Raw genomic sequence first — 288,358 nt, forward strand, 5'->3', positions numbered from 1 at the left:
GGAACCTACAGCGCATTTCAAGAGCTTTCTCTGAGTAGGCCACGAGAGATGATAATTAAGTTGCTATGTGGAATTTTAAAAAGGAAAAATTCAACAGAAAATTATAGCCACAGTGAACTCTTGATTATCCATAGGATAAAACCTCATGAATAATTGAAATCCACAGGTCAGCCCAATAAAATCTGTTTCCCTCTATTTTAGTCCATTCAGGCCGCTACAACAAAACACCAGACTAGGAGGTTATAAGCAACAGAAATCTATTTCTCACAGTTCCAGAGGTTGGAAGTCCAAAATCAGGGTGCCAGCATGATTGGGTGAGGTCCTCCTTCTTGGTCACGACCTTCTCATGGAATCTTCACATGGTGGAAAGAGCAAGAGAATGTTCACAGGCCTTCTTTATAAAGGCATTATGCCATTCACGAGGGCTCCACCCCATGACCTCATCACCCCTTGAAGGCCCCACCTCCTAACACCACCTTGGGGGTTGTTTCAATGTAGGTATTTTTGAGGGACATATTCAGACTATAGCACCCTCTATGTCATTAGCCCTTATTCCCTATCTGTTGTAGTTAGCAAAGGGATTATTGTTATAAATGAAATACATGCAAATGAAAAATTATGGGAACTCACATTAGAGCACAGCCACACCCTGGCTGGTGTGACTTAGTGAATTGAGTGCAGGCCTGTGAACCAAAGGGCTGCTGGTTTGATTCCCAGTCAGGGCACATGCCTGGGTTGTGGGCCAGGGCCCTGGTTGGGGGTACATGAGAGGCAACCACACATTGATGATTCTCTCCCTCTCTGTCTCCCTCCTTTCCCCTCTGTCTAAAAATAAATAAATACAATCTTTAAAAAACATATGTAAAAAAGAACACAGCCACATAATCCAAATGTGTGAATCCTGGACATTATTCAGTAGGGCTTTTTATTCAGTTAAAAAAGCAAAACGGCTATCAGATTGAAACAGTGTTCAAAGGAAAGTTTAAAAGCATAGCAGTCCTTCCAACCAATACAAAAATCTATTCAAAAGATGTACTGAAAATTGAAAAGGCACCTGTGCCCAGTGAGGCTCAGCATTAAAGAAAATAGCATAAAACAAAAGTTCACAAAGTGTGCATCCTCCCCACTCGTGACAGCATCAGCATCATTGTGAACTTGTTAGAAATGAAAATGCTGGGTTTGGGGCCCAGCCAAGTGTTTTAACAAGCCTGCCAGGTGATTCTGATGAACTGTCAAGTTTGAGTACCAATGGTGTAAAACACGGGGAAAATATTTAAAGGCCCACTTGTTTACATTCCTTTGCTTCTAAAGAGCCCCAGGATTTGGCCACCTGCACCTTACCTATGATTTTTCCAAATGAAAACCATAAGATCTAGCATCTAAAGCAGCATGCATGATGTCCCATTATCAAACTAGTTCCTGGTCTAAGTCTGTGAGGGTTTCCTGCTCTCCATCTCAGTCATCAGGGCTCAAGTCTGTGACATAAAATACTGAGCCCTCTGGTTCCTCCCTTTATCCCCTGCTTCTCCTTAGCTGCTTCCAGGCCTTCTCTGTATCCACAGTCTTTGATAATGAATTTCATTTTCTAATTGTTTCCCAGGATTTGTGAAAATATAACTGATGAACAGTGACATTTCCAAAGTATGTAAATTTAGAAAAAATCAAGGGCTTTCCCTGTAGCCTGGGTTTTTAGTTCCGCAGTATAAAAAGCTATATCATTTTTTATTCTATGCTTGTTTACAGTTCTTTAGCATATTTCATTTGTGGGCATATTTCATTTGCAAGCATTTTTCCATTTGAGTGTGTTTCATGAAGTCAGAGTATGATGCCATTAAGATAAAATAATTGCCACTATTTATCAAAGAGGCATGGGATGCAGTTATAAAAATAGGTAGTTTATCATTTAACAGCTCTTTCTGAATGTATAAACTATTGAAGTTGGATTCTCTCTAATATCACTAAATAGTTTTGCCTGGCAGGTGTTATCTGTCAGTAAATACAGATACTCCTTAACTTACAATAGGTTTATGTCCCAATAAACCCATTGTAAGTTAAAAATATCCTAAGTTGAAAATGCATTTACTACACCTAACCTGCTGAACACCATAGCTTACCCTAGCCTACTTTAATCGTGCTCAGAACACTCATATTAGCCAACAGTGAAGCAAAATCACCTTGCTGCCACTGTCCAGCACCATAAGAAAGAACTATAGCCTGGTAAAAAACCAAGGTTCAAAATTCTGAGTGAGGTTTCTACTGATTGCATAGTGCTTTTGCATCATCGTGAAGTCAAAAAATTCTAAGTGGAACTATCCTAACTCAGGGACTATTTGTATTGGGAAAGGCAATATGCTGAATTAGAAACACACTGGAATGCGTGCCTTTCCCCCCTTTTCTTAAACCTGCAAGCTGTCTTTTACTACAAGAAGTTAAGCAAATAAACAGTGATCACCACACTGTGAAGTGTTGCTCAATTTTATAATGGTGGAAATCTTTCTAACACAGTGATCTCACCTTTGGTTGCATATTAAAATCACCCAAGGAGCTTCTAAAAGTACCAATGAATGTCCAGGCTGTATCCCAGAACAATTACATAAAAATCTCTGGAGGTGGAATATTAGGGGTTTTGTGAAGCTTCTCTAGGTACTTCCAGAGCAATGAAGGTTGGGAACCACTGTTCAAGTTAATCAAGGTCTTTTGACAGAAAGAAGTCTATTTAGACAGAGAATCTGAGGACATGAATGAGGCACTATTAATAATTATTATCAGTTACTAAAACCTTAGCTCAAAACCATTTCATGTCATTCCATTTATTCAAAAGTCTTTAGTCATTATACAAAAACTGACAAAATGGATCGAAGAGCTAAACGTAAGAGCTAACTGTAAAACTCTGAAATGAAAATAGAGGGAAATGTTTCATGACACTGGATTTGGTAATGATAGCTTGGACATGACATCAAAAGCATAGGTAAGAGCCCTGGCTGGTGTAGCTCAGTGGATTGAGCACAGGCCTGCGAACCAGAGGATCGTGGTTCGATTCCCAGTCAGGGCACATGCCTGGGTTGCAGGCTGGTTCCCTGCAGGCCAACTCCCAGCAGGGGATGCACAAAAGGCAACCATACATTGATGTTTCTCTCCCTCTCTCCTTCCCCTCTAAAGATACATAAATAAATAAAATTTAAAAAAAACTTTAAAAAAAAGCACAGGTAAGAAAAGTGAAAATGAATTGGACTACATTAAAAACTTCTGTGTATCCAAGGACACAATCAACAGAGTGAAGAGCAGCCTGTCCAATGGGAGAAAACAATGGAAATCACATGTCTGATAAGAGGTGACCATCGAGAATATAAAAAGAACTCTTACAACTCAATGACAAAAAAAACAAACAATCCAATTTTAAAATACGCAAAGGACTTGATGAGACATTTCTACAAAGAAGATACACGAGTGGAAACCAGCACATGAAAAAGATGCTCAACATCATCGATCATTAGGAAAATGCAAATCAAAACGACAATGAGATCCCACCTTAAGCTCATTAGGATAACTGTTACAAAAAAAAAAAAAAAAACAGAACCACAAGGACAGGTATGCCTTGTTTTGTTATACTTTGCTTGATTGTACTTCACAGGTGCTGCATATTTTACAAATTAAAGGCAAGACTCTCCACCAGGAAGGAGAGCATGACTGGCTTTATGTCAATACTTACTTTATGGAGGTGGCCTGGAGCCGGACGTGCAGCATCGCCCAGATATGCCTGTATTGGCAAGGATGGGGACAAATTGGGACCCCTGTGCACTGTCGGCAGGAATGAAAAAAAAATGGTGCAGCTGCAGTGGAAAACGTTACAGTGGTTCCGCAAACAACTGAAAATAGAATTACCACATGATCCAGCAGTTCCACTTCTGAGTAGATACCATGCCCAAAAGAACTGAAAGCAGTATCTCAAAAAGATATTTGAATACCTGGGATCATAGCAGCATTATTCACAACAGTCAAGAGGTAGAAGCAACCCAAATGCCCATTAACCGATGAACAGACAAACCACCTGTGGAAAAAGTATTCGTGTTCTGAGTACATGGCCAAGTCAAAAGGGTATTACTGTTCTAAGTCAATTTGTAGTGTTGTTAATAGTACCTGATACTTAGTGAGTAATCACCACACACTCAGAACGATTCTGTCCATTTGCGACAGCCCAGATGCTCCTTTCAAACCTCCAACCACATCAGTCTGGGCCTCGGATACTGGGCTCTGAAACTGTGTCCTGTTTGGACCAAGCTCCCCACGGGCCACTCTGAACCATCGCCTGAGCCTGGTAGGGGTAGTAAAGCAGGCCCAGTCCTGGAGACACCGGACTCCTCTGACAAGCAACTAACAGGCGGGAGGCGTCCCCAGCAGCCTTGCCAGGCCTGGATGCAGCCTGCACAGAGTCTGGGATGCTCCCATCCAAGCCGCCTCCCTTCTCTGCCCCAGCCGCAGGCTGACTGGCACACAGTCAGAACGCTCTGCCCACCTTTCTATCTTCTCCCAGGGAGGAAATCCAGAAATAATCCTGCATCTTTAATCCTGCCTCTCACACGACCTGGCCCGACACAGTAAACCTATCATTTCAGTCAACGCTCATAACAATTGTTCTGTGATCATTTCCACTTAATAATTAGGAAAACCGAGGTTTGCAGAGCTCATAAACTCATCAGTGGTAGAATTAGGATTTCAAACTCTCGTCTTTCTCATCCCAAAACCAACACTTTCTATCAGTGCATGAGCGGTACCAATTAAAATGTGGATGGTTCCTTCCTAAATATTTATGGGATTTTTATTTAGAAAAAAGTGTTCTAAATACAAGAAAATACAGACAACAGTATAAAAATAGCCACATACCTAATAAAAATTAAATGATCAGGTTTTCAAGTGACCTCCTGATTTTTTTAAAGATTTTATTTATTTACTTTTGAGAGAGGGGAAGGGAGGGAGAAAGAGAGGGAGAGAAATACCAATGGGTGGTTGCCTCTTATGTGCCCTCCACTGGGGATCTGGTCCACAACACAGGCATACGCCCCGGCTGGGAATCGAACCAGCAACCTTTTGGTTCACAGGCCAGCACTTAACCCACTGAGCCACACCAGTCGTGGCTGATTTTTTAAAATATGTAAATCATACAACACTACACTCAAAACACTACAGACAGAATGCCCAGCTCAGGCCCACTGCCTTCCTCTCCCCTCATAGGCAACCATTTTCATGCTAATGTTGTGTCCTTCCAATCCATGTTTCTTATAATCTTAACAAATACATCTATAGCCATACAAAAAAGACATACAGACAGTATGCATCCATTAATGCAATTTAGAAACACACAAAACAATATGTTTCTAAATTGCATTAATGGATGCATACTGTCTGTATGTCTTTTTTTTGCAGCCTGCTTTTTTAACTATAAATGATACTTTTAAGATTGGTTCATGTTCCTAGCTCATTCTTCTAAACCAGTGATTCTCGACAGGAGGGGCCGTTTGGCAATATCTGGAGCTATTTTGGGTTGTCACAACAGGAGGGGAAGGACAGGTACCACGGGCATCAAGTGGACAGAGGCTGGGGCTGCTGCTAAGTATCTGCACAGGACAGACCCCCCGACAACAAAGGGTTGTCTAGTCTAAAGTGCCAGTGCCCAGGTTGCAAAACCCTGAATTAAGCCAGTGATTCTCAGAGTGTGGTCCCTGACCAGCAGGTTCAGCATCACCTGAGAACTAGTTAGAATGCCATGTCTAGGCTTATGCCTGCCACCCAATGAATGAGACACTTGGGATGTGGAGCCGAGCAATCTGGGATCCTCAAACCCGTCCAGATAGTTCTGATGGGCACTAAAGTGAGAACCGCCAATCCATAAACTGTTGAATAGTATTCAATTGTATGGAAACCCCCCAATTTGTTTATCCTGGAAACCATTTCACATTTAGTACAAAAACGATGCTCTCTGTATATGACGCTCCTTTGTCTTCCCATAAAACATAGCCTGTAACAAACTCAAATGGATATTTTGTGGAGATAAACATCTGCCTAATACTTACCATGTACTTAGCATTATTCTAAATGTTTTTTATCTATCATTTACTTATAACAACCCCAGGAAGTAGGTGCCAGTGTTATCCACTTTCACAGCTGAGAATCCAATTAGTTAAGTAATTTGCTCAAGGCCACACAACTAAGTGTCTGGCTGAGCCAACATTGAACCCAGGCTGTCTGGGACTAGAGACGGTTTCCTTAACATGATACAAATTCTCAGAAAAATAGACCATGGCATTTTGGTTTAATGTTCAGAACTTAGTGCATCCAAACATCTAACAAAAAAAGATGTGACAATCAGAAAAAAAAGGTTCTATGAAGATGGAGTGTAATCTGCATGTGGCATGCTTCCACCAAGCACAGAATCCACACGTCTAAGATACTTCAAAACATCTGCTCCAGCCATAATGGAGGCATTTATATTTGTATCACTAAAGCATGAGCCTTAATATGAAGTTTAGAGGAAGAAATCTGGCTTCTCCACACCCTTTTTTTTAAGATTAAAGAAAAGGATTTGGGGGCCTGCGAACCACACAATCGTGGTTCGATTCCCAGTCAGGGCACATGCCTGGGTTGCAGGCCAGTTCCCTGTTCCTGGCAGGGGACGTGTGAGAGGCAACCATACATTGATATTTCTCTCTCTCTCTCTCTCTCTCCCCTTCCCTTCCCCTCTAAGATAAATAAATAAAATCTTTTTTAAAAAAGGATTGGAATTAGGTTAGTTCTGGTCTAAGCACATAAAAAAATAGATGCTACAACCTTATTGGAATTTATATTTATTTATTTATATTTGGAGAGAGGGTAAGGAGAGAGAAAGAGAAGGAAAGAAACACTGATATGTGGTTGCCTCTGGCACGCCCCCCAAAGGGGACCTGGCCTAGACCCCAGACGTGTGCCCTGACTGGTAATCAAACCAGTGACACTTTGGTTCTCAGGCACACACTCAGTCCACTGANCCTGGGTTGCAGGCCAGTTCCTGGTTCCTGGCAGGGGACGCATGAGAGGCAACCATACATTGATATTTCTCTCTCTCTCTCTCTCTCTCTCTCTCTCCTTCCCTTCCCCTCTAAGATAAATAAATAAAATCTTTTTAAAAAAAGGATTGGAATTAGGTTAGTTCTGGTCTAAGCACATAAAAAAATAGATGCTACAACCTTATTGGAATTTATATTTATTTATTCATATTTGGAGAGAGGGTAAGGAGAGAGAAAGAGAAGGAAAGAAACACTGATATGTGGTTGCCTCTGGCACGCCCCCCAAAGGGGACCTGGCCTAGACCCCAGACGTGTGCCCTGACTGGTAATCAAACCAGTGACACTTTGGTTCTCAGGCACACACTCAGTCCACTGAACTACACCAGCCAGGGCCTTAATGGTATTTTTTTAAAACCCCAACCCTGGCTGGTGTAGCTCAGTGGGTTGATTGCAGGCTGTGAATTAAAGGGTTGCTGGTTCGATTCCCAGCCAAGGCACATGCCTGGATTGCAGACCAGGTCCCCAGTGAGAGCCATGTGAGAGGCAACCACACATTGATGTTTCTCTTCCCTCTCTTTCTCCCTCCCTTCCCTGTCTCTAAAAAATAAATAAATAAAACCTTTAAAAAAGATTCTGAAATATATCTTTAAACAAACAAACAAACAAAAGAAAACATCTTAATGGTGACCTTTAAACATTTACTGTGGTGTTAAGTCTTCTTTGAGGGTCACATTCTATTCTGACGTGGCATGAAAAGTTTACTGACTTTCATGCTAAAATACTCACGATGCCACTACGAGTGGAACATGTTGGCCACGAGAACACTGCCGTGAAGGGGGAGCTCTCGGTATTTGGGGTGGGCCAGTTCTTCATTAGGAAGAGCTCTCCTGCACGCTGCAGGAGCTGTAAACATCCCGCTCCCCACCGCTAAACGCCAGTCACGGAGTGCTACCAGTCACGTGACAAACAAAAATGCTGCCATGCATTTCTGAATGTCCCCTAATGCCTAGGTACTCAAAATGTGGCCCTTGGGCCAGCAGCATCCCTGTCACCTGAGAGACTGTTAGAAATGCGCGAGGTAGGGCTCACCCCTAACCTGGAGCATCAGAAACTGTATTTTCACAAGATCTTAGGTGATTTGTAAACACATTACATTTTGAGAAGCCGGGCATGACCATCTGTGAAGAAGCATCCCTAGAGAAACTCTGCCTATGTATATCAGATGGCACGTACAAAAATGTTCAGACTAAAGATGCTAAAACATTTTACAAAGCTGTTCTACCTGTACTTGAAAATCGGTTAACTTGGAGCATTTCTGAAAAATGAAGCTGGCATTCAGCGGGATGCTGAGTCAAATGTTAGATGAGCACACGTCCACGGAACCAGGTGGCACCACTCAAAACGTCCTTGTCCACAGTCGATTACCGAGAGATATACAGCAATGCCCTGCTCTTTTGTTTAAACATGTTTGTGTTGGATTTCAGTTAGATGCAATGAAAGCCCTGGGCAGACAGAGTCAGGCCAGACTGGGAAGAGTCTTAGAGGCCAGGCTGAGGAACACTAGCAGGTGCTCTCACCGAGGGGTCTGTGACTAGGGGACTGAAGCATCAAGAAGTTGATCCTATCAGCCTTTTGGTCAACCGTGATATAGAACAACTTTGCTCATTTATCCTGGAGGGCTGGTGATCATTTGTATGTGTGCTTGATGAAAAAGTACTGGGAATTGTTGTTGTTGGCTATGGGAAACCACTGAAGGTTGGTTTGTGAGTTTGTTTCATTTTAAATTGTGGTAGAAGACATGTAGTGTGTAATTTACCACCTTAGCCATTTTTAAGTGCACAACTCAGTTGTGTTAAGTACATTCACACTGTTGTGCAAACAATCTCCAGAATTCTTTTCATCTGGCAAAACTGAGCTCCGTTAATTAAATAGCACCGCCCGTCCCTCCCTTTCCCCCACTCCCGGCAACTTCCATTCCACGTTAGGTCTGCACCTGCCTGCTCTGGAACCTCATAAAAGTAAAATCCTACAAGATTTGTCCTTTTGTGACTGGCTCATTTCACTTAGCATAATTTCTTCAATGTTGTAGGCTCATCCACGTTGTAGTATGTGTCAGGGGTATTACGAGTGGGTTTTGAAAGGACAGGATTAAGGTTTCCCTCCTAAAAATACAATGACTCTCATTGGGCAGCATCCTTACGGTTGCGCCAGGACATCCTGGTTTGGAAGAAGCAGATCAGGGAGAATCCTATGCCCCAGTGTGATGCATTTCTGGTGGAGGAAACATATCTGCTTTATGTTCGTTGAACCCAGGAGTCTCCAAATTGATACAATAGCAAGTAATCATTTTTTTCTCAGAAGACACTTCACTCTTGTAGTTCTATTCAAGTCAAGTAGAAAATTCCTGTTAGTTCCAATGAAAGAGCCTGAACAAACTGCTTAACCAGAAAGCTGTCCAGTGTCCAATTTATCCTGCTCAGTGGGTTCTGTGTGTGATAGGACTTGGTAAGTCCAGGAATCAAAACCGGATGACTCAGAATACAGAAGAGAGTTTGGTTCAGAATCTGTCTGGTTCATTTTTGTTTATGACAATCTGTAATCTTACCTTTTAAAAATATGTATTGCATTACTTTTCACCCATTAAAGGGCTAGTTTTATCCTCCTTTAATCATTAAGAGAATAGAATTTTTCTCAAGTAAGGCTTCACAGTCAAGTCATTTCTCTCAAGAGCCTTGGAGACAGTTACCTGTGAATACTAATGAGGTGGTCTTATAAGAGTTGTTGCTTTTTTAAAAATTTGTCTGATTAGCTGGTTGGTTGTTACTCGGCCAGTGGCCTTATAGTGGCAAGATAAAGAAACTCATTTCTCTGGAGAGGAAAATTCTTCCCTTTGACTTAATTTTTATTTCCAAGCTCTCCTATGTTTATTTTCCTTCCCACATACAATACATAAAACATGTTTAACTCCAGTTTTCCAGGCAGTGGAGGAGAATGATCCCTGGAAGATGGGAGAGAAGCAAGGGGACCACTAAGGTTGCTGCTTCGGGAGAGGCCCCAGGCTGCAGTGCGGGGAGGGGAGGTCCAGGCACAGCCCAGTGGGCTCTCTGAGTTGGACGGAGCTGACAGTCCGAGGAAACCAAGATGGTCAGTGTTCATGAGACAGAGGACCAGAGAAGAAAAGCTACACCGAGAGACAGCTCTGAAGATGCACAGAGGCCCCATTAAGCACTCAGCAGAGTGCTGATCAGTGTGTGCTTGTGAGAAAACCACCTGAGTCCGAAGGAAATGTTATTTGAAAGGCACAAACTACCAAAACTCACTCAGGAAGGATTGAATAACTTAAATAGCCCTATGTATTCATTAACAAAATTGAATATGTAGTTAAGAACCTTCCCCAAAAGAAAGCTCTAAGCCCGGCCAGCTTTATTGGTGAATGCTACCAAACATTTAAGAAAGAAACTATATCGCCCTGGCTGGTGTAGCTCAGTGGATTGAGTGCGGGCCTGTGAAGCAAAGGGCTGCTGGTTCGATTCCCAGTCGGGGCACATGCCTGGGTTGCAGGCCAGGTCCCCAGTAGGGGACACAGGCAACCACACGTTGATGTTTCTCTCCCACTCTTTCTCCTTCCCTTCCCCCCTCTCTAAAAATAAATAAATAACATTTTAAAAAAGAAAGAAACAATATCAATTATAAACACACTTTTCAGAAGATGTAAAAGGAGGAAGTACTTTCTGGTTTATTCCATGAGGCCATCATTACCCTGACACCAAAACCAGACAAATACATATTACAGAAAACTATAGATCAATATCACTCATTAACATAGATATAAAAATTCTAAACAAAATCTAACAATATATAAAAAGAATAATATATCATGACCAAGTGGGGTTTACCCCAGGAATGAAAACATTAGCAAATTAATTATCTTAACATTAGCAAATTAATCCATGTAAGTCACCATTTTAAACTAAAAAAGAATAGCTGCATGATTATACGAATAGATGCAAAAAGTTGTTTTTTTAAAAATTCCAACATTCATGTTCTCAGAAAACTAGACAACTTCCTCAATCTCATGAAAGGCATCCATGAAAAATCTATAGCTAACATGATATTTAACGATGACAGAATGAACATTAATCCTAAGATGAGGAGCCCGGCATGGATCCAGAATTCTTTCCAACATGGTACTAAAGGTTGTAGAAAGGGAGAAGTAAAACTGCTCTTATTTTCAGACAATATGATCATCTGGGTAGAAAAATCCAATGAAAGCTACACAGCCACTGGAACTAACCAGTGAGTGTAGCAAGGTTGAAGGAGACAAGATCGATCTACAGACAAAATCCTTACTATGAAACTAATCTATATGATATACAGTAGTGGACACATGTCATTATATATTTGTTAAAACCCACAGAATGCATGACACAAAGAGTGAATCCTACGTAGCATAAACTATAGGCATTAGTTAATAATAATATGTCAATATTGGTTCATCAACTGTAACAAATGTTCCACAATAATTCATGATATAAATATGATGGGAAACCAGGGGTGAGTGGGGTGGAAAATTCTATACTTTCTAATTTCCCGGTAAAACTAGCACTGCTCTAAAAGAGTCTATTAATTTTTTATTTTATTTTTTAAAAAGATTTTATTTATTTATCTTTAGAGGGGAAGGGAAGCAGAGAGGGAGAGAAATATCAATGTACAGTTGCCTCTGGTGTGTCCCCTGCCGGGAACTGGCCTGCAACCAAGGCATGTGCCCTCACTGGGAATCGAACCGCGATCGTCTGATTCACAGGACCGCACTCAATCCACTGAGCTACACCAGCCAGGGCTAAAAGAGTCTATTAATTTTTTAAAACTAAATTAGATAAATGTACAATTAAATAAATTATGCCGATTCTCCCCAAACTGGTTTCTAGATTTAATGCCATCCCAATAAAATCCCAGACAATAGGCAGAAATTGACAAGTGATTCTAAAATTCATATGAAAATGTAAAAGTTGAATGACTAATACTACCTGATTTAAGACTTATCATAACACTATCATATTCAAAATAGAGCCCTGGCTGGTGTGGTTCAATGGATAGAGCATCGGCTTGGGAAACAAAGGGTTGCCGGTTTGACTCCCAGCCAGGGCACATGTCTGAGTTGCGGGCCAGGTCCCTGGCTGTGAGTGTATGAGAGGCAACCAGTCGCTGTATCTCCCACACATTGACGTTCTCTCTGTCTTCTTCTCCCTCCCTTCCCATTTCTCTAAAAATAAATAAAATCTCTTTAAAATAAAAAAAAAACAGATACTACTGAGGGAAATGTAGATTGGAGCACCCTTTCTGTGTATCATTTGAGAAGTGGCTGAAAAGTCTTTGACATAGCAGTTCATTTCTAGCAAATTCTACTGAAAGAAAATCAAAGATACACACAAGAACAAAGATATTAAATCATCACTATTCTTAGTGGTTAAAGACTAAAATATAAACAGATATTTAACACTGGGAAACTAGTTGAATAAATTACAGTACACACTTATGTTAAAATAAATATACAGCCCAGCCATCAAAAATCACGTATTTAATGACATGGGGGAAAGTTCAGTATATACAGTTATGTAAATTTAGCAGGTCACAAAAGTTAACATTTAAGCTCCTATGTTATCTAAAAATGTCTATATGTTTATATATGAGGACATTTAGACATATAAAAATGTCTAAAATCATTTATATATGAGGAAGAATATATAACAAAATACAGTTCTAAGTGAAGAAATTACCAGTTACTCTTCACAAAAAAATCACATAATGCTTTTGTAATTTTAAAAAGATTTGACATTTTTGAAGTTCTATGATTGGAAAGATATACTCATCAAAATATTTTTGTGTGTGAAAAAAATGATGGCTGTGTCAAATGACGTCTGACAAGTTAAGAGCCTGTTTCAAAAATGAAGAAGAGAGACGCCTCTGTTGAGGACCGTAAGATAGACCTTCGAAGTTTCGTCTCTCCCTCTCTGTTCACGCAGTTGTGTTTGTATTTCATTTTGTAGTCAGTCGGTACCGGCTATCATTTCTTACATTTTTAAGAAAGATCTGGCCCTGGCTGGTGTAGCTCAGTGGATTAAGCACAGGCCTGCGAACCAAAGGATAGCAGTTCAATTCCCAGTCAGGGCAGATGCCTGGGTTGCAGGCCAGTTCCCAGCAGGGGACTCACGAGAAGCAACCATACATTAATATTTCTCTCCTTCTCTCCTTCCCTTCCTCTCTAAAGATAAATAAATAAAATCTTTTTTTAAAAAAAGAAAGATCTGCATGTACTTTCCACAGAAAATTTGAAAGGTATTTAGGAAAATAAGCAAGTATCTATAGATAATCACTCCCAGTGTGTCCTCACGTTTCATTGTTCTGTCCAGGACTTGTGAGTATGCTTCCCAGTCCCTAGCCCATATAAACAGATGGTCCCGTTAATCTGCAAGCATGCCATCGGCCCCACGAAGCAACATAACCTCATGTAAGTGTGATAAAACTATAAAGTTGTTCAACCTTTTGCGTGTGGTGGAATGGATATTTACTATTTGTTTGGGGTTTTCCTCATTACTTTTCTTCTAAATATAAAGTATTCATATTCATTATTTTATAAATCATAAGACATTATAAAAAATCAACAGTAATTCTACCGTTAAGAGATTATCACTGCTAACTTCAGGGTTTTATTCTGCACAAAGATTTATAAGCACCTGAATAAAACTAGGCTCTCACTATATATTATTTGGATTATTTCTACATTTTCTAATGATCATTTCTCCTACCTTTCTATGGTTTCCTGGTACTTCCTTGTTTTTTGGGTTTTTTTTAGATTTTATTTATTTATTTATCTTTAGAGGGGAAGGAGAGAGGGAGAGAAACATCAATGTATGGTTGCCTTTCGTGTGTTCCCTGCTGGGAGTTGGCCTGCAGGGAACTGGCCTGCAAGGAACTGGCCTGCAACCCAGGCAAGTGCCCTGACGAGGAATCGAACCGTAATCCTCTGGTTCATAGGCCTGTGCTCAATCCACTGAGCTATGCCCAGCCAGGGCTGGTATTTTTTTTTTTGTATAAACATACCACAACTCTTTTGGTCAGCCCCCACATCATTTGACATTTTGGTTATTTCCAATTTTTTTTCAAGGCAAGCCCAGTTCACTGAGATACAAGGACACGTAACTAAGTCCTACAGGAACCATCAATTTACAGTTTTGTGCTTCACACACTATTTACGATACGATGTTTGGGGGTGTTTTTGGTTTTGTTTTTCGGGTTTTTTTTGGCGGTGGGGAGGGCGATGGACGATGGGGGGAGTAAACGTGAAGGCGTACAAGTGGAAACTCTGTGCTCCACCTCGTTCCAGGAGAGCCGAATTTGTGCCTTTGCGGGGAGTCTCTGTAGCAGAGACTACCTGGCCGGGGCCATTCCCCTCCAGCTCCCCCTGTCCGCTGAGCTGCACTGCACCCCTGTGGCCGAAGCGCGGCACTGTAGCACAGGAACACCACATTGTGGTGCTTTGGGGGAAAGCCATTTGGACTCATTTCCGGACAAATTTTTACAACCCAATTTCAAACTAATTTTTCCCTTCAACTCACAAGTAGAAAATGCACAAGCTCAATGTGATGGAATGTGCAGGATATTTTTGTCTGCAACAAATAGGGCTTCTTTAGAGCCCTGGCCACTTGAATAAAAAGAAACCTACATGTCCCCTGTTCTTTTCTCCACTTTCACCCTGGTCACTCTGCCCTTAGGGACTGCCCTCTAGCCATAACGAACTCCGTGCAAGTCCCCAAATGGGCCAGGCTTCTTTATGCTTACTGAACTGCACACGTGCTAAGCGAACCCCACACCCCTCTCTCCTTCCGACTTCTAAATCTCTGTTCAGACTTGGACTCCTTTCAGTTTCCTAACAGGGGCTAGATGTTGATTGCTGCTGGGAACTCCCCCAGCTCCAAGCAGCTCATTCCTGTAAACTCACCGGCCTCCCCTACTGGACTGCAGGGTCCTTGAACATACGCCTGACTCCTTATTTTGCCCACTCACTCTTCGTGGCTTGAAGACAGTAAGTCTCAAGCAGAATGTGAGAATTCAGTATGTTTCAAGGAGGAAAGCACACAACACAGATCGTGTGGTATATTCTCTCAGTGAAGTTCCACCGTACTCAATTCTGTCAGTATTTATGGGCTATTGCTCTGTCCCCACGTCCTCGCTGATAGCATGGGAGGGGAGAAGGGAGAAAAGCTGTGGACTAAGGAACCACCATAGCTGCTGTGATTAACTTTGCACAATTTATTATTCCTGCACAGGCAACACTTGAGTTAGTGAGGTACGATGTCTGGACCGCACTGGAGAAGGGAGGCTCATGCCTGCATTTTTTAAAGCATTGTTTTGTCATGCCCATGATTTCACTATGTAGCCAAGGCTGAGAAACCTTGCCCCAAAGTAGCTGAATCACTGTGGGAAACTCCTGAGTCCTAAAGTCTGAAACAGTGAGCGATGAAGGTGGGAATTTCAGGTGTGTTCATGTAACACTATTTGAGGATGGGAGTAATGTGAGAGGTCTGCTGGTCTTGCCTGTCCAGCATCCATTCCTCTTCCTTCTTCTAGGAGCACCTTGGTTTTCCTTTGCAGAATCACCCCTTCCTTACCCTAAGCCCTTGCATTTGAGGTAGGGCTGATTTTCATCCTTGCTCCCCCACTACTCCCTCCAATCACACACACACACACACACACGCACACACACACACACGCAGGTGGTATGTGCATGCAAAGGCGGTAATGCACACACAGCCCATCCAAACTCTGAACTTGTTCTTTTCCAACTTGAATTGCACTTGGATTCAGTCACATTTGAACCTTTAGACTGAATTTCTAGGCTTAGACCTCAATTATTGAATCAATAAATTCCCTGCCCCATTTTTCCCCTAAATGAGATTGAGGTAGGTTTTGTCATCTGCAACCAAAACTTTTCTAACACAGAAACTTATGAGACTTTCAAACAAGTAGCTTTATACTCTTATCTACTTATAGAAAGGGGATACATTCATGGATGTGCCTAATATGTTGAGTTTGTTTCTTATTCTATGATAAAATATTCTTTATCGTTCTTAGCAGAGCTTAAGTTCATTAAACATTAAAAGCCCATTTATTTGGTCTACTTTAGCCCCGTTTAATGTATTTGTTTTGGGTACGGGTTTTAAGAAGCTTCCCAGACATGTAAAATGAAGATAATTCTTTCACAGAGCTGTTGAAGGTAAAATGAAATAACACGTGTGGAATTATTTTATGCTGTATAAATGTTGGGTATTTTTACTATGGGTATCATCAGCATTTTCATTATCTTTCATTTTGTCAGTAAAGTTCCTGATAGTTATTTATTAGTAGTAGATTTGATAGCTGTGAAATGCAAACAGTAACTGAACAAGTAAATAATGAAACCAGGAGATTTGACTCCTTTTAGGCTATAATCATCCCAGGAATGTGGTAAAAGATCATTTGAAATAATGTATTCAAGTGTGCTTTGAAAACAAAAGTGCTATTTGATTATAAGGTACTGTTATCTCAGCCCTGCAGGTCACTGAATCTTTGATGTTGTCCATTTGCATATATGTTTTATTTCAGGGCGTATTAATATCTGATACTTTTCATTTAATTTTAAAACCGAACACCCACAGGCTGTTTTATAGAATGCAATCTTATACAATGGATGGCTTTATCTCGGTTTTCATTCCCTCTAGCCTCTGTGGCATTTAACCACCCTGACAACCCACTCCTTCAAATTCTTTCCTCCCTTAGAGTCAGTGACACTTCATTTTTCAACTTCTTTTTGACCTTTTCAACCACTTTGGACTCCTTCTCTCTTTCCCTTCCAGCTCCTAACTCTGGGGATGTCCCCAAGACTCTGTCTCATTCATTCATTCATTCATTCATCCTCTCCTTCTCTTTCTTTATCCTTCTCACTCATTCTCTCTGTCTCTCTGTCTCTCTGTCTCTCTGTCTCTCTCTCTCGTCTCCACCACCACCCCCCTCAGTTTCTGAAGAATTCATCCATTCTCCATTATCTCACCTCAGGACATCATGCCACCTTCCCACTGGCTACTCTAGCCTGTATGCTCTGCTACCATCTCCTCTTCAATATCTTCAGGACCTTCGTCATCACTACTCCAACTGGCTGCCTTTCAAGTGACCCAGTTCAGCTGCAGCTACTGCCATTGTTCCCACGTGTCTGCCCTCCTGCTCTCCTCCCTTTCAGTGCCCTTTTCTGGCTCCAAGTACCTCAGTGCCTTTCAGAGTCACTTTTCCTTGGCTCTCCCAAGCCCACCACCCCATCCTGCCCGAGTCAGCACCCCGCTCGTTCTTACAGCTGGCCTCCTTAGCTGTAGACCCCACCTAGCCCTTCTGTCCTGTGGACTGCAGGTAAATCAGTTTCCTCAAATGCCCCTTTGCCAGCTCCACTTTGGTGTCCCCAGCACCTGGCTCGGTATAGCACTTGATTATTGACAATCATTCCCTTCTCAGGGGAGTTGATTCCCTCTCTCTCTGATATCAGTTTCACGCTTCTTACTTGGCTAGTTCTTCACAGCATAAATTATTCACGCCATCTGAATTCTATGTCACTTCTACTCAAGCAAATCTGGTTTCCCCTTTTATAAACTTACACTGAGCTGATAATTAAGATAAACTGTTTAGCAATCGTTAATTCTCCACTATCAATATCCTTTGTCTCCCTAACTAGATTATGATCCCCTAAAAGCCCGACACTCTAGTAACTGTCTGCTATAAAACAGTCTTTTGACTCATTCCCTTCCAAAACACTCTTTTACCACAAATGCTGCCTCCCAACCCACTAATGTTTTTTTAACATCTGATATTTTCCTTTATATATTCATATTTTCCTTTTTTTACACATAGATCCATAACATGTATTTATATATCTCACAGCACCGAGCACCAAGCTGAGTACCAGCGGCTCCTCAAGGACTGATGCACACAGAACTGAGCAGCACTCGACTTTGATCCACGCCCCGCCCTGGAAGTCCAGCACAAAGTGGCATCTCGCCGACCTGACATTAAATATCTTTCTCTGGAGATGGAACAACTTAGCAGGTCACAGAGTGAACCTTCTGGTCCTCAGATGCTGGAGCCCCAGGTATTTACTGTAGCTTCAAAAGGTGAGAAGGGAAAGCAATGATAACAGCCGCTGCTAACACGACTGAACAAAAAAATAAAGTAAAAATTAAAAAAAAAACTGTGGGACTTACAAGGAAAGACTGCTTCTGAACTGCTTCCGTGTAAAAAAGAAATAAATAAAAGCAGTAATGGTCCAGACCAAGGGACTTTCACCAGTCTAGTCTTCTGACATTTCTGATTTCTTCCTTTCTTTTTCTCCCCACTACCACAGGGATGACTAAATGATCACCTGGTAGCCCGAGAGAATTAATGGACCGCTTTTCAATCCCGAACTCAAAGCAAGGGAGGCATTCTGAGTACTTGGTAGAATCTGACACATTGTGTCGATGCAGGAAGGAGCCTCAGAAATGGAGTCTTTAAGGCTGTACAATTCTGCATGTATTTGAATAATTAAAACTTATGTACCCCCTCCCCCAACCATCCTTTTATTCCTAGCACACTGCAGACATTAATGACATGAAGCAATAGTGCACTCACACACTTTCTGAAACAATCACACCAATTGTGAACTTGCCAACTCCTAACAAAAATGCTAGTGTGTGTCGCTCTGCAGTTGTGCCCAGTTCTACGAGGAGATAGCAACACTTTTGTCTCCCGCAGCCAAGACGCACAGATGGGCCACTCGCTGAGGCAGAACTGGGCTATGCTCTTGGCAGATGGATTGGAAAGTTGGCTGACTTGCTTAGAAACCTGACATCCTGGTCATCTCCAGCCTCCGCAGGCAGACTCTTCCCACACAGAACTCAACCTCACTGACCCCACTGCCTCCTCTTCCCACCAGCATTTTCCTTGGAAAGTTCTTTTTCACTATGTATCTCATTTTTGCACTCTTTCTTTGATGAGTGTACGCTTGTATATCGTATGTTATTATACATAAAGATCTCTCTCTATATTCGAGAATATATATGTATAGAGATATGACATATATACATATATATGCATCTCTACATATATATACATATGTGTGTGTGTATATATATATATATATAGAGAGAGAGAGAGAGAAGGTTTCTCAACCTACAGGCACTCTGATCACCATTTATTTGGATTCTGTAATTCTTTGCTGGGAGGGATTTCACTGTCATGACAACCAAAACCATCTCTGGACATTGCCAAATGCTCCCTGGTGGAGGAAATTGTCCCTGGTACAGAATCACTGACATAGAGTGATGTTGAATGGAATCTGAATTAAGGTCTTGATGGACTGTACATACATGGGGACAATCTACTATAAAGTACAACCATGTAAAAATCCATTAGAACTGAATTATTTCCAACTGTGAGTCATTTTTATTTCAAGAAATAGAAAATACAACATAATTACAGTATTCAAAAATTAAATGGACCCTTGAGTTTGCGGCAATTTGTCCTTCTTAATCAAAAATATTTGATATACTAGGTCTTTATTCTGAATAAGGAAGAAAAATATTTCCATAGGCTGCCACTTCCCCTGTTCTGCCCCCTTAGAAGGTTGTACTGAGTATCTAGATCCCGTTGTAAGTGCTGGAAAACATTTTTAAATGAAGTGATTCATGCAACATGGCATTTTGTACCTAACTGTCAATTTTCAATGACTTCCAATGATTATTGTCCTATTTAATTCTAATAACAACCCTATGAGACAAAATTATTATTTCTGCTCTACAGATGACGCTCAGAGAAGCTGAAGAACTTCCACAAGGTCACATAACCAGAGGATGTTAGAGCTGCCCAGATCTCGCTGTCTTCAGATCCCGCTTAAAAAGAATCCCATGAGGGAACCAAAGCCAGGAGAGAAATAAATGATCTAAAATCCCAAAGTCTAATAGATACAGTATCCGGTCTTTTTCAGACACAGTTTCCATTGATTTTTTTCCCCTTTAAATGAGCAATAGTTTTCTACTTCTTCTCCTTCTTTTTTTACTTATTTATCTTTAGAGGGGAAGGATTAGGGAGAGAAATATCAATGTATGGCTGCCTCTCGTGTGTCCCATGCTGGGAACTGGCCTGCAACCCAGGCATCTGCCCTGACTGGGAATTGAACTGCAATCCTTTGGTTCGCAGGCCTGTGCTTAATCCACTGAGCTACACCAGCCAGGGCTCTACTTCTTTTTATGCCTTCTGATATTTTTGTTGAAAACTGGACTTTGGAATTTATTAATGTGTAAACTGTGGAAATTGGATTCTCCTCCTTCCCTGTTTTTTAAAAATATTTTATTTATTTATTTTTTGACAGAGGGGAAGGGAAGGAGAAAGAATGGGAGAGAAACATCAACGTGTGGCTGCCTCTCACGTGTCCCCCACTGGGGACCCAGCCCGCAACCCAGGCGTGTGCCCAACTGGGAATCAAACCAGCCACCCTTTGCTTCACAGGCCCATGCTCAATCCACTGAGCTACACCAGCCAGGGCCCCTGTTTTTTTTTAATTATTATTATAGACTATTTCTGTGTCAAGGATCAGCCTGGGGTATACGCTTCAGGGACTTGCTGAACCTAGGCCTTTCCCTGCGCATGTGTGGTGACTTCCTAATTTCCCTCATATAAGCATCTGCTTGTGAGTGTCCCGCCAGGGGTGTCCACACTTTTGGCATCTCTGCACGCCACTGGAAGAAGGGCAGCTGTCTCGGACCACACATTAAGTCCACTGTAACATGTAGTCACCAAAATACTCATAATGGTTTAAGTAAAGTTACGATTTTGTGCTGGGCCACATTCACGGCCATCCTGGGTGGCAGTCTTTAATATCCGGCTCCTAAAAGGGGAAAAAGAGAAAAGGTGAGGAGAAAAGGGCAACAGTCTTTACATCCCCTTGAAATCACTTCAACTGCAAGGGGAGGGACTTGCACCCACCCCAGCCTGCCTGTCTGCCTGCGAGATCAGAAGCAGCACCACAGTGATCAGAGCACGGAGCCCACCCAGGCTCCCATGGACTGTGTGAGAACTGCTCCAAGAACACATGCCCAGCTGCCTGCCATGGGGCTGGAGGGAGGGGAATGGGTAGCTGCCAGTCTGCTAAGAGCTGAAATTGGACCACGGTTTGCCCTGCAAGCCTTCCTCTTAGAGTTGCAGGCCGTCCAATAGATTCCACCAGTGCAATTGTTCTCCCGATGCGAAGACAGATTCCTGGTGCTCCCTACTCTACCATCTTCCCAGAATCCTCTGCTGGTGCTAGCTTTTTTCCCTACCCCAGAATCTATCCAATAACACAGTCTGTGTGTATCTGTCTCAGCGGAGGTCTGCCTTAGAACACCAAACAACAATAATGACAGTATCTGGTGCAATGAGAAGGCAGCATGCAAAGAACAAGTTACCATGTAAAAACCTCAGAAACTATCTCAGCATTTGACACTTAATTATATAGTAAAAAAAATGTCAAAACCTCAGGTAAGCCTTTCAAAAAGATTTACCTCGCCTTTTATCCGGGGCTGGGCTGACACTTCCTGTGCTCACAGCAATTAGCCCTACCCTAACTAACATACAGCAAGTCCCCGCACGAGTTCCCCTACTCCTCTGGAATAGAGTGTAATGCCTCAGCCTGACAAACAACCTTCGAGATCTGATCTCCCCAACCTCTGCTCATGTCTTCATCTTCCACCTCACCCCTCTGTCTCCTGATGCGCTTCAGCCTGAAGGCAACGTTCTCAGCCTCCCCTTCACGCCCTGCATTGTCCAGTCCCTGCTTCCTTGTGGATGTCAGCTGATGTCATGCCTTCTGCAGAGCCCCTTACACAGGAAGGCGGATCAGATGCATTTCCATCAGCACAGCCCAAAGTGGCTGTTTGAAACTAGGACTCCTAGGGCTCTTTGGTTGTGCCTCTCTGCCTGCCCTGCTACCCTTTGCCTTTTAAAGTCACTCTTGTTGGGGGGCATCCTCTTCTCCTCCTCTGTGCCCTCCCTTGGGACAGCGACTGTAGATTTATATCATCCACACTAGCTGAAAAACTCGGCAAAGTGTTTGTTGAACAAAATGAATAAAGGAATGTTTCTTGGTACTCAGAGCCCTCCATGATCCGGCCTAACTCTGCTAACCTGTTCTCTATTTTCTTCTGGCTCCTTCCAAACCTGCTTCATACAGGTCATTCTTTTTTTTTTTTCAATTCCAGTTTACACTCAATATTATTTCTGCATTAGTTTCAGGTGTGCAGCATAGTGGCTAGACAATCACACACTTTACAAAGTGACCCTCGATATGTCCATACCCACATGGCAGCACACTTAGTTACTACGTTACCTGTGCTGCATGCCTGCCATTCTTGCCGTTGTCCCTTAGACACACTGCGGACTTGAAGTCTCCGCTCAGATTAACTCTCCAATGCACCCTTTCCTTCACTCATTTATTCTTTCATTCACTCACTTACTCATCCTGTCACTCAGTTATCAACAGAGATTCAGTGAGTGCCGGCCACTGTGCAGAGGCGGCGAGAATACAGAAATGCCAAGGCCTGGCTCCTTGTCTCCCCGCAGCGGGGGGCAGGTGTGTAACTTGAGCATCACCGATACTGTATGGGTAGCGCATAAGAGAGGTATGTGCACAATAAATGTGGGGACCAAGTCAGAAGTGGCTGCCTTTACCTGGAAGGTGGGGGCTGTGTTCAGGGCAACTCCCCAGAGGAGATAGGCTTCAAAACCAAGTACCACGCAGAAGGTTATTATTAAGGGCAGACTCACAGCAAAGGGTGGTGGGCAGTCCTGGGCATGTCACTTCCAGGCCCCTGTGAGGTCCTCTCCCCTGTTGGAAGCTCCTCTGCGGGCTGATTTTGGCTCTCTCCTCAGAATGGCATTATAAACCCAAGACCTACTCAAACTTACTTTTCTTTGGTCCTAACTTGCAATCCCCTCTAATCGTTAATAAATTTTTTAAATGGTAGCTCACTTTTTAAAAGACTTTATTTTATTTATCTTTAGAGGGGAAAGGAAGGAGAGAGAGAGAGAGATATCAATGTATGGTTGCCTCTCGTGAGTCCCCTGCTGGGAACTGGCCTGCAACCCACGCATGTGCCCTGCCTGGGAATTGAACCGCAGTTGTTTGGTTTGCAGGCCCGCGCTCAATCCACTGAGCTACACCAGCCAGGGCCGTTAATAAACTTTTTATTTAGATAAGGTAAATCTTCCATTCTGCTCTAGATCAATCATACACATGCCTGCAAGTTGTCTGGTCCCTTTAAAGTACCTCTGTCCAATGTCACCTTATTTGCCTTCATTTTATTAGTCAAATACTCAGAGTTCAAGGGGTGAACCCCTGGCACTCTGCTACCTTCATTAACTGCTTCCTGTGAAAGGCTCTGCGTTCTGCACCAGGCTGTAAACTTCCTGAAAGAGGGATCTATTTTTTCCCTCCATGTTTCCCCCACAATGCCAGCTGTGGTAGGCTCAGGGCTAGGGGCCAGTGTCTATTGAAAAATGAACTCTCGTCTGTCCCTAAGGCAGTTCCCATTTCCTACTCCAGCTCCTAATCCATTGCTCCCTATTCTCCCCAATTCTCCCACCTCTCCAAGTCAGCTGCCCTCTGGCCCTGAGGCTCAATCCACTACCTGGGAAATGCAAATGCTGTTTGCAGAGTGTAGAGCCTTCCTCTGGGGAGTGGATTTGCACGAATGGAGAACAGGGTTGCATAGACATTAGAACCAGCTGACCTTCAGCCTCTCTTCCCTCACTGAGATTTTATGATTCTGTTGTAAGGTAGTGCTTTCAAGGTTCAAATTGCTTGTTTGCCACACAGTTCCTTGTTCTCCCATTTTTTTCAAGTGCTTTTATTGCAGAAGATGGGGGAAGATTTTCAATATAAGCCACACATTTAAATTGAGGTTAGGAAATTGCTAGTTGATAAAGCATGTTTATTGTGTTAGTCATTAATAAAATCACAAAGTAATCTTTGAATCATACAGTAATAAATCAGAGAAAACCAAGTTCAAAGCTATTTAAAGGAGCTAGTGTGTGTAACAATGAGTAACCTCAGAGCTCTTGCAAAAATAAGATGTTATTGTTAATACCATTATTACTTATCACTGTGCTAAATGTGAGATTTTTCCAGATTCAATGTGCAAGAACTCCCAACGTCTTTCAGTTCCTCATCAGTGTAAGGTACCAGCAAGAAGCAGAGGTCATTTTCTCTCTTTCCCAGTTCATCCAGGCTGGGAGGCTGGCTCATGGGGGTCTAGGCTGATGGGAGCCTGTCTGGGCTCTTCCTGTTCCACTGGCCCCCCAAACCTGCCCTGAGAGCGATGTGCCCTGCTGGTCATATCTTGGAAAGAGAAAAACGAGGAGGACTAGGATTGTCCACATATCCTAGGAAGGCGCCCTATGCCTGTGATTTCTGTCAATGTGTCTGTTTGGCTCCAAGAGATTTTGTAACGAAGACTAGTGATGTCTGAGTGAGGACGATGATTGACAAGAGAAGGATAGGTGCTTGAATTATTTGCTTTGTTCCAGGAGAGTTTTGCCATGCTCATGAATTTATTATGGAATAACATTAGATTAAGTGAATGACTATTAAATGTGAGGTATCAAGGCGCTCAATAAATGTCACACCTCCCTTCTAGCCTCCTTCTAAGATTATAGTCATTGAAGCTTATTGCCAATCTCTGAAGACAAAAGTCTCTAATAAATTGCCACCAGGAGCAGAGACGCAATCAGGATTCTGTAAGGATTCTGTTAAGATAACTGCACATCCTGCCTTCAGTCAGTGCCTCAGGCACTGGATCTTTGCTTACACACTTTTCCGAATGAATGGTCTTTAAGGCAAATCAGCCCTGACACCACATACAGTTTTGAAATTAGGTGTTAGGACACTGAACCTACAGACACTCAGAAGCACAGCCAGCGTCAGAGATCAGGTGACACTGGAGATGATCCAAGCCTTCTAGGTGTGCTTTCAAATCAGGATCAGTTATGAAGCTGCCCAAATAACCGCAGCATAGAGCAATCCCCATAAAATACAATTCTGGCTGCAGGGCAAAAAAAGGGACCTTGTCTTTTTTAAACCATCACTTTAGAACATCAGTCACCACAATAGGAAAATAGACCATGGTTCATCTTCGGCATTTATCAAAGTGCCTGAAACATTATGAGCACTCAATACTTACTAGACAAATGAATCTCGATGTTTTTAGAATGTTTGACAGTTGGTTCCAGGTGGAAATGAAGGAGTGAGTATGTGCATCTAATCCAACTCCCTCCCCCACGAAGACTCATGAGGAATGGGGCAACAAAATTTGGGAGGCCAGACGGCAGTGATCAAAGACCTGAGGAAACCAAGTGTTGTTGGGGGTGGCACTGCAACCCCCTGGGCTATGTAGTGAAGATGCAAGAGGGTTGAATTAAGGGAACTGGTTGGAGGTTGGAGTTACTAGAGAAACAGAACTACCTTTACACATCGCCCCTACTCTCTTCCACTGGTTGATTGCCCTTCCCCCACTCCTAACGGAAGTGGAGGTTTATCCCCTTCTCATCTATGGCTTGAAGGAGCTGGCATCTCAGAGAGAAAACAGGAATTCATGTAGGCAGACTAAATGCTCAGAATATGCTGGAAATCAAGTGTACTCTCTGCCAGGGGTGTCCATCACGGGCCGCATGCAGCCCAGGAGGGTTGTGAATGTGGCCCAACACAAAATTGCAAATTTACTTAAAACATTATGAAATTTTTTTGGTGATTACGCGTTGTAATGTATTTAATGTGTGGTCCAAGACACCTTTTTGTCTAGTGTGGCTCAGAGATGCCAAAAGGTTGGAGACCCCTGCAAAATTTGAAACGGCATCTCTAAGGAACATAACTAGACCAAGTGAAAAAAGAAATTTATAGACTTATATGGAATAAAATGGGATGTGGGTGGAACTCTCCCAAAAAGAGCTCGCTCACGTCACCTTTCAGTAAAGTTCATAATCAACAGGTTGTCCCCAAAGCTGAGCTTCTAATCAGCTTTTTGCTATCCTACCCTTAAGTATGAGCAGAGAAGTAAGATTACCAAACATCACAGAAAATCCTCTAACACAAAATATAACTGAAGGACCTAAATTGCCAGACTGAAAGAGCCCACCAAATAACCAGGCCAGTGAATAGAAACAGATCTATTCCAAGCCTATCACCATAAAACTTTAGAACACCAAACACAAAGACAAAATTCTCCGAGCCCCTAAAGCAGAAAAGCCTATACAAAGGAGTAAGAATCAGAATGGCCTCAGAATTTTCAACAACCTTAAATCCTGAGTTCAGGGGACAACACAGCTGGCCTCCCAAATTCTAGAATGAAATTACTTCTTCCTTAGAATTCTATATCCAAAAAACTGTCCATCAGGAGTATAGGTAGAATACGCATAAATTCCCCAAAAGCTTACCTTCCATGCGCCCTATCTCATGAAGCTAAGGGAGAACGTGCTAAATCAGAGAGGGGGAGGGGAGAGAGAAAGAGAGAGAATGAGAACCGAGAAAGAAGATAGAATGGGGCCAGTGGCACAATGGATAACGTGTCTGACTACGAATCAGAAGGAAGAAGGTGTGGATTATAGATAAACAGAACACCCAAGTAAAGAAATAGGTGAAGGGAGTCCTCAGGATGGTGGTGTATTAGCTGAAGGCCAGACATAGAGGGCAACAAGTACAAACGGGAGCGGTAAGACTCAAGACAAGATGTATTGAGGGAAATTATCACGAAGATGTTGACTGCTGTTATACCACTTAAAATCTGAGGATGGAAGGGCTGGGTGAACTGATTCAGGTTTTTATCATTATCTCTTTTTCCTCCCCTATGTTTTGATGGAGTTTCTGTTCTTCTGCCTACCTGTTCCCTCTCTCCCATTCATTTAACCCCCACAGAAGTGTTCTGGTTTGACCTACTGCAGAACTGGAAAAAGGCAAATTTAGAAGCAGAAAATACAGAGCATCCCTCTCTCCCACCATAGCTTTCCCAGATGTCCTGTACCCAGGCCATCTGCCAATGGTGCCAACTGTAATAAGTTCTACCTTTCCCAGGTCTCAATTATAACCTTACCCGCTGATCTCTCCAAATGGCTGTCATACATTTTCATAGAAGCCGAAGACAGATTACGTGCTGGAAATTCCATTCAGCGTATCTTCTTTGAGATCTTCATCTAACAGTGACTTCATGCCTTTTTCTTATATGTTTGGGTCTCTGCTTGCTTGACCCATATATTGGTTGGTCAAATATTTTGGGGGAAAATGTTTGGCAGTGGTATTTCTTGCATATTTTGAATACTCCCGCTCCTGGAACTTTGGAGACGGTATCCTGAGGATGTGTAATGGACTGAGTGGAAAGAGTCTGTGCTGGAGAAAAGCAACCTCAATGGGACAAGGGCAGCTTGAGAAAGCATGCCTCTTCTCTGCTTCCATTTTATGTTCCACCTTCACGGTGAAAACCTCTCCAATTTCAAACCTTCACCTGCTGCTGGCACCTAGACCCTATCCAGGAAGACAGACCACCTGAGCCATAGTAGCAATGTGGCACGGAGGATAAGGGCATGATGAGAGAGAGCTGAGGCCAAAATACTGGTCGTTCTCCATCTTCCTCCTGGTCACAGGTCACCCTGCTGCGTACAGTCCTTCCATGGATCCCTGTTCCCCCACCAATGGATCCCTTAGCATGGCAAACAAAGGCTCTTTATTAATTTCACCTCTCCTCATCTTCACCGATGGCCCTGACTGCCTTTTTCTCTTGTCCATAGCAATATTTAACTACTTGTAAATCTCCGATTACCGTGTCCACAACTCTCTATTTTGATCACGCCTCCCTTCTTCTTTGCCTGGTTAGTGCTTGCCTATTTTAAGACTGTTCAGGCATGCTTTCCTCCAGCAAGACTTCCACGCCTACCCACCCCTTCTCCCCTGACCCGACTAGATGTGCTTCCTCTGAACATGCCTGTGCATGTCGCATCGTAACGCATCGTAATGAAAATTCTCTTTGTCTGTGTTTTGTTCTCGATCCTCATCTGAGGATATGTTTATTGATTGTAGAGAGAGAGAAAGGGGGAGAGAAAGAGAGAAAGAGAAACATCGATTGATTGCCTTCCATATGCTTCCCAAATGGGGAATTAATGCACAACCTAGATATGTGCCCTGATGGAAATCAAACCTGCAACCTTTGTGTTTTTTTATTTTAATTTAATTTTTATTTTTTTGTTGCACAGGACAAAGCTCTAACCAACAGAGACACCCAGCCAGGGCTCTTCGTGTCTTTCCTTAGATTTAAAACCCTTAAAGATAGGGACAAGGTCTCCCACCCATGCACCTCTGGTGACTAGCACTGTGCCGTGTGCAGAGTAAGCATTCAATAAATATTTGTTAAATGTAATTATATTATATATTGAAAAGTTATTATGTTCACATTATTAGTTATACTTTTTGTTTTAGAAATAAGTACTAGGCCCTGGCTAGTGTGGCTCAGTGGACTGAGCGCAGGCCTGCAAACCATAAGGTTGCCGGTTCAACCCATCAGGTTCCCAGTCAGGGCACGTGCCTGGGTTGCAGGCCAGGTCCTCAGTAGGGGGTGCACAAGAGGCAACCACACATGGATGTTTCTCTCTGTCTCTCTCCTTCCCTTCCCCCTCTATCTAAAAATAAATAAATAAATAAAATCTTTAAAAATAAATAATAGGCTTAGTTTGTTGAGAGCAGTTTTCGGTTCACAGGAAAATGGAGCGGAAAGTACAGAGTTCTGATAGAGCCCCTCACTCCCCCACCCAGTTTCCCTTATAATTAACAGCTTGCAGCCCTGGCTGGTGTAGCTCAGTGGATTGAGCGAGGGCCTGCGAGCCACACAATCGAGGTTCAATTCCCAGTCAGGGCACATGCCTGGGTTGCAGGCCAGTTCCCAGCAGGGGACTCACGAGAGGCAACCATACATTGATATTTCTCTCTTTCTCTCCTTCCCTTCCTCTCTAAAGATAAATTTAAAAAATCTTAAAAAAAAAAACAGCGTGCATTAGTGTGACACATTTGATACAACTAATGCACCAACACTGATGCATTATCATTATCTAAAGTCCACAGTTTACATTAGGATTCACATTTTGTGTTGTATAGACTATGGGTTTTGAGAAATGTATAAAATTATACATTCTATGGGCTTTAACAAACAGTTACATTTATATCATGTAAGTCATCATATGTCATAATTCCTGTACCCTGAAAATCCACTGTATTCCATCTATTTATCCTCTCTCCCTCTTTCGAACTCCTCGAAACCACCAATCCTTCTGCTCTCTCCATACTTTTGCCTCTTCCAGAACATCACAGAGTTGGAACCACGTAGTGTGTAGTCTTTTCAGACTGGCTTCTTTCACTTAGCAATACGCATTTACGTTTCCTCCCTGTGTTTTTGTGGTAGCCAGTTATTTTTAACCTTCAAAATAGCTGTGCATGGTGCTATTTTTAGCAGGTGAACACCTGAGACCTGGAATGGGAAGGTCACTCTGCAAAGACAGCTGAAATAGCAACAAGGCCGTGCTACCGAGCCACTGAATAAACAATCATTGGGTCCCTACTTTGTGTCAGGCATGGTGCTTGCTTGATTTCAAGGGCAATAGGAAGATAATTTCTTAGTCCTTGAAGACTAACAATTTAGTATATGAGACAGGTACATTAAAGAAAAACATATACACCATTTCTCAACATGGAAAGGGCTACAAAAGGGTAGATATCCTGTGGATACAAGAATTAACTCAGATAGCGAAGCAGCCCCAACCATTAGATACTGCTATTTCTTACTTTTCTGATCAATAAATAGTTCAGAGCAGTTACTGAACTTGAACAAAAACTACAGAATGAAGATGTGAACCTGGGCGTGCCCACAGCCCATGCTCTCTCTGTGTTCCTGCTGTCTCAGTGATCCTGGAAGAGGCAGCATCATGTCCAAGTGTGTTGGGGACAGTGACAGGCTTATCGTGACCGAAGCACGGTGGGCTGGAAAGGGGAGTAGTGAACAGTGGAGGCTTCCCTAGTAAGGCTCCCAGGGCCTCCAGCTCCGAAAGTTTACAAAACGTGTCCGTCCCACTAGTTGGCTCCTGATATTCAGCCCGGAGAACTGCTGAAGCTGAACATTCCCTTTGGAGTGCACAAAGTATGCTCTGTGTGAGACATTTTTGGTCTGGCGAAGGTCAGGGTGGTGGGTTTGTTGCTGAGGAAGAGTTCTGACAATTGCTACGGAGACGCCACACAAGCAAAGATAAGCAGAAATGTTTGTCTTCCAAAAGCAAAATTACAGGGAAGCACAGTACATCAAGCTTTCATACATAACAAGTTTTGCAAATAAACACCAATTTGAAGAGAAACTTCAGGGAATAAAATTGAAATTGAACAAGTCCGAGCCTTTCTAGAAAACCCATCTGCTTTCTCCCCCTAGCTGGTTGGAGTGCTTACATGTGGAGGCATTTCTTTTCATTATCCAGGGGCTTCTTACCTTGAGGAACAGAAACAAGTGGAAAACTTACCCTTGATCTCTATTATACCCTTAAAAAAATCATATGCTTTAAACTGAAAGAACCGAATGCTATTTGTACTCTTCTGGGGAGGAAATGAAAATTAACTTATGTCTAATTGTTTTTAACAGTATATTTGGCCTTGATTTTAATATAACAGAAAAAACATTGGCATTGAATTTCAATTAAGAACAATTCATGAACATTACCAGTACCTATTAATCTGATATATTTTTAAAGTATAACTTAAATGAGAGCAAACCAACAGAGGTCAGTCCAATGCCATATTTTCTTGAACCCATTTGAAAAAGCTACCTGTTTTCTGCCAATATTTAATTTAGTTGTTTAACTAAACTTGTTATTGAGGATCTACTGTGTGCACAGACCGGGCGTGGTGGGACACAATCAAGGCAGACAGTCCCTGCTCTGGTGGAGTTCGAAGTCAAATAATACCAGCAAACTAAAAGAAATCATATCAAAGGGTTAAAGCTAGACATTTTTATTATCCTATTGCAAGAGTATTAGGTTTGTCAGTGCCTAGAACAGTGCTTTTCAGCCTCTGTGCATGTGAGTTACCTGGGGATCTTGTTAAAATGCAGATTCTGGTTCAGTAGGTCCGGATGGAGCAAATATTCTGTTTTCAATCAAGTGCAGATAACGCGGATGCCACCAGTCCATGGACCACACTTTGTAGCCAGGGCATAGGATATCGAGATGAAAGATTGTGCCCTTGCTGGTGTAGCTCAGTGGATTGAGTGTGGGCCTGAGAAGCAAAGAGTCGCCGGTTCCCAGTCAGGGCACATGTCTGGGTTGCAGGCCAGGTCCCCAGTGGGGGATGTATGGGAGGCAACCACACATTGATGTTTCTCTCCCACTCTTTCTCCTTCCCTTCCCCTCTAAAAATAAATAAAATATTTAAAAAAGATGAAAGATTGTAAGATATAATATTAAGATGTAAAATATAGAGTAGTAGTGAATTTTTTTTTCTTGGGATATAGAGCCCTTGGCGGTAATGCACAATAGGTGGGTGAGATACACCTACAGACAATGAAAATATGCGAGACCAGTACAAAATGGTCACAAGCAGAAGTAGAAAGCGTTATGGGGGCTAAATAGAGGAGAAATGGCATGCATGCTGGGGAGGGGAGGGGGGTTAGGAGATGCTTCCTGAGGAAAGTGGGAAGTGTACGGAGCCAGGAAGGTGTGGAGGGCATCTGCAAGCAAAGCCCTGCAGGATGGTGCTGGTCCAGGGTAAGCTTTGGTACTGCTTTCTCAGAGGGTCGGCTCAGATCGAGGATCGGAGCTCAGAGACCAGCCATGGTCTTGTAAAACAGCGCCTGCACGCAGGGAACAGGGAAGATAAGGCTGGAAAGCAGGGCCGCAGGAAAGCGCCCCCTCATGAAAGACCACCCCCAGTTTTCCTGAGGTTACATGCAGCCACTCACCAAAGAACAACCTGAAGTTGGGAGAGAGGCCTGGGACAGATCCTGCCCTGGGGCCTTCAGAAGGAGCAGGATCCACCCAACGCATCACATCAACTTTGGACTTCTAGCTTCCAGAATAATGAGATGATAAATTGCTGCTGTTTCAGCAACTCTGTTGTGGTACTTCGTTATGTCAGCTCCGACAGACTGTGCGAACTCATTCTAATCTTCACAACTCCCTTGTGAGATGCCTATTGCTACCATCCCTGTTTCATAGGTGAGGAAACAGACTCACGGCCCTTAGGAGAGAAATAAAGGGAAAAGGTATCGGCAAACTGCAAGGAAGAAGGGAAGAGCAGGGAAAGGGGAAATTTTTGAAAAGTTACGATGTGGACAGGAAAAGAGAGAAAGAAAGAAGTGGCAAAAGAAAAGGATTAAAACTTGACCCGGCCGAAGAACATTAGAAGTTCCAGGTCCCTGTACGTAAACTACTAACATTTTTCTTGTTCAGATTTGTCAACAGCTAAAATAAAAATGTCCATCTGTCAGGAAATAAACTCTCATTTTTGACACTTTCATGTATTTTATTATATTTTGAACCTGGAGTTACAGCTCCTCAGAGCCCTGGTCTTGATTTTGCAATATAGGTTTCATTTTTACTTGAAGAGAGGGACTAATAATAATCACTTGTTTCGTGAATGTGACATTGAGAGACTTGGATTTGTTTTTGATGGATGAAATAGTGCTTATTTTAAAAAGCTATTATATACCACTATTCTTACTTCTAGTTTCACATAGATATATTTTTCTGCTGAAGGAAGACACAGCTGAGGTGTGAAGTCAGAGGCAATCCTCTGAGAAGATGGGGCTTAATCCTCCTGAATGCAATATATATATATAAGGAACTTTCTTTTTGTGGTGCTACGTCTCCAGTTGGAAAAACACAAGGATGTGGGAAAGGAGGGGTGGAAGCAGGCACAGCCCCACTTATCGTGGCTCCCAGCGCCCTACTGAGTTAGGCTCCCTGGGCTCTACAGGCTCAGAGGTTCTGCTTGTTAGCAGGGGCGGGCTCTCCTCACCAGAGGACACAGCAAGGGCCCCACTGAATCACAATCTAGGGCTGCCATCTGCACACTGCGAGCTCCCCGGGGCCAAGGCACAGCAGGCGAGGAGAGTGACCACGATGGCACGGATAATTAACTGATTAACAGAGGGAGGTAAGGCTGATTTCACACAATGGGGGTGGGGAAGCCTACCTGTGGAACTCGGATGACCCGCTTGGGTGCTTCTTGGTTCTTGGTTCTCCTTCGATCAACTGTTGACTGTGGACAGATAAGTGAAACAACCCCAGCCTGAGAAAGAGATGATTAACTAGCAGTTAAGACACTTCAGTCTTGAAAGTTTGAGCCGTACCACCAGGTAAGCCACTGAGACCAGCAGAGGTGATTACTGAGGGCAAGAGAAATTTAGGGTGGACGGTGGAGAAGGGAGGCCATGTGTACTAGTGGAGGCTGAGACCAACTACAGTGAGGAAGGTCAACCTGAGCTCCTCCCTGGAAATGTATGGAGAAGTGGATTTGCATAATGCAAAGATTGGACTATGGCTGACACAGAGATGTGCCCCACCCTTCAAGAAAGATCTTGCTGCTCAGGTACAAAGAATATGGTGAGCTGACAGCCTCTAGTTACCATCTCCCTAGGTGTCTGCTGTAGCTTTCAAGTAGCCTTTGCCAATGACTGAGCAAGGTGGTGATCCCAGGGCCTGGCCACTCACACTACTGGGCTAGCACAGGGTTTGACAGGTCTGCAGAGTGGTATGAACAATTCCTCTTGACCAATATTTCTCTCTCTCTCCTGTTCCTTTCACAGCTGCTACTCTCTAATAAATTTTTTTGTACCTTTAACTCTATTTCAGTGACTCAGAACCAGGGATCCCAAGCCAGCACATGCTGCATAGCAAACAACCACGAAACCTCAGAGACGTAAACATTAAGCATTTCTTACTGCTTATGAATTGACAGGCCAGCAGTTTTGTTCTTAGTTGCGTGTGTGTGTGTGGTCAGCTGTGGTCAGATAAGCAGCTATGTTGTTCTCTACTGGGCTCTTTAAGTGATTGAAGGTTGACTGACTAGGTGGCCTCAACTCGGACAACTGGTCTTTCCTTCCCATACTGTCTCATTCTCTCACCTTGGCTTGTTCACATGGAGGTAGAAGTCTCCCAAGAAAACAAGCAAGGCCTCTTTAGGTCTAGACTTGGAATTCGCAAACTGTCAGTTCTGCCATACTCTACTTATTGGTCAAAGCAAATCTCAAAGCCAGCCCAGCTTCACGGCGCAGGAGATGGAAAGTCACATTATAAAGTGTATAGGCAGGGAAGAGATAATGGGGGAAATTTTACAAGACATCTCCCACACGGAGAACTCCGTAGAAAGAAGTGTGTGGAACAGACAGAAACTATGCTATCTCAGTCTACAACATTTTTTCGCTTTTCCTTTTTAAAGAAAATAATACAAGTTTAAAAGCATAGAGCCCTGGCTGGTGTAGCTGAGTGGATTGAGCATGGGCTGTGAACCAAAGGGTCGTGGTTCCATTCCCAGTCAGGGCATAAGCCTGGATTGCAGACCAGGTCCCCAGTGGGGGACATGTGAGAGTCAACCACACATTGGTGTTTCTCTCCCTCTCTTTCTCCTTCCCTTCCCCTCTCTCTAAAAATAAAAAAAAATAAAAAAAAATATTTTTAAAAGCACAGAGAAGATACAGAGAATAATATAATAATCCACCTATGAATGAAACAGTCTACTTATCTTAAAATTCTGTCACATTTGGTTCAGATAGTTTAATTTTAAGAAACAAAACTCTGAAGATATTGTACTTTTAAAATTCACTGCATACTCCTGTCCATCCTTGATTTTCACTTTTTAATATGTACAGCTATAAATTTTAAATTCCAGTTACTTTCTATTTAAGTAAAAAAAAAAAAAAAGACAAACCTGAGACTCATGCCTTCTGGTGATTCAGCAAGAAAAAAAATGGAATTATATTCATTCAGTCATTAAACAAGTATTTATTGTGCCTTCTATTTGCGAAGCCCTGTACTACCTATGAATTCAAATAGTATACCCTTATTTTTCATAGTGTTTTATTTGTACACCATTTTGTTTCAAGCTATCTATCCAGAGTGAGAAGTGTTACTTTGTAATGGTGGCTGTTCTTCAATATCTCTTACACAATTTTTTCCTTAATGCCTTCAAGTTTTGAAGGCAAATCTTGCTCTGCTCTTAATCTGTACATTTGCATTCCAAGTTTCTTACCGTTTTCCTTCTGTGGGTTTGGCTCTTGTTACGTCACCGGGATGGGTAGGGCTTTTGGCGTGTTTATTTGGTTGCTAGTCGGCCACACCTTTGATTTTCTTTCATGTGATTGAGTTGTCATTGCTTGTAAATCCTGTCTGGTTTCTCTACTTCAATACAATGACTTCAGAGTACAGTCCTCTTCCTGGTCTTTGGTTTCTTGCTTTCACAGTGAATAGGTTATACCTTTCCCCCACTAAATAACAGCTTTATTGAGATATAATTTATACGCCACAAAATCCACCTTTTGTATATTCACAGAACTGTGCAAGTCTGTCTGATTTTATAATATTTTCATCACCTCAAAAAGAAATCCTGCACCTATTAGCTCTAGCTCCCCATTATCCTTGTACCCAGCAACCCTAATCTACCTAGGGTTAACCTATTAACCTATCCTGGACAGATCATAGACCATCACAGTTTTTGGGTCTCTGGCTCCTTTAACTTAGTATGTTTTCAAGGTTCATCCATGTTGTAGCATGTGTTGGTGCTTCGTTCCTCTTTATGGCTAAATAATGTTCCACTGTATGGATACGTCCCTATTTGCTTATCCAGTCTACAATTGATGGAACAATTGGTTGCATCCACTTTTTGGCTATGATGAATAATGACACTGTAAGCATTCACATGTAAGTTTTTGTGTGGGCATATTTTAATTTCTCTCGGGTATATACCTATGACTAGAGTTGCTGTAATGTATGGTAAATTTATATTTAACTTTTTGAGAATTGCCAACCAAAGTGACTGCACAGTCACGCATAAAGACTGGAATTTCTCCACACTCTTGTCAACATTTATTTGTCTGTATTTTTTTATTTTAGCCATCTAGTAAGTGTGAATCAGTATCTCATTGGGGGTTTAATTCACATTTCCCTAATGATATTGAAAATTTTCTCGTGTTCTTATTGACCTTTGTAATCTTCTTTTGAGAATGTCCATTTTTAAATTGGGCTAATATTTTTTAATTCTCATCTGAAGATATAATTATTGATTTTAGAGAGAGAAGAAGGGAGAGAAAGGTGGTGGTGGGTAGAGAAAAACATTAATTGGTTGCCTCTAATACATAGCCCTACTGGGGATCGAACCTGCAACCTAGGTATGTGCCCAAACTGAGTATTGCACTCACCACCGTTTGGTGTATAGGGACAATGCTCCAACCAATTGAGCCGCCAGCTAAGGCTGGGCTAACTAAAAAAAAATTGTTCAGTTACACACACAATTCTTTACATATTCTGTATACAACTGCCTTATCAAATACATAAATATTTTCTTCACATTTTGAGGGCTGTCGTTTCACTTTCTTGATGTCCTGTGAAGCACAAGTTTATCATTTTTACCAAGTACCGACTTAGTATTTTTTGTCACGTATACATTTTGCTGTCACCCTAACAAACCACTGTGTACCCCAAGGTTACAGAGATTTAGTGTTTTTCTTTTGAAGAGCTTTATAGTTCTAGCCTTAAAGTTTAAATCTATAATCATTTTTAGTTAATTTTTGATATGGTATAAAATAGAGCTTTAAATTCATTCTTTGGCTTGTGAATATCCATTTGTAAGTACAGTTCCTTCTTCACTGGCTTACCTTGGCACCCTTATCTAAGGTTATATCTTTATTATAGAATTTACCACATTTTGCCCTTTTTGGTGGTGAACGCAATGGATCTTCCTGTCGATGGATAATTGGAAACATATTTGGTTCATTTAAAATGCGAAAAGCACCTACCACAGGACTCAAGGTAAATATCTTGTTTCTTCTTCCGAAACCCTCTATAGCATCCAGTGCGGTACTTGGCACAAAATGATCACCATACATGTTTGCCGAATGTAAAATGGGCTCGAGCACGCACTCCCAAATCAGGCGGCGGATTCCTAAAGCTCTGATTGTGTGGGAGGCCCAGAGCACGTTAGCCATAACCTTTCTCAAACTAAGAACTGAGAAACAGGAGGGACGGACGCCAACGGCTTTGTGGAGTAGCACTGTTGTCAGGTCAGGCTCTGCGGAACGATTAGTCATCCTTGAAGGTTCAGTGACAAATACTCTTTCACTCAGAGTGAATCCCAACCCTGAAAATAACCCTAAAGGCTTAGAACCTTTTTTTTTTTTAAGTTTAATTTCAAGATCTCCAGATGTCTACTTATTTAACTGCTTAGCAGTTAATTAAGTTTTCACTTGTGGATTTGACCTCAATTCTGCCTAAAAGAAGGAAGATTTTTAGGTGGCAACAACCACTATTGAAAAGCAAAGAAAGAGTACACAGGTACGGCAGGCAATTCTACTTTCGGTGACCCTTTTCTCCCTCTCTTTTTCTCCGGCACGCTGAACGTTAGGACCTCTCACAATCTCCCAGGAATGGAGCAAGAGGATGAAGACATGGCTTGTCCATGCCTCCAGCCAGGGTCCTGTCGGCTCAAGTCCAGGTAGTGTTCCTGTCTGCCGCTTGGGTAGCTCTTTCTGAGATTCCAGTATCTTCTCCTTGCTGTGTGCAAGTGCCGAACCTAAAATGTGTGCTGCACAGACACACAATGACTTTCTTGAAACATTCTTCAGCACCAAAATAAATAAAAACCTGTCCCAGGGGCGGTCTCTCAGCTAAGTGCCTCAAATTGCAGTTTCTGACTCCACAGCCAGTGCTCCTGCCCTGCACCAGGCGATGCCCTAACTGCCTCTGTTGATTAGGGTCGGGGCTCTCAAGTACATTTCCTTGTAAGGATGGTGGTCATATTTTGAAATCATTTTTTCTTTTTTTTAATTCCTAAAAAATTTATTTATTTATTTATATTGTTGTTCAAGTACAGTTTTCAGTCTTTTACTCCCATCCCAGCCCATCCCCCTCATTGAAATCATTTTCTAAATTAAAACATTTTAAAATATAGACTTTATTTAGCCTGGCTTGGGTGACTCAGTGGATTGAGCCTGGGCCTGCAAACCAGAGGATCGCAGTTTGATTCCCAGTCAGGGCACATGCCTAAGTTGCAGGCCAGTTCCCTGCAAGGGATCCACAAGAGGCAACCATACATTGATTTATTTCTCTCCTTCTCTCCTTCCCTTCCCCTCTAAAGATAAATAAATAAAATCTTTAGAACAGTGTTAGGCTCACAGCAAAAGTGAGCTTAAGACTGAAATTTCCCCTATAACCACCGTCCCACACAGGCAGAGCCTCACCCCGTAACAACACCGCGGCCCCCCGCAGTGGTCCACTCTACAACTGAAGAAGCTACATGACACACAATCGCCCAAGGTCCAGTTTACATAGGGGTTCACTCTCGGCCTTGTACATTCTACGTGTAGCTTCATTGTCCTAAAAACCCTCTGTGCTCTGGCGAAGCTCAATTTTAAAGGGCGAAAAGGAGAATTAAAAAAAAAATTGCGCAGTGTCTCGACTAAACTCCAAGCAGAGTTTGTTCCCAAGTTCAGCGGCTCCCAGCTGTCCCGTCTCTCCGAGTCCCGCTAGGGGCAGGTTCTTCCTCTCCCTCCTCCTTTTGTTTAAGTGTCAAGCAAATGGGTTTCCTGTTGACACCGGAATACTGTGAAAGGGCAGGAAGAGGCCAGGGCACCTCCCCCCACCCCAGTTTGTTTATTTTGTGTACGTTGGTTTTGGTGGAGCGAGCCCGTGGTCCCAGCGTGTGTGACTGTGTGTGCACGCGCGCGGGGCGGGGGGCGGGTGTGCTCGGTGGCCGGTAACCCCTCCCCGAGGAGGCGCAGCCGAACCCACAGGGTCCCGGCTCCAAGTCCGCGGGGCGGAGAAGGGAAGGAGGAAGGGGGAAGAGAGTGGGAGAGCGAAAACAGGGAGAAAGAGGCCGGTGCGCTGGGAGGAGGAGGAGGAGGCGGGGAAACCGGCTCGGCCTGCGCCAGGCCGCTCCCCCACCAGCTGCAGGTGGAGCCCGCAGAGGTAGCCGATTCCGCCGCCGCCACCGGCGCCGCTGCTGCAGCTTCTTCCCCGGGGCCGCCCTCCAACCCCCGAGGGTGCTGGCGTGGGGGTACCCGGTGCTGCTCCGCCGTCCCGCAGCTGCGCCTCCGCGCCTCGCCCATGGCTGAAGGCCGGCGGTGGGACGACGAGGAGGAAGAGCTGCGGGAGCTCGGGGGCTCGCGCCGTGCCCGGGGCCGTGCGCTCGCGGGCCACTCGGCCGCAGGTGAGGGGCGTGGGGAGCGAGAGGGGGGACGCGGGACCGAGGGCCGGGCGCGCCCCGGGGCCGCAGGTCCTGCCCTGGAAGGCAGCGGCTTCCTCACCCGCCCCGATGGGACCAGCACCTTTCGGATTCTGGCTTATCCATCCTCGTCCTCACTTTCGGGCGGAGCTGGAGGAAATCCACCCTGGTGACTACCGTGGTAGGGCCCAGGGGCCAAAGTACAAATTTTTCGGTGCGCTCACTGAGTCCAGGAGCTGCTGCCTCGGACCTTGTGGCCCAGGTGATTACCTATCTCTGGGTGAGTCAGAGACCTGGGGAAGACGAAACCCCTCCGCAGAGGTTTGCCTGGGCTGCGGCAGCCAGGTAGACCCACGTGCTAATAGTCTAGTCTGATTTTGGCGTCTACCAAGTTTGAACCCGTGACCTTGCTCCCTGCCCCCAACACCGCTGGAGCTCACCAGTTTTCTACAGGACTTGTTTTAGAGTTATTTTGTGAGCCCCCCCCCCCCCCCCCCCCCCGTCCAGAATATAACATTCCAAATGAAATTCATTTGGACTGAGTCACTTATGGGCCAAAAATCACTTTTATGTGTTTTGGGAGTTACTTAGGAGGCAAAGATAGTTTGGCGCATAAGTGTAACAGTGAATACATATAGATTCCCTTTCTCTCTTCCCAGCAGCTTTTCAAACATAATAGGAATTCTTTAGCCTTTGGTTCCAACCGGATAGCCTTATCCAATAGAGAGAAGAAACCCGGGGAATTGATTACAAAAGGGAGATGGAGAAATGAGAGAGAGAGAGAGATGAGGAGGATTCGTTATAGCCTCTTTAGAAAGTGAAATGTAGTGAATATTCTATTAAGTGATGGACAAGCTTTTCCATGTGTCTCCTTTAACCTGAGAGAAAGTTAGAGAATTCAGAGGGTTAATGGGTCTGTGGGGAACAAGTGGAAGGAAGAAGATAGTAAGAAAGGATAGAATTTGAGTGTAGTATGAAGAAATGGTCAACTTGATGCCCTTGGTAGGATCGCGGAACCTTAAAAATAGTTCTGTATGCCCATCATTAGGACTTATCAGAATAACACGTTGGACACCATCCGTTTTGAAAATGATAGTTTTGTTCACTACAGATCCAGACCTCATGGTATAGTATGAAATGAGTAAATATTTTTTTGCAAGAATATAAAGAAAAAAATTTACAAAGATATATCTCTATTCACTTACTGATTAAACAGTGTAGGCTACCGTGGAGTCCTAGTACTTTCAGCCAAAAGCTTCACTTTCTGTACAGAGGGCCGGCCGCACTGTGAAGAGCTCTCCATACTGGAGGTCAGACTAGACGTGATCCAGGTGTACGTTTCTCGTTTAGTTGCAGTACGTGTATTTATTCCAAAGCCAGTGGAGTGCTTGCTTCAGCAGTACGAGTACTGAGGCTGGTGGAAGTGGTGCTTTCACTAGTTCCTTAATTTCCCAAGACTGGCGGAGAGGTTTTTTCCTGTCTGATAGTTATTTTGCTGAGATGTGACACAGTGTATTTCACTCAGAAACTGATGTTTGCCGTTTCTAACCACTTAACATACCCTGTCTCCATTAAGGGGCGAGGGGCAGAGAAATTAAGGAGTGGGTAGAGGGTTAACTTGCCATCACTGGTCTTCTTTCTTCGGGGATTCATTATTTCAGTTTACATTTCTTTGGAAGCTCTACTCCTCCATCCCCTCATTAGTTACTGTGGTTTTCAGACACCGTCACATTCCTTACCAAGCTTGGGCATTTGTTCCTTCTGTCTGTGACTGCATGATGTTCCCTCTCCAAGTGAAAGCATGCACTGACCCCGAGGCCTCCTCTTTCTTCTGCTTTGTGTTTCTTTCCAGTCTCTCACCTTTCCTGTTCTCATCACTTCCTCCTTCCCTTGCCATTTCCCAGTCTAAAGATTTTCTTTTTCTTTGGTCTCCCTGTAGCTTGACACCATCCATTTGGGGCTTAGGGACTTGAGGGAATCCGAACTCCCCCTCTCCCTGCTAACTTTGGGTGTGGTGGTACCAGGAAGTATATTAGTTTGTTTTTGCAAGGTGCATTCAGAATTGCATACAAAAAGCTATAAATTATAACATGCAGGCATACCTCAGAGATACTGCAGGTTCAATTTGAGACCACCGCAATAGAGTGAGTTATCTTTTCGCTGGTGGAGGAGGGTCTTCCCTTTAACGCAGGTGCTGTGAGGCACAATAAAGTGAACGAAGCTCAGTAAAACAGTAGGCCTGTAAAATCCTTGTAACCGGTGTCCAAAGTCAAGAAAGAATAATGTCAGTAACCCAGAAGCAGACTCTGATCCTTCTCAATTCCACTTTTTTTCTCTTTTGTGATTATTAACCCCTTATTCTTCTGTACAGTTTTTCCTACACGCATATGCATAACATATGCATCCCTATACAATATGGTTTCATTTTTCCTGTTTTACAAGATCTGTGAGGAGAATCATCCTGTATGTATTCTTTGATGTCATGCTTTTTTCACTTAATAGTTGGTAAGATTTATGCATATTGTTACATACAGCTGTGGATTATTTTCATTGTATAAACATGTGTCACACTTTTTGTCTGTCATATTTTACTGATTTGTTGGCATTCTTTACACAAGAATCTCAACTTTTTGGGAATGTGTATATTGCAAATATCTTCCACTCCGGCTTATTTTTGAAATTTTAAGGTCTCTTTTGATGTGGAAATTCTTAATTTTAATATAGGCATACTTATGAATCTTTTTCTTTATAGTGTCCCTCCTCCCCTCACTGTCCCCTTGCCCAGGGTCATGAATATATTCGCCTTTATCTCCTGTGTTGTCTCCTAAAAGTTTTGTAACCTTCTCTGGAGAGAGGTGGTATAGCTTTCAGCAGACTGTCACCTGGGTCTGAGAATCTCTAACTGATCTGCGGGGCCTGGGACACAACATTCTAGGTCCTCCCCTAATTGCCCAGAAGAGTGGCCGGCATTAAATAGGGTTTAGGAAATATTAAAGAGACTATTCTTTTTATATGTTGATTTCTTTATGGGAAACTCTGGAAGAAGTGATGTAAGTTCTCTGATATGTTTTGAGTAAATTAATCAATATTGTCAGCATAAGGGCACAGAATAAAATTGGTTGTGTTCACTATGCCTCTTATATGTTTAAACCCTGTTAAGTAGGTACTATTTCTCCATTTTATAATTGAAAGGATTGAGGCTCAGAAACTTATGAGAAACTTGTCCAAGGTCTATCAGCTAGTAATTGGTGGAATGAGAACTTGAATTCTGGTCTTTCTGACCTGAAAGTTCATGTTTTTCCAAACTATCCTACTGGCTTTTAATAACAGTTAGTTGCTATTAATGCCTTACATGATTATACTTGCATGTTCCTAGTTATATATTTAGAAATACTTTACATCTGTTTTCCCCCCTGCTTGGGAAGGGCTTTCACAGCCTAATTTAACTTGATTCTTTTTTAAAATTTTTAATAAAAATTTCTATTTATTTATCTTTAGAGGGGAAGGGAAGGAGAGAGGGAGAGAAATATCAATGTATGGTTGCCTCTCACATGGCCCCCACTGGGGACCTGGCCTGCAACCCAGGCATGTGCCCCACCTGGGAATTGAACCTCGATCCTTTGGTTCACAGGCCCATGTTCAATCCACTAAGCTACACCAGCCAGGGCTTTAACTTGATTCTTAAAGACCCTGAAAGGAAAGAATGTAAATTTTTTTATTTCCATACTAAAGATAACACTCAGATGTAAATGTAAATTAACACTCAGAAATATTGAGGGCTTAATCTAAAATACCACAGTTAGGTATAACTGCACCTCAGTTGCCTCTGTTGTGTGTTTCAAGTTACAAACTACAGTTTCTTTGAGTTGATTCATATAACATGTAGCTCAGAGTTTGTGGCTCTACTTTCTAGCCCTGGCTGGTGTGGCTCAGTGGATTGAGTGCCAGCCTTCAAACTAAAGGGTCACCAGTTTGATTCCCAGTCAGGGCACATGCCTGGGATGCAGGCCAGGTCCTCAGCAGGGGGTGTGCAAGAGGCACCACCACACTGATGTTTCTCTTTCTTCCTTCCCCTCTCTAAAAATAAATAAGTAAATAAATCTTTTAAAAAAGTTTTGGGAAACTGCATTAATTATTCTGGGCCATCATCTTCCTGTTTTTATTAGAATTCCAGAGTTCTCATTTATTTTGAGAAAGTTATTATAAGACCCATGGAAACTATAAATATATTTACACATTGTTTAAAAATCGTGTACTCACTGAGTTCTTTTATCCCCATCAATATACTGAATGCAAAATGGTGTAGAAAATACAGGGACTATGAGGAATTTACGGAATAGTATCCCTGCTTTTAAAGAACACGAAACAGAATAGGGAGGGTAAGGCTAAATACATTTTCAAGGAGATAAGTATGTAGCCCTGGCTGGTGTGGCTCAGTGGACTGAGCACCAGCCTGTGAACCAAAAGGTCAAGGGTTTGATTCTCTGTCAGGGCACATGCCTGGGTTTCGAGCCAGGTCCCCATTTAGGGGTGAAGAGAGACACCGATCAAAGTTTCTCTCACACATCAGTGTTTCTCTCCCTTTCTCCCTCCCTTCCTCCCTTCTCTCTCTGAAAGTAAATAAATTAAATCTTTAAGTAAAATAAAGGAGAAAAGTACATAAAAATAGTCCATGGTGACTCTCAGCTGGAGTTTGGCATAAGAGAACCAGACTGCCTTGGTTCATTTCTTGGAACATCTCTTACTAACTGTGTGACCTTGGACAAATGACCTAACCTCTCTGTGCATCCATTCTTTATTTATCAATTGAGGATATTAATAAAACCTGTTATGTAGGGTTTGATGGTTAAGCTAGTATATGTAATACCCTTGGAACATGACCAGGTACATAGTAAATGCCTGTAAAATTATTAGCACTTATTTATGTTGTTAACCTAAAGATAAAAGGCCAAAGTTTGGAGGCAGTAGTGTAGATCCCGCAAAATACGGTAGCTGTTCGTGAAGCGTGAATTCAGGCAGAAACCCAAATAGTGTTCTTACTATGTAGTAAAGGCAAGGGATGTTATGTGAAAGGGAAGGGGAATAATTACATGAATAGCAGGAAAGGATTTCTGTTGGTGTTAAGTCAGAGATGGAATTTCTGTAGGTGCAAATGAGCTAAGTTATTCTTTAGCTGTATGTGGTGCTAATTCTAAAGAATGTCTTTAATTTTTTTAAAGAATGTTTTTTAAATTATTTATTTATCTTTTAGAGGGGAAGGGAAGGAGGGAGAGAAATACCAATGTATGGTTGCCTCTCATGTGTCTCCTGCTGGGAACTGGCCTGCAACCCAGGCATGTGCCCTGACTGGGAATCGAACCGAGATCCTCTGGATTCGAGATCCCATGCTCAATCCACTGAGCTACACCAGCCAGGGCGAATGCCTTAAATTTTTAATCTGGTAGCCAGAATGTCAGCTTTCCTTTCAGCATTGCAAGTCCTTCTTTGGGACATACTATCACTTTGGCTCAGTTCAGAGATTCTTTAGCTGAGTTTAAATATTTCAGATATTTGAGGAGTAAGGCATGCAAGGTATTTCCTCTGGGATGGCAGTCCCAACTACATCATTTTTCACATGCATGTCCAGTTGAGGTGCCCTGTGACTCAAACTCATTCATACTCGAGTATCAGTAGGTACAAAGAGGACTAATATGAACTCCTAATTTTCGAAATTGAGAGGAAGCTAAAATAGAAGAATTTGGAAAAGCATTGGACTAGGATAATTGGATAATCGTGAGTTAATGTTTATTGTGCACTGGGTGCATAATATATAAATTCTAATTGTTTTACATCTATTTTTCTCAGCCCTCATACCGTGTGATGATGTCCTTCATTTTTACAACCTAAAGCCTAGAGGGAGTAAATAGTGTATTTGGGGTCATATAGCCAGCAAGTGACACACAGTAGGATTCTGTGGCAGAGACTTCTGGTTGCCTACCCATTATTCAAGCCATTCATCTTCCCGAACTTTGTGCGGCTGACGGTGGCAGTTTGCCACCTAGAAAAAGTACTTGTACCAGCCTGCTGAGGAGATGCAAGTAAAAGTTACTGGGTAGGGTTTCTAGGGAAGTTCTTTAAAGAGGACTCAGCTGCACAGAATATCCTTTTGCCTTTATCATCTTCCTTCCTCTTCCTACCAGGAACAAGGATGTGTAGTTCACAGCAGCCCCTCTGGGCCATGAGGTTCCCTTGAAGATGGAATCCATGCACTGAGTGTGGTGGAGCAGAAAAGGAGGTAGAATCTCAGTTCCCCAATGTTAGAAGTCATCATCTGAGCTTTTTTTTTCCTTTTATTTTTATTTATTTATTTGATCTTTAATTTATTTATTTTTAGAGAGGGGGGAAGGGAGGGAGAAAGAGAGGGAGTAAAACATCAGTGTGCCGTTGCCTCTCATGTGGCTGTCACAGGGAACCGGACCTATAACCCAGGCACGTGCCCTGACTGGGAATTGAACTGACGACCCTTTAGTTCGCAGCCTGCGCTCAATCCACTGAGCCACACTAGCCAGGGCATCATCTGAACTTTTGACTGCCTCCACCACTATTTGAGAAAAAAAGAAAGAAAAAACTTCTTGTCTTGTTTAAGCCATAGTTGTCTTAGGTCTCTATAACTAGGCCCTGAATGCACTTTCTAACTGATACAAATCCTAACCTGATCCCCTTTCTCTCCTCTCACCACTAGGCTATAATGCAATTTGTTAACATAAATTTCCCTTAGGATACCTAGATTCTTTTTTTAAATTTATTTTTTCTAGATTTTATTTACTTATCTTTAGAGGTGAAAGGGAGGGGAGAGAGAGAGAGAGAGAGAAACATCAATGTGTGGTTGCCTCTGGTGTGTCCCCTGCCGGGAACTGGCCCGCAACCCAGGCATGTGCCCTGACTGGGAATCGAACTGCGATCGTGTGGTTCGCAGGCCCATGCCCAATCCCTGAGCTACACCAGCCAGGGCAGGATACCTGGATTCTTGTTGTTACTTTGTATTTTATTGTGATGTCACCTTGGACAAATCACTTAGAGCTCTCTCCCTGCCCCCCATCTTTATTTGCATCTTTTGAATGGGAATTCTTCTTTAACTACTCTATGACTTTATGGGGAACATGGTTGTAAACCTCAAGTTCTTGTGCGCGATGTACTAAAAAGGAACCCTATAGAATCTGAAAACAGTTTTCTGTGTTTGTCCTTTTACTTAGTTCTAGGTTTGAATACTTCCCAGGGATTAAATAAATAGAAGCCGTGAAGGGAGGTGGTTTCGCCTCTACTCTGATGCATATGAGATGAACAAGCGCAGTTGCTGAAAGAGCCCTATGATGCAAGCCAGGGCCGCTGCTTAGGATTCAAGAGTTCATTTACTTTCATTATGGCTGCCTTCCCTGTGCTGGCGTGTTATTCCCTGAAGCGACATTAATCAAGGAATCGCTTTACTGGAGGACAGCTAAAGGCTTTTTCTCTGAGAGGTGGCACAGGAGAAAATGTTTGCGTGGCATATGGATAATTCGTTTTTCTGGCATTAAATGTTGCCATTTCCAAACAGCCCTTTGAACCTAGGACAGGGTGTTCACACACCAAAAGGGCAGGCCCCCCCAGCATGGGGTCACCCATGTAAACGGTCCCCTCTTGCCTTGTCACCAAGGCACCTTGTACCTTGTCACCACCCCCCTGTGTATTTCCTCACAAGTCACAAGGACTCCCTCTCCACATACACACTTAGCTTAGTGGAGAGAATTAAGAGCTCTCTGGGGGTGATGAGGTAGACTGGTGTCACTCAGCTTAGCGGAGACACTTGGAGCTCTCTGGAGGTGACGAGGTAGACTGGTGTCACCAGCGCTTTCTGAGGCAGAACTCAGTGGAGCATGCGGTTTGTAAGTGGGATTCATTGGGAGTGAGTGGTGTTGCAAGTTTTAAAATGTGCAGGCTTGCATGTGAATGTTCCTATTAATTAGAAGCTTAATGTGAAATGCCTAATAGCACAAACATGTCTTTTCTCATGCTGTTCTCTTCCTGTTTCTTTTTCATAGAAAATTTCTTGAGGCATTGAACTTTATAACATGCTTTGGAATTTGTCGCACTTCTGTAGCAATGGCACCCCTAAACAGTAGTTTTTCAACTTTAATATGCCTGCAAATCCACCTGGAGAGCTTTGTGACAAAGTGCAGGTCCTGATTGAGCAGGTTGGGGTGGAGCTTGAGATTCTGCATTTCTCACGAACTCCAGGTGATGCTGCTGCTGCAGACCCCCAGTTACCCCCGCCTCAGTGCCAGGGTTCTGGATGCTGGCTGGGCAGCAGGATCTACTGGGGAGCCCTGAAAAGGACATGCTTACGGCCCCACCCTCCGATTTCCTGCTTAGTTACTTCTGGAGTGGTTGCTGGGGAGCTGGAGTGTTGTAGTTCTGTGTGAGGTGAGAGACAGCTTAGGCTCCTATTTAAAAAGGGGACGTTTAGAGGTTTCAGTGTGATTTCTTGTGATTTGAACTGTTCTGTTCTTCCATCACAAATTGTGCTGACTTTCAGTCAAACAAAATAAACCCACCCTGCATTTTGTACATGAACTTTACTCAGTCCTTCTATTAGCTTATGTGGAAGATAAGGCTGCACAGGAAGAATGACATAAGGAGCTATCATTGAAATAACTGGGAAGTAAGATATGTGATAGTTATATTATCTGATTGCAAGAAATAGGGGCCAGATTCCAGTAATCTGGGGCAGCTGGTGCAGGCTTATTATCAGGATGCGTAGGTAAGTTTGTACACACAAGAAGTCACTTCAAAAGTCATCTGGAAACAAGAGTAACCCCAGAAAGTGGCAGCAAGTAACTACTTCAGAAAACATGCCTTTGTAAACTGGGATGACAGTTAATTCCTTGTGTCAGTAACACCACTGTTTTTGTGACTCAGTTTACCTCTGTGCCCAGGGCTTCTGCAGTTACTGAAGTAACTGGCTCTCTTTGTTTCTCCGACAGTCAGCCTCCCCAAGGACGAGGCTCTAAGTAGGACGGGCAGCCACCATCCTGTACAGAGTGTCCCTTTTGAGTAAGGTTTTCATGCCAGTTGAGAGGCCTATGACAGACAGTTACCTTTTCAGACTCACCCCTGCCTGGTTCCTTTGCCTGGATGCTCACCTTGCTGGCTGTATTCCAGGACTGAGAATCACCAGCAGCTGCTTCTGTGAGTGGGACCTTGGCCCTGAGGCTGTTCGAGGTTACTCTCTCTCCCTAGAATGAAGAGAGTAAAATTGGCAGATTCCATGCGTGAGCCAACAGCCTGGCTTTCAGTAATGAGTTCTGTGAAGTAAGACACTTGTTTTGTTCTTTGTTATAGCTCCGCAATCTTCAAATTTTTTTTTTATCTCATGGTACACATATACTAATTATGCACTAAAATTCTGCAGCAAACCAAAAAATATATTTTTTGACAATCTGACCCCCCAAAATTATAATTTTGATTCATTCACACCAGATGGCTATTGTTATTTTTTTTATTTGACCGATTAAGGGAAAAGCGGTCTGTGTCCCTGTCTAAATTTTCAGGTATTGCATCTTTTGAAAATTCTTGTGGCACACCGGTTGAAAATCACTGTTATGGCCCCATGAGTCACAACAGTGCCTGGCACTTCTGTTGAAGACATACCTATCAAGTAGAAAACAATTTTTAAAAAATGATCTAATGTAACCTTCATTTTTTTTGTTTGCTTGACTACCTAACCCAAATCCTTGCGTACACAATGATGGAAAGTGAATTCCACTGCTGCACATGGCTTACCCCGTTGAGAAGAAGCAATGTGTTTTAACACGCAAGAACTTGCACATAGTCCTCTTCCCTTTTTTTAGAAGCACTTTAGACATTTGCCACTTGCTGCCACCAGTACCGCTGGCGCCAGGCTTTGAGCTGAGCAAATAGACGTCAGGTCCAGCACACAAGCCCTTCCTCACGCTTTCCTTCGGGGCCTCCTAGGCGGCCGTGGTGCAGCCTGAGCGCCCCTGCCCTTCCCCAGGTGCCCCTGCCGCCTGCACGGGGCCTGCGCACACGTGTTCTGCGCGCTCCAGCAACAGCCGGGGGTTCTGCGCGTGAGCACTCGACGGTTGCCGCCCCCCTGGGGCCCCGGTTCAAACGTGGCCTTGGTGATTGGGGCGAGAGGAGGAGGCCAGTTTTCAGGTGGGGAGAGAGGGGCCCTGGGAAGGTCGAAGTCGCCGTTAGTTGCAGCTGCTGCTCGCTCTTAACACCCTAAACCCCACCTGTGTGTGGAACAGTGTGCACGGTGGGTGTGGGGAAATACTTTTTGAGGAAGGATTGACCAGTTAGTGACACAGGATACAGGGGGGCAAAGCAAGTGACAAGTCCAAGGTTGCTAAGGTTCCTAGACTTGGGAAAAGAAGGTTGTCATTTGACAGTCTTTCCCGGAGAGGGTCAATGATACCGGTCATTTAGTACTAACCCTTAATTAGAGCACATTTGTTGCTTTAAATAGGATGACAAGTACTTATGTAGTACGTGGACTGCTCAGGACCCCCTCGAGTGTCAGGATTTTGTAGACCCTGTAAAACGTAATCTGGAATGATGACCTCACAGGTCAACAGTGAGTGTTTCATAGTATGATGAAGAATTAGGTGGTTTAATTGCAATATGCTTTCATTCTTTGCCTTTTAATCGGAAACTAGGTTTCTTAATGCTGTAGTAGGTTTTTCAGAAGTACCGACTTCTGAGCCAGCCGGTGGCTCAGGTGGTTGGACTGTCGCCCCGCGCATGGAGAGGGTGAGGGTGCGGTTCTCCTGGTCAGTGCGGACCTGGGTTGCAGGTTCCATCCCCCAACCAGGCGTGGGGAGGCCACTGGGTGATTTCTCTGTCACGTGGATTTTCTTCCTCTCTTTCCCCCAGGCCCTTCTTCTGTCTGTCTAAAATGCATAGGGTTTTTTAAAAGTGGGAGACGATCTCAATGAACCTATTCTTTGAATTTAATAAAAGTAGCAACTGTTTAGCATGTCTGAAAAAAAATGATCAACCTTACCTAATGCTTCATGTATTCCAGGAACTTAAGTAATTCCTCTAACAAAGAACGGATGTTTTTAAGACACATCCATCAGTTGCTTCCTGTATTCATCCTGACCAGGGATGGAACCTGCAATCTGAATCTGTTCCCTGACCAGGAATTGAACCCACATCTTTCGGTGTAGGGGACAACGGTCCAACCAATGGAGCCACCCATCGAAGGCAGAATCTCTCAGTCTCTGCAGATGGGCCCTGTGTATCGCCCCAGAGCTTCCCTTAACCTCTCTCCCCACTTGTGCAGGACCTGAAGTTAGTGACACAGGATATAGGGGGACAAAGATGGTCACCCAGACCGTCTTCACCCAGATCAGGGCCTTCTCAGGTCTTTTCTGAGCATGTACCCATCCCGGGATGGACGTGGTCTTCTTGATCCCCAAGAATATGTGGAAGCTTTTCAAAGCCCTTATTCTCCAAAGCTTCCAGTTCTCCAGCCTTCCCTCCCAACCTCTTTGGTTAGTCTCTCGTTTGCCCCGACTATTATTATTCATTGTCTGGTGCAGCACCAACTGTTTTTTGCTTGTAAATGTTTTCAACCAACTCCCCCCGGCTAGTCACTTTTTAGCACTTGGGGAGTTCTGAGTTTGGTGAGAAGATAAAGTTGTCTTTTGTGCCAGTCGCCCAGTGCACACCACCAGATAGGGCAAAACAAATTATTACTGTTCTTTGTGAATGAGGTCAGTTCTGCCATCTTTGATACTGGTACTGGTACCGGTACCAGGAAGGCAGGCTGTTATTTCAAGGCTACTGCTGAGCTGGAGAATGGGGAAATGCCACAAAGCTCACTACTCCAGCAAAACCCAGCTAGTTTATCTGAATTGTTTTACTATACTTAAGGGCAGGAGCAAGTAGTTTCTGCAAGTGTATGGTTGGTTTCCAGAGTTCCAAAACAGTGGATTCTGGCAGTTATTTTCATTGCTTTTATGCAGGACAGACTTCTGGAGTTTCTTACGTTGCTGATTTTACTGATCGCTCTAGTCTGGATTTCAAAACCAGTGAAAGATTCTTGGTCTTTTTATGAGCAAATTGACCTGTTTTCCCAATAGAATATCCAAAGAGAAGAAATGACTGTTCTTACTCATTTTTGAAGTGTTCTTGCATTCTACAGTAGTGCTATCAAGTATGTCGGGAGCCTCACTCATTGGGTTAAGAGTGCACGAGCAGATTGCTTTTCTCATTTGTAGGTTGCAGACAACCTCTGACCTCCCTGTTGTTTTTTAAAACATGACCTGGAAAGGGCTGTCTGGCCAGAGGAACTCCATATTCCTCTTTGTTTTGGGGAGTTGGCTCAGAGAAAGTAGCTTTATTACACTGTTTTGATGTAAGTCAGTCATGTGTTAACACTCAGGGGAATGAAATTGAGGAGAGCTGGAGTGTGTCAATTTATATACGTCTGTGTTGTTTGCGTGTCCTCCAATGAGTATTACTTTGAAAATTAAAGAAAAATAAATTTAAAATACCATGAGAAATAATTGCCCGCTGCTGGTCTAGTGTATTTATTGCTCGTACTATGGTACTTTTTAAAAACCTGTTTTGCCTCAAGATAGGTTATTGCAATGATCATAGCAAATGCTGTCCTGTTGATAAAACAAATGATTGGTAAAGTGTCCCAGGAAATGATAGGAAGGAGGGATAGTAGGAAGGAGGGATATAATCATTTCCTGTGAAAATCATTTTTCAAACACTGCCTAATTTATCACTTGTTCACCTGTTCAGTTTTAAGACACTCACTTGTTTTTATGACAACCATAATCTCTTGAAAAGCAAATCCTCATTCATAATCAAACTGTTAAAAGCTGTTTAACGTAATCAAAACTCACCTTAATATTCTCTGATTCTCTGCCTTATTTTTTCTTCCATCTCTATCCCGTGACCCACCCCAAACCTTGTCTAGAGGAGTCGACTGGGGAGCGCTGCATGCTAATGCACAGCCCATCTTTAGCCAGCTGCGTGACCTTAGTCTACTTGGCATCTCAGACTCCTCACTGATAGTGCACAGGGTTTAGACTGGGGGTCTGGAAACTACAGACCTGTAGGCCAAATGTGGCTCACCCCCTGTGTTGGTAAACAAAGTTTCATTACAGCACAGGTGTGCTCCTCATTTATATATTGTATATGGCTGTTTTTGTGGCTCGCAAGACTAAAGTATTTACCAGATAGCCCTTTACAGAAGAAGTTTGCTGACTCCAGAATATCACGTTCCTGTCAGGTTTTTAAAATTCTTTGAGATCCTTGGGACAACATTTTATTTTCCCATCAGATTACTGCTTAGCAGATCACCAGGAAATTTGACTTGAAGAGCGGAAACTAATAAACATTGTTATTTGTTATACACCAGTATCCCTCACATTTTGTTGTTGATGCCGTGGTAATGAACAACCGGGAGAGCCCAGTATCTTTTAACAGTCACGTTCAATTGATGATCCTAGGCTCTGGCTCACTTGTCTGCGTCATTCTGGGATCCTGGCTGAAGGAGCAGTATACCTCGTTGGTGCCAGTCATGGATCCCCAGTCTGGGGTGTGGGGAAGAGGAGACTTTATTCAGTACAAAACAGCTTAACTGTGATACAGCACAGGCTGTGGAAACAGCGCAGCTCTGGGGCAGCCCTGGCGCCGGGCCCCTCTTTGGCTAGACTGCTCTGCTCTGCTTTTCTCTTCGCTGGTCTGCTTGGCGCTGCTCTCGTCTGCTCTGGTGAGACATCTCTGTTTCAGCTTGGCCAGGGGAGCACCGTCTTCAGTCTGGTGGAAAAGGAAAGTGCGCTCTCAGAGCCAGAGGAGAGTGGAGAGCTGGTTAGGACAACAGAAGTACCTGCCCCTGGTCCCTGATTGGTATGTCCTCATGCAAATGAGGGCTGCAAATCAATACAGTTTGGCCTAAAAGGCACTGTCTTAATTGGTCAGCTACTCTGGTTGGTCGGAGCTATGCGTCTCCAATCAGATGGGGAAAGCCTTGGTCTTAGTGGTTAAAACAGGATTCCAGGAGTTTGTAAGGGCAGTCTCAGAGGGCAGAAACATCATGCAGGCTGTTCAATGCACAGGTAGGTAGTTCAGTGCAGGCCTCTTCTCCCCAAAGTAAGGTTTGTGCAGGAGGCTCCTGTGTAGAAAGGGCTGCTGGGCTCTTCTTTGTTTTGTTTTTTTTAGTTTGAGCCTGCTTATCTACCAGGAGCCCTTAGTAGATGTAGATTTTTTCTCAGCATTCACATTATCTGGGAAGAGGAGCAATGGACAAACCACGTGCTGGCTTTAAGACTCCTGCCCCAAAGCAGCATGTATCACTTCTACTCACATTTCTTTGGTCAGCTTTATGTGATTCCGGGAAGTGTAATCCTTTTGCAGGAGGTCCTGCAAGTCACCTGGTACCTCGAGTGGGTGGATAGTCCTTCCACCCGGAGGGCAGTGAATCGTTGGGGACACCGACATCCAACAGCCTCCTCGAAAGGTTTGCTGGTGGGAGCAGACTGAAACTAGTGTTTGCTGATTTTCATGAACTCTGTATAACTCATGAATAACTAGGAATTGGTCCATTGAGCTTTTGCAATATATCCCAATTCTCTCCACTTGCTTATTTAATGAATGTACACTGTAAGACTATAATGTGTCTGGGTTTCTTTTTCATAGTCTTGTGATGTCTTTAACTTATATTTCTCATCCTTAAGCTATCTTCTCCAAGGTTCCACATCTCACTGAGTGACATACCTCAGGTTGCCTAAGTCAGAAACCTGGGTGGAGTTCTTAACTCTCTCCTTCACCATAAATACAGCCAGCCAGTCAGTTACCAGATTCTGTTGAATCCGTTTCCTTTGTGGCTCTTGATTCTGTCCTCTTCTCTGTATCTTTGTTGTTACCCTTCTGGTCCAGTCATCTCTCATCACTGCAACAGCTTCCGAACTAGCCTTTCTACCTCTTGACTTGCTTCTCTGTGATCCATTTCCTGCACAATCACCAAAGCGATTTTCTAAAATGCAAACTGATTGTGTTAGTCCCCTGCATTCAAACCTTAAAGCTCAAATTTCTTAACATGGCCTTTCACCTTTTTTCCTGTTAATTCCGAAGTCTATCCTGTTATGCTTAGTTTAATTTCATGGCTGTAAAATGTAATCTTCTAGAAAGTTTTCTTCTAGAGCAAATTTTTTGAACTCGCACGGTATTTGGTAGATGTTTTTCACTCGTAGACACTCAAACACTTGATGAAACATACTGTACAGAGCTGACTGTGTGCAGTATTGACTGTGGTCCGACAATAGGATGCCTCCTCTGGATGTTAAGTGGATTGTTACTTCTTAGAAGGGCTTGGCCAAGCCACATGGGCTCCAAAGACAGGTAGACAGACATTGGTTTTGTTTTGCTTTCTCTGTGGCCTGTTTTTAGAAGTTAAACAGGTACCCATTTTGGAACTAGTTTATTGGGCCTCTTTAAGTGAGCCAACATATTTTTCATGATGATACCAACACAGTAGCTTCTGAACAATAAGAATATGAAACAAATGCATTAAAAACACTATCTCCTTTCATGTTAGCTCGTGTCTCAGAAATAAACATAGCTTCACTAAACTCAGGGGATGGGCAGTTTCTTTTAAAACCCAAATTCTTGCCTTTGGAAATGCTCTAGGAATTTAAAATATTAAGGCCAAAATCTTTTCATTATTTAAAATTCATTGACACAAACTTTCTTTGATCAATCAACTGCTATCTTTTCTCTTTATTTAGCCTAGTTATATGGAATTTTTTGATGAAATGAATCGAATGTCTCTTAACTTTGAAGCTTTGCAGTTGTAAACACAATTTTCTGTTATTATAAACTAATTTTAAAAAGCAAGCTCAATTTTAAAAGGCAAGTTTAAAAAAAGTATACATCTGTATAAACATTTAAAAAGGAGTCAGGCATATTGACACATCCTTAATCATGAGGAGTGTATTGGGTAAGAGTGATAAGACAGTCACGTGGGGATTTGAACTGTGTTAGATATTTGTGTAACATTTAAAAAATATTTTTTAAATTTATTTTTAGAGAGAGAGAAAGGGAGGGGGGGAGTGTGTGGTGGCTTTTCACATACCCCTTACTGGGGACCTGGCCTGCAACCCAGGCATGTGCCCTGACTGGGAATTGAACTCGCAACCCAACCCTTTGGTTCTCAGGCTGGTGCCGAATCCACTGAGCCACACCAGCCAGAGCTCTTGACCTTCTTTATATCCTCTGGCTGTGTCCTTCTGATTCATGTATTTGTGGGCTTTCTCCTCTTATTTGTTGGCCTTCAGTTCTTTATTTTAGTCTTTTCCTCTCTCCTTGCCCCTCCTTTCTTTCTCTTGTTCTTTTCTTTTGGCTGCCATTTTACTTTGCCCTCTGTGTCATTCTAGAGCTTCACCTGAATTCTTGCTTTGAGAAACCTTTCAGCTGCTTTGTGTACTCTTTCCTTTGTTCCTTACGGTTGGAGAGAATGGGCTGAAACATTCTGTTCTTTCCTCATCATTTTATTTAAGTAATATTTGAAACCTACTGGAGTTAAGACACTGTGCCAGGTTCTGGGCTACCTCAGGAAAGAAAACCCCCAGGTGACTGTCAGCTGCGGGGACAAAGCGGCTGAGTGTTACTCCCTCACACACATGCATTCACTCACTCAGCCAGTATTTCAGACTGGGATACGGGGACTGGCAAAAACAAAAATTCCTTCTCTTGTGGACCACACATTTCAGTAAGACATATGTTAAGGAAAAGACTGTACAAACGAATGTTCAATGATAGCTATGCTGAGTCCTGTGAAGGGGGACTCCATAGTGCTTTGAGAATACATATCATACATCTACTGATCTCATCGGTCGAGCTGGGGACAGCCTCCTTGAGGAAGGAGGTGAAAGGTAAACTGAGATCTTAAGGCACAAGAGTTAAGTAAGTGAAGGCAGCAGGAAAGAGGGATAAGTCACAAGCTGAGAGGGGGCTTGGAGTATTTGAGGAAGTGAAAGCTTATGGAGCAGGATGGAGTGAGGCCAATGAGGCTGCAGGGACAGGCTGGGGCCAAATCGGACAGGGTTTGGTGGGTCCTATCGAGGACTTTGCTGTAAGCAAGGGCAAGGGAAAGACGAGTGTAAAACATACCTTTATTTTTAAAACAGTCTCCACAGTCTGAATACTGTGGAGAATAGAGGGAGTTTAGCGTAGGTGTGAGTGAGGGGAAGGATGTGGGAGTACCACTTGAGAGGCTGTTGAAGTAGGCTAAGTGAGAGGTGAAGGTACGGGTGAGCAAGGATTTTAAGTTTCCAAACCTACCCTCACTTAGTATTAAATGTATTTATTTAACTCCAGAATTTTTTTGAATGTTGACTTACACAGATGTGATAAAACTTAAGTTCATTCAGATGAGAAATGGGTGATTTAAATAAAAAGGGGTTGTGAGCCCTGGCTGGGCTCAGTGAATTGAGCACGGGCCTGTGAATCAGAGGGTCGTGGTTCGATTCCCAGTCAGGGCACATGCCTGGGTTCCAGGCCAGGTTCCTGGTTTGGGGCATGGGAGAGGCAGCAATACATTGATGTTTCTCTCTCTCTCTTTCTGTCACCCATCCCCCCTAAAGATAAATGAACAAAATCTTCAAAAGGGTTATGAGTAGAACTATACTTAATCTAAAATAAGAATGACAACTGAGCTCAAGTTTAAAACTTAGCTCTGAGCTAAAGGAATGCTATAGATTATCTAATTGTTTAACAAAAAGAATCATGCTATTGCCCTGGCTGGTGTAGCTCAGTGGATTGAGCGCGGGCCTGCGAACCACACGATCACAGCTCGATTCCCAGTCAGGGCACATGCCTGGGTTGCAGGCCAGTTCCCGATTCCCGGTTCCCGGCAGCAGACGCATGAGAGGCAACCAAACATTGATATTTCTCTCCCTCTCTCCTTCCCTTTCCCTCTAAAGATAAATAAACAAAAATATTTAAAAAAAAAAGAAAACTGCTACTGCTGAGATGACAGTTTGTAGCATGCTATTTAAGTAGGGAATATAATCTCTTCCTTATAAACATTTATACTTTACTGTAGAATTGGTACTAAACAGCCTGGAGTGGTCCAGATTATTAAAAGCCAAGACTTCAGTTCTTGTGATCATGGCATTAATCCATTTTTGGCAGTAGGTTACACTGATAATTTCAAAGAGTAAAAATTTCTGGAAGTTGCAGAGCTGAACTACATAAATTCATTTCTTACTAGACCTCTCGCTACAGAGGGAAAGCATATGATGGGAGAGGACGTAAGAGATAGAGACCAGGCAAGGAGACTACAATGCAGCCTGCAATAAACCCTTAATTTATTTCCTTGATGTCCTTCCGTTTTGCCTTCACAGGTACTTTTTTCTTGCCTGCTTCTTCAGTAGCCATTTAATTCATTTTCATAAATACTTACTCACAGAAGTCGTCTTTCTTGCCTTGCAAGCAAGATGCACAGGTAGGGATAAAGAATGCCATGCTTAGAAGTGGCAACCTTATTTCTCAGCTGCTTACATTCCAGCCACTAAAATATAAAATCAAGATCCCAGAATTATTTCTAATCGTTTTAATGAAGCTATCCAGAGTTTCCAGGGACTCTCCTGTGAGTTCTCTGGCCCTGAGGTTTATTCTCCATGCATTCCCTCCCTGGCCCTGTACTTGGCTGATGGCTTCAGCTTTGCCTGCCTAGTTTCCTGGTAAAATGTTAGACCCAAGGCCCAGGAGGGTCCTAGAAGAGCCAGATAGAACAGTAAAATAGGGAACAGAAAGTCAGGTAAGTCCAGCTTGTTGGCCCCCAAACATCAGCTCTCGAAATAATGGCTTCAATCCATTTTTGATACTAGGTCACATTGGTGTAGACCCCGGGAAGAGATTCACCACATCGGAATCCCAGCTTACCAGTCCTGTCACGGTCCATGAGTCATCACTATGACATGACAGAGGCCCTCCAGAATCCCCCTAAGGAAGAGATAATAAAGGTCATGAGCATAGTGAAAAAGACCATGACTAGGAGAGCCGTTACAAGCGGTGGAGAGAGTTCCTTAGAATGGGACAGTGGATGGAGCCTGTGGAGCTACAGAACTCTAGAGGGAGCTGGGCTTTCTGCTGTAGTAGGGGGAGATCATGAGAATTACAGAATCATAGAATTTGAAATTGGCAGAGATTTTAGCTAAATCTGTATATCAGTACTTCCAAAATATTCGTGCTAAGAGAAATTAATGTGATGTGTTTTTTTTCACTTAAGTTATTCATTTGAATGAATTGCCCTTAATTTTATATTCTTTGCTTCTTACAGCCTTTTTTGGTGTCCAAATAATCTGTTATATAAGTGATAAGTAGTTGGTGGTGTGTCTTTCATTCTTGCTTTTCCTTTCTGTAACACCCTTATTGATATAATTCACATGCATTACAATGCATCCATTCAAAGGGTACCAGTTTTTTAGTATATTCACAGTGTTGTTCAACCATCACCACATTGCATTTTAGAACACTGTCATCACCTCCAATAGAAACCCCATACCCATTAGCAGTCACTCTCATTTCCTCCCACCCCTCCAGTCCTAGGCCAACCAATGACCTACCTTCTGCCTTATGAATTTGTATAATCTGGACATTTAGTATAGATGGAATAATATATGCGATCTTTTGTGTCAGGCTTCTTTCATTAAGCATACTCTTTGCAAGGTTCATCTAGGTTGCAGTATGTATTACTACCCCATTTCTTTGAATGGCTGAATAACATTCCATTATGTGGGCACACTGCCTTTTGTTTATCTGGTCGTCAGTTGGTGGACATTTTGGGTTGTTTCACTTTTTGGCTGTTATGAATAAAGCTGTTAAGAACTTTTTGTGCCCAAGGTTTTATATAGACATATGTCGGTATTTCTTTAGTGTGTATAACTAGGAGTGGAATTCCTGGGTCATATGGTAACTCTATATTTAACCTTTCGAGGAACTAATAGACAATTTTCCAAAGTAGCTGTACCACTTTACATGACCGCTAGGTGTATGCAAATTCCAGTTTTCCCACATCCTTGTCAACTCTTGTCATTATCTATGTTGATTGTAGCCATCCTAGTGAATGTGAAGCAATGTCTCATTGTTTGATATGCAAATAATAAATATACAGATAGGAAATCTTGGTAGAGATACAGAAAAGTATGTGTATGTGTGTGTGTGTGAGAGAGAGAGAGAGAGAGAGAAGAAATAAAACTGAGCGTACTAGAAATAAAAAATAAAATACCTGAAAAACTTCACTAGATGAACTTAACAGAGAAATATATGACAGCAGAAAGAGCTAATGATCTTTAAAGAGAATATGGATTAATTTAGAGTATCTTGAAGAAGAAAAAAAGATAGAAGTAAAATGAATAGATTCAGAACTGTATGAAAATATTAAAAAGTATAACATACATTTGTGGTTTTAATGAAAAGAGGAAAATAGAGAAATGAGGCAGAATAATATTTGAAGAAATAATGCATAATTTTTTTAAGTTTTGATGAAAGATAAAAGAATAGATTAAAAAAGCCGGAAACTCAACAAATCCCAGATAGGACAAATATAAAGAAAATCATCCCGAGCACATCACAGTCAAACTTCTGACAGTCGAATATGAAGGAAAATTGAAAGCAGCCAGATCAAAAGAACTTGTCATACTCAACGGAGGAAGACACAAATGAAGGCTGTTTTTAAATCAGACAGTTATGATCAGGAGACAGTGGGATGATGTCTTTTATGTGTAGAATGAAATGTTATTACTTGAAAAAAAAAGTTGGCAATTCTGTATCAGCCTCCTAATATATTTAGAAAAATTTAGGAGTTTGTAAAAACCCAGTGACCAGTGGTTAGTTTAGCATTGCTCTAGATCCGCAGTTGAAGAGATTAAATTCATAGCTAAAAGTTAAGTGATTTGTCTAGGGTAACACGAGAATTATTGTCAGAACCCTTGTATCCTGATTTCCTAAACCACTGTTGTTTACACATAGGAATACCTGGATTCCCATTAAGAACTTATGTTAAAAAATTTCAACAGCAAACCTAACCTTGCAGGTATCCTTCTTTTTATGAACATCACCAGCACATATCATGTCTTTCTTGATCATCGGCTCTAAGTTTGGCAAGACTAAGCTGATTGAGTTGTACATAGATTCACAAGTTTGGCGGTCGATGATGGGTACTTCTGCTTCCTGGAGGGTGGAAGTATAATCAGTATCTGTAGAAACAGACAGAAATGAAAGGAAAAGCAATCTGAAAGGTGCATGGGCAGCATTCAGTCATGATGTGCAAAATTTCCAAATAAGAATCTCAAAGCAGAATATGATCACTTTCTAACTGTATGTGCTAGTGGAAGAATGTTTTTGGTACACTGAAATCTAAAACAATGGACAGTTCAAAATTATTTCTGTTTGTTTGAGGTTTTTAAAACGTGCCGATATAGAGTATTCCTAGCGTTGCAAATAAAGAGAAATTCAGATATGTTTTGATTAAGAAAAGATGTAAGTATTCCGAAACTTTTTCCTTTACTACTTTTCTGCCCCAAATCATTTTCTGTTTTGTCTTTACTCCATCTTGGGGAAAAGGTGACACAGACACTGTTAAGCAAACACTACACTCTCTCCAAACATTAAATCATGTTTGTTAACTTCTGTCTCAGAGAGGTAATTATGTGATTAAATTGCTAGTATCTGCTCTTGCAGTTACAGCTAGACTCTATAGTCAGGATATAAGAGTAAATAAACATAAAATGTCAAAAATACATTGTATTTGGAGATGTACAGATAATATCAATAGGTTGATCTGGTTTTGTCAAAAAATACTTGCCTTAGTAATGCTGTATCTTGAATCTGAACCATCTGAAATGGGTGGGTACAAGAGAGTGCCATAAAACATCCCCTTTCTCTACCCAGTCTTACCTTCATTTTCATTAACTTTTCCCCATCCAGTCGCCCAGCAAGAGCCAGGAATATTCAGCTGCTTTGTGATACTGGGCAGGCAGATGGGCAGGATGGAAGAAGTGAAGGTAACTGTACGGACCAGCTTCAATAAGGCGATGTCTGCAGTTGTATCTTGGGACTTGGGGTGGAAAATGATTTGGGACACATGATGATTTGTAAGGTCATTAGGATAGCTTACTTTAAGTGATCCCAGCGACACAGTGTATAACCAAGGAATCCAGGTCCTAAGGGGAAGGGGAGCATATCTGTTACAGTTGGGTCAGAACAAGCTGCTTGGGCGGAGCACGCAGTGAGACTGTAAGAGAGGCAGGTACAACACTGAGAATTAACTAGGCTGCTTCTGACTTGGGCTAGGGTTGGTTTGCCTGCCTTTTCTCCTTCCTGCCCTTCCTGATGACTAGTTGTTGTTTACCGTTCCTGTGATATCTTCTTATGTGCTTATGGCCAGCCTTTTGCCCTGCGTTTTCCCTCTGGCTCTCTTGTTTGCCCCTCCCATTCTCCATGGTTTCAGCCATCACCTATATGCTTAATAGTCGTTGGTCTTTTTTATTGCCAGGTTTATTTACTTATTTATTAAAGATTTTATTTATTTATCTTTAGAGGGGAAGGGAAGGAGAGAAGGAGAGAAATATCAATGTATGGTTGCCTCTCATGTGTTCCCCACTGGGAACTGGCCTGCAACCCAGGCATGTGCCCTGACTGGGAATCGAACCGCGATCATGTGGTTCCCAGACCCGCACTCAATCCACTGAGCTACATTATTGCCAGTTTTGATTTCTGAATGCTAGAGGTTTATTTTTAAATAACAATGCAAAATGAAGTATAATCACCAAAGTTATATATATATATATATATATATATATATATATATACTATTTAAAATGTCAAGTAGCTTGATAAGAGACACTAAGTAAACAAATGAGTAAATAATTCTCTGCCCTACTGTTCTTAGTTCACACTTTTCCAAAGGCAATCTCTTTCAGCTCTTAGCTATGGCTTTTAAGTATCTTCCGTGGTATTTTTAAGGAACTCTCTTTATTGGTATTAGTTTATATTACAATATGGTCTTCCTACTTTGCAAGGTGAGGATTGAACCAGTAATCACTGCCACCTTCCCACTTCCTTTTCAGCAGCCTCCTAACCAAGGATTGTAACTTTTTGTTAGATCAGTATTTATGTGTTATTGTGACCATGTAAACATTATTTACATCTGGATCCTTTTGGGTCCTGTGAATACATTTCTTATAATTTTTTTGCTTGTCCTGGAGTTAATAATGGGGTCTCACTTCTTTGTATTGTTTTCTGATTACTTATTGGTGATTGTTCATCCCCCAAGCTGTCTGCCAGAAGTGTAAAGCTCTCAGTATGTTAAAATCTCCAGGCATTTTAGCAATACTTAAAAAAAAAGATTTTATTTATTTATTTTTAGAGAGAGGGGAAGAGAGAGAAAGAGAGGGAGAGAAACATCAGTGCGTGGCTGCCTCTCATGCACCCCCCACCGGGGACCTGGCCCACAACCCAGGCATGTGCCCCGACTGGGAACCAAACCAGCGACCCTCTCGTTTGCAGGCCGGTACTCAGTCCACTGAGCTGCAGCAGCCAGGGCAATACTTTTTTTTAGCCACCTGCCCTCTTGCTCCAATTCCAATCTTGGCAGTTTTTAAAATTATTTTCCTGGGATTCCCTTTTATGTTGTATCCCCTTTTTTCTGGATCCCATGTTTCCCTGTTTTTCCCTCTTTATTTTGTTGAAGCACATTTGCCTGTGGCTTCCTGAGAAAATGTGCACGAGAGGCAATATTTTTGCTATTTTGTATATTTGATAATATCTTATTTCTACCTGGCTGGTGTACCTCAGTGGATTGAGCGCGGGCCTGCGAACCACACGATCACGGTTCGATTCCCAGTCAGGGCACATGCCTGGGTTGCAGGCCAGTTCCTGGCAGGGGATGCACGAGAAGCAACCATACATTGATATTTTGCTCCCTCTCTCCGTCTCTTCCCTTCTAGAGATAAATAAATAAATAAATAAATAAAATTAAAATCTTATTTCTATCCCACACATAGGCGATAGTTTGTGTACAGGTAAATTTCTAGGTTGGAAATAATTTTCTCTTAGTATTTTAAAGTTATTTCTCTATTTTTGTGGGGGGCTTTCAGTGCTGTTACTGAAAAATCCCATCATTGTGGTTTCTGTATATATTAGTTATCTTTTGTTGAATAACAAGTTATCATACAAGCTTAGAGGTATGTTAACATACAAGCTGTATGTTATCATACAAACATACACTTATCTCACAGTTTCTGTGAGCCAGGAATCAGGTGTGACTGGGTGCCTCTGGCTCAGGGTCTTCCATGAGGCTGCATAGGCTGTAGTCATCTCGAGGTTCCACTCAGGGAGGATGTTTCTCAACTCTTATGTTGGTAGACTTCGCGTCTTCACTGGCTATTGGCTAGAAACATTAGCTTTCCATGGGCTTCTCCCTAGACTGCTCACCATACAGCACCTTGCTTTTTTTAGCATTTCTGAGAAAACGCTCAGGTTGTGAGTTTACATCCCCCCAAAAGCTTAAGACAGATCTCCCTGACTGGTGTTTAGGAATTCATTTGGCAAAAAGAAAAGTTTCTAACACAGTGCCCGTTTTCATTATTTATTTCTTTTTCCACCTCTGTGTCCTGTCCCTCGTCCAAGGTGACCAGGGTTTCCACCTACCCATCTTACCACTTTCATTCGTCTGTGGGTTCATTCAGGAAATCATTCAAATATTGGCCATTAGCTGGAACTCACGTTTGTATGCAGTGTGCTGCAGTCAGGATCCACCTGTCACTGATGAGGCAACCTCCAGAGACCTGAGTCGGGCTGAAGTGCAGGCTGACCTGCCAAGGCCAGCGCCCCTCAGCGAATCCTGTCCACCCACGATACGGCCTGAGTACGCAGGTTGTCCACACACTAGAGAAAGAAGAGAGAGGGAAATGTGGGTCTGAGTGTCCCATTGTCCCCATTTTCTTATCATCCCCCAAATCCCATTTCTAGGACCTGCTTCCTGCCCCGCTCCATACGCCATCCTATTCCAGTTCCAAACCCAGCAGTTTTGAGCCCAAATTGAGACCACTCACCTGGCGGTGGATCTTTCTTTTTGGAAGAAGAGCAAGACCCTAAGACAGACACATCGTATCATTAATATATAACAACACAATATCTAAATTCAGTGAACAGAGAGGCTTTCCACACATTTAAATTCCTCGAATTGGTAGTAAAGGCAAAATTTTTATAACTGTTTACCCATTAGTGGGAAATCTTGGTAATTATTACATACCTCCCTGCCTTCTTTAGAGTGTACATAGAATATAATTTAATTTTTACTCGGTGAATCAAGGTTGTCATCAGGAATATCAAGGTGTTTGGTTGTAAATACGATGATGCCTTCAGATGCTGTCAAGGTTTATAAGTTGTTTATTTTTGTCCTGTTTTCTTTAACTGAATTGGCATTTTGCAATATTTGTGTGTCTTTCCTCTTTGCCACCTGTTATCTTTGGGCTACTCTCAGCCTACCCTGCTTTCGAAACACCAGTGGCCAGAAACATAAGCGAGCAAGCTTATGCCTGAAATCGCTGAAGAGTGTTTACACTTCCCATTCCCTCTGCTGGAAATTCGTTTCCTAGACCCTCTTAGCCAGATCACTCATCTGCTTCAAACCTTTGCTCAGATGACTCCGTCTTAACGAAACCTTCCTTGCCTTCCTACCCTGTTTGAAATGACAACACTCCTCTTGTCCCTGGTCTCCAGAGCCCCTTCCCTGTCATGGTGTCTGTTACTTCCTAACCTGCTGGATGACGTACATATTCAAACGTGCATTGATTCTAAGCCCCACGAAGGCAGGGATCTCTGTTATGTAAGATACTTGGAAAGGTGACTGGCATATAGTATTCTCTCAGGATTTTCTTGGGGCACATTGTTACAAGTCAAATCACCTGGGCAGAGCGTCATCTTATTCTAAACAGTAACTTCTTGAGCCAAAAAAACCCCCCTCTCCTCCCCTCCCCAGCCCACCGTGGAGGCTCACCCAGCAAAAGGGACAGCAGGAAGACGCAGCCACCATGGCCCATCCCCCTGTGTTCAGAATTAGCACTCCTGCTTCTTGGACTCGGGCTCCCAGGCAGATGGCAGAACAGGGGCAGGACCAGCTTCTCCTGGACGGCTTCACCTTCCTCTGCTTCGCCCCTTTCTCTCCTTTGATTTTCACTCGGACCAAGCCACCAGTCTTTAAAGTGCAGCAGCAGGACCCAGGGGGAGGAGCTGGGGCTTGGGGTGCCCTGTGCCCTGTAGCCCTGTAGCCAGGTGGGGGCAGGTGCCTGCTCGGTGGGGGAGGGGTGGGGGTAGTAGCGGCCTCGCCAGGCAGGTTAGAGGGCATGGCCGGGAAGAAAGGGACCCTCTTCTCTAGCAAGGAAGATAGGCAGAAGTCTTCAAAAGCAAGAAGTGGAAAAGAGGAAATTAACCCAGCACCTGGTTAATTTTTCCTTTTTTTTCATCTTCATTACGGTATTAGTCGGAGAATATACTGCACATCAGATTATCTGGAAAATAATCTTTAGTGAAGAGAGATTGTGCGCAAGAAGTTTATTGGGCAGTGAATCAGGATCAACACCTCAAGGTGGGCTGGAAGTAGGATTGGGCAGAGGGGGAGTCAGACTAATGCAGTTGTAGTGGGGGCCTCAAGGCGTCCCGCAAGTTTCTCAGAAGCTGGGGTGGCCTTCAAAGGTGTTCTGAACGGAGGCACTTGGACTTCCGCATGATTGGATGCAGGCCGCCTGCGAGGATGGGGCATTCGCTTGGTGAGGAGGCTCTGTCGGCAGTTCTTGGGATCGAATTGCGCTGTGAACTGCCAGCCGCCAACAGCCCTGGTTGCTAGGAGAATGGATGTTTCAGTCCGGAAGGGGGATCTGGGCGCTGCGCCGGCCACAGTATTCTTCCCCGTGCCTTTTATGTTTTCTGTACCGATTGTTTGTAGGATAATTGGTCTGGCAAAATTCAGTGAACTTTTAAAGCATATTATTAGCGTATTATTGTTCTCATGTAGATTAAAATATTTGGAGGTATGAAAGATACACATGAATAATTAAAAAATAATAGAGGCCTAGAAAGTGTAACTGTTCTGTTTTTTTCTGTAACAAGCCATAGACACTCACTTAACTCAGCTTAAACAAAGAGAGGATTATTTTAAAGATACTGTTAGGGACTGAGATGTGTCTCCCCCAAAATTCATATGTTGAAGTCCTAACCTCAGAATGTGACCATATTTGAGGTTGTCTTTAAAGAGGTGATTAAAGTAAAATAAGGTCATTAGGGTGGGCCTTATTCTGACATCTATGTTGTCCTTATAAGAAGAGGAAATCTGGGTGTAAACTCATACCCAGGCAAAAATTGGCTACCCACAAACTGAGGGAGGCTGGCGTATTCTTCCCTCCTGTCCCTCAGGAGGAACCAGCCCTCTTGACCCCTTATCTCAGACCCCTCACCTCCAGAACTGTGAGGAGATACGTTTTGGTGTTTAAGCAGCCCGTCTATGGTACTTTGGCATCCCCAGCAGAGGAATGCAGGTTTCTGTGGAACAATACGGGGAGCAGAGTAACAAGGACGTCTGGAGCTATCCTAGGACAGACCTGATGACCCTGTAGGAGACGAGAACTGTAAGGACAAAGGTCCGTATCCGTGGACCAGTTGTCCTTGGAGTGAGTGTCCTCATGCATGGAGCAGGGATATGAGCGTGCAGAAGGATGGTCAGCGACGCAGCAGAGACCGGTGGGGCAGGGGCTGTCACTGTACAGTGAGGTGTTTACCTCTTTAAATACATTTTTCAGACTTGAGAAGCGAACACTTAAAAAAATACTTTTTCCCTTTACTTTTTTAATTGTTGACGTTATTGCAGATGTCCCCTAACTCCTCACCTTGCCTTTGCCTTCCTCCAGGCAGTCCCCCCCGTACCACATTGCCTTAACCACGTTGCTGTCTGGGTTTATGGGCCATGCATACATGTTCTTTGGCTGATCTCCTCCAGGACTCCCACCACACTCCCCTCGGAGATCTGGCAGTCTGTTCCGCGTATCCATGTCTCTGGTTTTATTGTGTTTGTCAGTATATTTTGTTCGCTAGATTCCACGTATGAATGAAATCATGTGGTATTTGTCTTCCTCTGACTGGCTTATTTCACTCAGCATATAGTATTCTCCAGGTCCATTTGTTGTAGAGTTCCTTCTTGTTTACAGCCCCATAGTACTCTGTCGTGTAAATGCACCACATATTTTTATCCCCTCATTTAAAATCTGTAGACCCATTTACTTTTTACGGACTGCCACAACTATGAATTTTTACCTAATTTACATTTTTCAGATATGTTTGTATTTATTTGTGTCTCGGTGGGGATGAGAATCTATTACTATTACATTTATTTTAGTTCCTTCATAGATTTTTAAATTGTTCTTCTTTTAAGCAACCTGTTTTGTGTGTGTGGTTTATACATTCATTCTGATCATGCATGTGTCGCTCACTGTGCTTTTTATCACATATAATTATTCTTAGTACTTTTCACCTTAATTTTTTCTGAAATTAATATTGCAACCTATGATTTTTGTCCTCATTTAATTGAAGAAGAAGTTGTAATGGTATCACAACCATCTAAGTGGGCATTTCTATTAACTAATAGTATTCACAGGCCATTTTATCTGTTTAGTCAACTTATTTAAGTATAGTTTTAAAAAGTCAAACCTCAGTTCGAAATTTATCTTCAAGTCATGTTTGGAGTAAAGGTAATCATTTTGCAAAGACATCAAAGCTCTGAACAGATCTTTCTATTGATTTATCAAAGGAAAAAAAATTTCACCATGAACTCTTTTCCCTCTGAGGGTCTGTGGTTGTTCTAGGTCTTTGGATGAAGCTCCCTTTCCCTGGATAGATCTGGTCACTGATCAGTCCTCCTTACATGTTAGTTGGATTGTTCACAGAATCTTTTCTATTTCATTTTGTTTAACTGTTTCATAAAAATATACTTTTGGATTTGGTTCCAATTTAGTTGGAAATAAACTTTATTGGAAGTAACTGAGACACCAGCTCTTTACTCTGACATTGAAAGTAAAAGGAAAGAATTAAATAGTTATCTTGCTCTTCCTCTCCAAACTACAGTTCAAAGTCACAAAATGGTTTAGTTGGTGAGGGAAGAGTTCCAGGTAATAAATGTGGTTGGACTGATAGAACTTGAAAATCATCTCTTGCAGCCCCTCATTAGATTGATTGGGGGGGTGTTTATCAGTAGTTGAGAGCAGGTGAAAGGTGTTTGAACCCTGTGGTCGGTCTTAGCACCATGAAAGGTAGGATAAGGCAGACATGGGTCTCCTGACGTGACATAGTATGAGACGAAATCCAATGGAGTGTTCTTGTCAAAAAAGGCGAAACCTGACTCTCTCAAGTTTCTCTTACGTGCAGCAAGTACAGGGATAAAGGAGTAAGTTAAATGACAACACAAGGAAGTTTAACAGTCAAATCCAGACTATGGGATATTTTGTAAAACAACTGACCTGGTTTCTATGTAAGTCGATGATGGGAGAGTAAAAAGGGAGGGATTTCGCCTCTAGATGAAAAGAAAAGGAAGAGACAAGTGTGTGTGTTCCTCATTTGGGTCTTAGTATAACAAACCAACTCTAATAGACATTCTGATACAAACAAGGAAATTCGATAATGAACTGGATATTAGACGGTATGAAGGAACTATTGTTCATCTTGAACAATAGGTATACCTTGAACAATAGGTATATACCTTGATAGGTATGATAATGGCACTGAGTTATGTAAGACAATGCCCATTTTTAAAGAGAGTTGGAACCTATGAGTCCTTTGTAAGCCTAAGCTAACCTCTTTTGTCCTACCAGAGAGACCTCCCGTGGTTTTCAGCCCACAGTGCTACTCTGTCATTTTTATGGGGATGGCCATATGACCTTACTCAAGTGACCTTTCCCCCAAGCCCTGTGTTTTACTGTTGTAACAGGAAGGAATTACAATTAGTTGTTGATCTCAAAGATTCTTTATAGATGTAACATTAAATTATGCATTGCTTGTTTACCTATTTATTTATTTCTGGTTTTGCCTCCATTATTCCTCCGCAAATACTTTCTCCTTTTGGTGTAGCGATCCTGAAACTTGTTGGATCTGCACATTTTACTGCCCCCTTGCTTCTTCTAAGCTAAGGACATGCCAAGGAGTTGGAAGCAAGATAGCAGGTGCGTAATGGCCGCTCCACTCATCGTGGAAATGGCCTTTCCTGAAGACAGCTGTCTGTCTCCCACATCGTGCTCTGTCTCCAGGCTCACTTAGATCTTTGTCCTCAGGTCATTACCTTGTTATCATTACAGTTGTCTGTAGATACCTCTCTGTACACAATAACTGTCAGTTTGGGAAGTGGCAATAGGGTGTTGGTGGTAAGAACTTTCGTATTTGCCATGTGGCTCTGGCTAAGTTACGACCTTTTCATCTTTGTAAAATGGGAATGATAATACCACACAGGATTTTCATAAGAATTAAATGAAATCTAGGGCAGTTTCTTAGCTTGGATTTGGCTTATTTAAACATGCAATAATAAATAGTAGCTGCTGTTTTGGTTATCATTGCTGTTGAACTAATATTCCAGTTTTATTTTTACTGACTTATTTTACTTCTTTATTGAATATATAGGAGTGACATTGGTTAATAAAATTATATAGATTTCAGGTGGACAGTTCTCGAGTACATCATCTGTTTGTGTATTGTGTGTTCATCATTCCAAGTTGAGACTACCCCCATCACCATTTACCCCTCCTGTACCCTCTTCTTCCTCCCCGCCTCCTTCCCGCTAGTAATCACCACACTGTTGTCTGTGTTTATGAGTTTTTTCCTTTTTTGCTTAATCCCTTCACCTATGACTCTGTTCCTATTTTGTTAGTATATTTTGTTCATTAGACGCCACGTATGAATGGAATCATATGGTACTTGTATTTCTCTGCTTCTGGGCAAACAGGCGATCTTGGTGATGACTTTGACTGGTGGTGGTGGTGCACAGAAACCAGGGTTTCTCAGCCTTGGCACTGTTGGCGTTTCGGGCCAGGTGATTGCTTGTTGTGGGGCTGTCCTGTGCATTGTAGGACGTTAAGCAACATCTCTGGCCTTTATCTACTAAGTACCAGTAGTACCACCCATCCCCAGTTGTGACAACCAAAAATGTCTCCAGACATGGTCCATGTCCCCTGGCTGACAGCCACGGCTGTGAAGCAAGGATGCCCCTTCAAGGATACAGTCCTCTCTTGGGCACCCCGAGAATAAAACAGTAGTTTTGTAAGTCTTGTAGCTTTCTATCTGTGTGTGCAGGAAGGGCAAATGAATTTCATTGTCTCTTTTTAAAATCCAACCCATCAGATTAATCTGTTATATTGGAAAATGATTAAATCACCTTATGAAACAGTCTTCTAAGGCGTAATTGATTTCCCAAGCACATGTGTAGCAGTCCCTGGCTTTGGTCTGTTCCTTCACCTTGCAGCAGTAGACACCTATGCTCTCTATTTACAGATCCAGTCTGGTCTTAGTTCTTGAACTTGGACCAGAAATTTCAGCCCATTGTTTAGTTCCACTAACCAAAATGTCCTTGAACTAGGCCTATGCTCAACGTCCATTATGTCAGGGCCCCAAAGCCTGCGCAGCCCTTTAGAGACAATGTTCTTCATCTTCCCAGCTCATTGCATTACTGGCCAGCCTGTCTCCCTCACCTGCGCTCACCTTCTCCACTGGGATTGATTTTGCATAAAGCTCCATCCAGTTTGCCCAGGGCCCCACTGCTCACGAACCAGTCCCCCTTTAAAGGAGTTGGTTTGTTCTTTTAATTACTGGAAGAAAAAAAATTCCCTTTTCATGTTTATTTGCTTGGACTCATACTAAAGGGATTCTTCTTTATGGTTTTGACAGCTGGCTTTCTGTAGTCTATAGCTACATTTTGTTATTCAGAAAATAAGACTTGCTATTTTTTGTTTACAAGACACTATACTAGATGCTAGAAGATCAAGAAGATGAATAGGACAGCAGTTTTTCAAGGTTGTTTTTATCTATTCAGCAGGAAAAATAAAACTGTGTGCACCCAGATCATTACAGAAGGAGACTAGGAGAATAATAAGAGGTGTGAATAACTCAAGCCAGAGGGCAGATGTTACTCTGGCAAAGTGTAAGGGAGAACCTTGCTTTCTGACAATGAATGGAGGTAATTTGGTCCAGTGGAAAGAGCCAAATCTTTTCAGTCAGACAGTCCTGGATAAATCTGTTTAATCAGATGTTAGCTGTGTGATCCTAGGCAGGTTACTTAAACTCTCTGAACCTAAGTTGTTTTGTGTGTGTGTGTGTGTGTGTGTGTGTGTGTGTACTTTTATTTGTGAAAGGGGGATAAATAATACCTTCTTAAAGCGTTAGGACTAAATAGGATATTTAAAGTGACCAGCATGTTAACTAACGCAGAGGAGACGTAAAGAAAATAGAAGTTCCTGCCACAGTGAGAGACGAGACAAAGCTGTGGGTCACCCAGGGCATCCGCTTAGGCAGGTCTTTCATAGGCAGCATGACTTGGCTCAGGTTATCTCAGCCTGGGTGGGCCCTTAGCTTTTTAGCTTTTGAAATGCAGCGTTTGTCAGAGCACCTAGAATAGATCAAATTCAAGAGACTGAGTTACTAAATTTTAGTAGACTGGTGTGTGAACCAGAATGTTGATTCGCAAAGAGAGCTACTCATTTTTATTATTTAAAATTTTCATTTTTCCCAACCAGGGCACACGTTTATATGAGTAGGGAATCCAGATTAATAAGTGGGTGGTGTTTTGAATAGGCTTTAGGTCAAAACAAATGGAAATGGTTAATCTCCACAAGCATTTCACTCACTAGGATGAAATATTCCCTGTTTATGAAAATGAGGTGAAAGCACTTCTCCTTAACAGGACATGTTTTTCTAAATAAATGTGAAGTTTATGTTCATCACACTCAGAGTCTTTCTCCCCTAACAACCTAGGGTCTGATAAACACACCTGGCTATCTGGCTTTTGCTTTCTTACATTCCATGCTGACTGTTCCCCTTGCTACTACTGTTTTTTATTCAATCACTGTATAATATTGTTGATTGGACTTGAACTTTCTCAGCTATGCTCTTATTCCTGGTATGTTGCTTTGAGGTGATACCCAACTCTCCAAGTTTAGCTTATTTCTAAAACATACAAGGCATATATTAACTGAATTTTAGGGGGTTCTTTCTTCAGATAAGTACTTCATTTTATCTTGCCCATTATGTGTATATTTTATTTGTTAAGTTTCTGTTTTAGCGGATTCTGGTGGGCAGGGGGTAGGACAATGTGTAGTGAAGACAGTGACCACCCTCCCGTTCCCAACAGCTAAGACAGATGATAGACAGTGTCCCAGTGCCGCTGTGTTAAGAAGTAAAAGATCTATTAAACAAGCAAATCTAGGCCTCAAGCTGAGAATTCTGTTGTATAAACTTGTAAGGTGCCTTTCAACTCTTTTATTTTATGATTCTGAAACCTTCTTGTATTTCTTTGTTGAATTCCTTGGCTCTGTTATCTAGACCCATCTTTTCTCACATTCTGTTATCTTTTTGCTTATTCCGAATCCCACACTTAGTGAGTTTATCTTCTCTTTTGCTGAAGCCTTTTCCACAGCATCAGTTATACCTTGCTTGCAATTCTGTAGTGTTGCCATCTCAAAACATGAAATCTTATTAACGTGAACAGTGTCCCTTTGAAATTAAATTGTAAACGTCCTTTGAATCCCACTTATACTTTGTATGGTTTTTGCATTTGGGGGGAATTAATGTTTTTTTCAGAGTTCTTACTATTTTCTTCATATATGTGAAAAGCTTTTTAATGGCCCAGATTGAATTTACTTATTGTTATGTAATCACCTCATCATTATAGTTATTAGTGAAAATTTTAATTTTTCAACAATGATTTTAGCAGTATTTAATGAATTTGAGCAAGGGATGTTCCCTTTGCTGCTCATTCCACTGCCTTGCCCAAACTCCTTCTAATTATTTTTTACTCTTGTTAGGTGGTACAGAGCATGCTGTCAGTATTTTAATCAGCATCTTATGCAATCCATGAATTATTCTGACATTGGCCAGCGTCACATGCCACGTTCTTAACCCCTCTGTGTGTACCAGAGGCCTAGGACAAGCACAGAGATAAAGCAGTCAGACTACTCTCTGGTCACAGGATAACTCGAGTTGGGAATCTCTTTAACAAACACCTTCTCCAACTCCAGGACATCTGTGAACACAACCCTGAAGTTCCTTTGGGGGGTGGGGCTAACGGGGACTCAGAAGGCATTCTTCCCTGAATATGTCCTTTTAAATTCTTCCATGCCTCCATTTAATCCATGCCTACTAAACACGGTCTGTCTTTGCCCCCTTCTCCCAGTTTCTTAATCCAGACCCTTTCCTTACACCCCCGAGGGAGGGCAGCCTTTAAGACCATTGGGAAATGATCCTCACCTTGATGTTCACACCTCGTCGATTCACTTACAAGGAACAGAATACAATGGAAGTAATGAGGTGTCAGTTTTGAAATCAGGTTATAAAAGACTGTGACTCCCATCTTGGGTGGTCTCTCTCACTTTATCTTGGACCACTCACTCTGGAAGAAGCCATGGGCCACAAGGCTGCCCTGCTGAGAGGCCTTGTGAGTGAGCCTGGGTGCTCACTGATCCTCAGGCAGATTCGGTTCCAGCTGAGCCTAGAGCTGACCGCAGCTAGGGTTGATACAGCAGCAGCCTCTTGAAAGACCCTGAGCCAGAACTATTTGATTTCTGACCTACAACTTTGAGATAATATATATTTGTTGTTTTCAGCGATATCAAATACCGCCGGAGGCTCCTCTTGCCTGGTGCGCTTCATTAAAACATTCTAATCTTCTGAGTCCTTGCCTTTTCTCCAGTTTAGTCCTAGAGTGGGTGGTTTTCACCTTGAAATCAGATAAGAACAAACTAATTAATTTATCTGGACCCCTGATCCTTTGTCCACAGAATGGAGGGCTTGGGCCAAGTGATTTCCAGATCCCTTTCAGCCCAAAGTTTCTGTGCTTCTGTATTTCCCCAGGCTGTTCCCAGTGTCATTAAAAGAATGAATATGCAGAATAATAGTTACAATCAACCAAACTTTATTCACTCTGGGAAAGTTGCTTTCTAGGTTGACCTGGGGAGAAAAAGGCAAGAAGCAGATTGGACTACGGGGGCTACGCTTAGCGGTAGCAGAACTGCGTCTGCCCTGTTTCGAAATCCTCAGCTTCCAGAATTGACCCTTCTCTCTTGTTCTCCATTGCCACTTCACCCTGGGATACTGACTTCAGCCAGTGAGGGTGGCCCCTGGGAAGTGACCGCTAGAAGCGTAACAGGGAGGAGCCCAGAGGAGTCCAGACTGAGGGCAGGAGAAAAGTCAGTATGAGAGATGGCTGACTTCTCAATCCAGGATTCGTAGAAGCTGTTGTTTGTGTAGGTTCCAGCCAGGCTCGTTGGTTTGGTTGCAGTTTTGAGTCCCAGCTCACCACTCTGGCCAGGATCCAGAAATCCTCCACTTTACATATCAGGGGATCTCTTCTACTGCCCTGGGGGAGGGAGGAAAGATGGCTTAGTCACATAGAGGGCAGAGGGAGAGACTGTCCAGGAATCTAGCCAAGAACTGTGGAGTTAGGGCCTGTCCAGGCCCTCCTGGGTTCACCCAGGGGCTCAGAAGATACGAGACCTGGAAGCACAATGGGGACAATGTCAGGGGCAGGGTTCTGAAAGATGGCAATAGGGTGGACCCTGACTAAACACTGATACATCTGCCCTACGGGGCACTTGGAGCAGATCATGGCTTCTTCACTGATGATGACTCCGTGCAGCAAGCTTGCTTTCTGATCATAGTCGCTGCATGTCTGGAGGTCAAATGAGGGGCACTTTGGGTGCCTTCAGTATATAAGACCACTTCCTATCTGTAAGGTCAAAAAGAGTGAAAGCTGCCCTAAAAAATTTGGAAGCATCTTACAGCTAGGAGATAGATTTTGTGCCTCAGCTTTTCAGGGATAGCTCTGATTTAAAATATTCCCTCCCTAGGGAATGTCTCCTTGGGTAGAGACTTAGGTGGAGTGTGTGTGTGTGTGTGTGTGTGACTTTTTTAGGTACTCATTTCAAATGAGCTGATTATCCAGTATGCGGAAACCCGAGCTGTTTGCACTTCAGACCTGGAGGAGCGGTTGCACTGAACTGAGAGCTAGGGCAGGGAATACTTGGGCCCACTCGAAGGTACACCATACCGTATCCGGGCGTGCAAGATGAACAAGCCAATGTGTCTCCCCCACCTCTCATCAATCAGTACGTTAAAAAGAAAAGGCAAACTCCCTTTTGCCCTTAGCCCAGGAGCTTCAGTCACCTGAGTTAGTTCCCTGATGAATCTCCCCAAAAGCAAGGCTCACACTCACCGGGAGCAGCACACAGTTGTCAGTACCCACTGTGCTGGGGGGACGGTGGCTGAACAGATAGGAAGCCAGCCCTGGTGGACCCTGACCTGAGGCAATGTGGGCGAAGACTGTAGACCACCCACAGACTGCGGACAAAGAGGAGGGAGGCCCTGGAGGCCCTGGAGACCTTCTCCAGAATCCTGTCCTCCCCCGCCCCTGCCCCTCCCTGCTCATTTCCCAAACTGAAGTCTTCTCTCCTCCTCGGCACAAGTTCCCTTCCCTTGGTTCACCTAGGTGTGCTGTCCCTGGCTGGGGTGCCTTACTTGACTTTTAAGAAATTCTCTGCTTCCTTCTGATCAGTGCCTAGGGAGAGAAAAGGAGGAATGTGTGGGACAGCCGCCATGGGTTCTTGTTGTTCTGGGAAGCCCCTACCCCCACCCAGGACTGTCCTCACCCAAGGAACTCACCTGAGTTCCCCAGCACAAGGGACAGCAGGAAGACACAGCCAGCAGGGCCCATGTCCCTATCCTCGAATTCGCACTTTCTGCTTCCCGCACTCAGACTCCCAGGCAGAGGCCGGCTGGGCAGCAGCTGTAGGGGGTGGGGCAGGAACAGCTTCTTCCACTTCACCCCTTTTTTTTCTCTGATTTTCACTCAGGGCCCAGCACTGAAAGGACCAGACTTTAGAAGTGCAGCCACAGGACCCAGGGGGAGGAGCTGGGGCTTGAGGCACCTCCCCTCCCTAGGGAAAGCGGGGTGTCGGGGGCCTGCTGTGGGTGGGGGAGGGTCAGTGGGAAGCGGGGGACAGGTTGGGTGTGAGCACTGGAAGGAGCAGGGCCCACTCAGTGCACAGGGACCCTGGTATGGGGTGAGGCTAGGCTCGCAGACCTCCTTCTGCTGAGTCAGGGATCTGCCCTAGTTGCTCCCATGTTATTCCTCCTTGACCAGTGGTGAAGCAACGTAGGGCAGATCCCTGAGTTTGGATTGCAGAAGGACTGTGCAAAGTGGCTGCCTCAGCCCTTGGTCTTCAGAACGGTTTGCTACAAGACTGACAAAAAAGAGGAAATAAACCACAGGTACCTGACCATTATTTTTTACTTTATCTCACCCTTTTCTGCTTCAGTCTCTACCTGATGTTATTTGTTCTCTGCCTTTCTAAGTAAGCAAGTATTTGACTTTATTGTGTATAAGGTATCGTGCTAAATGCAGAGCTGGATCTATAGAGACAAGTGAATCATGGGGCCACCTGCCTTCAAGGGACTGACAGGTTAGTTGGAGAAAGGTAGGAGAAGGAGGAAATAACTCAGGAGGTTTTATTTTTAATTGATGCCCTATTCATAAAAGGGAGAGAGGACAGGGAGCTCTGAAAGCTGAATGACAGCACATTGTATGGGGAGCACAGGCTGTTCAGCCTGGTTCCTGCCTTCCCCCCAGATTGGTTTGGAGAACTTCTGAGCTTAGACAAGGCCGAGCTATTGTTGGTTGCTATTTCTAAAGACCTAATGATGGTGATTATGATCAAATAGAGACTCTTTAATACTCCAGGCCCAGTGCTTGGCCTAGGGGGACTGATGGGTATAATAAAAATGAACAGGATTAGAAGGCCTGTAGAAACGAAGGGGAGATTAGACTTTGCAAAAGTCAAGAATGGGATTATGTATAATAATTATTGAAATTGAGAATTAATTTAACTTGAAGCTTTCTGGAGACAAAGGTAAAGAAAAAAACCAAACAAACTACAATATATAGCTCATATCATTTGATAATAAGTATACTCTTAAGTCAGGAGATAACTTTTTAACCCTTGGCAATAAATTCAACAAGTTTGTTACAATATTGTAAAAAGCACATTGGTTAACATAATAAGCAGTTTTGTAGGGGACTGAAAAAATACCTTTTTGTGTGTGTGTGTGTTGTCTCTCAATAAATACTGATGCCATCCTTTTGAATCCTGAATAAGGCACTTCATTTATTTTATTTTATTTATTTATTTTTAGAAAGAGGGGAAGCAGGGGAGAAAGAGAAGGAGAGAAACATCAAAGTGTGGTTGCCTCTCACATGCCCCCTACTGGGGACCTGGCCCACAACTCAGGCATGTGCCCTGACTGGGAATCAAACTGGTGACCCTTTGGTTCACTGGCTGGCACTCAGTCCACTGAGCCACACCAGCCAGAGCCCAATGAAGGCATTTCTTTGAAGAATTAAAGTAACTTAAATGAAGTATTTATATTTGTTATGTAACTTGAAACGAGTAGAATATTGAGAAGATGCCTCTTTTCTCTTCCAAACTCCACTCTTTTCAGTGATGCTTTGGTGAGATCTGTATTCTCTAGGCTCTCTTCAGACTGTCTTGGTGTTTTATTTCCTTGACTAAAGAACGTGGCTTGTATTTCTGCCCCTATTGAGATCATCTCAATTTTGCTTGATTTGAGTTGCATAAAGGTCCTTGGGGAGGGCCAGTCCAGAGTCAAATAAACTACCGAAGATTGCAATTTATGAAGTCTTGTCTCCCTCATTAAGAAAGGATAGAGTCTCAGAATAGAAAGCAAAAATAGCTTTAACTAGGCCCTGGCTGGTGTAGCTCAGTGGATTGAGTGAGGGCCTGCGAACCACACGATCGCGGTTCCATTCCCAGTCAGGGCACATGCCTGGGTTGCAGGCCAGTTCCCGGCAGGGGACACACCAGAGGCAACCATACATTGATATTTCTCTCTCTCTCTCTCCTTCCTTTCCCCTCTAAAGATAAATAAATAAAATTAAAAAAATAACTTTAACTATAATGCACAGAAGTTAAAGCTTATAGGATACTAATATGTATCCTATAAGCTTATACACTCATTATAGTGTATTAATTACACACTAATGTGTATAATTAATAATATAGATAATTGCAAACTCAAGAGAAAGGACAGTTTAAAATCTGTGTTATAATTCAAGTTGTCCTGTGATTTACAAGAGAATAAACTGTTGTCTAAAAAATGGTAAGTTGATTCTTAATCATTTACATGTAGTCAGTTACGGAAGCTTGACAGTATTCATATTTGCATAACCCTTTCATCCACACAGCTCTGCAAGGGAAGAATGTTTTCATTCCCATTTTATAGGTGAGGAAACTGAGGATCTTGGAGGTTAAATGTCTTAACTAGTTTTGATACTATGCACTAGCAAAGATGGGAGGTGCTTCTATTTCCTAGTCTAGTAATCAGATTCAAATCCAGATCTGATTTATTATTGCCTGGTAATTTTTTCCTCCATGCAACCTCCCAAGTTCAAGAGACATCATTTATTTATTCGGTAATTGTTTTTTCAGTGCCCATGCCGGCCACTTTTCTAGAATAGAGGAGTGACAACACGGGACAATCCCCTGTCCTCATGGGGCTTCTATTCTAGTTTTAGGTTAGATCCTGGCCAGTGTTTAGGAGCAAAATGAAACAGCCTAGGGATGCTGGGGTGAGGCATAACTTTTTTTCTCATTACTGTATTTTTTCTCATTATCGTTCATTCCTCTTACAAACCTCTTCCCCCTCTACCCACTCTCTCCCCCAGCAATCAGCACACTGTTGTCCCTGTCCACGAGTCCTTTTTTTTCTCTCTCTCCACCCCGGAACCCTGCCCCTGCACCCCACCAGAGCTGTCCACCTGCTCTCTATCCATGAGTCTCTCTGTTTTGCCTGTTGGTTCAGTTTGTTCATTAGATTCCACATGTGAGTGAAATCACATGGCATTTGTCTTTCCATGACTGGCTTATTTCACTTAGTACAGTGTTCTCCAGCTCCATCCATGCTGTCACAAATGATAAAATTTTGTTCTTTTTAATGGCCAAGTGGTATTCCATCGGGTAAAGGTCCCATAGTTGTTTCATACACTCATCCCCTGATGGACACTCAGGCTGCTGCCAAATCTTGGCCATTGTAAATAATGCTGCAGTGAATATAAGGGTGCATATATTCTTTTGGATTAATGTTTTGGGTTGCTTCATATATATTTCCAGAAGTAAGATTCCCGGGTCAAACGGCAGATCCATTTTTAATTTTTTGAGGTGTCTCCAGACTGCTTTCCACAGTGGCTGCACCGGTCTGCATTTCCACCAACAGGGCAGAAGGGTTCCCCTTTCTCCACATCCTTGCTGGCACTGCTGTTTTTTTGATTTATTGCTAATAGCCATTCTCACAGGTGTGAGATGATATCACATTGTGGTTTTAATTTGCATTTCTCTGATAATTAGTGACCTTTAAGAATCTTTTCGTACGTCTATTGGCCATCTGTATGTCCTCCTTGGAGAGGTGTCTGTTCAGGTCTTTTGCCCAGTTTTTAATTGGGTCATTTTTGGGGTTTTTTGATGTTGAGTTTTATAAATTCTGTATAAATTTTGGCTCTTCATCCTCATCAGATGTATCAGTGACTGTGTTGACCCATTCAGTGGATTATCTTTTTATTTTGTTGGTGGTTTCCTTTGCTGTGCCGACACTTTTTAGTTTGATGTCATCCCGTTTGTGTTTGTATCCTCCCATCCAAGTACTAACCAGGCCCGACACTGCTTAGCTTCTGAGATCAGATGAGATCGGGTGCGATCAGGGTGGTATGGCCGTAGACTGTGTTTGTATCCTTTACTTGGGGAGATATAGCAGAAAAAATATTGCTACAAACAGTCCAAGATTTCACTGCCTGTGTTTTCTTCTAGAATTTTTATGAATTTGAGTCTAACTTAAGTCTTTAATCCATTTTGAATTTATTGTTTGTGGTATAAGAAGATGGTCTAGTTTCATTTTTCTGCACATACCTATCTGTCCAGTTTTCCCAACACCATTTATTGAATAAACTGTCTTTAGCCCATTGTATGTTCTGTCTTCCTTTGTCAAATATTAATTGACTATAAAGGCATGGGTTTATTTCTGGGCTCTCTATTCTGTCCATTGATCTCTATTCTGTTATGCCAGTACCATGCTGTTTTGATTACCATGGCCTTATAGTATAGTTTGATATTAGGTGATGTGATTCCTTCAACTTTGTTCTTCTTTCTCAAGATCTCTGTTGCTATTTGGGATTTTTTGTGGTTCCAAGTACATTTTTGATATATTTGTTCTTGTTCAGTGAAGTACGTCATTGGTATCTTGATATGAATTGTGTTGACTCTATAGATTGCTTTGGGTAATATGGACATTTTCATGATATTAAGTCTTTCTATCCGTGAACACGGCATGTGCTTCCACTTATTTGTATCTTCTTCAGTTTCTTTCTTCAGTGTCTTACAATTTTCCGAGTATAGGTCTTTTACATCCTTGGTTAAATTTATTTCCAGGAATTTATTCTTTTTGAAGCAATTGTGAATGTGATTTTTAAAAAATTTAAAAAATTTTCTGATAGTTAATTATTGGCATCTAAAAATGCAATTTATTTCTGGACGTTAATTTTATATTCAGCTACTTCACTGAATTCATTCATCAGTTTTAGTGGTTTCTTGGTAGAATCTTTAGGGTTCTCTATGTACAGTATGATGTCATCTGCAAATTACGACAGTTGCACTTCTTTCTTTCCAGTCTGGGTACTTTTTATTTCTTCTTCTTGTCTGATTGTTGTGGCTAAGAATTCCAGTACTATGTTGAATAAGAGAGGTGAAAGTGGACATTCCTGTCTTGTTCTTCATCTTAAGGGGAATGCTTGTATTTTTTGCCCATTGAGTATGATGTTGGCTGTGGGTTTGTCATGTAAGGCCTTTATAATGCTGAGGTATGTTCCCTTTATTCCCTTTGCTAAGAGGTTTTTTTAATCATTAAGAGGTACTGGATCTTATTAAATGCTTTTTCGGCATCTGTTGATTTGATCATGAGGTTTATCCTTCATTTTGTTTATGTGGTGTATCACATTTATTGATTTGTAAATGTTTGTACCATTTGTTGTTCCTCCTCCCTCCCCTTCCCCCTTCCTCCTCTACCCCCTCCTCCTCCCCCTCCCCCTCCTCCCCCTTTCCCTCCCTCTCCTCCTCCTCCTCCGTATCTGGAGAGACTATAGTGCAAAGCTTTGTCAGATGCTGCCTGTGACTGGTGCCTGGGCAACCTGTTTGGAGCTATCAGCGATCCGCTGCTTGTGGCTCCCTCTGCTGGGCCTGGGTATGTGCAGACAGAATCAGGCTGCTCACCAAGGCTGGGTTTTACCAGCACTGGTCCTAGAAGAGGGTCAGCTGAAGTATCAGAGCTCTTAGATATCTGCCTTTGCCTGCAGGCTTTCTGATAAGCTTAAACAATGAAATTGCATCCAGCTGTATTCCTCTGCAGCCAGACCTAAGCTCCATAGGGTGGGGCTGTTGTTCCCCTCCCTGCTACCCAATCCTCTCCGAGGTGAGTGCTCAGTCTGAGAGATAGCCTCTGCACATGGGGATGATGACTCAGCACAGGGTTCCTGGCAGCTGACTGCTCAGTCATCTCTCTCCCCAGAGTCATCAACTTCACCCTCTCCTCACGTGTTTCTAGTCTGCTCTGCCCACCCTCTGCTGGAGCCCAGGGTGAGTGGCAAAATTTTGTTCTTGGCCCTTTAAGAGGCTCTCTGTGTCTCTAGCCATCTTGGCAGACAGAAAGCCCTGTTTTTCACAGCTGTTTGTTATTTGAGTTTCTCTTCTAGTTTCTTTTAGTGCTCTAGGCTGGGGAGCCCAGCTTGGGGTCTAGACCTCACACTTCTCATGGGGAACCTCCTCAGTTGCTGCAGTATCCCTCCAGAACTCCAGCTTCGACCCATCGGAGCCTAAACAGCCCTCTCCTGACTCCACGTTTCCTACTGGTTTCCTCGTGGTGATGTGTTTTCTTCCGTGAGTCCTCGGTTATAAGGCTTCTCTCCAGCTAGTGTTCAGTTGGTTATTCAGGACGATTTTTCTAAGATTTAGTTGCAATTCCAGTTTAGTCTTGGGAGGAGGTTAGTGCAGTTTCCATTTCTGAGCGGGACTCTGAGGAAGAGAGGCGATGAGCCAGGTCGTGAATGGCAGGGAGGGGGGTTCCAGCACTGAGGGTGGCAGCACAAAGCCCGTGAGGCGAGGGTGTGTCTGGGCCTGAGAAACGTTGAAGCCAGAGCAGCCAGAGTGTGTGAGGGGCTCCAGTGACAGGAAATGAGGTCAGACGGGGTAGGGGCCGGACCATGGAGCCCACCTTGGGCTATTGTGAAGACTTTGATTTTCGTTTTTAGTAGAATGGGAAGATTTTTATCTGACTTAAAGTTTTAAATGGATCACATTGGCTACTAGGTTGAGAAGGGTCAGGGGTGAAGGCAGGGAGACCAGTCAGAAAATGATTGCAATAATTTGGGCAGGAGCTGATGCGGCTTTGGACCAGCGCTGTACAGGCGGAAGTGGTGAGAAGAGGCAGGTTGTGGAGGCAATTTGAAGGTTGAGCCAATGGGACTCGCTGGTGGGTTGCCCGAGGGGATGAGGGAGTGAGAGGAGTCAATACTGACTTCAGAGTTGTTGGCCTGAGCCGCTGAGAGTGCGGGCACCATTTGTCCATGGGGCACGCGGTGGGAGGAGAGGTTTGGGGTGGGGGAGACGAGAAATTCATTTATGGTCATGTTAAGCTTAAGAGGCTTGATAGCTGTTCAGCTGGAGATGTCCAGTAGGCAGCTGAATGTGTGAATCTGGACTCAAGGAGATTACCACCAACTGAAGGAGCAGCTTAGGGTGTCACCAGCCGGTCATAACTCTTTAAAACAAGGAGACGAGAAAAGGCCCCTTAGGGCGTGACTGTAATCAAAGCCCAGTGTGAGTTTTAAGGATTGACCACACCAAACCAGGAACGAGATAAACAGGAAACAATAAGAGACTGAGAGCCTAGCAGTGAGGTAGGCAGAGTATGATAGGAGGAGTGTTCTGGAAGCCAAATAGGGAGTGTTTCAAGGAGGAAGACGTGATCAGCTGCAGAAGACCAGCTGACCATTGGATTTGGCTTCATGGAATGGACTCAAGAAAAAGATGGGAGTAACTCTAGAGACAGCAAATATAAGCAGTTTTTAAAAGGATAGTTGTACTGCTAAGGGAAGTTGAGAAATAGCTGGCAGAAGAGCCTGGGTGGTGCAGGGGTGGGGGGCTCGTTCTGGTTTGTCTTGAGATGGGGGAAATGACATCAGGTCTCTGTGCTCATGGAATTATCCAGCAAAGAGGGATAAATTGATGATGCAGACGGGAGCGGACTGGACTAACTCATCAGTTGGGAGGTGAGGATGCTCATATCGGAGCACTGACCCGTCTTTCATGCAATGGGAGCAAAAGCAAGTATGCGGACACAGGTGCCGTTTGGTGGGAGATGTGGCGGTAGAAGTTCTCTGTGGGTTGTTTCCACTTCCTCAGAGGAATAGAAATCGTCTCCCAAGGGTGGGTGTGGGAAGGGAAGCATTGAGGACGTAAGAAGAAGGAGTGAACTCTGCTAGTCTTATGTAAGTGTGGGAGACGAATGGTCCAGAGAAGTAAGTGTGGCTGCTGGGCAGCAGAAGGTATCCCCTTGAATCTGAAGTGGGGTTGGCATGGCTGTGTGTTCCCAGCAGTGGGAACACGGCTGGGGGCACAGAGGGCAGGGAGTTCGCTGTACCGAGGCTGAGGCTTTGCGGAGTGGGTATGATGTGGCAGTGGGGGTTGCAAGGGAATGATCGGAATGCTGAATCATGAATCTAAGTGGAAAGGAGGGAAGTAAGGAATGAGGGGGCTGTGGTTAGTAGAGCAAGGTAAAAATCAGTGGGTTATAAATCCTAATGGGGCTGAAAGTGATGGAGACCAAGACAGATAATAAATGTGCCGGGAAGGTGAGATTGCTTAAAACTGAGATCAGGGAGAGAGAGGGCGCTGCTTGCTTGCTGGGCATGGTATATGATTGTTTTTCTCTGCAATTGATAAAAAAATTTACACTGTGGAGAAATGTGTGAAGTGAAATAGAAAGTTTCCTTCCTCACCCTCTGTATTTCTAGCCCCTTACGGTTTGTTTTGGGGGCATCACTCCAGACCTTTCCTTGTCTTTCCCTCTCTTTCTGCGTATATGTATATATCTGTGTGTACACATAGTTATGTGTGTGTATCACAGAAAAAAAGTGGAACCATTCTAGGTGCAACTTAACTTTTTTCACTCAGAGTCTTTTCATGCCATCGTGTACCAACCTGATGACTTTCCTTTGGAACAGTTTTATTTTAGTAGACAAGACAGAAGCACACCATAACTTCAAAATCAGGCCTTTGTTGGTGGATACCTAGGTTTTAGTTTTGCTATTATCAATTATGCTAAAGAGTATAGATACTCTTTTCCATTCTTCTAGGGTATTTGTGCAATTGCTTTGCTGTGAATTGCTCTGACATAGAAGTACTGAAGAAAAGATCTGTGTTTTAAACTGTAATCTCTGTTGCCACGTCACCTTCACGAAGATGGCACCCATTCGTAGAGATTGGGAACTTCTCTTTTCCCACCACCTCAATCATATTCGTCCTTTATCTTTCCACCTTTTCCATTTTAGTTACTCAGATAGGACTGTTAGGAGAGAATATTTTAAATAAACACTACTGCACTAATTTTGGGAGGGAATAAGAAAAATAGGAAGGTATTTCACTTTTATTCCTTCTGCAAGAGATGGTACATTAATGCTTCTCCAACTTCTAAGACCTGGCTTAAACAGAAAGGGCCTCAGTTAATTCCTTAAAGAGAAAAGTGATCAGAGGAGGGGCTGGAGGGCGATGAAAGTCATCAAAATAGAAGGACAGACCTGATTGCTGTTTTTCTGCTGCTGAAAATATTTCCAAATCCATTTTTTACAGCAAGTTTGCAAAGATTTCAAGTTCTTTGATAAACCCTTACATGGTATTGATTTCAGATTTTATCTGAGTTTAATTTTGAGTGTGCGGTGATTAAATTGGAAAGAAATTTTAGGTCAGTACATTTTGGAAGGAGAAACCCGTAATAGTACATGTTTAAAATTCAGTAGTACAGATTTAACATTACTTTTTAATTTAATTTTCTCATGCTTGTTCTGTAAGTATATAGAATCTTATATTTATGATTTTCCTCCAATTTAAAGTCATTTATTATTGATGATCTGGTAACTTTCTGATAGTGTTTTTAGAGAAATATTTGAAACCAGGTCTTAGGTATAGAATTCCTTTTATTTAATTAAGGAAATAATTTTACATTTTATGGATGTACTGAGTATGTACCTAGGACAGAGGGTATGTACCAACTCTGAATATATGTGTGAATATATGTATGTTTTGGATTCCTTCATTGCGAATCCATACTTGTCAGCACAAGACCTACATCCCCTTGAGTGCTTTATAGTCAGGCTTTCATGTAACTATGCATCTGTTTAAAACGCAAAACAGTCTTGTAATATGCTCTTAGATGTTTTTGAGGCTCATTTTATGCCTTTGAGAAGATGATAGACAAAAAGTAACAGATGGCCAACAAGGGTATTAAGCTGACAGGGAAGCAACTTAATTTAGTAACTTTAGTTCCTGAAGGAGAAAAAATTTATATCGGTATAAATTCACTTAAGGAAAATCTTGGGGAGTATGTTTTCACTGAAGTCTTTTCTTTGCTTCTGTTTTTTTTTTTTTTTTGCACGGGGGCTGGCTGTCAGACAGGGGGGAGGGGAAGAAAGAGGAAGGATTTGGACCCATGTTTGTAGTTCCAAAGTCAGTGCTCTTTTCTGCGTCTCCGAGTCTGTTTTCTGTCGACCTTTTATCGTTGGCAGAACTTTTCAATGCTCAAAGCAAGGTTTCCTAATCTTAGATCTAATAATGCTACTGCCTGGATTATGCATGTTTGAACATGTAAAAGTATTTTCTTGTTAAATTAAGTTTAATCTTATACTTAATGTTCCCTGTTGTAAAGGGAGAACTTTGGAGCAAGGCTCAGAAATGAAATACTAATACTTCCTAATTAAAGAAATTTCTATTCAATGCTAACTAAAAATATATTGGCTGAACTTCTAGTCAGCTGGGCTTAATTCTCATCACTAAATTCCCAAACATTATGGGCAAAACACTTTGTCCAGTTTAAAAATAGCTAGACTTTTTCCAGACTCTCATTGGAAAAATTTAAAAACAAAATTAAGAAAAATAAAATCTTTTAAAACTTTCTTACTTGAAGAAAATATGGTTAATGGGAAATAAAGAAAAATAGTAATTTCTCTTTATGTCAGAGGCAGGGTAGTTCTTGTGATCGTATTTTACTATTTGCATCCTACTGCTTGTCACTGATGGGGCTAGGAAGAATACATGCTTATGGACTTCTCAGTACTGGACATGGGAGCATGAGAACAATCATACAGTTTGTTTTTTTCCATAAATACCAGGGAGCTTTAATGACTTATAAGAAAATTATACCACTCGTGCATAGCACAACATTAATTTCTTGAAAGTAAATAATTTTAATATAATATAATCATGTTATATGCAGTACATCCGAGACTTGACCCTGCTATTTTATTTAATCCGTATTAAATGAATGCATCTGTTCGTGTGTGACATTGTGCTGTTCAAACAAGGGAAGGGCTGGAGGTAGCAGCAGGATTGATTCCAGATGGGTGTAAGGGGTCTTTTTAAGGTGGTGGTCATGTTCTAAAGTAATGGTGACGATGATTGCAGAACTCTGTAAATTTACTAAAAATCATTGAATCGCACACTTCAAAGAGGTATGGCATGAAGTTATATTATACCCCAATAAAGCTGCTAAAATTTTAAAAAATGGAATGAAAACGAGGTCACCATAGGTAATCCCAGAAGATATAGAAAATGTAAAAGAACACATTATAGATGAAGTAGAGTTGTTAAAGGTCTACCGTCCCTTCCCTGCCCTTCAGGCTTATAAGGGTATTCTACCAGAACTTGAAGAAACAAGTTACTCCAGTGTTATTTTAAACTGTTTCAGAACAGCAAATGAAGATTCTTGTTCCTTTTTTTAAGGGCAAGTAATATTGATATTGAAACAAGGAAAAGATATTTCTCCTGAAAAAAAAGCACCCAGAGATTAATTTTGCTTTTGAATATTGAAACAGTCCTTGAAGGAAAAGTTATAAAACAGAATCCATGGTCACATTTGAAAAATGACACACAGATCAGCAGTTCAGTCTAGTGCTGAACAGTCGGACCTCTGGAGCTGGCCCGGTTGGAACCCTAGTGCCATCTCCTTCTGGCTCCGTGACCAGAGAAAAGTGACTAAGCGTTTTTCTTTTCTCATCTGTAAAGTGGGACTGGTAAGTAAGACAACTTACTTCGTAAGGTTGTTGTGAAGCCCCAGTGAATAAAGCACTTAGGTGTGTGTTTGACAATAAACGTTAAGTGTGATAACCTCATAGTTCATTAAAACTTATCAATGTGTCAGAATTTGATAATCCTCTATTATTGACCATTTGGCTTTGCTGTTGTAAAGAACAGTGCAGTACATTTCTTTACATGACTTAATTTCTGCCAGCAGGCAGCATAGTATGAACACCTAAAACAGTTAAGAATGTGACGTCCTTACCAGACACAGGAATCACTTGGCTTCTTCCCCTCATGTTTGTTCTCAGGGTCTGTGGAACCAGTTTATACAGTTTGACTCCCGCATCTTAATGATATTTATGGAAGGAAATACAAAGCAAGAGACATTTTTTTGCTTCTTCCCATTTCTTTTTCCTGTTTATAGTGTAAAGGCTTACATTTTTACTTGCTATTTATTACACTTTTTATTTGATCACCACAGAGTTCTCTCCTAGATAGTAAACGATTTTTCTTACAAACATTTGGACACAGATTACTCAGGAGGTGTACAGTTCTGGATTGCACCTTTATTTCCTCTTAGCTTATTAGCATCATAAAGATGGAGGCGACAGAACCAGTGAGAGGCCTCTCTTTCCGACGCTGTTTGTTTCCGGGGAAGGGGAAGAGAGGCTCGGAGATATTCCGTCCCCTCTAACTCCTCTTGCAGTTTGTCTGATCATCAGCATTACTCCTCTGGAGTTACCAGTGTGTCTGTCACCTGGAATTGTTATTGGGAGATTCCTTATGCTGACTCTGTTTTCTCTCTTGGTTCCTGCAGCTTCATTAGTTGTTCTATCAAGGTCAGATCTGTGTTCAGCTTCTTATCTGTACCCGGGAGACTTTCTTACAGCCTTTTTAAAAAGAACATTGATCTTTTTTATTTCCTGTGTATTGTATTTAGAGATTGAGAATCCTATAGCTTTAGTTAAACACAACCTTTTTTTTTCTTTGCAATTGAAGCCCTCATACCCGAAGTTTTATGTCTTAGAATATTGTCATTAATTTCCCAGTCAGCTGTCACCCAAGGCTCTAAGGGACCGTATAAATTTATATAAAATCTATCCTAAATACACAATCTTCTTTCTGTTCCGTTGCAGATTTTCCTCTTTATAAGCATACTCTGACTTGTTAATAGAAATGTGATGTTTCTACTTTCTCTCGCCGTTTATTTTCAGAGAGGCATCAGGAATGTACCATTGTGAAATGCCATCTTGAGGAAGGGATCAAGGTCAGACCAAGCTGCATCCTGTTCCAGGTCAGCTCCAGGCCTTGATCAGCCCTTTGCTGGTCTTGTGATCCTGTGAAGGGACTTCACTCGCCACCTTTTAAAATGGGAGTGATTACAGGGCTGTGAGGATTAGAATATCTTAAATATTCTTTGCTAGTCCCTAAAATCTCCTTTTCTTGGATCAAGATATGACCATACATTTTGGTCTTTCTCTTTTGCGCTATTGATTTTTCTTAGATGTTTGTTTATCGTTGAGTGTAGGTACATGTCTGTGAATAAAATAATGCGTTGACATAAGTTGTGGGGCTTTTCCTGTAATAATACTTCCCTCTGAATGATATAACTGACTGTATCAGTGGGTTTATTAACCAATAAACCCCCTATTGGGGCACACCAATAGGTCAGCTTTCCTTTAAGGGAGGAGGAAGGAAAGCTTCAACCCCCCAAAATTGCCAAAGTAAGGAAATCGTCATTCTAGGGCTGAGATGTACCTAGAAAGGAAGTAGTTCACTGAATTTACCTCCAGTACCTGTCGTTACTCTCTGTAAGGGTCTGAAGTTACCTTAAATTCTAAATTACCTTAAACTCAACTCTTTGTACCTCTGAAGCCCAAAGTCCCCTCCCTACTGGGAATCTATCTCTTCAGGCAGACCACCATTATATGGATACCAGTTTTCTGCCCTTAGCTCATAAAACTGAAAACAGTCTTGTAATATGCTCTTAGATGACTGGTTATGAGTTGTAATTAGTAGTGGGGTGGGCTGAGCTGTGCTTGGTAGCTGGATCTGGTCATCTGAATGCAGCTGTTGTTTAATTACCTGTCTCCTGTGGTTGCCCGAGGGCCCACATTTTATTTTTTTTTCACTAACAAGGAGCTTCCTAGGAACTGTACATGTTTAACCTCTCATATCTTGGACCCTGGCTTCAAATTTTTCAGGTCTGATCTGCTCTATTGATGACTTTCACTCTTTGGTTGTTTTTTTTTTTTTTCTGGAGCGGTATTTTTTTTAAAGTGTTGTTATGGTTCCATTCAGATTTTTATTGTCATTTCATATTTACAGACAGGCAACTTGGATGTAACGAGTTACTGGGCCATCTTGAGTGAGTGCAGTAAAACATTTCCATGTGATTTTTCACTTAGGAGCCTCAAACTTAACATATACCAATCATTATATATTCCTCCCCATTCCCTCACCCTGCTTCCTTGTCCTGCTTGGTTCCTGACCTCAGTTAATGGTAACCTGTACCACCATGTACCGAGTCATTATTGCTGCTTCCTCCCTCAACACATGTCCATGCCTAATCCTATCTGTTTCCATTCAACCCTCTCACTTCATTTCCTGTTACTCTTTTCTTATGCCAGACTTTTTGTCTTGGTGTAGTCAGTGGTCTTTGGTTCCCTTTTCTACCCCTCCACCCCCCGTCCATCCCAGGAGATTACCCTATGGCCTACAGCGTAGTACAAATGCTAAAGCCTAGCATTCATGAATTGCCCCCAGATAATCCTGAATTAGCTTTGCAGTATCATCTCCTCATATATTTTCCTTACACCTTGACTCTACCTGCAGCTGGGTTCCTCGACACTTTTCCTCAGTTCTGTGCACTTTTACGCTTTTGTATAGTACATGGTTCTTCTAAACTTAGGTACCCCTTCAAATTTGCCAACCTAAAATTAGGTTCAAATCACATGCTGTGTACTCTGGGAAGCTTTGAAGATTTGGTTTGTTTATTGAAAGTAGATTTTGTTTATTGAAAAGTAGATTTTGTTGTATTTCCACTGTATTCTTCAATCTCATGTCCTCCAAGACAATGTGCCCCTTTTTTCTCTGGGCCAGAGCTGGGTAGATCAAAGAGATCCCAGCCTGAGCAAACAGAAGGTGACTAAGATCTGTCTCACTCACCTGCATTTGCAGGTGTTTCATCCATAGCTCTGTGGAAAGAAAGCGCACCACACCTTACTTTGGTTTCTAACAAAGTAGAGTGTGTTTTGTATTATATTTCATCTCTGAGGTGCTGGAGGTGTCCCCTAACCAAATGACTGTTCTGTTGTTCAGACCTATTTTTTAATCGCTAGTCGTACATGGGTTAATCCGTGAAGGATGCAGGCACATTTCAACATGTGTTAACAATCCTGGGTGTGGCGTTGTATGGAAATCTTGCATAGTAATGACAGGCAAACTGAAGATTGCTGAAAGTCTGGTTTGCATAAATGACACATAAGCTACCGCAGAGCCAGTTTCTAGTGTGGCTAATATATCTTATAATTCTTTCTCCTCATCGCCCAGTGTTGGTGTGTGTTAACTCTCATGTGTTTTAGCTATCAGTATTGAGTGGATTTTGTGTTGCAATAAAAGATGGCTCATTGTATTTGAAAAGAAAATCAACACATCATGTAGGTGTCCTATAAAAATACAATAATTTTCTCAGTTTTTCTTTTTTTCAAAAAATGTTGTTCTGCAGCACCAAAAAACCCAAACAATCCAATTAAAAAATGGACAGAAGACCTGCATAGATATTTCCCCAAAGAAGACATACAGATGGCCAACAGATGTATGGAAAGATGCTCAGTGTCACTAACCCTCAGAGAAATGCAAATTAAATCCACAATGAGCTATCATCTCACTCCTGTCAGAATGGCCATCATCTATAAATCAACAAATAGCAAGTGCTGGCAAGGATGAGGAGACAAGGGAACTCTCGAACACTGTTGGTGGGAATGTAGATTTGTGCTCCCACTGTGGAAAGCAGTATGGAGATACCTCAAAAAATTTTAAATGGGTCTATGTTGTGACCTAGGGATCCCATTTCTGGGAATATATCTGAAGAAATTCAAAACATCAATTTGAAAAGATGTACAAACCCATATGTTTGTTACAGTGTTATTCGTAATAGCCAAGCTACAGAAGCAACACAAGTGCCCATCAATAGACAACTGGATAAAAAAATGTGGTGTGTTTGTACAGTGGGCTATTACTTAGCTATAAAGAAAAGAATGAAATCTTACCATTTGAGACATCATGGATTGACCTAGAAGGTATTAATGCTAAGTGAAATAGGTCAGGCAGAGAAAGACAGATACCATGGGATTTCACTTACATGTGGGATCTAAGGAACAAAGTAAATGAACAAACGAAACAGAAACACAGAGTCAAAGATACAGTGGACAAACTGAGGGCTACCAGATGGGAAGGAGTAGGAGGATTGGTGAAAAAGGTGAAGGAGGTAAGGAGTTAAAAAATAATCATGTGGCCCTGGCTGGTGTGGCTCAGTGGATTGAGCGTGAGCCTTCGAACCAGGGGATCGCGGTTCGATTTCCAGTCAGGGCACATGCCTGGGTTGTGGGCCAGTCCCCAGCAGGGGATGCATGAGAGGCAACCATACATTAATGTTTCTCTCCCTCTCTCCTTCCCTTCCCTTCTAAGGATAAATAAATAAAATCTTTAAAAAATAATCATGTGGATGTGAAATATAACATATGGAATCTAGTCAGAAGTGCTGTAATGACTATGTATGATGCTAGGTGGGTATTAGAAATATCAGATGGATCACTTTGCAAATTATACTATTATATTATCACTTTGCAGCTATATGCCATATAGCTGAGAAAAAAACATTTTTAAAAATTTCACTCTGAGAGTACAGGAATTAACAACAATATTGCAACAAAATTTAAACTTGCCTCACAATCTGTTAATTTTATAATGAATTGTCCGTATTGTCAAGTACCTATATCCATACTCTGCTAGGCCCATAAATTTAAAGTCGGTAGCCTAAGATTACTGATAGCACTAGGTAGTGAATTGGAGCTTTTCTCCCAGCTCAGATACTTTGTCACAAAACACCCAAGTCAAAATCTTCTGTGTTCTTAGGAACTGCTGAGAGGGTGCTTGTATGTTTTATGGAGCTGAAGAAAACCACAGAGACATTTGCAAAGAATTTGTGAAGCTCTGAATTCAGTCCCTGAACAACACACTGTCTGATACTGAAATATAAGTGTGTCTTTGTGGTGAACAGAATTCCTATACATTTACCCAGTAGTTCATCAAATGAGTGAGACCTCCAGCCTTCTGATGTAGTGGAAAGAACAGTGACTTTGGGATTCTTCACATCCAGGATTGCAAATTCATACTCCCTTTTCTTTTCACTAGCTGCTCTGAGACTTTACTTTCTTGTCAATAAAATGGAGAAGACTTGCATTCTGGGACTTTGGTGAAGATTAAATGGGAATGTATTAAGAATGCCTCTAACATAGTGAACACTCATGTGAATAATAGCTGTCATTATAGTTGTTGTTACGCTGACAGCCAAGTCTTGAATTCATCTCAGCTGTTTTCTGTGACCTGGGAGCCACAGAAGTGAATCCCTTGTGTAGTGTTCTATACTTTGTAATGACTGCTCTCCCAAACACTGCGTTTTTCATTGCACGGATATGATGTTTCTATCAATTTTGCAACTCTGAAGTAGCACTTCAAAATGATTTCACTCCAAATTGAAATTATATGAAGCCGTGCACAGTAATGCCCAGTCTCTTCCCTATGAATTAATAATAACCACACCCCACCCTGCTACTCCTAAAAACACACACACAAACACCACAAAGCCCTTTTTTATTAAATTTATTGGGGTGACATTGTTTAATAGGATCATATAGGTTTAAAGTATGTGTTTCTGATACATGATCTGTATTTTGCATTGTGTGTCTACCAGCCAAAGTGAAATCATCTTTTGTCACCATATATCTGGCCCCCTTTATCTCCTCTCCCCCCCCCACTTTCCTTGGTCTGTGTCTGAGGTTCAGTTTTATATCCCATATGTGAGTGAAATCACATGGTTGTTAGCTTTTCCTGATAGACTGACTTTGCTTAGCATAATATTCTCAAGGTCCGTTTGTGCTGTTGCAAATGCCAGTCTTTCATCTTTTCGTATGGCTGAGTAGTATACATGCACCACATCTTCTTTACCCAGTCCTCTGTTGAAAGGACACTGGTCGTCTCCAGGTCTTGGCCACTGTGAACAGTACTGCAGTTAACATAGACATGCATGTGTCTTTGTGAATAAATGTTTTCGAGTTTCTCAGGTAGATACCCAGGGGAGAGATTGCCAGGTCATGTGGTAAAACTCTCTTCTTGTTTTGAGGAACTTCCAGACTGTTTTCCATAGTGGTTGTACCAGACTACATTCCCAGCAGCAGTGAATGAGGGTTCCTTTTTCTCTGTAGCCTCTCCAGCTCTCCTTGTTACTACCTGTCTTGTTAATAATAGCCTAACAGTGTGAGGTGGTATGTCATTGTAATTTTGATTTGCATTTTCCTAATAGCAAGTAAGTTTAACATCTTTTCATATAGCTGTTGGCCATTTGTGTATCTTCTTGGGAGAAGTGTCTGTTCAGGTCCTCTGCCTATTTTTTCATTGGATTGTTTGTTTGATGTTGAGTTGTGTGAGTTCTTTATATATTTTGGATATTAACCCTTTGTCGAAGCTGTGTTTGCAAATACCATCTCTCAGTCTGTGGTTGCTTTTTTGTTTTGTTGTCAGTTTCTTTTGATGTGCAGATGCTTTTTAGATGGATATAGATGTCCCCATTTATTTATTTTTGTCTTTGCTTCTTTTGTTATTGGGGTTAAGTTCATAAGATGTTCTCTACAACCAAGGTTGATAAGTTTAGTACCTGCATTTTCTTCTATGTAATTTATTATTTCAAATCTTATATTTAGGTCTTTGATCTGTTTTGAATTAATTTTTGTACATGGAGACAAACTGTAATCTAGTTTCATTCTTTTACATGTGGCTTTTCAATTTCCAAGCACCATTTATTGAAGAGATGTTCTTTACTGTATTGTGTGGCTTTGGCCCCTTAGTAAAAAATTATTTGCCCCATATACATGTGGGTTTCTTTTCCTAGGCTCTCAGCTCTGTTCTATTGGCCTGTGTGTCTGGTTTTCTGTCAGTACCATGCTGTTTTGATTATTGTAGCTCTGTAGTATAATTTGAATTCAGGAGGTGTGATACCTCCTACTTCATTATTTCTTCTCAGCATTGCTTTGGCTATTTGGGGTCTTTCGTGGTTCCATATAAATCTGATGGTTTTTTGTTCTAGTTTTTCAAAAAATGACATTGGAGTTTTGCTGGGGATTGGATTAAATCTGTATATTGCTTTGGGGGTTATGGCCACTTTAACTCTGTTCATTCTTCCAACCCATGAACATGGAATATCTTTCAGTATCATTGTGTCATTTTCCATCTTTCTCTTTTTTTTAAGACTTTATTTATTTTCAGAGAGAGGGAAAGGGAGGGAGAAAGTGGGGGAGAGAAACATCCATGTGCAAGAGAAATATCAGTTGGTTGCCTCTCACACGCCCTCAGCCATGAACTTGGCCCGCAACCCAGGCATGTTCCCTGACTGGGAATTGAATTGGAAACCTTTTGGTTTACAGGCCAGCGCTCAAACTGAGCCACACCAGCCAGGGTGCAGTATCTCTTAATAATGCTTTGTAGTTTTCAGTATATAGGTCCTCCAGGTCCTTAACACAAAGATTTTTAGTTCAACTGAACTTTCCAGTTTGCAGAGGTGTTGGAGAGGACCCACACCAGTGTATTCAATGATAGGTACGCTATCCTATCTACTGGGTGTGAGGCACTGTGCCAAGCGTTACGAGATCCATACAGGCCCTGTCTTGAAGGAACTTATAATTGTTGAAGCAGTAAGACACAGATGAAGAGTACTATAATGTGAGGCAAAAGGTGGTAAGTGCCAACAAGTACTAGGCACTGTGTGTGTGTGTGCGTGTGGGAAGGGTGGATAGAAGTGTTATTTCTCCTTGTGAGAAATCAGATAAGGCTTCAGAGCAGACATGGCAATGCCCCTCAGGTCTCCTCTTGCTCAACATCCTGTGCATCTTTAGAACTGTAAAAAATTAGAATGAAGCATTCAGAGGCATTCTACATAGTTGAAAAATATGATGAGACTGTTGGCATTCTCCTTGTTTGTGTTCAGTAGCATTTTGATGGTGGTCGTATGCATGGAAGTTTGTTAACAGAATGGAAAGGAAGAAGATGGGTGGGTTTGAATTTGCAAGAAGCAATGTAGTGTTGTCTAGAGAACACATTCTCGTATCCCTACCTAGGTAAGGTGATGCAGCAAGGGCTAGATATGGCTTTGCCTTGTTTTTGATTAAAAGAAAAAAAAATTATCACTATTTGTCAGAGACCAAGACTGCCCCACTGTGGCTAAAAATCTCAGTTTGAAAATCCTGATTAAAAAATCTGCATCCATGTAGTAGCAAAGGTGTGCACAGCCTTCCATCAGAATGAGGTGCCTGGTATACAGATAATGGGGTTGTCCCTTTGTTTCCTGCTCCCCCACTGACGGTGGAGTCTCTTGGTTTCAGTGATTTCTGATATTTGCTCATTTTGTAGAGGCAGCTGTACAAGGTAAAACTTTGTTATGAGATCTGTGAATTAATCAGAAATAAAGGAAGAAGGGACGGTGAGAGTGGGCTTTTTGCTCCTTAAGGAAAAAAAAAATCTTTTTAACCTAACAGCTGAAAAAGCAACCTGTGGTCAAACATGACCTGTTTTGGCACCAGAAATAATTAAACCTTTGTCTTCTGGATTCTTGTAAAAGAAATCCATACTATCCCAAAATAGGAAGGCAGATTTCAGTATTTTCACTCATTCATTTTACTGAGGAAATTCATTTTATTTAGGCTTCCTGAGTCTCCAAAAAATAACTGTGAGGACTTAATATGCGCAGCATGAGTGGGATGGGGAAAGACGTCAGGGGCGGGCTTTGAGGAGTAGACAGGACGGCAGGCCTTGCCTGGCAAGAGTTTTTCATCCTGAAGGAACTGGCTGTGCCTGCCTTTTCATTTTCCTTTTCCCTTTCCCTTCTGCTGCTTACTTTTAGGGCTTATTTATCACTTGTCAGAAGTTGCACTGGGAGGAGTTTTCGCAGTAGCCTTGGGTACAAAAGGGCCAGAAAGGGAAAGAGGCTGGAGTCACGGGATAAGGGGGCTTTGGAAGTTATTTATGAGTCTGTTCTTGTCTTGACCAGTGATAAGCAAGGAAAAAACCCTCACAGAATTAAAAACTCCATATTGGACAAGGGATAATTAATCTTTTAGCTAATTCTACTCACAGTCTTATGAATTCTACAAATATTCTGTGTCCCAGGTATTATCATGATAAATAGTAAACATTTATTGAGCAATTATCAGAGTCAGCAGCTTTACGGTCCTTCCTACGCATGTCTTCACTTAACCCTCATTCGCCTCGATGAGATGGGTACCCCCTTTTCAGATGTGGGTACTGAAGTTTACAAAGGTGAAATGTCTGGCCGAGGTCATCCAGGTAATAAGAAGTAAAGCAAGAAGTCCTGTCTCACTTAAGAGTTCTTGCCCTTAAACTCTATCTAATTGTCAAACTGAATATTCATAATATATAAATATATGGCTGAATTGGAGGGAAGGGGACTGGAACCAGAAAATCCAGTTAAGGCACAAGAGCCAGACAAGAGCTGATCAGAACCTAAAACGGTGCAGACAAGAGCTGATCAGAATTAATTCATGGTCTAGACAAGAGCTGATCAGAACCTAAAATGCAGGTAAAGATGGTGGGCGTGGGAAGGAGGAAATGGACTCTACAGACAACCTGCTTCTTTGTTGAAACATAACTCCCATACTGAAAACACTTCACTTCCGTCTCCAGTACCTCCTCCCTGTGTGATTAGAGTGCTGCGTTTTAACGAGTTTAGGCACTTTATAATTAGAATTAATGAAAGGTGTCAATATTGACAGTGTTGTAGATCAGACTCTTCCACTTACCCACAGAAGCGTGGGTGGAGGTCACGGAAACTTCTCTATGAAGTGCCTCACTTCTCCCCTGCCATGGTGACTCACAGAAACTGTCTTTAACGTCTCGGTGTTTTAAATCAAAAGAGGTAGCAACTTTCTCACTGAAGTTCTAACAACATCAAATATATTTATGGATAGCTTGTCATTTAAAAGCAATATACTAGTCACCTTGGGAGCCTCAAAAGTGACTAAAAATCAGTTGGAAACCCTGGTCGGGTAGCTCAGTTTGTACAGTGCCATCCCGATATGCCAAGTTCACAGGTTCTGTCCTGGCCAGAGCACATACAAGAAGCAACGAATGAATGCATACATGAGTGGAACGACATATCAATGCTCTCTCTCTCAACTGAGTAAATAAAAATAAAAACAAAATCAATTTGGAAGCACACCTGAACAAAGGTGATGAAATGGAATTAGATAAAAGGGGGTGAATAGTTACTGCTCAGGATCAGTAACATTGTAGAATGAACATTGACTTCTTTTCAAATAGATGGAGATTTGCAGTTTTCTCTGCGTAAATATAAGCACCATTTAAAAATTTTAGAAAAGTCTCTGAAACTCTAATCTTAGATATTTAAAATTCCATCCATGTCCAGTTTGAGAGGAACCAGTTTTGTTATCTTTTAGAGTCATCAAAATAAGAATTGCAAAACCTGAATAATTTTTGTCTTCTAATGAATGGATGGATTCATTGTTTTATTTATTCTGTTTACCATAAGGAAAGAGGTAATGATATTGTTGTTACAAAGAATTCTTTTTCTGAATGTGTGATCTTTTAGTTAATGCTGAATGGTGCAAAACTTTTATGTAGGATTGATCCGTTCTTAAAAAAATAGCACTTTGTTTACACCTAAGCTGAAATTGGACAGTAATTCTTGAGAGTGTCATACAGAATCCCTTCAGAGATAATATTCATTCTAAAGAAAGATTTTAGTTCTCCAGTATGAGGTACAACAGATTTCTTTTTGCTGCTTTGTACTCTACCCCAAGTGTGTCTGGGTGTATTCATTCACGTAGACTGAGTCTTCCCTCTAATTTCAAACAGTGATTTAGGACCTTTCACTGCCAACTTGCATTAGCAATGTTAAGTTCCTACCCAATGGAATTTGACTTTTCTCTTCAGTTGAGTGATTAAAGCAAAATCCCTAAAGCCTGCATGCATGCCTTACTGGAGATTCTTATAAATTCTGAGTTGGCCATTCTTCTTGGCCATCAAAGAATTGATATATACATTTTTAATCACAGCAAAAGATGACGTTTGCGTTTTTGTCATCCCCATTTCTGAGTTTTTTTTTCAGATTACTAGCTTCAGAGTCACCTGATCGGTAACACATCAGTAGAATCCGTGTAGCCATTCCCCAAAAGAACAGGGTCCCATTTCTATATTAAGTGGTGTCCCACCTAAATACATAAACATTAGAATCTTGTGTGTCCAGAATACTTAGAACCAGAAGTCATCACGGCAGAAAAATTTGGGTAATCTGGAGTTCTTAAATAGAGTCCCTGACTCAAGGCAGCTTCTGCCACTCACCTGCTCCTCGGCCCTGTTATGGTGAGGGCTCCCCTGTTGCCTCCTTTCTCTCTCTTCACAACATTCACACACATGCCGCCATCAACAACAGCCTTCGTACCTGTTTTGCTTTGCTTTCTGCCTTTGCTCTGCTTTGCATGGTATTCTTTCATTTCCTCAGTTAGCTGTATTAACCAGGAGACATGGATGAGTAGGGACAGGGGACTGCAAGTGCTCTCATGCTGTGTGAGTGTGTGTGGGTGACACACACCAGCAAAACCAGCAGACATTTCCAGAGCCATCCAGCCATGCTGACCTTCACATTAAGGTTGTCCAGCTGATCTTTGACCTAAATCATTATGCTCAGTGTGGTAGGCCTATTACCCACAGTAAACGTGCAGCATTTGGCTATTAGAAACTCTAAAAAAATGGGGATGTGCTAAAATTTATTTGACTTGAAATAAGTAAAACCAGTACGTTTATAGCACTGTATATTGCAAGATGAAATTTCCATGCTTGCTGTAGATCAGTTCTCATTTTTCTTAAGGGGATCTTATCCAAATGTTTTGTTACTGTTGGCACGATCTAGATCTTGAATCTTCCCCCAGTGCTTTGTTTTGTTCAGTCTTGGTTTTGGACCAAAATAATAACCGCATATTATTTTGCCAGAAATTCCACATGACTACTAATGTATTTCTTGACAATTGTACAATATTCTTGGCTGTCATGAAAATTACTTTTTTTAAAAATTAGAAAGTAAAAATATGTGTGGATAACATATGCATGCTACATATGTATGTGTATTCAAGCTAAAAGATGGCTTATGGCAAAATTTGAAGTCCAATTATTTGTATACTTTGAGGAAAAAAGATCACACCAAGAACCTGTGTTTTAATTTCTTTTCTATTGTCAAGAGGTAGGGGATGGAGAATATTGTGAGTAATGGATAGTTTACTCATACCTTTAAATTATCAAATATATGGTATTTAGGAGTAACATGTTATCAGCATTGTATATGTATATTTACATAGAAATATAACACATATAACACTGAGTGAATTTGGGAGGAAATGTTTAAAATGCCCTTCAACAGATTATCAAATTATTTTCTTAGATTTTAATTACTAGCTCTATAAGTAATTTGGAGAGGCATTTGTATTTTCTTAGAACAGAAAGCATAAAAAATGACTATAAATTTTTCTGTTTTAACCAAGAATTAATGAGAGCTATGAGCCATTCGCTTCCTGAGTGGCCACATTCCAGCTGTGCAGACTGGTCATAGCACATCTGCCAATCAGAACAGGCCCTGGAGGGAAGCCCTCAGATGTGAGTCTTGTTTACACTCATTGTGACTCTGTTTCTCTCCTCCTCCTGTGTGTTGTACCACTAGAAAGATTTGTGGGGGAGTTTGGGATTGCATGCCTTGGTAATCTGTACGAAACTTGGACCCCAGCCACAGCAAATGGTATTATGGGCAGACTTTGAGCTCATCTTTAGGCTCAGGTAAGAGTTGTTGCTTTATTTTTGTAGGAAGGCTGATCTGCTTTACTTTGAGACCTTAGACTTGACTTTAGTTAGCAAAACTAGCAGGCTAGAAGCTGAAGAGGAACTATTAAAAATACAGTTAAAATGTATGCTGTATTCCTATGACTAAATTTTTGGTACTTAACAAGTGAAAAACCATGATATTTTTATTTAAGGGCAGGGTAGAACCAAGCTAAATTAAAACAAAAGTTTTAAAAGCGGCAATAACAGTAAGTCACTGTGTAGAGAAATTGGAACCAGAAACATATTAACGGAGTGCATTTGGGAAAGCATATCTAAACAAACATGTTTTATTGCGAGTCTTCCTCTTTGTTAGTCTTTCATAAAACACTGTCTTCGTGTGTACTCACTCTTCGGTTCGAACATTTCTTTATCCTTATGAACCCATTCGGAAAGAATTGATATATACATTTAACTATGTAAATCTGATTCCTTTTCTTCCACAGTTCTCTCCAGAAGTTTTACAGTACATTTTCATTATCTTTATGCTACTCCACCAGCAATAAAGTTAAAGGGAAAAGAGAATTCCTGTCTAATCTTAGTTTGGGGGTTTAATTTTACTAGGTTAGCCATAATTCAGAAGATACTTTAGAAAACAGGATTTGGACAACATTGCATAGGATTTTTTAAAAAAAGTCATTGTACAGGACTTTATTGTGGCTTACACATTGCTTTCTATTGTTAGTTTTTACATAACACTGGCCTTTTTACCTTGTCTTACTTATTTTGAAGCATGTATTGAAAAAAAGACATGTTATTCAGGGTTCAAAAAGACAACCTTGGGGGTCTTGTGGTTCTTTTCTCTTGTGTATAGTGGTCTTCAAGTCAGTTAATAGCGTTGTACAGTATTCTAGAGAGACCCTTTTTGAAAATTTCAAGTACTCATCTCCTGTCTCCTATCCTATAGCAGGGCTTCTCAACCTTTGCAGGGTTGACATTTTGGCAAGATGATTTTGTTGTAGGGCACATTGTAGGATGTTTAGCAGCATCCCTGGTCTGACCCACTAGATGCCAGTAGGTCCTTCCTCCCCAGTTGTAACGATACAAAAATGTCTCCTGACGTGGTGCCAGATGCTCTCTGGGTGAGGGATTGTGAAATTCCCCCCTGGAAAAACCACTGCTCGATAGCACATTAGACCTAATGATCTTTCGAACAGTGAAAGTACAACTTCTGAAGTGCTCTGGGTGTTAGAGAGTTAAGGATGAGGGTGTACTGGTCTTAGCGTATTTGCAGATGTTGCTGTAGCTAGCTGACTGCTCATTTTTTCCCCTTCCCCATCCTGTTAGAAGTTTTTGCCAGCCATGATTCATGGAATAATTTTTTTGGAGCTGAGTAATTTGTGGCTTTTCAATTTCCTTACTTTCTGTCCTTAGCTAAATTTGTTTTTGTTTTAGCAAAGTGTTTAAAACAGCGAAGATCTTTGGAATGAAATAATACACATAATGATATATTTTCCAAGTAGATGATTTTAACCAGCCATGAAAACTGTGTATGCCTGACTTTCTCTGAATCCTTTCTACCTCCTCTGTCAGCCAAACCCTCTCCACTCTGATGAAGAGCCTTGTACAGGGAAAGACACGGCTACCTTTGAACAGTTCTTGTGAAATCTAATCGTTTGGAAGCTTGTAACTAAGGACTTTTCCAGGGCTTCTAGAAAACATTTTGACATATAACCGTCTTCTCTTTTTACAGATCGCAACGAACGAAATAAACCAGAGCATCGTTCTTCAAGGTATGAACTTACAATATTTAATAATTCTGCATAAAGCTTCTCATTTGAAAAATATTGTTTGGAGGCTATGCAATATCCCTTTTAGAGTTACTGTACATTTGAATCTTCTATGGCATTTGAAGAAGCTTTATGAAAAAATATTGTTTATTAACAAAATTTTTAATGAAATTATTGACTACTCTACTTGAAAGACATTGAGAATTCCTGTCAGTGATAGGTAAATTCTTACAAAAACTATTTCATTCCTATTTCTTTCCTTTTGTGGTTTACTTTCTTCCTTTTCTTAACTGGTATTTTTCTAAGTGTATATTGTTTTTTTTTCCTAATTACCAACTAACATAGGGTCGTCATGTAGAAGTTTTTAAACTATTAAAAAAATAAAAACATTGAAAAACGAAACACAACAGTCTTTCATCAACTAGAGATGGCTGGCTACTGCTAAAAATTTGGTATAGCTTCTCCTTTATTTTTCTTATTAGTATATGTGTGTTTCAATTGAATTCTTTAAGTTCTTGTTAGTTTCAAATGACCAGGAAAGTTGTATTACTTAAGCCTCTAACCCACACTTGTGAGAGTGTGTTTCACAAGATCTTCACCAACACTGAAGAATATTTTTTAAAATCCTTGTCAAACTTATAGGTAGACAATTGTTTAACTTCTGCCCTGGCTAGTGTGGCACATTGCTTTGAGTGCTGGCCTGCAAACCAAAGGGTCACCGGTTCAATTCCCAATCAGGGCACATGCTTGGGTAATGGGCCAGGTCTCCAATACAGGGTGGGCAAGAGGTGACCACACATTGATGTTTCTGTCCCTCTCTTTCTTCTTCCCTTCCCCTCTCTCTAAAAATAAATACATGAAAATCTTTTTTTTTAAAGATTTTATTTATTTATTTTTAGAGGGGAAGGAGAGAGGGAGAGAAACATCGATGTATGGTTGCCTTTTGTGCGTCCCCTGCTGGTAGTTAGCCTGCAGGGAACCGGCCTGCAACCCAGGTATGTGCCCTGACTGGGAATCGAACCGCAATCGTCTGGTTCGCAGGCCCGCGCTCACATGAAAATCTTTAAAAAAATGATTTAAAAAAGAAATTTGTTTAACTTCCACTTCTAGGCAAGAATTCAATTTTTTTGATCCAGTTCTGTGAAGAGTTGTAATTTTTCTAATAGTGTTTTCTCCTTATCCCATGTTCCATCAGTTTTTCTTTGCATTTTGTGTTGTGGGAACAGATAAGATGGAAATAATGCAGACACTGAGTTGACTGTCTTGGTAAACCAAACACTGATGCTTTCGCAAGGTGTCAAAACCTAGAATGTGTTGACCTCAAATGAATAAAATCCATGAAAATACCAGACCGACCCAGGCGCGCGGGTGGCGGTTAGCAGACCCCAGGCGTGGGGTGGCAACGGGCGGACCCAGTGAGGGCGTAAGGCAGCTGTGGACTGTGGTCACACATTCATGTGCAGATAAACCAGGCAAAGGAGCGAGCAGTGAGATTGACTGTACAAACTAGGGCCGCAGTGCCAGGAATTAAAGCCTAAAAGCACCAATTGGAAAAACTTTCAGGGTTGAGGTGCTGGGAGAAGCTCCCAGGCGCACAGAGAGTTTGTTGGAGAGACCCATAGGGTCCTGGAGGGTGCACAGGCCCACACACTCGGGAGCTGGCACCAGGAGGGGGCGGTTTACTTGCCGGAAGCAGCAGAGGGGACCGAAGTCCAGGAGAGCGGAACAAACGCCATTGCCCCTCGCTGATCCTGCCCCCCATATACAGCGTCACAACCCAGCAACTGGGTCGCCCCACTCTGGTGAACACCTAAGGCTCCACCCCTCATACCTAACAGACGTGAACAGACCAAAACATTATGGCTCAAGAAGAACACCTCAAAGCCCCAGAGACAATACTTCTAAGCAACCAAGAGATAGCCAACCTATCAGATGCACATTTCAAACCACTGGTGATCAGGATGCTCACAGAAGTGGTTAATTTTGTCACAAATTAGATGAATAAATGAAGGCTACACTAAGTGAAATGAAGGAAAAAGTTCAGGGAACCAATAGGGATGGAAAGAAAACTTGGACTCAAATCAATGGAGTGGACCAGAAGGAAGAAAAAAATAACCAAACAGAAAAGAATGAAGAAACAAGAAGTCAAAAAAATGAGGAGAGGCTTAGGAACCTCCAGGACATCTTTAAATGTTCCAACATCTGAATTATAGGGGTACCAGAAGGGGAAGAGGAAGAGCAACAAGTGGAAAACTTATTTGAACAAATAATAAAGGAGAACTTCCCCAGTCTGGCAAAGGAAATAGACTTCCAGGAAGTCCAGGAAGCTCAGAGAGTCCCAAAGAAGTTGGACCCAAGAAGGAACACACCAAGGCACATCATAATTACATTAGCCAAGATTAAAATGAAGGAGAGAATCCTAGAAAGCAGCAAGAGATAAGGGGACAGTCACCTACAAAGGAGTTCCCATCAGACTGTCAGCTGATTTCTCAAAAGAAACCTTACAGGCAAGAAGGTGCTGGAAAGAAGTATTCCAAGTCATGAAATCCAAAGACCTACAGCCAAGATTGCTTTATCCAACAAAGCTTTCATTTAGAATGGAAGGGCAGATAAAGCGCTTCTCAGATAAGGTACAAGTTCAAGGAGTTCATCATCACCAAGCCCTTATTATATAAAATGCTAAAGGGACTTATCTAAGAAAAAGAAGATGAAAAATATGAACAGTGAAAGGACAGCAAACTCACAGTTATTAACAACCACACCTAAAACAAAAGCAAACCAAGAGGACAGCTAGATCAGGAGTGGAACCATAGAAATGGAGATCACGTGGAGGGTTAGCAACAGGGGAGTGGGAGGAGGAGAAGGAGGGAGAAGGTACAGAGACTAAATAGCATAGACGGTAGGTAGAAAATAGACACGGGAGAGGGCAAGAATAGTATGGAAAATATAGAATCTAAAGAACTTGTGACACATGGACATGAACTAAAGTGCGGAATGGTTGGGGAGGGGTGTGCAGGGTGGAGGGGAATGAAGAGGGGGAAATGGGACAACTGTAATGGCATAATCAATAAAATATATTTAAAAATGCCATTAGTTAGAATAGCAATACATTTTTCAGAAAATTGTCAATCAAAAATAAATCAATGAGACCTGGGATAAAAAATATAGCTGAGCATTTGAAGTAGAAGACTGATATTTTTCAGGTATAATTTATGTACATTAAAACACTCTTTTTGGTGTATTATTCTATGAGTTTTAGGAAACATGCCATTATATGACCACCACTACAATCAGGAAAGCTTGTGAGACTGGTATTTTTAATACTTAAAAGGTATAATAATAGGAAAAAAGGCGATGTAAGAGAGAGAACTTCAGTAGCACACTCAACCACGAGTGACGTACAGTTGGAAATACGTGGGACGATACAATCAGAATCCATAACACCACAGACACGGTGAAGACTTAAGCAATGTGAGCTTCAGTTAGAACAAATGTAAATTCTTTCACTTAGTTCTGGAAGACCAATTGAATATGATGTGACTTAATATGTTTGAAAAAGTCTTGAGGATTTAATTCTTCACAAATTCATCATGAGTCAGAATTTTCATGTCATTGCCCCCACTTCCCCCCCAAATGCCAGCATTGATTTAATTACATTGAAAGAATTTTAGTGTTTAATCTAATAAATGTAATAGTGCTAGACCATATTTTTGATGTTGTATCCAATTCTGGGTCCATAGGGTCTTGAAAATCAAATCTGCAGTGGTTGCTATCAGTTGGAGAGCTTAAAAAACAAACAAAACAAAAATAAAAATAAGAGTCCCATGCTCCCCGAGATTCTCATTCAGTAAGTATGGAGTGAGTAGATCCCGCACATCTATACAGGAGAGAAGTCCCCCAGTGACTCTGATGTATAGCCAGGTGGGGAACCACTGGAGTAGAAACCAACTGCTGAGTTGGGACAGGTCATAGGGAAGAGTAGGGTAGAGATCGGAGCCAAGTCACAGGAAGACTGTGTAAGGGACTCGGTGAATTTAGCCTAGAAGTGAAAGTTTGGAGAGGTGTATGGGATAGAAATAACCGGCTTCAGACATTGGGCAGGCTGGCTGGTAGAAGAAACGAGCAGCATTATTCCTCATAAATGCTCTTCCCCATAAGAAGAAACACGGATCTTTGGAGGATGATCCAAAGATCTCTGGCGGATTCCAGGTCTGGGGAAAGGGGAAGTACAGCAGACTCTGGACTTCTAATCTGACAAAAGTACAGGGAATGCTCAACTAATGGAGCCCTGTCGCAAGGCTTCAGGAGGCTTCCTCTGGCCAAATTTGAGTATCAATAATTTTTAGGTGGTAACAGATTCTAACACATTGGCTTTTTAAAAATCCATGTAGAAGAAATCGTAGAATTAGAAAATCATAATCTTACCATTTTCAGTGTAATCGTTGATTCAGACAAGGATCACAGTAGCTCCTAAAACATGGGCAAAAAGTAGTTAGAGGAATATATACTCACTGCTTCAAAGTTTTTAATCACAAAGGGGGAAATATGCTTTTTCAATAAAGAGATCTGGTGATCACATTCTGAATCAAGTGGTCAACTTACATATCATCATTAGTGAGACAGCCTGACAGTTCGTGTCTCCAGAGGATGGATGAGCTGAACATGTAGGTAGCACTTACGTAGCAGCAGTCCAAGTTATGAAACGCAGTATACAAAAAAGCTAGAAGAATATTCTAGATTAAAAGAGACTGAGTTTCTTTTTAATGTGGAATTTTAGAGTTCAGATTTTAAACAGAACACTTTGGGGATAATTAAGAAACTTTTAATGTGAATTTCCATGTAGATAGTAGTTTATTAGTATTACTTGTTTTAGATGTATAGTAGGAATGCTGTTAGGTGAGAGAATGCCCTTAGTCTTAGGAGATGTATGCCAGAGTGTTAGATGTGATATAGTTTTACGTTCAAAATACTTTCAAATGATTCATTAAAAAAGAAAAAGAAAACAGCGAGCGATAAAATGGAGCAAATATGGGAAAATATTAATTGGTGATTAGATGAAAAGCATATGCGTGTTAATTGCACTGTTCTTCAACTTTTCTGTTGACTTGAAATTTTCGAAATCATATGTAGTGGTGGGGGCACTTCTGTGTGCCCTGTGGAGTCCCACAGGGCAGACTGTGAGTCTGTGGAGGGGGGGTGGGCTTCTGCACAATGGGAGGAAGGCTTTCATGACATAGCTGGTCAGAGCTGGAGTGGACCAATTGTGAGGGGACACTCATCAGAGAGAAGCTAGACAAGGTGATGGGGGGAACAAAATAGAAAAGATTCACACGTGGCTGCAGTCCTTTGCACATTCAGTAGCCAATACATATGTGTTGACAGGCCCTAAACTATGCTCAGGACACAAGAGGAAACAAGAAAAGTCTCCAGCTTCATGAACATGGAGCATCCGTTGTTTCTGATTTACACTCCCGGTCTCCGAGAGCCTGTTTACTCTAAAGTCAGCATCCGAGTCTTCCTAGTTATACCTCAGGCGATGTTTTGGTACTCGAGAGTATTCAGAAAATATTTTAATTTTTTTTTTTTAAATTTTCCACCCTTTTTTGTTGTTCAAGTACAGTTGTCTCTATTTCCCCCCAACCACTGCCCCCTACCCCACAGCTATCTCCGCATCCCACCTTTGATCCTACCCCCCTTTGGTTTTGTTCATGTGTCCTTTATACATGTCCCTGAAAACCCTTCATTCTTTAATCTTTAATTTGTACGATTAGGTACCGAGGACTGCAATTAGTCTTAGTAATAAGTGCATGTTTGTTGAATAAATGCTAAATGTAGTTTGAGAAGAGAAAGGGAAATGCCAGTATTTTCCCCTTGAACATCAGAAAGAACCTGACTCTCAAAAGCTTGCCCCTGACTATTATGAAATGCTTGTTACAGCAACAACAAGCAGGAACGCCCGCTAGGAAGGGAGAAGAAACGTCTTCTGGGCAGGCCGTCCTTCCCCACCACCCTCAGCTGAGCTGACCGCCCCACCAGGCCAGCGAGCGGTGCATGGAGCAGATTAATGCCTGCCGCATAAACAGAGCGGAAAGGACAAACAACATAAACAAAACGTCATTTAATTTTGGTATGAGTGTTGGTTGTCTTCAGGCTGCTTGGCGGCAAAAACGATGGGCTGGCTCAAAGCCCAGCGAGGATGAGAGAAACGCATTTCTTTTGCTTGTCTTTTTTATAAGACCAAAGTGAGAGATCAATAAGTCTGAGACTTCTGCCTGTTCTTTTGTTTAGGTGTTGAAATAAGAAGGAAAACATAACTCTTCCCAAGTTAAAGGGAAAGTTTTATCAGGTACAGGCCAATGCTAAGACCCCAAGATAAAAAACAATGCTTAAGCATTGTCGTAAGTCTTGCTGGGTGCTTTTTGTTTTGATACTGGCATTTTAATTTTTTCTTACTGCTGATCAACCAGTGTGAAATTCTAAATCCTTGCCTTTTTCTTATCTGTTTAACTGTACCATTTCCCAAATTGATGTTCATGGAACATTCTTTTGTAAGAAATTAATCAGTATGCAAGAAATAAACATTCACTCACAAGAAAGTTTGTGAAATGGTAAATTAAAACTAAATTAGAGATACTTCATTACTATAATTCCACTAAGAGTCTTTGCTATACTAAAGTATGTTGTAAAAGTCCAAGTGAGAGATTTACTATACAGGATTTAAAATTTTTGTTTGAATTTGTAACTTCCTTTCCCAGACAAGTAATTAGTGTTAGGAAAACATTCTATGGAATAGTAGTTTGATAAACTAATTGAGGAAAGGAAGAACAAAAGATAATAGAGAAAGTTAAGCCCGTGGCAATTGTTGTCACTAATGGAAAATTAGGAGCTTTTTTTTTTTTTACCACCCCACTAGCTCTGAATAATATAATAGATCCTAGTAGACATGCAGGCTACAAAACCTGTTACTTTGTCTTAAATGTTTTACCTACTACAAGGAAATAATTTATAGCAGCAACAAAAGAAGGCAGCAAAAGAGAGAATTCTAAATCTGTTTCTAAAAAATTATCATTTCGGACTTCCGCCAAGATGGAGGCATAGGTGGAAACACTGTGCCTTCTCCCACAACCAAGTTTGAATACAACAAAGGTTTGGAGAACAAAGACACAGCCAAAGAACAGAAAATTGAATTATACGGAAGTCTGACAACAACTAACCGTTCAACGGGGATGGTAAGAGGGGTGGAGCCAGCAGTGGAGCAGGGTCAGGCAGGACAGATCCCCCGACCTAGGCACACAGGCAGCCTGGACCCAGTCAGGGTGTGGGGCAGACCGACCAAGGTTGCACATTCGCGCACAGTGAGACAGACCACGCAGGCCCCAGGGGGCAAGGGCTGACGGCGGTGGCACACTCACGTGCAGTGGGACGAAACGCGCGGGCCCCGGTGACGGTGGCAGCTGCCACACCTGTGGGGACCGCAGTGGGAGGTGGCAGACGGGACGCCATTGCTCCTCGTGGACCCTGCCCCCACATACAGCGTCTAACCCAGCGACTGAGTTGCCCTGCTCTGGTGAACACCTAGGGCTCCGATCCTGCTACGGAACAGGCACAAACAGCCCAAAAGATGGCGCAAGAAGAACTCAAAGTCCCACAGCCGATAACTCTAAGCGACCAACAGATTGCCAGCCTCTCAGAAGCACAATTCAAGACACTGTTTATCAGGATGCTCACAGAACTGGTTGATTATAGTCACAAATTAGAGGAACATATGAAGGCTAAACTAATTGAAATGAAGGGAGATGCACAGGAAACCAATAGTGATGGAAAGGAAACTGGGACTCAAATCAATGGAATGGACCAGAAGGAAGAACAAAACATCCCACCAGAAAGGAATGAAGAAATGAGAATTCAAAAAAATGAGGAGAGGCTTAGGAACCTCCAGGACATCTTTAAACGTTCCAACATCCGGATTATAGGGGTACCAGAAGGGGGAAAGAAACAGCCACGAGTGGAAAACATATTTGAACAAATAATAAAGGAGAACTTCCCCAGTCTGGCAAAGGAAATAGACTTCCAGGAAATCCAGGAAGCTCAGAGAGTGCCAAAGAAGTTGGACCCAAGAAGGAACACACCAAGGCACATCATAATTACATTAGCCAAGACTAAAATGAAGGAGAGAATCCTAGAAGCAGCAAGGGATAAGGGGACAGTCACCTACAAAGGAGTACCCATCAGACTGTCAGCGGATTTCTCAAAAGAAACCTTACAGGCAAGAAGGGGCTGGAAAGAAGTATTCCAAGTCATGAAATCCAAAGACCTACAGCCAAGATTGCTTTATCCAGCAAAACTTTCATTTAGAATGGAAGGACAGATAAAGTGCTTCTCAGATAAGGTCAAGTTCAAGGAGTTCATCATCACCAAGCCCTTATTATATAAAATGCTAAAGGGACTTATATAAAAAAAAGAAGATGAAAAATATGAACAGTGAAAGGACAGCAAACTCACAGTTATTAACAACCACACCTAAAACAAAAGCAAACCAAGAGGACAGCTAGATCAGGAGTGGAACCATAGAAATGGAGATCACGTGGAGGGTTAGCAACAGGGGAGTGGGAGGAGGAGAAGGGGGGAGAAGGTACAGAGAATAAGTAGCATAGACGGTAGGTAGAAAATAGACACGGGAGAGGGCAAGAATAGGATGGGAAATATAGAATCTAAAGAACTTGAGACACGTGGTTATAAACTAAGGGGGGGAGAATGGTGGGGGAGGGAGTGTGCGGGTGGAGGGGAATGAAGGGGGGGAATAGACCAACTGTAATGGTATAATCAATAAAATATATTTAAAAATAAAAATAAAAAAATTATCATTTCAATCATAGTCTTTTTTTTTATGTTCAAGTACAGTTGTCTCCATTTTCCTGCCACCACTTTCCCCTGTCACCCCCACCCCCACCCTCAATTCTTCCTGCCTTAGACTTTGTCTATGGGTCCTTCATACCTGTTCCTTGACAACCCGTCCCTTTCTTTCCCCTGTTATCCCCCTTCCCCTTCCCCTCTAGTTACTGTCAGATTGTTCTTAATTTCAGTGTCTCTGGTTATATTTTGCTTGCTTGTTTGTTTTGTTGATTAGGTTCTAGTTAAAGGTGAGATCATATGGTGTTTGTCCCTCACTGCCTGGCTTATTTCAGTTAGCATAATGCTCCCCAGTGCCATCCATGTTGTCATGAAAGGTAGGAGCTCCGTCTTTCTTTCTGCTGCTTTGTATCCAACTCTTTCTAAAGCCTTCTTGAAAGTACCTATTATAATCCTCTTTGATAACTATTCATAAAATTCAGTGAAATTTCACCCAGGCATATGTTCATTGATTTAGAGAGAGGGGGAGGGAGAGAGACAGAAATAGTATGGGAGAGGAACATGGATTGGTTGCCTCCTGCATGTGCCCCAACTGGGTATCGAACCCACAGCCTAGGTATGTGCCCTGACTGATGATTGGACCCGCCATCTTTTTGGTGTTTGGGATGATGGTCCACCACTGAACCACCTGTCCAGGGCATCACAATATAAATTTTTGAACTCAGTACAGTGGTTTTAAAATTCATAAGGAAGAACAGAAATAACCAATCATTTCTGAAGATTAAGAGAGGGAGGCAGACTGTTACAAATAATTAAGACAGTGTTTTGTCAGCAATGAGAAACCAGTCAATGGAACAAAGTAGATAGCATAATAGGCAAAGATGGACGTATACAATTCTGTATTATGTGTTGTGATAAGAGGTGGTATTACACATCAGTGGGGAAAGTGGACGTGTCAACAAATGGTGCAGAAACAATCGATTACCCGTGTTTATAAAAATTCAGATGCATTCTGTTTTATTTCATCCTGTGAGGTAGACTCTAAAGACATAAAAAGTACAGAAGTAAAACTGAAACATTTTTTTATCCTCACCATGAGGATTTTTTTTACTGCTTTTAGAGAGAGAGGAATGGAAAAAGGAAGGGTGAGAGAGAAACATCGATTGGTTGATGCTGTAGGCACCCCAACTGGGGATTGAACCTGCAACCTTTGGGTTACAGGATGAACTCCAACCAACTGAACCACACCGGCCAGGGCTAAAACTGAAATACTTTGAAGAAATATGTAAGACTATCTTATGACTGCAGTCAGAAAGAGTTCTAAAGCCTCAACAAGTACAAACCACAGAGAAAAAAATTTGACCATGTGAAAAAAAATCTAAAATTTATGTACGTGAAGACTTCAAAATCATTAGGAAAGACAAGTTATGATTGTGCGGCTTCCTGGCGGCTTGGCGCCACTGTGGGTTTAGTAGGAGCCCATTTCTCTCTCACACACGCCCCGCAAAGTACAGCCGGAAATGTCACCCCACACAGGGGGCACTCAAACTCAGCGTGCGGAAAGTGTCTGCGGCTGAATGTACATAGGTCAGTACACTCAGAATTAATGGTCGATGAGGTTAAAACTCACTTGGTCATTAAAATTTGAAGGGGTCTTGGAACCCTGAATTGGTACCCTGATGTTGACTTTATAAAGATTTGGAGGATTTTATTTTGACGTTTTATCATCATCACATTATGGCTTACATAGCTTAGCTAAAAGTAAAAGATTTAACTTGCTTTTGCTTTTCTTCTTTCTAAATATGTCCATGAAAATGTCATGCTCTGCTGCGCTTAGTCCAACTACTGTAATTCACTGGCATTTCCCTGCCCATATATTTTGACTCCTCTGCCTCTACGAACTATGGCTCGTGTGTAATTACTTCCTGGCATTATGTTTTCTAAGCTATAAGAGAAACATTGCTTTTGCTCCAGCATCTGCATTGCCGTAAACAAAGGTGAAAAATTAAAATGTATGCATGTTTTGTGGCGGCGGGGGCGGAGGGGACTCCTTTTGCACTGGGAGATGTGAGAGAATTATTAACATTGTATGCCATTCTACAGAGACAATGTATGTTATGTTGTTTTATTGTGGTTTTAAGAAATGTCACTTTAGCATTTCGTCCCAGTGTGATGGGAGTGAAAATGAAGCATTTATATGGTGTGTCAGTTGGGAAATTGAACAGTTTTATCAGCTGGCCTACCACCACCAGCTTAGTGTAGCATTTAGTACCTGGTGCGGAACCTTCTCTGAAGTTGTTTCAAATTAAACCACCAGCAGGAGTTAACTTTGGGATAGCAGCTGCTCCTGTTTTATTACTTTCTGTCAAGATGGGCGTGTGCAGCCAACGATTTCTCAGCTGCCCAGGGAGCACATGGAACGCCTGGCCCCTAAATCTCTTCATTCTAAAACTTTCCTCTCTTTACCTTGGGTTAGTTATATTTTATATTAGTTTATTACTTTTCTCCAGTATTATTGAGAAGCAGTCATCTACACAGTTCTACATAATCTGTATTAAATCACTTTTAGTTGAGTAAACTTAGTATACATCTTTGTGGACCTCAATCTATCACTAGGTTATGGCCTTACCATACCTAATAGATATCCTTGTACAACTGGACTTTAATTTTTAAAAATATTTTCTCCTACTGGCATAGCATATATCACATTTTTCAAATGCATTGAATGGGACGATGAACCATAGAAGTGTACTAAGTAATTCCTAGAAGAATCTTAGTATGGACAGGATTGCTAAACAGTCATTCAGTAGCCTGGTCACCTCCTGTCTTATGAACAGTAAACTGCTGTTGATCAACATTTAGTTTTGTCCTGCCCTGGCTGAGTCATCCCATACAGCAAAAGGTTGTGGGTTTGGTTTCCGGTCAGGTCATGGGCCTAGGTTATGGTTGGATTCCCTGTTGGGGCGTGTACAGAGGCAACTGATGGATGTTTTTTAAGTCAATGTTTCTCTCTCTCTATCTCTCTCTTGTCAATAAACATATCCTAGGGTGAGGATTAAACTTTGTTTTCTTAGTCTTATTGTACATGAGACCCTTCTCAAAACCAGAAATTAGGCCTGGTGCCCAAAAATATAATTCCAGGGTTTGGACTTCCTTTTTAATTGGTGCTCCCCTACATCAGCAGTTTGCAACCAGTGGCTGCAAGAATTTTTAAAACATGCAATGGCTTTTTAGTCAGGGGCACTGACTTCTTTTCTCTTAGACTGTTAAATTAAAAAATGACGACCTTCCCTTAGATTGTCGGGAAAAAATGACAGTAGCCATCAGGTACGAATGAGTCCAAAGTATACCTTTCTGTTTTCTTGTCAGCTGAGTGAAAAATATATTTTTGGTGTGCTACAGATTTAGTCATTAGTTTTAGATGTGCCATGAGATGGAAAAGGTTGAAAATTGCGGTTCAAGTCAGCATTCAGCTTTGTCCTAGTGACAGGGTTTTGTCGCTTCCAGTCTTGTTCCAGCTGTAGAGCAGCGTTCCAGAAATGAACCTGCCCATCTTGGGCAACACTTTTTTGTAAAAGACTGTATTTACTGACTTTTAGAGAGAGGTTAAGGGAAGGAGAAATAGAGGGAGACAAACATCAGTGCATGTTTGTTTTTCACACACCCCCTACTGGGGACCTGGCCGGAAACCCAGGCATGTTCCCTCTCTGGGAATTGAACCAGCAACCCTTTGGTTTGCAGGCCTGCACTCAATCCACTGAGCTACACCAGCCAGGGCACAACACTTTTAAATGCAACACAACTAAGGCAGGGAGGCCAAAGAATTACTTGCGTGTGACTCTCTCCATTTGGAAAGGAGGATTGAGAATCAGTACTTGGTAATTAAGAAAATGAAAGAATAGAAGGAAAGTCTCAGTTGTGTGATTGCTTTAGAGTAATATTATGTCTAGAATCCAGGGTGGGGCAAAAGGAGATTTGCAGTTGTGAGTGCATGAAACACAGAGTTTATTCTTGTCATTACTTATCAGTTATTGTATTATTTTCCATGCAAACAACTGTAAACCTACTTTTGCCTCCCCCTGTACGAACATCCCCTCAATTGCATACCTGTTTCCTGGAGATAATATTGTTCCTGGCACACTGCATTGTCCAGGCAGTTCTGGGATGCCACCAGGGGATGACAAATAGGACCTACAGTGTAGCGCCATCCATTTGCCTCAGTAGTTTCTCTTTTGGTTACGGATTCTAAAGAGAAGATCCAAGCAGAAGCCCTAATAAGCTGAACTACACTGTTCGGAACTTATCTCTATGGTAAATTCCTGTCTTTAACACCATGGCTCTTTTTTGTTTTAAATGAAATTGCATTCACTTGTTCTGATTGTAAAGCAGAATATAGATAGAAAATTTGGAAACAATTTTCATGATAGAATATTTGGAAAAAGTAAGTATATAAAAGAAAAATATTATCTATAATTCCACTTTCTCATAGTTAGTTACTATTATATTTTGATGCATTTCTGGTCTTTATCTTTTCCTATGGTACTATAATTTTAACACAGACTCATGAATATACTGTTTTTAAATTGTTTTCATTTAACTTTATATTGTGAACATTTTCCCATTTCAGTAGTTTTATAAATTATGATTAAATTTTTTACTATAAAGGAATACATTTTTCATCACTTACGGTCCGAGCACTGACTAGTAACTCCTGTTTGTGTTGGTGGCTCCGCCTCTCTTCTGTGTATACTTGGTGTATTTTCTGAAACATAATTGGGCATGCTGTGCATAATATTGTACACTACCTGCTTTTTTCACAAAATGAGAGTTTGGGAACATTTTCCTAAGGTGTGATATTTAATGGTATTCCATCAAGGCGGCATACCAAACTTTATTTTGCTATTGTCACACATTTAGGTTGTTTACAGTTTTTTTTTCCTATTATAAACTGTGCTGTAGTAAAATTCTTAAACCTGCATTTAATGAACCATCACTGATTACCTCCTTATGATAAATTCCTAGCAGTGGATTAAATAGATCAAAGTNCTCCTGTTTGTGTTGGTGGCTCCGCCTCTCTTCTGTGTATACTTGGTGTATTTTCTGAAACATAATTGGGCATGCTGTGCATAATATTGTACACTACCTGCTTTTTTCACAAAATGAGAGTTTGGGAACATTTTCCTAAGGTGTGATATTTAATGGTATTCCATCAAGGCGGCATACCAAACTTTATTTTGCTATTGTCACACATTTAGGTTGTTTACAGTTTTTTTTTCCTATTATAAACTGTGCTGTGGTAAAATTCTTAAACCTGCATTTAATGAACCATCACTGATTACCTCCTTATGATAAATTCCTGGCAGCGGATTAAATAGATCAAAGTTAGGGGATCAAAAATTTTTTCCAGACTTTTTTTGAAAAAAAATATTTTATTTATTTATCTTTAGAGGGGAAGGAAAGGTGAGAGGAAGAGAAACATCAATGTATGGTTGCTTCTTCTGCATCCCCTGCTGGGAACTGGCCCCTGCCAGGAACTGGCCTGCAACCCAGGCATGTGCCCTGACTGGGAATCGAACCGCGATCGCCTGGTTCACAGGCCCGTGTTCAATCCACTGAGCTACGCCAGCCAGGGCTTTTTCAGATTCTTTACATGTACTACCAAAGAGCCTCAGTGACAGGTTTCATTCTTACCACCGTAACTTTACTTAAAGCTCTTTCCTTATCCTGTGTTGCTTATGGATGAAAATAACCAGTAGGAACTTTGTTTCTTTCAACTTAACCCATATTTTTACATTAGAATGCTCAGATTTGTTAACCATGACCTATTTCTGTAATTTTTAGTTCAGGCCCGCAACCGACACTTGTACTAACCCACAGCCCCTGAAAACTCTCTGGCCCAGAGCCCTTCAGAGGCCTTGTCCAGGGTACTTAGGAGTTGGATCGCCTTTGTGCCTGTTTTTGAAATCAGGACCGTCTATGCCTACGTTTGGGAAACTTCCAGGATGACCCAAAGTGAATACCAGAAATACTCTTAGGTCATGCCCAAGATTGGAGAACTTTTTTTGGCAATCCAAAATGGATTTTGAAAAGTACTTTTTCAGCTGTTTTGGCTCTGCTCACATTGTTAAATCTTTCAGAAAGGCAGTGGAATAGAAGGTGAAGTCCTCAGGTTTGAACTTCAGGCTGCCCGAATTAGAATCCAGCTTTCCCACTTAGGAGCTAGGTATTTTCGGCAATTTCTTAATCCTTCTGTACTTCAGTTTACTCATCTATAAATGGGGCTAATAATAATACCTCTTAGGGTTATTATGATGATTATTTAGTTGCTGTATCAGTAGTTAGGGTTCAACTAGAGAAACAGGACCAGTTGGAGAAGTATATGAAGAGATTTATTGTGGTTAATTGGCTTGAGTGATTATGGAGCTGTCTAGGCAAGTCAGCAATCCACAGGGCAGGTCACCAGGAAGGACAGGCGGAAACTACGCAGACAGAGCTGCCGTCCACAGGAACCTCACCTTTGCTCTTCCGGCCTTTCAACTGATTGAATGAGGCCCACTCAGATTATCCAGGATTATCTCCCATATTTTAAAGTCAAATAGTCATGAAGTTGAACTACATAAAGTTGTGTCTGAATAACTGCAGACTGTAGCCTAGCCAAGTTGTCATATAAAATTGATCATCACAGTAGCTTTAGACCTCAGTGAAGCAGACTAAGTGCACTTGGTAATGAATTACATTCTACCTCTGCTTTGCAAGCTCTTTAACTGTCTACAACTCAGTTCTTTTTGACAGATCTGACACATACCTGTTAGTTTTGTCGTAAATAACTGTCCTGTTGCATTGTCCGTGACCCTAGAGGTTCTCTGTCTTGGAGCCAGGGTGTCTGGTCAGGGCAGGATTCTATGCGGGCACCTAAACTGGTATCTGAAGCTGGCATCTGCATAAGCACACCTGCTGGTATCTGCTCTCACTGCATTTGTGTCCCTTTCATGCTTAGATATGCGCTGTTACACAAGTCTGCTTTGTGTGGGCTGGTAAAGTTGGGACCGTCAGGGGCCATGAAGTGGTCCCACAGGCTTCTGGTGCAGTGACAAGGTATTGGCTTTGGCTACTTATAGAAAAGGTGTAGATTTGGTTCTTTCTTTCCTAGTGCTTGTTTTCATAACCAATCCTACATAGCAGATGAACCTCCTTTTGGGAAGTTAACTTGGTGTCTTGGAGCATAATAAACCTTAATCTCCACTCGATCTAAATACAGGAGGCTGTCTTTGTTCTCCCTCACTCAAAGTCGGAAAAGATAGGCCACTCAGAAGTAAAACAGCTAGTGGGAAAAGCTCAGTAAACATTGTTAGCATTACTTCCTTGTGGTCTTGGATTTCAAAGCTTTTAGCAGGAGCTCTGGAAACAATGCCCCTCGTTGATCCTCTTGTGGATTCTCTAGGCCTATGTTTCAGTATCTGGTTTGTTTGCAGTCCTACTAAATCAGACCTTGTGCAGAAGTGTCCCCTGCCAACTCCTCTGAGAACTGCCTCCCAGTGGAAGGATAGACTCCTGCAGCCGGGTTGTCACACAGCCTTGCCCCATTTGGCCGTAGTGGGTAGACTTCTGACCTATAAGCCGTGATGATTGAGGTCTTTTTCTTGAAAGTTTAAACTAAGGATAGAGCTGAGAGCTGTGGTTTCCACAGCTTGAGGATTGTTTAGATTTGAGTTTGGTGGGACATATATACTGATGACACTGGCCGGGTATGCTGGCGAACCAGTGGGGAGAGTCATCTGTAGCCGGAGATTTGAAGAGAGAAGCAGAGAGAGAGTGGCCCCAGAGAAAGTGAGGAGGAGTGAGGGCTTGTGCAAGAAGCCTGTTGCTTCCCAGCGCTGCATGGAGTTCACCTGCGCTTCCCGTTTGTGGGAATTCCCAAGATACCCTTGTGTGCTCATAATTAAAAGCTTTTCTTAAAATTTGAGTTTAAAGGGGTTTCAGTTGCTTTTCCCCTTACAAGATAACATGCCATTGGAAGAAATAACCATGATATTGTAATTTAGAAATGAAAAGTACATACGTAACATATTCCATGGTTACTTACATACTTACTTTAGTAGTACTAACCCAGACTATCGCCTCGTTTCAAGATTTATGTACACCTAAGTTAGGGGACCATGAACGTACTGAAAAGACAGAGCAGAGTAGTACTTCATAGTGTTTATGTGCAAACCAAATCCCTGCCAAATATGTGTTGCTCGTCTGTGAGCACAGACATCAGATCTGTGCCTTAGTGAATAATAGAAGCCTTTATTGTTTTGTCTTCTTCCACCAACAAAAAGCAAAACAAAAAAATAACCCAAAAAACGAAACAGAAAAACCTCTTTGTGTAGGATCTCCTAAAACAACACGAAATACAGACAGACCCATGAGTTTTCCAAATATTTATTTGCATACACTCCTTGACATGCTGTGTATGATGAAGAAATACCAGAAGTGATGAAAGTCTTAAATCATTTTCTGATGTTCTTTAAAATGCCTTCCCCATTGCTCCACCATTGCCCCTCATTTAAATCTCTCAAGCCATGACATAGTGGGAGAAGACAAGTTCTCAAGGTTCCTTGGTAATTAAGTCACAGTCGTCACTTTTAAGTGATTTTTTTGAGTGTGTTTTCCTTTCAACATTCAGCTGCAAGTGAACTTTTTAGGAGATAGGAACTAAGACCTCAGTCTTTGGAGCCTTACTGTTCAAGTTCAAATCCTGACTTCATTATTAAAGTTGTAAGACCTTGGACGTTCAATTACAAAAACTTTTCTCACGGCAAAATCCACACACGCACCTCTTCTAAAGGTGCATGTGTGGGTTAAGTGAGTTAAAAGGTGTAAGGTATTAGAACCGTGTTCAATTAGGTTAGCTATTGTTGTTGGAGTGGATTAGTTATCAGGTTCACCTCTCTTCTGGTGGATTAAGCAACTGATTCTCTTTTTTAAGATTTTATTTATTTATCTTTAGAGGGGAAGGGAAGGAGAGAGGGAGAGAAATATCAGTGTATGGTTGCCTCTCATGCATCCCCTGCTGGGAACTGGCCTGCAACCCAGGCATGTGTCCTGCCTGGGAACTGAACCGCAGTTGTTAGCAATTGATTCTTAAGTGGAATTTAAGTTGGGATCTTGGAGTTTTTTAAGTCTCATATTTAAAAGTTAGAGTAGTGGGTAGAAGAGAGATCATCCCAACATTTCTAATAATGTTAGATTATAGGGGAGAAAACTGACATTAAGTTATACAGTTATGCTCACAGAGAGACAAGGCTGAACCTGAACCTCACCCCCTCGGTCAGAAAAGTCTCAGAAGGAGTCCTGGTCCTGAGCCCTGCGTGCCCTGTGTCCCCAGGATTCACTCGCAGATTGAATGCAAGCAGATGCTTTAGGTTCAAGGGTGGGTCACCTCTGCTCTCTTCTCTTTGACCTTCTACTTGCGTAAAGAAGCAGCTGGATCTAGGTATTTAAATAAAGTAGTACCCTTTTGTTTCTTTCCATAGTAATTGTTGAGAATATAGCCATTGAATCTCCCATAGATTTGTTCTGGTAAGACCGAGGCAAAACCACAACTTGCATGTATGGCAGGTCTGTTGTTGGAAGGATGACAATTTACATGATACCTCCGTGAAACATTGATAGTTGCATATTTGATATCAAACAGATGTATCGGGGTTCCTGTACAATAATATATTTGCAAGTAGAATTTACTGATATTCACCAAATGGTTTTTGTGTGCAGTAAGCACTTTGCTAGGCGTGTGAAACCCAGGTAGTTGAAACCCTAAAGAATAAATCTACAGAAATTTTGCCCTACCCTGATTGACTTTGAACTCTGTTAAGGTTAGCAGTCTTCCTGTCTTCTGACTTGTTCTCCCTTTCACTAGTTCGTTTCTTCTCTGTAAAGCACCACCCTAAACAGTGTATGTCTGTCTGTCTGTCTGTGGGAAGCCCCATGAAGGGGCCTGCTTGACCTCCCTCCTCAGCTTGAGTGGCAGTTTGGAGTGGCCTTGAACAGCGCTGTCATTCAGCTCAGTGTTACGCGAAAGCCTGTAGGGGCTCTTTTCCAGTGCCTTCTGTAATATCTTACAGATGAAACACGGAAAAGTGGAGTTTGTATATTAATGTTTAAAAATATACACGCATAATTGTGACGAATGTAACAGTAATGTAAGATATGAAAAACCGGGGAAACTGGGTGTGTGGGGTTTGTGGAATCTCTTTACTATCTTTACAACTATTCCATAAATCCGAAGCTATTAGAACAGTTTTGACTTTATTTAAGAAAAAGACTCCCCTCACAAAACTACAAAATTATACTATGACAGAGTAATTGCACAATTCAGTATTAGCGTGGTGAGGAGCTTTTATTCTGCTTCCCCAAATTATATGTGATAAAATGACCAAGACCAAATGATTCAGTAAGAGGAAGGTCATTGCTCTTATAGGAAGTCATAATTTGAGAACAAAGGATATTTTTGTTTTGTTTTGTTTTTTGGCTTTGATAAGCTGCATCTTTATTTAGGGGGGTTCCAGCTCAGCACTAGCCCAGTAACAAGAACCGAAGTTCAAGGTGGGGTCAGAGACAGGGACCTGGTCTATCCCTTTCCTTTCAAGATGCTTCTCCACCCTTCCTAAAGAGAGGAGGTGTGGGAGATAAAACCCCACAGAGATGGGAGGGATTGTTCATAAGACCCGTTATCCACTCATTTGGGGCTGATGCTCATGTATGCTGCCTGACTCTCAGATGGGTGTTTTCTGAAGGCTGACATCTCCCTGAGAGACGGTGTGAGGGCCTGGGGCTGCCATGGGCTGCAGTGAGCTGGAAGCATCCAAAACTGGTCAGCAGGATTTAGAGGTTTATATAGGCAAATGTTCTGTCACTCTTCTGTGAGTCATCTGACTTGGTCACTTCATGCTGCTAAGAAAAAAATAAACACTCTGATTCCCAACTAAAATCTCAACGAAGACAAACCTAAAACCCACAGGAGTTACATTCGGAGAGGAAATCCAAGGCCTGGGCTTTCACACTGTTTCCCCACAGCACCCAGACCCCTGCAGAGGCACAGGCGAACCTGGCACTGCAGCTGGGGGACTGTGCAAAGCACGCCGGGCGCAGATGGTTCAGCTCAACCTGTGCAAGAGGCTGTGTGTGTGTCTGCAGGCTCCAGTGGCTGGAAGATTCCCCCTTTATTCTGAGACATTTGCTTCAGCTGGCTTGATCTGGCTTCTCCTTTATATCCTTAGTTGTAGGACTTCTATCCAGCTAGATTTCAGGCAGTTCTGAATGATGGTTGTTCAATAGTTTAGTTGTAATTTTTGTGTGGTTGTGAGAGGATTCAAGTACTACATTTACATTTATGCTGCCATCTTAACAGGCAACCAGCACTCTTGCTGTTTCCGAGTGTCAGGAATCTGGGAGCAGCTTAGGTGGGTGGTTCCGACTCAGCGTCTCTTGTGAAGTCACAGCCCAAAACAAACACTGCTGATGAGATTTTAGAGTTAAAAGGGAACACAAGTACAGTTGTGCGCCACACGATGATGTTTGGTTCTACAGTGGACTTTGTTCATGATGGTGGTCCCATAGGATTATAGCGAAGCTGAAAAATTTGCCATCTACCCATGTCATAGCCATTGTTATGTCATTACAATGTGTTTGCATTTTCAGCTAAGAGTTCCTACACAAGGTCAAAAAGTTAAATAAAAAGCCTACAAAGGAAAGCTGTTACAGTAAGCTAAGGTTCATCTATTATTGAAGACACAATTTTTATAAATTCAGTGTAGCCTTAGCGTGAGCGTTTCTCTGTAGCAGTGCACAGTGATGTCCTGGGCCTGCGCATGCACTCACCACCCACTCACTGGCTCACCCAGAGCATCTTCCAGTCCTGCGAGCTCCATTGATGATGCCCTGGACCGGTGTGCCATTTTTATCTTTTTACCATCTTTTTACTGTGCCTTTTGCGTGTTTAGATGTGCAAATGTTGTTGTGTTACAATTACCTGGAGCAACCAGTACAGTAACACGTTGCACAGTTTGTAGGTGAGGGACAATAGAGCCTAGGTGTACGGTGGGCTACACCATCTAGGTTTGTGTAAGTTCACGCTATGATCTTTGCACAGTGACAAAATCCCCTAATGACACATTTTTCAAATGTACCCTGCTATTAAGCAGTGCATGACTATAGAGTTGTGTTTCAATTTTAAAACGTGGCCTGCAGTTTGAAACATCTTGATCATAGGGACAAAAATGAACGTACTGAAGGCTGCTTCCGAATTACTTCAGCACACTTGTATCTAGAGCACAAATCAACTTTATTACAGTTGATAATTATAAGTTTATGAGTCTGGCTCCTCACCCAAAAGCAATGGTTCATCTTTGTGTCTCAGGCTTGGTACATAACAGATGACCCATTAATGTTTCTTAATTTGGGAGGAGATACTTTCAAGTGAACTAGAAAAAGCTAGAACTCCGATTACCTCAAGAAGTGTATTTCTTTTTGAGGCTGCTTGCAAAAGTAAATCAGTGAGGTAGAGAAAAGCTTTACAAATCAGTATTTGTGGGTTGGCTTTCTTTGCAGGCTGTGGCCTTTGTAGGCAGCTAAAAATCATCCCCAACAGTCCTGCTGCCCAAATACCAAGGACTGTTCCTCATCAGCTGACTTTTCAGGGGGAATTGTGGCTGCTGTTGTTGACTGTCCTGTCACGAGAATTCCACCCAGTCCTTCTTAGACTCTTGGTGCCAGGGTTGTAAGGACGCAGTGGCTTGTGGGAAGGAGGTAGAATCAGGAGTAGAGCCTGCAGGCATGTCTCCGATTCTAACCCCACCACCAACAGTTACATTTCTCTGTGCGCTTTTGTCTCCGTCTCCTCATTCTCTTTTTCCTGAAGTTCCAGGAAGAATTCCAAATGTCCTCTGAGTGGGCTCAGCTCAGCATGCAACAGCTGTGGCAGCAGTTTCAGCAGTCAGAGTATTTGTCTGGAAGCAAAATGTGTAACTTGATTACACCAGCTTTGGGTGTTCAGAAAGGCTCTCTCTTTGTCACTCCATCGGAACTGGAATGGTATTTGTTACCTAGACAGGTGGGCCTACAGGTGTCTGTCTATACATCTGCCTGTGTGTCTGCCTACCTGTTCTTCATCTATTTATCCATACATTGCTTTCAGTTGATTACTATTATTATAAGTTCTTGAAACAGAAAGAGCCATGGCCTTAGAAATAATTGGTATGTCTTATAGACATCTGTAAGGTGACAGAGCCATTAGTTAAAGGTGTGAGCAGGATGGTCATGAGTGCCACCAGAAGTGTGCATCGGGACTGGACTGTCCTGCCCAGCCAGTTCGAAAAGCACCAGCACTGGGACTTGGAGGAGTGGCTGTGACCGTGGCTGTTGTGCTGCAGGAAGGTGGATGTTACTATGCGTATCTGCACGGTCTTGCCAGTGAGAGTGTGTTTTATTACTTTTTCAAGTTTGGTTATACTTTAATCTCTCAGGTGTATTTAATTTGAATTGACATCCACGATTAATTCTATGTTTGTGATATTTTTGAAAGAGTCTAGATATCCTTAGGTGGTTCCACATTTCCTAATCTGTATTAAAACTGTGAGCCTAAAAAAAAAAATCAAAACTAAAGCTTCCTTGTTTCCTTTTCTGTGTTTCCTTCTCCACCTAACCAACTGTAAGCTCTTAGTACAGGGGCTCCTCTTTTTCATTCTTGTCCAAGCACCTGGTGGGGGTGGGGGAATCCCTGGAACATAGAAGACACTAAGGAAATAATAGTTACATTAATGGTTTTTAAATTCTAAGTGTTTCCGTTCATTTAATTGGATCATTAAGTCCTTGTTTTTTATTTTATGTTTAAGCACCATAGGTTTGTGAAACATATGGATTGTTTCTTTTTATAACCTGCTTTGAAGTTGTATGCATGCTACGGCCATACCGCCCTGAACGCGCCCGCTCTCGGCTGAAGTTGTATGCATGCTGCTGTTCACACTACAGTGGACTTTTGGGGGGTTCACCCCTAGAGTAGGATGTAAGACTTGACTTCAGTCTTTTCCAGAGAGTGATGGGATTATCTGATGGTTTGAATGTAATTTTAATTATTCAAAGGTCATGCATTTCACATGAACCAAACACTGCATTTTGGTTTTGCCATAGCAAGTCTTTTTTAAGAACCTGAAAGTTATAAGATGAATGTTTATTCCATGAAACTTGGAAAGTGCAGAGGCCTAGGTGGATAACATCATATTTCTGTACCTCTCAGAGCCAACTGTTGTCGGTTAACATTTTGGGCGTTTGCAGTGACGTGCTGATAAGTGTTTAATAGCCAGCTCCCTTAGTGTAATTCTGACATGAGTGTCGGTTGATATTTTTATTGCCACTAATGAGTAAGTTATATGTGAGAATTTCTACTCTTTTTGTCAGTGAGATTGAGCCACTTCTTTACTTAGTTGTATAATAGTTTTCAAATATTGGAAGAATGTTTCCTCATTTTTTTGTGCTATTCATAATGTAACGGCTACAAACGACAAACTTCTGAGTTGAATCTGCATTATTAACATTTTCTCCATCACTGTTTAAAATGTGCTCTCCACACACCGCTGTGTGGCGCTCCGCCCTGAAGGCGTGAGTGGAGAGCGGAGACTCAGAAGGGGCTGAAACAGTTAGGAAAGGATGAGTTGGGAGTCTTTATTGCCTTTGTTTTCGTGTGATTTACTTAATTATAGTGTATAATTTATGTAAGTTTAAATGAGTTATAGTAAATTTAGAAAATTTTTTATTTATTTATCTTTAGAAGGGAAGGGAAGGAAAGGAGAGAGAGAGAGAGAAATGTCAGTGTGTGGTTGCTTCTCATGCATCCCCTGCTGGGAACTGACCTGCAACCCAGGCATGTGCCCCGACCGGGAATCAAACCTCGATCTTTTGGTTTGCAGGCCCAATAAGTTATAGTAATTTTAAATAATGGCTATATTTAAGAACTGGCCTCCCAAATTACTGAAGATGTAATTGTTAGCTCTCTTGAGCCAGTATGAACTGACTCAAGCACATCACTGAATAGATTTGTTCTCACTTTTCTTGTATAAATATAAAATATAAATATACATGTTTACTTATAATTTGTGTGTATGTATATTTATATTTTTAAGTAAGATTTTAAAAATAAGATTGGGGCCCTGGCTGGTGTAGCTCAGTGGAATGAGCACGGGCCTGCGAACCAAAGGATCACAGTTCGATTCCCAGTCAGGGCACATGCCTGGGTTGCAGGCCAGTTCGAGGCAGGGGGCGCACAAGAGGCAACCGTACATTGATATTTCTCTCCCTCTTTCTTCCCTCTCCCTCTAAAGATAAATAAATAAAATCTTTAAAAAAATAAGATTGGGATCATAGTGAATATTCAGTTTGGGTACCTGTTTATCTACCTCAGGAAGGTAACTTCTATCAGGAAGAAATTCTGATACCAGGTCGTCATGCTCTGCTGCTTTGCCAGACTGTGTACTTCAGGCCACTTCACAGCAGGTATAGCTGGTTGCATGGGAGACGAGGTGAGAATGGTTGAATAAATGTCTCCTCTCTTCAGTGTCAAGGGAAGAGAAGAGTCTGACTGGGAACAGGGGCGGCATAAATCCCGTGTAGCAGGCTGGTTGTTGTAAGGAGCGGTGCCAGTAAACTTCATCGCTCCGCAGGCAGCCTTGTGCCTTGAGAGTGTTCCGCAGCCTGGCTCCTGTCGTCCGCAGTGGAATGCTCTATTCACTGCCCACCTGGACCCCTGTGTACCATTTTCTCCCACACTCTCTTCTGTGTCTTCTTGCTTTCTTCATTAATGCTTCTTTTAGATGCTTTTAGAAGGCAAATTTACTCTCTGTGAGTCTTTTTGAATATCCTGAAAAAATATGCCCTGGCTGGTGTAGCTCAGTGGACAGAGCGCAGGCCTGTGAATTGAAGGGTTGTTGGTTCCAGTCCCAGGCAGGGCACATGCCTTGGTTGGAGGCCAGGTTCCCAGTAGGGGGCATGTGAGAGGCAACCGCACATTGATGTTTCTCTCCCTCTCTTTCTCCCTCCCTTTCTCCCTCGCTTCCCCTCTCTCTAAAAATAAATAAATAAATAAATAAAATCTGTACAAAAACATATCCTGGAAAAAATAAAATTACTTGTCCGAGGGCAGTTGTACTCAGTGTCTACAGCTTTATGAACACCATACACTTACAGGAAGATACCCTCAAATATATCATGCGTATCCTAAAACTTCCTTTTCTTTGGGTTCCACAAAGTAGAAATTTCATAGACTAGGCACATGTAAGTATTGGGGTCATCCTTTTATAATTCCTTGGGCTACCAGATAGGTTCTTGGTATCTAATGAAAAAGTTTTCCAGCGACCTTGCAAAAAAATAGATGCTGCCTGGTGGGCAAGCTGCTTCTACTCCTCACATAATGGAGAAATTGGAGGGGTTATCAGGTACTTGTGGTAGAGGCTTTCGTGCCTGCACACGGTTGGAGTTTGTTTTCCAGTCCCCAGAGAAGAACGGACAAACCCGTGTGTAGTTCAAATGGACTCGGCCGTCTCTCTGTTCCGCTTTCCATTCTTGGTCGAGCCTTTGGCTTTGTCGCAGGGTCGCCTTAGGAATGGCTTGTTGTTGAAAGACTTGGTTAAATGAGTGTTTAAAACTGGATTTGTTTTTATTAATAAAATAAAGACCTTTTGTGTAATTACCTTGATTAGATTTCGCTGTTTTGTATTTTATTAGTTCCTTGTTATTTCCCACACCGCAGGTGGAGCCTGTTGAGTTCTAACTTAGCCATCAGTGAGATTTGCTGACAAGGAAGAAACATGGTGCGTTAGGAAGTGCTAACAGGGCAAAAGGCAGGCCTTTGCCAACCTGAAACCTTCCATCACGTGATTACAAAGCTAAAAAATGTGTGGCTGTGGTATTCACATTTCAATTTTTTTTTTACTTACTGGTATAGGGAAATCTTAGTTTCTTATGACAACTTAATAATGTAGGCATTTTTATTTAAACCGAATTATCTGCCTCACTATTTCAAATAAAAAAGGAGCTAACATTCTGTAAATTATATTAGATTTTTAAAGTCAGTTTGAAACTGAATTTATTTATAACTTGTTGGACATGTCCGTAAATTAATGCTCTAATCAGTAACAGTTGCTTAAAATACGTATTTATTTTTGCAACAAAATATAGCAAACTGTCATCCCTCACCATAGTTTTATTTTAATCCCATAAAGATTAGAGAAACATGAAATCATGTTACTCACCTTTTTTCTTTCCCTGTTGCTTTCTACCAAACCTGATTTTTCATACGTTTTTATTAAGAGAAAGGTTTTGGTTTTTGCAAGAGAACATTGTACTGGTTAATTGAGATGAATTTTGTCTCATTTGAAAACTATCACATGATCAGGCAAAGACATCTCAAATATGGTGCACACACCCATTTATATTAATATATAAGATATTTTTTCACTGTCCCAGCTCCAAATATCAGCTGCTTCTGATTCTTTTCAGTTTGGGTTCTGGTTTTGACTGCCACGTCACCGGGAGGCACCAGGCACCAGGCACCTATGCTATGCGGTTATTTCTTGTAGGTTTTAATACTAAATGATTCAAAGTAAGTAAGGAACGACGTGAACACAAAACCCCAAAATATTGGACTGCACTACCTGTACCTCCACTAAATAGACCTACCAGGTTGCATATGCAGCCTTCTTCTTTTCCTCCTTCCGTTCTTCCCACCCTCTCCTCCTATATCCTTAATGTGACCTAAAATTCAAATAACAGATACTGTCCGTTACTTATCTCTAAAAAATACAGTTAATTATAGGTTATTTTTGAATGTGAGGTTTGTTTGTGCAGTGACAAACTAAAAAGAGATAACTAAAAGCCGTAGCTGGAAATGTTAGGATTAAGAGGTATTTACCCTAACTCTTACTCAAAAAGGTACCACCAGGTATGCCTCTGAGTTGATAGCAAAAAGGGTAAGAGGTGGAGTCATTACCTCCTCACCGGTTTCCACATCCCCACCCTGGCTTCTAGCCTTTTGCATAATAGGACCAAGGGAAAGAAAATGGATCATATGATCTCATGAGAACACACATATTGGAGTGCTTAATAAATGTTTAGTAAAAGCCAAACTAATACCATAAGGCAGACTTTTTTCAGTAAGGTGATAAACTAGTCTGTTGTAAGAAACTTTTTTTCCTCTTTTCTCCCCGAATATATTTTTTGTCTTGGACAGCACAGGGGACGTTTACTGGGTGTTTGCTTCTTATTATATTGGTGTTAGGACTCTGTCTATGGACTGTGATGAAGGAAATATTTGTCTTCAATTTTTCTTTCTGTAATATGAGCAAGTGACCCTGTGGATTTCCACTGAGCCTCAGGTCCTAATTTCTCCTGCAGGCGGAGTGCCCTGGTAGTCCCAGGTCTTCTGTAGGGATTCTCCCTGAAGTGTCCAAAGGGACATGTCTGCCTTTTCTGGTCAGAGGTCTGCTGAATATGGTTGTTGGCACCAGGGTGACGGGTTTTAGGGAAGGGTGTGTGTGGTCTATTCCTTTTTAGAGTTTTTTAAAGAGTTTCTTTTTACATCCTTTAAAAGTGATTGTTAAATAGGGTATAACAGATGGACCAGTTGTTTTAGGACACTCGTTCCTTGCATATGATCTAAAATATTTTATTGTACAGAATGGGAACATACTAAGAGGACTTTAAACATTGGCTTATTTTTTTTAATCTGCCATAATTATTTTTAAATTTAAGTTTTACGTGCACCACCATTCCAGTATATACATTGCCTAAAAAGAAGTTGATAGTCTAATAGAGGAAATAATACACCAAAATACCTTGAATACAGGTAAAAAGTATATGGAAGTCCTTATTTTAAGAAAAAGCAGAAATGTATGAATTGTAAGCTCTTCTCTTGTCTGTGAGCTTCTCACTAGTCTATGAGCTCTTAGGACGGGAACCATGGCCTGGTTGGCTTTCTTTCTTTGGTACCTTGCAGAATGCCTGGGATAGCGTAAGCATTAAATTTCTTGGTTGAAAATTAAAATTTACTCTTAACGGATAAACACATGCTTGCCTTTTAGTCAAAAATACAGAATTCATCAGCTAATAAGATAAAATTTGAAAAGTTAATTTTGTGGATGTGATGGATGTTTGAAACTGAAACTGCCATATATTATCTAACATTTTATTATTCCCTCACTTTTTTCTGGCAGTTTCTTTCCTATGCTATTCTTTGATGCATTTGACCAACAAGTAACTTCTTATCATAAAATGACATTCTACATTGCTATAGATTCAGAAAAGAGAGGTTTGGATTTTAGCTCTTTTTGTCTTTCTGCATTTTCTTTGTAAACTTTCGGTAGATTGGTTTAGTGTGACTATTTTGTTAAGATATAATCCCAGAAAATATTTATTCTGGCTGCGAATTCCTGGATTCATTCAGTAGGTGCTCCGAACACGGTTACACATCAGACGTGTATGTTCACACGTGAAGAGATCCTGTTTTCACATGCTGCAGTAAATGCCACCTATTTAGGCACTGACTTGACATTATGTCCCAAGCTGCTTCTCGAAATAAGTTATTCCTGCTCCGAAACATATAACGTTACCCCCTGGTACAAGTTCTAGCTGATTAAGATCACTGTGTCCCATTGTGTATTGTTACATACATGGTGTGAGATCTAGCAACATGTCAGTAGAGAGTTTATGCTACTTGTTTACTGGGAATTACCACAGGCTTAACTTGTAGAGAGACAGATTCTAAAGATAGTCTACAATGAAAAACTGTGAACAGGCAGAATTACCCTGGAAATACCATTAATGGACACAAAGTACAGTATTTGTTGCCAAATTAGGTGCCGTGTTGGAGTCTAATGCACAATCTTTGAGCTTGATCCTGGCCAGTTTCCCCCCTAGTATGAGAAGACAGTTCTGTGCCTCACTGAGCATCAGATGGTCATCAAGGTGACATTTTGTGTGAAAAATACCTGTTTTTAAGACAGTAGAGCCAGGCACTTTTGGCAAGATGTGGACACAAGGTATAACTGGGAATTGAAACCATTCCAATTCCAGAAGAAAACCAGCACAAAATATTCCTGGGGATTTGCTTATTAAATAGATTCTGGGTAGAATCATATGTACTACCCAAATTGTATTTATTTCTCTCTGAGTGAGATGGAGTTCACATTAGTTCCGTGAGAAATTGACAGTTTCACTAAGTTGCACTGTAAAAGTGAGCAGAAGATAGTCTCTCCTTGAGAAGTTTGCAGTCTAATCAGGAAGTCAAGACATGCATGTGTGAAAAAAAGAAAAAAGAAAAACAGCTTAGAGAAATGGGAAGGATCAAGCAACATATTCCAGTTTTAAATGTACTGTGTAGTTATTAACAGAGTTGAAAGCCTCTTCCAAGATCTTTGAACACTTTTGAGGGGTTTCTTGCTTAGCACAGCTCCTGATTTCCGTGCCTGTTTTGTGAAAAACGTCATGGGAAGGATGACTTGCAGGAGCCTGGATCTGGGTCCTCAGTGGGATGATACAGTGCTCACAAAAGCTTTGTTTTGTTCTCTGGGCTTTGTTATTCCTGCAGTTTAGGCTTTGTAGGAGATAAAGTACAGAAGATTAGGTATATGAGAAGCATGCATTGAGAAACTCAGAATGGCTACAAGTGGTGAATAATAATTACAACTGAAATGCAAATGGTCAACTATTTGAATTCGTGAGGTAGAGTCATGATAACTATAGGGCAACTGGTGTGGGCACCATAGCTCCAAAAATTTCATGTACTTCTGTACTTAGGAACTATAGAATTTTGCATATGGGAAAATAAGGGTAGTAAATATAACTAACATTTTTTGAGCTAAGTACTGTGCTATGTATTTTGTGTAGTTTTTTTATTTGGTTTTAGTAACAAATCAAAAGATAGTCACTAGTGTCCTCATATTACAGGTAAGGAAACAACTCCAGCAAGTATGTAAATTGGCTGAGCTCATACAAAATAGTCAGACTCTGGCTGGCTTCAAATTCCTTGCTCTTGGCACAACAGTTATGATGCCCCAGAAGGTAGATCATTCATCCTATTTGCTTTTCCCCCATAGCTGTCATGCTCACAGGTATAATGATCAATAGAATTCACTTGACAAATTTTGTAATAGGTAGAATGTGTTAATGGAACTCATTTAAATGTGTATTAGCTTTATTTGTCCTGAAATTAAATATGTAAATAAAGGTTGCACATGTTGTTTGCTTGTCCATGAAAGAGATTAAGTAGAAAAGTAGCTGATAGAACTTGAAGGATGTTCTATTATAAATCTTAATTATTATGATTGGCCTGTCATGGTGATGATAAAGTGAACTCAGAACTCATATACCTTTCAGAGTATTGTTAAGTGTATTTTGTATCTCCATCATTTTTTTAAGAGGAGGACAACACATTTCATTTTATTTCAATCAAATCACAACACTTTCTTTTTTTTTTTGCAACTGCTGCAAAAAAAATATGGAACGCTTCACAAATTTGCATGTCATCCTTGCTCTGGGGGCTTGCTCATGCTAATCTCTGTATCGTTCCAATTTTAGTACATGTGCTGCTAGAGTGAACACTCAATTATTTTTCTTAACTAATATTTTGAAATATTTTTAAACAAATTATTGATTTTTTAAAACAGTCTTTTTTTAAAGATTGTATTTATTTTTAGAAAGAAGGGAAAAGAGGGAGAAAGAGAGGGAGAGAAACATCAGTGTGTCAGTGTACATCAGTGTACCTTTCACATGGCTCCTACTGGAAACCTGGCCCACACCCCAGGCATGTGCCCTGACTGGGAATCGAACTGGCAACTCTTTGATTCGCAGCTCGAGCTCAGTCCACTAAGCTACACCAGCTAGGGCAATTTATTGATTTTTTGAGAGAGAGAAAGGGAAAGTGGAACAATGATTTTTTGTTCTACCTGTTTATGCATTCATTGGTTGATTCTTGTATGTGCCCTGACCAAGGATTGAACCTGCAACCTTGGCATATCGGGATGACACTCTGACTAACTGAGCTGCCCAACCAGGGCCTCTTTATTAATGTTTGTTGCTCTGTAATTTATAAGAAGGGATCCACCCTCTAACCATACCCAGATTTTAAACCATGGCGTTTCATCAGAAATTTAGAAGTAAAAAATAATTTATTTTCATTAGTTTCAAGTAACTCCCCTTACTTTTCTTATTCTCCGCAGTTTGTTAGATCTTATCCTATTTATTGTGATGATGATACTAATTTAGACACTATTAAAATGGCATCATAGCTTTATATTTATCTCAGTGACAAATATTATTTACTAACTCATATTCTCCTACTACATGATATTGTCGTATTTTAGCAGGTAATATCAGGTGATAAAAGTTGGACTGATACACGCTCAAGATGAAAATACCTGGGCATTATATTCGATAAGATTATTGCTTTCCATTTTCAGAAGCAAATCCATGTTTGCCCAAGGCTTTGTTTATAAAAATACATGAAATGATTTTTTCCTGAGATGCAGCACGTCAAGGACTGTTGTTCAGTGTAGTCCTAAAATAAGTACCACTTTTTAAAAGTGCAGGTAATCCTTGATCGATAAATGCCTGACTTAATAAAGATTCTTTTCATAGAAGGACTCGTTTTTCCACCTGGTATAGCGTAGTACCACTTTTCCAAAACTGTTCTTGGTGCTAGAAATTTTTTTCACTCCTTTCTTCTGTGCCCATCACTGCCTTTGCCCCCAGTTTTACCCCACTACCACTGCCATCAGCCTGGCAATCAGAAATGGCAAAGCCAGCTTCTTTCCTGTCCATGTAGATCCAGTTACTCCTTGTTGCCACTAGTTCAGTGTTTCTCACCTGAGGGCAGACCCCATCCGCCCCCCGCCCCCGGAACTGGGTACACGTGGCAGTGTCTGCAGACATTTTTGGTGGGCACATCTGGCAGGGGGCTGGGGGAAGTATGTCTTTGGCATCTAATAGGGAGAGAGGCAAGGGATGCTGCTAATTATTCTTCGATATTCAAGACAGCCCCCCACCCCCTTCACAAATGTCAATAGTGCACAGGAAAGAAAAGTTCTTTTCTCAAAAAAAGAACTTTTTTCTTCTCTCAAGGAGAGACATCTCCAAGAAAAAACTCTTTTAAAAGCATAAACTGTTAGTTAGGTCTGTTATCTGTATGCCATCAGACCCCAGAGGGAGAACCCACCAGTGGTTGTCCGTAGAGTTAGATGTTTTGTGCTGCCCCAAAGATGATGAACAAATATTAATAACGAAAATAGCATCTCAAATTTATTAAACACATACTTTGTTTCAGGCACCGTATACAATGCTTTAATGGATTCTCCCTCTTACTCTTTATAACAACCTCGTAAGGAAGTTGGGTTATCCTCGGTTTTACACATGAGATACAAAGGGCCTTAGAGAAAGTAATTTGCACAGTCACAGCAGCCAGCAAGGGTAGGCACCAGGAAGGGATATGGACAGTTAGTTGGAAGCCAGAACTAGCTCTCCGAACCAGCAGGCTCGGCTGTCTCCCTCCTTTGAGCAGTGGTCCTGAGGCCATGTTTGCCTCCATTCATGGTGGCCACCCTTCCTGGAGGCTCCCCGCTGAGACGTGAGCCTGAGCTCATGCCAGGGAGGACTCTGGTAAGGTTTTCTCTTCACACTATGGAGTGGGAACTTCACCTCTAGCCCTTACTCTGCAGAACGTCTTCTGACCTCCGTGTTTGCGTGCATAGCCAGCATCTCTAGATACCACTTCCCTTGGAGAGGTATTGGACCACGGGCTTTTTCTTCTTTTTAATTTTCCCTCCCAGGAAACCTGTTAACCTCTAAGAGAAAACTTTAAACTTTGAGAATTTGGACAATGCAGTTTTAGACACAATTTTGGTTGGTTGGTTTATAGATCTAGTCGAAACATGATACTGCAAATCTTGAGAACTGTAGAGACTGGGCTGACCTCAGTCAAAACTCTATTTTGTGTTAAAATTTCCACCGTCCCCTAACCTTTTGTTGAAGAAACACACAGAAAATTGCATAAAGTGTACAGCTCAATGGACTGTCATATCTGCTCAGCACCCCAGGAGCCCTGTTTCCCCCCGTATTAATTTCTTAGGGTTGTCATAACAGGTGCACGCACACCAGAGCACCAGAGCTGGGTCCTCGCAGTTCTGGAGGCTAGACGTCTGGAATCAAGGCGTTGGCAGGGCCATGCTCCCTCTGAAATTCACCCTCACATCCTGCCACACCCCTTCCTAGCTTCTGGGGGTTTGCCGGCACTCTTTGGTGTTCCTGGCCTGGTGTTCTTGGCCTGATGGCTCTGTCACTCCAGACTGTGCCTTTGTTGTCATACGACACTTTCCCTGTGTGTCTCTGTCTCCATGGGGCCTTTTTCTCCAGAAGCCGGTTAGATTAGATTAGGGGCCCACCATACTCCAGTATGACCTCATCCTAACTAATTACATCTGTAGTGACCTTATTTCCAAATAAGTGCACATTCTGAGGTACTGGAGGTTAGGATTTCAACACATTTGTGTGTGGGGTGGGGGTATAGTGTGACCTAAGAACCGTCATGTTCCACCTCAGTCTGAATACCTTTCCCTCTGCATACCTTTCCCTCTGCAAAGGTGACAGAGGACAGAGGGTGTTTTTTTGTTTTTTTTTTAAGATTTTATTTATTTATCTTTAGAGAGGAAGGAGAGAAACATCAATGTATGGTTGCCTCTGCCGAGGACACACAATGTATCGTGTGTCCCCTGCCGGGAACTGGCCTGCAACCCAGGCATGTGCCCTGACTGGGAATCGAACCGCGATAGTAAGGTTTGCAGGCCCTCCATCGTATGGTTCGCAGGCCCGCGCTCAATCCACTGAGCTACACCAGCCAGGGTGGACAGAGGGTGTTTTTAAGTAGGAAGAACATCCCACCAAATCATTGTTAACGAGCAAGGGAATTGAGATGTAGACATTCAGTAACATCCCTACGTCTATGGGGCGCACAGAGAACTTTGGCTTTTTGTCCTTTTTTCTAAAGACTGTTTTGATCTGTTACTTACTGTACCTGCATCAACAGGCATGATATTAATGTACAGATTCACTCAGTTTTACACCAAGAAGTTTCTCCTAAAACCTTCAGTCAATCTATTTGTGTTTTAGTGCTGTTAGCCTCTTCTATATTACTTCATAGTATCAACTTTCAAGTAGAAAGCCTTCAAGATATTTTTTAAAAATCAGTATTGTTGAAAACACATGTTTTTATATTATGGTCCTAGGTTCTTGACTTCCTAGTGCCTTTTTTCTTCTGACATGACTGAACAGTGTATTTTAAAGTACCCCTCCCATAAAATGGACTGGTATGTTGTATCTTCCTGTCTTACCTATCTAAGAAATAGCAAGAGGATTTATTCAGGTTACCACAGTCACAAATTTTAAAAGAGTATAAATTCAAAAAAGTAAGTATAAATTTTAAAACACCATTCTGAAAAAAGCCTGAAAAATTTTATAAACAAGAACTTTTTTTTCTAAATCATATCATTTAACTTTCATGGTTGTATGGTTTTTTTTGTAAATGATTCCAAAAAACACAGTCCAGCTGGTATGAATAAAGACAAAATACAAACAAACAAACAAACAGCCTGAGAAACTTATAGCATAAACCTTTGCAGTTCTCGGTGGTTTGGGCCAGGGACTAAACGGAGGCCCCGAAGAATTCTGTGACTCGCCCGTGGTTACTTGGGGAGGCGGTCAAGACCAACCAGCTACTGAGCAAAAGTCCCAGTAGAAGACTTTTATTTTTAGGTGGTGATGTTTTAATTCTGATCCTGGGGGAAATGCTGTTTGTCCTCAGGTCAAATTGAGTATAAAAATGGTCTGTTTTGACCTGAGAAGATAGGAATTCCAAAGTCAAACCAAAGAGCGGGGTGGAGTTCAAAATCCTTTGAGCACCGCGTAATTGCTACCTGACTTCAAGCAGTTCCCTGGAAGACACAGTATGTAGGTAGCTATGAGAGCAACTTCAAGGCAAAATTTCATTTATACTGCAGATACACTTCCCCAGCCTCCTCACCTCCCATAAAACATCTTAAATATCAAAGGCAGTTGTTAAATGTTTTTTAATTTGTGTTTTGTAAAGAGGGTAGACCAGTAATTGATGTGTCAAACTTGCTGCTTGACCCCATAGAGAGTCCCAGAAATGACCTGGTGTGATGAATGATTCTTCTTCAAAAGGATTAATGAATGTGTAATAAGTTTTCTTTCTTTCTTTTTCTAGCCAAGGACCCTTGTCATCCATTAGAGCGGTAATCAAGCGATGTAAGTTTGTTTTTTCCTGCTCTACATTTTCCTCTGTAATAACTTTAAATGACGGTTTAGGTTTCTAGTAAGTCTGTCATTGACTTTCATGAGTCTTACAAAGAATCCAACGAGAGGAGCTTCTCCTAAGGAGCAGTAAGCCATTTCAGACATGCTGCCAGCTTTTCAACTTCGTTTTCAGCTTTCATTTATTGATAAGCCAGTTCTTCAGAACAAGATTTTTATCTTCTAGAACTAAGCTGTTAAAATAAATCTGGATTGTTTAGTCAGTTTCTGCGGTCTAATTGTAAGTTTTATGGAACCATTTTTATAGCTAAGAGACATCTGATGGGTTTGAAAAAATACCAGACAAGCCGTGTCCTTTTTGATTCATTTACTTCCACGTTTTTTTCATTTAACTGTGAAAATGCCTATGGAGTTGGCTCACACTTCCACGTACAAGATAGAAGCACCCGGTAGAATTCTCTCCAGAACAGTAGATTTCTACCCACCAACTTTACCTATTGGTTCAGGCTCTAGAATGTACTCTTGGTGTGCAGGGTTTTAACGTCCTTTTTAATACAAGGCTCTTAAAAGATCCGTTTTCCAAATGGCACACGAATTACCTGTGATAAAAAAGATAAGGCAGGGATTTTAGATGTTCTTCACATTATTTGAGCTGAGATCACTGCCCTAAGGAGGACGTATACTATTTTTAGAAATATAATTTGTAATAGTGTGGACTTAGGATATCCACAGGTTTTGAGGAGCATGCATTTGAACTTACTGCAGTTAACAATTTTTAAGGTGGCAGTACAGAAAAATATTCCACAGTTCTCCATGTTTCCCCACATTTAATTTTTGTTATTATTGGGAGTGGTGAGTTTTAAAAATATGGGGATGCCACAGTTTATGTTGAAGAGTTCATATATGAAAATAAAAAATTCATGACAACTTTACATGCCTTAGAGCCCTTGGGGTAAGAGTGGGGAGAGAGAGAAGGGGTAATTTAAATAGGAAATTAAGGTCTGGAATTTAGGCAAGAATTTCTTCCTGCAGATACAATTTGGGGGTAATCAAGGTTGTAGACAAAATCCTGGGAATAGCTAACCTTGTAGGGAGAAAGATGAGAAGATGACAAAGGACAGAATCTTTGGATTCTAGGTGTCGAGGACCAAGGTATGCCTTTAAGGAGCTGTAGGGAGAAAGACACATGATCCAACACCCCATTTTTTTTGCTGAGAAGAGCCCTCCATTCACTGAGTCCCATCTGCTGGCCCCTGCCTGTGTTCTCTGACCTCTCACCTTTCCTCTCTCTTGGGTTCCAGGACGTCTTTGTTGGGGAGTGTAATCTGTGTCTGACTTCCCACAAATCCTTCGGGATGGATCTTGCTTATTACCCTGAGGCCCACGTCATGCAAATATTAAGGAGAAGACAGCTAAGGAGGAGTGGGCAGGAGAGGCTGCAAAAGAATGATCAGCGTCGTAGAAAAACTAGGAGACTGCTGTGTGTTAGAGCTCAAGGGAAGGGAGGTTTGGGAAAGGAATGAGTGAAGCACAGACAGCTCTTAGTGCTGCAGCAAGGTCAGGCACGAGGCAGCCCAGAGCAGGTCATTGTACGTGGCACTTAGGAGGTCAGCGCAGACCTCTGTGAGAGCAGTTTAAGTAGAACATTGAGGTTGGAAGGCACACTTCAGTTTGAACAATGAATGGGATATGTAGAAGCTAGGACAGCTGGGGCAGGCTACTCTTTTATGACATTTGGTGGTAAAGAGGAGAAGAAAAGATTGTAGCTTGAGAAGGGATGAGGGTCCGGCAGAGAGGAGATGTGAACATGTTCACAGACTCTTTAGGAAGAGGAAGCTTGGAGGTCTCTGTAGGGAGCAGGGAAGGAATCAGTGGAGAGATCGGACCAGAGGCAGAAATAAGAGGGGATTGGTGAAGCAACCCCAGCAGAGAGGGAGGAGGTGGAACAATGGGAAAACTCTTGCTTTGACGTTTAGGGAAGACGGCCAAACAGATCCTCCTGTGATGCTGTGTAACTAGTGTGGAGAATCACCGTGGCACCCCTGCTAGAGAGCCGGGCCCTTTGCCCATCCTATTAATATAAGAAAAAGCTGTAAACAACTTTTGTCTTACCCAGCCCACTGTCCCCGAGATGTTTGCTTTACTGTCCCACACTTAATCATCTAACCCTAACAAAGAGAAAGGCCTTATCACATTTTAAGGCAATGTTCCTTAACTGTATTATATTTTAAATTCTTTCATAATGAGAATGGTTTCAGTCAAGCCTTGAGGTCTTTTTTCACTTATTCTTGCAAGCCCTAAATATTTTGAGTTAAGGTCTTGAAGTGTTCTGACTGGGTATATCTAGAATTTCATGCTTTTCCTTTTGTTAACTTTTTAAAAGAATTATGCTCTGAAATCCAGAAATGGCTAATATTAATTGCCTACTTAAGTCAGGTACTGTCCACATACATGATAAAATAATGGTCTGTGTGGTAGGTTGACCTCATTTGGCAGATGGCCAGGCACTGAGTCCCCGAGAGGCTACGTGGCTCCATAAGGCAGAGCTCAGCTGTGAACCTAGACCTCCGGACTCTGAGGCCACGAGCTTCCCATTGCACGGATGTTCTTGTTAAATCACGTCACACGCCTCTAGCTCACACCTTGTCTCAAGCTAATAGAGTTAGTTATTTTTATTACTGTGGTTGTCGTTGGTAAGGATGATAGCAAGGATGCTTATTATAGCATCCGTCTGGGTGTTTATTTCTTCTGACCATCGTTTAATTGATATTTTTGAATTATTTAGAATGAGGTCGAGCATCCAGCTCTCCTGGCTCCACAGGGAGTTGCTCTGCTTCAAGGAACAGACTGCCCCCAGCCCTCCCGGTCGCAGGGTGTGTGCCCTGGGATACCCCATTCGCCCTGTGTGTCTCCGGCCCCCCACCCATATGGTTTGGGATAGGATGATCACCCAGGGTCCTGTCATGCTCACGATCTTCATGGAGCATAGGAAGAGTTGTTATTAGTCCTAATATTGCAACTCTAGATCACAGTCTTTTATAAACAGCTGGATATTAATTTATTTTGTACTTAGAATTTAACCGTATGAGCTAGCATAGTTTCCACATAATAAACCGCAAAATGATACGATAACTTCACCTGGAAACACTGCCTTTATTGTGTGGCCTTGACCCTGAATGCGAGAAAGACTAGCAGCCTTTGGCAAGGGCTAAAAGGAGCTTGTTGGTCTGTCTGGGCCCTGGTGGCAAGTTCAGTTTTCCTGGCCACAACCACATCAAGTCTGTGGCCTCTGGGAAAGTGAGAATGGACTAAGCAGGTAGTTAAGAAACTAGCAAGTGGAGTGTGAGATACTACATGAAAACCTCCCGTGAACATCTGAAGTGTTTCCAGATGCTAAGCCGGTCCCACGCGGACAAAAAGTGCCAGTCATCCCATAAGGATCAGGACAGAAAAGAGCTTTCATGCATGAGCGAATGTGAAAAACGTAATTGGAGCAGGGGAGGGGAAAGCGCTGCGTGTGGGAGGATGGAAGGAGGTGGAGATCTGGGAGTGTGATTGGGAGACTCGCTCGCTCCTCGTTGGGCTGTGTCTGGCGTAGGAGCCACTCTGCTGCCCAGGGGGCGCCTGTTACCAGTATCCTCCAGTGGGAAAGGGCAGGATCAAGTGAAAAGCCGCTGATGTAGAGGATGTAAATTGACTACTGAATTTCCTTTGAAGTATTACTTATACTTTCATATTGATTGCTATTGAAGTAGCAAATTGATTTTTTTTTTTTACAAAATGGTTTTTTGATATTTTTTGCTCTGTTGTTAAAACTATAGGTAGATTTTTTTTCCTGTGGTTATATGCATGTATATCTGGTCTGTACGGACACATCTTCGCCACTACAGACTTCTTTACTCCCTGGAACAGTGGCTTACCGACTTTCCCTTTCCACAGAAGTCTGCAGAGTGCCATAGCAAGACAGTTGTGCTCTCCAGTTCCTTTCAGAGCATAGGCAACTGGGCTCACTCTTTTTCTCTCCCTTTCCTCTTCTATAACCCCTTCTTTTTTCCCCTTAGCACTCATGAATAGTGCACAGCAAAAATGCCCCGTGGAAGAGGTATGTTTGTGACAATAAATAACACGATGTCTTGTTCAAGTGCGGTGGCTGCTGATTCTGGCTGTAGTGATGATGGTGATGTGATTGCAGCTCACTCAATGAGCCTCTGACTTAATGAAGCCATTCTTCCTAATCAGACGCACCACTCAGAGCTTTGGTTTCCCTGTCCTTTTATTCCAGTAGACAGAATGCACTTGAGCTTGGTTTAACTCTCAGTAGAAAAGTGAGTCAAACCAGTTGACGATACTGATACAGGGCGTTATTCTCCAACTTGAGATCTAAGGGTTTGGGTTTCAAATGTTGGGTCTGCTTGGCCAACCCAGAAGAGAGTGAGTTGTCAGCCAGAATTTCATTCCCACCTCCCACCTCTACCCCTGCCTCCCCAGCTTTGTCAACCTCCTTGTTCAGAGAGAATCCAAAGTTAATAGGAGGAAGAAAGAAAAGGTTCATACCACCAACCTTTATAAATCAGAAGTATTGAAACATTAAAGTATTGGAGAGATACGAGGACAACTAGTAGAAATAGTTATTATCTGAAACAAATTCCTGTTTGTACAACAAATCATTTCAGTGTAGTATTTGAAGATTTTTCATTTTTTAAATGGCTTTATTTATTTTTAGAGAGAGGGGTAGGGAGGGAGAAAGAGAGGAAGCGAAGCATCGAAGTATGAGAGACACATCTATCAGCTGCCTCTCACTCGCTCCCAGCTGGGGGTCTAGCCCACAACCCAGGCACGAGCCCTGACCAGGAATCAAACCCAAGACCTTTTGGTTTGCAGGCGGGCACTCAACCCACTGAGCCATACCAGCCAGGGCTGAAGATTTTTTTAAAAAGATATGGTTAGAATGCGCTCCTTGAAAATAGGGCTATTATTCTCTGTTGCACATATGTGTATTATGTGGCCCTGTATGTGAATATTTGTCAGATCATCTGATTAAGATTAACTTAATTCTAAAATAAAATTTGGAAAAAATTTAAATGATCTAGTTTTTTGAGGTAGAGGCTTGAGGGAAAGTCAGTGCCGCATATGTAGTAACGTGCTATGAACAGGTTTATAAAAATGATTGGAACATTTTTGCACCTATTATCTCTTAATTCAAGTACTAAAATAACTTGAAGATTGTAAAACTCCAGAAAAGTTAGAAAATAGATGAAAATTTGACCACCTTCACCCTCTTTACAGTAGAATATAAACAAATATTACAAAAGTATAGTCCTGGATCAGAATAGATGTTTACCAAATTTTCCTGCCCATTGTTATTCCATGTCATTATAAATGCTCTTCTACAATTTCTATTTATAGCAGTCTTATTTTTTCCGTTCATTCTTTAAATTATTTTCAGAACTACAAAATGTGCTTTAAGAGAGCTTTGCAAATCTATGCCTTCTTATGACTTCAAATATGTAACTATAATTAACTTTATAACATATGAAAAGATCATTTTGATTTGCTTTTCTACTATGGATGTTAAAATCTATTCTATATGATGTCAAGTATAAGCTAATTTTTTCTCAGTAATACTCCCTGTAAAAATTTAAACCTTTATTGAATATAATAATTTTATGCTATATCAATGTATTCTTTCTTTTATAGCTTCTCGGACTTCTATTCAGAGCGAGCTTCATCGAGATAGGAGGTATGCTCATATTTATAGAGGGAAGCATATATTCTGCTAATACTGAAATACAAGTATGTTGTTAGTTAGCAAGTTAAATATTTCTACTTCATAAGAACTATATTATAGCATTCTGCCTCTTCAGACCATTTCTTGAACTAATCTGTTAAGTTTGAGTGATGAAGAGCTTGCTTAAGAGACGAAGCAATACAAGCCTGAAAGTGTTCTTTTTGACAGTAATTATTTACTAACATCAATTTGAAAATGTTTATTAAGCAGCTGCTACATATAAAGCATCATTGGAACTGCTTCAAAGAAATGCTGTGTACCTCATAGCGACTCAGTAAATGTTGCATAGATAAGTGGTCGGATGACAGGGTAGGGGATTAGATGGAAGAATAAAGAAATGAAAAGAGGCAGGCAAGCAGGCTGGATAGACAGATGGATGGATAGATAGATAGCTGACTGAGTAAGTGGCTAGATGGCTGGCCAGAGAAAGGGGAGGGGTAGGAGGAAGAGGACTGAGTCACAGTATACACAGAAGGAAGGACAGACAGAGGGCTGAATGGATGGAAAGGTGAATGGGTGGGTAAATGGATGGACTTTTATAAGCTAGTCTCCCTGCTTTCCAATTTCTCACAGTATACTATCAGGGAAGGAAGAGCATGGACTTCAGAGTGAGACATCACCCAAGTTCAAATCCTGACTCCACTTTCTCATCATGTGACTTTGGGCAAGCTACTTAACTCTTCTCAGCTTTGCTACCCCCATCATTAGTTACAAAACAGACCTACCTCGTGAGGTTGTCATAAGGATTAATGCATGTAGAGTGGTTAACATTTATTATTTAGTAACTCATTATTTAGACAGAAGCTATAAGCAGAGGTTCTTAGGTAACACCCGTCAAACTTAATGAGCAGGTTCTGCTGTTTCGCAAGCTAGCATGAGAGTGTGTCTGTGCACAGATTTGATCATGACAGTGCTTTTTGTTTTTATTTTCCATAGAGTGCTAGAGAAAGGAAGGGCAGGTATCGTCCCGATCTGTTAGAACAGAAAATTGAGGCTCGGAGAGGTTTTTGATTTGCTCAGAGTCACACAGTTAGTGTTTGTTAGGAAATCGGGTTGAAGAAGAAAAGACTTAAACCTGAAACTATAGGTTGAGGTTAAGAAAATGAAGGAAGTCTAGCCTAAATCACCGTGGCTCCTCAGCATTAACAATTAATCATCAAATTTGTATACACAGCAGACCGGGAACACAGACACACGTGTCAGGGTTTAGAAGTGAACATGTGAGCTCTGAGCACTTCAGCGTAACTTGAAATTGGGACAGAGGTGGAAGGAGGAGGAAAAGCATATTCTACTTATATGTTATCTTTTTTTAGTATGTACTTTATAATAACAGAACATAACAATTCTGTTTGACCAGTGTACTTTTCTACTTTACAATATATTTGTGTTGTGCTGTAGGGCCTGGAATGAAGAGCTTGTAGGGGCTTTACTTAGTCCATTTCCCCACCAACCAAGGCAGATGCGCTTAGGGTACATCTCTAACTTTTTGAGGCCAAAATCACAGAGGATGACTACCCTTTGATCCTTGGAAGGCTGCCTGGGTGTACTGCCAGAGACAACCCAGGGCAGACAGGTCATTTCTGTGACTTTGGTGGTTCATATGTAACTTTTTTGGGATAGTAGTTGTTTTTCATGAATCTCTGAGCATTTGCAAACAGACGATAGCTTATTACCAACTTGCTAAACCTCACTGTGGCTTCTGTGTGCCAGGCGCCCGGAGATCACCATTGTGGCAGCTGAGCCGCTGAGGCAGGCCTCATGGTTCCCAGGAGCCCCACCCCCGGGACTGGGATTCCCCCCGGCCTCCGCAGCAGGCCCTTGGAGGCCCAGTGAGCTGGTTCCCGCTGAGGTGAATAAATACCACGTTATCTCTTTCCGTTTTATTTTCAAAGTAAAGTTCAAAGATTAGAACAGTGAGACTATTTACATGTTGGCTATTGCCTGTAGATGTCTAAAATCTTCATTCTTTATTTTACAGCTCCCACCATCTTACGAACAAGTTATAAAAGAAATCAACCAAGTTCAAGTTAATACAACAAATAACAATAATGCTGCTGCCTCTCCAAGGCACACTATCACTTCTGCAACTCAGACTGACTTTTCAGAAGAAATAGACAACCATCTGCCTCAAAGTAATGCAAGTAATTTGTCTTCCCTAATTCTGACCTAGTTCTAGGAAAGTAATCAGCAGGCTCTAGCCTTTAAAATAATTTTCAATTTGTACATAATTTACTGCACTTCCCAGCCAATGTGATCATGTGTGCTTGCTTTATTTGGGTTTGCTGTGACTGTGATAGCTCGTTCTCAGGGACCGAAGCCCCAGTCTCTTGAGCTCACCCTAGTTCATGTCTCAAAAACATCATCCTTTTAACTCATGGTTGGTGTTAACCTCTATGCCCTTATTTTCATCAAGAAGGATGTTATATTTAGCAAGTTCAACTCGATAGGATGCTAAAGGCAGTTGTCCTGTTAGGCTTTTTAAAAGCATTGTATTTGGATAACATATGAAAGCACATGTCTTTGGAAAAGTAAAGCAAGAATTGTTGGCATTTTGACAGCAAAAGAGAAATGGTTCATGTGATAAGTCTACTGAGAATCAGAAATTTAACCGTGTTTTTATGGGGAGAGGGGTACAAGGGGACTAAATGATAATGGAAAAAATACAATAGAGTAAATCAGCCCTTGCTAGTGTGGCTCAGTGGATTGAGTGCCAGCCTGTGGACCAAAAGGTTGCTGATTTAATTCCCAGTCAGGGTACATACCTCGGTTGTGGGCCAGGTCCCCAGTTAGGGTCATGAAACAGGCAACTGGTGGATTCTCTTGTACACCAATGTTTATCTCCCTCCCTTCTCTCTCTAAAAATAAATAAATAAAATATTTCTGAAAAAAGATGAAATCAAAGCATAAATTAAAAATTAAAAAAATTAACAGTGTTTTGAAATATTACGTGTTGAGTATTTCTTATATGAGTAAGTGTAATTTGAACGCTCCTGCAGGAAGCTGAGTACAAACACGTTCCCGTTGATTTTGGAATTACTTTTTACTGATTAAGGAAACCAAATTCATTTGATACTCTACGTGTATACTTTTTAAAATATGTGCATTTTCTATTATTTTTTTCTTTCAAATGATAATGTCGCAACTGCTTTTTGCCCGTCTTGGTCTCACCAGCACTGCCGGCCCCCCTCCAACCTCTTCAGCCTTCCCCGGCAGCCTCAGCCCGTGATGCTCCAGCAAATGTGGCACCTTTGATAGTCTTTGACATTTCTGAAGAACAGAACTGTCCAGAAAACCCCAGTGCTGCAAGATGTCCAGTGCCAAGACCAAGATCAAAAAGCAACCTCAGGCCAGTAGCCAGAGAGCCTCCCATTAAAGAGCAGAAACCCCAGAAAACCATCCCCGTGGCCCCAGAGGCGGCGCCATCCCCAGGCCGACCCCCGTCTCTGCTGGACAATCCCAACGACGTGGATAGTCAGGCTGTGGTGAACATTATGAACACGGAACAAAGCCAAAACAGTATTGTTTCAAGGATCAAAGCATTTGACAGTCAGACAAACACCGAGACCTCCGGACTGCCCAAGAAACCAGAGATTGCGCCCCGCACACTTCCCCCCAGGCCTGCCGTTCCCTCAGGGAAACCCTCTGTGGCTCCCAAACCAGCTGCTAACAGAACTTCTGGAGAACTGGACTCCTGGCACGAAAACAGACTCAAGGTGGCCTCTAGGGAAGGGCTCGCCCCACACTCTCCACCGCAAGAAGTAGGCAGCCTCCCGCTAACCAAACCTGAATTGCCAAAGAAACCAAATCCTGGCCTTACACGGGGTGTCAATCATGAACTTCTGGGAGGAGGGCCTGCAGCCGAGAGCCCTGATGGCAGCAAGAGAGTCCCAACGCCTGCTCCTCGGCCTGCGCTGCCGAAGAAATCGGGTTCCTCAGAAAACCCCACCTGCTCTGCGGCTCTGCTGAAACCAGTCACTGTCCCTCCCCGCCTCTCGGTGGCATCACAAGCCAAAGCATTCAGGTCCCTGGGCGAAGGACCCTCCGCCAACCCCCCTGTTCCAGGCCTGCAAAGCAAGCCTCCAGGGGACTTCGACCTCATCAGTTTTGATGATGACGTCTTACCCACGCCACCTGGGAATGTGGTTGAAGACTCTGTTGGTTCGGAGATGGTTCTGGGTAAGTAAATGTCAGAAGTGGGTTGGGGAGAATCAACTCATCATAGGGTATCATGCATGGTACTTGCTGTTTTAGTTTGCAGTACATAAGTTCTTGTGGGGTGTCAGTGCATGTGGGTGTGTAGAGGCAGGGTGAACCACACAGACTGAGAAACACGGAGCTGCGTGAGGGCTGGAAATCAACGGGGAGGCGAGGGGATGGGATGGGCCGATGGAGACAGAGAAAGAGAGAGACACCCACATAGATGACTAGTATTTGAGCCAGGAATGAGCAGACAGGGATGAGGGACCAACTGGATACAAAGTGAGGCTGGTGCCCTTGCTCTGGCAGGTGGAGATGCAAGCATCAGAAGGAAACGGGAAACTTCTCCTAGGTGGGAAGCCCGGATGGGATTTAGCAAAATGCGTAACCTGGCCGGGAAGTCTCCTCAGATTGCACTGGCCTAGGGTGAGGAGTGAGGAACCAGCCACATGTTGCCAATTTTCCCCCTAATCTTTATATAACCTCTTCCTTTGGGAACGCAGAGCTTTGTAAACAAATATAACAGTTGTAAGTTTCTTGCCAAGATCAGGACAATTAAATTTTCCAAGAAGCAAAGAGTATTTTTGTTTTCCTCACACTGTTCATCTGGAGCTTGTGATGGTGAAGCTTATCTTTGATTTATCAAACTAAGCCTCTCTCCTTGTCATTAATAAGATTTCTTTTACTGCTCTTATTTGGGTAGAATTTTTGAACATATAAGCTTAATATATAGCTGTCATCTTAAAAATGTTCAATGCACATCAGAATGGTATAACCCTGGCTGGTGTAGTTCAGTGGATTGAGCTCGGGCCTGCGAACCACCCGATTGCGGTTCGATTCCCAGTCAGGGCACATGCCTGGGTTGCAGGCCAGTTCCCAGCAGGGGACTCACGAGAGGCAACCATACATTGATATTTCTCTCCTTCTCTCCTTCTCTTCTTCTCTAAAGATAAGTAAATAAAATCTTAAAAAAAAAAGAATGGTATAATCTCTGATTTAAAACCAGATTCTGCACAGCATAGGTGTATTTTAAGTGAAAACAAATACATATTTCTCAAATATTTATCACGCACACAGCATATGGCAGCTGGCTGTACCCTGCCTCTTTTCCATATGGAATGGAAGGACAGATGTTAGAATATACTGAGTTTCTGCCAGATAACCTGCCATCCATTATTTAACTGAATACTCACAGTAACCCTCCGTCTGCTAGGTACTGTTAGGCTCAATTTGCAAATGAAGACAATGAGGCTGAGAGAGATCAATGGGTAACTTGCCCAGTGTCATAAAACTATGATTTTCCAAGGCAGAGTTCAAACTCACTCTTATTCTAAGTCTAGTTTATTTTTCACTGTATCATGTTGCTAACCGACATTTTCATGAATCCTTAAACCAGGCAACACATTAAAAAGCTTTTCAAGTCTGGGCAATATCATTTTCTCATTTAACCCTTTTTGGTGTTACAAGATTCAAGGGAGGACAGGGATGAGTAAATCCAACAGCAGCAAGGTGTGTAAGAGTGGAAGCTGTAGAGGCCCAAGAAAGACCACCTTCTGTAGAACCTCCTAGGTTCTGTGGGGATGGCGCTTAGTAACTGCTGAGACTGTATTCTGTGTCATGAAGCAGATAATTACAGTCATCTTCAAAAAAAAAGGTCAACAGTATACATTCAACATGAATACGATCTCATGCTTCGTCATCTGCCTTTCCTGTTTCTTGATTTCTACCACTTCATTACACATTTAATTATTGAGGTACATGTTAGCAGAATGTGTAACCTGCTTGGCCTGTGTGACCTTGACCACTGCTCTTGACTGAAGTTACATGCTGAACTGAACACTTTGTGTTCTTTCTAAGCCTGCTCTTCTCTCTGTATTCTGCACCTCCCTTGGTGATACTGTCACACACCCAGCCTTCCCTGGAGAATCCCAGAGATCATCCTTGAGTTTTCCTGTCCCACAGTGGCTAGTTGGTGGACTTGAAGTCAGACCAACCTGCGTCTACCACTTAAATGGCATATGACCTTGGGTGATTTACCTAACCCCTCAGTGCTTTGGTTTCCTAATTTATAAGACATGATAATTATACTTTTCTTGGGGGTATTGTGAGGATTACATGTGATTAAGAAGGAAAGCCCTATCACATGGTCTGAAACATGTTAAGTGCTCATTAAGTAGTAGTTCTCGTTCCTTCTTGCCCTTCATATCCAATTAGTTACCAGCTCTTGCTGCTTTACCCTCTGAATAGTTCTTGAATCTTCCTCGCATGTCATCCCTCCTGCTTCAGCCCCACTGGAGGCCTTTATGCCCAGATTACTACAGCAGCCTCCTGAGCGGAGTCCCTCCTTCTTCCTCAAACGCATCACCCTCCATATTACGGCGACCAAATGGATTTTTATGGAGTGTACCTTGGACCTTGTTGCTTTGTTTGTTGCCATCCAGGGCCATCACGATCACCCCTGAATTCCTCAACATATAGAGGGGTTTTTGTTTCTTTATTGATTTGGGTTCTGTGAACTTTCGATTCTGTGTTTGTAAATAAAGGGTTACGGTCCCTTTGTGAAAACTTGCTCACTCATCCAGGCAGCAGCCAGAAACCGGGAGAGGAGCATGGGAGAAAGGGGAGAACCTCACAGATACATCTTCCTTTCTCTTTCTCTTCCCTGAAAAATAAAGAAAATCTAATAAAAAAAGTTTTCATGAAATGAAGTTGCCATATTGATCTCAGGAAGTAGAGATCAGAAAATACCGAAGCTATGAAAACATCGTAAAGATTACAAATTTATTAAAGGGAGACTCATAAAACAGGCAATTTAATGTTGGATTCATTTTTATGGGTAGAATGCCTTGCAGGTTAATGTGACAGAGTTGAGAAGTATTAGTAATTCCTCTTCACTCCTTTATAAATCGTATCCAGTTGTCAGAAAAAGCAGAATACTTCTGCTCTCAGCCCCATTACACAGACCAGAATAACAGTTTAGCAGCCAATTTCTGCCGTCAACAGAACTCAAGGGAAAGAAATGACAGAAAAGCAAGCCAAGGATGGTGAAACTAATCATGATGACAAGCACATTATTGGAGATAGGTAACGGGCAGAAAGCTACAGTATCATCAGTGTTTTTCTCAACCTGGTGATGAAGAGCATTGTGGATGTAGGTGAAAAGGGGCCTGCCAGTTCGGGAGCAGGTGGAGAATAATCAGTTATATGCGTGAGGGGCTAGAAGGAGGGCAGAATAAACACTGTGAATAAAAGTAGGGAAAATGCCATTGACTTTCTTGAGATGTAGGTGGGAGATTTTGGGGGAGATGCTTTGTGTTTTTTTTCTGTAGAAGTGAGAGCGAACAATCTATGATGGAGAGACTTACGACACTGCGGTTCTTAACCTTTTCTGAGTCACAGCGCCCTGAGAGTTGGATTGGCTTGTGAATCTTTTCTCTCCCTCGAACAGAGCTTTTTAGCTCATGCGTGTGCAATTGAAGGTATGATTTCCAGAGCTTCGAGGGCCTGTCCTTGGACCCCAGATTGAGGACTTTGACCACAGAATGTTAGAAAGAACTTTCAGTGGACCATTAAAATAAATGATGGCCCGTCCATACAATGGAGTATTGTGTAGTGATGAAAAAGGAGGCGGGCCACCCCTTACCTCCTGCCATGGACCAACCTCCAAGACATTATTATGTGAAAAATGCAGTGTACCGATAGCATTCATGGTATTTTAGCTGCTGTTGGTGTTAAAACACACCCACACACAAATATGCGATGTCCTTGGGAAAATGCATAAAAAGTTGGCAACCAAGGTTGTCTTTTATGGGGAAACTGGGTAGGCAGGAGAGGAGGTGGGAACCTGGCTTTCAAAAAGCTGAACATAAAGCAGAATGAAGATGAAAGACAGTGGAAGGGTCACCTCCGGTCGTTTTTGCCACGGAAAGACAGCTGCCTCTCCCACTGATCATCAGCCTTGTGCTAAGTAGAGATTTTAAAAATAATACTTTTCTAAAGTTGTATTATTCATGGTTACAAATAAAAGCTAATTATTATAATCTAGATCTGTCTAAATTAGACAAATTCAAAAATAGAAATCTGTATTACTTCCTATTAAATAGAATCACCGGGAGTTTTTATTTTTCTAGTTACTTTGTGGAAAATTTTATGGCCTTTATTGCCTTGAAAAAAGAAAAAACAGATAAGAATTTCCCCTTTTCCTCCTTTTGAAACATTTTATTTATTTACTTGTAGAGAAAGGGGAAGAGAGGGAGAAAGAGAGTGAGAAAGACATCCATCGGTTGCTTCTCACACGTGGGGACTTGGTCTGCCCACAACCCAGGCATGTGCCCTGACTGGGAGTTGAACTGGCCACCCTTTCTGTTCACAGGCCGGTGCTCAGTCAACTGAGCCACACCAGCCAGGGCTTTCCCCTTATTTTTAAATGGTTCTCATTTTGGTTTGTTTGATAAGGGTATTAATTTCAGCTTCCTCTTACAACTTTTTTCTTATTATTGAATTGATTATTTTTTGTTAAAAAGTAACATATATTTGCTGTAACAACTCAAACAGTACAAACAGTTAGTGAAAAACAAATTAATCTCTGTTCAGTTGACCCAAATCCCCAGAGTAATCAGTGTAAACAATGTTGTATACAGACTTCTGTGCCTTTGGACATTCCACAGCAAGGCATGAATATCTATATTTTTTTCCTGCTTTTTACAAAAATTTTTTAACATACTATACCCATTACTCACCAGCTTGTTTTTTTTCTTTTTCTTTTCACCTAACAATGAGATTTACGGACTTCTTTTCAGACCAGTAGATGGAAGTCTAACTCCTCATTTCCTTCTACCTGCCTGAGTGCATCATAGTTGGTTCAGCATTCAGGTTGTTTTGCTTGTTTTTAATGTTTTGGATATTTTTTGCCACTACAAAAAATGCTGCAGTAAACATTTTAAAAAACATTTTTACTTGTACTAGTGCTTTTGTTTCTGAAGAATAAATTTCTAAAAGTGGACTATGGGTCAAATATCATGAACTTTAAACATTAAAAAAATTCTCTTTTTCTTTTTCTTAAAGCTCTATTTATTTATTTATTTATTTATATATAGAGAGGGGAAGGGTATGAGAAAGAGGGGGAGAAACACCAATGTGTGGTTGCCTCTCACATGTCCCCTACTGGGGACCTGGCCTGCACCCTAGGCATGTGCCCTGACTGGGAATCGAACCAACGACCCTTTGGTTCTCAGGCCAGCACTTAATCCACTGAGCCTCACCAGTCAATTTTTTTTTTATTTTTCAATTGCAGTTGTCATTCAATACTACATTAGTTTCATGTGTGTAGTATAGCGGTTAGACATTTGCATAACTTACAAAGTGATCCCCTCATAAATCTAGTACCCACCTGGCACCATACGTAGTTATTACAGTATTACTGACTGTATTCCCTGTGCTGTATTTTGCATCCTCATGACTATTTTGTAACTGCCAGTTTATACTTCTTAAGCCCTTTACCTTTTTCACCCCCACCTCCCTTTCATCTGATAACCCATTTGTTCTCTGTATCTGTGAGCCTATGTTTCTATTTTGTTTGTTCATTTATTTTATTACTTAGATTCCACATATAAATGAAATCATATTGCATTTGTCTTTCTGTATCTGACTTGTCTCAACATAATACCCTTTAGGCATACCCATAATGTCACAGACGGTAGGATTTTATTCTTTTTTTTAAGGTTTTATTTTATTTAGTTTTAGAGGAAGGGACAGAGAAAGAGAGGATGAGAAATGTCAATGTGCAAAAGATACATTGACACCAACTAGAGACCTGGCCTGCAACCCAGGCATGTGCCCTAACTGGAAATTGAACCAGCGACCTTTCAGTTTTCAGACCAATGCTCAGCTCAGTCCACTGAGCCACAACAGCCAGGGCTCACTCTTTTTTATTTCATTCTTTTTTTCCATTGTCTGTATAGACCACATCTTCTTTATCCATTGGTATATCAATGGACACTTAGAGTTCTTTCATATCTTGGCTATTGTAAATAATGTTGCAAAGAAAATAGGGATGCATATATCTCTTTGAAAATAGTGTTTTGGATTTCTTCAGATAAATACCCAGACATGGGATTGCTGGGTCATACGGTAAATCTATTTTTAATTTTTTGAGGAACCTCCACACTGTTTTCCATAGTGGCTGCACCAATCTGCATTCCCACTAACAGTACATGAGAGTTCGCTTAGCTCCACATTCTCATCAGCACTTGTCGTTTGTTGATTTATTGATAATAGCCATTCTGATAGGTGTGAGGTGTTATTGTGGTTTTAGTTTGCATTTCGCTGATGCTTAGTGACACCGAGCATCTTTTCATATGTCTGTTGGCCATCTGTACATCCTCTCTGGAGAAATGTCTGTCTGGGTCCTCTACCTACATTTTAATCAGATTGTGTGTGGGGGTGGGGTGGGGGGGAGTTGTTGTTGTTTGTTTGGTTTTAGTGTTTAGTTGTAGAGTTCATTATAAATTTTGGATATTAATACCTTAACCCTTTATCAGATGTATCATTGATGAATTTCTCCATTTTAGTAGGTTGTGTTTTTGTTTTGTTGATGGTTTCCTTTGCTCTGCAAAATCTTTTTATTTTGCTGTAGTCCCATTTGTTTATTTTTCTTTTGTTTCTCTTGACAGAGGAGATATATCAAAAATATTACTAAGAGAAATGTCAATGAGTTTTCTACCTATGCTTTCTTCTGGGAGTTTTATGGTTTCACATCTTAATTTAAGTCTTTAGTGCATCTTAAGTTTATTCTTGTATATAGGGTAAGAAACTGGCCTCGTTTTATTTTTTGCATGTATTTGCCCAGTTTTTTCACCACTTATTGAAGAGACTGTCTTTGCTTCATTATATATTTTTGCCTCCTTTATTATAGATTAATTCACCATATAGCTGTGGGTTTATTTCTGGGCTCCCTATTCTGTTCCACTGAACTTTGTGTCTGTTTTTATGCCAATGTCATGCTGTTCTGATTACTATAGTCTTGTCATATAGTTTGATATCACATAGTGTGATGCCTCCAAGTTTTGGACTTTAAACGTTCCAATAGTGCCAGTGATCCAGTTTCCCACCTGGCACTACCTGAGGTTCCCCAACATGAAGCGCTATCCTTGCTCTGCATGTTGTCCACTTACGTTTCTTTTGGAAGAAGATACTCCCTCAAGAAAAGACATAAATGTAAACTTCATACTGGGTAACTAGAGAGACACTTGCATACCGTCATCCAGTGAAAAACAGGCCACTGACTCTCCCTTCTCGTTGGAGGGATGCTGCTCCTTCTCCCCACCAATCTGCACACCTGGTCTGGATTACAGCCCAGGACAGCACGCAGGCAGCCAGGCATGTGCTGACTCACGAACTCAGTGAGCACAGCTGGGGCGGGTCGTCAAACAGAGCCCTGCCAAACAGCCTGCAGTGCCGGAGCGCTCAGACCTTCTTGCTCCACTGTATTGAAATGAATTTTTTTCTAGATTCCTGTATAGTAGGATACTTACTAATGAGCTGAATGCTAATTAAAGAGCAGCTAATGATATTAAAAAATAAATATAAAAAAAGAGTAAGAATGAGTAGCTAGGCATCTTTGAATACTTTGTATTGAAGTTGTATCAATGCTACTTCAATTTAAATCCTTTAGGTTAAAAAAAAAAAATGCCCGGACCCTGAGGAGGTGAGACCTGCCCAGGCATAGTGTGTGGGGTCCAGGGTGAGGCTCCCTGAGGCCAGTCCTCCAGAAGTAAGCACATTTGGGTGCCCCTGTGCGCAACCCTGTAAGGGCTCTGAGTGCCTGCCTTCCTCCTTTCCTGGCCTCCCGTGTCCAGTGCCCTCAGCCCTGGAGAGTGCGTAGGCGGTACACCGGCTCAGAATTGAATATGAGTTGGGAAACAATTGGAGTCAGTCCCTGCTCAGGCTTTTCTTTTCTCTCCACCCCTTTCTCCCAAATCATCACCTAAAAACCTAAGCTAATAACCAGCAGATTACAGGTACCAAAAATATCCTTTAAAGCAGAAATGCCACTTGAAAGGTAGAACACAATGAACAATTAATTAGTAGCCTTAATCCTGTTCTTGAACTTTTGGTCCTTTTTCTAACAGAACAGAACCCTGAGAGAATGGGATATTTCAACCAAGACTTGGGGGCGGGAGGACGGACAAGTTCCTGAACAGTTGAGTTTCTGCAGCAGCTGCGGGGGGGGGGAGGTGGCTTCTTGGGGGTCACTGGGTGCCAACAAAGGCCATGAAGGCCGAGCAGAGGCCATGGCGTGGGAGAGAGAAGAACAGGAAGGAAAGATACACACAGAGGAAAGATACTATGTTCTGTATTTGAATAAAATGTACGTCAAGGGTTTTCCAGTTCTTTTGTATTAGCTAGGGTTATTCAGAATAAATGAACCAGTTGGGGAGTTCAGATTTGGGTCATATTTTCAATAGTGGGCATACCCCTTGTACCTACCCCCTGTTATCCATTGGCACTGCTATTTCCTGAAGACCGGAGGTATATTACTCAAGTGGGAAGAAGTATTAGAATGTGTAAAATCCAGTTGTTGGAAAGGCGGCCATGGCACCCTCCCAACCTGGCCTTCCTGTTCCGGGCGGCACCCTGCTTCCCTCTGCCCGGCCCTGCAGCGGCTCACCTTGCTCTTCTTTTCCCTTTTTCAGTAGTACCTCTCACCGTCTGAAGTGCCGCGTGAATTACTTACCTGGTACACTTACCATTTGTTGTCTCCATCTTCTCGCTGCTGCAGTGTGAGTGCCGGGAGGGCAGAGTTCTTTGCTCTGTTTGCTCAAACATTCCCAGCACCTAGAGTGTTGGATGTGTGGCAGGCACCTGGCCGACATTCAGTAACAGAAGTGGAAAAGCAGATCACAAACAAATGGATATAAAATGGTCCTGTTTTCGTTTGGCAAAATACCTACATAATAATACATGTACTCTAGAAAAAACTGTGGACAGATACACCATATTTCAGATGATAATTACCGCTGGTCGGGTGGGGTCACAGAAGAGCTTCTATCATGTTTCTTAATGTTTCCCATCTTTGCAATAAATGTTGCTTTGAAGTAAAAATAATACTGTAACAAAATTAGGATTAAAGAATTTGTATAGACCTAAAAGAAGGAGCTTTGTTTGTTTGTGAGGACATAGGTTACAGTGAAAGAAGGTCATATTATCACAAGAGCCTTCTTTAAAAGTTTGATGTTGTTTTGATAATCTTGAGTTGGTTTTCCAGTTTAGATGAGACTTGCCTCATTTGTGAGCTGATAGACAGTGTTCCATAGAGGGGTCATTCAGGTTTTTTTCTCAGTAACCTAATGATAATTTTACCTAGCACACCATCTGGGGGGGCCCTTCTTAGGTGGTAGGTAATGAACTTAAAATAGCATTGTGCTTAGCTGTGATATCTTCCCACCCAGCACCGTTGCTGGCACCTGGTAGATGTGCATACGTATGCAAATGGCTAGTGAGTGACACCTTTGGAGGGTAATGGACAAATGCCAAGTCATGTATCGTTGCTCCCAAATTAAATATTTAAAAGGAGATGTCTTATTTTATTTCCAGGATCACACTGTTTCCATTTTCATGTTATAGAGGTGTAGTTTTACTAAAGTATTAAATTCAGGATTCTGCTGAGCACCCACCATGTGCCAGGCACAGTGCTGGGTGGGGTGGTGGCCTTGGTGACCCCTTTGGGTAAGTTTCCACAGACGCAGGAGTGTGGCGAGTGAGGCCACTCTTCCTGGGGAATCTGGGTGGCTTCACAATAGGGGGGGAAATGAGCTCCTCAGTTCAATTGGCCCTCATTTTCAGGTGGACATTTATGAAATGATTGCACTCCCCTAAAAGACAGCTTCTACATAATTCAGGATTGTTCTGGATCTCTCTCATCACAGAAGAAGAAAAGCCATATGAATTATTTACAGAGCATCAAGTTATGTCCTTTCATGAGCTCCGACTTTGTTTTTGTCTCTGCAAACTGAGATCTTGTTTATCCATGAATAGTTTTCCCTGGGGAATGAAAAATATGACTCTTTAATTATGAATGAGGTTTTTTGTCTGAGTCCATGTTAACTAAAACATGCAAAGTAAACTGTATTTTTCATTAGATCCCTTTCAGCTCCCCACAAAAACAGAACCAACAAAAGAACGAACAGTTCAACCAGCACCTGCCAGGAAGCCCACTGTGATTCGAATTCCAGCCAAACCAGGAAAATGTAAGCACTTCTCCACCTTCTTTATTTGCTTCTCCAAGAGCCTGGGAGAAATCCATGCTATTTTATCAATGTCTGCTTTTGAAATGATGTGTAATCAGCCATTTATTACTACTCATAGTCAAGAACACTTAAAAGCAAGTTGGGGTCTTTTAAATAATTCTTTAAACAATTAGTACAGTAAATTTGAATTTCATTTCTCTTTAACATTGTCTTTAGGAGAAAATAGAAGGAGATAAACTCACTAATTATAATATCTTAGTGCCTCTTGTAAAGATACGGTAGGAAAGAAGTTAAAGTGATAGCAAATAAAATTATATATGTCTATCATATTATTCTAATATATATAAGAAACATATTATTCCAATCAGCATGACCTAACCTCTCTTCTGTACTCTTATAAATCGTACTAAGAGTCCTGAAATCCTGACCAGGGTACTGGGGGAAGCAGATTCATTTATCATCCTGACCAAGCTCCGGGAACTATTAGAAAGTTGACTCCTACACTGCTCTATGTAAGGGAATGGAAGCACCAGTCTCTAAGAGTTATTTCTATTTATGTCAAACACCCAGATGCCTAGAATTTTATTATTGCAACTATCAAGCGATGCATATATTCTGTGGAGGAAAACAAGTACGACTTTTGGTGCCTGAAGAACTTGGAATGGACTAGTGAAGAAGGGCACAGCTTTGTGGTGCCAAATTCCTGGCAGCTCCCCCGGGCACCTGGTCCTTCTGCCTGGGGTGTCCTGTTCCCAGACCCCTGCGAGGCTCCCTCCATCACCATCCCTTCAGGTCTTTGCTCAAATGCAACTTCTGTCATTGGGACCTGCTGACCACGGTGTTCAAAATTGAAAATCTCCGACTCCCCACACACCTACAGCATATAATTCCCATGTCCCTTCCTGTCAGTCAGCCATCTCCTTGCTGTTTTCATATTGCTACGGCTTTGCGCCCTTAATTGTTTGTCACAACCACAGTGTATCCTAAAGGATTCATTACTTCCTTGTTAAGAATAAGGAAACCGCAGTACAGAGCAGGGCTTCCAGATGGTGTCTGAGTTGGAATGTGCCCGTGTGTCCTATCTCCCAGAGCAGTGCTGCCTTTCACTAGGAACTCTTGTCTCTCTAAATCATTGTTTTCCTTAGTCATTGGCATGGGTATTTTCCTACTTTTGTGTGTTTTTCTGTCTATGGATAAAACAGGAGCCTGTTTTATCATCCTCTTGTTACAGGTTTTTTAATGTGAAATGGAGGCAGAGATTGTTCTTTTGAAAGAGGGGAAAAACCTCTCCTCTCCTGTAAATGGCTAAGCCTATGTGTAAAAGCTGGTTGTAACTTCCTTTTGTGGCTTACAGTCATCCTCTCTCCACGTGTTTTCACGAACAGATGCTAATTAGCTGTCGCTGATTAAATCTGGTCACTTTTGTTTTCTTCTTTATAAAATAAGTTGGGGTGCACAATTGCTGAGTTAAGGATGTAGTTTTGATTTGAAGATATTGTTCATTAAATTGAGGGGGTAATTAAGATCCTTAATCTGGAGCTCATGAATCACAAAACACATTTAACTATTTGGATGGGGGAGGGTTAGGTACACCACCTATTAAGAAGCAGCATGCCTATTATACAATTATACAGCCTTTTGAATTCAAAACCCTGGTTCTGAACATTACAGCGTGAAGACCTCAGATGGCTCATATGTTTTCTTCCAAGTTTCAGTTTCTTCATCTGTGAAATGGGTAGGATATCATCTAGTGTAGTGCTGTCCAATAGGACTTTCTTCAAAGATGGAAATATTCCATGTCTGTGCTGTCCACTATGGTAGCCACTAGCCACATGTGGCTGTTGAGCACTTGCAATGTGGCCAGTGCAACTGAGGAACTGAAATTTCAACTTTGATTTTAGATAATTAAGACTTAAGTTTAAATACGACTACCAGCTAGTGGACCATGCAGACGTAGCACGTGGGTAGACGTTGTTGGAATGTGTGTCCGTAAAGTGCCTTGGTTTAGAGCCTGGCCCATAGAAGGTTCTCAGAAATGCTGTCGCCACCGTAATTGTTTAGCATTATCTTTACTCTATAAAACATTTCATAACCAATGTCTACTAGCCCCTCAGTTTTCTGAAGTTTGCTGGGAGCTCTTTCTCATTTGCTTAGCAGCTACCCATTCTTTGTGTGGACCTTTTATGGAAGCCCTTTTCCTCAGGAACCACACTGCAATCGTTTCATCCTTTGAAACTCCCGAAGAGCAGAAGTTATTGATGAGTTACTATTTTTCCAGGTTTACATGAAGACTCACAAAGCCCACCTCCTCTCCCAGCTGAAAAGCCTATTGGGAACACTTACAGCGCCGTGTCTGGAAAACCCAGTAACGCTGACGGAACGAGAAGTGCGGTGAGTGGTCATTGTGAATTGTGGCAGGTTGGGGACCAATTGATGAGCTGATTTTAAGAGCTCAGCTGATGTCCAAATTATTTTACGGCTAGTCAGATTTTTTTAAAACGCCCCTATTACAAATCAGTTTCCAAGCCCATGTACTTATTTAATGTGATGTTTTTGTATTTAAAAAATTCCTATTAAAAAAAAGAAGTAGACCAATTCATTATATTTCATTATAAAATAACTTGTCTTACACCAGTACAATGGCAGTGTCTTTTAAATGGCACTAATAATGAGGAAGTCATGAAAAAAATCTCTAAAAACCTATAGTATTTGTGGAAATTTATTAGTTTTTACTTAAAATATCAATGAATGGTATTGATTTTAAGATAAGATACTTACCATAAGAATTTGTTAATCTGAAATTTAGGAAAAAATTATTTTTGAATTTAAAAAAGAGTGCTTTATCATGTACTTGTTAACAAATGGTGGACAAAGAGTTTTAAACATGTATTTTTTTCAACCTAATACCATTTCTCCGTACTTTTTGAAGTTCACATATGATCATCGTTAAGGTTTCTTTCAAAAGGAACCGATTCTTAAAATCTGTGGACCAAATTTTCAGTTTAAATTTCATAATAGTTTTACATGGTGCATTAACTATGCTTACTTTACGTGCAAACCATCTAATCGTTTAGTTGAAGAGAAATTTCTTTGAAGAATGCATTCAATTGAATTAGCCAATATCAAGTTAATGAGATTTTCCTGTAGGCTGAATTAAAATTTAGCGATCACTTGCATTTTCAAAGTGCTCAGTGATAAATGTTTATTAAAAGTGGGCCAGGAAATCCCAGCGGAACGTGATGGGGCCCTTACCATAGTGTTGTTGAATAGGAAGAACCCACATTTTCAGAGGAGAAGACACCTTTTCTAAAGGGTTCTAAAAGGGTGAGAGGATGATGAGTAGGCTTACATATCATTCACCAAGTCATGGGCTTTGTAAATCATAAAACTTCATTAGAATACTAGGTATAACTACAGTTGCTGTGAAGCAGTCCACAAAGGAGCCCATGTTTTAGAAAAATGAGAAAGGGAAGTTAGAATGAACTAAGGCCTTAGTTTATATCGTTAGAATAAGCTGTATTCATAGTTGTTTGTACCTCACACGAACAACATAAGGAAAATCCTGTCCTACACTGGCTACGAGGGGAGTCAGAGCTTTCTGCGCTGAACTGTAATAAATAATGTGCCGAAAGAGACACACTGGGTCTGAAGGAAGGAAAGATGAGAAACAGACCACAAGTTAAATGATTCGGCTGATGTCACACAACTAGGTTTCCAGGCCCAGAAAGTCAACTCTATGAGAAATCCCTTTCGTCTGAGTACTCCAGTTACCGAATGGAACTTACACCAGAGGCCATCGAGACGTCAGGGATGGGTGGGGATCTCTGGAGAAACCATCTCTCCAGCATAATGACCCACGAGGATAGGCTTGCTCTTCTGCCAGCCGTGTCTTCCCATGATGCACAGGACAAAACCCTCTATTGTTTTCTGCCTTGAGTGCTGGGGGACTTTCCATCTCAGGACAAATGGCCATCGTTGCAAAAGCTCACTTGCTTCACTTCAACGATGAGGGACTCCAGGGGGAGGAGCCCTGGGAGCCACTGGAGTCCTTCTGTGAGCAGGGGCAGATGTCTCTGTGTGCCCTGTTGCCCACCACGGGAACCCAAGGTGCCCAGAGCCTTCTTCCTCAGGGAGGCTGCCAGCTGGGGCCAGAGGGAATCGCAGGGAAAGCACAGAATCTGGACCGTGAATTCAGGACATAGGGTGGTGCCAGATCCTGGAGAAAGTAGAGAAGCAGCGTTCCCACAGACCGTTCAGCGATTCCAACAGACACGGGTGTGGTCTTGGAGGAAGTGTCTGTCTTTTGAAACTACAGCAATAAAAAAAGAAAGGAAATTACTTTGAACTTAGAAGGTAGGGAAGAATTACAAAGCAGATAAACAACAATGTCTATAGGGACAGTCCACCAGAAAAACCAACTTTTCCAGGAAATAAATTACCTATCTAAGTACATCCAAAGCCAGAATGCAGGGACGTCAGAGTAGAGCAATACTATGAAAAGCACACGCCGGACTCTCCAGTTAAGTGCGGAGCACTGGAGAGGAGGAGAGCCTTGATCACCAGAAGTTTTTTAAAGACTGTTGGCAGAACCTGTGCATAAACTTGCATTTGAGTAAATACGAAGGCAGGGGCTTCTGCAGTGACCAGTCCCCTCTTCTCAGTGTGTCACACTTAGCAGTGCCTTTCAAAAGGGGCCCGGCATTCCTTAGGGATGTGAGTATACTGCCTTGTTTTCTGATTTAGAGTTTGTTCATTGTAGAAAATGGAGAAAGATATTTAAGATTGTCACAAAATAACACCATCTGGAGAAAAGAGTATCTATAGTAGGTGGTGCTAGGTTAGGATTATATGACACGTATATATGGATATATTACAGTACATCTATAACTTTCTATGTCAAAATTATACATCTGTATTTAAACATTTTTGTTTTTAATTATTAAGGTATCTAACAATGGTAATGTTGAGGAAAAGCAATGAAAGATCCTGCCTGTCTGCCTATTCTGCTTGTTTTAAAAGTGGGCAAAGAAATAAATGAGTTTTTCAAGTGCCGTAGCAGTATTTGTCAGGGGAAATACAGGCAGCAGCGTATTTATAAGGCATGGACTATAGTCTGGGATACTGCAGGTTTATGAGCTGATGACGCTTCACTACATTAACTGAACTCATTAGTGAGACCAAGTTTTAAGGGCAAGCTTAATTTGTTTTTAAAAATGGGATTTTAAAACATTGAAACATATTTCAGCGGTCACAGTTATCGGCAATTAATCATTTGGTATTTAAGGAAAAATTATAAACGTGCTGTTTGAATTAAAAACCACGGAAGGGAGTTTTAACGTACTTACGTATATATAAGTGAATGAGGGAAACAGTTTGAATTAGCTTAAAGGTCTCCCAAGGTATAGTTTTATTTTTAAAAGGCAGTGTAATTTTAAAAAGCTGGTGTTTCCCCCCCCTTATGAGGTCTTGGAGAAATATCACTTTCTGGATTTCAGTGTTAGGGGCTTAGAAAGAAGAAAAGGTTGAGAGAGAGAGAGAGAGAGAGATTCAATCAGAATTTGAAGAATTTGGTGAGGAGACATTCATATGTCTCATTATGAAATAATTTGCCCTATGAAAACAGAAGTTTTGGCTTTGAGATCCTTTAACTTCTCATTCAGCATAACATCTGAAAATATTTTCCACGTATTATACTCATTTCCCAATCCTTGGGCTAGAACATGTCCAGGAAAGCTATTTCAATAGCCCAGTTGGAACCCCTTCCCACAGAAAAAGTTCTCTGTTGCTCTCCACACTTCCAGTTTCTCTCCTCTGCTGTTAAGCTAAAACATCCCAGGCTGTCTTTTGTTTTTCGAATTATCCCTTACATTCTTTCCTACCAAAGTCTTCTCAGCACACCCCACCCCTCTGCTGTGGTGGTACAAGTTATTCTGCCTTGGGGCCTTTTCTGTCCCTCCACACATGCCTTTCTTTCAGGCCGCCCCTTAAGCTGCTTTTATTGTTACCACCTCCTTCTAGTTCAGAACCCACTGCAGGATGTGTCAACCATCCAGTGACGAGAGACCTGCCTGTTCTAAGCACAACAATCACTTTACTTACTAGCAACAGTGCATGTCTCATGTGTCATCATGGGATAAATAAAGGCCACATGTTGTGTGAGTGTTTTTTTAAAAATATTTTTATTTATTTATTTTTAGAGAGAGAGGAAGGGAAGGAGAGAGGGCAGGAAACATCAATGTGTGGCTGCCTTTCACACGCCCTACACTGGGGACCTGGCCTGCAACCCAGGCACATGCCCTGATTGGGAATTGAACCTGAGGTCCCTTGGTTCATAGACCCACGCTCAATCCACTGAGCTATACCAGCCAGGGCTGTTGTGTGTTTTGTTTTGTTTTTAATTCCCTACAGTTCCTGCTTACATTGCTACTATGTTAACCTGTCATGATTTAAATATCATCGTTGATACCTAATGAATGGGCTGGGTGTGTAACCATGCAGGGCAATTGGTGGGGCAATATCCCCGGTTTCCTCCTCTCTGTCTTTCCTTGCATTAGGCTTTGGACAATTTAGGTGGGAACTCAGGATGAGTTAATATTGCTCAAAACTAAAAACGTACCCTACTTTGTCTCTAACTTGTTTTACTTTCTCTAACTCAGCTACATTTTCATTTATAGAGCCAGTCAAGAAGTTGTCCACCATTCCTCTTGACAAGGTCTTACTTCAGATGAACTATAACTAAAAAAACATTCTGATACTTGCAGGAATCCGACCAGGCTGGTCAAACAGGAGGTTCTGTGCGAGGACCCCCAAGGCTGCCCCCAAGGTGAGTGTGGGAAAGCTTTAAAAAAGCTAGCGGGAGAGCACTTAAATGACTCAGAGACTGGGCTCCCCTTTCTCCCTTCAAAACTGAGTACTGTTGTACTGTTGGCCTTCGATCTTTCAGAGACACATTAAACTCATGAATTCACCCAGGCCACTGGCCTGCCATCTGCTTCTGACAGCAGGTTGTAGGAATCGCTACTTCTTTCTTTTAACACAGTCCAAAAACTCACAGAACTCGAACATAGATCTCTTGTTACTTTTCTCCAAATGAACAAGACTCCTTTCTGAACCTACAACTACTCCACGTCTGGAATGAACACACACACTCATACTCATACACTCTCACACCTTCACACACTCCTCATTAGGAGAAACCAGCCTGGTTTGGGCATTTCCAAAGGGAGACAGGCTTTGTGAGCTCAGTGTTGACCTGCCTCCCTGAGTTCCAGGCTGTTTGAACAAAGAGCTGTGATGCTGTCAGAAGATGTGTGTTGGAGATTACTACGTTTGTCACTGGGGTTAGAGAACGGCTTTCAAAGTAATGGACGATTGTCCTATCTCATTTTCAAGACAACTTTCTTTATATTAATCTCAACTGGCATTGGGATAATAATTCTTATAACATGAATATTAGGAGAGTGTGAAGTTCCTTTTCTAATCATGGACTAGACCACATCACATAAACCTGGTATCTCATTACAAGCTTTTCATCTCAGACTTTGGTGGAAAGTGCTTAGTTTCCTGAAACAGTCATGGCATGTTTAAGAGCAAATGGGGCCTTGGAGAGCTCATGATAGTAAATGCTTGTTTATCTTGAACTAATGAATCTCTAGTGCAAGATAAGAGGAAGCTGGAACATCAATGGCATTTCCTCCAATAATATAATGTTTAATGCAGCAGCCATGTGCTCAGAAAGAGCATGCCCTGCTTGTTGAGGTAATTGTATTACCCTAGTAGAAAGGGGTGTGTGTGTGTGTGTGTGTGTGTTGAGAGAGGACAAAGCAGAACCTGATACTGATCAAACACTGACTCACAGCTCCCACATTGCCTTTCAGACCCGTAAATGGAAAAGTCACACCAGCTCGGCAACCTCCCCCCAAGGCACCCCCTGAACGACCACCTCCTCCCAGACTTTCTGCAATCAGAACATCGAATAAAAAACTGCCTTTCAATCGCTCTTCTTCTGACATGGATCTTCAGAAGAAACAAAATAACTTGGTGTCCAGACTCTCAAAAACCAAGAGTCAGGTTTTTAAAAGTCAGGATCCAGTGCTCCCCCCTCGCCCTAAACCAGGACACCCTCTCTACAGGAAATACATGGTAAATTCTGCTTTTAAAAATGTTTGTGGTCAAGAGACTTATCCTAAAGTAATGGATAAGATCCAGTATCCCTTAAAAGAGGATGATGAGGCAAATGTGGACTTAACCCTTGACCCTAAGAGTGCTTTAAATAAGTAGGCCATAGGCCTGCTTAGGTCTTAATTAACCTAGGTGTTTAAAGCCAGGTTTCATTATTAGGAGAAACATAGGAAGTAGTGCGGACAGGGATTGACCAAACAGAAACTCTGAAAAACCTGACCCAGTAGATGAGACTAACGAGAGTAACTCTGGCAGATGTTAAATATCCCTTGCCCACAGAGTTAAACTTAAAATAGAAATGTCTTATTTAGATGGATGGTTTTTCCCTGATTTTCCCCTTTTATAAACCTAATTATCATGGTCCATTTGATAGTTACCAGTTCGAAGTTTTCATCAATAATTGAGATAGCGCAGTTATTAATTTTATTCTCTTATGAACATTTGTTCTCATCATATGACCGTAAGTCATTTCCCGTACTGAAAAACAGAGTTGATGTCCTCTCGTCACCTTGGTCGGCTTAATCTGGTAGAGACTAGAATGAATAACGACAAGGACAGCCGAACTGTTTGTACTTTCCAAACAAATGTATGACAGTAGCTTTTGCCAAAGACGGCAGCTGATAATTTGACGTTTGCTGCATTTCCATCAGGGGGCCAGACATCACTTTTGCTTTAAGCCATTGGGATTTTTCAAAATCCTCCATAGACAGATAAGAGAGAGATGGCGTATTTATAAATAATTGTATTCATTTCAACTGATGAGCATTTTAATTGCTAAAACCCGGGGATAATTTTTGGGTTAGGTTACTTAAAACTAGAGAATGAATAAAAATAGTAGCTGATGTGTTGAGTACTAATTATGGGCCAAATATCACTTACTCCTCATATCAGCACTGTGAGGTCGATAACTGCTATTGTGTTTATTATACAGATGAGGGAAATCGTACACAGAGCCATTCAGTAACTAGCTTTGTGACCTGTGTACAGGGGCACAAGGCTGGTTAATGGAGGGGCCAACTTTTGAACACAGATCAACTGACCCTGAGCCCGTGCTCTTAACCGTTAAGTCATACTATGAAAATAGTGTTACTAAAAAAAAGAAAAGAAAACAGTGTTACTAGTTGTGAAGTCTGTACTTGCATTGACCATTCCCGGAAGAGCCTCACTCAGGAGAAACCAAATTTTGCTTATGGTCCTCAGCATAGCTGCGCAATGTCAATAAGGCATTTGAAGAACTTAGTAAGTCTAAAATAATGGCATATTGCAGTAGTATGTCTCATTATGAAATAATTTTTTAATTCCCATTTTCCAAAGCTATCTCACTGTTAAATGGCTAACCAGGGACCTGGGTACATTGGGAGCCCTAGACTCTGACAGGAACACCGGGAGGTGCCACCACCCAGCCCTCGTGCTCTGTGTGTTGGCTCCCGAGTGATGGAAGGGCCCAAGCAGGTTCTCTTGCCTTGTTGGAAGTGAGCTTATGCAATCACATTTTCTTGGATATGCCTTTATATCGTAAAGGCACTTTGACCTGTACTCGTCAGCCAGAATTAGCCAAGGCAGAGAACAGAGTCCCCTGGCCAGGGGTACAGATGTAAAAACCATTCCAAGGTCAGACAGAGCCTTGTGGACAGGGAAGGTGACTGGGGTCAGGCAGTGACTCGGGTTGAAGTAGAAGCTTGGTAGCAGAGACGCTCTAGAAGGTGAGATTCGAGGCAAATGGAGCAGTCAGCGCAGCACTATAGAGGAGGTGCCAGTCCTCCATCAGCCTTCAGAAGGCAACAGTCATTGAGAACCCGACTCCAAGGTGGCCGTCAACAGGCCGTGAGGTCGGTGCTGACTGTCCTTCGGGTGCCCAGAGGACTTGGCGGACCTTCTCCTGTAGAATAGGGCCTCCTGGTTCTGGTGGTTCAAGAGAACTTCAGGCCACATTCGGCTGCTGCGGGCTCAGCGCCACACCCCCGGGGACTCAGTCTCCGTGAGAAATGGCAGGCCCCACTAGACCTAGAGCACGAGGAAGCCAGGGAAAGATTTTCCGGGAGAAGCTGTTCTTCTTCAGGCACACCTGTCAAATCCCCAGATGACCAGCCATTTATGAGGAGGTGGTTTGATTGTGAGTAATCCTTTTATTGGTTTACATTTAAGCTGTCTGTGCCTCATGGAATTGCCAATGAAGACATTGTCCCGCAAAACCCCGGAGAACTCTCTTGTAAGGTAAAGCAGAGCTCTTTCTTTACTGACAAATGTAAAAAAGTCACCAGCCTCTGTTACTGCATTATTAAATGCCTTAGGCTCCAAAGATTAAAATGTGGAAAAAGTAATAATGTTTTATTAAATAATAATTGCTTCAGAGAGTGGTGTTTTACCTTACAGCGTGGGGATGTGCTTGTGCTGCTGAAGCAGGCGGAAAATAATTACTTCGAATGCCGAAAGGGAGAAGACACGGGCAGAGTTCACCTGTCTCAGATGAAGATTATCACCCCACTTGACGGACATCTTAGGAGCAGACCAAACGTGAGGAATTAATATCATACGGTGGCTCCTGTCACCCCTGGTGGCTCATTTCATAGAACTATTAATTACATCTCATTCTCAGGTTTTTATTAGAATTTCGTAACCGGAGTAAAAATTATGGCAGCATTTTATTCCATTTTAAGAATAAATTACCTCTAAGAGACTTGCCACTGCCTTACGAATCACCGTGATGCACAGTGACCACCACGTGTTCTGCCTTCTTCGTGTCGTGCTGACTTAGGGCAGCCAGCGCGCTCAGTCATTAACTTTCAACTGAGAGGGACATTTATTTTAAAAATACTGTAAAGGTGTTTACTGAAGTGCCAGAGATTAGTTTCCTAGCAGAATGGATAATTATTTTAAAGGGGCCCTTATAAATGCTCAGTCTGAGATAAAAAAAAGCACTTCCCTTTAAGCTTTAAGCTTTGTGTAAACCTGCTTTCCTGCTTTTTCTGATTATAGCTCCTAAAATAATGAAATGTAACCCACCAACCTGAAGTTACAATTTAAGCCCATCACATTTGTGGATCCAGGGAGAATGCAGTGATCACTGAAGGTTATTTCTTTATCAAGAAAAATGCCACTGGAGTATGTTTAGAGGTATATTTTTAAAAGAGCTTTTAGTTAGCCAGTTAAATTTTCACTGTTAATGTAGCAAACATGAAAAGTAAGACCCAGCAAACATGTAACCCAAGTAAAGTATTTGGTTTCCCATTCATCCTACTTTTCATAATCTAGTCCGAATCTTTCTTTTTAGAAGGCCCCTTATCTTTTGAAGTTTGCTGAGAAATTAAAATTTGTATATTAGAGAGCACAGAAGGTACATGATAAGCAGCTGGGTGCAGCTGGGATGCTGGGAAAATCCTAAATTTAATTCACGTGGGGGAAGTTCTTCTGCCACTCCTTCCCTCTTTGTTCTGATGCAGCGGTATCTATCCGTCACAGCGCCCCTTCCTCTCTCAGAGCACCCTGAGGGGTAATCGTGGACTTGGGCTGCCAAATCGCTTTTCTTTAGGGAAAATAGAAGCTAAAAAGATGAGAAGCTTTCTTTAAACAGTCCAGTTTTCTTTTCCACATTAAAAATGATGTACTCATCTTGTACCAGAGGTTTGCAGTTGCCTCCAGTGGCCAACTACAGGTGGTACTAAAATGAAGCCTGTGTTGGGCTTCTGGGTGCATGGCCAGCCGTACAGTTTCTAGATAATAAATCTTCCCTGTTTGAAAGCCTGGTTTTAAGGTAAAGCTTTCTAAAAATGTGTTATACTTACCCCTATCTTAGGAAACCGAATATAAAATGCTGTCAGTGGAGGTTGAATCTGCATATTTTGGGGAAAGTGGGAGATGGTTACCTGGGTCGAGCACGGATTTGGGCTTCAGGGAGAGGAGATGGTTTTTGGTTCTCCTTCCACCACCTTAGGTAGTTATCTCTAAACTGCATTTTATTTATTTATTTATTTATCTATCTATAGGAGGGGAGAGAAGGAGAGAGGGAGAGAAATGTCAATGTATGGTTGCTTCTCGTGCATCCCTGGCTGGGAACTGGCCCCTGCTGGGAACTGGCCTGCAACCCAGGCATGTGCCCTGATGGGGAATCGAACTGCGATCTTTTGGTTCGCAGGCCCGTGCTCAATCCACCGAGCTACAGCAGCCAGGGCTAAACTGCATTTTTTAAATGTATGAAATAGGTATGATAATTCCTCACAGCGTTTATAGAATTGACATGTTATATGTTCCATTTATATAAAAGTCCAGCACAGGTAAATCCAGAAAGCAGATTAGTGGCGGCCTAGGGCTGGCGGGAGTGGCGGGGATAATGGTGGTAAATGGAGAGTGACTGCTAATGGGTGAGTTTCTTTGGGAAGTGATAAAAAAAAAAACAACGTTTTAAACAGATTGTGGGGATGCTTGCACAATTCTGTGAATATAGTAAAACTGTGTATACTGTAAATGGGTGAATTTTATGATATGTGAATTATATATCAAAAGATGTTTAAAAATTAAATGAGCTAATTAATGCACATAAGGTGTTTAACACAGCAAGTAGCACGGCGAGGGAACAATGAATATTAGCTATTCTAATTACCCACTTGTTTTAGAACTTAGAATTGTATTAAAAACAGTTTTGAAATATATTAGATTTGCCTACCAGATATCCACCCCAGTGGTGTGGTCTGAACTGCACTGACGCCTTTAGCCAACCCTGTTTGGCGTTTTCTGGGCGCCCCTCACCTACCAGGCCAGGGTGATGAGCAGCATGGCCAGGGTAATCCATGCAGAGAGGGAAGCTCATTGGGAGAACCAAGGTATTATCCCACCTCTTCTACATTCCCAGGTTTGTTTGGTTTTTTAGGAAAGTCTGAAAAGAGGCCATTTGGGTGGAAAAGCCACTGGAAACAGCTTGGGTAGGTCCAGATGTTAGGCGGGGCAGGGCCTCAGGGAATCACCAGGGTGGGGCAAACAGTGTGATAGAGAACCAGGTTGATAGAGACTCAGATGTGGTGTCCACCTGCCTGCTTTGTGGTGTCCACCTGCCAGCAATAGAACAATGGCCTCTGCCAGCATTTCTGTCTGGGAGCAAGCTGCCCCTCCAGCTGTTGCCCTGTTGCCAGACAATTCAGTTTCTCCCTGTATATTCCTGGTGCCTTTCAAGCCGCTGCCCCAGCACTGGAGCTCAGAGTAAATGGGTCCAAGGAAGTCAATGTGTGGGCCCTTTAAGAGGAACTGCCTGAGACTCCAGCAGCTCTCTGTCTCCCTCAACCTAAATCCCTGCTAGTTTTCACATCCAGATGTTATGGGGATTTCTCTTCTTGCACTGGAACCTTGGGCTAGGGCGCCTGCTGTGGGGCTGGAACCCCTCATTCCCAGTGGGACCTCAGCAGCCTAGATATCCTTTCTGATTTTAATCCGCCACAAATGGGTGTGAGATCCGCTTGTTCCTGGCCTCTGTCCTTCCCACCAGCCTAACTATGACTTCTTTGTACCCTTAGCTGTAGGGATTCTGTTCAGCTAGATTTCTGGTGGTTCCGAATGATGGTTGTTCTGTAGTTCAGTTGTAATTTCGGTGTGGTTGTGGGAGGATGTGAGTACTAGTTTACCTACGCCACTCTTTTGACTGGATGTAGGCCTAACACAATGTATTGAATAGTCAGTCCTTTTCCACACATGTAAATCAGGAAAAAATGAAATCCACACATATTACATGTAATAAATTATGTAAATAATAACTTTTAAAAGCCCCTTCAGACTTAAAATACCTTATAATGCTTTTCTACAACCCCTGGCATTCCCACAATGTTGATTCATTTGGGGAACGCGCTAAGCAGTCCCTAAGACAACGTCAGTGTTACTGTGGTAAGCTCATTTCACGAACTGCCATCAGCCATTCCTCTCGTGGCCTGAATTGGTGTTTCAGTTCCCCTAACTGGGGAGAAGGCAGCGTGCCTCCACAGGTGCACCTTGGTTGAAGAAGCAGGTGAGATCCAGAAAAGGTCTGAGCAGAGATGCCCTAGAATAGGAATGGAGACAGTGGGCCATTGTCCACAGTGCCATCTGATCAACGCAGCACATCGTGACCAGGGGAGGGGCAGAGGGACAGAGTGTGGGGACACCCCTGAGGGGGGGCCAGAGTCATTGCAGGAGGCGAAGGGACAAGATGGCACACAAAAGTCTGCCTACCTTTACTTCACTGGTTTGCCAGTGTTGAAGAGTTTTAAAATCGTAACTCCAAACGATACCCTTCGGTCAGATTTGATGATGATGATATGATATGGACTGTTCGCCTCTGTTTATGTAAAGAAACTAAGAATAACAACTGCTTGTTAATGAGAGAAGGTCACTCTTCAACTGCCCCATCTCTCTAGTCAGTGTATGGCAGTTGGCTAGATGGTTAGAGAATATTGAATTCTCTTTGCTCATTTACTTGAATTGCCATTGAATAAACCATTCAGATTAAATAGAAAATGCAGGCCAGGCATAGGAGGTAGCATTGGCTTTTCAATTAGAGAAAACATGGAGTTAAGTGGTAATAAATGAAATGGATTTTACTTTTGTGAATTATACTTTTGTGGAAGTCATTAGCTCATTTCATTATGAAAGGCAAGAGCATCAATTACAGAACTTTCTTCTTTTCCCATCTTAATGAAGATGCAACTTTTAAGGCTCTGTTCTTAAGATTTATTCCTCTTCACAGTTTTAGGAGAAAGCTACCCTTGATGGGTAAAGAGGTCAACAACCACTGCTCGGAGATAAAATAGATTATGGTGGAAAAAAAGAAATTTCAGTAATTCCCTTTTGTTTTACTCTGTTAAAAAATGCTGGAGGATATTATAATTGAGAGTTATTTTTGGCCTCCCTTGGCGAGGACACATGCCTTTTCAACTTGATACTGACTTTTTTATTTGGCTCAACTCTGTGTTTTGCGTCTTGTACCCATAATGTCAAGAGGACTCTAGTGAGGAAAGAAAAATGGGCCCAAGCGTGAATGTAAATCCCGCATCCATCCTGCATATCGTTCACAGCCCTGTTTTCCCCCTAAGGATGCAAGCTACCCTCAGAAGCCTGTTAACAGTAGCGCTCCTCATGCTGTCGTTCTTCATGATTTCCCAGCAGGTGAGTACAGAAATAGTAAAGTGGAGGAGCCCTTAGGGTCCCGGAGCAGATGGCCTCCTTCAGATAGTCTCTGAGGATCTTTCTTCATTCTCTGTGCAGCAGAGACCTAGACTGGAGAGGCCATCTTATCAATCACCTGCCTTCAGCAATCATTGATTGCTCCCAAGCATTCCAGAAAGCTTAGCCGTATACCCTTTCTTTTGAAACCCCCTGTGAGAGAGAAAGCGGGTGTTTCCCATACATGTGAACAAACCTAGCATCACAAACATTTTAATACTTTCAAAACAGTGAGTACCAATTGTGAGATGAAAATGCAATTTTTTAAAATCAGGTTTTAAATACTTTTTATATCCAAAGCTACAGATAAACTTCTGACTTACTTATAACTTCGTTTTTTAAATGTTTTATTTATTTATTTTTAGAGAAAGGGGAAGGGAGGGAGAAAAAGGGAGAGAAACATCAATCAGTATGTGAGAGAAACATTGATCCCTTGCCTCTGTCCTGTCCCCACCTGGGGACTGGGCCCACAACCCAGGTGTGTGCTCTGACCGGTAACCAAACCTGTGATCTTTTACTTGGCGGGGCCACGCCCACCCCACTGAGCCACACTAGTCAGGGCTAAATGTATCTAATTTGACCTTAAAAGAGGAACCTCATTCCCTGGCTGGTGTGGCTCAGTGGGTTGCATGCTGGCCTGGGAACCAGAAGATTGCTGGTTCAATTCCCACTCGGGGCATATGCCTAGGTTGCAGGCCAGGCTCCCAGTCGGGAGTGTGTGAGAGGTGACCAACTGATGTCTCTCACACACAATGATGTTTCTCTCCCTCTTTGTCCCTCCTTTCCCCTCTCTCTAAAAAATAAATAAGTGAATAAATAAATAAAAATTTTTAAAAAAGAGGAAGCTCATAACAGCAATGTGTTTTTTAAAAATATATTTTGCATTGATTTGATTAGTATAATTTGTTCACAGAATCAGTAGAACATACTGCCTCGGTGGACAGACTAAATAATACTTTGTGCTCTGCTTTAATCAAATCTGCAACCAGAATGATTTATCATACATAATTGTAATTCTATTTTGCAGAGCAAGTTGATGATTTGAATCTCACTTCTGGAGAAACTGTTTATCTTCTGGAAAAAATAGATACAGATTGGTACAGAGGGAAATGCAGAAACCAGACTGGGGTATTTCCTGCCAACTACGTCAGAGTAATTGTAAGTGGGTCGTGCTTGGTTTAATTGGTCTTATGTTCTGTTTAACCTGCAGTTTGGGAAAAGTAACCAGATGCCTAGATTCTTGAGATCTAGTGCTCTGTCTTCCATTGATTCATTTGGTGTTTAAAAAATTTGATAAATAAAGGTTTGTTCAACTTGGTAATGGTTAATTGGTAATACATTATGGGGTATAGAACCTAATTCCTAAATGCTATCTGAAATCCTAAGGTGAAAAAATCTGTAAGTCAACTGGTGAGTCAGCTTTCTTGGAGGGTTGGTAAGCACTTAGGAACATATGTTAATTCTTTGAAAAATTTAGTAGACAACACTCAAAAAGTACAAGATTGTCTTGGAGGAATTACCACTTTCCTGTTCTTTTAAGATATTTTATTTTTGGTTTCTTTCATTCTTTCCATTCCATTGATTGTATTTCCTTTCACCTCTTAGAAAATTAGATTTGTGAATACTAAAGTACTTTCGTTGGAGGTAGTGGTTCGTTAATGTTTTTTTACGTGATAATTTCAAGTCTGATTGGGAAAAGCTATATGAAATTGTCAGAATTCTATACACCCTTGCAGCCTGACTTGTAAAAGCGTACCTGTACGGCTGAGCCCAGTGGCTGTGGGACGTGGGGGTAAACTCAGACTGCCACGGTGTGACAGTAGGGTAGGTGTGACTTGGGCTCAGACGTAGCTTAGTGGTGTTGGAAGCTACCGTTAAACCAGTGTAAGTGGCTGAGCATTAATAGCTATTGGAGGGGAAGCAACGAGTATTTCATTACAGAGACTTAGAAAACAAATATAACATACAACCTGTATTTTTCCAATATAAATGAGTTTGAGTCTCTTGAATTAAAACTGTGGGCCTTTAACATTGTCTAGTATACATATTCCCCGATTCTTGGGAAAAACCCAACCACATTCTCCAAGTTAGTGTTAGGATAATGTTAGTTTTAGCGCTCGTCCTCGTTCTTCTTCAGCCCAGTGTAGCACTACTTCAGAAGCACATTACCTCACTGAAATCAGTTACACCAAATCTGCCACGTTGTTGGTTTAAGTATGATTTCTAAGCCTGTGAGTTTAAAAATTTATTTTGAAACTTTGAGCTTCTAAAATTCATCAAGAAGGACACTGACTTATTGAATATAGACCTCAAGCCTTCAGTAGTTTTCAGACTGAATACATTATGGTCAAATATTTTGTTACAGCCTAGCTTCGCTGAGCCTTGTAAATGAGGTATTAAGTAAATTGCTGGCCACTTAGTAGGTGCTCACTGAGTACCAATCCCTTTTTTCCTTCCCTGTTCCCACCGATGGGGGAAAAATGTTCCAGAGTTATGAAAATGGAGAGAATCCACAAGTTTGGTTAAGGTGTTTTATTTTGGGCTCAGGAAAAGTATTGCAGAAGCCTACCCACTCTTTGAGTAGGTGTGGCAGGGGTGCCCAGACAGCTGACGCCTAGTCCCTTCTCCAGTCCTCCTCATCTGACGTTCTTAACTTGGAGGACATGGGAAAGAGAAAACTCAGTCAGCTGTAATGATATTAATGTGCTTATTGCAGCAAATAAGAAAAGGATTGATTGGCTGTTCAAAGAAGGCTGCATCATAGGCTATATATATTGTTTTCAAAACCCAAATTCTAAATTTCTTACCTTTAGCACCTATCTAAACTTGTTAATTTTGATAATTATTTCCTAATTACCTAGCCTTATATTCATCTTACTAAAATCTGAAAAAATACAATTGTTGTCTTGATTCGTCTTCACTAGGTTGATGTTCCAGAAGGAGGAAATAGGAAAAGAGAATCAGTTCCATCTCATTGTGTTAATAAGTAAGTTTTGTTCGCATTCTTTTGTACAAAACTGCAAAGGAGGTGGGCATTTTTATCATAACACTGAGCCTAAGTACTTCAGGTGTATGATTATTGATTCCCAATGTTTCTTTTTAATTATGAGGAAAACTCATGTAAAAGTCATAGTGGACTAAAATGCAGAGAAAGCTCAGTGTGCTGACACAGGCCGAGCTCAGCAACTCCTCGTACCGATACAGAACAGAGGCGGCGGCAGCGAGGCTGGCTCCATGCTTCCCACAGCCTGGCCTCGGCTTCAGCAGAGCCCGTGTTGGCGTCCTGTGTATTGTATTTGGGGCACAAATTTTTAGAAGGTTCAGAACTTTTTTTTAATATTATTTATTTATCTTCAGAGGGGAAAGGAAGGAGAGAGGAAGGAAACATCAATGTATGGTTGCTTCTCATGCATCCCCTGCAGGGAACAGGCCTGCAACCCAAGCATGTGCCCTGACTGGGAATTGAACCCCAATCATCTGGTTCGCAGGCCCCCGCTCAATCCACTGAGCTACACCAGCCAGGGCCAGGTTCAGAACTTTTGTCCGAAAATATGAACCCTACAAAAACTGCTGGACATTTTGTATTGTTTTGTTTTTAAGAGAAACTAGAAGAAAACGAAGGAAGAGTTAAGTTGGAGGGGTCTCCCTTTATGTCTGAAGACCTTTTCATGAATTTATCTCTCCTTTTAGGCATCCTTGTAACTCCTCTGTGATTAAAACACTGCCACAGTGCAACTTTATCTTCCAGTAAAATGAGCAACGTAGTAGAATTCACTACCTGCCAAAGACTGTAAACCTGTCTTTGAATAGGTCAGACATAAGGAGATGCTCCCAGAGGACTTTAGAAAATAAATGCAAAGGTTACCACAAATAAGAAAACTTCTGATGCCACAGTGGTTGAATTCTATTTCAGGCTCAGTTTTTCTCCTATTTCTAAGCTGTGTTTGATGTGTCAGCGGGTCGAAGTTGAAGTGGGCTTTCACAGCTGTGGGTCCGTTCTTCAATGTGTCTTAGATTCCGACCTAAGTCAGTGTTTCACTGGAGCCGGTACCAACCTTTCCTCTTAGGTGGTTACATCTCCTTGGCCTGTTGCCATTGAAATTTCCTTTCCAAAGCCTCAAATGGAAGGTTTGGTATTAAATCATGCCTTCCAGAGACACAGTTTTATGCCTGCCTTTATCTTCTTTTAAGTCAAAATTACAGCTCATTTAAGGATTGTTCAATTGTAATGCTCAGAAATGAAGGCTTTTTAAAGGTGACAAAAAGATTATTTTTATTTTTATTTTTATTTATTTTTTTTTTTATATTTTTTTTTTAAATATATTTTATTGATTATACCATTACAGTTGTTCTATTCCCCCCTTCAGTCCCTTCCACCCGCACCCTCCCTCCCCCACCATTCTGCCCCCCTTAGTTNCCAAAAAGATTATTTTTAAAACAATAGTGTTAGGCATGAGATTAAGTGTGATAGTATGATGAGTGTCTGTTTTCTTCAAACCTTCTAGTTCTGAAGACCATTCATCTGTAGCGAGATGATTGATTCAAAATATACGGAGCATTGACTCTGCCCAGCTGATGGCCATTGCATTCTGTCACATAAGTCTGATGCCTTGCCCTGAGGTGCTCAGGGTTAGCAGTCCTAAAACTCGGGGTTCAGGCGGAGCCATGGATTGACCGCGCTCCAAGAATACAAAGACATGATGACTGGGGAGATTCCGTGATGCAGCAAAAGGGATCATGAGCCAAGCAGTGTAACCTGACCACCAGCTTAGGGACTTCGGCGTGTCTCTGCGACACTGCCTTTAGCCTTTCTGAGTGAACACAGGTTCCTATCTAAACAGTAAGACCTGTCATTTAGAAATGTAGCTTATTTTTTCTCATGGAAAAGTTTGAATTATGCCTAGTGTACCTTGTTTCATAGCAAACACAGACTATTTATTGAAAGACTGAATGAATGAAGGCTTTAAAGCACTTTGGAATCAGTGCTCTCTTGTGTAACCCGTGAATGTAATCTCTGTTCAGAGGTCCAAGATGTGTTGCTCGGTTTGAGTATATTGGAGACCAGAAGGATGAGCTAAGTTTCTCGGAGGGAGAAGTTATTACTCTTAAAGAGTATGTGAGTGAAGAATGGGCCAGGGGAGAGCTTCGGGACAGAACCGGGATCTTCCCCTTGAACTTCGTGGAACTCCTCGAGGATCGCCCCACCTCCGGTACAGATGTTCTCAGTGAGTGCAGAGAATATTCTTTTTGATTATGTTCTGTCCTAATTCAGATAAGCCAAATAACAATATAACACTTCAGCTGCATAGTAATCCATATTGCCTTATTATAAAAGGTATTTTTAGTGGTCACTTGTGTGACATAGTTATTACAGTGGTAATCTCTCGGAGACCTGGTGTGGGTGTCTTAGGTCCTTAGCAATAGCTTGATGTCAGAAATGGCAGATGCAGAATCATAGACTTTTGAACAGAAATGAGCTGTAGAGTACAATTAACTGTGTCCTCCTCCACTTTACAGTGAAGGAAAAGGGCCCAGAGAGGGCGGTTCCCGGTCAGAGTTAGGTGGCCAGCGTGCGAAGAGCCTGGTCCTGAGCCCCAGACTCTTCAGTCTCTCCTGCAGTTTTTCTCCGATGCTATATGGTCTTTTGATCTGAAGTTTTAACTTTTTTTTAAATGTAGGCACAAAGGTACCACAGAAGATCAGAAAAGAAGATTCTGGAGCATATTCTCAGGTAGGCTGCTTAAATAGTCAACTGTAATGAAAGCCAGGTTTCAGCTCTGGGAGGAATATTAAAATTGTAATTATCAAGAGACAATGTTATGAAGTCATTTTTCAATTCATATAGTAAATGTTGGAAATGAATACAGGGGTGAGCAAATACAGGCTTACAGTTGTGAGTACATGAAAACAGAGTTTATTCTTGTATAATTAATTAGTGTATTATTTACTTGTATTACAACTGTAAACCTAAGTACATTCCTGTACTTAGAGGGTTAATAATTGCATCTAGAGCTCATATAATTAGATTAGAAAGACATGCAAACCCTGATAGAAAACAAGGAAAGAGACATGACTGCAAAATAAAAGAGATAAAGAGATAGTGTGAGTGGCTGATATTAAAAAATATTTAACCTTACTAGTCATCAAAATGCCTTGTAAAGCAACAATAAAATGTTGTTTAACTTAATCTAATTAACAAAGATTCAATACAACTCAACACTAAACAAGTAATTATATGAGTATTAAAAACAAGAAAGTACAAATGATTATTATTATTTTCTACCCTACAAGTAGGGTAGAAAAAAAGGTTTAGGCCATAGACATAGTCATGTTATTATAATAGGGAAAAAAATGGAAAACAACCTAAATATGATCACTATTGGTAGAAACTTCTGAGGCCTTGAAAAACTAGATTTATAAAATAAATGTAATGGGAATAAAATGTTACAGGAAATTGAATGTACAGCATTAAAAGAGTTGAAGGAGCCCTGGCTGGTGTAGCTCAGTGGATTGAGCACGATCCTGTGAAGCAAGGGGTCGCTGGTTCAATTCCCAGTCAGGGCACATGCCTGGGTTGCAGGCCAGGTCCCCAGTAGGGGACACATGAGAGGCAACCACACATTGATGTTTCTCTCCCACCCTTTCTCCTTCCCTTCCCCTCTCTCTAAAAATAAATAAAATATTTTAAAAAAAGAGTAGAAGGAGGCCCTGGCTGGTGTAGCTCAGTGGATTGAGCGCGGGCCTGCGAACCACACAATCGCGGTTCGATTCCCAGTCAGGGCACATGCCTGGGTTGCGGGCCAGTTCCCAGTGGGGGACTCACAAGAGGCAACCATACATTGATATTTCTCTCCTTCCCTTCCCCTCTAAAGATAAATAAATAAAAATTTTAAAAAAAAGAGTCTATCTTTATAAAAAAAATTTAAAAAAAAAGAGTAGAAAGAAATATATTTAAATTGTTAATATCCAGTTGCCCCTTAAGTGGTAAGATTATAGGTGAGTGGGTTTTTTCCCACTTCTTCATACATTTCCAAACTTACCAAATATTTAGGATCATTTGTACTATTTTTGTAATGGGAGACAGAAAATATGAGTAAAATTTTGATATACTAGCTCTGGCCAGGTAGCTCAGTTAGTTAGAATGTCACCCTAATATGCCAGGATTGTGGGTTCAATCCCCGGCCAGGGCACATATGAGAATCAACCAATGAATGCACAAATAAAACCAATTAAAATGTTTCTTACTTCAGAAGTGTTCAGATGGAATAGGAATGTGGGTGACTTCCAGTGCTTTTTGCGATGTGTTAAAAGTGTGAGGCCTGCCCTGGCTGGTGTAGCTCAGTGGATTGAGCGTGGGCCTGCGAACCACACGATCGCGGTTCGATTCCCAGTTAGGGCACATGCCTGGGTTGCAGGCCAGTTCCCGGTTCCCAGCGGTGGACGCATGAGAGGCAACCATACATTGATGTTTCTCTCCTTCCCTCCTTCCTTTCCTCTGTAAAGATAAATAAATAAAATCTTTAAAAAAATAATAGGAAAAATGTTCCAGATTATTCACTTAAAAAAAAAAAGTGTGAGGAGGCCTGATGGGGTCATTGTTTGCCATAGTGTCACTGGTAGTTGGACTGTGTGTCTCTCAATTCTTGCATCCCCACCCACAGATCAAGTCAAACAGGAAAGAAAGTGACAGAAGTGCTCCTAAAGGGAATGCGTACATGTCGCCTACATTTGGGGGAGTGATAAGGGCCAAGAGATACAGGGTTGGCTGTGGTAGTGCAGGAGCAAGAGGGCTCAGGTGAGGGGGTTTTGTTTGCATGTTTTTTCCTTTGTTGTATAAGTCATCAGTTGTTGAGAACTTAGGATGTGCCCGGCACTGTGCTAAGTGTTCTACGTGAGTCCTGATTTAACCCCCACAGCAACATTAAGGTGAAGCTGAAGCCCTGAGAAAAGAAGCATCCTGCCCAGTGTCAGCGAGGAAGAGGCGGAACTGGGTCTGGAACTCAGGCCCTCTCTTCTCTCTGCTTGAGCTTCTTGACCAAGGGCTCCCATCCCGACAGAGATGCCTCTTCACGGGGCAAAGCCTCCCTCTACTGTGGTAGAAGCATTTGGGGTAAAAGCATTCTTGTCGGCGCCATCCGTCACACTAGCCCAGCACACTTGGGTGGTTATCCTGCCAGCCTTAGAGCTACCTGTGCCTATAAAATTCGAAGTGTGAGTTAATGAAGTCCTATGTCATGCAATCGATAGCTTCTGAATCAAGTAAAGACCAACTGCCCATTCTCATCCTTCAGAATTTAGAAGAATTTCACTGGAAATTATATGCCTTACTAGAATTTTTCATGGTGTCATAAATACTATACATAAATACTGTATGCTTTTACCTAATTTTTAACATATAACTAATGTCACTGTTCCTAATTAGAAAAAAGTTTTTTTAACATATATATTTTTAAAGATTTATTTATTTATTAAAGAGATGGAAAGGCAGGGAAGAGGACAGGGAAAGAAACATCAATGTGTGAGAAAAAAGTCGATTGGTTGCCTCTCAAATGTCCCCAGCCAGTGACCTGACTCGTAACCCAGGCATGTGCCCTGACTGGGAATCAAACCGGTGACCTTTCAGTTTGCAGACTGATGCCCAACCCACTGAGCCACACAGGTCAAGACTAGAAAAAAAGTTTTTGCTTAAGTATTATATATCCTTAAAAGCAGAAAACCCACAAATTGTATCACATCATAAAATGATCATATTTTATGATACAAAGTTACTGGAAATTTTTACTTCTGAATATTGATAGCAATATAAAGTGTTGGGTGACTTTAAGAAGGCTTCGGGCTTTGAAATCTTATGACCCCTTAGCTTTTTTTCCACCACTTTTTAAGCTTTATAGAAATCAATTTCAAATAAAATCTCACATTTCTTACTGAGCTTCTGACTTGTGACAGGATAACGGTCTTCCTGGAGAATGGTGTGAGGCTCTTTACAGTTTCACTGCGGAGACCAGTGAGGACTTACCCTTCAGGCGGGGAGACCGGATCCTGGTCCTCGAGCATCTGGACTGCGACTGGTACAAGGGCAGGCTGCGCGACAGGGAGGGCATCTTCCCGTCCGTCTTCGTGCGGCCCTGCCCCAGTGCGGCTACAACAGCAGGTGACTCCCGCCCTCTGTCGGGAGCCTGGGGCTTTGACACGGATGCATACTTCTTTTCCCTTTGGCCGTGCTCGGTTTAAATTGTTCGCCTACATTTCAGAGGGTGGATACATAAAGTTTTATAGACTGTCTTCTTTATACTCGTGTACTTTCTTAAGAGTTACAGGGAAAAAAGATAAAAATGTCTTCACTTGGTAATGGCCAATTTTGTCTACTAAATATATTTTCTATAATTTTTTTCCTGCTAAGAAAACATTCTTAATATTTTTGCAAGTTAAATAAATTCAAAATTAATCAAATTTCAGTATTCAGTATTCAGTCCTGGGAGGGGATAGGGAGGGTATAAAGGAACTAAATGGGAAAAATAATAAAAAAGAAGGAATATTCTATCCTGGGAATGACAGGAGGGCTTCATAAGATGTTTGTGTTTCAGTTCTGTGTCTTTCTATTTTTTCGTGTGTTTTCACAGCTGAGGCAAAAAGTATGTCTCCGTTAGCACTGAAGGCAGGGAGGAAGGTCAAAGCCTTGTATGATTTCCATGGGGAGAATGAAGATGAGCTTTCTTTCAAGGTAAGAGTGTGGCTTTGGTTTGCTTGGGTTGTGTTTGGTACCTGTATTTAGCAGCCATAAATTATGAAATGTCTTTCACTGAAAGGTGAAACATTTAGGTGGCCTGTTGACCATTTACTAGGAATGAACAGGTCCCATACCCTAAATCTGAAGAACAAGATTAGAGACAGTGAATAGGGCAGGTATAAATTACCAGCAAGGTGTTTAGGTACGCAAAGAAAACCTTATTTGATAGCTCCACAGTCCCCAAACGAATTCCTAATGCCTAGGCCTTGTAACATCAGATCTCAGTAATATTGGAGTTTTCGCTTGCAGCCCACTATAGTGAAGGGTGATTTTCCACATGGTCCTTGTAGCTTGCTGTTGTCATGTCTGCGAAATCAGTGGAGAAATCAGTTGGTACCTACTGCAGAGGGCCTCATAAGATGCTGAAGTCTTGTTCAGAAAAACACTGACTGGGAAGTCATCCCCAAAGTTGAAGCTGCTTAATCTATCTTNAGATCTCAGTAATATTGGAGTTTTCGCTTGCAGCCCACTATAGTGAAGGGTGATTTTCCACATGGTCCTTGTAGCTTGCTGTTGTCATGTCTGCGAAATCAGTGGAGAAATCAGTTGGTACCTACTGCAGAGGGCCTCATAAGATGCTGACGTCTTGTTCAGAAAAACACTGACTGGGAAGTCATCCCTAAAGTTGAAGCTGCTTAATCTATCTTCATCAAAGAAGTGCCCTTCTTTTTTTTTTTTTTTTCAGTAAAAACAAAATATTTTCGTGATCCTGTTTCCCCAGTCCATAGTTGGACCGTAGTCAGAAGAAATCCCCCTTGGTAGTACTTTGGGACTGGGCCAGAGCAAGGAAGGTAGGTTTGGTTGTCATTGCTCTCAGAAGAGCCTGTGTCAGACAGCGGTAAATTCCCCATCTTTGGACATGCTCAGTCAGAGCCAAGGTGCCATAGGAAGAATGAAAGCATCAAGGAGTGATTGGACAAGACGAGTCTTAAAACAGTGGGAGCCCAAACAAGGCTTCTGCCCGTCTCCAACAAAATAAGGAAGCCAGGGCAATCAATACTGGGTGTGTGCAGGCTGGGCAGGCACGGGGTCCGAGGGGCATGCTGAAATAATGCCAGTTACAAGGCTGCTAACTTTCCTCTTTTGTGATGGGCTTTCCCTTTCTTCCAAGAATTTCTCTCACCTTTTTCATATTAAAATGTCATTTCTATTACAAAATGCTGTTAGTAAATGATAGATATTTTCTATGCAAAATTGTAAGTTGGTAATCCTGTATCTCTTTCTTTCTTCCTTCCTCCCCTCCCTCTCTCCCTCTCCTTCCTTCCTTTTTTTCTAAAATTTCTTGGTTCTTAAAATCCAGGTGTTTGGAAACTGTTGCACCAGTCCTTTTTAGTCTTTACAGTCAGTAGCTCATATTTTATTCTTTTTATTTTTATGTAGAGTGTTACTTATAAATAGCAATTCGCAGTATCTTTTAGAAAATTAGGTGGTTATCATTTTACAAATGACTGTGAGCAAGATATAGTTCTAGGGCTTTTAGGTAATAGGTTCTTTACTGCCTTCAGTATTGCTGATCATTAATATTTTATTAAATACCCATAGAATATTAGTAAATAAAACTTTTTTTTTTATTGTTCTAGCCCTCAGAAAACTGATATACCATGTACGTATGGAACAGAGCTAAGGGAAATCATTCAGTCAGCCATTATGCTATAATTTAGGAACCAGAAGGAACTTAATTTATAACAGAAACTTTGAATAGCCAGAAGTTTTACAGATTTTAGCAGAGTAAATTCATGACATTCGACGGTGAGCATTTTTCTTGCTCATTTTTTATAAAGAAAAGCCTTAAATCAAACCATTTTTCCAGAAGGCTGTGTACCAGGGCTAAAATAAATCCATTCAGCCTGATAAAGATATTTTTTAAAGTAGCCAGGGTAGTTTTGGACCATTATAGAATCTTAGACCCAGATTCTGAGAAATAGTTAGAAACAATAAAAAACAAAATAGTTCCAGGAGATAATTTCAAAAGTCATGTCATCTGTTAGGCAGTTATAATTCACACATGAATAGATACACAGTCCCTTGTACTGTCCCGATGAGGATAAACCAGTGTGTTCTGAGTCGGGGGGGGAAGCTCTTTCAGACAGGAAAGAATGCAGATTTGATATTGAGGCCAGGGAGGATGGAATAAAGCAAATGGTGGAGAATACCATTATGTGGAAGACTAAATGTGCAGTACAAAATGCTCAAGGTATTACGAAAAGGCAGTAAAAGCCTTTCTCACTGAAGAGGTCTGCTAGAACGTGTGATGGCCGTGTGCTCTGATGGTTGGCAACATGGGCCCAGAAATCACACTGGGTTTGGATCCTGTCTCTGCACACTGCTACACATGCAGCTCTGAGCAAATTATTTAATCTCTCTGAGCTTAAATTTCCTTTTCTTTAAAGTAAGGAAATCTATACAAATACCTCTCTAAAATGGGGATAATAATAGCATCTACTTTGGGGACTGCAGTGTTGTTTACATGAGTTAATTCTTATAAAGTAGGAGAAGGCATAGAGTAAGCACGTGGCTCACTTATCTCCAGGTCTTTGCTTAAATGTCACTTTCAGTGTGGCCTTCCTCGACTGCCCTAATGAGATGGCCACCAAGCCCACACTTTCCTCCTCTGCCAGTTTGTTTTTTGTCTCCCCACCCCAGAATGGGTCCTTCAGTCACTGCTGTGTTCCTAATGCCCAGAACAAGAGTCTGGGACATGGCGGGTGCTCAAGAAATTGTTGTGAGATGGGGTAGTGGGGTGGGGGGACTGTGTGCATGTGTGTGTATATATACGTACACACATACTTAAATATATATGATAGCTGGCATTATTTATGTATATATACACACATATATATGATAGCCAGCATTATTTTTTAAGAAGAATTTACATTAGAAGTGAATTGGGGGGCACACAATACAAGCAGGAAAATAAAAGTGCAACAAGGCTGACACTGGCAACAAAAATGGCATCGCTGGGTGCAGGTTATCTTTGGGGTGTATCATGTGATCCTCTCCACAAAGCATGGTCAACGAGTTAAACAAAGAGAAGACTATACAGGCCTCTCCAGATGGGCTGCCCACCATGTTTACACTCAACAGAAACTAATAATTATTTCCAATTCTGGCTTCTTACAGGCTGGAGATATAATAACAGAGCTGGAATCTGTAGATGATGACTGGATGAGTGGAGAACTCATGGGAAAATCTGGAATATTTCCCAAAAACTACGTTCAGGTTTTACAAGTCAGCTAAAGGCGAAGCTTGACTGTGTTCCTTAGCATAAGAACTCACTTGAACTATCACTTTGACTATCAGATATGGTGTTTTGTTGTCTTTTTTTGTTTTTGCACTATTTTTTTAAACGGAAAGAAATATCTATGCTGTATATGGTACAGTAGAATTTTCTGAAAGCAGAGAATGTCTAGATTTTGTAGATAGCTTTCACTCACAGTAGAACCATGCATGTGAAAACCCACGAGAAAGTGTTCTACCGAGGAAAACATCAAGATTAGCAAGGCAGACGAGCACTTCTCCAGGAAAGTGCTGGTGACATACCGCACAGGGAGGCTTACAAGCAAAAGTTGCGTTTGGACATCTGTTTTCATCAGCAAGAGTCAATTAACCGTGCTTCTTTGTTTTTTTACTTTCATTTAAAAACAGGACATTTGATACATTTCATTTCTGATATTCAAATTGATTCTAATAGCTTGAGTGCATTATCCTTATTTACCAGGGCAAATCCTTGTTTCAGGAGCAGGTAGTTTATTCACTACTTGGAGCCTTTGTAAGAACTCGGTGAGTCAGCTCATGTTCACCCAATGCTACTTGTGCTAAAGTGTTTCCCCTTTGTCCAAGGATTTCAAGGGGGTTAAAATTCGATGCATCTTAGTCAAAAGAGCCAAAACCGTCCCGAGATACCTTGCTAATATGACTAACCCTTCTACGTACCTGCCCTACTTACTTCTTTCTTCCATTTATACTTTGTGTTAGCAGAGTTGTTATATAGCACATTTTCTGATTCTGCAATCATTCTTTTGACAATTACTGGTACCCAAAGAAAAATTCATTTTCTTTGTGTTACCCCAGTAAACAGAAAAGCTGTGTCTTGTTATAGTGGTACATTATGAATCACATATGTCTCAGAACACAGAGCGACTGTTAAGATGGAAAACAGTGCCAAGCCCCCACAGCTCATTTCTTCCCAATATGATCAGAATGAAAAACAGTTTGAGAACACTGAAGGCTAATATTCTTTTGATTTTTTTCCCCAGCTCATCCCTATATTAAATTTAAAAAAAACACTTTCCTACTGTATCCATTGTTATACATGCCAGGCATTAAAAAAAAGTGGTTCTTTTAGGACTAAATCAATTACAGTTTATGGGCTAAAGCCAAATAGGTTGAAGACAATCTTCCAAACAGATCAATGGAACAGAATTTCACTGGAAATGTACAACATTTTCCCAGCAATGTTCATGACTTTCTTCTATTTTTCAGAAGAGTTTCATAAACTGGGCCACTTTTTAGTATTTCTGTTTCTCATTGTCCAAAAGGTAGGCGGACAATGTGGATATGAGTGTGGGGGATTATTTGCTTCTTTTTTTAAAACTTTATCTTTGGTTCAAGGTCATCTCCCAGCTATATGGTTAGAATTGATAACAAGGCTGTTTTTCCTGTAGGTTTTCGGTAAAGAAGACAATATAAAGAAAACTCTTGTCAGATTTTACTCAATTTCATAAGAAATGGATGACTTAAAGCCCTATCCCAATTAAATTCCCATTTGCGGCAAGTCATATGATAGGAAGTGTAGGGTGTGTGTCTGGAATAGGACATGATGTATATTTCTTTGCCTGTGTAATCTTAACATATTAAAGATCATGAAAACTTAGCTTTATTGGAGAAAAATATCCTCTTAAATTTTAGCCTTCTGTCTGAATGATAAGTGCAATAGTTGTACATCTATTTGACATTATAATAAACTGAACTTTTCAGTCCTTTTCTCATACCAGACTGAATTTTTTGAGGATGGAAATGGTATCTTCTCTTTATAACTCCAGCCCTTTGCTCCGTACAGCCTCAGTAAAGGTTGGTTGCATGGATGGATGGATGACTTACATATAGAAGTCTTGGGTCCACTGAGGTCTAATATCTTTCCTCTTTAATATGTTGACAAAAGTCTTTATTGAAACAGAATTTGTAGTTTTTATGTCATTTCAATTTATCATGCTACATTTTTTGCTTGTCATTTATTACCTACTCAGCTGATAAGAAGACAAAATGTAGCTCGGTATAGGTTTTCATAGGAACGATCCTGTTTTATGTGTTGATTGAGCATAATTTTTAGAGTCTGTGAATTTTATAGGGAAAAAATTGGAATATATTGTTTTTCTTTTCAGGAGTTTTAGGAGAAAACCTGGTATTCATCCAAACCTTCTCAAAGTAGAATCTCTTAACCCTTTTTTTTCTTTTAGTTGAAACTAGATTAAGTCAATATATTATTCTTAGCCTTTTGATTACCCCCTTTGAACACTAAAAAACAGCAAGATTTCATTAAAAGATGACCATGTTTACATGGCTGGAGGGATAACATAATAAATCTTTCATTGTGCTCATGGAAAACACATGTTTTGAATACAGGCTGAAACATTCCAAATGATGTATCAGTGCATTTATCAAAATGTGTTGTTAAAACTGGTATTTATAATATATATATCCTTTTTCCAAAGGGTTTTTAATACAGATATTCTTAACAATAATTGTTTAGTTTTTATTCAGTTTCTTAAGTTTAGGTAAATATACCTAGGGAAATACTGATGAATATATGGACATATTATAAGAAGATATTTGTTATAATCATTAATGGTTTATTCCTTTTAATTAATGTCAAATGCATATGGGCCATACACATGACTCATAATTCAGTGCCATTTTGAATGCCATTGAGTGAACTCTTAACAGTGAATTTTTCCAGAACTAATAGGAAATCATTTTCAAACCTAAGCTTTTTTACCTCAATGTAGTTATAGAGGGGGGGAGTGGAACCCAAAACAAAGCCTATCTCAGGACAACAGCACCATCTAGGGGCCTCTCACCTAATGGCAAGTTCATCCTGTTATGCCACAGAGGAGTCTGCAGACCATAGCTTGACCTGCAGGAGTTAAATGATTTGCCTAAGGCCATACAGGTATGGCAGAACCTAAATCAAAACCTAGTTCTACTGATTCCCAATTCAGTAATTTTTCCATTTGTTGTGCTGAAGTGGTACAGTGCTCTTTAGCAGTTAAACAAGTATACTTGATCTGTTTTATTGGCCTGTATAAGTTGTAACTTCTTAACATATGATAGAAATAGAACAAGTTACAATGAGTAAATTAAAGCCTTGAACTTCCAAGAACAAACCTGCTTAGCTTCTCAGCTTTTTGTAGACAGTTTATATTGATGTTACCCAGAAACTCAAATATGAACTGATCCATTAATAGGGATTTCTTTTTCTGTTTAATAGGGAACATTTGAATTCTTGGAACATCAGATCCTGAGAAGGTGTGTCTGTAGGGCTCTGCTCTTGGTAATGGCGGAGCAATCCTAAACCTAGGTTTGGATACACCTGCAGCACAAAACACTGCTAGCATTTTGGAGTGTAGTAGATTAGCTCAGGCACTGTTAAGCTAATGAATTTTTATTTGAGTCTGGGACACATTCTGGGTTTTAAAAAATGAACCATAATTACATGCTCACCATGGACTGTTTATCTTTAAATTCTGCAAACTAGGCAATAACTCTGAAAAATTATCAGGATAAATGTTCAAATTCGTAATTCAGAAAGGGCAATTATCTACCAGTTGTCTATCCTGTTTTAACAGAAATTAACTGGCAATCTTCATACCAAAATATTGGCCCATATTTAGTTCTTCTTTATAATTAAAATGAAAGAAACAACTACATTATTTCTCCAGTCATATCCAAGTTTTTTATTGGATAGAGCCCTGCCTCAAGGGATCACTCATGCCCACCACATTGCTCCCCTGGCCCCCAGTTGGCTGACAGCTGAAGAGCAGAGTTGTTACTTCCTCAGAGCCTCAGAGCTTGTGGCTAATCCTACAGCACAGGACTATACCTGAAACTGTTCTAGGGAGACAGTGTTGTCTTCTCTTTAAACATACAAAATATTAAAGCTATTAAAAATACAGTGATTGAAAATATTATCCAATTCACCCGTATATACAGAGCACTGGAGGGAAGATGAGTGTGGGGGTGCAGGCAGAGGTCTGCATCTCTGCTGGTCCGAGGGGCCTTGTTGGGCTTATGAGAAGACCTGCAGTTTTTCACTGCAATAAGGAAGTTGGAGTCAGGGTCGGAGAGCAAAAGAAAATAGGACACTAAGACACTGTGTGTCTGTAAGACTAATTACCAAACCTACGCAGGTTTGTTGGGCTGTTCCTGGTAGATGGGAATGGCTGGCCTCTGGATCATGGGCTACAGGGTCCAGTGGAAGTAATGCCTGCCTGAGTGTGGTTGGTAGGGTAATAATATGCGGGTAAAAATTTATAGTTTTAATTTGAACATTTCACCTAAAATGTCATATGGAGTGCTTGAGTATGACATTGTTATGCTCCAGAACTACATGCTTATCATGTTGTAATAAAAGAGGGGCATTGTTTGTATTTGGACCCTGGACCCTGTATTTGATGGACACAGGGAGGGACTGCTTTATGAAGAGAATAAGGGTAATGATGAAACCGTAGCTGAGTACCTCAGGGAAGATGAGAATCAGGATCCCTGCTGAGCAGAGAGCTGCACACTGATGTTCCCCACAAAGCCAGCAGCCAAATCACTCGACCTTCAGAAAGTGAGATTTTCTTTTTTAGGATTTGGCAATGAGGATCACTATCATCAGACCATAGATGGCACTAATACTGACCCTGACCTCTGGAACACTGGACATCATATTCAGATTTGGCCGTGTGATGCCCAGACCACCATGCAAAACTATCTGCAGAGCCCAGGTCCTGAATCCCATGAAAACAAGGAAGCCCACAACAGAAAAAGTGTATCTAGGTTTGGTCCAGACTTGGATAGGTATGAAGGGGCAAGTTCATCATGTGGAAAGCATATCCCTGATTAGGAGAGAAACAAAGATGCAGCAAGTCGATAACCTAGCTGGCCAGACCCACATTTTTTTTTTAAAATTGGGGAATGACTTGCATAAAATGCCGGTAACTAAGTACACAATTCTGAGTTTTGAGAATAGTCTGTAGTTATATAATCAGTAAACAGAGAACATTTGCATCACCCTAGAAAACTGCGCGCATCTCTGCAGTGTTACGTCCTCTTCTCCTACCCCACCCCCTGCAGAGCAATCACTGTTCTGCTTTCTAGCACCATAGATTCATTTTATCTGTTTAGGAACTTCTTAAAAACAATGTAGTATCTGCTCTTTCCTTGCTCAAATATAATTTGAGATTTATCCAAATTATATATTTATTATTTATTCCCTTTATTACTCAGTGGTACTTCATCATACAAAAATACCACAACTTGTTCATTGTATTTGATTTTAGAGGGAGAGAAAGTCTTTGATTTGTTGTTCCACTTATTTTATGCATTCATTGGTTGCTGCTTGTATGTGCCCTGACTGGGGTTGACCAACCTTGGCCTATCAGGACCATGCTCTAAATGAGCTCCTTGGGCCAGGACTAATTTATCTGTTGTCTTTTGGGGTCTTACCCAGTTTTTAGCCACTAAGAATAAAGCCAGTGTGAAGTCTTTTTCCGGTTTTACTGAACTATTACTGACTGGTATGAACATTCTTAAACAAGTCTTTGTGCATATAGAATTTAATATATAGAAATCCTAGAATTAAGTGATAAAGTATGTGATTTAAAAAGAAAAAAAGCCAGCCCTGGCTGGTGTAGCTCAGTGGATTGAGCACAGGCCTGTGAAGCACACGATCGTGGTTTGATTCCCAGTCAGGGCACATGCCTGGGTTGCAGGCCAGTTCCCAGCAGGGGACTCATGAAAGGCAACCATACATTGATATTTCTCTCCTTCTCCTCTTCCCTTCCTCTCTAAAGATAAATAAATAAAATCTTAAAAAAAAAAAAAGACAGTTCTGATGTCTCGTTAAAAAAAAAAAAGCCACCTGTCTTCCAAAATGGTTGTACCGTTTTACTCTCCACTATTGAGAGTTTTAGTTACTCCACAGCCTTGTGAACGAACAGTTTTCCCGTCTATTTGTATTATCAGTTTCAGCCACTGAGGTTGTATTTTGACACAAAACAATTATAGTACTGCAGACTAAGAGCTAATGACACCTGCAGTTATTTCTAAAATTCACTTCATGGTCTTAGCAAATATTAACTACCCTTCCTAGTTTTCACACATTTACTGCCTATTACATTATATCCAGTTGAGAATTACCCATTAAGTGGTGTGACTGGAATTATATGAATTAGAAGTTTGGAGGTGTTAATGATCACTAAAGAAATCATTTTAGAGATACATGTTGAAATACTGCTTCAAAACAATTAAGAAGGGAGTGCCAGAGAGTGCCATTTATAGACATTTTACCCAATTTAGCTGAAAAGTTAGCCTGCCAGTTTCAGTGGACACAGGCAGGACTCTTACTGCAAAGCCAATGGTCAGAGCTTCATGCTCATTTGTTTCCCATCCCTCCTCCCTTAGAGTCCCACATGGTGATGCAAAGGGCCCATTATGCAGTGGGTTGTATTACACAGCAGGACACTTAAGTGGAAGCAAGCCTGCTCTTTTTCTGGGGGATCCATTACCTCATCCCTCAAGGTTTCCCAGAACACAAACACAACCCTGAGAAATGGCCCAGATGAAGAGCAGAGAATCATCTTCATGGCACACCCAAAAGCAGCTAGGGGCACTCAGGATCCACAGCTGATTGCCTCAAAATTCATTCTGCATGACCCATTCTTGGACAAACTAGAATTTTTACAGGAATATGGTCCTCCCTCAGGCACTGATTAACCCAGGAGGTTAGAACCTCATAATGAAGGCCATTATCCATAGGGCTCAGTAGATGAGGCCACCCTGTGACGCTGACCTCAATCATTCTCTCCAGGTTCCGGCACTGAGTAAGCCAAGGGGTCAGGGCTGCACTAGGTCTGCACCACCCTGATGTATTCCAAGAGCAGACTGTTAGTCATCACAGCCTGTGTTTAAAATGATCTGCTAATCCTTGGTGTTCCTGTCAATAATTACAGGCAATAGATGGACCCAAAGCCTGTCTGAAATGGAGGCATCTCATGACCCGTTTTCCCCCACATACAGACAAATTACCTAAAAAGGGCACAGGTCACTTTCTGGGGAGTACTGGTAATGGCCAAGGACTGAGCCTACACCAAGGCTCCCCAACACCAAGGTCTCGGGATAAACTAGCAAATAACCAGTGATGTGGGAGGAAACATCTGTGGGACTTTGAAGGACAGTTAAGAAAAAGGAGGATATCAACAATCAAATGTCACAAATACAGGTCAAGTAAAATGAAGCCCAAGAACAGAACCATTGGACTTAGCAACAAACGCCAACTGTAATCCTGACAGCAATAGCCTCCTTAGTGGGCTGTGGACATGGGAAAGGGGAACCACAACTGCAGCAGATTCAAGAAGGTAAATACAGTGTGTTCAACTCTCAACTTTGCTGCAAGGGGTTTGAGGTAGGTAAGAAATGCTGGAGCCACTAGCTGAATTAGGTATAAGAAAGGGAAGTCCTGTGTTCAAAGATGTCCTATCACTTAATGACAAGGCAGAAAATGTGAACCCTTGCACAGATGGTAGGGCGAAAGGAATGGGAATCAGCAGAGTGCAAGCAAGAAAGGGTTGAAGAGGGGAAGGGTGCAGGAACAGACTGGGTGGAAGAGTGAATACTGGGTATTGGGCTGCATTAACTGCCTGTCTATTAAGACAAGAAACCAGCTTCTATAGCCAAGTTCAGCTTCACAGTGCAGATGCACAGTGGGGCACTTCACAGCTACAGGAAAGAGCACTTGTATTTAAAAACAAAAAACTAGAAGCCATGGGCTCTTCCCATTAGTCAGTCTACCACAGTAGTTCTCAGACTAGGGTCCCTGGGCATCAGCATCACATTCAACTTCAGAAACTCTGGAGGTACCGCCTGCAACATTTCAACAAGCCTTCCAAATGGCTTAAAAACCAGCAAAACATTAAGCCATGTTAAAAAAGGATTTCCTGCTCTGGCTGGTGTAGCTCAGTGGATTGAGTGCGGGCCTGCAAACCAAAGGATAGAGGTTTAATTCCCGGGCACATGCCTGGGTTGCAGGCAGTTCCCAGCAGAGGACACACGAGAGGCGACCACACATTGATATTCTCTCCCTCTCTCCTTCCCCTCTAAAGATAGATAAATAAATAATTAAAAAAAAGAGATTTCTTTTTATTAGCCATCTCTTAACACCTCCAGATCAGTATAGCTTAAAATAATCACTACCCTTTCTCAGCTTTATAGAACAAGAGATAAAATCCAGAACAGAAAAGTTCATGTTGCTATCAATTCAGAGCATGTCATTCACCAACCTATAAGATTGTTTCAAAAGAATGATTAGAGATAAAATATCACAAATAGGCCTTTTTATTTGCCACCATTAAATGTCTGAATTTAAACAGATTCTTGGACTGGGGGCTCATATCCATCAGCTCGTTCAACTTTAGCACCTGTCTCATCCCCAGTAGCTTTTCCAGAACTGCTACCTTCACCATGAAGCTCCATGAGTTTTCCCACTAAAAGAAGAATAAAATTCTGTTAGTTATGGTGTACCGTATCTTGAACAATGGTCCTTCAATACTGTGTAAGCTTGACAGGAAATACACACCCCCTGCCACCAGAATCCAGTGTTTTTTTTTTTTACTTACATTCAAACTTGGGCTTCTTCAGCATTTTGACTTTTCTAACAAAGACATCATGAAGTGGATAAATAGATTGGCAAGCCTTTTCTATGTCTTTCCCAATGCTATCTGGGATCCTGCAAACCAGTAACAATAAATTAGCGTAAATGTACACAGAAAACTCCCCTTTAATCCACTAACTCCTCAAGTACCTTAGCCTACTACTGTCCCTTTATAGGTGAAGGTGAAATGATGTGAAATGCACAGTTGGTTATAGAGCAGAGTTATATCTGAGCCTTCTGCCTTTTCCATTACACCCTCTTAGTCAGCTGCATGGGAACATCAGAAAAATGTTAAATTTTATCACTGGACATCATTTGGGACCGAAACATTTTGTCATCACTTATTCCCATGCATTACCGATTGTGGAGGGTTTTTCTATTCAGCCTCACTGCCAAGAGATAATTTCACCCAAACAAGCACAAAAACCAAATTCAATTTACTCAGCCATTAGCATGCTTTCATTTCAAGAAAGGTAGCTAGATGGTTTCACAGACAGAATTTAAACACAGGTCTGATTCCACCTTATCTTAGATGCTCTCCCTCACCTGAGGGTAAATCAGATTTGGGGTTGTGTGGTGACAGAGAAAAGAAAGGCTTACAATTTATTGACCACTTCTTTCAAGTCATTTGTCTGCACCTCTCGGGTCATGATTTCCATCATTTTCTTCCGGATTTGGCGGACCTGCTGGTGCTGAGCATAAGAGGTCTTCCGAATCTGATTGTTGCGTTTTTTAGTAAAACCAACACAGAATAAACGAAGCAAATACCCATCGGTAGTCTTAACATCAACATGAGCTTCAATCATAGTCTAGTAGAGGGGGAAAAAAAAGATACTATCAGTTATTATACCAGGGTTTCTTTTAAAATCCTCATCCAAGGGTTTTTCTCTTTTTGACTGATTTGAGGGAGAGGGGGAGACTGACAGACATCTGATCTGTACATGACCTGACCAGGAATCGAACCTGCAACCTTTTGGAATACAGAGGCAACCAACTGAGTCACCCAGCCAGGGCAGGTATAACAGGTTTTAATACTATCAATTTTTTAAATAATTTTATTTATCTTTAGAGGGGAAGGGAAGAAGAGAGGGACAGAAATATCAATGTATGGTTGCCTCTCATGCGTCCCCCGCTGGAAACTGGCCTCAACCCAGGCATGTGCCCCGAATGAAGATCGAACCGCAATCCTATGGTTCGCAGGCCCGCACTCAATCCACTGAACCACACCAGCCAGGGCATAATAATCAATTTTTATCCCTCAAATTGTAATATAAAAAAGGGGAAGGTCAAGTATTCACCATGCATAAAGTATAATACGAATTACATTATCAAATTCTTACTATCCTTCACATCCGATCAAAGAAGTCCTCTCAACAATCCTCCCTCCTCCCCTCTATCCCCACCATCACTGGCAATAGCGCCCACCCCCAACTTTTTACAAATACGTGACAACCCTTTAACATTCCCCCCCTCAATCAGCAACACAAGAAAATAGGTTCTAGGAGACTACACTAAGGATGTCAACACTTATTCCATCTTTTAATAAAAAGTGTTTTGAATAGGTTGAAATGTTATCACTGAATACATATGCTTTTAAGTGTCATTTATGTTGCAACTAAGGCCGTGCTGACAAATATTCAATTTCACAGCCAAAACACACAAAACACTCTTAGGTAGCAATAAAAACTGAATTTCCTCCTATGCATTTTATAAGTTTTATATCTCGCTTCAAAAAATGAGTATAATTATAGAAAAGGACTTTAAAATATTCCCAGAAATGCAACAACAGAACCTTAGGGGAATGTCAGAAATAAATAAAATTATATAATCAGTATGTATCATTTGAACTCCCACATTGTCATCACCCACTCCCACATACAAAGTATCGTAAGACTGGATGGTTAGCCAGACACATCCGAACACAATTATTTCCTACATCTGTTTACTAGATGCTTTCTGTGTCAAGCTCTGTGCTAAACATGGATTTCATCCCAACTCCATGAGATGACACTCTTACCCACATTTTTTAAAGACAAAGAAATCATAGCTTAGCAAGCTTGAAGTTTCTTGCCAAAGAGAATACAATTAGGAAACAGAAGTCGAGACTTCCACTTTACATCAGAAGTTCTGCTACTCTTATGTTCTATATATTACTCTATATTGCCAGAGGTAATTAAGACCAGCCCAAACCACCTGTTCAGTTTAAAATCCATTAGCAAAAATATAAATAATAAAAAAAATCCACCAGCTTCTGAGGTCCAAGAGTCTGAAGACAAGCAAAATTACAAACCTGAGCCTAGATGTTTTTCAATCAGCCACTGATCTTTGCAATAGAACTAAGCCAGTGATAAATTTTCAACTCAATTTAAATAAACAGGAGGATCATGGTTTGTTCCGTTATTGCTCAAGTTCAATGGTCAATTCCAGTGTAAGAACTCAATAGTTATCAAGAACACATCAAGGTTTTAAAATGATTACCTAAACCTGAACTGTATGACATGCCCCTTGCTGACATTACACCCTGATGGGACATCACTTTGACCATGCACGCCATAGCACCATGACGCTAAGAGCTTTCATTCTCACCTGCCATTTTTTGACCATGGAGCACATTTTGTCACGGGTAAGATCCATGCCATGGAAATTAGTCAGGCAGTTTTTGCCCTGGACATCCTCAGTAATTAGCTTGAATTTTCTAAATGCAACTTCATCATTCTGCAGATCAGCTAGACTCACTTCAAATACACGGCCCTTCAGACCATCCGATGCGATTTCTACAAAACAAGAAATCAGTTGTCTCATTAACATAAGGAACCACACGAGTAAAGTCAAGCCAACAAAGATAACTGTTCATGCATGAAGTTGAGCTTAGAATGTTAAAGTGCCACCTTGCTTCCACCAGGGTCCCCAAAACAAGCACCAGAGGGGCCAGAGCTGCAACGAAGAGCTGACATTTCCTTTCTCCTGCCACAGGGCCAACAGTATACCAAGATACATACAGCCTCCATTTAAAATATACACAAACCAAGAATAATAGGGTACTCACTGGTTCCTTGGGTTCTCGTGACTAATGTTTTTCCAATATTTCTTATGTTGAACATAGCTGGTGCTTTCACATCATACCAATCTTTTTTAGAAAATGGATCAACCCTGGATTAAAAAAAAAGGTTCACTTTTATCGCAGATCACATAATCTTTTTCACTTGCCTCATTCTAATGACTTTACCAGGCTAACTGGCAAGCAGACCTCTCAAGGGCACGTATGTAGCTCCAGCTCTTCCCGCAGTGTCCATCTCACAGTTAAGCCACAGACGTGCGGACTCCCCACCACTCAGGCAGCACTGCCTCCCAATAACATGCAGGTCTCTTGAACTTTCCTGGTACAGGAGGGCACGGCCTGGGAACCCAGGCTTTTACAGGGCTTCTTCACACGAGCCTACTTGGAGCTCCCCGGCCCAAGCAGAGGGGCGGTGCGGGGTTCCGGGTGGACAAGAGTGCCTTCCCCAACTCCAGCTTTGAAACCCATTATCGGCGGCATTTAAAAAGCCCGTGGGCCCCCAATACACAACACGCCACCGCCGACTCGCGACAGCTACCCAGCACAAAGCGGTGCGCACAGGCCCCAAAGGCCAAGGGGAAGACAGCCGGCCCACTGCGACGCAGCACCCAGATCCGGCAGAGCGCAGTTCGGGGTTTACCAACCCGGCACGACCAGTTCAATCCGACTGGCATCCTCACCATCCGGCCCACACCAAGACCCACGGCCATCCCGCCGATCCTAACAGGACCCCAAGAAGCGGAGAGCCGGGACAGTCGCCACTTACACTTTCTTCTTTGCTCCCTTTTTGCCACCTTTCGTCAGGCGCTTGTTCTTGCCCACCGCCATGGTGCTGCTCGGAGAGCCAAAAGGGCGGAAGTGGAACTCGCGCGAGAACTTACGCGTACGGGGCGGAACTCGCCATCGATGTGACCTTTGACCTGCGTTTCTCCCTCCTCAAGAATATCGCGACAACAGGAAGGCACTCCCCCAGCTGCAGCAGCGACAGCGCCCTCTTGTGTAGGGGGGACTCCTCGCTGAGAAACTGCCCTGCCCCGCCCGCGCGGGCGGTGGGGGCTCGAGGTGCAGGCTTCGGGTTACCTGTGGTTTCCGTGGCTCTGAGACGCGGAAGTAAGTTTCCGTGGAAGGAGATGCCTACTCAGCGTCTTTCCAAGCTGAAGTCACCGTCTCACCTGGAAACCTATTTCTTCTCCCGGATTTGGAACCAGCGGATCCAGGTTCAAACGCTCCTGTCAACGAACGATATTAAGCCTTGTGACCTGTCTGTGCTTCAGTGTCTCCGTGCTTAAAGTGGCGATAGTAATATAACCTATCTTATACGATTTTTCGTCAGGTTAAATAAATATGACATCGGAGGTGCTGGTAATATTTTGCTTGTTGATGTGGGTGCTGGTTAGTGGGTGCTTCGTGAACATCCATCAAGCTGCGCACTGATTTTTACATATTTCTCGTATATTCATATATAGTGTTTGTGTTGTTTTTTTTTTTAAAGCGAACTCTGCTCATTGTTTTCCTGAGGAACTATGGGTCCAGTGTTCCCAGATATTTGATTTTTTTTTCAAGAAAAGCTGGAAATTATTTTGTATGAGATCAGCTTAACAATAACCCACAACCTTCGGACTAACTTGTGTGAGATCAAATTGTTCGATTTTTGCAACTCACCCCCCCCCAATTTTTTTTTTTTTTACTTGTAGGGGTTTAACAAAATATATCCTGGCTGGATGTGGCCCACCAGCTGCTGGAAAGCTGGCCCATGTAGGCTTGGACCTCAGCCAGGGATATGCTGAGTTCCCTCTCTAACTTCCCCTGTGCCAAAAACCCTGTGGCCAAGCCACACTCCCCCTTGAAGCGTCCCGTGGCCCCTTCTAGCCTCCATGCCCTACCTCCTACCACCCCCACCTTCTAAAACCATCTTCCTAAATCTCCAATCCTATCCTAAAATCTTACAATAATTCCATTCATCTCAGTTGCTTATAGGATAGTGTTGAGGTCCTTATTTTACAACAATATGAATTTTCTTAACCTGAACTGTACACTTAAAGTGGTTAAGATGGTACATTTTTCTGTTAGGTGGTTTTGTTTTCTTTTTATACTACGATTAAAAAAAATCAGTCTTTAGCCAAGCCTACCGAAACCGTTATCAAGCCCCAATCACTCTCTTTTCACCCTCACCACATCTTAGCCTTCACCAGGTGCCCCAACTTCAGTCACCTAGAACTGTTTCAGATTCTCTGAACAAAATGGTTTTCTCTTGCCCTCATTCCTTTTCCCTCAGCACCTATGCATTGTCAAGACAGCTCAGCTTTATTTCTTCTTTCAGTAAGTGATTCTCCCAAATAGGCTCCTAGGACACCTAGTACTGCTTAACTTCTTAGTAACTTGATTAAAGGTGTCTGTTGCTCACTGTGAGTGGAAGGGCACACAGGGTAGTCTTCCTATTTGTGCGCCATTTCTGAGCACGTAGTAGGTCCTCAGAATATTTGTTGGATGAACAAATACGAGGTAGATGATATCAGTGCTGGTCCTAGTTTATGGATCAATCCAGATTTTCAAAATAATTATGGGAACCAATAGGACTACAACTTTTAAATTTAACCACATTATTTTAAAAAACAAAATACAACTGCCATTTACTATCAGCATCATTTCCTTTTTAAATTATTTTGACCCCCAAAATAAAAATATAGAACATATCCTCTAAAAGGTCGACCCTTTTATTTTTTATTTTTCTATGCCGCAAAAGGTCAATCCTTTTAAATAGATCAGCTTTGTGAAAAACCCTATAGACATTATTTTTCTTGTCTAATTGCAGTCTGGTGAAAACTAGTGACCAGTAGAAATCAGTGAGTTCTTCCAAATATAATACTGAGTCCGGTAACCTCTATTCTGTACTTACAGTGACCTTGACTAAGTCTGCATTATAGGGGGCAGTGCACTAGTTGAAAACTTTCCCAGTGGAAATTGTTATAGGCCCCGAGGCTACATACCCCAGAATAAAAACCAAACTTCCCTTCTCCCTGGTCTGATTCCTCTTTCTGCCGAAGAGTGAAAGAGCCGCAGAGGAGGGATTGATGAAGTCACCTCCATTTAGTTTGTTCTAGCAACACCAGCATGTAAGGAATTTGTCAGCTTTGTTTTGTAATAAACGCTTTGAGAAATATATGTCTGTGACACTGTTACATTAAATGGAGCAGTCATCAGTTTAAGTTATGTTGAAAAAAAAGATAGGATGGGGGTGTGAAATCAGTTTGTTGGGTCTCAACCATCTGAGGATTTCAAAATTAAGATAGAATGCCATTGTGTAGAAAAATGTCAAAATATATCAAACCTAGTAAGGTGTCAATATTTCATTAATTTTCTTTTTCATCTGTGACTCATCTATTACACCCACCTAATGTTTTTAACATTTTTATTACTGTGTTTTTTATTTCTAGAAGTTCCATTTAGTTTTTTTCCATTTATATTACTGTCGCTTCTTATTCTTTGCAGGCATATTCAATATAGATTTAAACCCCGTAAGCGTGATTGTTTTACAGTCCCTGCATGATAGCTCCAGTATCTGAAGTCTCTGCCAGACTGGGTCTATTGTCTGTTTTTGTGCTGCTTCTCCCGCATGAAAGATTAGTTTCCTTGAGTTCCTAGTTATATTTGTATACTGGTCATTGCGTTTGAGCATGGATGAAGATATCCTCTTCTAGAAAGAATTTGCATAGACTGCCAGAGTCCTGCAGGCTTTCATTGAGCTTTTGTTTCTTTTGTGTGTCTGGTTTCTTTCTTTCTTTCTTTCTTTCTTTTTTTAATTTGATTTTTTTTTTAAATTGAGCTTTTGGCTTTAGGCTTCCTGGGCAGCCCAGGAGGCTCAACGTGCCCTAATTCTGGGTTGGTGAACACATGGAGATGTGGGGAGAGCAGTGCTCTCAGGACTTAGAAGCTCTATGCCCCCCTCTATATCAGCTGCTGTGTGCATCTCTTCTATCTGGCTATTCCTGAATTCTATCCTTTTATAATAAGCCAGGAACCTGGTAGGTAAAATGTTTCTCTGAGTTCTGTGAATGGCTCTAGAGAATTAGATGAACCCAAGGAGAGGAGGGGGCTGTCGGGACCTCTGATCTAAGGTTGGTCTGCCAGAAACACAGGGGCTAACCAGGACTTGAGGTTGGCATCTGAAGGGGAGCAGCGATCTCCTAGAACTGAGCCCTTAACCTGTGGGAACTGACATGACCTGCTGGTAGATAGTGTCGGAATTGCTTGTTGGTTTGGGAACTCCTTCTACACAATTATCATGGGTTTCAAAATAACATCATTTTCTCCCAGCGTGTAAATACTGCCCGATCTTACTTCTTTTCCTTCTCCGCTGCAGCCCATGGTTTTCTCACCAAAACTCTGTACTTACTTGCAGCCTTAGCCTTTTCAGGCCCTGCCCTGAAAACCCCAAGCCTAGATCAGTATGCAATCTACCTTCCATGGTACTATTGCTCCCAATTATTTCATTCCCCTTTGTGTCTATGACATGCAGCTGCCTCCCATGCTGACTCTGGGCTCGTTCATGAAAATTGCTTTGGTCAAGGGATATTAACAACTGCAACTTGGGCAATGGATTAGAAAAAATGCTGGCATATATAGGGCTTGCTCTCTTTCTGCTCTTTCAAACACTTGAGCTCACTAATTTAAGAAACCTGACCTAGCCTGCTGGAGAATGAGAGATCATCTGAAGCCGAATAAGTAACCCAGCTGAGGTCTCTCCAGAACAACCAGTCTATCGACCATCGGGTATGTGAATAAACCCATCCTAGACCACTTAATCCAACTTAATCAGCCCAGAACAGAACTACCCAGCTGACACGCAGAGAAATAATGTTTATTGCTTCAAGTCATTAAGTGTTGAAATAAATTGTTTTGCAGCAAGGACATAACATTTTCCTCTGTTTATCTTACCCTCATGGCGTGATCACTACACATTTCAGACTTGAAGTATCAGAAATTAATGGTATCACATCTCTGTTGGGTCTTTGGGATCCTTATCCGTCCTTATACTTGTCGGGTATCCTCCCCCTGCCTCTCAGTGTCTGGCTGTTCCAATCCCCCACATGTTCCTCCTGTGCCCACTTCAGTCCTATCCCCTATCGTGTTTAGAAAGTGACCTTGTTGACTAATTCAAATAATGTGGAGGCTTGCGGGCTACAGTAGAGTGGACATTTTTCTGTGTGGAATGAGAAGCCATTGGAGGGTTTTGAGCATCAGAGTGAACCTGCGCCTACTATGTAGAGAAAAGAATGTGGTAAAGCAAGGATTGAATCCAGAAGTTAAAAGAGATGTGGGAGCTTGGTCTAGGGAGGTAGAGAAGGAAGAGCTAACGGTGGAGCATGGTGGAAACAGGACACCATTCATGGAGACTAAGACGCAGATGACATCCTCTGGAGCTGTGAAATGCAGTTGCCCTGGGTGAAGGGATGCAGTGAAAATTCTGGTTGTATTTTGAAGATAAGAACCAATAGAATGTGCTGATGAATTATTTTTTAGTATTTTTTAAATGTTTATTTATCTTTAGAGGGGAATGGAAGGAGAGAGGGAGAGAAATAATCAATGTATGGTTGCCTTTCATGCGTCCCCTGCTGGGAACTGGCCTGCAACCCAGGCATGTGCCCTGACTGGGAATTGAACCACGATCCTCTGGTTCGCAGGCCCACACTCAATCCACTGAGCTACACCAGCCAGGGCTGATAAATTCTTATGTAGAAAGGAAGAAGAGAAATCAAGGTTAATCACATTGTTTACAATGATTTGGGAGTAAGGGAAGACACCCTCTGGGTAGAAGGCAGATTCTGTCCAAAATATCTTTCTTTGTATACTAGTCTTGATGTCTGACTCAATCAGTTAAAGGGTGAATCCTGATTAATATTATGACTTTATAGCAAATTACCCATTTTCTTTGGGAATATAGCTTTCCGCCTTGCTTTTCTGTGTACAAGGTGAAAATAGCATGCAATAACGAGTTCTCAGGGCAGAGGTGTTACAGGTGGGATCACTGAGAGGAACTCTGAGCGGTACTTCCCCGGGACAGTCGTCACGGTAGTTACAGGTCAGCAAGCTACCATGTCCTGCCATGCGTAATGGGCACTTTTTTGCCCAAATTTTTGAGGGGAAAATAAGGGTGCACATTATACATGGGTAGTACTAATTCCATATCTATATAAATGTTTTTATTCTTTCATTTATGCGTATGTATTAAAAGTATAACTCTAGAGAGCAATAACAATATCTATATGCAAAATAATACCCGGGAATATGATCATTGGTATTGTTTCTACATATAAGTAAATAAATAATTGAGTTAAAAAAGTGAAATGAAGGATGTTTTTCCTGAAAGTTTGGGCCAAAAAGGCCAGTGTGCATAGTACATGGGACTGCAGTATACATGGCAAAATCCGGTTTCATCAGTAGGCAGTGAGCTAAGGAGCTTTTGACAGAATGAAGTCAGTTGTGTCACTAAACATAGTGTTTAGTTCAGCTGACTTTTTTCTTTATAGTAAAACTTGGTCTGTTAAGGAAATAGTACACCGGTTTGCGTTTTGGCATAAGCTCCTTGTCTTGTTGCCAAGTTGTAGAAACAAGGATCAGCTGGGTTCCCTAAGTGCTGCTGAATATTTTTAAAAAAAATTTTTGCCCTGGCTGGTGTAGCTCAGTGGATTAAGCACGGGCCGGCAAACCAAAGGGTCGTGGTTTGATTCCCAGTCAGGGCACATGCCTGGGTTACAGGCCAGTTCTCAGCAGGGGAAGCAACCTGTGCAGGAAGCAACCATACATTGATATTTCTCTCTCTCTCTCCTTTCCTTCCCCTCTAAAGATGAATAAATAAAATCTTTAAAATTTTTTTGAAGATTTAATTAATTTATTTGTTTATTTTTAGAAAGAAGATAAGAGAGGGAGAAAAACATAAATGTGTGAGAGAAACATAAATGTGTGAGAGATACATCAATTGGTTGCCTCTTGCATGCCCCCAACCGGGGACCTGGCCCCACAACCCAGACATGTGCCCTGACCCTAACCGGGAATCGAACCACCAACCTTTTGGTTTGTGGGGCCCATGCCCAACCCACTGAGCCATGCCAGTCAGGGCTGCCAAATATTTTATTGGGACTTCCAAACACATTAAAGTCCTAGTAAATTTCTTAAAGTTGCAAGATAATCCTCAAAGTTATATAGAGGAGATGATGCATTTGAAAATGAGAAAATGAAGTTTTTGAAAAAGTTTAAGGGCAACAAGGTGAAGTAGAAAGAACATGGACTTTGTAGTCAGACTTAGTTTCAAATCACTGCTCTGTCACCTGCTGTGTGATTATATTGTCTTTTTCCCCCTCACCAGTAAGTGAGAATAAGACTGTTAAATAACAAAAATTCAGCCAAATAAATTTTAAATATCCACTTGTTTTTACTGAACAATTCATGAATCAGGCAGCATCCCATCTGGCAAGTAGAAATGAGTTCTGCAGAACTCTAGCAAAGGAAAAGTTTTTAAAGCTGCAAAGAGGGGTGTATGAAAAGGAGATGGTTAGCAAAGAACGCATTGTTTCAAGGAAGGTCATCGTTCAGAGGGGACTGAAGGGTCTGTTGGGCAGACTGTCTCATCAGGGCTGACCCGGTGATTCCGTGTTGGCTGCTTAAGGTTTACATTCTTGGGAAACTGAAACTGCACTTAAGTTTTAAACCTTGGTTTGCTCATGTAGGATCTAGCACAAGTTACTCCATTTTGGGTCTGTTGTCTCCCTTTTTAATACCTATTTCTTGTGGTTATTTTAAGGTTTAAGAGACAATAGTATATGTTAGAAACCTAGAACAGGGTGCAACATTTTAGAAGGCATGAGGTAACTATTTATTCTTTTCTCTCTCCCCAAAATAAATATCAGCTCAGGATGACATCTCTCTATCCGTAACTTTATAAAATGTCAAGTGTTGCTCTTATTGGAGCTATTTCCCCCGCCTACCCCTTCCTGACTGGTTTGTTGTGGATAGCAGATAGGAAGAAGGAACTTGTTCCAGGAGACAGAGCAAGGGAATTGAGAAGGAACACTGAGATTGAATCCGTGCACGGTGACATTAGTGTCCTTACGGAAGTGCACTACTGGTGCAGTCAAATTAGGTTCCCTATTACCATTGCTGTCGCTGAGAACGGCACACATACAGGAGACACTTCTTTTGTTGTTGCCTTTGTTGCTGTTTTGAGGTGGGAATTGAAACCACATTCCTTATACTAAAAAAGTACAAGTTGTGGAACTTTTCTTTTGGTCAACAACATTTCACAGAGTGAACATTGAGGGCTGCAGTCTGCTGTTGTCACCCTTTGGTATCATGTAGATCGGTGCAGTTTCACCTTGTTATAGAGTAGTTAGACTTAAGAAAAGTTTTGAATCTTCCTGAATTTGTTTCTCCTTTACTAGTTGGAAGTTCAGTTCAAGCTTGACATGTTGCTCAATCAACTCTAGGGAGGACAACTCACACAGACTGCCCAGGGAGTTAAATAACTTTGTTCAGAAACTGTAACAAAGACCTAAATAATAGTGGCATAAACAAGATAGAAATTATTTACTTATGTGACTAAGTATACAGTCCAGGGCTGATGTATAGGAACCCTGGTGTTTGAGAGTTAGACTTTAATGATTTCACCAGAAACACATCTATGATGTATTTCTCTTATCCATGGGGTCCAAGACAAAGAGTCAACGTTTAATCCAACAGAGAAAGGGAAAGCAAAGAGGAGGGCATGTTCCTTTCCCTGCAGAGTATCAGCCACAATTTCCACCCCTTCATTCTGTACATACCACCTTGCTGTGTCTAGCTATAAGAGAGGCTGGGGAATGCAAACCTTAGTTGTACAGCTGTGTGCCCACTAAAATTTCTGTTGCTTTCCAAGAATGGAAGAATTAATATTTAGAAAAAACTACTCTCTGTCTGTCTTAATTGTGAGGTTTTTATGAAAATTAAATATAGAGCATACTCCAGCATCCAGGATAATATTTAAATTGCCACCTAATTTTTCTGAGCACCTTGAAAGACAAGCTCAGACTGAATTTCTGTCTTTCTCTGCTAAACTACCAAACAACCTTATGTTTTTCTATTTCTATTCCTGTTTCTGCATTTTTTCTTCCTAGTAATTGTTGAAATGAGAAGTGGTTTAAGTGTTTAAGCCCCTTGAAGTTACACTGAAAATACTGAGAAAAAAATGTAGAGACTTTTATTATGTTCTGGCAGTTGGGAAAGAAGAGTAATGTTATGGAAGTCCTTACCCAGGAGTAGACTTACTTACATTATCTCACTGAGTCTCCTTCAGTCCTCACAACAGTGCTGCAGGCTTGGATAAGCTAATGAAGCAACAAGACTCAGTGGTGTAGCAATTTGTGCCAAATCACACAGCAGTTAAGCATAGAGCTGGAATTCAAGTGCAAGTTTGATTGCAGAGGTTGACTTTTCCCCCTAAAATTCCCAGGTGATGCTGATTCTGCTGGTCTGGGATCTACGTTTTAAGAACCACTGGGCAAGACTCTGCTGTATTTGTCATCTGGTGTCTGTAACACTGCATTAAACTTCAGGTTGGAAGCCCAGGATATACTGGCTAGGGAACAATTCAGGCTACCACTCTTGACACACACACACTCCTTTTTGTGCAGTAAAAAAATAAATTAGTCCTGGCCAAATAACCCAGGTGGTTGGAGCACAGTCCTGTACACCAGAAGGTTGTGTGTTTAATTCCCATTCTGGGCACGTATCTAGGTTGTGGGTTTGATCCCCAGCTGGGGCGCATATGTGAAGCAACCAATCCTTGTTTCTCATATCGATATTTCTCTCTCTCTAAAATAAACATATCCTCAGGTAAGGATAAAAAGTTAAAGGAACAAAAAACACATAAGACATAGAAAACAAACATTAAAATGGCAAGTGCAGGCCCTGGCCGGGTGCTCAGTGGGTTAGAACATCATCTGATACACCAGGGTTGTGGGTCCGATCTATGGTCAGGACACATACAGGAATGAACGAATGAATCATAAATAAGAGTAATAGTATTCAGCCATAAAGAAGAATGGCGCAATACAACATAGACAAACCTTGTAGACATGATGCTAAGCCAAAAAATCCAGACATAAAAGATCATATATTGTGTGATTCCACTTACTGAAAAATCAGAGTTGCCAGATCCTTAACGACAGAAGCCAGATCAGTGGTACCCCACAGCTGAGGGGAGGGGAAAAAGAGGAGAAACTATAATGGCAGGATTTCCTTTCGGGGTGATGAATATGTTCAGGAACTAGATAGTGGTGATGGTCTCAGAACATGGTGGGTGTACTAAGTGACCCTAAGGGTAAATTTTATTTGTATTTTACCACAATGACAACAACAAAAACCCCCATGTACCTATTATCCAGTTTAAGAAATAAAATTCTTTAAATACAAAAAGCAAAGTGACTTCAACAATAAAAATGGATTATATATATTTTTTAAAAAGCAGGTTTAAATTTAAAAAAAATTTTTTTAAAGCAGGTTTTTTAAAAAAAAGCAGGTCCTTTTATTTCATATGGTATGCCAGATACCAAAATATACAATTCACAGTTATTTTGGAAGGTTGTAGGGAGCCATGGTGATGTATTGAGCAGTGAAGTTTTGGATTTCAGGATTTCCTAAAACTCTGCTTTAGGAAATCCATCTGGCATCACAAATTTACTTAGAGGGAGATGAACTGGAGGCCAAGACCTCTTATGATATTCTAAGCCCTTTAAGTCCGTAAATTGGTAGGAATAGAAAGAAACATGAAAAACTTTATTTGCACTCTGGCTGGTGTAGCTCAGTGGAAAGAGCACAGGCCTGTGAACCAGGTGATCGCAGTTCGATTACCAGTCAGGGCACATGCCTGGGTTGCAGGCCAGTTCCCGGCAGGGGACACACCAGAGGCAACCATACATTGATATTTCTCTCCTTCTCTCCTTCCCTTCCCCTCTAAAGATAAATAAATAAATAAAAACTGTGCTTGCCCCTTTGCCTTTTCTGTCCACTGCACCTACAGTTTTCTGTTGTAGCAGGAGTTAGCAAACCAGAAGACATGTAGCACTGTCCTTCTGGGTATGGTAGTATCTGGAGTTTCCCCAGGGAAAACATCAGGCCAGGAAATACAGGGCAGCCTAAAACATTTTTTGCTAAGTGAGAAGTTTATAGTTGCTTTCTTATTCTATATTCAGTTGACTAGGATAAGTAGCAGGTATCATTTGCTAAATACATTATTCGTATTTTGTGAAGAGCTCACTTAATCCTTTTTTACTACCCTGTGAGTTGAGTACTACGTAGGTTCATCTATGGGTGAGTAAACAGGTTCAGAGAGAAGGAGAAACTTACCCTTTAACAGAAGGAGAGTTGGACTTTACACCTTATTCCACAGCCTGTGCTCTTAAGGAAAAAGAAGGGAAAAAAGTTAAAATAGAGAAGCATGATTTTTTGCTGCTCATGTCTCTATTCCAGTTGAGCTGATCGTAGTTTTCTTTCAGAAGGGCTGTGGAAAATGTATTCTGGAAGTTTGAACATATTTATTTTAATCAGTCCTTTGGGACTCACAAAAAGACTTCTTTGTGTACGCCCCTTCTAAGAGTTGTTACAATATAGCCTGAGAAGGATAAGGCCACTGAGCAAGGTGGTGCTCTTGAGGCCTTCACCAAGGAGTTGAACGTTTATTGTGCTACTGTCAGAGAAGAGGTGGGAACTGAAACAAGAAACCACAAACTGCAGGGCCAGGAGAGGGAACTGCAGGTGTCTGGCTGGGAGTCACTTTTGTTTTCTTGAGAATTCATTTTAAGGCCCTCCTAGAAGAAGAGAAAAAAAAAGCTGACCTCTGCAGTCTATGGCACCAAAGCTGAAGATGAATGAGCCTTATCTTGCTTAACAAAAGATTATCTAGGTTCATGTTACTCTTTTTGTTCATTTCCCTCTGGTTATCCCTAGGCCTTTGGTAAAATCTTATTTCAATGTTTCAGATGGATTTAACTAGGCCACAGTTAAAAGGAAAAAAAGGGAGAGGTGGCTGTGTCCAACTTACCCCAGAGGCTAAAAGATGGGAGTAGGTCCCCTTGAGCCCAGCTCAGTGGTGGAGGCACTAACTGTGAACTTCCAAAAGGAAGGAGAAACTCGGGACATCAAAGTGGGGGTTAAGCAGCCCAGCCGCTCCTCACCACGGTCCACCATGGGAAGGTCTCCTTCCATCCGCTGCCTGTTGAGGAGGAACAGAGGGGTGATTTATATTAAGGGAGCCAGGCCCCCTTACCTATTTACCTCAGAACGATGTTTTGCAATGTGCAGGTCAGTGTTATCTGAGTTATCAAGGGGAAAAATCCTTACATTTCCTGGTGTGTGCTCATGTGTGTGTTTGTGTGTTTTACTTTATAACTTGTGTCCTCAGGGATTTTTTCCCCTTTAACACGTGAAAAATAACATCCTTTTAAAAAGTTCTTTTGGGTGCTTTCATTCTGGAATTTTGCACTGTTTAATAGTTCTCAGCTCTGTCACACCTCTATTTGGCCTGCTAGGAATGAAGACGAACCTGCTGGTGAGTTTGGGTGCCTGGAAGTAGTGATTTTTGGTGGGATTTGTACTTCTTTAACCTCTTCGTCCAGAAGTGAAAGGTTTAGGCCTTCCCTGTCACATCCACGTCAGGACCCACCCATGCCTGCTGAGGGGCAGGAGCACAGGCCTCTGCACCTGAAGGACTGCCGGTGGTGCTCTGGGGGCCTTGCACCACTGCTCACCACCCCTTACTGCTCGGTCCCTGTCGCCTTCATTGCTAGGCAACCTCTGGTGTTGTCGCAGAAAGTCAGTGTCGAAGTGCTCCCTCTCACACTCCCTGCTCCCTTGAGTTCAAGTATAAGTATTTATACCATTAATTCTGAACCTTAATCCTATGAATTATATGTGATTAAACTGTTTCACACATGTGTGCCATAGTTAATGTGAATTTATCTCCCAGACACTTTTCATCACTTTTTAAGTTCCACTTACAAGGCAGGTACTCAGATATACCCATATATCAGAAGTGGATAATACCACCTCAGTTATGGATTCATGGCTTGAGGGAATAGGGTGGGGAAGTTCTTCACCAAAACAGATTGGCCAGAAGATTAACCGATGCCTCTTTAGGGATATCCCTTTAGTGATATCAGTTGATAATTACAACACAATAATTTTTTGGTACTTTAAGGGATAATTTAAGGAAATCCCAGCAAAAGCAAAATCTTTCTGTGTATAAAAATTGACTGATATTTAATCCACTTTTGATGACTAGTTGTGCCAGGGTTCTTAGAAGTGTTTCCTAACTCCTAAGAGTGGTCTTCGTCTCTGGATGTTGACAGGTGTGAGTTATGATATCAGGAATTTCTGCTGTCATCTTTCTGTTGCCTGAGGATGAAGTTGTTACCTGAAGGATGAAGAGGGACAGAGGGAAGAGATGGAAGAACCCTGGATCCTGCGTGACATTATAATGCAACTGCATATATGGATCCTGCCCTACCTCTGAATGTCCTTGTTACAGGACTTAATAAGTTTCCTTATTGTTTGAGTATTATTGTTTCATTAATTGTTTACAGCCAAGTCATTCCAACTGATCTACTGAATGTTAGTGCCACTTGGTAACACTGATTTTCCCCAGATGCTGCTAAAATGCCCCTGTAACTCCTTCTGTATTTTCCAGTGTAATTAGAGGATCCTCTGGAGAATATACATGGATCCAAAATTTTAAAAACTCTCCCACATCCCAGCCCTCAATATCTTGTCAGGATTAGTTTATGTCAAAAGCCGCCATTCTCTTCCTTTTAGCCACTGACCCCCACTGCAGATTCAGGCCAGGCCAGAAATTTTAATTATTTTCTCAACAAGAAGCATAAAACATTCCAAGGTGTGAAGATCCCCCTTGCCACTGGTGCTTGTACCTGTTACTGAAACTCTGCTTCAGTTCTGAACTCTCCCGAGTGAAGTGTGTGGACAGGTTTCTGACTCCGTATCGCCCTCTTCTCACTTGTGTTACTGAGAAATCGAAGGGACCACTTCCGGTCCGACTTTCAAGAGCTCTTTCATTGTTTCATCCTCACCTACCTACCCGAATTCTTGGTCCTTTCCTTCTCTGACTTTCCGTGTCTTCATCTTTATTTACAGCACGATAAAAGGTATTTACAAGAAGGAAATGACTAGCCCAAAGTGCATCGGAGAAGTATTTTAACAGGAGTGACCACAGCAGTGGTTCATATTTCATATGCCTGTTTTCTTGCCAGAGGTAAGGAGAATTTATAAGCTGTTACCTTTGTATGCTCAGCATGAACTGCTTGCTGTAAAAGTTTCAGATGCATATTGAATTTAGTTTTTTGTTTAACTGCCGACGATTCCAAAGAGAGAGGAGAAATTAACCAGAAAGATTTATTTCAAGAGCAACTCTTATTTAATTAAAATATCATTAGCAATAGTTCAGTATATAAGGGCAGTAACTTCTTTAATACAGCCATTTGTCATTTATAGACACCACCCTATTAACCTGCGTAATCAACTCTGTTTCCCTTCAGTTTTATTTAGTCAGGTTTAAGGGTAGCTACAGATTTTTCTCTGGCTTGTGTTTATAAAATGGTTTCTTGCAATGTGCTTTTTATGCATTTACACATATGAAAAAGTCAAAATACATTAGAGCACCTTTATTATTATATATTAACTATGTGAAATTTAATTTCCTACCCATCAAAATATTTTTCTTATAATTATCAATTAGTTTCTCTTGTTCATATTTTAATATACTCCTGAATTACTTTTCTGTCTGCTATAAAATTCTATGAAACTATTCATTTTGTGTTCAGAAAAATATTATTCTTGATACAGATCTCCAAAGGCTTGTTCAAAAAGCAATTTATCATCAAAATTTTAAAACTTTTGTGCTTTAAATGACACTATTGAGAAAGTAAAAAGATAACTCAAAGAATGGGAAAATAGGTGTAAATCATATGTCTGATGAGGGACTTGTATCCAGAATTTATAAAGTGTTCCTACATTCAATAGTAAAAACACAACCCAAGTAAAAGTAGGCAAAAGATTTAAAGAGACATTTCTCCAAAGAAGATATACAAATGACCAATAAGCATACAAAAAGAACCTCAGTAAAATTAGTCATCAAAGAAATACAGACTAAAACCACAATGAGATACCCACTAGCGTGGGTGATTATAATGAAAAAGATAGACAATAACAAGTGTAGGTGAGGATTTGGAGAAACTGGAACGCTCACCAGTATCACTGCAATCTTGTGGTTCGCAGGCCCGCACGATATCTGCTGAGCTACACCAGCCAGGGCGGGAGCACTCATCTTTATGGCTGCAACTGATATGTCTCCAGACCATCAAAGAGGTTTCAAAATGAAACCAAGTGTCAGTTATCATCCAAAGACTGCAGTCTCTGTCTCTTAAGAATTTAAAAAGGGTGAGATTTTAGGAGCTTTAGGTTCCAGTTAAATAAATTATAAAATCTGTCGCCATTCCTTAGTAAGTGTAGATGAGAATTCCACAGATGATGAGTCATGGAAGAAGTACAAATGAATCTGGGAAAAGATGCTTAGCCTCACCAGCAAGGAAATGTACATTAATGTAACAACAAGAGAACATTTTACTCCTTCCAGATTAGGAAAAATTTAAAAGACAGATAATATCCAGTATGGAAAAGAGTGTTTAGAAATAAGCACTCACAAACCAAGCACTGCTTTGGATGGTAATTTTCATTGTTGATTCATTTTAAATATGTGTTTCCTTTGATTCATCAAGTTCATTTCAAAGAATTGATTTTTGAGAAAAAATTTCACAAGTATGTGAAGATAAAAGCACAAGAATAGTCACTGAAGGTTTATTTATAATGAAAATTGGAAATAAACCAATAGTCCAGTAATGGAGCAAGAGAATACCATGCAGTATTCCAACATTCCTCATTAAATGAGAAAAGAAAGTGGTTTCGTTAGGCTGTATTGGATGAATAACATGGTTACACTTTTGTCAAATTAATACTCATGTGGTTTTATATAATCTAAGTGCATAATAGGTACTCATTAAATATTTAGGTCAGGTTATATCTAAACACATAAGTTAAAATGCACATTTAGCCCTGGCTGGTGTAGCTCAGTGGATTGAGTGCTGGCCTGTGAAACAAAGGGTCACCAGTTTGATTCCCAGTCAGGGCACATGCCTGGGTTGCAGGCCAGGTCCCCAGTAGGGAGCATGGGAGGCAACCACACATTGATGTTTCTCTCACACTCTCTTTCTTCTTCCTTTCCCCCTTCTTTAAAAATAAATTTAAAAAAAATTTTTTAAATGCACATTTAAAATTTAGAGTTTTATGCAAAAAACTATCAGAGATTACTTCTGGGAATGGTTATGCTAGACTTTGCTTTTCTAAATTGTAACATTCTAAAATATTTGACATTCTTGTAAAAATGCATTTCATAATTTAAAAAATACTTATTTTTTAGAAAGATTAATGATCTTAAGGTAGTAAAAATACACTATATAGTGGATGTATGTCATTATACTTTTGTTCAAACTCATATAATGTACAATATCAAGACTAGGGTAATCTATGGACTTTGGATTATTATGATGTATAAAATGTACATTAATTCTTAGTAAAAAAAAGTACTATTCTGGTGAGTGATGTTTATAATGGGGAAGCTATGTATTGTGAGGGAAGGGGGTATATAGAAATCTCTGTACTTTCCTTTCAATTTTATTATAAATCTAAAACTGTTCTAGAAAATAAATTCTTTGAGGAAAAAGAGAAATGAAAACCCCCGAGTATAGCAATGGACCAGGACCCAGGTGCACATCTGGTTTTGCCTGTTTCCCTCCTCTGCAGTGCCTTAGAATGTTGGACTGAAATGATTGGGGAAGAGAGTGATACCTGAAAGAAGCCTTGGTTCAGACCAGTAACCAAGGAACAGAGGAATCGACGACTCCTCTAGGTCACACCATAGAGGCAGTGCCAGAGCCCCGGTCTTTTAACTCTAAATAAAATGATTCTCCCTGTTGAAAGGGGCAAGAAAAATGTGAAACCTCTTTATCTCCCACTTATCAGAAACCTATACAATTTTATTTTGAATAGACTGAGTCAACTCACTGGTTCCTAACTGGAAATACACTTCCTTAATTTGTAGTACACATCTATGCTGCTAAAGATATCATTCAAATGATGTTCGTTTCATATTTTGCAAAACCAAGTACAACATAGCCACAACATTTGAAAATGTCATTTTATTCATATTTATTTTTTTAGATTTTCTTTTCTCCATAGAAGGAAAAGAAATTATTTAGAAACCAAAATAGACAAAATGTATAACACTAAATACAATTTTATATTGTTGGTTTTTAAAATATAATGAATTATCTATCTCTTTAAGCCTAAAAATTATTGATTGTGTCATTTTTTAAAATTTGTATATTCTCTTTGTGTACTGACACTTTAATTAGAGAGCAGCCAAGAATAGGATAAATCTCTAAGTGAAGACTATATCTAATATTACCATATTTTTCAGACTATAAGGCATCCCACCCACCAAATTTGGGAGGAATAATGGTCATTAATGCTGCTGTTGAGTTCTAATTTATATTTTACATTTATATTGGTGAAATATTATGTTATTTATGTTATTAAATATTTTACCACATTTTTTTGCTTCAAGTTTTTCTCCCTATTTTCCTCTTTTAAACTCTAGATGCATCTTACAGTCTAAAAAATACAGTAACTTTATTTCAGCTGGGTTAGAAAAGTGAGATTTTTTTTGTCACAAATAACAATGTCTTTAAGTAACTCAAATAAATAGAAAGTGGCCTTGACTGGTATGGCTCAGTGGGTTGGGTGTCCAGCAAAGTGAAAGGTTGCCAATTCAATTCCCAGTCAGGGCACATGCCTGGGTCTTGGGCCAGTTCCCTGGTTGGAGGTGTGCAAGAGGCAGCCGATCTACATTTCTCTCACTCATCAATGTTTCTCTCCCTTCTCTTTTCTCTCCCTTTCTCTCTCTCTAAATAGATAAAATTTGTATACATAAATTTAAGGATGTTAACTGCAAAACTTGGGTACTCAGATTGAAAGGGCTGTTAAAGCCCAGGCCAGGTAGCTCAGTCGGTTAGAACATCATCCTGATGCACCAAGGTTGCGAGTTCCATCCCTGTTCAGGGACATACAATTATCAACCATTGAATGGGTAAACAACTGGACAACAAATCAATGTCTCTCTCTCTCCCTTCCCCTCTCTCTCTCTATCAATAAGCAATTTTTTAAAAAGAAAAAAGCCCTTAAGAGACCAACACAAATATAAGTTCATTTACAGTTATCATCAATTAATTTAACAAAGAATGTTTATCAAGTTTTATAGGCGATCTCTAAGGCTTAGCAAGGTCTTGCATGTACTCATGGCACTGCCCTCAACCCCTAGTCCTTAAGAGATATGGAAGAAGTTACTGAAAGTAAATTGGTCAATAGCTGAAACATTTTAACAGACTCCTTATTATCTCAATAGGTGTTTAAATTATAAGATAAAGGAGGTAATTTTTAAAAAATGTATTAGAGGCAAGAAAATATCTGAGATGATTTCTGCCCCAAGGTTCAAAGGATTAAATATAAAAACAATGGTCTTGTAAAACAAACATTTTGTGTTTTAACTGACCAGAAGCTCCACATGAACCATTGGCATAAAACCACTGTGCATCTTAGGGTGCATTTATAGAAAGATGGTGTTCACAACTGAAGTAGGCAGCTTCTAATGGTAGGCAGATCTTGGTGACGACAGTGCTGCCCATCCCTGATTCTCAAGTTGTACTGCCCCGTCTGGACTGTTGCCCTAATGTGTGGGGCACAGCAGACCTGTGGGGTTTCCCTTCCTCTCTGTTGGAGCTCTAACTCCCTGTACTGCAGGTCTTTCTCTTTCTTGGTTTAATCTCTCTTACTGGTGAAGCACGTCCTCTAGTCACTTCTTAAGAAAAGATACATGGGAAATAAATGGTTCGAGACCTTGAAAGTCTAAAAAGATCTTTGTTCAATCCTCATTTTTTAAAAAAGTTTCTTCTGCTAGTAAGTGCAGTATTTAAAAAAATTTTGATTACTTTTTAAGAGAAGGAAAGGGAGGAAGAGAGGAAGAGAAATCATCCGTGTGAGAGAGAAACATCACATTGCTTGGTTGCCTCTTACACATGCCCCAACTGGGGTACCGAACGTGAAAGCTGGGCACGTGCCTCGGTGGGGAATCAAACCGGCGCCCTTTAGCTCTGCAGGATGACGGCCAGGCAACTGAGCCACACTGGTCAGGGCTCAGTCCTTTCGTGATTGGTAATTTCTGGGGAGAGTATGCTATGTCGGAGAGCATTTTGTTCAGAATTTTTAATGAATTTCTCTCACTTCTTGAAAGCCTATCTTCTTGCTTGTAGTGCTGCAGTTGGGAAGCCCGAAACCATTGTTCCTTTATCCTCTGGGTGCAACCAGCCTGTTTACTTTCCCCCTGAAAGATGGTGGAGTCATTCCTCCGTGAGAGTGTTCTGCAGCTTCACAACGGGTGACATCTTAAGAATCCATCTTCACTGGTTTTCCTCGGCTCTTGGCAGGTTCTCTTTTTTTCTTCTTTCTAAAATTATAAGAGAAAGTTTATGTAGAAAGTTACAGAGGTACTAAGAGCGAGCCATAAAAGCCTGGGCTAAGAAACAAGTTACAGAGGCAAAAGAAAAAGATTCAAGCAGGCATGCTCTGGAGGGGTTGAGTGGAGGAGAGAGAGAAAGTGCGCTTGTGAGTTCTTTTAACAAGTTCTTAAATGTGGTAATATTTTGTGAATTATTTTACTGATTTCCATTTGTTCTACTTTTTCTGTTCCTTTGCTTTTCTCATCTTTTATGCATTTCTCATCTCTGTTTTTTCTGTTCCACTTTCAGGGATGCTTTCTTCAACTTTATCTTGTGACCTGTCTTGTAAGGTTTTTGTTTTTCTTCTCCTAACAAGCTTTTAAATCCCAAGGACTTTTGTGTCTTCTGAGAACTACTGTTTTATGGCATCCTGTTCTTGTCTCATGGATGCTTTTAAAAAAAATTAACTCTAAAGATACTAATGACATTTTTTTCCTTTTAAAGCATTTTTTCTCCCTGAATAGTCTTTGATTCTTCCAGGTTGCTTTTTTTTTTTTCTGTTTGTATACGTCTGTACCTTTCACTTTAGAAGATTCCCTTGATAATTGGTAATCCTTGATTCTGTAACCCTACAATTAAGCGTGAGGACTTTACCCCATGATTAAGTGTGATGGACTAAAAACTCATAGAATATGGTGCTTAGTGACTTATACTTCACTGTGGGGGAAGTTGGGTGAGCAAGTTTAGCTGTTGGGTTAGATTCAGAAACAGACAACTAATCTCCTGCCAGGTGGGTAAGAGCCGGGTTGCCAGCCTTCTCAGCACTAAGTGAGGCAAGGGAGATGGGGGTTCTCTGCCGTAAGTATTCACTATTCATAAAGGTGATACATTCCCTGTTTGGGGTACAACACCTATCTCCCTCAACTGGCCATGCACTTTCATAGTCTAGTGACCTAAGTTTTACTTTCTTCAGAGCATGAGTGCCTGCTCTATCACCAACCTCAAGAAAGAGCAGTTGCTCCCATTTGAACAGGGAGATTCAACTGCTTTTACCCTCGTCTTTCTAACTGCAAGTTCCAGGAGTTCCTGCTGCTGCCACTTGCAGTCTCTTAAAGATCCCGCAGACTAAATTGAGTTGGTTTTAGTTTTCCTACTGTCTTGGCATTCGGGTTTTGGGGAACTAAGTCAGTTACCATTGGTCTAATTTGTTTTCAGCTTCCCAAATTTTGATGCTGCTGTCTGTTTTCCCTGTACTTCTTTAGTTTTGGTGGTGTTGGAAGGAGACTGAAATGAATGCCTGTGTTTCATGCCATCCTAACTGAGACATGTAGGGAGTGTTTTCTTAATTTACTTAATGCTGTTTAGTTGTAAGATCATAATATTCTTTAGATCTGAACAAAATCTTTGCCTCTTTTGTGCTATGGGTAGAAATTTGGGGGTTTGTCTTTTAGAAGCATCACTTAGCAAGACATATGTATGAGGTTTGAATAACACTGCTAAATCTCTTTACCTCTTTCCCAACTCAAGGGAAGTTCCTTGAGATTGGAACTTGGATAGAAAGATGATGAGACAGTCATCCCTGGTTGTGCTGGGTCCCGACTTTGGGATATCAAGATGTGGGCCTTTTTCTGTAGCAGAACGTTTTCTCCATAAAAACTTACCTGTCATGTGTGCCATTTCTTCAGGGCCATGGTTTCCTCTAGATGACAGGTAGTAGTGAAGTCCTAGATAAAGTTAACAGAGTGACTTACCACAGTGAAAATGTTTGTGTGCTAAGAACATTTTTAGCCCTGGCTGGTGTGGCTCAGTGGATTGAGTGCTGGCTTGTGAACTAAAAGGTCAGTTCCCAGTCTAGGCACATGCCTAGGTTGTGGGCTGGGTCCTTGGCTGGGGGCATACAACAGGAAACCATTGATAATATGTCTCACATTGATGTGTCTCTCCCCTTCTCCCTCCCTTTCCCTCTCCCTAAAAATAAAAATACATGAATAAATAAAAAAGGGAGAAAAAGAAAAAAATTTAATGTAACTTTTTTTTTTAGATTTTATTTATTTATCTTTAGAGGGGAAGGGAAGGAGAGAAGGAGAGAAATATCAATGCATGGTTGCCTCTCATGAATCCCCTGCTGGGAACTGGCCTGCAACCCAGGCATGTGCCCTGACTGGGAATCAAACCACGATCGCGTGCTTCACAGGCCCGCGCCCAATCCACTGAGCTATGCCAGCCAGGGGGAGAAAAAGAAAAATTTTAATGACTGTTCTCATTGTTGACTTTTTAGGTGTGGTAGAACATTGACGGGAGGTGATTGTGATGCCTTATATCACCCCACTTACATGTAGGCTCAGTATGTGTTAGGGTTCAATACAATGTTCCTATGTGTCAATGTACCACCAAATTTACAAAGAACTGAAGCTGTTTTTCTTTTATTACACTTTATCTATACATTTGTAAAATTTGTTTTAAAAATCATTAGTAAATTTACTTTCATTGCATAGCATATAAAAAAATAGTGCCAAATACTTTTATTGTCTGTTATGACATGAAAATTCATTATTTTTAAAAAGTGAAAGTGATTAATTTTACAAAGCTGAGCTTCTGTAAAGCCCAGAAGTCAGAAACAGTAACTGAAATGCTAAAATGCTATTGAAACTCCACACTTAGTGACAAAGACAAACGCCTCTGCAAGGTGGCTTCTAAATATACATGGGACACATAGTTATTAGTGACTCTCCGAGCAAGCTCCGTTCAACTGAAGCTAATGAGGGAAAAGGGCAAGGGGCTTTAAAGTAGAAATTTGTGCGTTTCCTGTTTGAATCTCATGTGCCTATTTCTGGATCCTTCAGGAAGGAAAGCAGTTTGAGATAGGACACTTTTTATACTTACCACACGTTAGACGTGAAAAAAGATGTACTCTTCTTTCTTTAACGTAATACTACCATAAAATTTCATCCCTCTCAAAGTCAAATTTTAAGGCTAAGTCAATTCTATAGTTTAATAAAAGTTTTTTTCCCTTGATTATATTTATTTCTGCCTCAATTGTTTTTATTCTGTAAGGTAATGTATTAGCCTGAGAAACTAATAAATAAAATATTTTTTTATTTTTATTATATTTGGACCTATGGAAAAATATGATTATACAAAAGCACACTTACCTCTATGTGCCAGTTGTATTTTTATAGATGATTAACAGCCAAATCAAAATGTAGATTTCTTTCCCCACACTTTATAAGGAAAACTTCCTGCAATAATCAAGAAGAGTGATGTTCAAATTATTCCAAAGGACAGAAAAAATTAAAACTGAAAATAATTATTCATTATCTATAAAATTGGTCTTATTTATACTTTTGTACATTACTGTTCAAAGACATTTATAGACAGTCCTCAATAAAAGAAAATGTGTGTTAGGTGTCAAGTACAAAGATAAGTAGAGTCAGACAGTGAATTAATAAATACTTTCACTTTTTTTGAGCCAGGTACTTTTCCAGGAGCTGGGACTTCGTTGGGATCGAGTTAGAGACTATGACCTGCAGGAAATCCCCTTTCAGTGAGGGAAGACTGAATTCTTAGTACTCCTCCTCCCATTGATCAGAAAACTGTTCACTGAGCACACACTTATTGTCAGGCCCCTGGTGTGCCCGGGGGGTGCCAAGATTAAGGATTAGATCTTACCTTCAGGGGGCTCACTTCCTTATGGTTGAGTCAGAAACAACACAGTAGTTTAAACAGATGTGACTAAAGACCTTTAATCATCTCCAGATCCTCAAATTCTACTCTAATCTGTGATTGCATCAAATTCTCCCTCTGTAAAATGGGGATAATATAACCTTATTTATAGCATTGTTATGGGTAGTAAATAACATCCTGTAGCAATGTGGACCCTGGGTGGTCAATCTCCTGACTGGGTCAGTGACTCCCTCTCAGCAGAAACAATCCTACTTCATGCCTGAGCAGAGTGACAAACTACCACGTGTCCTGGAGTTTCAGGGCTGCTTGTGACATTTAAGACTTCAAATGCTAAATTGTGGGATGCAGGTCCATGTGGTAAATACTATGTTGGGAGTAAAAGCAGGTTGTCATGACAGTACATAGAAAGGACACCCTGTGTGGGGAGTGGGCGGGTGCAGGGAATCCTGAGACAAAGTCTGAAGCCGCTAAGCTGAGGGTGGAGAAAAGAACTGGCATTTGGAACAGAAGAGACTGAGAAAGCAGGTGGGGGTCAGTGAGGGGAGCCTGGTGCTTTAGAGGAGGCAGGTATTCCAGCAGAACTTGAACCTGCGCAGGGGTTTGAAGCCTTTGCTGTGCCACAGGCCTGTCTGTCCACCGTTAAAGCCAACGAACCCTTCCAGGGAGGGGTGTTTTCACATGTATAAAGCAGGAAACAATAATTGCAGGGCAGTTACCAGGATATTTACAGTACAACTGCAATTTAGGTATTTCTTTATTAATGTAAGCATAATAAGGTCTAGCAGCAGGTGTGATAACTACTATGATTTCACTGTGATGGAAATAAACAATATTTGAGAGGTCTACAATAACTGGAAGGTATTATGAAAATACCTGATTTCTATTGGTTGTAAAGTCACAGATATTGTTAGCAGTACTGTGGTTCATTGCCTACTTTTATAGCTGGAGGAATTTCTAAATTTCAATTAGATTAGAAAAAATTAAGATTTTTTCCCCCATCTAAATTCAGTCTATTACAGAGTCAAGTTATACACCCTTGATTTTAGGCTTTAGCTTGTAAACAAGGTTCCCTGTCTTCAGTAAGATCTTGCCTGTTGGCCACTGTCTGGTTTGGGAATACACAATCTGATCAAACCATTCCTGCCCTTAAAACTCTTCTCCTGGACAGACTGAGATGAGATGGAGAGCAGGATGACAGCTGGTTATGTGTGGGGAGAGGTTATGGGGTGGAGAGACCGAGTGAGAAGGAAAAAGGACTCATGGACTTGAACGACAGTGTGGTGATTGCTGGGGTAAGGGGGCTAAAAGGTAATGGCAAAAAATACAATAAAAATTTAAAAGAAATTCTTTATTGTGACTCACAAATCCCTTTAAGATGGGTCTGTCTCCATTCCTTTACTCTTATTCTCTTTCCCAGGCAAACAGAACTTTTCATTCATACACACACCTCTTTTGCCTTCCCACTTATTTTTATTTTTCTGGCAAAATCTTCTCTGACTCTACATTTACTCTGCTTGGTAAACTCATTAATAATCACCTCCTCCAGAAATCTAACTTACCATCTGTCAGGGGTGTCAAACCTTTTGGCATCTCTGGGTCCCTCTGGAAGAAGAGTTGTTTTGGGCCATACATTAAATACACAAACACTAATGAAAAGCAAACAAAAAAGGTTTTAAAAAATTTATGATTTTGTGTTGGGCCATATTCATGGCCATCTGGGCTGCATGTGGCCTGTAGGACAGGGGGTTGGACGCTCCTGAATGTGGTTCCTGGCCTCGCAGGGTTACATTGGACTGCGGGAAATAATGAAATCTGCAATTAGAATGCAGTGTAAGAACTTGTTTTTTTTTTTTACCTCTGGGTTTACAAAGTGCCTGGACTGATACCTGCTTAGTGCCTAAGTCTCACTCCAGGGATGGCTGCTCTATGTAAATATTCTGTCTGAATGGCAGTTGCTGGAATTGTGTAAATAGCAGCTTGGGCCTGATAGTATTTTACTGATGAATAAACAAATGAATGAGTGATTGGCTCGGTTGGGTGAGCAAGAGTGGTGCAGAGAATGAAATTTGGGCAATAATCATTCTTGGATTATGTGTACTCATTTTTTTAAACTTAATGATCTTGTCCTGGCTGGTGTAGCTCAGTGGACTGAGCTCGGGCTGTGAAGCAAAGGGTCGCTGGTTCGATTCCCAGTCAGGACATGTGCCTGGGTTGCAGGCCAGGTCCCCAGTGGGGGCCATGTGAGAGGCAACCACACATTGATGTTTCTCCCTCTCTCTAAAAATAAACAAATAAAATCTGTAAAAAATTAATGATCTTAATTGTTTTTCTTCATTTTTACTTATAGAATAGATGAGATGGATATTTCAAGGACTTAAAAGAGCCACTTGCTCTGATTATAGAAGTAATACAGTTAATTTACAGCACAGTTAAAAATATGGCAAGGTATACCAAAATAAAATTAAAGTTACCCACAAACAACCCCCTGATTGGAACTATCTTGGAGTATTTTAGATCAAAGATATTTAAAATTGACTATAAACCTTATTGGATATAGAGGGGTGGGCAAAAGTAGGTTTGCAGTTGCCAGTACACGAAACAGTCTATTCTTGTATTATTTATTATTATTATTAACCTACTTTTTACCCCGTATATTGGGACACGATTTCCTGTCTCCAAAAATGTAAATTGTATAAAATGTACAGAATGTATGGTTATTACTGATATATGGATTTTGTTTATTTAGCTCTCCCTACTTTAAAAATTTCCCAAAATTTATTTTGAAAAATTTCAAACCTACAGAACGGTTAAAAAAATAGTATAATGAACATCCATATACCCTTCATCTAGTCTTCAGTTGTTAATATTTTATCACATTTGCTTAGCTTCTCTCTTCATATATGTATAGTTGTCCCTCAGTATCCATGCAGGATTAGTTCCAGAACCCCCTTGTATGTCAAAATCTGAGGATTCTCAAGTCTCTTATGTAAAATTGTGTTATGCAGTGTTATAAACCAATCTAAACCTATGCACACCTTCCTATGTACTTTAAATCGTCTCTAGATTACTTATAATACCTAGCACAATGTAAATGCTATGCAAATAGTTATACTGTATTGTTTAGGAAATAATGACAAGAAAAAAGTCTTTATATGTTCAGTATAGACATGGCCACATTAGGCCTAACTATGCAGTATATGTTAACAAAACATAAACTTTTAAAATACATTTTTAAAGATTTTTGTTTATTTATTTTTATTTTTAGGAAGGGAGGGAGAAGAGAGAAAGAAACATCAGTGTGTGGTTGCCTCTCTTATTATAGAAGAGAGGTAGCCACGACCCAGGCATCTGCCTTGACTGGGAATTAACCCAGTGACCCTTCAATACACAGGCCAGCACTCAGTCCACTGAGCCACCCCAGCCAGGGTGTTTTTGTTTTTTAAAAAAATATATTTATTTATTTATCTTTAGAGGGGAAGGGAAGGAGAGAGGGAGAGAAATATCAATGTATGGTTGCCCCTTGTGAGTCCCCCGCTGGGAACCGGCCCGCAACCCAGGCATGTGCCCTGACCGGGAATCAAACCGTGATCATCTGGTTCGCAGGCCCGCGCTCTCCACTGAGTTACACCAGCCAGGGCTGTTTTTTAAAAAATATTTTTGATCTGAGGTTGGTTAAATCTGCAGCTGTAAAGTCTACACATATGGAGCGTTAAAGGTTTATCTACATTTTTGAAAAATAATCAAAAGAAGAAAAATGTTTTATGACGTGAAAATTATATGAAATTCAAATTTTAGTGTTCATAAATAATGTTTTATTGAATACAGCTGCCCTTATTGGTTTAGGTAGTGTCCATGACTACTTTCCTGCTATAATGGCAGTTTAGTAGTGTGACATGGACCAAAAAGTCAAAAATATATAGATTTTTTAATTTGTTAAAAGGTTTTATTTATTTATTTTTAGAGAGAGGGGAAGGGAGCAAGAGAGAAGGAGAGAAACATCAATGCATGGTTTTCTCGTGTGCACCCCCTACTGGCCACCTGGCCCACAACCCAGGCATGTGTGGGGAATTGAACCTGCCACCTTTTGGTTCTCAGGCCGATGTTCAATCCACTGAGCCACACCAGCCAGGACAAAAATATATTTTAAAAATATTTGTTTATTTGTTTTTTAGACAGAGGGGAAAGGAGGGAGCAAGGGAGAAAAGCATCTATTGGTTTCCTCTCTCATGCACCCTGACCAAGGACCAAACTTGTAACCCTGGCATATGCCCTGACTGGGAATCAAGTTGGTGACCCTTCACCAATGGAGGCTGGTGACATATACATGTGGCACGATGCTAAACCGACGGAGCCACGCTGGCCAGGGCAAAAGTCAAAAATATTTGCTATCTGATTATTTATAGAAAACATTTGCTAACTCCCCACATTAGGCCTTAAATTTCTTGAGGGCACAGTGTTTTGCACATAGAAGGCTTTCAGTAAATGCTATGGAGGTAGGAAACATGCACACTTACAGAGAATTTTTATAAGAGTTTATTTGAGCCAGACTGGCCATATATCCTGTGGAGCAAGATCTCAAATGTTCTGCAGAATAACAGTTTTGCAGTTTCCTTTATGAGAGTAAGAAAGTTGACACAGAGGTGGGAGAAAGCAAGGCAGGGATCAGATTACATTATAGTTAAGATTATGTACTGTCTTCAGGGTGGTCCCCTGAAAGGGGACATTCTAAAAGTGTGTTAACCTCAATGCACAGCAGCAGTGGGCAGGGCTTACTTTGGGCCTGGGGCATGGCTGCCCACCATGACTGCCCAGCTAGGAATTTATGGTTAGGTCTCCTTGTGAGTGTACTGTGCATAGAACCCCCCTTTTTCTCCTACCATGTTTTTTGGATTGAATTGAACCTCTGAAGTCTCTTGATTTGATTTTCCTGACTTAAAATTCCTTGTCTGTATCTACACACCTATTACCCATTTGAATAGGTAGTATCTTAATATGAAGAGTAGCCTTTAGTATTTGTTAAAGTTGGTTTATTTCTTACAAACTTATAAAGGAAATCCTACATCTACCTAACTTTAATAGTAGGCTAAACGTGTTAAGTGCTGTCAGAAAATTACAGCTTACATGTTACTGGCTTCAAGGCAACACAGAACACACTAAGCTGGAGCAATTGGGAAGAAACAGTGGGATTACAGGGTAGTTGACATTGTACTCTCAGGTCATAATGGGAAGACCAAGAACAACATCCTGCAAATGGGAAGTCACTGGTGTTAGGTCTCGGCAGGAGCACTGACTGGAAGACACTGATGTATTGTGCTGGACTGGAGGTCAGCCTTGAAGGAATGCATTTCCCAGAAATAGGATCTATCCTCTTCCAGCCATTTGTCATTACCCACTCATTTCTAAACCTACAGGAATCTGGTTTTCCTTATCACTTAATTGAGGCAGTTCTGTTAAAGTTTCCCCCGAACCACCAGAAAAACCAATGGGCTTTGATCAGTCCTCATCCTTCCCAAGCAATCTTTGGCATTCAACAATGTCAGCTTCCTTCTTTTGGGGACCCTTTCCTCTCCAGCTCATTCTGATGGTGTACCTATACTCCCTTCTCTGGTCTCTTTTTCATTCACAGAGAACATTTGGATGTGAAAACAAGGGACAGTTTAAAGTGACTCTGAAGATAGGAATCATTTGTATCTTTCCAAGGTAGGAGAGCATTTATTTCTAACGCTCCAATGGTTAAGAAAAACACTAAGTTTGTGTGATTCTTAAAGAAAAATTATTATTTTTCTCTTGTATTATAGGTTCATTATAAATATTGTAAGTTTCTTTTTAAAGTGATGATCAAATCTAGTGTAATCCTTTTCTCATTTGATCCTTAGAACAATCCTAATGTGGTAGGTACTATTAGCTCTGTTTTGTGATAAAATTGAAACTTAGGAGCATTAAATGAGTGTAGGAAACTGATCTCAAATAGGATTAAACTCTCTTTTTTCATTATCTGAAATGACTTTTTTAGGGAACTGCAGGAAGAATGTTTATTTACGTATGCCTTTTGTTCTGTTTTTTACTAAATTGGGAAGCAAAATGCCAGCACTTAAATTATATAGACACACAGGTTCCAGATTCAGTACCTTATATTTAACCCAGGAGACTCATTTTCTTCCTTGTCACAATGACCCAGCAATTGGTTTAGGTGTTTGGAGACAATACTTTTTTCAGTCCAAGAGGATACAATAGATTCTGTCATGTTGGTGAGAACAATGCAGCTCTCTAAAGCTGCATCTACCTGGTAATCCTAAAGTGGTTAAAAAGTGAAAAGTGTATTTGTAGTTGTTTGCAAGCCTTCAAGTTCCATTTCAGTGTTTGGAAATCCAAAGATTGATGTCATTTTGTATGTTCCATTTTTTCTTAAAACTGGGGTAATCAGTCATTCAGTCATCTTCAGGCAGTCAAATCAGTTTGATGGGTACCCCTCCCACTTCTCCCATCAGAAACTGGCTCCACTCCTTATTGATCTTTGGCTGATGCTTAGAGTTGTGTCGGCAGGTGCAGCAGTGAAGGGGGAAAAAAAAAAGAAAGAAAAGACAACTTTGCAAATCCCACTGAGAAATTTTGTAAATAGAAATAAAGGCTGTGTAAACATAGTACCTCCACTTTCTCTACTTTACATTGCATGCTAGAAACCCAGCAGAAAGATTACAGTAGAAACCCACAATCCACAAAATAGAGGTTTTTTTAGGGAGTGGAGATAGAGGGGAGAGGGTGTCTGGCTGCTTCTGCTTTTGTCCAAAACTACTTCTGGCCAAAACTTTTGATTCAAATAGCTTACGTTTAGGAACACTAAAGGAATTTTCAGTGATAAAAAGGCAACTAAGACATAAGCAAAAACTCATCTTATTACACAGAAAGTCAGAATAATTCTTTGTTGACCTAGGAGGAAAGGATTTGGTGAGGTTGGAAACCTAGTGCAGTGTGTGAGCAGCTGGGGTGTGCTGGAGGAGGGCTAGGGCGACGCGGCTGTTGTACTGGGCAAGATGGAATGCAGTAACTCAATTCTTCAGCTTCCTAGATGCCCAATGAACTTTGTTTAGCCTTCTCCCCTTTCACCACCTACAAAAAAGGGGCAGAGAGGAGTAGGAGCAGAACAGGCAGAGCAGGAGTTTGTACCAGTCTGTAGTGTTTAGTTTTAGATTCTTTCTGATATATTTTAACAGGTTAGTACTTTTGTATGTGATCTGGAAGAATTGAATCTGAGATTCTGACTCTGAAACATGCCATTGAATTGTTTTGCTTGATGGATTCCTATTGGTTTGAGTGAGCAAGGAACTCGTTGTTAAAGAATTGCCTTTTTGGTCCAAGAAACTAATGGGATTTGTGACTGGATCAAAGATTGTATGGATGTCCCAAATGCTGAGCAGACTTAGCTGGTAAAGAGAACAGCAAATAACTAAGTTGATCAGAAAAGCTTTTATAATTTTTTTTCAAAAGTTAAAAATTCAGTCATTTAACAACATATGCTCTAATTATTGCAATAATGCCTTTTTAAAAAATTAGGCACCAAGTGCTTTTGGATGCCATGCTAAGTACTTCATCTGTAATTCTTACAAAGTACTATTGTTACACTCATTTTACAGATAAGGAAACTGTAACTTCAATAATTTGTTTGATAATTTCTCAAGGGCACATGGCCAGTAAGTTATGAATGTCAAATTTAAGCCAGATGTGTTATGTGTCAAAGCCTTTGCTCTTAACTAGTACACAATTTCATGATGTTTATAATAGCAAAACGTTGGAAACAAGAAAAGATTGGTTAAACTATAGTCTAGTCAGTACTGTAATCGCATACAGTCATTTAAGGCCACGTTTAAAAGCCTGTCGAGACAGACCAAAAGTATGGTGGTTACCAGAGGGAAAGGGAGTGGGTGGTAGGTAAAGGGTAAAGGGCGTCAAATATATGGTGGCAGAAGGAGATTTGATGGTGGGTGGTGAACATACATGCAATATACAGAAGGTGTATCATCGAATTGTACACTTGCAACCTATACAATTTTATTAACCAGTGTTGTCCCAATAAATATAATTTAAATAAGCCTATTTAATGACATGGAAAATGTTAACGCGTTATTTCTAAGCGAAAAAAGCAGGCTACAAGCAGTTGTTGAGCATGCTCTCCAAGCATGCTGTAGTACGCGTTTACTTAGTGGGAATATATATGTACACATGTATATACACCGAGTGCTAGCGATGGTGTCTCTGGGTGTTGCAGTTATGGGTGTATTAGTTATTTTTTCACTTTGAACTTTTCCATATTTTCCAAACTTTCTACGATTTATCTGCATTCCATTTCTAGTTATGTAAGACCTTTCAGTGTTATTTAAAGTAGAAGAAAGAAATGCAGTAAGGAATAACAAATGTACCATCATTAATTTTGTGACAGATGACGAAAATTTTGTGGGACAACAAAACTGGCAGGGAGAACTGAGCATATGAATGTCCCTGGGACACAAATGCAATTTCTTTCACAGGTGCAGCCACCAGTGCAGATATGCCTCATTATTTTCCACTAGCTGATATCTTATTAACCAGGGTTATGAGTCAGCACAGTCATATCCAGATCATTTTCCTCCTCCTTGAGTCTCTTTCCTCCCTTGGCTTCTGTGACTCCCCACTATTTTCCATCCACGTTGAGTTATTGGCCTCCCCTCTCTTAACCTTCTTTGATAGTTCCTTCTGCTCCCCTCACCTCCTTTTACATTTCAAAGAGCCCCAGACTTGGTCTTGAGTCTTCTCACCATCTACCTCAGATTAAAAAAAAATTAAAGTGGCTTTAGGAGCCAGGACATTAACAACCTAGTGAAACAACACCTTGATTCCACAATTCCTCCAGCTCCCCGCCAGTCATCTCCACCTGAGTAAATAGCGTATCTACCGACTGCTCAAATCAAAAATCTAGAAGCCATCTTTATTGCTTTTTCCTCATCTTCACCTCGTCACATCTAATACATCAGCAAGTCCTGCCGATTCTAACTTAAAAATATATCTTAACAAAATACCCACACACATGCATTTAAAGCAAAACCCTTCTTTTCCCTTTCAGCCTTCATCCTGCCTAGGTTATTTCAGGTTTACTCTAAATGGTCTCTTTGCTTTCATTCATTCTTCACACAGCCAGTTGTATGAATCTTTGGATTTGGAATGGAAAACTTAGATATGGCTCTTATCTTTTTCCATTCTTCTTATTGTGAAAAGGTAAAATTTACCTACCTTGTCTGAATTATCACAATTCAGAATTAATTGAGTAGTACTAAAAAAAAGTGAATTCACTTTGGTTTCCTAGCAGATATTTGAGAACTTAAAAAAAACCAAAGTTTGTTTGCTTTTTTGTTTTCTTCACTTTGTTCACTACCACCTTGGTTAATAATGGTTGATGGAGAATTGATTAAAAAGAAAATTATATTCTATTCTTAATTCTCATTTACTTGTAAAGAACAAATCAGAAAGACTAAAATAAATGTGCATTATACTTTTGGGGGTGGCTTACTAAACTTTCCACCTAAGTTAGTCTTACCTCATTTTTCCAGGAGTTCAATTCAATACGTTTTTCTTTCATTCTCTTTTTTTCCTTTGTCTTCTAAGCTTCTACGATTATGACTCATAAGACTAGAACTAGATCAGTTTCTGCCATGTGTTACTTTCTGTATTGGGTTTTTCTCAATGGGTTAAAATGACATTAGCAAAAGGCATTTTGTTTTTCTAAAGCTTAAACACAAAGTTAGACTATCTAACAATTTCCCATTAAGAGAAATTGGATTTAGCAGAAGAATAAAGCTTTTCTAATTTTACTGTATAACATAAAATAATTTTTACGTTATTTTTTCTGTAGTTGCTTATTATAGAGCTTCCAGTAATCTCATTTAGATCTTGGAAATTAGAGTACACTTTTCTAAATGGGAATTTCTTGTTTACTCACCACATTTTACCTTAGAAATAAGCCATTTTGAAGTTGACACTATTTCCGTGTTGCCTTTACGTGAAATCTAGCAACTGTCTGTTATTTTCTTTTCTTTACGAAGAGCTCTCATTTTTCTCTCTCTGATTTAGAAGACTGTTGTGTTCGGAATAGAAATATAGTCCAGATTGTCAACATGCAGGGCCACTCTAGGTTATTTACAATAATCTAAGTGAGTGAAACTATAATCTTTATACAAGTTATTTTTATTAACACTAACCTTACTGTTATATATGTGTCATCAAAGGAGTATTCTGGAATTAAATGAAAATAAGTTAGTTCAGTGGTTATGAACCCTGCCCCTACATTGGAATTACCTGGGAAGCTGTAAAAATATGGATGCCTGAGTCCTACTCAAGATTCTGACTTAATTGGCCTGGGCATTGAGATTTATATATGGTTCCAAGTTATTCTAAAGCAAGGCCAAGGCTAAGATCCACAGCATTAGGCAATTGCAGCGCCAAGATGTCATTTTCTATATTTGAGACTAGCTGCATGTATGAAAAGGTGGCAATGTATTTTCCTGTGTGTGTGTTTAAAACAACACAGATGCATCATCTCACAGTTCTGGAGGTCAGAAGTCCAAAATGGGTTTCACTGGGCTAAAATCAAGGTGTTGGCAGGTCTACACTCTTTTTGGAGCTGTAGGGGCGCATCTGTTTTGTTACCTATTCCACTTTTTAGAGGCTGTGTGAACTCCTTGGCCCGTGGCCTCTTCCTTTATCTTCAAATTCATCAGTGTGGCACCTTCAAATCTCTCTTTTACTCTAACCTTTCTGCCTTTTCCTTTCATTTATAAGGCTCCTGTGATTACTTATTTTGGGACTACCTAGGTAATCCAGGGTAGTCCCCAATCTCAAAATCTTCAATTTATCATCTGCAAAGTCATTTTTCCATGTGAGGTCATGCAGTCATAGGTTCCAGGAATCAGGATGTGGACATCTCTGGGGCTAGGGAGGGTGGGGTGCTCTTTCCTACCACAAGCCCGGCAGTCCATAGTTCCTGCCCTCTCCTAACTTGCCCCTTGCCCTGGTGCTCTTTCTCATTATGGTGGGTGACACCACATTTGTATCTCCAACTCCAGCTGCAGCTGTTCATGGCACGTTTCCCCTTTGAGGTCCCACAGGCTCTGGATCCCGTATTTTTCACCTTTAGGTCTTTGCACACTGTGATGTCTTGGCTTAAACACTCTTTTCTCCCCCTCTCTTTTAAGTCATACTGTGTTCCTTTGTCCTTTCAGATTCGAGGCATTTCTTTCTCCATGAAGTTTTTTTTCTTTTTAAAAATATTGAGATATAATTGACATAGAACATTGTGTAAGTTTAAGGTGTACAAACTCTTCATCTGATGCATTTATATATTGCACTATGATTACCACCTCTATCAAGTCACATAATTATCATTCTTTTTTGTGGTTAGAACTTTGAAGTTTACAATACAGTATTGCCAATTATAATTACTATGCTGTGCATTAGCTCTCCAGGATTTGTTTATCTGCTAGTTGCAAGTTTGTACCCTTAAACCACATCTCCTCAATTACTCCACCCCCACCTCCCAGCCTCCACATTGCAGAAGTCATCTTTCTTTCTCTGCTTGGAGTCCTAGAAAACAATTCCAAGTTCAGACCCCAGAAAATGAGGGCTGTAAAAAGTAATTTCTTCTCCTACTTGAAGTCAATCTCCTGGAGTCTTATTTTTTTGAAAAAAAAATTATTTATTTTCCTTGTTTATGCTGTTACAGTCGTTCCCAATTTTTCTCTTTCCCCACCTCCACCCAGTCCCACCCCTCCCCTCCCCAAGTCAGTCCCCGTGTTGTTGTCGGTGCCCATAGGTTTCACAGAAACGTTCTTTGGTTGATCCTTTCACCACCTTCCATCCATTCCCTGGAATCTCATTTCTCAAGTGAAGTCCCACACTACTCTTGATAAGTACCATTTTCAGGGGACACTCTGACCTTTCATAGACCACACCTGGCCAAATAATTCAGAATTTAGCTGACTATGTTTACAGTCATTCTGGGGGTATGTGCTTATGATATAGATTGCAAAGGTGGGATGAGGTGGTGGTACATTTCATCAAAGTCTCATGGTAGTTATTATTTTACTCTCATAAGAGGACGCTGCATATCGGCCACCTATTTACATACCACTTGAGAACAAAATAGAGATGGGAAAACAGAAAAGACAAATCAATGAGGCTAGTCTGTATCTATGTCAACTACAGGAAATACTGCATTAACATTTTAGGTCTTCAAAGGTATGCCGTGGCTAGCATATTGCTGAAAGTGGAGAGACTTTGCCCTTTTCCGTCTCTCCACCTTGTGTGACACACACACACAAAAGAATTTAGAAGTGCCTAAAATGTAATAAAATTAATAAGGATCATTTTGAATGTCTAGATACTGAACAATCATGAACTTTTAAACTTTTTGAGTTTCCAACTGAAAGAGTAGGCAATGTCTTTTCCTCTTAAATTCTAATTATTCTGAGTCTAATGCCCAATAAAGTGTTATTAATAAAAGTTACTAACATTTGCAGTTTCATTTAACGTTAGTAAACTTTAAAGGGTGGTAAATACAATGTCTGACTTCCTAACGAGGAGGGTGCTGCTAGCCAAGGCCACAACTTCCCAGCCTGTGATATCATAAGCTACGCTGAGTAATGGATTTTGCCATGGATGATGTCTATCCACGTTTTTGGCCCAAACTTTCAGGGAAAAACTTTCATTTTAATATTTTAATTCAATTTTTAATTTATTTATATCTAGATACTTTGTTTTTAGATACTTGTTTTTCGTATTACAAAGGAGACTTGTTTTTTGTATTACAAAGGAATTTTGGCATTTAGTTTTGAACATATGGATATTGTTATTGCTTTTTAGGGTAATACTTTTAATGCATAATCATAAATAAAGTAATTAAAACTGAGGGATTAATACTAGCCATGTATAATGTACACCCTTATTTTTCCCTTCAAAATCTGGGCAAAACTGTGTGCATTACACATGGCAAACTATGGTAACAACTTGAAGAAAACCTCTACTCAGGGATATATATCTAGATGCATAGCAAATTGTGTAGGTGTAATCATTTAATTTATACCTGGGCAAAATGTCAAGAAGTTATAATTCAAGGTTGGGTGTTCCTTCTGGTAGAAAATCCTATCCCACTTTTGTTTAAATATTTTATTTATTTTTAGAGAGCAGTGAAGGGAGGGAGGAAGAGAGGAAGAAAAACATCGATCAGTTGCCTCCTGCACGCCCCCAACTGGGATCCTGGCCCACAGCCCAGGCATGTGCCCTGACCAAGAATGAGAACCAGTGACCTTTTTGGGGGGGATGACACCCAGCCCACTGAGTCATACCAGTCAGAGCTCCTGTCCCAGCTTTGTTATAAAAATTTTCTTTTCGTTGTGTATAGGTAAGGGTTTGTAGATCAATAATCGATTTCATGAAATTACATTCTCTTTGCTTGAGTTCCTCTGAGTTATGCTTAAGTCTTCTTGTTCTGAATCCAGTTTTTTTTTCCTGCTGTGGCTTCAATGTATGCTGAAGTCAAGTCCTAACATTTTAAAGCTCTCTAGTCCTTAATTCCATCAAGACAGTAATGTTAGAAAGAGATACAAATTAGATAGTGATAGAAGACTTGAGCCTGGCCCTGACCAGTGTGGCTCAGTTGTTTGGGTGTCATCCTGCAAAGCAAAAGGTCACCCGTTCGATTTCCCATCAAAGCACATGCCTGGGTTGCAGGTTCAGCAACTGATCTGTTTCTCTCACACATCTCTATTCCTCCCTTCCCTTCTCTCTAAAACATAGTTGAGTGTATGACAGAGGGACACAAATAAGGCAGCCTTACACACGCATCTACTGATCACACGAAGGCCTTTGCTAGAAAACTTCCATTGTAGTACCAAGAAATATAAACAAATTTTAAAATTAAGTTTACTGGGGTATCATTGCTTAATAAGATCATATAGGTTTCAAGTGTATGTTTCTATTGTATGTGATATGTATATCCATTTTAAGATTGCCATATATACCAAGATCTCCCTTCCTCTGATAGTAGTTGTATAGACTCAGTAAGGGGTTTCAGGCCAGAAAAATTAAAGCAAGTTATCTTTAGAATTTTAACTCAATCCATACTCAATATGTATCGAGTATGTACAATGTTAAAAGTATTGCCCTGGCTGGTGTAGCTCAGTGGATTGAGCACGGGCCTGTGAACCAGAGGATCGTGGTTCAATTCCCAGTCAGGGTACATGCCTGGGTTGCAGGCCAGTTCCCGGCAGGGGATGCAGTTCCTGGCAGGGGGTGCACGAGAGGCAACCATACATTGACATTTCTCACCCTCTCTCCTTCCCTTCCCCTCTAAAGATAAATAAATAAAATCTTTAAAAAAAAAGTATTGTTCCATGAAGGAGCTTAATACTTGTTAAGACTGTTGATCTTGAAGCAGTTTCATAGCCCTATTCTTTACACTTAAACAATAATATACAACCATTGTATTTTAACTGTGGCATGGCTAGAAGTAAAATTTCCCCACCACTTTCTTTATGCTTCCTTCTGCAGTGAATCTCTGATTTTTGCCAACTATCTTAACTGTAACCAAGGGCAAAGTAAAGCATGATGCTGAATAATTCTGAAAAATTATAAAATATGGTTGACAGGGTTTTTTTGTAATTGTCTTCTGTCCCCTTTTGTTTCACCAGGACATTGTTAATAGTGTGTTGGCAAATCCATGAGACACAAGCCTTAGCCCTAGATCACTTGGACTGAGTAGCTGTGACTACACTGTGTTTAAGGCATTCTCACTATCACCTGCTCCTTCTTAATGAAGGGCATTTATTTACTTAACAAATACTTTATTAGCACTTACATGGCAGGTATATTAACATACTCAAGATTAGACTATTTGCTCGAATCTGAGAAAGCAAAAAGCTGTTAGAAGCCTCCCATTGCCCTGACTGGTGTGCCCAAACTGCAAATGATGCCCAGTAGGCTGGGCATCACCCCATAGACTAAAGGTCACCAATTTGATTCCCAGTTAGGGCCCATGCCTGGGTTGCAGGCCAGGTAGGTCCCCAGTGGGGGCATGCAGAAGGCAACCAATAGATGTATCTCTCCCTCTTTCTATCTCCCTTCCCCTATCCCTAAAAATAAGTAAAAATCTTTTTCTTTTTTGTTTAAAAGAAGACTCCCTTTGTTTAATGCCTCTTTTCCTCCCTCCCTACAGCTGTGTTACAGATCAAGTGAAAGTTGCCTTCCCCTGCAGGCACACCACACTCCCTATTCCAGACTTAAACCGCTTAACCACCTGAACTATAAACCTGAGGAGTTTAGTTTTTTCCAGCGATTTAAGAATGGTAAGTTACTGATGTTGCCTCTTACCCTGGCAATGCGCCAATCACTAATTCAAGTCATGACAAAAATGTTTGCCTCATCTTTGGAATATTTAATTAAACCCACGTATGGAAACCAAATCTTTAACACATTTACAAACACATGAGATGTGGTGCAGCTGAATTCATTTTAGTATTTTAAAAGGGTAACACTTTTCTAAAGATACTCTCATGCTTGTCTTTTTTTTCACGTTGCCTTCTTCCCAAAGGTCCATGTTATAGTTAAAATTCAGTTTAATTTTCAAATCCATCCCAAATAATCTTTTCTCTAGGAAACTGTTCATCCTTAAAACCAATATATGGTACTTTATTTTTCTTCTATCTCCTCCATAGTACTTCCTAACATTTGACTCCCACTTGCTTCTTTCATATTAGGGAATTACCAGTATTTTAAACATTGTTTTTTAAAGGCCTTATAACTTCAAAGAGTCATAAGGGTGAAAAACCACCATGGTATTTGTTTGGTTTTCACAAACGCATCAGGAAGAATGCTTTACTGTGAACTGTGGGGGTGGAGGGGAAGGGCACAGATTATGATCTGTGCTGGTTTCATTCCTAATATAATTTATCTTTTAAACTAAACCGAGGAGTTGAATCTAACTTTAACATTGGAAAATCACGAGGGGGGGGGGGTAAAAAACCCAACAACCCTTTGGAGAGCTGCAGGCAAAATTAACCCTGCCTCCACGCGGTTCGGGGCAGCTGTCTCAGGAATCCTCTGGTCCTTAGAATGTGGGAAAGGCTTGGTGGGGCGGCAGCTGCAAAACAAGGAATCTCTCCCATTGCTCGTGGACGCGACCCCCGCCCACCCCCTCCCAAATGGTGGCAGCTGCTGGGCATCACTGTGGAAATGTCTTTCCAAGCCTTCGCCGAACGCAGCGGGCAGGCAACAAACAGCTGAAAGCAGTCAACGGTGGGGACTCCGTTCCCCTTAGGCGAAGACAGCAGCCTGGCTGGCTCCAGGGCTGCCACCTCTGCGGCTCCTAGTGGTCCCTCAGGTGTCCTCCAAGTCCAACAAACACCATGGCAACATGGGGCGGGTTCCTTCGGCGCCTGGAGACCCTACGGTGACAACGTGAGCTCCGATCGTCAGAATCACCGGCTCTGCACAAGCAAAGCACCTTCCCAGGTTGGGGGAGGAGCCGGCTTTAGAAGGGAAAGGTGTTTCCTCGCCGGGCGGGGAACACACCTGGTACTACATGAGCACCGCGCCCACTCGGGTGCCTCTCAGGAGGTCCGGCCATCAAGTTCTAGCCCAGCGTCCCCGCCCTACCCGGACCCCTGGGCCGCCCGCGTCCCCACCTCGCCGCGCGGTTGCCTCCGCCTTCGCTCGCGCACGCGCACGCCGCGCGGGGCAGCTTTCGGCGCTGTCATGGCGGCGCGGAGCAGCCTCAGTGGGCACCGGGACAACCGCGGGAACCCTGGCGGGGCGAGCTGGGCCAGTAGCATCCTCACCCCCACCAGCAGCCTCAGCCTTGGCGTCCGTAGCCCCAGCCGCCGTTTTTGCAAGGGCTGATCGCAGGGGTGGGGCGGGCCAGGAAGCCATGGAGTTCTGTGCAGCCGCGGACTCCCGGGGAGCCAGGGGTGGGGCGGGCCAGGAAGCCATGGAGTTCTGTGCAGCCGCGGACTCCCGGGGAGCAGACTAGGGAAACTTGGAGGCTGCGACCAGGTGCACTGACCTTTCAATCCCCTTCTCGCCTAGCCGTCTCCTCCAGGCCTCACCGCCCTTCGGGCCACAACACACCTGCCCTCCTCTCCCCGATGAACCTCAGGTGCCCGCGAGGTGCTCCACTCCTCCCCCTGGGCCGAGCGCTGAGAATAATCACCGCCCCCTTCCCCCGCCTTTTCCTGCCCCGGATCTTCGCAGCTACCTCCGTCTCGCGGCTCCCTGGCGCGGGGTGAGGACGATCCGGCATATCTGGGTGAGGAGTAACTTTCTATCTCTATGGCAGCTTGGGGCCCCCTCCTTCCCTGCAACCCCTCCTCTCCCAGCGACAGTTTCTCTTTCCGTGCACCTGTGAGGAGAGGTTGCCCTGCGCCGAGAACCTGCGAGAGTGGGGGAGGAGTGAACCTGCTCAGGAGCCTCTTGCACCCGCCTTCACTCTGAACCCAGCTCCTGGAGGTGGGGAGGAGCGGGGGCTGGTGGTGGGGTCCCTTCAGTAACTTAGTTGACGCACCATAACTACCATCCCTCTCTCCCTAAAGCACCCTAAAACAAAACCTAGCCCATTTAACGTTTATCTAATCTTCCAATAGGGTTTGGCGTTGTTGTCAGCCTCGGGCAGAGAGATTGGACAAGTGTTCTCCAAGAGGAGGAGGGCGACGCCAAGGACTTTCCACTTCAACTGCTTTTGGGGGTTCTCCACAACTTGGAAGAGTGACCCTTTTCCTTTTGCGTTGCGTGTGCTTATTAGTAGTGCAGCGATTGCTGTCCCATAGTGACTCGAGTTTTCCGTGAACTCGAAATGGCTAGTGAGGACAATAATGTCCCTTCCCCGCCACCAACAGGTGATGACGGGGGAGGTGGAGGGAAAGGAGAAGAACCCTCAGCTGAAGAGGGTGCATTGTCCCTGAAACCAGGGCTCCCCATCAGGGGCATCAGAATGAAATTTGCTGTTTTGACGGGACTGGTTGAAGTTGGAGAAGTATCCAATAGGGATATTGTGGAAACTGTCTTTAACCTGGTAAGTAGATGCCTCTTTTAAAAGCATATATTCTTTTCAATGGGTTGAGGAACAAGACGTTAAAGGAGGAGCCATGTGCCTTACTAGTCTGATGATGGCTTTTTCCATGTGTAGAAACACAAAATTTTACTGACTTACGTGAAACAATTTCCTGTGTTTGTTAGTTTCAGGGAAATTATGTGAAACTAAGATGCTCCAGCTTTTGTGAAAATGAACAGATCACTTTTGTGCTAAGAAAATAAATGTTACTAATGGAAATATTTTGCGGGGTTCCAGTGGAGTTTTTTTCTGTAAATTTTGGGGGGAGGGATGTGTAAGTTTGCATTTCTTTTTAAGAGAAAGAGACATTTTAAATAAATTCTTGTGATCTTTTTTTGGGCTTGAGAAATAATGTAGACTGTAAGGCTGCCTAACTACTCTCTTGAATCTAAGTTACAGTTTGCTATATAAATTTTGAACATAACTTGTTCATAGGGCTGAAGAAAGATTACTGAAGTTAGCATTTTAAATTTTGACTAGTGTTATTTTAGGCATAACCAACAAATATTAAATTTTGCACTGAATTTAAAGTTATATTGTGAAAGTTGAATGGCAATTTGAAGAGAGGGTTTCGGCAGGTGTAGCATAATCTTTGTTTCTTTTGTAAATTCATGTCTAGCAGTTAAACATATGTGGTCATTGGAAGTTGCTGGTTATACTACTAAGAGCGATGAATGTTATTTTTAAAAGATGGATCTGCAGTATTTTCCTTTTGCTCTTTTCTGTTCTTAGAAACGGTTATTTCTAATGGGGGCTTTTTAGATTTCTTTATTCCAAACTCTGTTGCCCATCAACTTTAAGGCCAAAGTTACTTTTTATTCTTTAAGTACTTCCTCCTCTTCCACATACTCACCTGTGTTAGGACATAACACATGGGAACAAAATGAACGTGCAGTGGTTGTAACGATTGCTTAGCACCTTTCCTTGTTGCCTGTGTGTTTTCAAGGTTAGACTCCTTTTATTCCGGGGCAGTTAATTATTTCCTTCATTAGACCTCTACTAATAGTCCAGTCACCTACAATACAATTTCTAGAATTTGAAAGTAGTTTGATGAAATCCACTTACTTTTGGAATAAGAAAACTTTGCTAAGAAATGTTCTATTGTTCAGCTTGTATTGGGAGCTTATATATAAACACCTGTAAGATACCCAGTGTACACCCATATATTTTAAACTATACATTATGGAAATGTTCAGAGCACACAAAACAGAATAATATAAAGAACCCTGTTATCTGTCATCCAGCTTCAACAGTTACCAGTCTGTTTTTGGATCTTGTGTATGTGGGGACTTAAGTTTGTGAGTCTCAAGGAGATAAATGGTAGATTAATGTATTTCTCTACTTCAAAATAGAGACACTTGAAAACTTTTTTCTTTTAAACCTCTTGTAACTTGGACGATAAACACAAATCTGTGGTAGTGATACAGTCCATTAGTTGTTTGTGTGTGAAATGCAACATTCCCCTGGCAGAGGAGGTTTTGAATTCCTCATGGTCTTCAAGTCTCTTGCATCTTATCATTAAGGAAAATCCAAATTCTGTAGCAATAGTTTGCTTATATGCTGTCCACCACTGTAGGCCTGGTAGAGATTTTAAAGTTATTAGTTAAGTCTTTCACATCTATATGTTTGCAGGACAGTAGATGTCCCAGTAGAGGGAGAGGGAAAATCTGTTCAGTTTAACCCACTCATCACCATCATTCTCTTGTGTAGAGAAAGTTGTTGAGAGAATTAGATTAGTTTCTCTCCATTCTCCCTTGTACTTTTCATGCTCCTTCGTGGATATCTAGGGTCTTGGCTAGTCTTCAGAAAATGTGGGGAATCTGGCCACGTAGTTCATCGCAGTGTTGTTAATACAGGTGCACCTGAATATTTCCTAATTGATAGTTGCCAGCCTTGGCCTTAATTCTACTCAAGGAAGAGAATGCATTAAGTAACAGTAAGTAATTTTTTGAAAAGTTACTATTTACCAGGCAGTGGGCCAGGTGCTTTACATGATTTTTAATTCTTCCCTCAACAACTCTATTACATACACAGACGTACCTCATGTTAATTGTGCTTTGCTATATTGCACTTCACAGGTGTTGCACCTTTTTTTAAAACAAATTGAAGGCAAGACCCTCCACCAGCAAAATGGTTACAACCTGCTCTATTGTGATAGTGGCTTTATTGCGGTGGTCTGAATCTGTGATGTTACCCAGGTATGCCTGTGTCTCATGTTGCAGATAAAACTGAGACACTGAAAGGTTAAGTAGATTGCCTGCGATTTGATGATTCTGAGAATGGCAACCTTTCTAGGAACACATCTGTGTCTTGAGTTGATGGAGAATTGTTGGCTCCTCTAAGCAGGTATTAATAGTTTATGTATACCTTTCCCCAGTGTAAGGACACAAAAACCATTAGTTCTGCTAAATATTAATGGTGAAACCTCCATCAGTACATTTAATTTCTTATTTAACATTCAAATAGCTTTGAAAAAAAGCTTTAACAAGACCTTAAAAGTAAGAAACCCTTTGGTCATTTGTTTTCACTCAGAATGCGGATGTGGAAAGGTGGTCATTAACTTTTTACAGTCAGTACATTAGATAAAAATTTCTAAAATTAGGGATAATAAGGGACAGACAAAAGAATATGTCACGTGGCTAAGTAATGAAGTACTTCAAAAATATAAGCCCTGTGGACCTTCCACCTGACTGTTATAACCAGTACGTTACCGATATCGCTGAGTCTGTCTCTGTGTTGCTCTGTTATCCTCTCCTCCCTGGGTTTTTCATTGGCAAATTCCCACTATTATTCATAGCGCTCACAGCTTTTTTCTATTTGTTAGGCATTTTGTTAAAATAGATTATGTTCTACTGATTGTCTTTTACTGATTACATATTAACTACTTGAAACAATAAAGTTGTACTGTTAAAATTAGGCAACTTCTCATCCCCCAAATTGTCTGAATTAGTGGTAGAGACATACAACTTGAGAGTTCTTTCTCTTTTATAGAGTTCTGCCTCCTAGTTTTGTTAATGTGGCCTGAATTTACTGTGCCATAAATTCCTGTGAAATTTACCACGCTTCCTGTAATAATTTCTTCTGCAAGTCTTTTACAGATAAATTTTGATTAATAGTACACCTGTGTGTTCAAGTATTTCAGACTTCTTGTCAGCTTTTACATTTGCTGGTTGCACTTCAAAACCACTTTATTTTTGTCTTCATCTGTATGCGCAAGTTATTTGTCAAACTTTTAGGACCCAGAATAATTAATGTATTGATGTTTTCAGAAACTTGATGCTGAGTTTAAGTCTTCCCTCAGGTATTTAAGAGTATTATTCAGTTCTATTTAATTCAAGAATAGTAATTCTGCTCTGGCTGGTGTAGCTCAGTGGATTGAGCACAGGCCTGTGAAGCAAAGGGTTGCTGGTTCGATTCCCAGTCAGGGCACATGCCTGGGTTGCATGTCAGTTCCCAGCGGGGTACCCATGAGAGGCCACCACACATTAATATTTCTCTCCCTCTCTCCTTCCCTTCCTCTCTAAAAAAGATAAATAAATAAAATCTTTAAAAAAAGAATAGTAATTCTTATGGTTTGGTGACAAATACATGTTTTTGTGTTTTTTTTGTTTGAAGAGTATAAGGTTGTAATTAAAATGTTGAAGCTTAAGAGATAGAATATAATTTTTTCATTACAGTATTCCCCTCCTTATTCAGTTTCACTTTCTGTAGTTTTACTTAACTGCAGTCAATCATGGCCTGAAAGTAATAAATGGAAAATTCCAGAAATAAACAATTCATAAGCTTTAACCTCCTACCCATTAGTCACTGAGTAGCTGGTTATTGGCCACAGTATGGCAGGGCTTGTGTCAAGTAACCCTTATTTTACTTAGTAATGGTCCCAAAGTGCAAACACAGTTTTAAGAGAAAAGCAGTGTAGGAAAAACGTGGTGTATGTATAGAGTTCAGTGCTATTACTGGTTTCAGTCATTTCCTGGAAGCCTTGGAACGTACTGCCCGTGGATAAAGGGGAACGGCGTACTCATTGTATGGCATTTGAGATAGGTCCTGCTAAATATCAGTGGTGCAGCATCTTAACACCTATAGGTGTGGAGCCTGTTACACAAGGCCTCCGCTAGTGTTGCTTGTGCAGAGGGTGTACTTGTCGACTTAGAGGGGCAGCTGCTATTCCAGTGCAGCTGATTGCTGTCCTGTAGTAACAGGACCTCATGGTGTATGCCTTTTGATTTCTCAGGAATGAGAAATCTAGATTAAAAAAGATTTTTAATGTCATGTTAAAATATTATTAATTATGTGGGCCATAAAATCACATGTAATGACTTTTTAAGCTTTTATATGAACCTTAATTTAAAAAAAAATCATTGATGCCCTGGCTGGTGTAGCTCAGTGGATTGAGCTCGGGCCTGCAAACCACATGATCGTGGTTCAATTCCCAGTCAGGGCACATGCCTGGGTTGCAGGCCAGTTCCCAGCAGGGAATACACGAGAGGCAACCATACATTGATATTTCTCTCCTTCTCTCCTTCCCTTCTTCTCTAAAGATAAATAAAATCTTAAAAAATAATCATCGAACATGTTTTTATTCTGATGTGTGCCATCAGGGGTTACAATGAATCCCTTCCCCCAAATCAATTTGTACTTCATGTTGTAAGTAGAAGAAAACTTGAAACTGGTTTTAAGCATAGTAAAAAAAGATTTACAGGCTTATTTATTTGGGTGTCCAAGGTAGGACAAGACTTAGAGAAACAAAATAATGTTAAAGACCAGTTTCTTTCCGTTTCTGTTCTGTTTTCTTTGATGTCAGCTTCGATCTGTTGACGTTCCTCTCGTGATTGCAGAATGGCTGCCAGTGACATTTGGGGGGGAGAGCCTCTCTGTCTTAACATTCCAAACCAGAGTCCTGATTGTACCTTGGGACAAGACTGTGGCCATTGAAATGCGCTCATTGGCTTAAGCAGTCCTGAACCAGCTGCTATACCTAAGGATGGGTCAGTTTCCTCTGAAGTCCCCGGGCTCTATGGGGAGGGGTGGAGACACTGATGAAAACCTGGGCGAGACATGGAAGGGGTGAGTGGATTCTGGATAGGCTACCATGATGTCCACTAGTTTTCTTTTCGGTTGCATAACAATGTAATAGGCCAATGGTCTTTTTGTAAAGAGGAAAAGAGATTCATGACCTCAAAACTTGTGATCTTGAACAAGTTTTTTTTTTAACTTCTTTGTGTCTTAGTTTCCCCATCTGTAAAGTGGGGGGAACCTCATTGTAGTGAGGATTAAAGGAATAAATACTTGTAGCACTAAAGCAGTGTGTGGCAGGCCCTGGCCAGGCAGCTCGGATGGTTAGAGCTGTCTGTCCCTATATGCTAAGGTTGTGGGTTGGATTCCTGGTCAGGGCACATACAAGCATCAACCAGTGAATGCATAAATAAGTGGGATAACAAATTGATATCTGTCTGTCTGTCTCTTTCTTTCCCTTTCTCCCCTTTCTACCCTCCCCTTCATCAATTAAAAAGTGTGGGACATTAGATGCTGTTATAACTATTGCCTGTTTTAGGTAGTAGATTCATTATATTTCAACCTTGTTTTTTTTCCCCCTGTGTAGGTATCACTAGCCTTATTGGCTCTGCAATATACTATGTGGTTTTTGGAATTTATTTAACAGCCATTGTGATTTTTTTACAAGTGACTTGTTTTTAAACATCTTTATGGAGTTAAAACGTAGCATTAACTTATTTTGAGTTTACAATTCAGTGATTTTTAGTAAGTTTATAGAGTTGTGCAGGCATTACCACAATCTAATTTTAGAACATTTACATCCTGTGTTCAAGATTTTTTACAGTTTCAGCTCTTACATTTAAGCCTATGGTCCATTTTGAGTTAATTTTTATATGCCGTGAGTGAATGCTCAGATAAGGGTCTGAATTCATCACGTTTGTGTGTAGGTATCACCAGTTGTCTTGCTGCCGTGTGTTACCAAGGGTTCTTTCCTTGGCACCTTTGTCCGTAATCTGTTGACCATAAGTGTAGGGCTTTATTTGGACTCTTTCTTCTTTTCTGTTGATCTATATGTCTATTCTTACACCACTACCAAGCTGCCTTGATTACTGTAGCTTTGTAGTAAGTTTCGAAATAGGGATTTATGTGCTCCTTGTTCATTTTCAAAGTTGTTTTTTCTATTCTAGGTGCTTTGCATTTCCATGTGAATTGTAGGATTAGCTTGTCAAGTTCTGTAAAAAAAATCCCAGCAGGCTGGGATTTTAATGGGGAGGTATTCCTTAATACCTTTTATCACAGTTCTGTAGTTTTCAGTGTATGAGGAGATGATTATTTTTAAGTAATTTTTTTTTGCTGTTAAAGTGCTTCTGTAGGCATTTTGTACATTGAAATTTCCAGAAGAGGAATACATATTTCAAAGTATATTAATATTTATATAGATTGAGTAGATATTGTAAGATTATTTATTAATGTTGATGATTAGAAGAAATTTGGGTGATTTGGTGGATTTTGGAAACCTTGTAATTTCTTAGAAGTAATAGAATTGATCATTTAGGCTCCTGTGGGTATACAGTCTTGTTTCCATTTGAATTGATTCATTTTAAACGGAAATCATTTGGGAGTTGAAAAAACATTTTTTTTCTGTCTGTGAATTACTACACAAGGAAACTAAGCTTTTTGTTTCTTATACTGACCTATCTGAACTAACGTAGTAGTGTATTTTTATATTATGAACTATCTCTTTTTAACACATTCCTTACAATATTTTTAATAGTTTTTGTGTACTTGAAAAATCCAGGACACATTTTTGTTACTTTTTTAAAAAAGATTTATTTATTTTTAGAGAGAGGGGAAGGAAGGGAGAAAGGGAGAGAAACACTGATGTGTACATTGATGTGCAAGAGAAACATTGATCGGTTGTCTCTTACACGCCTCTAACTGGAGACCTGGCCTGCAACCCAGGCCTGTGCCCTGACTGGGAATGGAACCGGCAACCCTTTGGTTCCCAGGCCTGTGCTCCATCCACTGAGCTATACCAGCCAGGGCTCAAGTTTCTTAAAGTCATTTTTTCTCTTATTTATCTGGTTGGCCAAAAAGCCCAGTTAGTTTTTTCCGTAAAATAAAAGACGCATTTTTCATTTTCATTTTTGATTTTGATTTGGGTATTTTGAGTATGTTGGCTGTCTCCTGCTATTGACTGCCAGTGGGTAGAGGCCAGGGCTGCTACTGAACATCTTCCAGTGCACAAGACAGCCCCACAGCAAAGAGTTATTTGGCCAAAATGTCAGTAGTACCAAGAAACTGTGAAACCACTGCCATGTTCCATCAGTCACAGAACCTTTTCCCTACACAGCACAAATCTTTTCTTGTGTTTCAGTTGTGTTTTTACCTTTCTTGAAATAGTAAATTAAAATACGCTGAAATGTTATGTATATTCTTCCATTTTAAATATTAAAATGGCTGCACAAAAATTCACCAATTTTGGTGTTTTTTAAAAAAATGCACATAGATGTGACATGTTACAGTACAGTCTAATGAAATTGTTTAGAATGAAATTAAAGACAACTAAGTACTACTAGAGCCATCGTTTGGAAAATTTTTGGCCAGCCCAATAATATTATTTCATTGGTTCTTAAGTAATGGGATATGTATTCAGAAACCCAGGCGTAGTAGATTCCTAGTGAGTCTTTAGTTTAAAAGCTGTGGGGACAAAATACAAAGTAAAAAAGTAAAGCAAGCAGTAAAAAAAATTTTCAAAGCTGTTAGGAGTATACAGATTCATTCTAATTGATTGGTTTTATAAAACATTCTTGGTATTTGATTTTTTAAAGACTTTTGTGTGTAATTGTGTGTCTTTTAAAAAAATTTATTTTTAGATAGGGGGAGGGAGAAAAAGAGCGAGAGAAACATCAGTGCACAAGAGATACATTGATCCGTTGCCATCTGGCCCGCAACCCGGGCCTGTGTCCTTACTAGGAATTGAACTGTCCTTTCTGTCCTCCAGGTGGTGTTCAGTCCACTGAGCCACACCAGCCAGGGCTGTGTGTCTTTTTTGGTGTCTCAAATATTTAATTAGGTTTTCCAGGATTAATATATGTGATTGGAATGTGCTTTGTGAAGTAGAGAATTTCTTGTTGCTGGAGGTTTTAGAAGCTTGCATGTTGGGGGTTTTATAGAACGAATTTTGCTTTGGGTAGGAAATTGGATACCATATGACATTATTATTATTATTATTATTATTATTATTAGGTTATCTAACTATCCGATGTCCCTGCTCTAAATTTTGTTGTCTCCATTGCTCCTGGGTTTTTGTATTTGTTTCTCAGAGTTCTATTCATTACTTATCCCATCAGTCTTTTAGTAATTTATGTTCCATAAAAATCGCGGTTTTAGAGTTGTGTGGATGAATTTTCTATGTATATATTCTTTTTTAAAAGATTTTGTTTATTTTTCAAAAAAGGACAAGGGAGAGAAACATCAATGTGTGGTTGCCTCTGATGTACCTGGGACCCAGCCTGCAAACCAGGCATGTGCCCTGATTGGGAATTGAACCAGTGACCCTTTAGTTCACAGCCTGGGCTCAATCCACTGAGCTACACCAGCCAGGGCTCTATATATATTCTTATAGAAAGATGAAAAACTGTTGAGATCTTGATTAAGCTACATTTGTTAGAGACAAACCTATTGCTTGAGAACCAAAAAAAGATTTTCTCCTTGCCTAATAAGATCTTTGTTCAATGAATAATGACTTCATTGGAGTGGTATTTTTACTTATAAACTACAGTACAGTCATATGCTACATAATGTTTTGGTTGACAGTGGACCATATCATATAGAAGATGGTGGTTTCATAAGATTACAATGAGCTGAGAAACTACTATCCCCTCTAGTGACCTCATAGCTGTCTTAAAGTTGTAGAGCAGGGCATTATACAAATGCTTTCATTTCTTGTAGTTGAGTACCATATGCCTTACTGTAACGTGCCATGCAGGTTTGTAGCCTAGGAGCTGCAGAGAACAGGTTCTTAATCTATTTTCAGGGTTTTTTTTTGGGGGGGGGTAGTTTTTATATTCAGTGATGGTGGTATCTATGGCTCTTGAGGTGGGGAAAATTGATTATTTATATGCTTTTGAATTGAAGCTAATTCATTATTTTGAGTTACAATATATACTAGCAATAGCTAAGATTGCTAGCAATAGCCAGATTCTGTTTGATGTGTGTATTAACCCAGTTTAATTCTCACACTTCTAACAATTACTAGGTAGGTATATGTCTTCTGCCAAAATGCCTTCTGTTTTGCCAAAAATAATAGGGCTAAAAATAACAGGGCTTACTGGGAAAAAATAGAATTGGGGTGGGCCATTCAAAACCTGTGGGATTTTGTAATGAATACTAGAAGAGTCAGTAATAACCATAATGCAAATACTAGCAGTGTTAAATGTCTGCTATTATTTTCACATTAGCATCAGTCACTTTTGTGATACTAACCCTGGCACTTCTGCTTCTTCCTTCATTGAGATGGAGGCAGACATTTGTCTCAGTACTAAAAATCCGATCCAGGTGTGGCTTTCTTCATTACTTCATTGTTTTAATACAGGGGCAAATGTCTGTGCAGTTCCTTCATCTGTACTTGCAGATTGTCAGATACTTAACATCAGATACTTAACATACAAAGCATAGTTCTTGTATCCATTAGACCAGGCACTGTTTGCATTAAAGGAAAGCATTTCTGTAAATATTTAGGGTTTTTTAAAGATCTTTATCTGTTGCTAAGTATTTCTCTTGAATTCTGTTGGAATAAATTACATTTGAACCCACATAATTTCCACACTATTCCTACATATTCTCCTCTTGAATAATTCTGCAGGAGGTAATTGAAGGCAAAGATATGTTATAGCAGAGCAGACTTTACTAGTATAATACTCACTTTGTAAATGATGAAGCTGAGACACAGGATAATAAGTAATATTGCTGAGATTAGGGAGCATGCAGCCTAAGCTTTTTCTTTTTTTCAGCTTAAGCTCTTAACCACTAAGCCATATATGGTTTGTAATTGCAGAGAACCTTAAGTGTGAAATACAGGTGACCCTTGAATAAGATGCCAAACCCCCTTGTAGTTGAAAATCCTTGTATAACTTTTGACACCCCAAAACTTAACTAATACCCTGCTGTTGACCCGAAGTCTTCCTGATAACATAAACAGTCGATTAACACACATTTTGTATGCTATATGTATATATTATATACTGTATTCTTACAATAAGCCAGAGAAGAGAAAATTGTAAGAAAATCATAAGGAAGATAATATACATTCACCGTATTTATTGAAAAAAAATCAAGGTATAAGTAGACTCATGCAGTTTATACCCAGGTTGTTCAAGGGTCAACTGTAGTGGCTGACGGCATCTTTCAGTCATGGCATTGACGATGGGAAGGTATTTGGAGTGTTTTCAACTTGCGTAAACATAATCAAGATTTGCCTTATGAAAGATGGATTTTCCCCTACTTTACACAACCTAAAATGTGTGCTAGGAGGAGGGAAACTTTCATGAATGTGATACTCAACTCAAATGGAGTTAATGACATAGTTAATCATTCTGTAGGGTGCTGGAGTTTGCTTCTTAACTCTCATGGTCAAGATTTAGTTGGCCCAGCTTCCAAGACTACAATGACCTTGTCTATTGAACCTATAAGGAAGTGAAATTTAATAATCTCTTTTGTGACTTTTATATAGTGACCGCATTGAGTACATCAACAGGAAAGGATGATGCTTTTATTAATCAGTTGTAGAAGAGGCCAGAGAACAGATGTTGCCTTTAGTATTTGCCAAGGTATGTCAGTGGACCTCTAGTTTGCAAATGGCCTGTCATTGAAATCGATTTGCTTCTGTGACAGATTTACTGAGCAGAGCTACATATTATTGTCTATGTATAGTTTTCAGTTGATTATTTTTTTTCCTGAAGATCAGCAGTTCATACTACAGTTAGTGTTTTTCTACTCTAACTTTATATAGACAAATTGTGGAACTAGGATTTTGTCAGTTATAATGTAAGGAAGGAGAGCAGCATTTTTTGCATTACTAAAAATAAATAAAATATTATTTTTGAAAAGATTTTATTATTTTTAGAGGGCAAAGAAGGAAGAAAGAGTGGGAGAGAAACATAGATGTGCGAGAGAAACAGGATCAGTTGCCTCTTGTATTCCCCCAGCCAGGGACCAGCCCTCCACCCAGGCATGTGTCCAGACTGGGAATCAAACCCACAGGATGGGTTTGTCTGTGGGATGACCCCCAACCCACTGACCTACACCAGTCAGGGCAAGGTGCATGTACTATAAAAGAATTTTCATATGTATAGAAACACAGGAGTATGGGAGCAATGTATTTGCACAGTAAATTGAAATACAGGGGTTGGCGAAAGTAGGTTTACAGTTGTTTGTATGGAAAATAACACATTAATAAATAAAGAATAAACTCTGTGTTTCACGTACTCACAACTGTATACTTTTGCCCACCTCGTGTACAGAGGATTTACTGACGTCTGCTGGATTACAAATATCAAGTATCACTGTCAATGTGTTATGACACTTTTTCAGAGTCTTTTCTTAATTTGTTCAAACTTGTGGTTAGATAACCAAATTAAGGTTTGGGGTAATTTTTGTGTGTATGTATTTAACTGGCTAATAGCATGGGAGAAATGGGATTTCTTTAGGATTTGGTATGTTGATAGTAAAGTAGGCACAGAAATGGAATAATTATAGGTTTTTAAATATAATATTTTTGGTGTTTTTCCTTGAATACTTGTCATTGAGTAATTTTACAAGAATTTTTTAACTTGGGGAGTTTCCTAGAAAGTGTGTTGTCTAGTTTTATCTGTTGTGTATTAGTATAATGGTGTGGTTTTTTCTTCTGGTTGTTGTTAACCATCCTGCTGCCTTCCTTCCTGGTTTCCTCCCCTCTCTTTTTTTCCCCTTCCTTTCTTGGTTGTGAGTTTCACTTCAGCTCCTTTATCATCTTGGGAAAGTTATGATGTTTAATTTTTTAGAATGTAAAATAGGGTTGATTCTGTCTATTTCCTAGGGGTTACTACATATTAAACTACCTAACAGGCACTTATTGCTAGTTATTTTGTTTTTTCTCCCCACAATTTATAAATATTTAACAAAAATTCAGTTTCTGGAATGTAAAATTTGACCTATTATTACTCAAAATAAATTAGTAAAAAGAAAAGTTTGTTATAGAAAATTTCAAACATACACGAAAGCATGAGGGAACTCTTAACGTTCCCATCAGTCGACTTTCATTATCATCAACATTCTTTCATTCTTTATATGTCGTTTTAACTCATGTCATGTGGCTTCTATATGTTTGTTTTCTTTAGCTGTCTATGATTTGTTTCTTAGAACTATATACTTTAAGATTACTAACTTTTGGGGAACAGTTTTCTAGGAACTTGAAGTCCGCTGTCAAAATTTGAATGAGATTGACAAGGTCGTGTCTGTGGTGTGTGTTGAATGTCGTAGTGCTAAGCTCAGTGACAGGGTCCAATGCGTGCTGTACAACTGTTCTGTTCGAGAGCAGTGGCATTTTGCTTCCTCTCCGTCTTCTAATGATCTTGAATTTAAATTGTGTTTATACATAGGGTCTGACTGTATATTTTCTTTAGTATTGGAAATAGAAGTCTAATCTAATGTAAGATAATACACTGATTTGGGTTTGATACTATTGGGACAGTTTTCAGTAAGGTGAGTGGACATGTTGAGTTAGCTTTCGTCCTAATGACAGAGGTTGACATGCACAGTCCTGCAAGTGCCTCACCTTCAGTCACCCGGCACAGCAGCACAGTTTCTCTGATGCCTGTGCTGGTGCATTTCTGTTTTGGTTGCTGTTATGATTGGAGTCGGGGCAAAACACCCTTCGGTGCAAATCACAGTCCAAGGAGACCCTAATTACCGGGACGGTTGTGTAATTTATTCCTACCTAGAAATGTCAGTTCATTGGTATGAATGAGGACAACCATTTCTGTATTAATCTGAAGATAGGAAAACTTGCAGTGGAATGAAGTTTTAAGGATATTTTTGCCTAAGGCAAAGAGAATGTTTTTAGCTAGCTTCTCTGCTCTCTGGCCCCACAGGGTATGCTGTTAGTAGATTGGTACATCCTATTATTTTTTTTCTGTCCTTTAGAGGAAGGTGGAAATTTCCACAAAGGTACGTTTTCTCTCCTTCTACCTATGGCAGGTAGAATTATTATCTATCCCTCCCCACCCCTCTTGGACTGCCTCTTTTTTCTCCTTGAAATCTGTATTTTGTTCTTTTCAAAGTGGAAGCTTCCTTGACATTCTAGCTTAAGTAAAAAGCTTGTAAAAATCTTTCTTTGTCACTATGGATTTTAATTTTTTTTGAAATATGTTTGGTATCCTCAGTGGAGTAAGAAAAGTAGCATGACGACATTGGTGACTTTGACCAGTTGGTTGGGAAAGGATTGCTGTGCCGGTCCCCCCTCCCCTCTATTTTAATCATCCTACTGACTTGCCAGGTCTGCTTACCTTCTGTTTCAGACCATGTTTGAGCATTCTTTGCTGGTTAAGAAGGAAGCTTTTTTTTCCCTTAAAAAGTCTACATGTCCTTTAACATGTCTACTATACCTCAGATCAATGTACAAGTTAGTCTTGGTCTTAGTCGTGAAAAATGTCATAGGTTAGGAAATAAAAGAATGAATTATTGGGCCGTTAGCTGGGTAGCTCAGTTGATTAGAGCATCGTCCCTGTATGCCAAAGTTGTGGGTTTGATCCCCGGTCAGGGCATGTACAAGACTCAACCAATGAATGCATAAGTAAGTGGAACAAGTCTCTCTCTCTCTCTCTCTCTCTAACCAATAAATTTTATTTTATTTTATTATTATTTTCAAAGATTTTATTTATTTATCTTTAGAGGGGAAGGGAAAGAGAGAGGGAGAGAAATATCAATGTATAGTTGCTTCTCCTGCATCCCCTGTTGAGAACTGACCTGCAACCCAGGCATGTGCCCCAACTGGGAATAGAACCACGATCATGTGGTTCGCAGGCCCGTGCTCAATCCACTGAGCTACACCAGCCAGGGCTCTAACCAATAAATTTTTTAAAAATTAAAAAAGAATAAATTACTGAGTTAGATTTGTAATTCTATATATAGTGTATAGCATGCAAGCTACTTAGAAAAAGAACACTGCTTTGGAAATAATTTTTCTCTTGTCTAGTTTGATTTGTATCTAATAAGGTGATGTTGAGAGGTTGATTTTTATATTCAAAGAGCTTCAGTGAAAATTCGAGAACTACCAGTTTCTAATCCAGGTATTGCACTTTTGAAAACGCTTGTCTTTGACAGTCAAAGATTGCAAAACCAACATGGTTATGTTTTTCTTGGCCTGTTGGGGGCAGTGTTAGGAAGATTTAATCCACCATGAGGTGGTGAAGTTGGTCTCTTTTGCACGCGGTGCCAGTATGGGAAGTGAATTGTAGTCTCTAGAGTCTGAGACTCAGTCTAGGTGGAGGTGTGGCGTTTTCTAAGTAAGGAGTGTTACTTGGTGTTTGTAACAGTAACTGCAAATATGATTTTGAAATTTCCTTTAGAGCTGCCTCTTGTTTTCTAGTTAATAAAGCAGAAACAAAACAAAAAAAATGCTTTTCTCCTCACTGCATTTGTAGTTACTTTTGAAGCAGATTTGAAGAAGAGGAATATTTTCTTTGATATCTTTCATATTAAATATAACCTGATTTAGTTCTTTTTTAAAGTATGAATTTTTAATTCTGGCTACCTGAAAGTGCTATTAACAGACTATGTTGAGTTTCACATCATAAATAGGTACTCATGTCTGTGGGACTGTAAAAAGTGTGCTTTTCTTTTTAAAAAATATGTACTATTGATGTTAGAGAGAGGAAGGGGTGGGGAGGGAGGAAGGCAGCGGAAGAGAGAGAGAAACATCGATTTGCTGCTGCGCTGATTTGTGTGCATCCCCTGGGTGCTTCCTGTGCGGGTTCTGACCGAGATCCAGCCCGAAACCTCGGCGTGTCGGGATGATGCTCTGACCAACCCAGCTTCCCGGCCAGGGCAGGTGCGCTTTTATACATTCAAAATATAGTTGCTTATAAAATTTATGTAGTCAGTATACTGGAAGTAATTTGGTGTTGGTTTAGGAGTTAGTGAAGAGCCATTCGAACTTTAGCTGTCATTCTTGAGTGTCTCCTTTCCTTACTCAATAAGAGAACATACACATGTGTTTATTAAAACGATGTGGAATTCTCAATTTCAACATGTATTCATTACAATTTTATCTTGGCTAAAATGCCAAATGAAAACATTCGTAGACCCAACTACTGTAAAATAGTTATTTTGATTTTCCTAGTTCTATCGTTGAGCTTATCTCACATTTTGGAAGTACACATGTGTTTGTTTACAAAAATCCTTTAGTTTAAGACATAAGCTTTTCTTAGACTTATGAAAAATAAGTTTACTTTCTGAAGAAAGGGTAGCTAGGTGAACAAATGAGTGTTAACAATTTTGATGATGTTACTGAGACTCGTACAGTTTGTGCATGTTGTACCATTGCTTTGGTGTTTTCACTTCTCTTCCCTACTTCTCCCTTCCACGTGAAAGTGATAACATGTGAAAACCCAAAGTGTCTCTCTCTGTCTCCCTCTCAGTTACAACTCTCCCCCTTACACTTACACACAATTTGAAATTTCTTTGGGAAGTCAAGGCACAATAAAGGAGAAAATATGCATATAAAGGAAGGTGTTTAGGGTGAAGATTTGTAGCAGATTATTGTTTCAATTTTTAAGTTGAGGGCGTATCAGTTAAGAAATTGCATATTTGTTTTGGAATATTAGCTATAATAGCAAATTGTAACATGTCATTTAGATCATAACAGTTTTCTCTCATTGGATTTTTTTTAAAAAGATTGATTTTTAGAGAGAAAGAGAAACATTCATTTGTCGATTGACTTATTTATGCATTCATTGGTTGATTTTTATATTTTAATTCTATTTTATTGATTATGCTATTACAACTGTCCCAGTTTTTCCCTCTTTGCTCCTCCTCTACCTAGTACCCCCTACTCCCTCAGGCAATCCCCCCCCACTGTTCATGACCGTGGGTCATGTGTTTAAATTCTTTGGCTACTCTGTTTCCTGTACTGTACTTCATATTCCCATGGCTATTCTGTAATTACCTATTTGTATTTCTTAATCCCCTCACCTCTTCACCCATTCCCCACACCCCTACCATCTGGCAACCATCAAAACCCTCTCTGTATCCGTGATTCTATCTCTGTTCTTGTTTGCTTAGTTTTTTTTTAATTTTTAATTTTTGATAGACATGTATTTTTGCCATTTTATTGTTCATAGTTTTGATCATTTTTTTCTTTTTTTAAAAAAGATTTTATTTATTTATCTTCAGAGGGGAAGGGAAGGAGAGAGGGAGAGAAACATCAATGTATGGTTGCCTCTGGTGTGTCCCCTGCTAGGAACTGGCCTGCAACCCAGGCATGTGCCCTGACTGGGAATTGAACTGCGATCGTGTGGTTCGCAGGCCCGCGCTCAGTCCACTGAGCTACACCAGCCAGGGCTGATAATTTTTTTTCTTAAAAAGACCCTTTAACATGTCATAGCTCTATACCCAGACACTCCCACCCCCCACAGCTGTTAGCCTGATCTCTATCTAAAGTCTTTCTCTGTTTTGTTTGTTATTTACTTTGTTCATTAGATATCACATAGGAGTGAGCTCATATGCTAATTGTCTTTCTCTGGCTTATTTCACTTAGTATCATGCTCTTGAGATCCATCTGTGTGTCACAAGGGATGATCAGGTAGTATTCCATTGTCAGTGGTAACTTTTATACTTACAAAATCACAGAGTGGAGTAAAATATTTTTACATTACTGCAGATTTCAATTTTTGACCTCTTAGAAGAAATTTAGAGGAAATACGTAACAGTGCTGGACCAGCTTATGGTGATTGATTTGTGACTGACTTGAAGGTATTATATATGACAACATTACGTCAGTCCCTTTCTACGTTTGATAGTTCAACATAAATACATCAGAGAAAGGATTTTCACCGAATTCACATTTGGTGGCTGCAGGTTGGAGTGGAAAATTTTTAAGGAAAGTGGAAAAATCATGGGACTGGGTAATTGTGAAATTAGTACACACTTTTTTTTCTTCCACTTTCCATTCTGCACCTGTCATTTGTGTAAATACACGGGTCACAGTGTGGGTTTTCAGATTGTTTTCCCAGTCCTGTGAATTGCTTAAGCTGCTTCTAGTGCATTCAGCATTTCCTGATTTACTTGGTGGTACTGAGAAGCCCTGCCCTGCATTCTGTGGTTCTCTGTTCACACGTAGTCATGCTCTGTAGTTGTTTGTTTGACCCTTTGTGGGGATCTTACCTTTGGTCCTTGAAGAAGTAGAAGTGCAGTGGCGCAGAGCAGGGAGATTGCCAAAGAAACCCATCATTTTAACTCTGTGGGCTTTTCTTTTGTCAAGTTCATTGTGAAATGCAGATTAAAGTAAAAATCTCCGGTAATTCTAGGATTTATCATATTTTTATGGGGATTTCTCTGACAGTTGAATTATGCTTTTACTACTTACTATATTTAAATCCCAGATTTACTGCAGGCTTATATTTTCCCTACTTTTTAGTTTGTCCTTTATCAGTATTTAGTATTGGACAGTAACCTATTAATTAATAAGCAACGTAACATTTTTCAGTTTCCTCTAAGTGTAGTGTGCAAGGGGCATTTTATTTTTTGAACATTTAAAGCATATTATATATTATAAGTAGCTGTGGTTTCCTCCACAGGAGTATATTAGTATGCATATACTATATACATACACAGTGTATATGTACTTTTATACACACAATGTATATATACATTACAATATATATAGTATATATACAACATATGTACACTTTTACAATTGTGATTAAACACACAATATATGCAATGTATATATACGTTTACAGTTGTAATTAAGCACACCTTAGGTGTAATTACACCTTAGGTGTAATTAATGACACCTAAGGAACAATTAATACTTAAAATTCCAGTTGGTTGAAGAACAAATTGATATTACCAAGTTTCCTGTACCTCTAAGCAGTTGTAATTTAGTGTACATGGTGGGTGGTCTTCTGTGTTTTTCACTAAAAGCTTGTTAGTTGGATCAAGAGAATTTACTGAGTTATTACCTGTTCACTTACCAGTTTTCATTGACACGAAGATTCTGTTAACTGTAAGATGAATCATTATTTTATGCACCACCAAGAAAGAGAAAACATTATTAAACTCTAAAACATTGCTTTCTTATCTCATAGACTTTTAAAAAACTTTATTGATTATTGCAGACTTAAAAGTTATAAGAACATCTGCATATCCTTCTATTCAGATTCGTATACTCACGGTCTGTCCCATCTGTTTTGTCATGGCTTGCTTCTCTCCTTACATATGTAAAGTTTGACAGTTTTTCTTCACATTTGAAAGTTGAACATACCCCTAAATGCCACAGTGTATGTTTCTTAAGGAGAGAGATAATCTCTTACATAATCAAAATACAAAGCTTTAATTATTGTGTTTTAAATTTTTATTTATTTTTTTCAAAGATTTTATTTTCAGAGAGAGGGGAAGGGAGGAAGAAAGAGAGGGAGAGAAACATCAATGTGTGGTTGCCTCTTGTATGCCCCCAACTGGGGACCTGGCCCGCAGCCCAGGCATGTGTCCTGACTAGGAATTGAACCAGCGATCCTTTGGTTTATAGTCCAGCACTCAGTCCACTGAGCCACACCAGCCTGGGCCAGCTTTAATTATTTAACAGATTTAACTTTGATAGTCTTTTTAATGTACCACTCATATGTCACGTTTGGTCAGTTGGTCGCATAACATCCTATACTTTTACCCTCCCCTTCTACTAGGATCCAATCTAGGGTCAGGTATGGAATTTACCTGTTGCATTTACTTAGTGTCTTTTTTAAAGATTTTATTTACTTGTTATTTTTAGAGAGGGTAAGGGAGGAGGAGAGGCAGAGAAACATCAGTGGGTAGTTGCCTCTCATGCATCTCCTACTGGTGACCTGACCTGGCCCGAATCCCAGGCATGTGCTGACTGGGAGTCAAACAAGCAACCCTTGGGTTCACAGGCCAGTGCTCAGACCATTGAGCCACACCAACCAGGCCTTATTGTCCTTAATTATTTTGATGCTCAAATTTTGATGTACTTCTGTGCATTCTGATGTAACTAAATATTCTGGGCTACTCTTATACCTGTCTTGGAATGAGCCAATTTTCTGAGGAACTTAAGTTCCTTTGCGGGGCATGGTCTTAGAGATCAGGATTTGGGTGCTGGGTGTTCTCATTATTCCAGAAGTATCTTCACTTCTGTGGTCCTTAAATTGACAAAGGGAGAAACATACACACATGTATCTATATTATAACTAGGAATATATATATCTGTGTACTTATATGCACACATTCATATTTAATTTTATATATGCTCACATATGTAAACTACATGCGTGCACACATGTACATATACATATTTTAGAATTTATGAATTCACATGGATATCTCCCAGTCTAGTCCATCCTGATAGGGTTCTTGCCTGTGTCCTCTATATCTTGTTTGTATGTCTTCTCTACCATGAGAACTCTGGCTTCTAAAATGATCTCTAGATCTCATGTACTTGGTTCTAAAGTACTTCTAAAATAATTTTACAGTTGCTTTACACATACTGCCACACACATGAAAAGCCCATCTATGAAAAAGAATCAGGATTTGTTTGCAGTTCAGCCCCTTAGTCCATCAGTGATGAAGGTATGTATTTACAGTTGACCCTTGAACAGCACAAGGTTGGGGCGCTGACTCGCCATGAAGTTAAAAATTCACATAGAACTTTTGTCTCTTGAAATGTTTACGAATAGGCTGCTGCTGACAGAAAGAGTTGCCTGTCACATAAAGTCTACCAGTGCATATTTTGTGTGTTACATGTGTTATGTAATGTATTCTCACTAAGCTAGATAAAAGAAAACGTTATTAAGAAAACCTTAGGAGAGCCCTGGATGATGTGACTTAGTAGACTGAGCGCAGGCCTGTGAACCAAAGGGTCGCTGGTTCGACTCCCAGTCAGAGTACATGCCTGGGTTGTGGGCCAGGTCCCTGGTGAGGGGTGCACTAGAGGCAACCACACATTGATGCTTCTCTCCCTCTCTTTCTCCTTCCCTTCTCTCTAAAAATAAATAAATAAAATATTTTAAAAAGAAAACCATAGGAGAAAATACATTTATAGTACTGTACTGTTTTTATTAATACCATAAGTTTGTCATCTGTTTACAAGATGAATCATCTGTCAGTACCTGCATCAGTATATCTTGTCTTATATGATACGAAACACTCCATATGTTATATGTGCTATTAACAGTAGACATCAAATGAAAGAGTAATGTGAAAATTTTATATTTATGGGTATAACGATTCATGCATTGATAATGAAGAAGCAGCAATATGATTGCTTTATGGTAGCCCAATGTAATCAATACAGTTGTGTCATGGTAGCCTAGCCTACGCACTAAGGAATGAAGAGTTATAAAATTTTTATGGTATATGATAATAGTCATATTCATAATGTGGTATTATAAACATTGTTACATTAAAAAACCACCTGTGATGATAGGCAGTTTCTCCAGTTATGAGAGAAAGACATTCTGTACATTAATATAATTCTTTGAAAGCAAAGTTACAACGCAGTAAGGAAACTGTTGAACTTAGGTTAAGTGTCACTTACTGTAGGCCTGTGTAGGGATAGTCTCCACTCCCACACAGGTCTCACACGGGACGTTCTGCACGATGACTACTTAGATGACAGTGATGGTGCCAATGACATGAAAATGTCTCACAGTTCTCGCTGTGCACTTACTAGATTCTTACTCCAAGAGGTTCACACACAAGCCCTGGCTGGTGTAGCTCAGTGGATTGAGCATGGGCCTGCGGACCACACGATCGTGGTTTGATTCCCAGTCAGGGCACTTGCCTGGGTTGCAGGCCATTTGCCAGCAGGGGACTCATGAGAGGCAACCATACATTGATGTTTCTCTCCTTCTCTCCTTCCCTTCCCCTCTAAAGATAAATAAATAAAATCTTTAAAAAGAGGTTCACACACATACACACCAGATTAAATTGATTATCTGTGCACCGTGATGGTTATTTACTGTTCATAGAGTGGAAATGAGTTATAAAGGTCTTCATTTTTGTTGTCACCATGTTGGCGCAGGGGGAGAAGAGGGGCTGGGCCCCTTCTCTCAGGGGCAGCAGAAGGGGAGGAGGGGGAGGGGATTGAAAGGGTTGGGGGAGAGGCAGGCACACTCGGTGTAACTTTATGAAAACACATTCTAATTTCTGTCTTTTTGCTTTTTCACTTCTCTGACAGTGTTGCTATATGGCACCAATCCTCCTTCCACTGTTTAGTTTCAGTGCTTGTATCATAGAAGGGTCTGTGTCATAAAAGAAGTCAAAAGCAGTCTGGAAAAATCAGACGCCTCTGCCAGATTGTCTAGTGTCCTTTTGTTTTCTGGCACAGCTTAGCTTGGGTCTTCTTCCTTATGGTCTGGCCGTGGTTCTGAAGCCCTCGTTTCCATCAAGTCATTTCTGTTAGTCCCTCTGGTGAGGTGTTTCAGCTAGTACATTTCTCCACGGTCCTATCTTGAAACCCTGCACCCCCTACCTTTATTGTCATATCCACAGTCTTGTTTATGATTCCCTTGATTGGTCTGTCATAAATCCGGTGAAGTCACACACAGCACCTGCACACAGTGTTCTCCCACAGGTGTTCGTTGGGGCCTGATAGCTTCCAGGGTTTTTTCTGTAACAGCGGTGGCACCTTCAGCAGTGTGATCCTTCCAGACGTCCATGATGTTCTCTCCCTGGGGGAACTCTGCAGCGTCACAAGCCTTCCCTTAAATTACTGTGGGTGATGAGCCTTAGAGTTTCTGATGCCCCTCTGATCTAGAGTCTGAATTAGAGATGTGTTTGGGGGCAGGTCGACCACTTTGACACCTTCTTTGTTGAACTCCCGGGGTTCTGGGTGGGCAGGCGCATCGTCCAGTATCAAAGCAGCTTTAAAAGGCAGTCCCTTGCTGGCCAGATACTTCCTGGTTTCAGGGACACAGCACCGATGGAACCGATCCAGAAAAAGGCTCTCATTGTTCTCCACCTTGTACAACCAAAAGACCGTGAATGGCACCACGTACTGTGTTTGTGTGCACACGTTTTGAGTATTTGAACTTTTCATAATAGATTTATGTATATTGTATGGTAGTAAATGATAAAATACACCAGTAACTGCATACATTTTATGCTTTTATGACATGCCTAACTTATTTTTTATTTTTCAGTATTTCTAGGCTATGCAGTTCATCTGTGAACTTTTTCAAATTGTTGCAAATCTCCAAAATATTTTCTAGTATATTTATTGAAAAAGCCTGCTTGTAAGTGGACCCACATGATTGAAACCCATGTTGTGCAAGGGTCAACTGTACAGTCAAACTCTGTGTTCGTAGATTACTCAGATGAGCTCTTCTCTCTTCTGTCCGTGTGATTATAGCATTAACCTGATCTGCAGTTGAATTCATAGTGTTGATTTTAGTTCCTTCCTTTGCTATTTTTCTTGATGTAATAAAATATTTATTGAATAATTGAAACTTTTGTTCTATTATAGGTAATCTGCCTCCTGTTTTCTGATTTGTCTCACATGTTTAGTTTTGTTAAGCAAAGCAGATAGATACGTGTTTTCTAATTTTCTCTTTCTTACACAAAAGGTAGCATATGATTTTCCCCTATCATCTTATTATTCTGGTAAAATAGATACAACTTGAAATTTGCTGTAACTATTTTTAAGTGATTATTAAGTACATTTATATTGTGCAACCATCACCACTTTCCATCTCTAGAAGTCTTCATTTTGCAAAACGGAAACCCTGTCCCCACCGAAGGTTAGCTGCCCATCTCCACCCCCCTCTGGCGGCCCCTGGCAACCACCACCCTCCTTTCTGTGTCTGACTTTGGCCGTTCTAAGTACCTCACTGAAGTGGAATCACAAAGCACTTGCCTTTTTGTGACTGGCTTATTTCACTCAGCATAATGTCCTCAAGGTTCATCCGTATTGTTACATTGCAGGATTTCCTTCCTTTTTAAAGCTGAACAATAAGCATGGCGTGTAATGTACCACATTTTGCTTATCCATTCATCCATTGACACAACTCTTAGGTTGTTTCTACGTTATAGCTGTTGTGAGTGGCGCTGCTATGGACGTGGGAGTACAAATATCTCTTTGAGACCTTGCTGTTAATTCGTTTGGGCACATACCCAGAAGTGGATTTGCTGGATCATGGAGTAGCTCTAGTTTCTGTTTTTGAGGGACCACCATACAGGTGTCCGTAGTCAGCTGTGCTGTTTTCCATTCTCCCCAGCAGGGGACAAGTGTTCCAGTTTCTCCCCGTTCTCTCCAAAACTTTTCTTTTCTTTTTTTTGTGGTAGTAGCCATCCTACTGGGTGTGAGCTGGTACATCCTTAGGCTTTCGATTCGCATTTCCCTAGTGATTAGTCATGTCGAGCACCTTCCATGCGCTTGTTGGCCATCTGCGTATTATTTGGAGAAATGTTTATTCACACCCTTTGTCTGTTTTTGAATTGGGTTCTTTGCCATTTACTTTTAAAAGTTCTCTATAAATTCTAGCTATTAATCCTCTGTTAGATGTATGATTCTCAAATATTTTGTCTCATTCTGTGGGTTGCTCTGTTTAATTGTGTATTTTACTCTGCTCAGTGTCTTTTGATGCACACAACTTAAACATTTTCACGAAGTCTAGTTTGTCTATTTCTCCTTTTGTTGCTGGTGCCTTTGGTGTCATCTTTAAGAAGCTGTTACCAAACTCGGTCTCGTGGAACTTCCGCCCTGTGTTTCCTTCTGCGAGTTTGACAGTTTCGGGTCTGCCATGTGGATCTTCGATCCGTTTTGAGTTAGTTTTTGTGTACGGTGTAAGGTAAGGGCTCACATTCATGTTTTTGTTTTTGTGTGTGGATATCCACCTTCCCAAGCACCATTTGTTGAAAAGACTGCTTTTCCCTTTGAATGGTCTGAGTAGCAGTATATGCTCTTTTGAACTTTACTGTTTTCATTTAATAGTTTCTCATGGAAATCACATTGTATTGTTTCTTTGAGATCGTCCTCATTTTTTACAGCTGCATTGTTTTTATTTTAGGATTTCTTAATTGTTATTCTATTACAGTTGTCCCAACTCTTCCCCCTTTGCCTGCCTCCACCCAGCCCACCTACCACTCCCACCTTCAAGTCCCCACAGTGTTGTCCACGTCCGTGGGTCGTTCATATAAGTTCTTGGACTAGTTCCTTCCCCTTCTTGGCACCGTTATTCCCCTTCCTCCTCCCCTGTGGCTGCTGTCAGTCTGTTCTATGTTTTCATGTCTCTGGTTCTGTTTTGCTCGTTAGTTTATTTTGTTCATTAGATTCCTCTGATAGGTGAGATCATATGGTATTTGTCTTTCACCAACTGGCTTATTTCACGCAGCTTTTTTTTTTTGGTGTGTGCATGTGCCATCGTTAGTTCACCCAGTCTGTTATACTTGGGCATTTAGATAGTTTCTAATATTTCAGAATAACTCTCTAATAAGCAGCATCATTCACATTTGTTTTTCTATGGCTGGAGGTGTTTCTCCAGGTTAGATTCATAAAAGTAGAATAGTTAGGTAGAAGTGTAAATGCTTTTGTAGTTCTGTTAGATGTTAGAAGATACTCACCCGCGTGTGGGTCAAACTATTTTACATTCCTACTAGCATGATGTGCAAGTGTTTACTCAGTGTGTTGTTAAGCTTTTGAAGCTTCCGCTAGTCTAATGGGTGAGAAATGGTATTTCAGCATAGTTTTAATTTGTATCCATTAATAGTTACTTCTTGTTCCACCTTTCCTCTAGCCCCTGGCGACCACTAATCTACTTTGTTTCTATGAACTCGTATTTAATGTTTAATTTTTAAACGTGGTTGTTTGTTTTTCTTTCCTTAGCACATGTGGGATATTACACTAGAGAGATCTTGGCAGTGATTTGCCCTCGTTTGATGGAAGCAGAAGTAACAGCTGAGAATGTAACAGTATGGAGGATCCAGAATAAAAAAAAACCAACAAAAACAAGAAAACCCGACAGAATAGTAACCATATGATTAATGAATGAATCTGTCATTAAGGGAAAGTTATATTTAGTTATTTATTTTTTTAAAGATTTTACTTATTTTTAGAGAGAGGGGAAGGAGGGAAAAAGAGAGAAACATGGATATGTGGTTGCCTTTCACCCAGGTATGTGCCCTGCCCCAGAATTGAACCTGTGACACTTTGGTCTGCAGGCCGGCATCCACTGAGCCACACTAGCCAGGGCTTGTGGAGTTATTTTTTAAAGGGCCAAGCAGTTCTGCATTTCTTGTTAGAAAGTATATAGGCAAAATACTGAAAATAAAAAAGGGCAAGTAAAATTAGGAAGAGTACTTTTTTTATCTGTAAAATAAAAAAAAGATGTTAATGTCTACTTTTCAGGTAAGTTAACATTTATTGAAATCCTGTCAGTAAGAGATACACTGTTTATTCAGAAAAAGTTCATATAAATGCTATTCTTCTTTTAGATAAACATACAGTTTAACTTTATCCTTGATTTTGAAAAAGGTATCCAAGCTATCTGTATAATTTTCTCTTGGAAGATTAAGATTTGGTAAAACTTGGATTGTAACTTCAAACTCAGAAATAATCATTTTGTAATAAAATACGGTAGCAACCATAGTCTCCAAAGTGGAATGCTTAAGAGGACTCATTAAAGTGCACAAAGAAAGTATTAGAATGTGTCTTTATTTTCTTAATGAGTAATAAGAACTAAGGAAAAATTTAGCTTTCCAGTGGTGCCCCTCATTCTCTGTTAGATCGTCCTTTGGATTAATACCTTGTGGCATCCTGAGGAAGCCTAGAGCAGTTGATGATAAAACTCACTGATGTGTTTACTTGTGCCTGGGTAAATAGCTTTAAAGATATTTTAAATAAACTTTTAACACTATCTTGTGATGAGATGAGTGATTATAAAGTTAAGAAGAGGGAGTGGGGAGAAAAAGAGAAAGAGAAAGATTGGTTGGTTGCTTCCCATATATGCCCCAACCAGGAATTGAACCTGAAACCTAGGTATGTGCCCTGACTGGGAATCAAACCCCTGACCTTTTAGTCTACTCCGTGGGATGATGCTCTGACCATTGAGCCACCATGACCAGGGCATACATTTTTTTTAATAATCAAAGGTTCACTAGTTATATATGGCATGATAGATTAAATTTAAAGATGCGTTAGACACTGTTTCTACTACAGAGAGATCTAAATTTATCTTTTCTAGGTAACAGTCAGTGGCATTTTTATAAATATGAACCAGCCTGTCCTTTGTTGTTAAAGGTGGCATTCTAGCTGTGAGTAAGAAAGTAACTTTTTTTTGAATAAAATGTGTCCTGTGGAAATGAATGTTTGGAAACATTTACATTATTTTCTGATTTTGTTGCTGAAAAGCATGTGCCAATTATAGAAATGGTTATATTTTGAAAAACACTAGAAAAACACAGGAGCAGAAGTTTCTATTCCATTTTTGAATCCTCGCCTGGGAATATGTTTATTGATTTTAGAGAGAGGAAGGGAGAAGGAGAGAAAAAAAATGAATGTGAGAGAGAAACATCAATCAGTTGCCTCCAGTATCCCAACCGGGAACCAAACCCACAGCATCGCTATATGCCCTGATCAGGGATCGAACCCTTAACCTTTTGATGTACAGGATGATGTGCCAACGAATGGAGCCACCTGGCCAGGGCTGTCCTGCTTCTTTACTTCTGTCCTGTGCATGTGCCATTCAGGGGTTAGTCTGAGACTTGATCAGTAAAAAAGCTTTAGTTTAGCTGGTTTGAATCGGCACATACATAGTTGAGGGATGAGTCTGAGACTCCTGTGTGTTCATGCAGAGTGTTCTCTCCATGACCCCTGAAATAGTCTGTAGCCTGTTCCAATTTGTTTGGCTTAAAGATTGGGGTTTCTGTTGGTGTTTTAGCAGCTGCTTTCATTGCTCTGCTATGTGACTCCCTCAAGGCAGAGTCAAGGCTTGATTGTTTAAAACAACTGATTTTAGACAGGAAAGGAGAGATGAGTGATGGGGCGGGGGAGGGGGAGAGAGAGAGAGAGAGAGAGACAGACAGTCAGACAGACAGATGGCCGGACAGACATTGATTTGTTCCACTTACTCATGCATTCGTTGGTTCTTGTATGTGCCTGACCTGGGATCCAGCCTGCAACCTTGGCATATTGGGCCTGTACTCTAATTCATGGGTCGCCAACCCACTGGGGTGGGGGACTGTTACCAGTTCTTGGCCTGGGCTGCACAGCAGGAGGTGAGCCGACCTCTACTTCCTGTGTCCACTATCCTCTGCCTCGTCCCCCGTGTGTGAGGAAAAACTGTCTTCCATGAAACTGGTCCCTGGTGTGAAAAAGGTTGGGGACTGCTGCTCTAACCAGCTGAGCTACCTGGCCAGGGCGAATGTTGCTGTGGTGGATATAATGTAGCCCTTAAAATTAGTTTAATTAGCCTATAAGACTTGATCCTTTTGCATCTCTCCTCAAACTCTTGAATGTTCAAGATCTACTTTGGACAGAGTTCTCGCTTTTCCCAGCCCTGTGAGCTGTGAGAATTTTTTAATCTTACTGAGTTTATTGGGGTGATATTGGTTAATAGGGTCATAAAAGTTTCAAGCATAGATGCCTATGATATGTGATCTGTTTATTGCTCTGGGTGCCCAGCACCCAAAGTCAAATCATCTTCTCTCACCATATATAGGATTGAATCATTTTTTTTCTGTAGACTTTCTCACGGTCTGGATTATTTTCTGTAAAGTGATCAAGGCTCGATTAGATTCTGATTCAAATTTTTGTGGTGAGGAGCCCTTACAGGCAAGCTGTGTCCTTGCTGTTGCACCCCTCAGAAAGCAGGTGAGCCAGGGTGTCTCTTCCTGTGATGGGAGGATCCTTGGGTGTGAGATGACCAGTCCAGTGCGTTTAGGCATTGTTAGTTCGATCCATGCATTTTTCAGCTGCCTTGAACTTTTTACCAAATGGTGTTAGCAGTCATTAGTAACCTTTACTTAAATCCATTATCACCAGGGGCTCCAAACATTGGTTTTAAGTCTATCCTTCTCTGCTTTCATTAACTGGAATTTTCTAATACGAAGAACTTTTTTGTGTGAAGCTTTATTTTTTTTAGAAATTTGTAAAATCAACAGTTTGGTTCCTTATAGGAAAGCACAGGGTAAAGGCTGGATTCTTGCTCTTGTTTTCCATTTTTCATAATAAGAAATTGGTTTCTTAAAGGAAATTGAGTAATAGCTATCTTGGCAAAAATTTACACAAATTTTCATTCAGACATCTTTTTATCTTATGTTTCACCGCAAAGTTCTGAGAACAGAATTATTAGAGATTTTTACTCTACATTATACAAAGTACTGATTTTATACATTTTGGTTCTTTTGAGATACTAATATAGAACAAAAAGATTTGACCTGATACATTTTTAAAATTACAATTTTTGGCCTTTAAGTTTGCCACTCCTAACACTATAAGAAGACACTTGATCCAACTATTAACTTACAGTAAGTGAGTCCATGTAATCGGAACCAAGAGACAATGCGACACTGAAGTGCTTCAGTGAGAGCACATTGCCATTGGATGAAATTTCAGGTAGGAAATAACTGCATTGTTGGGTATCAGGTAGTCATGTCAGTATAAACCACCTGATTGCTTTCAGAAAATGAACTTTTATTTTATACAAGGAGGCAGAGAAGCTAGCAAAAAAATTGCTTTAGTCTGGAAGCGCTTGCTTTTCTTTTAATAGGAAATGCTTTTTCTTTTTAAAGGTATTATAATAGAGAAAATGTGAAACTTTTCTTTTTCATTTCTTTTTTTTAAGTAGAAAATCTGTTAGTGACTATAAGAAAGGGTTAGCTTATGTTACTTCCAGAGTTGCTGAACCTACCTAAGCTCTGGCTCATCTCGTTAAATACTGATGTATGGTTTTATGCCCCCTCCCCGCCTGAGACTTTGCTTCTGTTTAACTCTCCTACAGTGTTTAGTTTATATTTGTCATTGTGAATCATATTTTAGCTCTTACCTTGATTTTTGTTGAAACTATTTGAATACTTAAATGTTATTTATGTCTATTTCAAGCATTTGCTAGCTTTTTTTAGGGTACATGTAATGTTTGAAATTTTAAAAGCAAGTTTTGTAACAAAGTCTTTACTAAGTAGGCTGGCTTTTAAATGGATACACCTGTACTTGAACAACAATTAAAAAATATAAAAAATTAAAGAAAAAAGCTATTGCAGATTGTTTCTATACATCTTACTCTAGTTGCCCATGAGATGGCGCTCATCTGTATCACTTTTGTAATATTGATGTTTTGTAAGATGCTCATAAGAGAATCTAGAAATATATTATGCTGTAAATGTCATTATATTCTCAGTAGTTATAATAGTTAGGAGGTACATTATGCCAGTATGATATAAATCCGTCTGTTTTTCATCTTAGTCTAATCACATTTATGTTGGGTTGGCCAAAAAGTCTGTAAACACGTTTTTCATTTTCACCAATAACTTTGTTGATTTGAATATTTTGAGTATGTTGGCTATCTCCTGCTATTGGCTCCTAGTGGTTAGAGGCCGGAGGTGCTGCTAAACATCTCCACTGCATAAGACAGCCCCACAGCACAGAATGATTTGGCCAAAATGTCAGTAGTGCCAAGAAACTGCATAAACCACTTCTGACACATTCCATCAGTCATCATAGCACCTTCTCTATACACTGCACAGATCTTTTTTTTTTTTTTTTGCGTTTCAGTTGTAGTTTTACCTTTCTTGAAATAATAAAGCATAATATATCAAAAATGTTGCTTATTTTTCATCTTCAATATTAAAATGGCTATAGAAAAATTCACCAGTTTTAATAAGTTTTCTTTTAAATGCATGCTGATGTGACAGCTGCCACAGTACAATCTAACAACATTGTTTAGAATGAAGTTAAAGTCAATTAAGCACTACTAGAGCCATCGTATGGAAAAAATCAAATGAACCTTTTGGCCAGCCCAGTATGTTTCTTCCCTAATCTGGTGGTTGGCTAACATAAAGTCATTGATTTGCTATGTCTTCAAATGAATGATACCTTAAACATGTCTCAACTTTGACCTTCTTTAAGATAAACCTCAGATTGCATTTCAGTTTTCTATAATGTTTTTCATAATTTTCCTTTGGGTCAAGCCAGTAATGCTTGTAAAATAGGTGAAATTTAGAGCTCTTAATTTTTTACTTGCTATGGTTATTTGCTAAATAAATGTAAGTATATCTTATTAGAAAGAGAATGGTATTTTGTTTTCTTGGTACTCACCGAAAACATTCTACTAGTTCTCTGACTTTTGTTTTTTGGGGATAGATTCTAGTAAAACATGAGGAACCAATTATATTTCTGGATTGTTGCCACCGTGTGCCAACTATCTTTTTTGCAACTATCCCTTTTACTGAACTTTTATAAGTTTATTTTTTTTACTGAGATGGGACCAGTGCATATAGCCTAGATGAGGTAGAAAGACTTGTTCAGCAATAACATCATTAAGAGGCCCAGGTGCCTGAAGTGCTCTGATTGGCCCGACTTACATCGCAGCTCTGCCACAGAAACAATCACTGTCACTGACAGTGTGTGACATTCTGCGGGCATAACCCTTGTCTAATGCCCCTCTGTGAAACGGGGCACCGTGACCGAAGTCTCCTACAAGGGCTATGTGAAGTAAGGAAAGAGTTCTCCGAAAGAATCGAGGAAGGAAATATGAAAGTGATGCTTCCCTGAGAAAGGTGGTCATAACTATAATTAACACATCACTTTTATGTGCTGCTATAAAGATGAAAACATGCTCTGTGCCGTAGAGCTTTGCATAATAAACAGGTGTATGTGTGTGTGTGTGTGTGTGTGTGTGTTTTGAGAATATCTTGTGTGACATCAGAATCTGGTAGACTTTATTTTGACTCCTAACTCAGTCACTCCTTAGGGTTGTGAGCTCAGGCAGGCTATATAATCTTTCTGATCTAGTTCTCGTATTTGTAACATGGGACTAATAGTACCAACCTCAGAAGATTGTTAGAATCTGTGAAAATGAAGTCTAATGCATAATAGTTCCTTCTATAGTTTTCCTTCTCATGAGTTCACAGTCTGATGGAGATGTGAGTCAGGAAACGATAACTCCCAGTCCAAGGCAGGTGTATATGCCTTGCAGAACACATGGCTTTGATAATTCAGAGTGGGGGAAGCATTTACTTCCTTTTTGGTTTTATGGGTAAATATATATAAATTTTTTTGTGGAGGAGAGTTGAGCTAAACTTTGAATTTTAGGCAAAGAGAACAAAGACAAGGAAGTAGAATTTTAAAGTTTCTTCTTGGTGTAATTGGACAGGTGAGAAAGGTTGGACAGGGACAAGGTGGGAGGCGAGGGTTTTCGGGTTTTGCTGGGGTTGGCCCAGGAGTTTGCTTGGCAGTCACGAGGTTTTTGTAGTGGGGTTGCACATGGTTAAAACTCTCTTGGGAAGCTCGATATGGTGGTATTGACATCATATTCTTAACCAATTGGAATTATTTTTCAGTGAGAAAAATTTTTATGTTTTTAGTGTATTACCGATTTTAAGTTCTATTCATCTAAATTAAATTAGGCTTTTACTAAAAATTGTAATGTAGATATTTTAGTTTTACTGAGTGAATATTGGATCTCAAATAACTAATAGGAGCTAGGTAAAGGCTTATGTTTCTATGTTGTTTAGCTTTCAAGGCCAGTAGCTTGTCTCTGGCCCCAGCCTGGGATTTCTGATGGCAAGATACTGAAGGAGTCATTTAAATATTAATTCTTACCAAAGCTGTCTCATTTTAACCCTAGTTTTTGTGCCTCCATTTGTTCGTGCTGATAGACAGTTCACAGTAATCGATGTTTTGGGAAATGCAGGTTCTTTGGCTTTAATGCGCTCTTCTGGGAAAATGTAGAATTTACCTCTGCTAAATACTTCGACTTCCAGCACTGTTTACTGTCCTGGTTTTGTGTTATGTTAAGCTATCTAGAGGAATCTTGGTTTGCTGGTTAGCCAGTTTGAACAGTTAAGACTGAAATGTCAACATAAGAGTAAGGAAAGGTTTAGCACTTCTGAGAATAAGCTACAAAAATACCATTTGGATATTTTACTTTTAATGTGTTTATTTTGTAAGAGCTGATTCATTAAAATCTCTTTCATACCCATCTTTTACGACAGTGCTGTTCCCTATGTTTGGGGGCCAAACACTCCACATAATGCCCAGACAAAACAGAAAATTAATAGGGATCATGTATTGAAGACCATCTTCACTGGTACTGACATGTTAGTTGCCTATAGTACCTGATCCAGTGTTAGTGATAAGTGGGATGGTATCTTTTCAGAATTTTCTGGGCTGTCAAATGTCTGACTCTTTTGTGGTTGTTTAATATTTCCTATAGGTAATACACTAGCATGTTGAAAATAAGGATGACGTGATGACATGGCTGCCACCTCTGTCTCCCCCGTCTTCGGCACACCTTATCCCTGACAGTCGTCTCTCACCCAAAATTAATTCAGTCACTGCTAAAGAGAACCTGAAAAATAAGTATTATTAGCCTCTTCCATAGCTTTGGATTTTCCTTAGGTTTTTATAAACAAATATAAAATATTTGTATGTTTCACCTCTTTTTAAAATGTATGTTTTTCAAGTTTACATGTGCAGAATTGGAAAAAGTGGTCTCAGGAATGTTTTAATGTTCAACCCATGTATGGTTATTTTTCATTTCTATTTCTTTTAAAATCTAGTTTATTGTGATAAGAACACTTAATATGAGATCTACCTGCATCTTTTTTTTTCAGTGTAAAATACAGCATTATTAACGACAGCAGATCTCCAGAGCTTACTTTGCATAATTGAGCTTTAAGCCCATTCATTAGCAACCACCATTTCCCCTTCCCTCTGGTCCTTGGCCCCCCCCCCCCCCCTTCTCTGCCATTGTATGGCTTAACCGCTCACTGTTTGTCTTCGGTGACTGTCTTATTTCACTTAGCCTAGTGTCTTCAGGTTTCCTTCATGTTGTCAGGTATTATAGGATTTTTGTCTTATTTTATGGCTGAATTGTATTCCATTTATTTCTATACCACATTTTTATCTCTTCTTCTACTGATGGACATTTAGATTGTTTCCACATCTTGACTGAGTAGAACTGAAATGAACGTTGGAGTGCCAATACAGTAGTCTCCTGTCGTTCATAGTATTGCTTTCCACAGTTTCAGTTACCTGTGTGCAAGTGGGTACTGAAAATATTAAATGGAAAGGTTTAGAAATAAACAGTGCATAAGTTTTAAATTGCATGCCATTCTGAGTGTCCTGAAATCTTGTGGCCTTCTCACCTGGGATGTGTATCGTGCCCTTGTCCAGCAAACCCATGTTGTATACGCTGCCTGTCTGTTCTTAGCCACGTTGGCCATCAGATTAGCTGTTCCAGCGCTTGTCTTCAAGTAGCCCTCGGAGTAGCCCCCAGCTGCGTGGCATTCACCTCACTTCGTCTCACCATGTGGGCGTTGTATCATCTCACATCGTCACAAGAAGGAAAAGGGTGACGACAGTGCAGTGAGATATTTTGAGAGAAACCCCATTCACATAACTTTATTACAGTGCATTGTTATAATTGTTTTATTTTATCATTCGTTACTGTTGTTAATCTCCTGCTGTGCCTAATTTGTGACTTAAACTTCTTCATAGGTGTGTATAGGAAAACACATACAGGGTTCGGTACTGTCTGTTGTTCCAGGCACCCGTGGGTGTCGTGGAACATACGCTGTGCGGAAGGGGAACTACTGTATCCCTACTAGAATCTGATTACAATTCTTTTGGAGAAATACTCATAAGTCAAATACGGAGATAATATGGTAGTTCTATTTTTAATTACAAGAATTTTTAAGATTTAATCTATTGTTTAGAGAGAAGGGAAGAGAGGAAGAAAGAGAGAAACATTGGTATGAGAGAGAACCATTGATTGGATGCCTCTCGTGGGGCCCGGATCAGGGACTGAACCTGCAACCCAGATATGGATATGTCCCCCGACTGGGACTGGACCAGAGACCTTGTGCTTTGCACGCCAGTGCCCATCTAACTGGACCACACTGGTCAGGGCTATTTTTATTTGTAGGAAACTTCTGTATTGTTTTCCTATTTGTAGGGAACTTCTGTATTGTTTTCTGTAGTGGCTGCAACATTTTATATTTCCATCTGCAGTGCACAGGGTTCCAGTTTTTTCATCCTTGCCAATACTTAGTCTTTTTTTTTAGACAGTAGTATTTTTAAATAAATATTTTTAAAGGTTTTATTTATTGATTTTTATTTAGAGAAAGGGGAAGGGAAGAGGGAGAGAAACATCAGTGTGTGGTTGCCTCTTGCCTGGCCCCCACAGTGGGCCTGGCCCACAACCCAGGCGTGTGCCCTGACTGGAAATCGAACTGGCACCCCTTGGGTTTGCAGCCCACACTCAATCCATTGAGCTACATCGGTCAGGGCTGGACAGTAGTATTCTTATAGGTGTGAGGTGATACCTCTTTGTGGTTTTCACTTGCATTTCCCTGATGGTTAATGACTTGATCTTCTTTTCCTAGAACTGTTGACCATTTGTATATCTTCTTTGGAGATAAATCTTTTCAAGTCTTTATATTATTTTTTAAATTATATTTTATTGATTATACTACTTCAGTTCCAATTTTTTCCCCCTTTGCCCCACTTCCACCCAGCAACCTCACTTTCTCAACAATCCCCACACCATTGTTCATGTCCATGGGTCATGAATATAAGTTCCTTAGCCCTGGCTGGTGTAGCTCAGTGGATTGAGCACAGGCCTGTGAAGCAAAGAGTCACTGGTTTGATTCCCAGTCAGGGCACATTCCTGGGTTGCAGTCCAGGTCCCCATTAGGGGACACATGAGAGGCAACCACACATTAATGTTTCTCTCCCACTCTTTCTCCTTCCTGTCCCCTCTCTCTAAAAATAAATAAATATTAAAAAAATAAGTTCTTTGGCTACTCCTTTTCCTATGCTGTACTTTACGTCCCCATGGCTGTTCTGTAACCACCTGTATTTGTACTTCTTGATCCTCTCACCCGTGCCCCCATGCCCCCTCCCATCTGGCAACCATCAAAACACTCTCCATATCCATGGTTCTGTCTCTGTTCTTGATGCTTAATTTATTTTTTAGATTCACTTGTTGATGTGGGTTGTTCCCCCCACTCCATTTTATTGTTCATAGTTTTGATCTTCTTTTTCTTAAAAAGTCCCTTTAACATTTCATATAATAATGGTTTCATGATGATGAAGTCCTTTCATTTTTTCTGGTCTGGGAAGCTTTTTAGCTATCCTTTGATTCTAAATGGTAGATTTCCTGGGTAGAGCAATCTTGGCTATAGGTGCTGCTTTTCATGACTGTGAATATTTCTTGCCAGTCTTTACCAGCCTGCAAAGTTTCTATTAAAAATCAGCTGACAGTCTTATAGGAACGCCTTTGTAGGTAACTAACTAACTTTCTCTTGCTGCTTTTAAGATTTTTCTCTGTAACATTTGGCATTTTAATTATGATGTATCTTCAAGTGGGCCTGTGTATCCATCTTGTTCGAAACTCTGTGAGCTTCCTGGACTTCCATGTCCTTTTCCTTCACCACATTAGGGAAGGTTTCTTTCATTATTTTTTCAAATAGATCTCCAATTTCTTGCTTTTCCTCTTTTCCTTCTGGCACCAATATGATGTGAATGTTGGACCTCTTGAAGTTGTCCCAGAGGCTGCTTTCACTATCCTCATTTGTTTGGATTCTCTCTCTCCCTCCCTCTCCCTCCCTCTCTCTCCCTCTCTCCCTCCCCCCTCTCTCTCGATTGTTTTTTATTTTTTGCTTCCTTATGTTCCACATCATTGATGTGGTTCTCAGCTTCATCTACTCTATTGTTTTCCTGAGAATTGTTCTTTGTTTTGATTAGTGTTACCTTTGTTTCTGACTGGATCTTTTTTATGGTGTTGAGGTCCTCACTAAGTTCCTTTGGCGTCTTTATTACCAGTGTTTAGAACTGTGCATTTGATAGATGGCTTATCTCCATTCCATTTAGCTTCTTTTTTGGCATTTTGATCTGTTCTCTCATTTGGGCCATGTTTCTTTGTCCCCTCATTTTGGCGGCCTCCCTGTGTTTGTCTTTGTGTATTAGGTAGAGCTGCTGTGACTCCGTGTCTTGGTATTATGGCCTAATGTAGTAGGTGTCCTGTGGGGTCCAGTGGCATAGCCTCCTCTATCACCCAAGCTGGGTACTTGAGGTGTGCCCTTCATGTAGGCTGAGTACACCCTCCTCTTGTAGTTGAGCCTTGATTACTGTTGGCAGATCTACTTTCTTTAAAAAGTATATTTTATTGATTATGTTATTATAGTTGTTGAAATATTTCTCCCCTCCTCTTGATACCCCTATTCCCTCTAGCATTTACCCCTCTCAGTTCATGTCCATGGGCCTTACACATAGAAATTCTTTGGCTTCTTTTCCTATACTATTCTTGACCACCCCGTCTATTTTGTACCTACCAATAATGCTTCTTATTCTGTGTACTTTTCCCCATTCTCTCTCTTTCCTCTCACTACCGATAACCCTCCATGTGATCGACATTTCCGTGATTCTGTTCCTGTTCTAGTTGTTTACTTAGTTTGTTTTTGTTTTTTAAGTTCAGTTGTTAATTGTGAGTTTGTTATCATTTTACTGTTCATAGTTTTGATCTTCTTTTTCTTAGATAAGTCTCTTTAACATTTCACATAATAAGGGCTTGGTGATGATGAACTCTTTTAACTTTGCTCTGTCTGGGAAGCACTTTATCTGCCTGTCCATTCTAAATGATAGCTTTGCTGGCTAGAGTAATTTTGGATGTAGGTCCTTGCCTTTCATGACTTTGAATACTTCTTTCCAGCCCTTTCTTCCCTATAAGGTTTCTTTTGAGAAATCAGCTGACAGTCTTATGGGAACTTCTTTGTAGGTAACTCTCTCCTTTCTGCTTTCTGCTTTTAAGTTTCTCTTTCTCTCTCTTTATTTATTTATTTAATTTTATTTATTTACTTATCTTTAGAGGGGAAGGAGAGAGGGAGAGAAACATCAATGTATGGTTGCCTTTTGTGCATCCTCTGCTGGGAGTTGGCCTGCAGGGAACCTGCCTGCAACCTAGGCATGTGCCCTGACTGGGAATCAAACCACAATCCTCTGGTTCGCAGGCCTGTGCTCAATCCACTGAGCTACACCAGCCAGGGCTTCTCTCTTTATTTTTAATCTTGGATAATTTAATTTTCATGTGTCTTGGGGTATTCCTCTTTGGCTCCAACTTTTTTGGAATTGCATGTTTATTTCTTTTGCCAGATTGGGGAAGTTTTCATTATTTTTTTTCAAATAAATGTCCAATTTCTTGCTCTTCCTCCTCTCCTTCTGGCATCCCTGTGATTCAGATGTTGAAATGTTTAAAGTTGTCTCAGGGGTTCCAAAGTCTCTCCTCAATTTTTTAAATTCTTGTTTCTTCATTCTGTTGTGTTTGAATGTTTATTTCTTCCTTTTGTTCTAAACCATTGATTTTAGTACTGGTTTCCTTCCCTTTACTGTTGGTTCTCTGTTCATTTTTCTTTACTTCACTTTGCATAGCCTTCACTTCCTCCTCTATTTTGTGTCTGTACTGAATCATTACTGTGAGCATCCTGATTACCAATATTTTGAACTCTGCATCTGATCAGTTGGTTATCTCCTTGTCATTTTGTTCTTTTCTGAAGCCTTGATCTGTTCTTTCATTTGGGCCATGTTTTTTTTTGTCTTGGCACAGCTGTTGCACAGCAAGGGGTGGAGCCTTAGGTATTTTTCAGGGCGGGGCAACCCATGCCACTGTGTTGTGGTGCGATATGTGTGCGAGGGGTCCAAGAGGGAACAGTGCTGCTTGCTCCTCTCTCTCCTACTTTCAAACACTTCCTTCACAACCCATGAGCAAATTGGACCCTTTAGTACTGATTACTAGGTAGGTGGATTTGTATATGTTCTAGGACCACGTGGTTCCCTCCAGTGGGCTTTCCTGTGAGGCCGGGACTTTTTCCTGCTGCTGCAACCCCCACAGGTTTTTATAGCCAGAGGTTTTTGAGGCTTTAGTTCCCTGCCCTGGAACCCTGGTTTGCATGGTCTGCCTTGTTCCCCAGTTGTTCTGGTTTATCTCTACAGGAATGTGGGACCACCTGGTCTGCCATTGTCCGACCAGTCTGCCAGCTGCTGCCTCACCTCATTTGCCAGCTGTCGGCTTGCCACATGTCTTCCCCCAGCTGCCCATCTCCACCCTGCCTACCAGTCAGGATGAATGTTTCTTTTTTAACTCCTTGGTTGTTGGACTTCCATACAGTTTGATTTTCTGGCAGTTCTGGTTGTTTTTTTGCTTTAAAATTGGTTGTATCCTTCTTTTGGTTTTGTTATCCTTCTGTTGTTAGGAAGCGAAATATATCTACCTATGCTTCCTTCCTGGCCAGAAGCTCTCCATGTATGATGGGTTTGCTGGAAAAAATACTTGATATGATTTTAGACTTCTTAAATATTTTAAGACTATTTTTGTGGCAGAGTGTTCTGCGTGTGCTTGAGAAAAATGTGCATTCTGGTACAGTTGGATGGAATGTTCTGTATCTGTGTGTTAGGTTCATTTAGTCTAAAGTATAGTTCAAGTTTAGTGCTTTCTTATTATTTTTTGAACTTGGTTTTATTTGGAACTTTACCAATAATTAAGAATGATGTCTAGTTTGAATACAATGGTATGTGAGTATCCAGTACACTTCTTAATCAGTGTGCTTTGCTATTGGCACATATGTTCATATAGATTCTTAATTTAGGTGGTCATTTACAGGGATTTATATATTGAAAAACATATTTTAAATTATTTTAGTTCTTTATTTTGGTTAGAGCACTATGTCGCCTTTTTAAAAACTTTGAAGTTTTTTGGCATGACATTGGTTAACAAAATTATGTAGGTTTCAGGTGTACAGTTCTATAATACACCATTACTCTAGCTTTTTTTATTGTTTTTTTTTAAAAAATATTTTACTTATTTATTTTTTAGAGAGAGGGGAAGGGAAGAAGAAAGAGTGGGAGAGAAACATCAATGTGTGGTTGCCTTTTCATGAGTCCCCTACTGGGGACCTGGCCTACAACCTAGGCATGTGCCCTGACTGGGAATCGAACTGGCGACCCTTTGCTTCACAGGCCTGTGCTCAATCCACTGAGCTACAGCAGCCAGGGCATTCTTATTGTTTCTTGGTCAGTCTTATTATCTATTGCATTTTATCAAATCTAAGATGTCATCAGTTGTACCTTTGATATCATTTCATTCAACATTAAGGAAAACCTGCCAACTTAAATTTATGATGCCATTATTGTAAGACATATTCTCATTTTTGAGGCTTTTTAAAAAAGTTGATGAAGTTCAGTATATGGATTTTATTCAGGTAGTATTGGGGTATAACAGATTTTTAATAAAAAGGCGTTAGATGTAATGCAGTAATATTGTTGATAGGAAAGTATGGATGAAAATGAAAAACTTCATTAAAAGATGGCTGCATTATATATGGTTTTACATATGTGTCCCAATTCAGCTAATTTTCTATATTTGAAATTAGTCTGGATTTTCTGGTTGTAAGAGGTGGAACTTACATCAAATTAGCTTAAGTATGGGGGGGGTTGATTGTTGATCGGTCTGTAGGGCCAGGACAAATCATTGACTGAAAATACGAGAACTAGGTACTCTGGAAGCAGGTGCTGGAGGTGGCGAGTTGATGCCACCAGAATAGGCTTTCTCCGCTTATGCTGTAGATTGGTTTCTCTGTGCGCATACCAGGGAAGATGCTTGCTGCAAGCTACCAATTGGGGTATCATTAAGTTCTTCTCCTCCTCCTCGTTAAAAACACAATCTTTGTAATGACTTCTTTCAGTGTGATTTGAGTTACATTTGTCACCTTTGGATTATTCACGGTGACCTGTATGTGCCAGGCCTTACTTATGTGTCCTCTCTATGGCCTGGGTGTGAGTTACTGTGATTTTACTGCCTGAAGAATGCTGGGAATGGAATGGGGACTAGAGGAGCAGTGAGTACAGTATAGAGAAAAACAGATGTCTATTAAGGTGGGCATTTAGGTTGTTCCCAGTTTATTACCGTGGTTAACACTGCTTCTTCTTCTTTTTTAAAAGGTTTTATTTACTCAGTTTTAGAGAGAGGGAGAAGGGAGGAAGAAAGAGAGGGAAACATCACTGTGTGGTTGCTTTTTGAGTGCCCCCTACTGGTGACCTTGCTTGCAACGCAGGCATGTGCCCTGATTGGGAATAGATTCAGCGACCCTTTGGTTTGCAGGCCGGCACTTAATCTACTCAGCCACACCAGTCAGGGCACAGTTTCTTTTTTATATCTGATAAATCTCCTTCCATAAGTATGTTGGTATAAAATTAAAGAATATTGGTATGAAATTATTATGAAGATCTTAAAGTCCATCTTTTGTGGAGGAAAGTTAATAATACAGATTTTTCTTTGATATATTCTAAATTTTGCAGTTCCTCAAAATAGGATTTGTAGAGTCTTCAAATTATAAGCTGAAATTTAAGAATGTATTTTAACATAGTTTGGAAACGTTGAGGTTGTGAAAGTAATAAGGGTTCTTAAAGTGTATGTAATTCTATAAACAGTGTTATATATGTAACACTATAATCAAACTCAAGTACTGTAATAATTGATTCAGTTGTGGAATGCGTGACATTTTGCTATCTTTTTTATCTCCTGTGATGTTTTGATTCTGAGTAATGTAAGTTCAGTGGACTTCTGACTGGTTGTCACACAGTGACAGATTTCTGATTTTTAAAATATGTCATTGCTATAAATCATTGGTTTGCTAGATTGAACTAGCAGGCTATTAAAGAACATGGCAGTATTTACTGTAGATAAATGCAAATTTAAAAAGGTTCTGTGTATGAAGGTTTAAGTGATTTATTAGCCTTCAGTGCACACATGAATCTGAAGTTATGTAATGGATTTTAAAAATTTCATTTCCTGTTCGAAGGTTCAAATTTGCATATTTATTCTATAATGCAAGGATTTGATCTGAATCAATAAGATATATAGTTAAACTCCGCGATATCAATATGTGCTTAATCTTTTTTTTTTGGTATCTTATATGGCAAACCTTTCTTTAGGTGTAGGGCAAATGATTAAATACACCTGAATTTTTTTCCCTGTCTGGCTAGGGTGGGAAAGGAGGGAGAATTGAAGACACTGGGACTCGTACGTATTTAGATGGCTCAGAAATTGTGCTCAGGAGTGTGTCCTTGCCCTTTAATTTGGCTTTTATTATTTCCTGCCAATGAGAGATTCTCCTATGTTAATGTTGTTTTCTTTTCAATGGGAAATAATCAGAACAATTAATTCCATTAACAAAGTCACAACTCACATCAGTTACTTATTTTTTAAATTAAACTTTTTATTTTGAGATAATTGTAGATTCACATGCAGTTGTAAGAGATAATACAGAGATCCCTTGTTCCCTTTTCTCAGTTTCCCTTAGTAGGGAAATTTTACAGACTATATAGTACAATATTGGCATTGATGCAGTCAAGATACAGAACGTTTTATCATATACGGAGCCCTGCTGTCGACCTTCTATGTTCCTATCCCCTTCCCTCCTCCTGCACCTCCCTTTTACCCTGGCCACCTCCAGTATGTTCTCCGGGTCTATAATGTTGCCAGTCCAAGAGCCCTATGTAAATGGAATCATGAGCTATATCACCATTTCTTTAGTTTGTTTTGGCACAGTTCTTTTGAGGTGCATCTAGATTGCTGTATCAGTAGTTTGTTTCTTTTTGTTGTTGAGTTGTATTCCATGGTATGAATATACCAGTTAATTTAATCTGCCTGCTGGACAGCTGAGTCATTTCCATTTTTTGGCAATGGCGAATAAAGCTGCTATAAACATCTGTGTACAGATTTTTGTGTGAACAAAAGTTTTCATTTTTCTGGGAAGAATGCCAGAAGTGCATTTGCTAGATCATATAGTAGTTACACATTTAGTTGTTTTACAACACTGTCAGACTTTTCCTGAGTGACTGTGCCATCTTACATTCCTGCTAACAACGTGGGAGTGATTCGGTTTCCTGCATTCTTGGTAGCGTTTGGTGGTGTCGCTTTTTTTTTTTAGCCATTCTGATAGATCTGTGATGACATCCGATTGTGGTTTTAATCTGCATTTCTGTAAAGGCTAATGGTATCTTTTCATGTGCTTATTTGTCATCTATATATCCTCTTATGTGAAATATTTGTTCTTGTCTTTTGACCATTGGATATTTTTGTTCTATAATTGGATTTATTTGTTTATTTTTTGCTTTTGGATTTTGAAACTTACTTATTATAGATATTTTCCTCTGACAGATAGGTGCTTGGCAAATACTTTCTTTTAGGCCGTAGCTTGTCACTTTATTATCTTTAACAGTATCTTTTGGAGAGTAAATTTTAAAATTTTGATGAGGCCCAATTTACCAGTTTTTCCTTGTATCAGTCTTGCTTATGATATCAAGTCTAAGAACTCTTTGCTTAACTCTAAATCCTGAAGATTTTCCTCTGTCTTTCTAAAAAGTTTTGTGTTTTTACATTTTAGACCATTATCTGTACTGAGTTAATTTTTGTGTAAGGTATGATACTTAGATAAAGGTTCATTGTTCATCCATGGCAGTGATTTTTAACCTTTTTCATGTCATGGCAAACATAAGCTAATTACTAAAATTTTACGGCACACCAAAAATATATTTTTTGCTGATCTGACAAAAATAGGTATAATTCTGATTGACTTACAGAAAAATAATACTAGTAATTACCTACCCTTCTTGCTCCAAAGGAACTTTAAAAAAATCAGGTGCCTATACTTATATATAAGGATTACTGATACCAAGAATTAACCAATCAGAGGCAACCTAATTATGCAGCATGCCTAATAAGTTGCAACTTTTCACATGACCTATGTATTTATGGTTTATTACAGACGTCTGGTGCATTCACACCAGATGGCTATTGTTGTCTTGGCTGTTGTCATTTTTTTAATTTGACAATCTAAGGGGAAAGAGGTCAGTGCCCTTGACTAAAATAGTCCGGTACTACATGTTTTAAAATTCTCATGCTGCACTGGTTGAAAATCGCCAGTCTATGGATATCTAATGGTGCTAATTTTCTAGCACCATTTGTTGCATTTTCCGTAGAATTGCTTTCATGCCGCTGTCAAAACTCAGTTGGGCGTATTTGTGAGGGTCTGTGTCTGTGTTCCGTGTTCTGTTGTTGTGTTTTCTGTCCCTCTGGCAGTGGGTCATAGTGTTTGATCACGGTAGCGAATCTGCAAACTGGGTAGATTACTTCTTCCCACTCTGTCTTTCTTTTTCAAGATTATTTTTCCTGTGCTGAGACCTTTGCTTTTTCATACCCATTTTAGAATAATTTTTATATGTCTAAAAGTCTTGCTGAGATTAAGAAAGGAATTGTGTTCATATACCAAAATTAATTCAAGGTGGATATAAGACTTAAATATAAGCTGTGAAACCATTAAAGCCCTAGAGGAGGACATTGGCAGGAAAATCTCAGATACTCCACATAGCAATATTTTTATTGATACGTCCCCTAGAGCAAGGGACATAAAGAATAAACAAATGGGATCTCATCAAAATTAAAAGCTTCTGCATGGCTAAGGGAAACAGTATCAAGATAAAAAGAGAAGCAACTGTTTGGGAAAACATATTTACCAATGATACCTCAGACAAAGGTTTAATCTCCAAAATATACAAAGAACTCACTCGACTCCACTCAAAGAAGACGAGCAACCCAATTAAAAAATGGGCAAAGGACTTGAACAGACACTTCTCCAAGGAGGACATACAGAGGATCCAGAGACACATGAAAAGATGCTCGATATCACTAGCTATCAGAGAGATGCAAATTAAAACCACAATGAGATACCACTTAACACCAGTCAGAATGGCTATCATAAACAAAGAAACAAACAACAAGTGCTGGAGAGGTTGTGGGGAAAAGGGGACTCTAGTTCACTGTTGGTGGGATTGCAGACTGGTACAACCACTATGGAAAACAGTATGGAATTTTCTAAGAAAACTAAAAATGAACGTACCTTTTGACCCAGCAATTCCACTCTTGGGAGTATATCCTAAGAACCCTGAAACACCAATCCAAAAGAAGCTATGCACCCTGATGTTCATAGCAGCACAATTTATGATAGCCAAGAATTGGAAGCAACCTAGAAGCCCATCGGTCAATGACTGGATCAAAAAACTATGGTACATTTACACAATGGAATTCTATGCTGCAGAAAGGAAGAAGGAACTCCTACCCGTTGCAACATCATGGATGGAACTGGAAAGCATTATGCTGAGCGAAATAAGCCAGGCGGTGAAAGACAAATACCATATGATCTCACTGTTAACAGGAATCTAAACAACAAAACAAACAAGCAAGCAAATATGACCAATGACACTCAAATACAGAACAGGCTGACAGGGTCCAGAAGGGAGAGGGGAGAGAATCATAGGGGAAAAGGGGATGGACTCATACGAACAAGTATAAAGGACTCATGGACAATAACTAAGGTGGGGGGGTGGAAATGGGAGGGAAGTGGGGAGCACTGGGCAGGGGGCGGGCAGGGCTGGGAATATAAGACAGAAAACTGTACTTGAACAAGAATTAAATAAAAATTAAAATTAAAAAAATAAGAAAGGAATTGTGTTAAATTTAAATGATCATTGGGGAAAACTGACATCTGGACTATGAATGCAGTATATCTCTACAATAATTTAGATCTTTTGTTTCTTTAGTCAGCATTTTGTTGTTTTCAGTATCAAAGTCCTGCAAGTGTTTTGTTAGATATGTCTTAAGTATTTCAGAGGTTTTTTTTTTAGCATTTGTTAATAGTACTGTATTTTTTTTAAGATTTTATTTATTTATCTTTAGAAGGGAAGGGAAGGAGAAAGGGAGAGAACTATCAATGTATGGTTGCTTCTCATGCATCCCCTGCTGGGAACTGGCCCCTGCTGGGAACTGGCCTGCAAACTAGGCATGTGCCCTGACTGGGAATCGAACCAAGATCCTCTGCTTCGAAGGCCTGCGCTCAATCCACTGAGCTACAACAGCCAGGGCAATAGTACTGTATTTTTAACTTCATCACCAGTCCTTCCAGCCCACAGTTTCTGTTGAGAATCAGTCTTATGGGAGCTCCCATGTAGGTAACTATTTTTCTCTTGCTGCTTTTAAGATTTTTTAATCTTCCTCATTTTAATTATGATGTATCTTGGTATGGGTCTCTTTGGGTTCATATTTTAAAAATATATATTTATTTATTTTTAGAGAAGGGGGAATGAAAGGGAGAGAAACATCGATGTGTGAGAGAAACAGTGATTGGTTGTCTCTCACATGTACCCAACCAGGGACCTGGCCCGCAACCCAGGCATGTGCCCTGACTTGTAGTTGAGGGAGGGAGGGAGCCTAAGTAAGTCTACTCACGTACCCTTTAAGAGAAACTGCCCAGGAGTTCAGAAGGCCTCTGTCTCCCTCAGCCACAGTCCCCACTGATCTTTACAGCCCGAAGTTATGGGGACTTCTCTTCCTGACACTGGAACCCTGGATTGAGGGGCCTTGTGTGGGGTGGGGAGCACTTGTTCTTCAGGGGGTAATTTGCAACTAAGACATCTCTCCTGGTTTATCTTTCAAGAAGGCCATCACCAGTGGTCTGGTGCATAGTCTTCAGGTATTTTCTGTAGAAATACTGTCATATGTAATGTATAAATATCTGTATGTTAGAGGCATTGTATATAAAATAGACCTTTGGCTATTTAGGAAAATCCTTATGAGGTGAGACCAAATATTACTATCTCAGAAGGAACTTCCGAGGTACAAGAATGTGTGTAATATTTTATTGGAAATTTTAATTCTTATTGAAATTTTATTGAACATTGTAATGAATTATTGCACATTACCACCGGCATTTTTTCTTCTGTGCTAGTAACTGACTAAGGCAAAGTCTTGTTGCATTTTGTTTCATGTCGGGTGATTTTAAAAGATAAGTACACTAAAGATATTATAATATTTAATCACTTACTATTCTGTGTTTTATTATTTATATATTGTGAATCTCTGCAGGAATAAGACATGTGGAGTCTAAAAATTAAGTTGAGTGAAATTCAGGCCTGAGCTACTTCTCTTTCTAAGCCTACCACAGCACACGGCTGTCTCTTAAGAGTAGGTCGAGATACACACTGGTGGGGGTTAACTGCTGTGGTATGAGAGGTGGGGATGGGGAAATGTCACGTGATAAAGTTACATATATTTTTTCAATTTCTGAGAAAATGCCACAATAGCATTAGCATCTATGTCAGTCAGGTGCGATCGAGAGGCCCCAAATGACAGTGGCTTAAACAAGGTAGACATGTATTTGTCCTTCAGGTGAAAGTTTGGTAGTGGCGTGGTCCCTGGCTGCTGAGACAGTCTGTGGTCATCAGGATCCATAGACCTCTCTGCCCTGTTGTCTTCAATCCGAGAGTGACAGCATGGGTTCCTAGGTGGCTTCTCTGACTCTTGCCATTACGTCAGCATGGTCTGTAAGAGGAAGGAGGAGAGTTGCAAAGAGAAGTCGTGTTACCTTCCTTCGAAGAGTCATACCCACAAGTAGCATGTATTACTGTCCTCCTTGGTCAGAACTCAGTCACATGACTAGCTGGGAAGTGAGATCTTTTATCTGGACCCCATGTCCCAAATCAGAAACTGTTTATTATTATGGAAGAAGCAGCAAATGTCCATGACACAACATTGTAATTTTCCCTCAGTTTTTCCCTGTCGATAAGCTTCTAGTGACTGCCAATGTGTGTAGGGTCACTTTCACCAAGGAGTGGGTTTTTTAGGATAAATTGGATACCTTGAGATTGGCACTTTTAAAAAGTAATTACATTTTAAAGGATGCAGGTAGATAAAAGCTTATTCTTAGTTCATTTCACAAAAGGAATGGACAGATCCAGAGAAAAAAATGGCTTGTCACGAGAGACTGAGAGTATCTAGGTAAGAACATAAGCTGTTAATGTACTTTGTCCAGTTTTTCTGTTACACCCTGTTTCTGTCACATATTTAAGGAAAAATTTAGCAAGTTTCCATGGAAAACATTGCTTCACTTTGAAGTATAAGAATTTTCTATGTTTGCAGTCTTTTTACTTTTATATATCTTTGAAGGGAAGATTATTTTTGGTCTATTTGTGTTTCTCAATTTTCTGAAATGACAAGTGACTTAGGTTTAATTACTAATTTCAGCCTAAATCACTATATTAATATAACCATTGAAAAAATAATCATCATGACCAATTTAAGTTCTAATACAAAACTTGTGAAGGTTTATTTTAATTCTCTGAATAATATGCTTTAAAATTTCTATAATCTTGTACATTAAACTGCAATCTGTAGACAGCATGCTGTGCCACCCTGAAGGTTGCTATAAAAATTGTTTATGAAGTTCAGGCCAAGACTAAACCATGTTGAAATAGAGAGTTTTGAAAAATGTTCTATGTAGCAAAGGAGATCAAATCATGCTAAAATGCAGAAAAAGACTATACATCAGTTTTCAGGCTACATTATTCAAAAAAAATACAACCATAAAAAAGTAATAAGATTACATTTTCACATTTCATGGCTAGTAAAGTGCATTAGGCTTGCTCAGATATTCATAACTTACTGTGACATTTGGGAAGATTACATTCTGTAGTGCGGAGCCATTACCGCAGCTCACATAACAACTAGCCAATGCCTGGACTTAGATCATGATCCCTGTCACAGGGAAGAAATTTGTGTTTCGAAGGTTGATCAGTTTCAAATAACCATTAGAAAGGGTTAACACGACGTGCTCCAGACCCTGTGTGTGGTTTTCAGGTGTAATACA

At 40.8% G+C, this 288,358-nt stretch overlaps 4 protein-coding genes, 1 long non-coding RNA gene and 3 other non-coding genes across 15 annotated transcripts in view; 3 read left to right on the forward strand and 5 right to left on the reverse strand.

Moving 5' to 3' along the window:
* Positions 1-20,013, forward strand: part of LOC118995402 (uncharacterized) — a 26,709-nt gene extending 6,696 nt beyond the window's left edge. Inside the window, exons 2-3 of the long non-coding RNA XR_005068261.1 lie at positions 18,000-18,207; positions 19,896-20,013. This is a non-coding gene — a long non-coding RNA (uncharacterized LOC118995402). The remainder of the gene's footprint in view (positions 1-17,999; positions 18,208-19,895) is intronic.
* Positions 20,014-39,121: 19,108 nt separating this feature from the next.
* SH3D19 (SH3 domain containing 19) lies at positions 39,122-189,938 on the forward strand. Of its 8 annotated transcripts, none has more exons than XM_037058411.1 (21): positions 39,122-39,558; positions 103,147-103,186; positions 138,333-138,373; positions 144,077-144,119; positions 145,878-146,016; positions 146,146-146,299; positions 147,339-148,343; positions 158,504-158,611; positions 160,890-161,002; positions 165,373-165,434; positions 166,489-166,753; positions 168,938-169,006; positions 169,166-169,306; positions 173,824-173,914; positions 174,999-175,129; positions 176,896-176,957; positions 178,994-179,196; positions 179,650-179,702; positions 182,918-183,122; positions 183,592-183,692; positions 186,879-189,938. In XM_037058411.1, exons 1-21 carry the CDS (start codon positions 39,456-39,458, stop codon positions 186,993-186,995), a joined length of 3,246 nt encoding a protein of 1,081 aa, XP_036914306.1. In that variant the 5' UTR covers positions 39,122-39,455; the 3' UTR covers positions 186,996-189,938. The 8 variants fall into 8 exon arrangements, with proteins under 8 accessions (XP_036914306.1, XP_036914309.1, XP_036914305.1 ...); XM_037058414.1 differs by having other exon boundaries at positions 173,842-173,914; XM_037058410.1 differs by having other exon boundaries at positions 39,235-39,558; positions 146,146-146,308.
* Positions 58,196-67,682, reverse strand: PRSS48 (serine protease 48). The gene is given in 9 exon segments (XM_037058224.1): positions 58,196-58,412; positions 58,415-58,509; positions 58,512-58,578; positions 60,664-60,833; positions 61,534-61,799; positions 64,363-64,477; positions 64,480-64,524; positions 67,092-67,176; positions 67,521-67,682. Coding segments are annotated over 9 exon segments (1,173 nt in total). The 3' UTR covers positions 58,196-58,244.
* On the reverse strand, positions 133,551-133,660 carry LOC118995636 (U6 spliceosomal RNA). Its single transcript, XR_005068331.1, has one exon. It is a non-coding gene; the product is annotated as a U6 spliceosomal RNA (small nuclear RNA).
* Positions 189,939-195,335: 5,397 nt separating the features above from the next.
* On the reverse strand, positions 195,336-199,601 carry RPS3A (ribosomal protein S3A). Its single transcript, XM_037058419.1, has 6 exons — positions 199,494-199,601; positions 198,716-198,819; positions 198,256-198,443; positions 196,270-196,478; positions 195,635-195,744; positions 195,336-195,502 (listed from the first exon to the last, which is right to left on the reverse strand). The coding sequence occupies exons 1-6, from the start codon at positions 199,553-199,555 to the stop codon at positions 195,381-195,383; spliced, it is 795 nt and encodes a 264-aa protein (XP_036914314.1). The 5' UTR covers positions 199,556-199,601; the 3' UTR covers positions 195,336-195,380.
* LOC118995645 (small nucleolar RNA SNORD73) lies at positions 195,946-196,015 on the reverse strand. The gene has a single exon (XR_005068340.1). It is a non-coding gene; the product is annotated as a small nucleolar RNA SNORD73 (small nucleolar RNA).
* On the reverse strand, positions 197,470-197,539 carry LOC118995646 (small nucleolar RNA SNORD73). The gene has a single exon (XR_005068341.1). It is a non-coding gene; the product is annotated as a small nucleolar RNA SNORD73 (small nucleolar RNA).
* A 39,430-nt stretch (positions 199,602-239,031) lies between the features above and the next one.
* The window catches only part of LRBA (LPS responsive beige-like anchor protein), a 522,692-nt gene continuing 473,365 nt past the window's right edge, over positions 239,032-288,358 (forward strand). The window contains exons 1-2 of the mRNA XM_037058420.1: positions 239,032-239,380; positions 239,715-240,142. Of these exons, the coding sequence (XP_036914315.1) occupies positions 239,924-240,142 (219 nt within the window). The 5' untranslated portion in view covers positions 239,032-239,380; positions 239,715-239,923. The remainder of the gene's footprint in view (positions 239,381-239,714; positions 240,143-288,358) is intronic.

This window comes from Sturnira hondurensis, unplaced genomic scaffold (genome assembly GCF_014824575.4).
Source record: "Sturnira hondurensis isolate 20B ecotype Veracruz unplaced genomic scaffold, ASM1482457v3 Scaffold0010128, whole genome shotgun sequence".
Taxonomy (NCBI): domain Eukaryota; kingdom Metazoa; phylum Chordata; class Mammalia; order Chiroptera; family Phyllostomidae; genus Sturnira; species Sturnira hondurensis.

Bases quoted from the DNA above. Each gene is read 5' to 3' on its own strand.
- SH3D19 (XM_037058410.1), top strand. From the start codon at position 39,456: ATGGCTGAAGGCCGGCGGTGGGACGACGAGGAGGAAGAGCTGCGGGAG. The intron at 165,435-166,488 runs GTGAGTGTGGGA...ATTGCCTTTCAG, and splicing joins CCCCCAAGGCTGCCCCCAAG to ACCCGTAAATGGAAAAGTCA. The intron at 176,958-178,993 runs GTAAGTTTTGTT...ATCTCTGTTCAG, and splicing joins CCATCTCATTGTGTTAATAA to AGGTCCAAGATGTGTTGCTC.
- RPS3A (XM_037058419.1), bottom strand. From the start codon at position 199,555: ATGGCGGTGGGCAAGAACAAGCGCCTGACGAAAGGTGGCAAAAAGGGA. The intron at 198,444-198,715 runs GTGAGTACCCTA...CTTGTTTTGTAG, and splicing joins CACGAGAACCCAAGGAACCA to AAATCGCATCGGATGGTCTG. The intron at 195,745-196,269 runs GTAAGCCTTTCT...ACTGGTTTGCAG, and splicing joins AAAGAAGTGGTCAATAAATT to GATCCCAGATAGCATTGGGA.